Genomic DNA, 259,531 nt, shown 5'->3' on the forward strand with positions numbered 1-259,531 from the left:
CCATAGTAATATCTATATATAGTTTAATATCTTTTCTAGGAATGACCAATTTTTTACAATTTTGTTCTTCTTCTTTGTTGAGTGCTTCAACCATCTTTTTTTTAATTTCTACAGAAATGTGTGGATCAAAAAATGACAATCCCACATTTTCTGGTGACAAGTACCATAAGTGATTGCTCAGTTTTTGCAACGTAGCATTACTTATGGTTTCGTCAATCTCTTTATATTTCCATAGATCACTTAATAGTTCTAAATCTAACCGGGGTGCTATCGCAGGTACAGTGGTACGTACCCAAGCGAGTATGTATATATTAATTAAAAAAATACAAATACTTTGTATCCATAACTTTTTCTCACTACTTAAATGAAATTCATTCCTAAAAATATAAATTTTTATGCAATATATAGCCTTAGCCATCCACCTCGCATGGTGGAATGCGCCAGGCATCCTAAATCTAACACCTTTAGGTGGAGTTCCGCCTAGAAAAATTATCATAAGTTCTATCAGTTCCTTGTAATCATCCCTCGGTTGAATTTGTTGCAAATTGTGTATTGCCGCTTCAATCTTTTTATCAATCTCTATTACATTTTGACGTACAAATTCATCTTCTACGCCGGGCTTAAAATTGTCTTTATTTATTGAACTCCAAGAATTTTTAAATTTCTTAAAAAGAGGAACATCTGGACCCGTCGACTTTTTCATTTTTGTATCAAATGCAGCACGTAAAATTAATTCATAAATATGGTGACGGCATGGCAAATACAATAATTCTTTTTCTAATTTTTGTTCCAATAGAACGCAGGCTCCTTGTATTCTGCCGGTGTTGGTTGCGGTCGTATCAAAACAAAGGGCTTCTACTTGCTGTGATAAATTCCATTCTTCTGTCTTAGAGAAGATTGCCGACGCTTGATTGGCCCCACTACCCGATGGTATAACTGGAATTCCCAATAATTTTTTAATTTCCCCGCAACTTATAACTATCGGTAATCGTTCTACATTTTTGTGGCTTATATCTGGTATAAGTGTAGCATCCCAATGAATAGTTATGCCCCTAAGATTAATTTGTCCGAACATTTCTTGCAACTGTGCTGCATGCTCAGACCGATAATTATGTCGATATCTTCGAATAGATGTTCTATTTATTATTAATTCATTTAGGTCATGACCTAAACATTCTGCTGTTGCCATAACAATTCGAATTGCATCACGGTCGCTTATTCTACACGAATCTAAAACAGCTACTAATTTTGGAGTAATAACCTTCTGCTTTCCTCGTCTTTTCTTGGGGTTACTCGGCCCAGGTATATTGTAGTCCTCTGCCTCGGTGTCATCACCGTCAGGTACCTGAGGCTCGTCCGAAAGAATTTCTATGGTTCTTGCTAACGGGACTTCTGTCTCTTCATCACTGGATGTGGACGTTGATTCTAATTGTACTGAATCTATAACGTAAAAATAAATTTGCTATAATTGGAAAATATAAATGTGAAAGCATTAGAAATAACTTCAAAACATTACCATTGATCGATGATTCCTGAGCCCGTTGCCACCGCATCTCTTGTTGTTCCTTCCGCTCTGCTTGTCTTTCTTCTTTCTCTACTAATTTACGATCAATAGATGCCATCGAACCGATTCGTCTCTTTTCCCTCTGCTGCAGGAGGAATATCTTATCTTCCTCTACAGAAATCATTTCTAAGGCATTCGCATGTGCGATATCGAATAAATCCTCTAATGAATCTATAAATTCTTGTTCTCGCTTTCTCTGTAGATCATTTTGGCGATTCGCGGTTTTATTAAGCGTTCGCCATTTGTTGTATAGTTTTTCCACTTTATTAATACTATCCGATGTTTTTTTTATTGGAATTCTCGCCTTTTCCCAGAAAATTTCTACTTCTTTCATCACTAAAGCCGCACTTTCACGTAGATTTAAGTTCACTTTTCGCATATTATAGAACAATACACGTAAAAGTTGTCCGTTGCTTGGTAATTTAGCCCCAACAATTTGTGACTCAAAGTGATTTAATAGGAATAACTGATCACTGCTCCTTGTTTCCATCTTACTCAACTCTCTGTAGTATTTTCAATGCGAGTGCTACGAAGATTCGGCCTAGACTGCAGTGAGAAGTGAGTTCTCTTGTCGATGGACGTACGAAATGAGTTTAGGTATAACCATAAAAGAGGGGAGGCTTCTAAAGGGCCTAACGGAAAGTTTCCGAGGGTCAGTGGAATAGGTAAAAGGTTCTCAGGTAGCTGCAACAAGCAAAACCTTGCTGACAGGTAACAGTGGTTTTCATTTCATATTGTAGTACTCTTGTACTCTTATACGCTAAAGGTTCAAACTTTCGAATAAATTATTCAAACTTATAAGTAAATATTGTTATTAAATAACCGAGAAATGATACTTTTGGTAAATAATAATAATTTTTTCAGCTGAAATGTTACAATAGAGTTATAGATAGAATTGGAGTAAAACTAGTGAAATTTCCAAACTTCAAGTCAATTGTGGCACCCTTTCCCTTTGTCCTATCGACTTCCGCTTTTGCAGAAATTATTTTATTATCAAATGGAACAAATCTAGAGGGTCGCACATAAAAATTTCGATGGTGGAAAATAAGGTCCACCCTATTACACACACACACACACACACACACACACACACACACACACACACACACACACACACACACACACACACACACACACGCACGCACGCACGCACGCACGCACGCACGCACGCACGCACGCACGCACGCACGCACGCACGCACGCACGCACGCACGCACGCACGCACGCACGCACGCACGCACGCACGCACGCACGCACGCACGCACGCACGCACGCACGCACGCACGCACGCACGCACGCACGCATGCACGCACGCACGCACGCACACACACACACACAATAAATAATGTTTTGATTCTCGAGTGTCATTGTTTTGATTTTGGTTTCATTTTCAAGATTCTTTTCTCTATCTTGTGCACTACAGCTCTCTGCTAACTATTCTCTATGAGGACGCTCAGGAACGTTGGTTCAACCTTGTGCTTCGATTGTCTCTTTCAGAATACTTCCTGCGTACATTCGCAAATTCAGCGTCAAATGTAAAATGTCACAATCCGTAGTATTTTCACAGTTTTTACATGAACAGCCGGAGCATTGATTTCCCGCCTTGAAGCATTCTAAAGTCTCTTTCAGAATCCTTCCAGCGTACATTCGCAAATTCAGCTTAAATGTAAACTCTCTTCGTACATCATCCAACCACACCAAAACGAGGAACTTTGAATGAGGCATTTGATCGAGAGTGCAATGAGCCAGCACCTACTATATCGCAGATAGACTACAGCGATTTACCTTGGTATTATAATGTTCTGCTCTGTGTCGTATCATTGTGGAGGAATACTACGATATAACTGAGAGTACTGAAGAGTACTCGATCCTTATCCTTATCCTTATCCTTACCTGCTCCGTAAGAAGGCTCTGTTACTACGTTTCAAATCGGTTCTTTTCTTTATCGTCTGCCCTACGGCTGTCTGCTTAATATTCTCTACTCTTCAACTTCCATTAGTCCAGTATTTCGTATCCCCAGGTGTGCCATGTCCTTTGTTTTCCGACGTACATCTTTGCAATGATTGAACGAACGGAACAACCATAATGTTGAACGCGTTATCTCTAATACGAGATCCGTGGAAAGTATTCTTTTGATTTTTGTTGAACTCATTATCTTCCAGTTTGGCAAAACATCGGCAATCAGAGTAGAAAAGTGTTTTGTTACATTGTACACAACTAATTCGCCGCCTGCCAAAATTGCATCGAAAGTATAATACTGTGATTACATGCTGATGAAACTGCCAAATCTTTGTCGGGACCTCTCGCGACCACGTCGGACACGAATTTAATTCTCTGTGTTTTGCTATGCAAATTATACTTGCGCCAAACTATGGTATCGCTAGTTACTACGAAAACTATGTTACCGAACGTTAGTATACTTGTCTATAATCGCTAACGTGAGTGGGTCTAATTTTCAGTTTTTGCCACAGATAATCCATGTAATCTGTCCTTATTACATGTACGCTCACGAATCATCGGTTCGAGGATCTTGTAACTAACGTTGTTTGTAAATGTTTCGCCATCCATGATATAAATTAGATGTGATTATCAACCTATTAACCTATAATACTGTGATCACATGCTGATGAAACTACCAAATCTTTGTCGGGACCTCTCGCGACCACGTCGGACACGAATTTAATTCTCTGTGTTTTGCTATGCAACTTGTACTTTTTTAATGTGAAAATGCGTTACGCATACCTGACACCCCGGGCGCTTGTGGTGGAGAGGGGGGGGGGTGGTTTACAATAAGATCTTTGTTATATTAATCTTGTTATATTAAAAATAATCATAATGAAGTGTTTGAACGTATTTTGAGTCAAGCATAGGACACGCAGAGTTGATTTTTACCTCAAATCACCTAATCCTACAAATAGATATTAATTTTGTCGGTAAAAAGGAAAACTGCTATACATATATTAGTACAACAGAAATTTACTTTAACAACATCTACCACATTAGTGCGACCTGTCCTCTACACCACAAGATACTATTAGCACCGACAGTATCTTGGCGGTGCTATCACATACTATACTAATAGTGCCAGCAGAATGCCATACATCTGCGTTAGAATAGGTATCGCTTTATACTGGCAGGGTGTGCTGTCCAAAATCGAGCAGATTCAGAGCCATAATGACATAATGACAGCATAATGCTCGCCATCTGCCGGCATTATACGATTCCAGTCTGTCACAGACTTGAGATCTGTAAGGCTGTGCCCGATATCTGCTCGATATCTTCATCCATCTCTTGCGTTCTCGCGAAGACCGTGCATTGTTATATGTACAAGTACTGATAATATAATTGCAACGCATACGTACATCGTTTGAATTAAGCGTTTCGAAGAATATGGTTAGCAATGTGTTGCAGTATATTTAATCGGTCAACATAGAACAAGCTTACATACCATTTTATCAGAATAGTTTAGATACACATACGTCTTTTTCTCCAATGATTACCAAGCTGTTTCTCTACTTTTGTCTTTCTCTAAATTGTCGATGCATTCTGGGAATATGATGTTGCAGTAAATTATGTCTGACCTGATACTGTTCACAAATCCAATCTCCAGATTCCTATACCTTGGACTTGTACCTATAACTCTCTAATCAAATCTCGTGTCTACTCAAATGGAACATCTGTAAAATACAATTGGCTGCCCTCGTTACCAGAAAAACAACACAGGCCATGAAATCAATTCAGACGAAATCAACGAGGTAATAAGTGAACTGGAAACAATCGTGGATGTTGCAGCAGAAAATGCCGAAATCTTCCGAACCAACCAGTGCCAATGAAATCGGGAGACTACGCGGTGGAACTGCAAAAAAGGGAGTTTGCCATTGTGGACGCAACGCAGTCAAAAAGAATCCGACTATCGAAACCATGGTGGGATCCGAAAAATTACGAGCCAAATTCCAAAGAAGCCCTCAAGGAGAATTTATCGTGCAGTGATCGTAACAATCTTGCCAATCAAATTACCTAGTCCGTCTCGAGTCACGTGTGTTGTCGCTATTCGCGGTAACGATCACACCCGCAAGTCCACCGTGCGTGAGAGATCTTCAAGGAAAACCACATGGACCTGTAGAGTGCGACGAATGTACTGGCAGTAACGTAGTTACGAATCAGAATATTATAACTACATCGTTCAGTGCCAACTTCGACTTACACTACCGACAGGCGATTATGGAAGACCTCGATGTGTCGAGCACGAATGCGAAACTGGTTTCTCTCCATCATACAAAGTTTTTCGGAAATTTCAATCGCATTGCGATTTTATTCATCCGTTGAGGAAACGTTCTTCGTTTGCAATGAAGTCTTTTTGTACGCAACGACACCATCTGGCGGTGAACAATCGATTAGGAGAAGCAAACAGCTTGCTCCACTTATGTCCGCAACAAACTCGATGCAGACGACATAGCAACTGATCTATTATTTTGAAGAACGACCAAAACTGTTGTCCATCCTTTGTTTTCCAATAAAACATTACGTATCCGAAATGAAAACGATATTCATAGAAGAAATCGGAGGTACATTCTAAACAATCAGCGATTCCGCCCCATGGCGAGACAACATATTCAAACGTCTTGACCAGCAATTGGAGGAGTTCGGTTGTTGCAATGATATCCCAGCTCAGTATCTATCATCGGAATCGACAAATCTAAAGTATCCAGTCGAAGCATACCCTCTTAGCTTTAGACTCGACACATTCACGCAACGGAATTCGACATCGTTGTAAGTTGCTCGATGGTTGGTAGGTGGATTTTAATGAAACAACGTAATATGGTTAACTGAAATTTATTTTGTCCGTCAGTGACGAGCGCTGGTTCAAGTCTGACTCCCGAAGACCTCCTCCAAGGTCCTGTCCCTTCTCGGGTTTTGTTTTGTTTTTCAATCGCTGTATGTACCAACTCTCTCGATTTTGCCGGCAGCCCGTCGGCTCTGGAAGACCTTATGTCTTCTTGTGCATGTTCCCACCATCGTTATCTCAGGTACCTAGCCCTGCGTGGTTTTGCGGCCGCGGCCTAGGAAAGACCCTGTGTCTTCCCTTCCACTTTATGACCCTCATAAATTCAGGTACCTGGCCCTGCTTGGTCTAGCGGCCACGGCCTAAGGATGACCTTGTGTCTTCCCCCGCACATTGGGCTACACCGATTAAGAGTTGGTGCTCATTATTATTTCAATAGCTCAAAAACCTTCTTCTTCCACCTCGAACCAGCCTTCGTCGCTCTTCTTACACACATATCTCTCACATAAATTTACTTTTACGGAGAATTACAACAATTTTACAACATACGGTACCTCGCCCCAATAATCTCGCATACATCCTTTTTATCGCCGCTACAAACAGTAATACGCTAATAATCCTATCCGCAACATCCTCCCCCTCAAATTAAACAATCGCAATTATTTAATTTACCTTAAACTAAACGGATAGGATTTGATTTCACCTCTGTCTTTTGAACATTGGATTTTTAATACTAATTCAAGTTACAAGAATGATAATGCATTTTTTTTATGGTTATCTTCGGTCGTCGTTAACAGACACTAATTAGTAGATTGCGAATTTTACATATATTTTTGACAAATAATTGTCAAAACGATTTAAAGTAACATAGTATTATAACATAGTATATTTTTGCTCGCTAAAGTTTTATTCAATGTAACGCTTAACCTAATGACCCTTTTCTGCATTGTGGGTCCCCTAATCTCGATTGTTGCTTCACGAATCGAGTGTCTCTTCACCGCCCGTCACTTTGATCAATTTCCGTGTCGGCCTCACAAATTCACCTTGCACTGTGCGCACTTTGGCTATTCTAACCACTCCATCCGACCCAGGATACACTTCCACGATCTCCCCTATTTTCCATAAATTCCGGGGCGCTTGCTGCTCTGCGATGAGTACAACGTCTCCATTTTTTAACGACTTCTCTGTGTTGCACCATTTCGAGCGCGGAATCAGGCCGGGTAAATACTCTTTCAGCCAACGTCGCCAGAACGCATCGGCGAAACATTGAGCAATCTTCCATTGCTTCCTGGGACTTACGGCTTCTGCATCGTATTTCCCCATTCTGATTTCCCCCGAAGACGTTCCCATTAGAAAGTGATTTGGAGTTAATGCCTCGTTGTCTTGAGGGTCCAGGGATACGTGAGTCAACGGCCGAGAATTTATAGAATGTTCGATTTCAACCATTAAGGTTTTAAGGACTTCCTCGCTGGGCGCTTGGTCGCGCAAAATCGCGTTAAGAGCTATTTTAACGGACTTGATGAGCCTTTCCCACGCTCCGCCCATATGAGGTGCATTTGGCGGATTGAAAATCCATTTTATTTTCCTTTGTAACGCGTGATTCTCCAGCTTGTCGGTTTCCATTGCGGCAATCGCGTCGCGAAGTTCTTTATTTGCACCTTTAAAATTGGTGCCGTTGTCACTATAAATGGTTAACTTTTGGGTTGCAAGCGCGGGACGTAGCCGGCTCCTCTGTTTCAAAAATACTTGTCGCGGCGGCTAACTCGGCCTCCTTGTACACGAAATCCGCAAGTTTTTCTAGCATGGTTTTTCCTGTGTCAGCTTCCGTGGCGTGTCTGTTGAACGCGTATTTCAACGCAGACGGCAACTTATTTGCAACACTTTTTATCAAGTCCGGACTATGCAAGTACCCAACGAGATCGAGGGCCTTCAACGCAGTGACACAATTGCGCAATTTAGCCGCAAATTTACCCACGTTTCCCCTTCCGAACTCTAAATGGGGCAAGTCGTTAATATCCCTCGCGATCTTTCCCGCTATCGTGTGTTTGTTTCCGAACTGCAATTCCAGCGTCTGCATAATCATATCCGCATCGCTAGCCGTCGCCAATAATGCACCGACGCTCGCACGTGCTTCACCTTCGAGCGCCTCAAATAATCTCGCGACGTTCTCCCGTCCTGAGTACCCGCCAAGTTCTGCTGACAACTGATACGCTTCCTTAAAATTCAACCACTCAACCGGGTTGCCCGAAAACTTGGGTAGCCTTTTCGCAGTAGTCAAACGATGCAGCAAGCGGGAATTTCCTACACCTGACGACGTTTCCCTAGCCGCACGTAACGCATTGGTAATTGCCTCTGTTAATTGCTCTGTCGCATTGGCATCCCGACGAGAATTAGCTAAAATAGAGGGAGCATTGGACGAGTTCGGCTCGGTTAACGTTAGAGGTGACTCACGATCGTCTTCCTGGATGACATTCGCAGCTGTGGGTTGATCGGTGGCTAACGCTCGTACCATCCTGACGCCTATGCGTTGTGGGCTGTTCTCCTCCAAAGATGACCTCAGACCTTGTTGCGACGTACTCCTTTGCTCCTGTTCCGCTGGTTGAGCTTCAGTAGTAGCTGAATCCTCTCGCACCGTCGCTTCCTGCGCCGCCGTACGGGATCTTTTCGCCTCTCGGACTTCCTCATTTGATTGCGCTGTTGGAATAGGTCGTTTCTTCTTGGGCGCCATAGCCTCGCTTTAAATGGCGTATTCGCGCACGACACTTACACTGCCACTTCACCAACCCTCGAACTTCACTTCTTGACCGGCGTAGTTGTCCCGGGTTTCGGCACCAAAAATGTAAGTTGCTCGATGGTTGGTAGGTGGATTTTAATGAAACAACGTAATATGGTTAACTGAAATTTATTTTGTCCGTCAGTGACGAGCGCTGGTTCAAGTCTGACTCCCGAAGACCTCCTCCAAGGTCCTGTCCCTTCTCGGGTTTTGTTTTGTTTTTCAATCGCTGTATGTACCAACTCTCTCGATTTTGCCGGCAGCCCGTCGGCTCTGGAAGACCTTATGTCTTCTTGTGCATGTTCCCACCATCGTTATCTCAGGTACCTAGCCCTGCGTGGTTTTGCGGCCGCGGCCTAGGAAAGACCCTGTGTCTTCCCTTCCACTTTATGACCCTCATAAATTCAGGTACCTGGCCCTGCTTGGTCTAGCGGCCACGGCCTAAGGATGACCTTGTGTCTTCCCCCGCACATTGGGCTACACCGATTAAGAGTTGGTGCTCATTATTATTTCAATAGCTCAAAAACCTTCTTCTTCCACCTCGAACCAGCCTTCGTCGCTCTTCTTACACACATATCTCTCACATAAATTTACTTTTACGGAGAATTACAACAATTTTACAACATACGGTACCTCGCCCCAATAATCTCGCATACATCCTTTTTATCGCCGCTACAAACAGTAATACGCTAATAATCCTATCCGCAACAATCGTAATGGAACACCCACAAACATCTGTCGACCCCACCTCCAGATTAGATCCAACAACGTTTTCATCAGCTTCGATGACAGTGGACGATATTCCAAAAAATGAGGTTGACGAAACTAGCCTCTACGAGCCTGTGTTTGTACAACTGAAACTGCGCTGTACGTGTAGTTCGAATAATACAGGCTTAGTTGCAGCTATGTTATATCAGTTCCTATAGCTGACGCTGAGAAGACAGATTCTCAGGTTCAGGATGTGCCGTAATCGCCAAGGATCAAACAATAAGGACACAACTTCCAAAATGAACGTCAGTTTTCTGAATTGGAGCATGTGCAGTTTTGACGCACAATCCTTGTAGCAGAAGGATGTGCAATCCTTAGTAGCCTCTAATAGTAATCGAGGAATACAAGAAACTACGTTAGAAATTCTTCAAAACATACAAATTCTAACAACGATCTTGATACGCTGATTCCGCCACTGTAAGGGGTTGCCCGCAAGAAACAAGCAAACGTCGCCACCGAAGAAGATGAATGGAATAAGATTTCTTATTTTACGAAGAGAGCAAATACATTCCAAAACACATTCCATTCCACCATCATTCACTGTATCATCCTCGAAAAATAGCCACACTTTATTGCAACATTCCCGAAAACTAATCAATGCTGATTAATATACTTTACGACCCATACCATACGAGTGCGAACAAATCGGGCATCAAAGATTAAGCATCAGCAGGGAACTATATACTATCCAAGGAGAGAACAGTACCGTGTGAAGACCAGTTTTCGTTTGTCGCTGCGCATCATCGCCCTAATTGGTTCAAGAAAGTGGGGAGTGAGAGATCATAGGCTCGCTGCGCCCCATCATCTTCCAAGCTGCGCGCAACGGTACTGTTCTTTCGTTGGATATAATATAGACACGACGCTAATGTCTGAATGCCACATGTAAAACATTGAAATTGCTTAAAAATGTTGATCTAAAATCTAAACTACAAATGTAGCATTCTCCAGGTAGCATTCTCCAGGAATGCCTGGAGTTCGTCGGTTGTGGGGGGGGGGGGGTTGTAGGGCTTCTTTGTACCGACTTTGCCAGGCAACTGTGCATTCATTTTTAAACTTTGTCGACTCTGAAATGCATGAACATTGAAAGAAAATATTAATATCATAAATCTGGAATCATATATCATAAATGGTAAGAAAAAAAATAGATGATTGTCGCAGACACTCCTCGTAGGCTGTGCGTGACACTGTAATGTAATTTTAATTTGATATCTATTGTCCATAATTATATTTTTATTTGTACAGGAAGGAAGGTAAGTGTATTTCATCTATCTTTTTAACTTACTTCTCATCAATGAATTTTTCAACTTCTCGTGATGAAAATAAGATATCGCCAATAGTTGAAAAAATTTAATTGTACTTACCTTGCTTCCTGTGTAAATGAAAATAATATATAATTGTGGACAATATATATAGATATCTAATTTCAGGGCCGGCGCGAGGCAGGTTCAGCGCGTTCGCCGGAACCCGGCCTCGTGTTTTGAAAGGCCCCGCGGACTACGGAAACTCGCATACAATCGCATAATCCACTAATCGATGACAACTTGCACCACACTGACATGAGTTCAAGATTTTCTCTCCCGTCTTTGTATTTATAGAACACGGGTGCAGAGGACATTAGGTGTTAAGGAATCCTAAGAATTGAAGAGTACGGTAAAATTTAGAGACTGATTTAAATATTTAATTACGGTATAAATATAATGAATTAAGATTTTACTTTAGAATACAGTGTTATTATTAATGTTATTTTGTATCATATTAGATTTCATAGCACGTTGTCTATCACTCGTGTAGTATTGCATACAGTCGGTCACGAAAATATTCGGACACCACTATAGTTTTGACTATTATAGTCCGTACTTCATAAATTTATGCAATAAGAACAAAAAGAGGTTTCACGTATGTTACTATGCAGTGTGTAGTTAACATAAACATAAGAGATATTTATTTACGATAAGCTATTACATAAATAATAAAAGAAAAATGGAAAGTACGCTCATTTTCATGTCACGAAAATATTCGGACACTATCAAAACTAAGTTTATAACACTATATATAAATCTTGTTTTTATAAATTAGTATTTTGTTGGATATCCCATATGTTTTATGACGTGCCGTAATCGCGTTGGCATATTACAAATTATTCTTTTTAAATAATCTTGCCCAACACGTAGCCATTCTTCTTGCAGACGTCTTTTTAGTTCGTCCTTTGTGTTTATGGGAGTTGTTCGAATTCGGCGATCTAATTCATCCCATAAATTTTCAATGGGATTCAAATCTGGCGATAGCGGTGGTGGCTGGAGAACATTCTTGCAAGTGTAGAATAAGAATTCTTGCACAATACGCGATTTGTGCTTTGGGTCGTTATCCTGATAAAATTTTATCCCACTTTGAAGTCCCATATTATCAGCACTTTTTTTTTAAATTGTTTTGCAAAATGTGCAGATACCTATTCTTATCGAGGATGTCGTCGATAAAAACCAATTCACCTACTCCATGGGCCGAAATACAGCCCCACACCATCACAGACCCACCACCGTGTTTCACAGTCGGCTGCAAATGTCTTGGATTTAATTCTTCTTTCGATTTCCGCCATACCCTAATTCTTCCATCGCTTCCATAAATATTAAATTTGGACTCGTCCGCGAAAATTACGTCTTCCCACCACTGACTTTCCTTTGAAATATAGTTTTTTGCAAAATTCAGTCTCTTCATTCTGTTTTTCGCGTTAATATACGGCTTTCTTCGAGCTATTCTTCCATTATAGCCCTCTGATCGTAACACTCTTCTTATGTTTTCCGGATGCACTGATATTCCACGATCATTATCTAATTCACAGTTGCTAACTTTGGAGCACTTATCCGAGGATCACATTTGATTCTCCTAATTATGGAGCGTTTATCACGAGTATTGAGGATCGGTTTGCGTCCGCTTTGAGGGATAGATTCAATTCTATCTTCATTCTTGTAACGTCGCACAATATCCCATACTGTGCTCTTACTAATATTTAATAAATCTGCAATTTTGCGAATCGATTTCCCCTTTTCCCGATGAAAAATTACTAATTGTCGCATATCAAACGACGTGTTCTTACTTTTCCGACCCATTTTGCACAAATTTTGAGCAAGACTGACAAATATTCGATCTCTAACATACCCTGTACATGGTATGAATGATATGTTTACAAACATTGGTTCAGTCAGTTCCTGGAACCTGGAAACTTGAGAAGTACAGCAAGTGTCCGAATATTTTCGTGACATGAAAATGAGCGTACTTTCTATTTTTCTTTTATTATTTATGTAATAGCTTATCGTAAATAAATATCTCTTATGTTTATGTTAACTACACACTGCATAGTAACATACGTGAAACCTCTTTTTGTTTTTATTGCATAAATTTATGAAGTACGGACTATAATAGTCAAAACTATAGTGGTGTCCGAATATTTTCGTGACCGACTGTACATATACCTCTCTGCGCTTACAAACGTTTCTTTCGCGCAGTTTAAATTGGCCGCTTCACGAAATTTACAACAGAGATCGCTGGTGTCGCGTAAATATGCATGGAATTGTTATAGTAATATCAATATATAATATCAATGTTTTTTAAATATTGAAAGCATAAGAGTAGGAGAGGAGGAAATCTTAATAATTTTTGGATTATTCATTTATTTCATTTTTGATTACACACACACACACACACGCACGCACGCACGCACGCACGCACGCACGCACGCACGCACGCACACACACACACACAATAAATAATGTTTTGATTCTCGAGTGTCATTGTTTTGATTTTGGTTTCATTTTCAAGATTCTTTTCTCTATCTTGTGCACTACAGCTCTCTGCTAACTATTCTCTATGAGGACGCTCAGGAACGTTGGTTCAACCTTGTGCTTCGATTGTCTCTTTCAGAATACTTCCTGCGTACATTCGCAAATTCAGCGTCAAATGTAAAATGTCACAATCCGTAGTATTTTCACAGTTTTTACATGAACAGCCGGAGCATTGATTTCCCGCCTTGAAGCATTCTAAAGTCGCTTTCAGAATCCTTCCAGCGTACATTCGCAAATTCAGCTTAAATGTAAACTCTCTTCGTACATCATCCAACCACACCAAAACGAGGAACTTTGAATGAGGCATTTGATCGAGAGTGCAATGAGCCAGCACCTACTATATCGCAGATAGACTACAGCGATTTACCTTGGTATTATAATGTTCTGCTCTGTGTCGTATCATTGTGGAGGAATACTACGATATAACTGAGAGTACTGAAGAGTACTCGATCCTTATCCTTATCCTTATCCTTACCTGCTCCGTAAGAAGGCTCTGTTACTACGTTTCAAATCGGTTCTTTTCTTTATCGTCTGCCCTACGGCTGTCTGCTTAATATTCTCTACTCTTCAACTTCCATTAGTCCAGTATTTCGTATCCCCAGGTGTGCCATGTCCTTTGTTTTCCGACGTACATCTTTGCAATGATTGAACGAACGGAACAACCATAATGTTGAACGCGTTATCTCTAATACGAGATCCGTGGAAAGTATTCTTTTGATTTTTGTTGAACTCATTATCTTCCAGTTTGGCAAAACATCGGCAATCAGAGTAGAAAAGTGTTTTGTTACATTGTACACAACTAATTCGCCGCCTGCCAAAATTGCATCGAAAGGACCGTGCGCGCCGTAATCTATAATACTGTGATTACATGCTGATGAAACTGCCAAATCTTTGTCGGGACCTCTCGCGACCACGTCGGACACGAATTTAATTCTCTGTGTTTTGCTATGCAACTTGTACTTTTTTAATGTGAAAATGCGTTACGCATACCTGACACCCCGGGAGCGTGTGGTGGAGAGGGGGGGGGGGTGGTTTACAATAAGATCTTTCTTATATTAATCTTGTTATATTAAAAATAATCATAATGAAGTGTTTGAACGTATTTTGAGTCAAGCATAGGACACGCAGAGTTGATTTTTACCACAAATCACCTAATCCTACAAATAGATATTAATTTTGTCGGTAAAAAGGAAAACTGCTATACATATATTAGTACAACAGAAATTTACTTTAACAACATCTACCACATTAGTGCGACCTGTCCTCTACACCACAAGATACTATTAGCACCGACAGTATCTTGGCGGTGCTATCACATACTATACTAATAGTGCCAGCAGAATGCCATACATCTGCGTTAGAATAGGTATCGCTTTATACTGGCAGGGTGTGCTGTCCAAAATCGAGCAGATTCAGAGCCATAATGACATAATGACAGCATAATGCTCGCCATCTGCCGGCATTATACGATTCCAGTCTGTCACAGACTTGAGATCTGTAAGGCTGTGCCCGATATCTGCTCGATATCTTCATCCATCTCTTGCGTTCTCGCGAAGACCGTGCATTGTTATATGTACAAGTACTGATAATATAATTGCAACGCATACGTACATCGTTTGAATTAAGCGTTTCGAAGAATATGGTTAGCAATGTGTTGCAGTATATTTAATCGGTCAACATAGAACAAGCTTACATACCATTTTATCAGAATAGTTTAGATACACATACGTCTTTTTCTCCAATGATTACCAAGCTGTTTCTCTACTTTTGTCTTTCTCTAAATTGTCGATGCATTCTGGGAATATGATGTTGCAGTAAATTATGTCTGACCTGATACTGTTCACAAATCCAATCTCCAGATTCCTATACCTTGGACTTGTACCTATAACTCTCTAATCAAATCTCGTGTCTACTCAAATGGAACATCTGTAAAATACAATTGGCTGCCCTCGTTACCAGAAAAACAACACAGGCCATGAAATCAATTCAGACGAAATCAACGAGGTAATAAGTGAACTGGAAACAATCGTGGATGTTGCAGCAGAAAATGCCGAAATCTTCCGAACCAACCAGTGCCAATGAAATCGGGAGACTACGCGGTGGAACTGCAAAAAAGGGAGTTTGCCATCGTGGACGCAACGCAGTCAAAAAGAATCCGACTATCGAAACCATGGTGGGATCCGAAAAATTACGAGCCAAATTCCAAAGAAGCCCTCAAGGAGAATTTATCGTGCAGTGATCGTAACAATCTTGCCAATCAAATTACCTAGTCCGTCTCGAGTCACGTGTGTTGTCGCTATTCGCGGTAACGATCACACCCGCAAGTCCACCGTGCGTGAGAGATCTTCAAGGAAAACCACATGGACCTGTAGAGTGCGACGAATGTACTGGCAGTAACGTAGTTACGAATCAGAATATTATAACTACATCGTTCAGTGCCAACTTCGACTTACACTACCGACAGGCGATTATGGAAGACCTCGATGTGTCGAGCACGAATGCGAAACTGGTTTCTCTCCATCATACAAAGTTTTTCGGAAATTTCAATCGCATTGCGATTTTATTCATCCGTTGAGGAAACGTTCTTCGTTTGCAATGAAGTCTTTTTGTACGCAACGACACCATCTGGCGGTGAACAATCGATTAGGAGAAGCAAACAGCTTGCTCCACTTATGTCCGCAACAAACTCGATGCAGACGACATAGCAACTGATCTATTATTTTGAAGAACGACCAAAACTGTTGTCCATCCTTTGTTTTCCAATAAAACATTACGTATCCGAAATGAAAACGATATTCATAGAAGAAATCGGAGGTACATTCTAAACAATCAGCGATTCCGCCCCATGGCGAGACAACATATTCAAACGTCTTGACCAGCAATTGGAGGAGTTCGGTTGTTGCAATGATATCCCAGCTCAGTATCTATCATCGGAATCGACAAATCTAAAGTATCCAGTCGAAGCATACCTCTTAGCTTTAGACTCGACACATTCACGCAACGGAATTCGACATCGTAATGGAACACCCACAAACATCTGTCGACCCCACCTCCAGATTAGATCCAACAACGTTTTCATCAGCTTCGATGACAGTGGACGATATTCCAAAAAATGAGGTTGACGAAACTAGCCTCTACGAGCCTGTGTTTGTACAACTGAAACTGCGCTGTACGTGTAGTTCGAATAATACAGGCTTAGTTGCAGCTATGTTATATCAGTTCCTATAGCTGACGCTGAGAAGACAGATTCTCAGGTTCAGGATGTGCCGTAATCGCCAAGGATCAAACAATAAGGACACAACTTCCAAAATGAACGTCAGTTTTCTGAATTGGAGCATGTGCAGTTTTGACGCACAATCCTTGTAGCAGAAGGATGTGCAATCCTTAGTAGCCTCTAATAGTAATCGAGGAATACAAGAAACTACGTTAGAAATTCTTCAAAACATACAAATTCTAACAACGATCTTGATACGCTGATTCCGCCACTGTAAGGGGTTGCCCGCAAGAAACAAGCAAACGTCGCCACCGAAGAAGATGAATGGAATAAGATTTCTTATTTTACGAAGAGAGCAAATACATTCCAAAACACATTCCATTCCACCATCATTCACTGTATCATCCTCGAAAAATAGCCACACTTTATTGCAACATTCCCGAAAACTAATCAATGCTGATTAATATACTTTACGACCCATACCATACGAGTGCGAACAAATCGGGCATCAAAGATTAAGCATCAGCAGGGAACTATATACTATCCAAGGAGAGAACAGTACCGTGTGAAGACCAGTTTTCGTTTGTCGCTGCGCATCATCGCCCTAATTGGTTCAAGAAAGTGGGGAGTGAGAGATCATAGGCTCGCTGCGCCCCATCATCTTCCAAGCTGCGCGCAACGGTACTGTTCTTTCGTTGGATATAATATAGACACGACGCTAATGTCTGAATGCCACATGTAAAACATTGAAATTGCTTAAAAATGTTGATCTAAAATCTAAACTACAAATGTAGCATTCTCCAGGTAGCATTCTCCAGGAATGCCTGGAGTTCGTCGGTTGTGGGGGGGGGGGGGGTTGTAGGGCTTCTTTGTACCGACTTTGCCAGGCAACTGTGCATTCATTTTTAAACTTTGTCGACTCTGAAATGCATGAACATTGAAAGAAAATATTAATATCATAAATCTGGAATCATATATCATAAATGGTAAGAAAAAAAATAGATGATTGTCGCAGACACTCCTCGTAGGCTGTGCGTGACACTGTAATGTAATTTTAATTTGATATCTATTGTCCATAATTATATTTTTATTTGTACAGGAAGGAAGGTAAGTGTATTTCATCTATCTTTTTAACTTACTTCTCATCAATGAATTTTTCAACTTCTCGTGATGAAAATAAGATATCGCCAATAGTTGAAAAAATTTAATTGTACTTACCTTGCTTCCTGTGTAAATGAAAATAATATATAATTGTGGACAATATATATAGATATCTAATTTCAGGGCCGGCGCGAGGCAGGTTCAGCGCGTTCGCCGGAACCCGGCCTCGTGTTTTGAAAGGCCCCGCGGACTACGGAAACTCGCATACAATCGCATAATCCACTAATCGATGACAACTTGCACCACACTGACATGAGTTCAAGATTTTCTCTCCCGTCTTTGTATTTATAGAACACGGGTGCAGAGGACATTAGGTGTTAAGGAATCCTAAGAATTGAAGAGTACGGTAAAATTTAGAGACTGATTTAAATATTTAATTACGGTATAAATATAATGAATTAAGATTTTACTTTAGAATACAGTGTTATTATTAATGTTATTTTGTATCATATTAGATTTCATAGCACGTTGTCTATCACTCGTGTAGTATTGCATACAGTCGGTCACGAAAATATTCGGACACCACTATAGTTTTGACTATTATAGTCCGTACTTCATAAATTTATGCAATAAGAACAAAAAGAGGTTTCACGTATGTTACTATGCAGTGTGTAGTTAACATAAACATAAGAGATATTTATTTACGATAAGCTATTACATAAATAATAAAAGAAAAATGGAAAGTACGCTCATTTTCATGTCACGAAAATATTCGGACACTATCAAAACTAAGTTTATAACACTATATATAAATCTTGTTTTTATAAATTAGTATTTTGTTGGATATCCCATATGTTTTATGACGTGCCGTAATCGCGTTGGCATATTACAAATTATTCTTTTTAAATAATCTTGCCCAACACGTAGCCATTCTTCTTGCAGACGTCTTTTTAGTTCGTCCTTTGTGTTTATGGGAGTTGTTCGAATTCGGCGATCTAATTCATCCCATAAATTTTCAATGGGATTCAAATCTGGCGATAGCGGTGGTGGCTGGAGAACATTCTTGCAAGTGTAGAATAAGAATTCTTGCACAATACGCGATTTGTGCTTTGGGTCGTTATCCTGATAAAATTTTATCCCACTTTGAAGTCCCATATTATCAGCACTTTTTTTTTAAATTGTTTTGCAAAATGTGCAGATACCTATTCTTATCGAGGATGTCGTCGATAAAAACCAATTCACCTACTCCATGGGCCGAAATACAGCTCCACACCATCACAGACCCACCACCGTGTTTCACAGTCGGCTGCAAATGTCTTGGATTTAATTCTTCTTTCGATTTCCGCCATACCCTAATTCTTCCATCGCTTCCATAAATATTAAATTTGGACTCGTCCGCGAAAATTACGTCTTCCCACCACTGACTTTCCTTTGAAATATAGTTTTTTGCAAAATTCAGTCTCTTCATCCTGTTTTTCGCGTTAATATACGGCTTTCTTCGAGCTATTCTTCCATTATAGCCCTCTGATTGTAACACTCTTCTTATGTTTTCCGGATGCACTGATATTCCACGATCATTATCTAATTCACAGTTGCTAACTTTGGAGCACTTATCCGAGGATCACATTTGATTCTCCTAATTATGGAGCGTTTATCACGAGTATTGAGGATCGGTTTGCGTCCGCTTTGAGGGATAGATTCAATTCTATCTTCATTCTTGTAACGTCGCACAATATCCCATACTGTGCTCTTACTAATATTTAATAAATCTGCAATTTTGCGAATCGATTTCCCCTTTTCCCGATGAAAAATTACTAATTGTCGCATATCAAACGACGTGTTCTTACTTTTCCGACCCATTTTGCACAAATTTTGAGCAAGACTGACAAATATTCGATCTCTAACATACCCTGTACATGGTATGAATGATATGTTTACAAACATTGGTTCAGTCAGTTCCTGGAACCTGGAAACTTGAGAAGTACAGCAAGTGTCCGAATATTTTCGTGACATGAAAATGAGCGTACTTTCTATTTTTCTTTTATTATTTATGTAATAGCTTATCGTAAATAAATATCTCTTATGTTTATGTTAACTACACACTGCATAGTAACATACGTGAAACCTCTTTTTGTTTTTATTGCATAAATTTATGAAGTACGGACTATAATAGTCAAAACTATAGTGGTGTCCGAATATTTTCGTGACCGACTGTACATATACCTCTCTGCGCTTACAAACGTTTCTTTCGCGCAGTTTAAATTGGCCGCTTCACGAAATTTACAACAGAGATCGCTGGTGTCGCGTAAATATGCATGGAATTGTTATAGTAATATCAATATATAATATCAATGTTTTTTAAATATTGAAAGCATAAGAGTAGGAGAGGAGGAAATCTTAATAATTTTTGGATTATTCATTTATTTCATTTTTGATTACACACACACACACACACACACACACACACACACACACACAAACACACACACACACGCACGCACGCACGCACGCACGCACACACACACACACAATAAATAATGTTTTGATTCTCGAGTGTCATTGTTTTGATTTTGGTTTCATTTTCAAGATTCTTTTCTCTATCTTGTGCACTACAGCTCTCTGCTAACTATTCTCTATGAGGACGCTCAGGAACGTTGGTTCAACCTTGTGCTTCGATTGTCTCTTTCAGAATACTTCCTGCGTACATTCGCAAATTCAGCGTCAAATGTAAAATGTCACAATCCGTAGTATTTTCACAGTTTTTACATGAACAGCCGGAGCATTGATTTCCCGCCTTGAAGCATTCTAAAGTCTCTTTCAGAATCCTTCCAGCGTACATTCGCAAATTCAGCTTAAATGTAAACTCTCTTCGTACATCATCCAACCACACCAAAACGAGGAACTTTGAATGAGGCATTTGATCGAGAGTGCAATGAGCCAGCACCTACTATATCGCAGATAGACTACAGCGATTTACCTTGGTATTATAATGTTCTGCTCTGTGTCGTATCATTGTGGAGGAATACTACGATATAACTGAGAGTACTGAAGAGTACTCGATCCTTATCCTTATCCTTATCCTTACCTGCTCCGTAAGAAGGCTCTGTTACTACGTTTCAAATCGGTTCTTTTCTTTATCGTCTGCCCTACGGCTGTCTGCTTAATATTCTCTACTCTTCAACTTCCATTAGTCCAGTATTTCGTATCCCCAGGTGTGCCATGTCCTTTGTTTTCCGACGTACATCTTTGCAATGATTGAACGAACGGAACAACCATAATGTTGAACGCGTTATCTCTAATACGAGATCCGTGGAAAGTATTCTTTTGATTTTTGTTGAACTCATTATCTTCCAGTTTGGCAAAACATCGGCAATCAGAGTAGAAAAGTGTTTTGTTACATTGTACACAACTAATTCGCCGCCTGCCAAAATTGCATCGAAAGGACCGTGCGCGCCGTAATCTATAATACTGTGATTACATGCTGATGAAACTGCCAAATCTTTGTCGGGACCTCTCGCGACCACGTCGGACACGAATTTAATTCTCTGTGTTTTGCTATGCAACTTGTACTTTTTTAATGTGAAAATGCGTTACGCATACCTGACACCCCGGGGGCGTGTGGTGGAGAGGGGGGGGGTGGTTTACAATAAGATCTTTGTTATATTAATCTTGTTATATTAAAAATAATCATAATGAAGTGTTTGAACGTATTTTGAGTCAAGCATAGGACACGCAGAGTTGATTTTTACCACAAATCACCTAATCCTACAAATAGATATTAATTTTGTCGGTAAAAAGGAAAACTGCTATACATATATTAGTACAACAGAAATTTACTTTAACAACATCTACCACATTAGTGCGACCTGTCCTCTACACCACAAGATACTATTAGCACCGACAGTATCTTGGCGGTGCTATCACATACTATACTAATAGTGCCAGCAGAATGCCATACATCTGCGTTAGAATAGGTATCGCTTTATACTGGCAGGGTGTGCTGTCCAAAATCGAGCAGATTCAGAGCCATAATGACATAATGACAGCATAATGCTCGCCATCTGCCGGCATTATACGATTCCAGTCTGTCACAGACTTGAGATCTGTAAGGCTGTGCCCGATATCTGCTCGATATCTTCATCCATCTCTTGCGTTCTCGCGAAGACCGTGCATTGTTATATGTACAAGTACTGATAATATAATTGCAACGCATACGTACATCGTTTGAATTAAGCGTTTCGAAGAATATGGTTAGCAATGTGTTGCAGTATATTTAATCGGTCAACATAGAACAAGCTTACATACCATTTTATCAGAATAGTTTAGATACACATACGTCTTTTTCTCCAATGATTACCAAGCTGTTTCTCTACTTTTGTCTTTCTCTAAATTGTCGATGCATTCTGGGAATATGATGTTGCAGTAAATTATGTCTGACCTGATACTGTTCACAAATCCAATCTCCAGATTCCTATACCTTGGACTTGTACCTATAACTCTCTAATCAAATCTCGTGTCTACTCAAATGGAACATCTGTAAAATACAATTGGCTGCCCTCGTTACCAGAAAAACAACACAGGCCATGAAATCAATTCAGACGAAATCAACGAGGTAATAAGTGAACTGGAAACAATCGTGGATGTTGCAGCAGAAAATGCCGAAATCTTCCGAACCAACCAGTGCCAATGAAATCGGGAGACTACGCGGTGGAACTGCAAAAAAGGGAGTTTGCCATCGTGGACGCAACGCAGTCAAAAAGAATCCGACTATCGAAACCATGGTGGGATCCGAAAAATTACGAGCCAAATTCCAAAGAAGCCCTCAAGGAGAATTTATCGTGCAGTGATCGTAACAATCTTGCCAATCAAATTACCTAGTCCGTCTCGAGTCACGTGTGTTGTCGCTATTCGCGGTAACGATCACACCCGCAAGTCCACCGTGCGTGAGAGATCTTCAAGGAAAACCACATGGACCTGTAGAGTGCGACGAATGTACTGGCAGTAACGTAGTTACGAATCAGAATATTATAACTACATCGTTCAGTGCCAACTTCGACTTACACTACCGACAGGCGATTATGGAAGACCTCGATGTGTCGAGCACGAATGCGAAACTGGTTTCTCTCCATCATACAAAGTTTTTCGGAAATTTCAATCGCATTGCGATTTTATTCATCCGTTGAGGAAACGTTCTTCGTTTGCAATGAAGTCTTTTTGTACGCAACGACACCATCTGGCGGTGAACAATCGATTAGGAGAAGCAAACAGCTTGCTCCACTTATGTCCGCAACAAACTCGATGCAGACGACATAGCAACTGATCTATTATTTTGAAGAACGACCAAAACTGTTGTCCATCCTTTGTTTTCCAATAAAACATTACGTATCCGAAATGAAAACGATATTCATAGAAGAAATCGGAGGTACATTCTAAACAATCAGCGATTCCGCCCCATGGCGAGACAACATATTCAAACGTCTTGACCAGCAATTGGAGGAGTTCGGTTGTTGCAATGATATCCCAGCTCAGTATCTATCATCGGAATCGACAAATCTAAAGTATCCAGTCGAAGCATACCTCTTAGCTTTAGACTCGACACATTCACGCAACGGAATTCGACATCGTAATGGAACACCCACAAACATCTGTCGACCCCACCTCCAGATTAGATCCAACAACGTTTTCATCAGCTTCGATGACAGTGGACGATATTCCAAAAAATGAGGTTGACGAAACTAGCCTCTACGAGCCTGTGTTTGTACAACTGAAACTGCGCTGTACGTGTAGTTCGAATAATACAGGCTTAGTTGCAGCTATGTTATATCAGTTCCTATAGCTGACGCTGAGAAGACAGATTCTCAGGTTCAGGATGTGCCGTAATCGCCAAGGATCAAACAATAAGGACACAACTTCCAAAATGAACGTCAGTTTTCTGAATTGGAGCATGTGCAGTTTTGACGCACAATCCTTGTAGCAGAAGGATGTGCAATCCTTAGTAGCCTCTAATAGTAATCGAGGAATACAAGAAACTACGTTAGAAATTCTTCAAAACATACAAATTCTAACAACGATCTTGATACGCTGATTCCGCCACTGTAAGGGGTTGCCCGCAAGAAACAAGCAAACGTCGCCACCGAAGAAGATGAATGGAATAAGATTTCTTATTTTACGAAGAGAGCAAATACATTCCAAAACACATTCCATTCCACCATCATTCACTGTATCATCCTCGAAAAATAGCCACACTTTATTGCAACATTCCCGAAAACTAATCAATGCTGATTAATATACTTTACGACCCATACCATACGAGTGCGAACAAATCGGGCATCAAAGATTAAGCATCAGCAGGGAACTATATACTATCCAAGGAGAGAACAGTACCGTGTGAAGACCAGTTTTCGTTTGTCGCTGCGCATCATCGCCCTAATTGGTTCAAGAAAGTGGGGAGTGAGAGATCATAGGCTCGCTGCGCCCCACCATCTTCCAAGCTGCGCGCAACGGTACTGTTCTTTCGTTGGATATAATATAGACACGACGCTAATGTCTGAATGCCACATGTAAAACATTGAAATTGCTTAAAAATGTTGATCTAAAATCTAAACTACAAAATATTATCTCTTTATTATACAATAAGACAATAATTCTGATAAAATGTGTATTGCCTGAAAAAATGTTCACCCGTTACGCTTTGGCAACTAGTTCGCTGAATTGGTTGGCGGATTCAACTTTTTACACAAGTATCACAAGTATTAGATGATTGCACAGGTTCGTAAAAAAATGATATAGTATAAATTATATATAATTGATATAATTGAAATTTAACCATTTTGTATTTTCAAATCGGGCACAAACTTATGCGATCATCTGATACAAGGATCTGTATATAGCAACAGGTACATTCCTCGCACAGAAAAACCATGAATCTTCGAAGCGCTTAACTATCCAGTCAGCGAGGTCTGCCTTGAGCAGATATCGAGCATAGCCTGTAATCGCACGATGCGAGCTGTCAGAACGACGCTCGAAGCTGAGCATGCTCGGAATCTGCCCGATTTTGGACAGCACACCTTACCAGCATAATGTGATACTTATTCGGACGTGTGGGGAATAATATGTAAATGATTTGATGATCGTGTGTGTGTGTCGTTCAGTTTAAATATGTACATCATTAGTGAGGGGCGGTGATTTTATGAATATTAAATTTGTTCGAGACATATTTCGTGTATGGATTGTCTTTGTTTAAATCTTGGGACCAAAACAATGCAATAGGACTTTTTAGTTTTTAAGAGATTTTTATGCTGCCTGTTTTTAAGAGGGTCGCACGGTCGCACTAATGTGGCGAATGCCGTTGTAGCGTGACCCGTTGATCACGCGAACATCGTTATGATCGTGTTACCGCACTATAGGTTCAATATATTGCGCTGAGAGGGAAATTTGAATATAAAGAATATCGTACAAATATGTAGCTGTGCTCCTTCTTACTGACAAAAGTAATGTTTCTTTAAATTCATATTGAAGATTTTTGAATGGATATGCAAGGAGAGAAAACGAAATTATAAATGCAGATCAAGTAATATAATTCCGAACTTCATTAGAAATAGTATTACCAATAAATTCAACACTTTTACCACTTCTTCTCTCACTTATAACAAATTGACAAATTTACAGAATAGATACATGAGGAAATTATTAAACATTACTATTAAAGATACACATTTCTTACAAGCTTCATTACTGAATAGAATCTCTGAATTAAATAATGAAATCCACATTCATACTTCCTCAGAATGTGTCTGAAAGGTTTTTCATTTTAGAAAATAGAAAATTCAACAAACTATTCAAAGAATCGGTATATGGGAACCGGATTTTCCTAAAAAACTTGCAGTATTTGAAGATGATGTATCCAAATGTAATTTAGCAAAGCAGTAGCGCGCAACTCTCAAGATTTTTCGAGAAAGTTGCATTTGAAAATCTCTATACCCAGTCATAAAGAGTTCGCGTTATAAAGAGTTCGCGATAACACATAACAAGAACAACAGTGGCTGAGAGCGGTGGGGGTAAGACTGGTAATTAGTAGGTCGCTGGTTCGAGTCTTGCTGTCGACAAAGTTTTCAAAATATTGTTTACACTATTAAATATATCGGTATCTAATCAATTATTAAACATTTAGTTATTGTATGAGGTACTATACCAATTTCATATCTACAAAATGTTACAGAAAGTTTAATTTTGCAGTTAAAATAGCTCCGAGTGCAAAGGGTTATTCGTAGGTCCGACCTCGACGGGGGTGTCACCGACCCGGATCCAGAATCCTTGGGGCGGCCGCCGCAACCGAGACGATTCGATATCTAGCAAATAACTAGAATCTTACTAGATTTTCGATCGAAAAAGTGGGTCTGCGCGCTGTCGGTTTTTGTCCTTATTTGAGCAAAGTTTGGGCTGGGTGAGGGCTGATTCTAAAGAGGAAGGTTAGACGCAGTGCGCTTTTCTCACGAGGATAACGAGATTATGTTAAGAACTAATAATATGAGGGCCCAAAGTAGAGAAAAAATCTAGGAAAAAAACTCGCAGATTTCAATGCATTTTCTGTCTCTAAAAGACTTTTTTGACTTATGAGATGAGAAAAGCGCACTGCGTTGAACCTTCCTCTTTAGAATGAGCCCTCACCCAGCTCAAAATATGCTCATATAAGGTCAAACCACGTTTAGTCGTGATTGCATTCACATTAGCATAGATTTCCCCATATTACGCGCATCATGACAGAGTCCAGAGCAAGCTAGAGACAAATTTAGTTCAGCCAGTTTAGACGAGGTGGCGCCTAGTCAGGAGGACTAATGCGCTACCGAAAAACTAAACTATAGCGTTAGGCTGATACATATGTATGCTACAGTGAAAGCGTGACGAAGTCGATGTATGCATTTTCGTACGATTGTAGGTTGGGTCAGCGATTTCCAGCCTGGCGCGGACTAATATCAGGAGAGGCGCCATAATTTTTGAATAAAAAATTAATTCTTATACCATAATATATACAAATAATAATTAGTTTACTGGTATCAAAGTCCCGGAAAATAGAAGCAATGAATTTAGGGGATGTAATGAATTTTTGGTGTGTTGCTAATGCAAATTTAGGACCTAATTCGAGTACTATTTCAACATTTTCAGGCATTTCAATGTTAGTTAAGTTCTTAACCCATTTGTTATTATTGACATCTAATGAAACGTTGGCCAGACAATCAGTATCTGTTGGGAGATCGGATACCAAATTCTGAGAGGATCGTGGTTGATTTACGCAATAATGCACTTCGTTTAACAAGAACTTTAATTCAGTTAGTTAACAACACGATACACTTGGTTGCCCTGAACGTTACGAGAGTTGCGAGAATATTAACGTATAAATGCGAACCGAATATTGTTTTGCTGACGATATGTACGCACGATGTGGTCTTCGCGGTGGTCGTTAACAGAAGAACGAGTCCTCGATCAGCAGGTGCGTAACCGAAAATCACGCGTTCGGCGTATCGCGAAGTGGGGGGTCGCGCGGCTGACGTGACGTCATCCGCTCGGCTACGCGAAGTCGGTAAAAGCGGATCGGATGCGTGTCGGTTCGCCTGAACAGTATCAGTAGATTCATTAAATGAAAAATTCCTATCATTCAATCCTAACAATTTATTCAATTTACTGTGATATTGTGTTTTTTATATTCATAAAATAATTTATTAAATTTTTTATATTCAAGTCTGTAGAATTTTTCTAATATGTGTTTAAGAATGAGAAATTGTAGAAAAATGTACAATATATGTGTTGCACCGACCCTTGTCGAGTTGGAGAGTCAGTGCACTTAAAATTGCTGGAATCGCGTGCAAAGTAGGACGGTAGGATCGGTCGAAATTCGGTCGTTGAAATGATTCGAACTCACTGGTCAATCGCGTTGTACTAGTCACAGAGAACGTTTATTTTTCACCGGTGCTACGGAGTAGCTATCACCCACAATATCGTAGCCTCTCGCAGGGGACAGACGAATCTTATAAAGTGTCTCGCAGAGGAGAGATTACCGGTTACTGTATTCGCGTTGTTCTCGTAGAGGAGTTTACAAGGAACACACTGAGAAAATCCGGCTGGAGGTCCTATTTACGTTTATCGGTGGGTACCCCACCGTTCATACATACATGGGAGCTCGCTTAGAGGTATCTATTCGCCGCGTTACTGTCGGGACGACGAGTGGGGGTTCGCGCGACGCTGAATCTTGGAAAGACTGCAGATCGTGTCTAACAATATGTATACGTGTGTTGAATGGCATAATTAGATATACGTACCACACCAGAAATTAGAGGCCTTCCTCTTCCTCGGTTGCCGTAGCTTATTCCCTTCTCCTCCTTGGGAAGCCGATTCAATAGGTTTCCGCATTCCCCAGGAGGTACTATATATTGACAATGCGTTTTTTTTCGTTTTTTCCACCATCGCAATGCAAGAGCACTGAACGAAGTGCCCAACCTAAAAAAAAATAAGCATTAGTTTGCATATTGATTGTTTAGGCTATACTCACTTTTATTATAATTTTACTATAATATACTTACGGCGCACTTCTTTATCATCGCCGTTTCAAGGTGGAGTGGGGGAGGCTGCGAATTCCCAGTGGTCGTGCTCTCGGATGATGGCGATGGCGTCGGGGGTGACGCTTTTGCCCCGCGGACGAATTCGCTGTTTCGCGGCTTTCATAGCAGCTTTCGCCGCTTCTCTGAAAGACCGTTTGTCCGGTTTCGGGAAGCTGCTGGAATGCCGGGTAGCCGCTGAAACATTCGTTTAAATCGAGATGAATATTACTAAACAATAAATGATCCAAGACAAACAATGAATTTTAATAATGAATTAAATTAAATAAAAAATGTACAATGCTTACCATACATCGCCTCTATTATATGCGTATCATTCAGGCCTGGGCTCCCCTTGGTACCTACCAAGTGTACTTATCGATGATGTCCCGGGAGAAGGCATCTTTGAAATATGCATTCACTGCATCCTTCAACGAATGCCCACCCAATTGGGCAAAGTATCCAACCTGAAAAAAGATAAGCATGAATTTGCATATTGATAAATTTGATACACTTACTTATATTATCGGTGTGATGTGATATACTTACCACGTTGTTGTAGTCGGTCCCAGGACCGAACGCGGCTAGCTCCTCTGCAGTCCGCAGAGGAAGGCACTGCGGTTGCTCTCCCGCGTACTGTAACGACACTATTTCCTGTATCCCCCTGAAAAATTAATAAACGACACATATTTATAATGATTAAAACGATTGATATGATTTAAACAAATACTGATAATGATGATATACTTACTGCATTTTGGCTTCCATGCGGGCCACGGTCTCCCGCAATTGGACCAGCTCACTAAGAAACGAGAAATTAATAAACGACACATATTTTCCATTAAAATGATTTAAACAAATACTGATAATAATATTGTACTCACTCCAACTTGGCGCCTTGCCGTACTATCATGTCCTACATTTCTTGCATTCGCTGCTGCACACTAAAACAAATACAAACATTACACCATGTGCTATAAAATGTAATTATAATTATTACTAAACTTGAAAATAAATACAAAACTTACAGTTGCCACTCCTCCATACTCGGAAGAGCAGCGGAGAGAGGCGCAGGCGAGAGAGGCGCAGGCGAGCGGGCGACAATGGTGGGATTCGGTGGAGGGTAATTTGGAGAGACGGGTGATGAAGTGCAACGCACAGGGTCGGGGAAGGGAGCAGGGATATGTTGGGATATAAGGGAGAGGGAGGGGGATTGTGGGATGAGTGATGCTGGGTGGGGTGGGTCCACGAAAAGTACTAGTTCCTCCGTATCGGAGGAGGATCCCAAGAGCTTGGCCAGGTCCGCCTCCAACTTATCGGGCTCCTGCGACGTATTACAATTCGATGTGGTAGAAGCATTGTTGAACTCCTTGAATTTGCTAGGTCTTCTAATGACCCTACCCCGCGAGCTTCGGTTTACTGTCTTCTCCCCCGATGTGTCCCTCCTCTTCTTCTCCATCTTTATCTTTCTCGACAACTGCCTCATTATCTCCCTCATCATCTGCAAATTCTGAAAATTGAAAAACATTGAATCCCGTTTTTTTTTATCAAAACTAATGAAATCATTTTTTCGTTGAAATGATTTAGTGACCCACTACATAGTTCGAAGGTATATTGTATTCTCATATATGAAACGCAATAAAAATATTGTATACAGGGTGAGGCGCCAGAAACAGGCCGCCTGAATAAGGGTAGATTCATAGCTCACCGGTTTCTGCAGCCGGGCCGATATTCTTACCCAGGTTTAAGGTCTGGTTAGTTTGCACCGTCTCCGGCGCGCGGACATTTTGGACCATTTAGTTTGGTGTCCGGTGGGCTGGTCGTAATTCGTGAGGCTCGCACAAAGGCCAAGCGCTGGGGATCGTGTCTAACCCCAGGGGTTCGCAGACAAACCCCAGGGGTTCCCTGAATCTTTTACTCCCCTCTACACCTCAGGAGATGCCTATGCTAGAGCCGGTCCGGTCGCCGCAGAAATTCCAAGCTCTCCGAAATTCTTCCGGCCGCCGCGCCGCACAGTGGTCTAAAACGCGAAATTTAGTGACATTTTGCCCAAAAACCAACTGTATCATATAGATATCTGTTGAGTGTTTATTGCTTTCTAAATATCCATCAACCTCGAAAATGAAAATATTAATAAAAGCCATTAGTGTAACAAACAGTTAAAGTTGGAAGTTTTGGAGATAGCCTTTCTCATGGAAAAAATTGCTTTTCTTCTTTAAGATGCCCTGACGATCCTTTTTAATATTTTCCTTCCAATTTTTTTTTTAAATGAAAGGTTTATCTTTAAGCTGTAAATTACTATTTGTCAATTGAAAATTAGTATTTGTAATGCATTAAAAATGTTACGCTAAATGTAATGAAGAAAATTTGCAAAATTATCAAGACTTCGCAAGGAATATCTTTTGAGTCATAAGAGGTCATAGAATTTGACAAAATGGAATATTTTCAGCATACTTTCTTCTATGTAGTCATGCAAAAATCATTTCCTAGATCGTCCTATATCAAAAGTGCGGCTGTGCGTATTGGTTCTCGCATCTATCGTCGGGACTCCGTGACAACTAAGAAACACTTTAGACTTGAAACACTTCAAATCTTTATGCTATGCTACAATTTTTTGAGCGTTATATACTATGTTTTTTCCTTTTTATTTAAGTTTTGTGCAGTTTATATTTAGTGCGTACCTCAGTATACTTTATGCATTAGTTCAGTATTATACCATCGTTTAGTACAGTTTATATTAATATACAAGGAGAATTAAGTATAATTCTCCGAACGCGTTGTATACGTTTTAAACAATCATCTTATACGACCGTTTCTCCCATCAATATTCAGAAAAAAATGCTATCGATGAATTGGTTTGCCCGATCGTCAATTTTACGCCTACTCCAAACTTATATTGTTGTCACTTCGTTCATCATCACACACTCACTGCAACATACTTTAACTCAGCACGAGTCATACGCGTTGTTTACAGTAATTTATATTTTGTATTTGTTATATAATTTGTGTTTGTTATATTGCGTTTATATTTATATTGCGTGTTTGCGTTTATATTTTGTGTTTGTTATATCTCGTTCGTGATAAAACATATCGTTCCACTAATATTTGGTAAGTACATAAATAGTTGGACATTTATTACGTTAACTATTTTCCGTGTTCAACATTTATTATTCTGCTATTCGTTATTATTAAGAATGGAGGCGTTCCGTATACAAATCTGAATTTATTATATTTATTATTGTTTACATTTCACTTTGTGCATTATACAGATACTATAGAATACTATAGATTGTGAATTTATAAGGATCAGATAAATTTTCTCCGGAGGCTTTGGAAAATCAAGAAACAAATTTTATTCAAATAGCGATTTCTCAAAAATTTAGAAAAATAATATATTGACTAAGCTGAATGTATTCCGTTTCAAAAAAATTTGCTAGAAGTTGTTAAATTTGTAAATATGTTTAAAAAATAGTTAAAAAAACTATTACATAAACGAAAAGTATACCACATTATACATTATTAAAAAAGATTACATGTTAATATCCTACACCCCAAATTTCACGTCGATATCTTTAATAGCTTAGAAGTTATACCAAAATGTCACTAAATTTCGCGTTTTAGACCACTGTGCGCCGCTACGGCGCGGCGTGGCATAGGCAGAATATAACATGCTGTATTTATTTAAAAAGCTATTGACTAGAACTTGTCAGAGTTTGTCGCGTCAATAGGTGGCGAATACGTTGTTAAGGAATGTAAACGTTATAGCAAAGAGTTTGATTTTTTTGAAAAGTTAGTACAATTATTAATTGATTACATGACATGGAAAAAGATTTGTGGAAAATGCAATTGGTCGGAATTGCAGAGAAAATACTAACAGTTGTATTTCGCAATTTTTTTGGTGTGACTCTTTATTGAAAATTTGAAGAGCACGTTGTGTGGATCTATTCCTGGCCAGCGTTTCTCTTGCAAATTATTAGAAAAACATGAAGGAGGAAAAAGTAGTACATACTGTTCCTTATACGCAATATTTTTTGTGTTTATGATATTTTGTTAGATATGAAGGTGACCTTTAATTTTTTAAATAGAATGTTTTATTATTTCTTATGTCACACGAGAGCGCGTGTCTGCAAATATTCTTCAAAGTTCCACGCAGAATAGAAATTTACAGAGAAAAACTGCCAAATGTTCCTCTTCCACCAGAAGCGGTCGTAACACGATGGGGAACGTGGATAGAAATGGCGATATTTTACGCAAAACATGTGCATGCTACTAGGGAAGTAAGTAAATATTTTTGGTAATATTTAAGTTCATTTTTTTTAGACTAAATGGATTATGAATTTTGTGCCAAATAGTCAAGTTCTCCTTTATTTCCAGATTGTTAAATCCTTCAAAGTACAAAGTGTACTTATTTAAGTTAATTTTTCCACTTTGTGGAATAATAAGTTAGAATTAAAAGATTCACAATTAAATTAGTTACAGATTTTGCTCGAAATCTAGATAATGTACAGTGACTCCCATTAATATTCGGACACTCTTAAAAGCACCATAACTTTTTTTATATTGGAATATACGACTTGAAATTTTTGGAGAAGTTAGAACAATTGGTTTGCTCCACAACGTGACACAAATTTTTGAAAAAAACTGCAAGTTGTCGGAATTGCAAAGAAAATACTAAAAGTTGTATTTTTCAACTCTTTTATGTGGGCTTATATGGAAAATTTAGAAAACACGTTTCGTAGATCTGTATCAATTAAACATATTCTGAAAATTTCATCAAAATCGGTCGACGTTGTAATGAGCTACAAACGTTAAAGATGGTAAAAATTGCAGTTTTTCACGGTTTTCGGCCTCCAACTGCAGTAATTCTAAGGATTTTTACATCTTTCAATGCCTGTCGTTTTTCCTGCATCAACCGATTTGTATGAAACTTTCACAGTGCATACAATTGGCACAGATCTACAAAACGTATTTTTTAAAATTTCAATATAGGCCCGCATATAAAAGTTGTACAGTGCAACTTTTACTATTTTGTCTACAATTCCGATCAATTGCAATTTTTAGAAAAATTTCTTTTCGCATCCTGTGGTAAACTAATTGATCTAGCTTTCCAAAAAAAGTTAAAATCGCATAGTCCAATATTAAAAAAGTTATGGCGTTTTTAAGAGTGTTCGAATATTAGTGGGAGTCACTGTACCTATTGGCTGTAGAGAAAAAGTGAGAGCACTCTATAAATATGTTTTTTAGAAAAATGTTGGACAGTGTTATTACTTATTATAACTGTAAAATGATATTATTTACTTATTGCACAGTTACGTGTTCTGCATGTGTATTTAGTATTGCGATTCCGTACCGCCCAATAGAAACGTTTGCGACTCTTCTCGATCGGGAAATTCCACTCTCTCCCTTGACGTTGTTGAGTAGGGGGTGTCGGTAGTGTATATGTATAAGGAACTGTGAAGCCACGTTTCAGCACCATTTTTGGCCTATCCTTGTACTGCAGTTTTCACGCGCGTGTTACTCTTAACAGCATGGATCGGAATCGTCGGCTAGCGGTAATTCTTTGCACTTAATTGAACGTCCGAAGACGTTACTTACGGGACCGTGAGCTCCGTAGCACAAGAAGAAGACGCCGCTACAACGTCCACCCCCTTTGGAGAACCAGAGAGACCGAAAGCGAATTGGTGCTAATTCGCCAAATGACAATGGATTACGAAGAAAAATTTTACGGATATTTCCGAATGAGCAGGGGCTGCTATGCCCTGTTGCTAAGCAAAGTCGGTGACAAGCTGGCAAAAAAACACACCCATTTCAAAAGTCCGATTCCCCCAACGGACCGATTGGCAGTTTGCCTGCGGTAAGTGATTTTTCACCTAATTTATTGTTATTAACACTTATATATGTATAAATATGGGGCTCCTTATGTAAATATTATTTTTTGCTTTTGAAAAAGGGTGTTGACACTAGAACTACCACCCACGTCAGTCAAAGTGACTAATTTTACGATTTTATTTAAAAATTCTTACTTCATGTTACTTTTTCCGCAATGATGCGATGACTTTTGCGGCGATAACTAAACGTGTAAAATAATGAATTTTTTATTTTTGTTCAATTTATATTCAGAATGAAAATAATTGTGTATCACAGCTACTTATACCAAAACCAGTCGAAATAGCTTCGTCTTAATTGAGCTCCTCAGTTGACAAGTAGCATAAGTCCAAAATTACGAAAAATGAAGTTATAACAGAAATAGTAAGTATTGAGCACCTTTGCTTTATTTAACTCATTAACTTGTGTCTACATTGTTTTGTGTTAATAAAAAATAAAAGCCAATTTTACATCATAAATTAAATTACTGTAAAAATATCTTGAATAATGGCGTAAGTCCAATCTCTTGGACTTACTCCATTATTCCACGGAACATATGGACTTACTCTACTGTTACATCGATTAAAGGAAACTGGTATATGTATACGCGATAATCGATTCGTAGTTAGCAAGACCGATGAGGGTCATCCATGTTTACATTAACTTCTAGAACTGTTTAGTATTTTATTAGCTTCCGTATCAGTGACATTGTGATATACAAGGTGTTTATTTTATCTTGAACACCTACATTATTTCCGCTACTATTAAAAGTAAGACAAAATAACTAAGTAGGATGTACATGGTTTTAAGACGCGCATCAGATGGTAATAAAACAAATCCTTTGAAGGTCATTTTAACAGTTTTTTCAAGGTCTCTGTATTTCTGTGCATATTGACATGTATTTTTCATAATGCAATGTTGTTGTCGGCGTCAAGATGAGTTCAACTACCTATACACCATGACCTTGAAGTGACCTTAAAGACGCCGACTATAACATTGCATTATGAAAAATACATGTCAATATGCAAAAAAATACAGAGCCCTTGAAATGTACATCCTATTTAGTTATTTTGTCTTACTTTTAATAGTAGCGGAAATAATTTAAGTGTTCAAGATATAATAAACACCCTGTATTATATCCGCTCGAAATGAATACCGTTAACGCAAATCCTATGGTAAGTCGGGAAAGAGTAAGAACTAGTGATGGTTGGGCTAGGAATGTTGCAAAACGACTTCGTAATTCGGGTGCAGATGCAAATGACGATAGAGGGGTTGTTCCATGCCAAATGTATTACTCTTTGCAGACACCATCGTCGTTTTTGTTGTAAATGAAATATGTTGTAGTCTATGTGAAAATTCGTGGAGGCTTAAGTCATCATTTTGCCGGTTTCGATTTTTTTTTTAGAAATGGCAAGCTTTCGAAAATTAAAACTTTTTCCCATTTTGGCGAAAACGGGCCTCGCTTGCGAATTTTTATCGCACGATCTGTTTGTCCGATTGAGCTAAATTTTTTTTGTTTTATTCGGAAAGGATTGGGCTATTACATAATAATTTTGTCAACCTCAAAAATCAACTTTATAATGTCGAAAAATTTAAACACATTCTTTTTCTACGTTTTTTCGATGATGGGGCTCAGTGATTTAAATGTAGAAAAAATATGGTTATATTCCTTGAAGATTCCACTTTAAAATGAGCCCTTGAAAAAGATGGTGCATATTATCAATGGAGGGCTCATTTTAAAGGGTAATCTTCAAGGAATATAACCATATTTTTTTCTACATTTAATTCACTGAGCCCCATCATCGAAAAAACGTAGAAAAAGAATTTGTTTAAATTTTTTCGACATTATAAAGTTGATTGTCGAGGGCGAAAAAATTATTTTACATAAAACCAAATAAAACCGAATAAAACCAAAAAAATGTAGCTCAATTGGACTAACAGATCCTGCGATAAAAATTCGCAAGCGAGGCCCGTTTTCGCCAAAATAGGAAAAAATTTTAATTTTCGAAAGCCTGCCATTTCTAAAAAAAAAAACGAAACCGGCAAAATAATGACTTAAGCCCCCACGAATGTTCACATGGACTACAACATATTTCATTTACAACAAAATCGACGATGGTGCCTGCAAAAAGTAATCGATTTGGCATGGAATGACACAGAGGTAAAGCACCAAATCCGCGTAAACTTCGTGAAAATATTAATTTATAAAAATCATAATTTACAAGATACATGCAAAAATAAAAAAGGCATTTTTTAAAACTTTTTTATTTTTAATACTATGTTACACGACAGTTCAATGGCTCATTGTTCAAGTTTACATATTCATGTTTTGTTCCTCCTCCAACAACTTCTCCGCTAGTAAGGAGTCGACAAAACGCCCAAATTTGTAAAACTTCCGTTTTGCTATCATCTGACGTTTCGCGTCCAAACTCAAAATTGCGGCTGTCACGCTCCTGCCACACAATTCGATGTGGTTCTCCTCCTTGTCTAACACTCCACGGAGCAATCTGTTCGACTCCTCAAAATTTCGGAGCATACCGTCGTCATCGTTATTGGTTCTTTTGCGTTTTGACACTCTCGTCGGCGGGTGTCGCCGGACCTCTTCGTCGGCATCCGACTCCCCATCTGCGGATTCGGTAGTGCCGGTCGTAGGATCTGATGTAAAATTGGTGCCGGTCGTAGGATCTATTGTGAAAGTGGTGCCGGTCGTAGGATCCGATGAGGTACTGGCCATTGCATCCTCGGTGTTTGGTTGGGAAAAGTTGGGGCGGTAGCTGCAGATTGTATCTCGCTCTCCGAAACACGGAAGCAAAAATTCCAAAATCGCCCCATATTTGTGATTTCTATCGCTGGAATTCGCCGCCTGGCCGCTTTTCGTGATCTGACGTTGCCGGAACTTCCGGAACGAATCTCGAATGTTCTGCCAACTGCGTTTGCAGAGGGAAGCTACAAACAGAAATATTTTTTAATTAATCGTCTATCATTGTTGTAGATACCTAGCAACGGGAGACTCTTTCCACACAATCAGCTACAGCTTTCGGATGGGGCATGCGACGGTATACCAGATTGTCAAGGAAACATGTAGAGTTATCGCAGAAACGCTGTTGGAGGAAACGATGCCGACGCCCAGCAAGGAAAGGTGGGAGGAAATCAGAAAACAATTTTGGGAGAAATGTAAATTCCCAAACTGCTTGGGGGCCATTGACGGGAAGCATGTAGCCATACAGAAACCACCGAACTCGGGATCTGACTTTTTCAATTACAAGAAGACATGTTCGATCGTGTTGTTGGCCCTGTCGGACGCGGACGCGAACTTCATCGCCGTCGATGTAGGGGGCAAAGGCAGGAGTAGCGATGGTGGGCTACTTGCCACATCAAACCTTAGGGATTTAATTAACGACGGAACGATGAGGTTGTTACCCGACGGAAATTTGCCGGGCACATCAATTTGCGCGCCCTGCGATGAAGCCTTCCCGCTTCGAAGAAATCTTTTGCGCCCGTATCCAGGAGCACAAGCTGAAGGCGACGAAAGGATGACTAATTTCAACACGTGCCTATCCATGGCACGGCGCGTCGCGGAAAATAATTTTGGAATACTTTCTCAGAAATTCCGCATATTTAACAGGCGGATCCACGCCTTGCCTGAAAATGCTGATTTTCATATATTGGCAGCGTGCATATTGCTCAATTTCATACGAGCCTATGAGAGGTCTTCGCCAGCAGACAGGGTGCAGGTAGAAGAAGAACCGCCGGTTCCTGCGTGGCGGCCATACAACAGTCGAACAGGCAACGCGACAAGGGAGGCTTTTGATGTTAGGGATACATTTAGTAATTATCTTTTCACATTAAGGGACCGACATGAATGACCGTTGCATGAGTGAGTGAGTGAGTGAGTGAGTGTGTGTGTTTGTGTGGACCTACATTGAAAATATAAAAATGTTTCGTAGATCTGTATCAAAGATATGCATCGTTAAAGTTTCATCGCAACGGTCGATGTGGGGAAAAACAGCAATTTTTACCATCCTTGAACGTTTGTAGCTCATTACAACGTCGAACGATTTCGATGAAACTTTCGTAATGCACATCATTGACACAGGTCTGCAAAACGTATTTTTTAAATTTTCAATATTAGCCCACAAACACACACGCACATATACATATACAAAAAATGGTTAAATGCAACTCTTTGTATTTTCTCTGAAATTCCGACCAATTGCAGGTTTTGAAAAAATCTCTTTAAACATCTAATATGAAATCAATTGCTCTAGCTTCGGGAAAAAAGTTGGAAGCGTACAGTCAAATATTGAAAAGTTAAATAAGAAGAAATATTGAAGAGTTATAGCTTTTTTGCGAGCGGTTCGAATATCAATGCAAGTCACTGTATACTTAAGGATGTTCTGGAGGTATATAAAAACTCAACAAAATTTTTGGAAATTTGACAAGTGTTTCGGATGGAGACTGGTTGCATTCGGACGAGGAGACTGCGAGATGGATGCCACGTGTGGTGAAGAAAAGTTCACTATGATTGTTTCACCACGTTTGGTTTATTGGTTTCTCGCGAGGCCTGATATGAGTCCAAGACACTCGCGGAACGACTATATGAATCGCGGGCACGATTTATGTTAACAACGTTACGCAAAACGAATGGAAAGCCGACAAGATCACTGTTTGTTCGCACTGATACAAGAGGTTGCTTTCTGTAGCACGTCCGGAAGGCAAGAGAGCGATCGACGTCGAGCGGAACATCGAGAGTCGATGCTCGTGGTGGGGACGATCAGAAAAAGTGTCCTGGACGGTTGTTTGTTCTCGAATATTCTGTGTACGTGCTATACCGAAACAGCGTACACGGCGGTACTCATTTTCGCTGAGCCGGTCGCTGGAATCTCGCGGTTTTGTTTCCGAAGGCATCGAACAACAAGATATAATTCTTACTAAATTAATGCAACTACCAAAGTTTGGGTTCGATTCACTGCACCGTTTAAAAATTATATAATAACAACTTAAAGTTTGCACATTTTAACACGTCTTCTTATGTAGAATTCATAAAATTCCACTTCAAACCCTATGTAAACCTTGAAAAAACGCAACTAGAAACTCAAATTTTTTTTTATATACAGGGTGTTTCGTTTAAAACAGGACACCTAAATATCTCCTCTATCTCTCAAAATACAAAAAATGTTTCTAACGTAATCCACATGGTTTCAAAAGACGAATCAGATGGAAGAATCGTTTTTTATAAATTATAATTTTTTAATCGTTTTTTCAAGGTCACTCGTGTTTTCCGTATATACATACAGTTTTTCTAGTTGTATCTTATAGCAAACATTATTGTACATTTATCCATGTTTAATAGCACGACCTTGAAATGACCGTGAACTCTAAAATTTGCTAATTAATGCAGAACTTTCTTTCAGCGACATTTCAGATTTCAACGGTAACAGACATCGACTATGAACTTGAACTTGTAAATAATCACATTTATTACTGCAATAAACATTTGAAATACAGACGAATGATACAGTCTGTTTATTTACAAATTCTAGTTCATGGTCTAATTTCTGTTAGGGGTGAAATCTGATATGTCGCTGAAAGAAAGTTCTGCATTAATTAGCAAATTTTAGAATTCACGGTCCTTTCAAGGTCATGCTATTAAACATGGATGAATGCACAATAATGTTTACTATAACATACAACTACAAAAAACTGTATGTATATACGGAAAACACGAGTGACCTTGAAAAAACGATTAAAAAATTATAATTCATATAAAACGGTTCTTCCATCTGATTCGTCTTTTGAAACCATGTGGATTACGTTAGAAACATTTTTTGTATTTTCAAAGTTAGAAGAGATACTTAGGTGTCCTGTTTTAAACGAAACACCCTGCATAGTAAAAATTATGCAATTAATTATGTCCAAAATTTATTGGGATTCACTAAACAGTCACAGAACTAAAAATTATGAACTGTTACAAAACGTCAAATTTATCGTGTTGTCCTTCTCAGTAGCATGGAAACGCGACAACTAACAACAATATAGCTACAATCAGAGGGTACAATTATTCGCAAAAGTCACTCACAATTTTTTATAACATGAAGACAATTTGATTAAAAAATAAATATAACATGAAATTCACTAATGAAACGAAAGCTTTTTAAATTAATCTATTTTTTAAATGCAAAATATACACGTGAATGGCTTTCATTGCTAATATATTGATGGATTTCGAATTTCTTGTACTTTTGTCTCCCATTGTACCTCCAGAATATCCTTAACTAATGGCTGTCTCGATAACTGTGTTATTATCCGAAAATATCTCTATTGAAGCAGTTTCATGTTTGGTCATTCCACGTGACATCGGAGCGCTTTTTGAAGTACGGTTTCGGATTTGGTTTTAATTTGAATAATTGGAAATCTTGACCTGTCAGCGATTCTCAAAGTACTATTCGTTATCTTCAATTGTTGTTTTTGCAGAGATGTACCAAAAAAGGTATGCGAACCCTTTTCCACACACATATTGAATTGTAAAATTAGAACTAACAAACCGATGGAAATGAGTTTGTAGTGAAAAGATGCGAGCATCTACTAAGAATGTTGTCAGTTGAAAAAATGATTTTTTTCCGCATGTATTCGGCAAATTTGTATAACTATTCACAGCACTCTACTTCCACTACAAGCTCCTAGAAACACATTTCCAAAAACGGTTGGCACTTTTTTAACACCTCGACGATACAACATCTCAAAGATGTCGAGGAATCCTTTGAGAATCGTTCACATATCACTACACACAAGGAGATATCCTTTGGACTGACGTTGGAATGACAAACAGGGATGTATTAAAATACAGTGAATACTGACCTGGCTGCTGCAGTTCCACAGCGATGTGTTCCAACGCGGTGGTCTTATACTTCGAATCCATGTATTTAGCGTGTCTTAAATCGTATAAAAATTCACGTGTGCGCACAGCTTCTATGAGTCTCTCGTCTTCCATGATGGGTCTAAGTGTAAAGCCTAGGTGTGAACTGTCCGATGATCGAAACTAGAAAGATTCCTGCGTCGAACCTTCGTGAAAAAAGTCACCTCGCAATTAGCCTTTGCGGGGGATGGTAAAGATACCTGTGGCCAAAAATATTATTGGCGTGGGGGACGCGGTCAACGGTAGGGCCTGCAAGTGACCCACCTGAACCGGGGCGCTCCGACGAAATGTGTTTGTATGCATTCATTACGAGAAGAAACAATTTTATTGGAAAATAACATTAAACGAAAAAAAAATCAATGCGTCAAAAAGATAGCAGACTTTTCTTAAAATAACCAAAAAGTAAGCTGTATGTATAAAAAAATTATGTCTTAATGTTTTGTAAGTCCGCCTTTTGGTTGTTTTACTTGGAAGAAACGTTTTGCTATAGATTTATATAATTTTTTAACCACGTTTCTGCTTAACGATACCCAATTTCGTTCAATACAGGTTTTTAATTCGTCGCGGGTTCCAGATTTGGCTAAATAAAACTCTCCCTACACGCCGATCCTTGACCCTGGCGGGAGAGGAACTGTCCGAACCGACTTCGGTTAGGTCATCCTGGTTTGATCTGCAAAAAAATGAATACATTTATATAAACAAATATCTAATTAAATTTTTATCTAAACTACGATATATACCTATAATATAATATATACATACATATGTATAAGAAATGCTTGAAAGTTTATATACAAATCTGTTTCTGAAAGGGCCCACCTCCCACCCCCGTCAAAGACGGTCCCTTTCATTTATTGAACAGCTCTTCATGTGTGCTGTGTTGCACTCGCCGGCGCAGTCTTTTCTTTCTGTCATGTTCTTTCTTCACTCTACGCGTTATTAGTTCTGGTGCCATGTGATCCTTGTAGAACGTTTCCAATTTGTCTGCCATTTTTGTTGCCCAGAAAGTATCGTCTCTTTCAACTCGTACAGTTTTTCTGCTATGCGGTGTCCAGAAACAGAAGTAAGCATACTGCCTGTTTGTTGCATGCAACTGTCCTTGCACTTGGTAATAATAGTCATGAGTTCTATTCATTTGATCGTTAATAATCATGCCTCGTAGACAAGAAATGTTCTCTAATGCGTCATCGGCAGACATATCCTTCGCCGAATATGGACATTTGATTTCGACAATGGTATCGTCATTTATTAGTCCATCTGGTGTCGCACCCAAGTAAGGAATGTCGTAATCAATAAAGAGCCCACACGGCTTAATAGGGACTCCGAGTTCGGCTGCTAATTCCTCCAGGGCGATCTTCTCGTTCTCCTTTCCGTATTCCACTGCTGCTACTTTCAGTATTTGTGGATACATAGTCGTTATTATAGTACCTGCTCTATTTGTACTGTCTCGTAATTTGCACACTTTGCCGAAGTTGGATGCAGTTAATAAATGTTTTCTGTAAAAATACCATGTATCGCTGTTCGCTTGACCACGAGTTATAGCTTCGATTCTTTGTCGAATCACTTGCCACCGGTGGAGCTTTGTCATGAGCTTCTCATGCTCTAAATTGTAGACTTCTTCCGTCATATCATCATCTGGTTTCTCCGCATTAGGGCCATAGTCCTTGTCGCATCGTTGTGGTGCTTCAGTTCGGTAGAAGGATGATGCTTTTGCTTTTTCTTTCCGCTTCTTCGACTCATCCAGTTGACGTTTCCGTTTAGTTTCCAACTTTATTATGGAGGCTGTCGGTTCTTTACCCATTGCAGCGCATAATCGACTAAACGTTTCCTTTGTATTATAATGGAGGACAGCAGCATAGACTCTCCCTTCGTACGAGCCTGTTCGTCCAAAGTTTATTCGTTTTCCTCCGTTGTATTTTGCCATGATGCAGTTCAAAGATTCTACTGCGTTATTATTTTTCCTGCACAGTAAACTTTTGGAATTATCTATAATCCGCTGCATTGCCGCTTCCATTTGTCCTAATAAGCCAGTTTCTCTCAATTTCGGGATATAGTTAGTCTGGTTCTTGTTAGAATGGTTTTTGCAAAAGTATGCCAAGTCCTTACACTTTTTGTGTTCCCCGAACACGTGACTTATCACGTTCCTCAAGTCATCTTTGAGAAGTTTGTCTCGATCCGAAAAGCTCAGGTTTTCTTGTTCTGATCTGTATCTTGCGGCACTCTTGATTGCGGTGCGCACCTTGTAGATAAGCTTAGCTATAATGTCTCTCAGCTCCTTGTGGGGGCCTCTTGCGCTTATCCTATTCAAACAGCTGCACAAATTTCGCAACAGGTGGTTGTCGCATTCAACTTTTATCACTACCACCTCATACTCTGCATACGGATCATCATCCCGTATGCATTTGTATACGCTGCTATCGCCATCGGCAACTAATATCGCGTATATTAGGCGGTGCGTTTGTACACTGGGTTGAAATCCTTCCAGGATAGCAGCGCTTTCCATTGATGTCGAACTTTGTTGGCGACTCCAATTCTTGTAACAACGGTGTTCGCGCGGCGCTACTCTCTTGTGCGCCGCTGTTTCGCAAATGACGCAAAACTTGTTCTTCACTACGACGCACAGGACCTTCTTGGTGTGGCCTCCAACGATGGCTGCTTGTCCAGACAGGGAATTGTAGTTTCCGCCATGGTATGATCTCTTCATCCAGCTGCCACCCGCGATTGCTGTAGTAATCGCTATTTCTTTATTTATCGGATGAACGTCTCCTGCTACCATGGCAAAGTCTCTTTCTTCTTTCCCAGCATCTATCATCGATTGTCGCGCAGCCTTCTTGTAGCCATCGATGACATTCGTGTGACATTTTAGGTACAACGCCTTACTCATGTATTTCACGTTCAGGAGTAGCATAATGTCCTCCAGTTGATTGAAGCCGCCTCCTGTCTGCATTGTTGCGGCAACTGCGCTGTGGTTGATATCCAGGGTGCCGTCATCTTGTGCGAGACATCGTACACGTTTGATGCAATTGCACATCTGGCATTGGATCCGACACGTAGTCTCCAAACCATTCCGTGTAGATCCTATTATCTCGAGATGGTCGATACCACAATCATGTCCCGCATTTTCGCCAAAGCTTTTTTTCAGCTCCAGCAACAGGACTTTAGGCTCGGCGAAGACTATTTCCTTGTCAATTGGTTTCTTCTGCGGTTGTGGTTGTTCGGCAGTTTCTACTACTATGCTGTCATCTTCATTGTTGATCTCCTCGATGATTTCGGTCATCTGGACATCTTCTTCGGCGAAATCTGGTAAATCTGCGACATCGGCGAAATCTACGGATTCTGTGGAATTGTTTTCCTTCAGCAGCTCCCACATTGATTGTCCTGTGTACTCCGCGTTTTCTATAGCGGCTCTTGGACAATAATTTTCTATGAATGACAGTAATTCGCCTGAGGTACTTGCCTCGGCCACAGTACCACGACTCACGGGGTACGGTGCACTTCTTAACCGTTGCCTGCACGTAAAAAATTACTAATTATACATACTAACAAAAAACAAATTTAAAATGTAGTGTATGTAAAAATAGAGTTTATAAATAGAGTCTGCAAATGTATGAAATCCGCAGTCTTGTGATCGCATTATCTGATTGTTGTAATTTGTGCTGCAATACAAGGAATACGACGATTGTTATTAGTGCATAGCTATGCATTGACAAATGTGAACAATGAACGTGAGTGTGGAAAAATTTCAAGGCATCTGTGTAAAATAAACGTGTGATTTATTAAAATGTATTTATCGATTTGAAAGTGAAAATGAAACGCGACCTTGACCGCACATCCCTTAGGCTGTCGTATACCTACTACTAGATATCTACCACCAGCTGTGCAGTTCATTGACCTGACCGTACGTCCCTTAGCTTTCGGTACTGCCGTATACCTGAAGACATCTGTGCAGTTCGTCACCGAGTGACCCAGTGACACACATTTCTAAGCAGCAAATGGATTTACGGCTGAATACGTGAGTTTTTCATACAATCAGTTTCTGCTTCTTCTCTCGTTCGGATAAAGTTGCCGTAAGTTGGATAAAGATGATGTGGGTCCTCATCGATTTCAATATGGCCTTGAATATGTTATAAAACTCGACGTTTTAAATATCTTTTCCCTTTGAAATAGTTGGCGGTCGGCTTTAGTTTCGGAGATATTAACACGCCGTGCCCGCTATCAAGAACACCCATATGAATTTACAAGTAATGTTTTTTACGATTATCTCGTAAACTAAAGCCGACCGCCAAATAGTCTAAAGAGAAATGTTCAGAAATGTTGTTCAAAATCATGGTCTTGACAACATATCCAAAGCTCATCGAAATCGGAGAGGAGATAGTTCAGATAGTACATCGATCGATTTACAATTACAAGTTACTTATCTCGTAAACTAAAGCCGATCGCCAAAAAGTCTAAACAGAAATGTTGTTCAGAAATCGGAGAGGGTTCACATTATCGAGAAACTCTTGTTCGTTGCGATGTCGCGGCGTACCACCGACACTCGTTTGCCGGCGCGGCGTGGCGGGCCAGGGCGCGCTCTGATTGGTCCGTGTTTTTCGTTAATAACTCCTAAACAAAGCCGCAGTTGACATTGGTGCAAAGGAAAATGTCTCTTAGAATGGTCTCAGGAACCACCCCCTTTCGGGATTTTCACGAGTTTTGGGACACCCTGTATATGAAATTCTCGACGCTCGAAATGCTTGCTGTTTCGCTCTGACCCGCGGCCGCGGCCTACAGCTTGACAAATGTAGCTGTGCGGCTGAATGTCCCCCGCAAGGGGAAATGTTCCCCGCTGCGCAGTGGCAAATAGGCGAACTTCACAACGATACGTCACCTGTCAAACGATTCACGTTGCGACAGATCAGTTAAAAAATATAGTGACAAAAGTGTGTTCGCACAAACATATAAACAGTTGTTTTGTATGTTTACAGCTGTAAGAAATAATGGACAGTACGCACTTTTGACGAGGTGTGTACTTTACCGTTCAAATGTTGCATCCTTCTCTCGTCGAGTGCGGTCTTTGTTTTCTTCTGCGCATCCCCCTGAATTTAGTCACCCACCAGCTACATTTGTCAAGCTGTACCTTGCATATATAGGCCGATCGCCACAACACGTACGTGCGAATCGGCTCTCGTATGGAGTTCGCGGCTGTCGCACCTTCGTCGCTTTCTCTCTCACACACACATTCACGCTCTCACTCTTTCGCACACGCTCGCTAGGGCATTCACCTGTTAGCTGTTTATTATTTCGGCGATCCGCAAGTGTCCTACTTGGCAAAAACGCCATGCGCTTGATCAATCTTCTTCAATAAAGACAGGCTTTGAAAATACATCGAAAACTTATAACTTTTTCCATGGTACCCTAATCATTTTTTACGTAGAATCAATAGAGAAATTCAATAACGCAACAAAAAATATGCATTCCTATTTAAAGAAATGATTATTATCAACAACTTTATTATTATCAACAAAATTTACTTTTCATTATTATCAACAAATATTACCAACTTTTTATCTTAAATTATTTTTTCTTAAGAGGTATGAATACAGAAATGTATGGATACGAGAGCCCCCGTTGGCAGTCCGAAAAGGATTGGAATTTGGGAGTGCTAGGGTCAAATAAACAATTCAACAATGCCTGTCTAGACTTTCAATTCTTTTTAGTAAAATTTTTTTCTTATGAATGCATACAATGAAAAAGAAAATGTATTTTCAATAATTAGTTATTATTACAGTTATTATTCGCTGTCGTGGAGATCTCGTTTTCGTTCATCTGCGCACCGTTTCTCCGATATGTCCCGTAGGAGGTTCATTTTGATGGCGTCTTGTGAACTCCGGCTCAATTCACAAACTTCGAGCGCCATCGTTTTGAAGAACCTTACAAGCATTACTTTGTCTTTGAAAGCCTGGCTCGTATTTTGGTCGTAGCCGTTCATCGATCTCTCGAGCAAATTGGCACATCGATTGATAGTGTCTGATACGTCCCCCCCTGTTCGTCTCCTTTTTGGGCGGAGGTTCGCAATCGTCCTCCTCCCCCTCGGTAAGGAAACCAGAAGCCGTGTCCTGGCTCGCGGTTGTAGCCGATGTCACCTCCTGGCTAAGGAAGCCAGAATCCGCGTCTTGGCTCGCGGTTGTAGACGCTGTCACCTCCTGGCTAAGGAAGCCAGAATCAGTGTCTTGGCTCGCGGTTGTACCCCCTGTCACCTCCTGGCTAGTCCCGGAGTTCTCCTCCTCGTCCAGGCTGGACAACGTACCCCTCTCTTCGAAGGAAGGGCTCAAAAAATCCAGAGTGTTACCGAATTTATATGGCCTCTCGCTGGATGCCGCCTGCCCGCTCCGCGTTGCATTGTCGCGGGCGCGATGCTTTCTATAGCCGCACCTTATGTTTTGCCAGCGTTTTTTGCAATTGTCCGCTACAGAGAAAAATATTTTTTAATTAATCATCTGTCAATCGTCTGCCTTGTATTTTATTTCTATATGTATAGTGTCACGGCGTTTATTTCCCGGCGAACCGAGAGATAACCGCCTTCGAGAAATTATGGCCTTGCGACCGGGCCACGCTCGGTCGCGCGACACGTGGTCCTCTCGAGACAAAAGATCTTCGCAGATTCGAACGGAACGACAAATTTGGACACGAAGTGAACGGGCGCCAGGTACTATACCGTACCACGCGAAACTCTCGAACGATTCGTTCGGTTCTCAAAACGACGTCGAATCTGCGAACATCGTTTAGGCCGGTGACGGCCGCGAACAGGTCCAGGGAACCACGTGAGGAAAGGAACGGGGCATTCCCCGCGACGAGAACGTTTCTCACGGTAAATGAAGCTACTCGGTAGATCTCGGGCAAAATATAGTCGTTTATTAAAACGAGATGATCATACAATCCGCCGGCCGTTGCCGGCGGTAGTCAATAGCTTTGCCGGCGCGAACACGAAAGTGACGGCGGCTGTTCGGCCGATCGCGCGGAATAACTTCTATCGCGTCGAGCTCGGTCGTCACAGGACTTCGCGTGAATTTACAAGCCACGAGGGCACGAATTCGACCGAGCTCCGGTGACGTACGCGTTCCTAATTCGAGACTGGGCGAAACGTGCGAACGGTGAACGACACGAAACGAATACGGCGCGTTATCCTCCCGTGGAACGATCCGAGGGTAACCCGAAGAATTACAGGGCGAATATCGTGGTCCCGAATAGCTCGTGCACGAGGATTCGGCGACACACGATCCGCGGCCTCGCGAGCCTCTCAGGAGAGCGACTCCTGGTCAACGGTAAACGCGGGGAAACACGCGGTACACCGCGGTACGAACTTTCGCGAACTCAAATAACGTCCCCGAACCAACACGAACTGGTCACAAAATTATATCGAAATGAAGCCTGACTGGCACTTACCAAATACGCTGCGATGGCGGCGGTCGCAAAATATTACTGTTCGATATCGCGGTCTAATTTTCGCACGTCTGTACTATGTGTAGTCCTTCGACCCAGTGGCCCAGTTCGAGATGGTTCGGAACGCGGAAGCGAGTTTTCCCCCCACTCTCGTCTTCGGCGACGCTCGGGCCAATCACGTTGTTTCGGGGCGCAGGGACGACTCGATGACATGTCTGCCCGGGCCTTCGGTATTTTCTATTTTCCGAAGCCCGGCCGATATAAGGCGGTTAGTCGGCATCCATGGATCCGAGCCGTTCCGGTGTAGCTCTCATGGCATTTTCCGGATGAGACGTCGACGAGGGTGGACTGCTGATCGTCCTTATGTTTAACAGCCTCGTCGCTTTCTCCGGGTTGACAGATCCGGGCTCGGTCCAATCCTCGCCGTCTTCCTCGCCAGCGGCGCCCTGTGATTGGTGTTCCGAGCGTCTCCGCTTGCGGCCTTCCGCCAATCGGCGGCCGGAGACAGGTATCGGGCTCCTCGCCGATTTCGGTAGTTTCTGAAAACTCTTGTCGCGCCCGGCGGCGCGACATTCAAATGCGATAATTCTATTCTTTTGGGCGTTCGGATGTCCCAGGGAGAGCGCTCGTTATAGCCGTTTCGTTATTACACTCCCGGACAAAAAGATAGCACATTTTAAAATTAACGTAATATTTATTTATTTAACATTACAACCAAGGTTTTATTTTTACGCATTCTTGCAAAATATCGATGTAAACAGACACAAATGAAATTGAATTGAATTTCGCCAGTGTATACAATTTTATTTTAAAAAAAAAGAATTTTTAAGGAAATATGGTGTGACAAAATGATAGCACATTTAACTGAAAATTATGTATAACAGTAAATCAACGAATGATAATTAATGCTTAATATTTTGTGGCCCCTCCTTTACATTTAATAACAGCCATCATTCTCTTTGGCAAAGATTCATAGAGTTTTTTAATGGTTTTTTGCTCTAATTGCTCCCACTCATCTTGAATACATTTTTTTAATTCGGCAATATCTCCAAATTGTCTGCCATTTCAATATACAGCTCGGGCAAGATTTCCCCAACAATTTTCAACAATGTTGAGGTCGGGTGATCTTGCTGGCCAATCTAAAACGCGAATTTTTTCTCGAGAAAAGTACTCTTTTACTACTTTTGCTGTGTGTACTGCGGCATTATCCTGCTGAAAAGTATACTTCTCTCCAGCAATTCTGGTCGCGTACGTGTTTATTTGTTCCTTAATCATTTCCAAATACATTTTGCTATTCATTTTTCCTGTTATAAATTTGATTTCCATTTTACCATAGTACCCGATACCGCACCAAATCATCACACTACCACCTCCCATTTGTCGACGACTCAAAAACTGTTCCTCTTTTCGCATATCGTGAAAATAGTAACTCAGACCATCAGGTCCATCTAAGTTAAACCTCTTTTCATCCGTAAATATTATTCTTCGCCATTTCTTTCGCATATGAATATTCTTTTCCGCAAAGTGTAACCGATTGTTCTTATGTTGCACAGTTAACCAAGGCTTTTTCTTTAATTTTCTTCGTTGTATGTATTTGCATTTTTGTAAAACACGTCTCACATTCCTTATATTAGTGTCTACACCAACCCTTTGTGCAATTTGCCTTGCAGTCATCTTAGAATTCGATGCTGCTCTTAGTATTGCACGACGTTCCCGGGCGCTTAGACTTTGCGGACGTCCAGAACTCTTCTTTTTACCATAGTTTTCCCGATTTTTCAAGAAATTCATTATTACTTTTCGACTTCTATTCATAATTTTTGCTATTTTTGTCACTGAATATTGTTCTTCTTCCAATTTCATTATAGTGTGAATCTCACACGCGTTCAATCTCTTTCCGCGACCCATTTTTCATAATATTTCGCCTTTTTTAAACAAATATACAACACGAGGTAATATTACGGACTTTATTAACTATGTTCCGAGGTTGTTGTTCGCAATTCGCGAGGTTCGGTGTAACTGGAAAGCGTAGATTTACTACACGTGCTATCATTTTGTCCCACTTGCGAACCACAATATTTACGTTTTCATTTCTAGAGTTCTGTTGAAGTAAATATTGTCGATGATATTCAGTACATTACATATAGAGGCATGTCAGAATATGTTGACATATTACAATACTAATTTTCTTCGGTTTATTCTACCAAATGAGAAAAAATAGACGAGGTGCTATCTTTTTGTCCGGGAGTGTATGCCGCTTTCCAGTGACCCGGTCTCTCGCTTAAGGTTCGGAGTGACGTAGGCGGAATGTGCCACGTCACAATAGTAGGGTGGTCCTTATTTTTTGTCCAACGAATTTTTTTCACGACGCCCCCCAGAATGGTTCTCTTTGGTGAGAAAAAAATTTGTGCAAAATTTAAGATCGATCGGATAAAAGGATCACGTGGCGCATTTAAATTGAAAATTTTGAAAATTTTGAAATTCATCGTAACTATAAAGTATTATATATCGTTGGATTTGTAATTTTTTTCTAAATAAGAATATGGAAAAATTATATGACCTTAATTTTTAAAAAAATAACGATGACCTTGAAATTTCGAAAATTTGATTTTTAAAAAAAAATTTTTTTATGCCATTATATTTACCATATTTAACAATGCAACTTTTTCCTCTGACATTTTTTCATAGAACCACAAATAACAGATATTTAAACATATCCATTTATTACCTATGACCCAATATAATTTATTACGTTACCTCCAGATGTACCCCGTGGACCTTAAGTCCACTTTTTTACAATTTTACCTATCTTGAAATTCATAAGCGCACACCCGGGAAACAGATGTAAACCCTCGTTAAAAATTTTATAACAACCCGTACTTAAACTCCCACTCCTATTCCTACTCCTATCCTTACAAGTTTTTCCACCAATTACTTTCAACTCCATCAACCAATCATCACGCTTTTTCAAACAAACGACATCCACACCGAAGTAAGATTTAGATGTATCAGAGAACCACCGATTAGATCTGTCTGAGCTAACGAACTGTAATCATCAGTATCGAGTAAGCGAACATACAACCTCAAGTGTTGTCTTTGATCAACTATCACCTCAACTTACAAAATCATCGTCGTTCAATCCAGATTTGGCAGACGCGAGACGTTACAGTAGTCATACAGGAAGACTACTCAATTTCTATATAAATTGAGAAGCCCAATGGAAAGTAGAAGTCGCGAAGAACTGTTCTTATTTGAACATGATGAAAATCAGATAATTGACGCTAAGTTGCCATCGAAACGACAAGTTTTAGGAGTGCTATTTTATAATTTGCGGAAAGTGAAATTGAACCTTCGGTCTAGTGCACACCTTGTTGTTAAAGAAGTGGAGGTGTTGTGGGAAAAGGCCAAAATTCCAGTTCAGTTAAACAGTCGCTGCGTCGAGAAATTGGAGTCATTATACCACAAGTGGAAGGTCTTACAAAAGAGTTGTAAACGACGATCCCAGATACAAGATCAACAGGAACAAGAGTTTCTTGATCAATTAGTGATCTTTTAGTAGCGGCGATTATTATAAAAAATTTGTCATTTTACCAACTAATGTGGCCGATCACATGCAAGAGGACATTTCAGGTTTTATATCAGACGAAAGCCGAAAATTTTTTAGTAGATTTAATATATTGACAGAATTTTTAAAAAAAGATCCAGTAGTTTGGCAAGATGAAGATTCTTACAAACTAGGTTTAGATATAGTTAAGGCTTTACCTGTGGTCAATGATTCGGCAGAAAGAGCCGTTAAGCTAATACAGGATTACATACAATCAAATTTTAGCTCGCAATGAGGAAGAAAAGCAGTTGGTACTGCAAATGGTAAAAGATTACCGCCAGCAATATCCTGACGCAACGAAAACAACAATAGCGAAAAACATGTAAATCGAACGTCGAGGGTCCGCAGCACAGGCGAACCACACAGCTACCTCCCTCTCAGGGAAACCCAGAGGGGTAGCGTCATAAAATACGCTGGCAGCGCGGGTCCTTACAGCCACTTCGGGTCTGAGGACCCGTTCTTCCAGTGACTTGTCAAGTTTGGATTCTCTCTCTAGATTTTGTATTGTTTGTCTGTTCATTTAATAAAATGCATTCTTGGCGAGCGGCTTCACCATTGATCGGCGTATTATTTGGTGACCCGCTCTGTCCTTGCCATCTTAAAAGCGGATAGTCTTACATTAGAATATAAGAAATAGTTCCTTATCACTATTCTGTGGAATATATTCAAAATATTCATTCACATGTATAGTACAATAGTACAATACAAAATGACATATCTCTGTTATTTGTGGTTATACGAAAAAATGTCAGAGGAAAAAGTTGCACTGTTCAATATGGTAAATATAATGGCACAAAAAAAATTTTTTTTAAAAATGAAATTTTCGAAATTTCAAGGTCATCGTTATTTTTTTTTAAATTAAGGTCATATAATTTTTCCATATTCTTATTTAAAAAAAAATTACAAATCCAACGATATATAATACTTTATAGTTACGATGAATTTCAAAATTTTCAATTTAAATGCGCCACGTGATCCTTTTTTTCGATCGATTTCAAACTTTGCCCAAATTTTTTTCTCACCAAAGAGAACCATTCTGGGGGGCGTCGTGCTTTGTATCTCGATAAAAATTTTTCGCCAAGTATAGCTTAGGTCCACCCTAATGTATAGTTATAGAGAATGGAAAGACAAAGTCAACGATATAGGAATGTATATTAATACAGAAAATCAAATTTCAAAAATAAACAATTTTCAAGCGCGATGCAGTACGGTTTCCCATTGCCCGATCGAACTTAAATTTTATACACATTTTTTCACCGAGTGTCATATTATAGGGAGCTAAGGCCAAAAAAATTCGAATGTTGGAAAATAAGGACCACCATAATGTATAAACGAAGTTGTTAATAAAATATAGTGAATACTGACCAGGCACACCCACTTCTTTCGCGATCTCACTCCAGGCGATATTCTTATATTTCGTATCCATGTATTTCGGATGTTGTAAAACGTACAAAAAGGGACGACGCCTCACTGCTTCTATAAGTTGTTCGTCCTGCATGGCTCGCTGAGTTCACAGGTTCACAGATATCGAGAAAACACGCGCACGAGGTGACTCTTTCGACGGAGGCTAAAAAAATGGTGCGGAAATCTGGCTTCGCAGTCTCTTAAATACATTTTCGGCAGCTGAAATACATTAAGTGACGTCGGGTGCGGGGCTGAAATTTCCCGGGCGAGAAGCGTCGCAAACGGTTGACGGTTAACTTTGCAGGTACGTAGAAACAGCGAATATTTATAACAGGGACTACTGAACCTGCTTTTTCGTAGATTGCTCGGATATAGCACATTTTTATTTTGCCGGAGAAGTCTCGGGGCCTACAGAAATTACTTTACAGTGAGCACGTGTTGTCCGAGAAAAAGTGCCTGTGTCATAAACCTCTCCATAGAGAACAGCCCTGGGTTGACGGTCAGACCAGCAATGTTCCTACGACGAACTGTCGTCAAAACGTGTTAAATACGTACCTGCTAGGAAAACACGAAGTCTGTTTAAAATATTCGGCAAATGTGAATGGCGAAAAAAGCATGTGCTCTCAACTGAAACAACTTGAAGCTCCGCAAATGTGCAGCCGTTATAATTCAATCAAAAAAGGTTGACAGTTAACTTTGCAGGTACGTGGAAACAGCGAATATTTATAACAGGGACTACTGAACGTGCTTTTTCGTAGATTGCTCGGATATAGCACACATTTTTATTTTGCCGGAGAAGTCTCGGGGCCTACTGAAATTACTTTACAGTGAGCACGTGTTGTCCGAAAAAAAGTGCCTGTGTCATAAACCTCTCCATAGGGAACAGCCCTGGGAACGACACCTAAACAAATCGCGCCTATCATAAGGTCCGTAGTCTCAATGTTTTGACTTCGACGTTGCACGCTACATAGTATGTGTGGTCGCTGTAACCAATGTTTCGATAAGAGCCGAAAATGCGTGTGAAACGAGACCTGCCTCCTCCACTCTGGTCCAATAGGCCGCGCACTCGTACCTAGACCGTTCATCGTTGTCCTGCCTGGAAACCTTCTTCAAAGGCACGCGCCAATACAATGTCAACAGTTCGGACCCATGCGAGATGGCGTCTTACCACTTTTTACGATCGCGTAGTAGTGGGCGGTAACGGTTTAATATCTTAGGTCCTAGCCCACTGCTGTTTCGCTATCGCACGTACGGGCCAATGTATTCGACTACTACTCGGAACATAAACAATACGATATGCATTATAATTTGGTATGAGGAAGTTCCTTCCAACAGTTCCAACACGCGTTGGCCACGCGTTTTCCTTCGTGTTTTCGTCGGACGGTGGTCATAAAGTAATTCATGCTCGTCAAAGCAACTAATCTTTACAACAGCTTCATCAGTAGCCGTTCTTACCCGTAATAAAATTGACGGGCTTAGGGCAGAGGCTAACGGACGAACGCACAGTGGTCGATTTACTCCAAAACGTGGCCAAAAATCAAATCTTTCTTTGATTTATACGAAACTAGGTATCTCGGGGTTTTCGAGGTCGCTGATTACAAATCTAAAATCAAAATCGTAAAAAAGTAAAATGGCGGCTGTAAAATCGAGATTGAACCTATGAAAACTGTCAGAATGGGACAAAACTTGGTATTTTGGGGTTCCCGAAGTCGTTAATTATGAAACTGAAATTAAAAGAACAGAAAACAAAATGGCGGAACCAATATGGCGGATGTACGTAGAAAGAAAGTATCAAATACAGCTGAAACTTGATACCTGTTCGGCGTCGACCGAAGGTCAGAAGCGCCTGAGGCCGGGACCGCTCAGCAATGAGCGCGCGAGGAACGGCGAGGATGAGGTAGTGTGACTGAGTGAGAGAGATTGAGTCCAGATGGGTTAACCCTGCACTTTATTCAAGCTTGTTGATATAGAGAATAGCCGAAGTCTCGAGATGCGGATATCTTGCTCGTGCGAGATTCTGCCTTATCCGTTGCTCGACGGAAATCTTGTGCGTCCCTTGACGAGGGCCGCCGCGAACGGAGATCTTCCACGCGCCGTCGGAAATCTTGACGCGGGCAGATGCACTGATCGCGACGCGGAAGAATGATGGTCGGTGGCAATTCGAAAGAAACTTCGAATTGGAATTGCGAGGAATAACGCGCAGTGATTTCGCGAACAACTAACAGATCAGAACGTGCTAAATGAATAATCTGGTGGTCTCGAATGACTGAACTGAAAGAGAGCTCGTTAACAGTCTACAGCGAAAAAAGCGGCCGCTCCGCCAAGGGAGGGCCTTTAAATCTTCTTCGAAACGGCAGGCGGGGTCGCACGCGATTGGTGCCGGATCGATCGCATGATCCGGGAAGACGCAACGTTCGAGATTCAAATTATGGGATTTACCGGTGATGGGCGCGTAAACACTTCGCGGCCGCACGCAACGGTAACGAGCGATCGCTACGCGACTCTAAACACTGTGAAAAAGGCCAGAGCAAGTGTCGCTCGACGGTTGGCGTAACGGCCGGCGAATCCCACAATTCGAATCCCGAACATACCGCCCGCCTCGAAACACTAGTTTCGAAACGCATCGAAACCGCAAGAAATACATGGGAATGACGGGTGGCATCGCGACGACGAGACTTAAACGATAAAGGGAATGCGTGTTACAATACCCGCGCACGCTAGACCCAAAAAAAAAAAGTAATTTGAAAACCGCCCGCCGTGGAAACTGTACATAGAAATAGAGACGTGAATTTAATGTATTTACAGGAACGCAAAGGAATGTTGCGAGGGCCGCCCGCCCTGTCGGAGTGCGGGGGCGACGTTTACATTTGTACGCAGGCGCGATAGTGCGAGAACGAAGGCGCGAGCGCGCGAGAGCACGAGAGTGCGAGTGCGTAGGCGCAATCGAATGCGCGAGAGCGGAGGCGCAGACGCGCGAAATCGCAGAATGAATATTGATAGACTATATTTACAGAATGTTACACTACATGTCAATACAATGATTATACAACACTAGGACTATAGACGCTAGGGTACCGGAGAGTTGTCTAGATCTCGGAGTTGCACGTGACTGGCAAGGGGCACACTTTTACGATCGGTCGCTTGAAACATGCCGTGGCCGTTTTTATGGCGACTACGCGAGTATGATTATCGTCGCCAGGATGCAAATGTACGACTCGTCCGAGTTCCCACTTGCACGGAGGCAGAGTTGAATTTCGTACAAGAACTAACTGGCCAACAGCTATTGGGGGGCACGGGCTCCGCCATTTTCCGCGTTGTTGAAGCGTGTTGAGGTAATCGTGCTGCCACAATTTCCAAAAGCGCTCTGCCATGTGGCGGACGAGCTGCCATCTTGAGAGGCGATTTTCGGCGATATCAAGAAACGAAGGTTGCGGAGCGGTTGTGAGGGCGGACCCGATAAGAAAATGACCCGGCGTAAGCGGCTCGTAGTCGTCGATAGTGTCGCGAAGTGGAGCTATGGGTCGGGAGTTGAGACAGGCCTCGATCTTGCATAGGAGCGTCGTAAATTCTTCAAATGTGAGCGTTCGATCGCCTAGGACGCGACGGAGATGGTGCTTGACGCTCTTTACTCCGGCTTCCCACAATCCGCCGAAATGCGGCGCAGACGGAGGAATAAAGTGCCATGACACTCCGTCGATGGCGGTTTGATTCTGAAAGTCAGGGTCACGAAGCGCGGCGCGATAAGACGAGGTCAACTCCCGATCGGCTCCAACGAACGTTGTTCCGTTATCGGAGTACATATTTCCTGGCAAGCCTCGACGAGAACAGAAACGAACATACGCGTTTAAAAAGGCTTGGGTGGAATAATCCACTACTAATTCCAAATGCACGGCTTTGATAGCCAAACAAACGAAAAGTGCTATGTACGCTTTGCGGGAAGTTATCCCGCGACCAGCTGAAGCTCGAATCTGAATGGGTCCGGCATAATCTACACCGCAGTGCGAAAATGGTTTTGAAGGGGATACTCTCGGTGAAGGGAGGTTTCCCATGAGTTGAGCCGGGACCGAGGCTCGTTCTCGCACGCATCGGACACAAGCATGTATGACCGATTTAACTTGACTACGACCTCGGAGCAGCCAGTAATCTTGGCGAATAGTGTGGAGGGTAAGCTGTAAGCCGGCGTGCAAGGCTCGAACGTGGGCTTGCTCAATGATCAGGCGGACCAAGGGATGAGTGGTCAGCAAAATGGGATACTTTGAATTGAGAGGAATCGAAGCGTTCCGTAGCCGACCTCCAACTCGAAGAAGACCGTCCTCGTCGAGAAACGGGTTGAGCGATTCTAATGGATCGTTTGGCGATAGCGACTTCCTTGTGGCAAGAGAGGCAATTGTGGTAGGAAACTGATTCCCTTGTATGCGTCGCAACCAGAATAGTTTGGCGTTTTTGCACTCAGTCGCTGATAAGGCGCGTCCTGGAGACCGAATTTTATCTCGGGAATTACGCACGAAACGTTGCACATAGGCCGTGACTCGAAGTAATTTGGGCCAACTAGAAAAGCGGGATTCTAAATCCCAGGTAGGGACTGGAATCGTGCTATGAAACACGACTTTTACTTCGGATGAATCTTCCGTTGCGAGGTTTCGAGGTTGATTTGGCCATTCCGGAGGGCTTTTGAGGAGCCAAGATGGTCCTTGCCACCACAGATTGGTATTGAGAAATTCATCGCTCCGAAGTCCTCGCGAAGCGCAGTCCGCGGGATTTTCAGCGGTCGGCACATGTCGCCACATGGCTGTAGGTAGACTAGTTTGAATATTGGCAACACGATTGGCGACGAACGTTTTCCATTTTGATGGATGAGAGTGCAACCACGCAAGTGCCACTGTCGAGTCAGTCCAGCAATAGCATGGAAATTCGCGAAGGTTAAGGGAGGACGCAACGAAATTCATTAACCGTGTTAAAAGAACCGCAGCTTGCAGTTCAAGGCGTGGAATCGTCACAGGAGTCAAGGGAGCAACCTTTGACTTGCCCGCAAGCAGAGAGATGGTAACGCGTCCGGTGATCGAGGTACAACGAGCGAAAACGACGGCGGCGTATGCGACCGACGACGCATCTGCGAAGCCATGAAGTTCAATCCGCGACGCGTTCGGAATTGACCCGATCCATCGAGTGATTTGGAGTCCGTTCAATAGTGGAAATCGTGAGTAAATGGCCTTCCATTTCTCGAGGAAGTGTTGCGGGATGGGGTCGTCCCATCCGATTCGGAGGCGCCACAAGTCTTGGATTAGAATCTTAGCGCTGATTATTGCAGGTGTGACCCATCCAAGGGGATCGTATAACCTGGCGATCGACGATAGAATGGCGCGTTTGGTGGACGGGAGCGGTTCGGATATCTTGACGTGGAATTGAAAGGAGTCACGGGAGGGATTCCAACTGATCCCAAGGATTTTTACTCGATCATCGGGAGCGAGATCTTTGGAACAGGCTAATCCATGATCTTCTGGGTCAATTTCCGAAAGGAAGTCGACTGAGTTGCTAGCCCATTTTCGCAACTTCATATGCCCGCATTGAAGTAGGTGTATGAGCTGGTCACGGGACTGGCGAATTTCCGAGAGGTCATTTCCGCCGAAGAGGACATCATCAACATAAATGTGCGACCGAAGTATTGGTTCCGCGAGAGGGTACCGTTTTCCTTCGTCGTCGATGAGTCTTTGAAGTACTCGAAGAGCCAAAAAAGGAGCGCATGTCATGCCATATGTAACTGTTAGTAATTGAAACGCTTGAGTTTCCTCAGAGGGAGAGCGTTTCCAGAGGATACGCTGATAATCCACGTCGCGTTCGTCGACTAGAATCTGGCGGTACATTTTTGCAATGTCTGCTGTATAGACGAAGCGAAAAGTTCGCCACCGAAGAATTACAGCGGACAGATCAAGCTGCAGTTTTGGACCCGGGAGAAGGTGGTCATTGAGAGTTGACCCATTTGAGGTGACACTGGAGGCGTTAAAAACAACTCGAAGATGTGTGGTGACGCTATCTGCGCGTAACACTGGATGATGCGGAATGTACACGAACTGAGAAGATGACGACGTAACAGGTGCGCGACGCATGTGTCCAAGATCTTCATATTCTCGTAGAAATTCCTTATATTCAACGGCTAAGGAAGGTTGCAGGAGAAATTTGCGATGAATGGAGTGCAGGACCTTGTCAGCTGACGATCGCGACTGGCCGATGTCAATCGGAGGGTCAGTTCGAAACGGAAGCCGGACCTTGTACCGTCCGTCGGAAGTTCGCGATGTGTGAGTGCGAAAGTGCTGCTCACATTGCTCTTCCTCCTTCGTGAGGGGGGAATTCGACGGAATTTCCTCAATTTCCCAGAATTTTCGCAGTTCAAGTGATAAAGAATCATCTTGGACACAGTGATGCATGGATATGGTTGAACCCGAATGAGGAAGGGGACTGGATTCTCGTATATTGAATGAGTGCGACGAAGTGGGGCCAGAGATGACCCAACCGAAAATTGTATTCTGGGCCACGGGTTGGCCAGCAGAGCCTTTCCGCAGACCGTCCAGTATGATACTAGGATACACATCGGCGCCGAGAAGGAGATGAATCTCCGCTGAACTTGAAGGGTCATCATCGGCCCAGCTCAAGTGAGATAAATGTTCGAGAGCTCGAGAGTTTGAAATGCGCTTCGGCATGTACGTCGATAGAGATTTGATAACGAGCGCGGTGGTCACGACCGAGGGAGCTGCGGAATTTCGAGGAGCGACGTGGAGGCGCACAGTGTGGCGCAAAGTGCCGACGTGGATTCCGCCGACTGCGGATATGGATGTCGCGACTCGAGTACGAGTTGCACGCAGGAGGTTCACCATGGCTTCGGTGACGAAGCTGGCTTCGGAACCTTGATCGATCAAGGCTCGGACAATGACGCAGCGACCCGACGGAACGCTGATTTGGACCCACGCGGTGGCCAGGAGGATCCCTGAAGTAGAGACTGCGAGAGTGGACGCGAGGTGCGAGCTGACCTCGGTAGACGGTGACGCTGAAGCAGTCGCGAACTCCGGAGTCGGCGTCGGTGGAGAAAGGGCATCGTCATGTAGGAGCGAATGGTGCCGCTTGTGACACACGCGGCACGAATATTTGCTTGGACAGTCTCGGAGGGCGTGACTGTGGCTCAGGCAATTGAAACAACGAGAAAATCGTTGGACGAGCTCGCGACGGCCGCTGGGATTTTTCGCCTTGAATTTCGGACAAGAATTAAGATAATGAGGAGCCCGACACAAGGGGCATGGTGTACTCGAATTCGAAGCGGACGTCGAGGCGATTGTAGCGTGAACGCGGGAGGAATTGGATGCGCTTCGAGACGTTGCGACAGTACTGGCGGAGGACGTGTCATCGGAATCATTAAGAAATTCCTCCAACCCGCGAGCGCGAGAATCTATAAACTTCGACAGAGTATCGAACGAGGGTGGAGTTACGTCGTCGCTTATTTTCATTTTCCACGCCTTTCGCGTTTTAGGGTCCAGCTTTTTTGAGACGATCACGACGAGAATGTCGTTCCAAAGGTCTTCAGGTTTTCGCCCGAGCTTCTTTAAAGAGTCGATGGTGCAGCACACCCGGTCACGAAGATTTTGAAGTTCGGATTCCGATTCATGAGAGAGCGCGGGAAGTTTTTGCAATGCCGACAGATGAGCTGTGATTATACGCCTCGGATTGTTGTACCGCGACGTTAGAGTATCCCACGCGATTTGGAAATTACCCGCGGTTATCGGAAGATTCCCTATACTATCGAGAGCGGGACCTTGCAAAACGGAAACGAGATGATGCATTCGCGTTACATCGTGAAGCTTTTGATTCTGAATAATTAGCGCGGAGAATTTATCGCGGAAAGCTTCCCATTTTTCATATCGACCGTCAAATTGAGGTATATTGATCCGTGGAAGTTGCGTATCGGGGACCGAAATATCCGTTGCTTCGGCGGTCGGCGCACGGGGCTGACTTACTTTTTCGCTGGTTAGAGAGTTGAGTTGCGTCTGCATGAATGAGATTGCGTCCAGGTAGGTCTCCTGTGTAGCATCGAAATGGTCACCCTGGAAGTAAGGCAGGGTTGCTCGTTCCTCCCGTGGGATGATCGAGTAGAGGAGTGTGTTTCCCGCGAAGAATTTTTCCCACTGGAGCTTGAGATGATCAATCCGAGTCTGCAGCAGGGTCGGTGTCCAATTATTCTTCCCCAGCTTCTTAAGGTTAGCGACAGCACGTTCGATAGAATGCTGCTGCTGCAGCTGATTCTCGAGTTTGTCCGCCATCAGGATCGGATCTCGAGCACCTCCTCACCTGCCGATTCACTGCACGATCCGGCTCGAAGGACCAAAATGTTCGGCGTCGACCGAAGGTCAGAAGCGCCTGAGGCCGGGACCGCTCAGCAATGAGCGCGCGAGGAACGGCGAGGATGAGGTAGTGTGACTGAGTGAGAGAGATTGAGTCCAGATGGGTTAACCCTGCACTTTATTCAAGCTTGTTGATATAGAGAATAGCCGAAGTCTCGAGATGCGGATATCTTGCTCGTGCGAGATTCTGCCTTATCCGTTGCTCGACGGAAATCTTGTGCGTCCCTTGACGAGGGCCGCCGCGAACGGAGATCTTCCACGCGCCGTCGGAAATCTTGACGCGGGCAGATGCACTGATCGCGACGCGGAAGAATGATGGTCGGTGGCAATTCGAAAGAAACTTCGAATTGGAATTGCGAGGAATAACGCGCAGTGATTTCGCGAACAACTAACAGATCAGAACGTGCTAAATGAATAATCTGGTGGTCTCGAATGACTGAACTGAAAGAGAGCTCGTTAACAGTCTACAGCGAAAAAAGCGGCCGCTCCGCCAAGGGAGGGCCTTTAAATCTTCTTCGAAACGGCAGGCGGGGTCGCACGCGATTGGTGCCGGATCGATCGCATGATCCGGGAAGACGCAACGTTCGAGATTCAAATTATGGGATTTACCGGTGATGGGCGCGTAAACACTTCGCGGCCGCACGCAACGGTAACGAGCGATCGCTACGCGACTCTAAACACTGTGAAAAAGGCCAGAGCAAGTGTCGCTCGACGGTTGGCGTAACGGCCGGCGAATCCCACAATTCGAATCCCGAACAATACCTCAGGATTTTTTGTCTTGTTAAATGTGAATCTAATATCAAATTATATAATGAACACAAGTAGCAGCCTAATTATTAAATTGTAGAAGAAGAAATTCTTGTTTTAAATGTGTTTTGAAGAATGGCAGGTTATAAATTAGAAAGCATTGTAATTATGAATGTATCAAATTGTTTATTCAACATCTGAATAGTCAGAATCGTCATTTGTTGTATCTACATTTTCTGTCATCAAATTCATATTAATACTTAATAACTGTATAGCATCCTCAGATAATGCTTTTGATTTTTTTCGTGGCAATTTTCTGATGCTACTAATGTACGGATCAGATGCAAGTTGTAGTCGGCAAAATACATCTTCTAAATTTTTTGTCCGGAAACTCTTCCGTGCAAAATTTTGACGGAATCTCCTGATATATTTATTTGAAGCTTCCTGAGCCTCTTCCGACATTTGACCGATCGGCAAGAGTGCTGCCGATATTATTCGTGGTCCATGAATTAATATCTTATGCATGGATGTGGGCATATAATACCATGGGTATAATCGCACAAATAATTTGGCCGTTTGTACTGCATATTCTTCGAATTTTTCGACGTTTATCTCGAATCCGCTGGAAATAACTTGCATTATTATATACAATCGTTTTATCAGTATCAAATCTATTCCTGTTATCCGTGCAGAAATATCAGCGTTTTCAAAAAAACGTCGAGCTGTATTTCCATCATTGGAGCTGCCGAATGTTTGTTTGGGGCGATCCACGATAAGGCCCAGTTCGGTGCGGAAACCTTTCTGAATTAATCTTTTTCGTTCGTTAACTGAACTTTTTTCTGCCACAGAGCGTGCTTGCCACTTTTTAATATCTAACTTATATGAAATGTGTAGACAACATTCAAAAAATCGAATCCACGCATGTAATGTTGAAAGTCCAAAGCTTAAATGATCTTCATTAATCTGTTTTTGTAACATATTATCAATGTCATTGAAATCTTTGGACGTTGCATTACACAAATAGCAACGTTGCATAGACGTAGTTGAAGTAGCTGCGTTGCACACTTTGCCATCTATCATTGTGCATGCCAATTCGTAAAAAATGTTCACTTCTTTCCCATCTATAATTAATTGTAAAGGAATAAGCTGATTCTCTTGCTGCTTAATATGAGCAATTTCCTGCACAGTACATTCTGCATTCTCCTGTAAAAACTGTAATCGTATAGGCCTACAAAATCTAGGAGATGCGGGTCTAGGATTCTTCCATATTATTTTTTTTTCATTTTCCGAAATAAATTGTAAAGGAACAAGTGATGACAAAAATACATGTTCATCCGTTTTATGTCCGCAAAATTTGTTTTGCTGTGTGGTCTAGCAATGCTTGAAGTTTCACTTCTGCACTGCATTCTGTTATTGTCATTGCACTTGGATCTGGATAAGAGTTGCGTTTTGCCTCCAGCACAGCTGAATATGATGGAAACAAATGGCAGTTATGTGTGATGCCAACAGCTCGTAATCCTTCGTATTGACTTCTTGACAATTGTAATTCCACTACAGGGTGTCTCAAAATTAGGTCCGGAGCCGAAAATGGGAGGTTCCTGAGATCATTTCAAGCGACATTTTCCTTTGAAAAAATGTCGTCCGCGGCTTCGTTAACGAGTTATTAACGAAAAACACGGACCAATCAGAGCGCGAGCTAGACGCGTGCAGCCCGGCGCGCCGGCAGCCGAGTGTCGGTGGCACGCCGCGATGTCGTAACGAACAAAAGTTTCTCGATGATGTGAATCCTCACCAATTTCAATAAGCTTTGGATATGTTGTCAATACCATGATTCTGAACAACATTTCCCTTCACAGTTTCTGTCGATCGGCTTTAGTTTACGACATTATTGTAAAAATTTGTAATTGTAAATCGATCGATGTACTATTTCCTATCCGATTTCGATAATCTTTGGATATGTTGTCAATACCATGATTCTGAACAACATTTCCCTTTACAGTTTCTGTCGATCGGCTTGAGTTTACGATATTATTGTAAAAATTTGTAATTGTAAATCGATCGATGTACTATTTCCTATCCGATTTCGATAAGCTTTGGATATGTTGTCAATACCATGATTCTGAACAACATTTCCCTTTACAGTTTCTGTCGATCGGCTTTAGTTTACGATATTATTGTAAAAATTTGTAATTGTAAATCGATCGATGTACATACTATTTCCTCGCCGATGTCGATGAGCTTCATTTCAAAGGAAAAAGATATTTAAAACATCGAATTTATAACATATTTCAAAGTCATCGAAATCGGTGAGGACCCACATCATCGGCAACTTTACCCGAACGATAGAAGAAGCACAAACTTATTGAATTAAAAACTCACTTATTCAGCCGTAAATCCATTTGACTACCACATACAACCACCACACTTTTACATAATCTTCGAATCGGTGTTTTCGAGAATCATATGATTCTCGAAAAATCAATATCTCCTTGGGAACGATTTCATTTGTTTTAAACGACGCCTTCATCGAATACATTGTACGCTGGGAGAGCACAGTTTCGCGCGGCATCGCGAAGAGCATCGAACTCTTTCCGCGTCGGAGTAAGTAATTTCGTTCGATATCGATACGAGTTATAAAAGTGTGCTACGAGTTCAACAATTATGTAAAAGTGTGGTGGTTGTATGTGGTAGTCAAATGGATTTACGGCTGAATAAGTGAGTTTTTGATTCAATAAGTTTGTGCTTCTTCTATCGTTCGGGTAAAGTTGCCGATGATGTGGGTCCTCACCGATTTCGATGACTTTGAAATATGTTATAAATTCGATGTTTTAAATATCTTTTTCCTTTGAAATGAAGCTCATCGACATCGGCGAGGAGATAGTATGTACATCGATAGATTTACAATTACAAATTTTTACAATAATATCGTAAACTAAAGCCGATCGACAAAAACCGTCAAGGGAAATGTTGTTCAGAATCATGGTCTTGACAACATATCCAAAGCTTATCGAAATCGGACAGGAAATAGTACATCGATTGATTTACAATTACAAATTTTTACAATAATATCGTAAACTAAAGCCGATCGGCAGAAACTGTAAAGGGAAATGTTGTTCAGAATCATGGTATTGACAACATATCCAAAAATTATCGAAATCGGATAGGAAATAGTACATCGATCGATTTACAATTACAAATTTTTACAATAATGTCGTAAACTAAAGCCGATCGACAGAAACTGTAAAGGGAAATGTTGTTCAGAATCATGGTATTGACAACATATCCAAAGCTTATCGAAATAGGCGAGGATTCACATCATCGAGAAACTTTTGTTCGTTACGACATCGCGGCGTGCCACCGACACTCGGCTGCCGGCGCGCCGGGCTGCACGCGTCTAGCTCGCGCTCTGATTGGTCCGTGTTTTTCGTTAATAACTCGTTAACGAAGCCGCGGACGACATTTTTTCAAAGGAAAATGTCGCTTGAAATGATCTCGGGAACCTCCCATTTTCGGCTCCGGACCTAATTTTGAGACACCCTGTATAACAGAAAGAGCTTCTTCAACAGATAATGTTTCTTCTCGTCTTGTCTCCATAGATTCGCTATATTCTAATGCTATACTTGGACTCCCTACCGTAACATAGGTTACTATATTTGCAGCTTCTGATTGGCCTAAGGATCGAAGGCTCATTTGTGTAGCGTAACCCAATTCCTGTGCACTTAAACGGGAGCGAATATCTTCCGTCTTCCTTCTTTTAGATCTTTCGCTCAATACCGAAAAATCCAGAGAGGGACGACCTCGACTCTTTCGTGTCTCTTCTTCGAGTTCTGTATTCGACATTTGATCAAACGTCAGGGAAACGTTCAGCCATTGGTCGAAACACCGGTAAAATCTTTCTTCAGTTCTCCTAGCTTTCGACCACCTTTTCCTGAATGCATATATCAAATTTCGAAGCGTTCCTTTTTTATGGTCCGTTAATTGATAAGAACTTCTAAATTTCTGAGATAATAGTTCTTCAATAACTGAAAATATTATCTCCATATCGCCTTGTAAATGATCTTTTGTTAAAACAAAAAGTTCCTTCCTGGAAATTTCTACAACTCTGACACCGGAAGCTGAAACAGAAAAGCATGCATAAGTAATTGCTCCATATGTGTGTGGAGCCCAATATTATTATACAATGTATACCTTTAGGGTAAAAAAGAGACAGAAAAGACAATACGGAAGGCGAGAAATAGAATCAGAAAACAAAAGAGATCGACGAAGAAAGATGGATACAGAAACAGAAAACGTCGCAGCTGAAATGACAAAGAAACTAGCAGCAAATGCTTGAAATCGTTAAAATACCGGTTTCGGTATAGCCGATATTCTACCGACATCGTAATAAATATCGGTACTTTCTCGGTTTTTCCAATGCAAAGGATGCCTCAAGAAGCACGGTCACTTAAACTAGCTAAGTATACAGGGTGTCCCAAAATTCGTGAAAATCCCGAAAGGGGGTGGTTCCTGAGACCATTCTAAGAGACATTTTCCTTTGCACCAAAGTCAACTGCGGCTTTGTTTAGGAGTTATTAACGAAAAACACGGACCAATCAGAGCGCGCCGTCACGATGTGATGTCACGGCGTACCGCGACACTCGCTTGCCGGCGCGGCTTGGCGCGCCGGGCCAGGGCGCGCTCTGATTGGTCCGTGTTTTTCGTTAATAACTCCTAAACAAAGCCGCGGATAACATTTTTGCAAAGGAAAATGTCGCTTGAAATGGTCTCAGGAACCACCCCCTTTCGTGATTTTCACGAATTTTGGGACACCCTGTATACAATAGAAATACGGTCCGTCGTAAAACCCTCCGTGCGAAGGAACAAGCGCGATACCGGTATTTTCACAAGTTTTTACAAATATGTTTGATCTGACAAAAAAATGTTTCCAATAAAAGTTGATCAGTATTCACTTTTCTACAAATTCTAATGTAAAAAATTAAAAAAAAATCATTTTTTATTAAAAAAAAGGTCACTTCAAATTTTTAAATATTAACATATATTTTTTACTTTATAATATTGTAACTGGTATCGAGACGAATTCAACGACCTATAATAATATTACTTTAAACCATGAAATAAGGTCTAAATCACAAAAAGCGGGTTTCCAGCCCATGCAGTACATTACAAAAATAGCAAAAAAGTCGGGGGGGGGGGCACATCGGGGCACCCGTTTTTTGTTGATCCTACTAGGTGATAATGCAAACTAAAGGTGTCTATAAGTCACATAGTTCAGATCGATCTAAGTCATAACTATTTCCCTAGGTTTCCAAAATTTTCGTATGAAATTTTGTCATATTTTATATATTACATTATCCATTGTTACTTGCATTTTATATAATGTATAAACATGATTTACTTACCTCCAGAGACACCCTCCATATTGTAGAATAAAAATCAGTAGGATATAATACAAATATTTTCACTTCTGGACACTTTTCTCACTCAACGATTTACTGTGCGTAGCTGCTACTTGAACGATGGTCACTTTCAGATTGAATGTCTCGCTCAGGTGGAAAGGTCAGGCCCTTTTTCCATTAACCATCCAATAGCCCAACTATCATGGTAGCCAACCCACGTATACAAAATTCTTGATTTGAAAATTCATTTTTCTTATTTTTGGCCACGTTTTGGAGTAAATCGACCACTGTGGAACGGTACAACGCCTTCTACCTTTATTATTGCCACGTGCCCCATACCTCGCTGAGTGGAAGAACTTACCTGAATAATCAATGCAGTACTCCTTTTCGGAGCCATTGATTTTGAACAATGTAGGAGATAAATAATCGTTAGGTCTTTACGGATAGGAATTCTGATGTCAAATGTTCTCACTATAAACTCCCAAAAACCCATTTTCATCGATTTGTTAAATCAACATTTCATCAGAAAATCATTTCGCGTCCGGCGATTTCTATGGACGGTATTAACCTGTGCTGCACTGCACACTCGGAGTGTACGACACCCCAACAACAATAAAGAATATCCAGCAATCTTATGGACCCGAAATAACAAACAATTCAAAACTAACAGCTGTTTGTGGTTACTGGAGTGTTTCGCATCTCATGTCTGCCGCACAGTGGGCAATTTGGACGAAATCTGTGCCAAAATCAAAGAACTTTCTATTAGAAATGAGATATAGAACGATGAAATTTCTTTTCAAATTAAAGCTGAAACTTTGCAAAATATAGCAAAAATAAGGAGGAAGTTCTTTCATTTTGACACAGATTTTGTCCAAATTGCCCACTGTGTACCGTATGAAATTTTTAGATGGTGTGTTTGCTCGTATACGGACATAAAGCGAAAATTCGCAAACCCAATTTTTCTCGTAAGATTCTAGTTATTTGCTACTTACAATCCGAAGATATCCCACCGCCTTAAGGGTGTGGGTCCGGCTTGAGCGAGAGTGTGGTGGCACCCTAACACACCGCTAGACACTGTATATGTACACGAGGATTGCAAGGGTTTCGTACTTTACAAAGTACGTCTCGCTAATGCACATTTGGAGCCTCTACGTAGTCACAATCGATAGATAAAAGACCCACCAATTGCCGTTGCTGTCTAAAATGGCCTACTTTTGCGTTTTCGAGGCGTAATTTTCATTATTCGGCAGCATGTAGCGGAGTTCGACAAAAATTGGGCGGCGCGACAGTGCTGCCACTGTCGAGACACATACATTTTCTTAAATATCGAGAAATTTAGGGTTCTTATAGAAAAATCAAACAGCAACAGAAGTTTTGAGGTCACATACAATGCCAATGCAACGTTTATTATGTTAAACCATACGTGTTTAAACACACACTTTGTAAAGTACGGAAACATACCCCTAAACGGAGGTTTAGGATCCAAGTATAGGTCCGGCATTTTTCGCTACGGGGCGCTAACATCTGATTCTGCTGTATCGGTAAAACAGTGGACGAGAAAAAGCATGTTCCCGGTAAGTTGGGCTTCATACGTAAACGTGACGTCACTATACGGCTCACGATGATGCAGCGTCAGTGTGTAACTGACAAACCATTTCTCTATTATACACATTTGGAACCACTACGTAGTCTCAATCGCTAGATAAAAGATCAATCTAATGCGTATGGTGTCTAAGATGGCCAACTTTTGCGTTTCCGAGGCATAATTTTAATTATTCGGCATCAAGATGTCTGTACCGCGCGGCGCACTCACACACTCGTCACTCGGGCAGCGTGTACGTGTGCCTAGGCGGATCGCAAGGGTCCGGTTCTAGTAAAAGTACGTCTCGCTAATGCACATTTGGAGCCCCTACGTAGTCTCAATCGCTAGATAAAAGATCAATCTATTGCACATGGTGTCTAAGTTGGACTAATTTTGCGTTTTCGAAGCGTAATTTTCAATCTTCGGCAGCAAGATGTCTGTACCGCGCGGCGCACTTACACACTCGCCGCTCGGGCAGCGTGTACGTGTGCCTAGCCGGATCGCAAGGGTTCGGTAACTGACAAACCATTTCTCTATTATACACATTTGGAACCACTACGTAGTCTCAATCGCTAGATAAAAGATCAATCTATTGCGCACGGTGTCTAAGATGGTCTACTTTTGCGTTTTCGAGGCATAATTTTAATTATTCGGCAGCAAGATGTCTGTTCGGGAGGCTCTGCAAGCAGGCTTGACTTTGACCAGCCATACCGCGCGGCGCACTCACACAGTAACCGCTCGGGCAGCGTGTACGTGTGTCTAGGCGGATCGCCAGGTTTCGGGAAGCTTCAAATCATTTTTCGTTCTTCGCCGCCTCCTGCACTAGGTATACTATATCTATATCTATGCCATGTAATACCTTCCTATACCTGGTATATCATAGAGCACTATAAGGGTCGTTACGGGGAGCGAGACGCGCGGGAAGCACGAACACTGGTTGAACAATGCTGGCGTTGCCGACAACTGCTGCAAACCATTTCTCGTCCTCCGCTGCATCCTCCGCCGTATCTTCCGCCGCATTATAAATTGTTATTATTATTCTATACATTATAAAAATTCAAGCAATTATTTTAACAATTAATTATTAGATTGGAACGAAAGTTCGTAGCGTTTTTAAATAAAAATTCAAAGATGAAATTAAGATATTTATGTATTCATAGGATCATTGAATAACAAATACATTATAAAAATTGATTTATTTATTAATAGTATATTTAAATATATATATATGGTTTGTACGCGCGCCGGTGAATCTCCGGGGAATGCAAAGTGCACATTTTATAATTTATAATTTATTATAATTTATTGTAAAAGTAAAAATTATACGGGCCGCCTCTTCGGCCTCCGTCGCGCCGCGCGCTGCCCCGCGTCCTATCAACCCTTTGAAGACTTCCTTCAGTGCCTGTCTCCTTAGTATTTTCTGCAACATATAATAAAAATTAATGATAATGAAAATAACATAGGATACCTAGTTGGGACCTGGGATTGAACACTGTTATGATATCGGTTCCGGTTCTCGAAACAGTTATGAAGAATCTAAATGGTGTTGTAACTGTTACGAGTATATCGGTTCTGGCTTACATATGTAAATATCGATTACGGTAATGGTTTTGGAGAACCGATATTATTTCGGTTTTATAATTGTTAAATTTCGGTTCTGGATGTCGGTTCCTGGTTTCCGGTCTGTATTATGTATTGTGTTCGGCCTTATATATTCATTATTCAAGTAGTTCTTTATTGTTATTCATAATTTAAACAATTTTTAAATGAATAAATTTTTATAATTTGTCTCTACATGCATTAATTGAATTATTATTCCAATAATAATTTGTTGTTAAAACAATTGTTTAAATAAACATTATTATGTAAATGGTAATTTAAACAATGAATATAGAAACAAACTATACATTATGAAAATTGATTTCTTTAAACTATTGTTTCAACAATAAATTGTTATTCAGATGATAATTCAAATAATGCATGTAGAGACAAATTATAAAAATTTACTAATTTAAAAATTATTAAATTATGAATAACAATAAAGAACTACTTGAATAATGAATATACATATGTATAAGGCCGAACACAATACAGAATACAGAACCGAAATCGGGAATCGACATCCAGAACCGAAAATTAACAATTATAAAACCGAAATAATATCGGTTCTCCAAAACCGTTACCTTATCCGATTTTTACATATGTAAGCCAGAACCGATATTCTCGTGGTGTAACAGTTACAACACCATTTCGATTCTTCATAACTGTTTCGAGAATCGGAACCGATATCATAACAGTTTTCAATCCCTGGTCCCAACTAGGCCTCTTATGTTATTTTTAGTATCATTAATTTTCTTTTAAATGTTGCAGTAAATACTAAGGATGCGCCTACAGTGCATCCTACGACCGACAGACATGGTGACGTCAGAGCCGTCTGGCAGACATTTCAAATGTGTGGGTAGGCCCAGGTAGGCCCGTCTGTGAGAGGCCCTTCTAGTTTCGTCCTGCATCAACCGACAGGACGGCCCTTGCACCATACAATATTTCGGTGCAGCGTTCACTTCAAATAATTTTCATGTCGCCAATTTTGAAGTATCCGTATTTTTAAAAACGGGGCCGTAAAGAGGACACTTGGGGCTATATTATCATTATTTTTATTTTTTTTATTTTCTGGTGCTTTCGTAGCAATGCACCTGTTTAAAACAATTGCAAAATAAACTATGAAAACAAATATTTTCTGAACTGAAATAATTTTTATTAAATACTCTGATGGTTTCACTATGAGTAACCAAAACTAAGTTTCATCAATTTGCTAGTTTAGCCGTTATAATTTAATGAAAAACTTGTGACACACAACTCATATTACATGTCCGTAAAACCAACAGTTTTCAAGATTTCAAAGAATTCTTCGAGATACGTCTATATTTTGCTAAAGACTGCAACATATTCAAATTTGAACAAAATTCGAAACAGTAGTCTTATCTCGCATGGAAAGATTCATGTGCACTAATTGTATATGTATATGTAGATTAACTCTCATGGAAGTATGGATACTCGAAAATAATTAAAAATTAAAACAATTAGAAGAAACTGCGATTTACATAGATCAATCGTAAACAAAAAAATTCAAATTGCAATTTTTGAGAGAAAACCTCTCTTAAATCCATTTACTTCGTTATTACTTTATTGTCGGAGCCACGAAGAAAAACTCGGACATCTCCCTATACCTCAATAGCAATTATGTGCTATAAACCTTGCAGACCTCCACGGTCAGTTATGGGCTGCAGCTAATCATCTTGGGGTTTCCCGTCAAACCCGCACACCATGTGCAGTGACTCTTTTATCTGTCTTCCACTTGGAAGACACTTTTGGCCAAGTAGAGATGGGACACCTTTCATGTAGTGAAAAAACATTTTCAATTTGTTTATGTCCAACAAGTAGTCCAATACAATGCCCGAATTACTATATAATTGAAATACAATGTAATTCAATTCTGTAATTGAATTAGCAAAACTCTGAGTGGGTTAAGATATTACACCGTTACCGCCCACTACTACGCGATTGTCGGGGTGGCAAGGCGCCATCTCGTATGGGTCCGAACTGGTGACATTGTATTGATGCGAGCGTGAGAAGAAGCGTCCCAGGCAGGACTACGGTGACGTGTCTCTAGGAACGAATGAGCGGCCGATTGGATCAGAGCGGAGGAGGCAGACCTCGTTTCACACGCATTTTCGGCTGTCGACGAAATATTGGCTACAGCGGCCACACATACCATGTAGCGTGCAGCGTCGAAGTCAAAACATTGGGACTACGGGCGCGGCTGTGGTGGCAGATAGGCAGACCTAGCAATGATAGGCTCGATTTGTTTATGTGCCGTTCCCGAGGCTGTTCTCTATGGAGAGGTTTATGACAGGTCATTACTATTGAGCTGGAAGTCGACACTTTATCGGACATGACGTGTTGACTTGTTTTAAATTAAAAAGTACTTTACAGTAAAACATTATGAGTAGGACGCGTTAAAAACAGCTTTCTGGAAAATAGCTTCGCTGTCGATCGCCCAATAATGACCCGACCATTTGCATGCCCAATGTTTTACAGCCGCTACGCTATCGTACGTCGTACAGTGGTGCAAAATCCCCAAAACATGGCAATAATTCGTTTATTATGTCATTTTTAAAAATCTATGTGTATTGAAATACATTACAGTATTAATGCATCGATCATAGATTGTAATAGAACCTAACCCAAACACTGACATTGGAAAGAACTGTGACATACATTTGAAGGAAAAAATTTTGTCTCATTTCTTTGTTGTTTTTGCGTATATGCACTCCTTGATTTTCGAAAGTTTCATAGTGTAGATATTACTCAGTGCGGTGAGTACATTACTTTAAATTATAAAAAATGCAAAGCTAATCATTAATTTTTTTTGTATACATATTATTAAGACCCTATGGTGCCACCGATTTTTATTTGGTTATAATCCAAAAATTTGCGACTTTATGTTACTTTTCCACAAATAAGGTCACAATGGTTTTAGAAAGTGCGAGATAAACGATTATTTCGAATCCACATTTATTAATATTAAGATTTTTAAAACTAAGAAAATATGAAAAAACTATCCGAATACCCAAAGTCACAAGTTTTTCATTAAATTATATCATAGTGTAACCATAAGAGTATTTAATAAAAATGATTTCAGTTGAAAAAATATTTGTTTTCATAGTTTATTTTGCAATTGTTTTTTAAACAGGCGCATTGCTATCATACCGCCAGAAAATTGAAAAAAAAAATTATGATAATATAGCCCCAAGTGTCCTCTTTACGGCCCCGTTTTTAAAAATACGGATACTTCAAAATTGGCGACATGACAATTATTTGAAGTGAACGCTGTTTCGTCCTACGCCGGACGAAAATTGAAATTATTTGATTTTCCTCCTACGTCGTCAGACGGCGAGGCCCCATGATACCCCAAGATACGGCGGAGGATGCAGCGGAGGACGAGAAATGGTTTGCAGTAGTTGTCGGCAATGCCAGCATTGTTCCCCATAGCTCCCCGTAACGACCCTAGTGCTCTATGCTATACCAGGTATAGGAAGGTATTGCATGGTATAGATATAGATATAGTATAGGTACCTAGTGCAGGAGGCGGCGAAGGACGAAAAATGATTTGAAGCTTCCCGAAACCTTGCGATCCGCCTAGACACACGTACACGCTGCCCGAGCGGTTACTGTGTGAGTGCGCCGCGCGGTACGGCTGGTCAAAGTCAAGCCTGCTTGCAGAGCCTCCCGAATAGACATATTGCTGCCGAATAATGAAAACTACGCTTCGAAAACGCAAAAGTAGACCATCTTAGACACCGTGCGCAATAGATTGATCTTTTATCTAGCGATTGAGACTACGTAGTGGTTCCAAATGTGTATAATAGAGAAATGGTTTGTCAGTTACCGAACCCTTGCGATCCGGCTAGGCACACGTACACGCTGCCCGAGCGGCGAGTGTGTAAGTGCGCCGCGCGGTACAGACATCTTGCTGCCGAAGATTGAAAATTACGCTTCGAAAACGCAAAATTAGGCCAACTTAGACACCATGTGCAATAGATTGATCTTTTATCTAGCGATTGAGACTACGTAGGGGCTCCAAATGTGCATTAGCGAGACGTACTTTTACTAGAACCGGACCCTTGCGATCCGCCTAGGCACACGTACACGCTGCCCGAGCGGTGAGTGTGTAAGTGCGCCGCGCGGTACAGACATCTTGCTGCCGAATAATTAAAATTATGCCTCGAAAACGCAAAAGTTGGCCATCTTAGACACCATACGCATTAGATTGATCTTTTATCTAGCGATTGAGACTACGTAGTGGTTCCAAATGTATATAATAGAGAAATGGTTTGTCAGCTACCGAACCCTTGCGATCCGTACTACTCTTATACTACACTATACAGTGTATGCGCTTGAAGCGTGAAACGGAACGCACCCTTACTGATGCAGTGACGGCAGACAATGTACCCAGCTCCCCTACTGGACGAAAATGTTATTACTTAGGTTCTACTAGCGGCCGCTCTTTCGTTTTTGGCGTGACCATCGAAAAGTCGTCAAGGTCAACTGGGGATCCACACCCTTAAAGGAAAGCTATCGGTAGGTTACCTAAACGAACCGTGAAGCCGTAGAGACCTTTTTTTGTGCCACGCACAGCGGGGGGCCCGTCGACCCGCTCGAAAGGGCATAGCCGGATAAGGTAGTCAAAAATGCCCTTGAGCCGAATTTTATCGACGATGTGCCATTCGATAGAGCACCAAGAAAAAACATACTGTGCAAAATTTCAACCCTGTATCTTGATCGGGAGGGTAGTTATGGGGTAAAAACGAAAAATCAGTTTTTGGCCTATTTTCCCTAGTTAATGACGTTTAAAAATTCTGAAAAAAATCTGACACATGTCAAAAACCCAAATACATACTTTGCAATTGGTTTCAGATTTTTAAAATGGAAATCCTGCTTGTAAAAAATCAAAAACCTCAAAAAAATCGAAAAAATGCAGATTTCACATGGAAGTTTTAGAGTGACAACATTTATATTTTTACAGTAGCAGTTGTAACGTCCGAGGTCGGGCGTTAGAAGGAAAAATGGGAACGATTCGGATTCGCGCTTTCGATTTCTCGCTCGCGACTCGCGGTGACGTGGGAGAGTACCACGCAGATCCCGGTCCGAGTGAAATTTTATCGGTATTTTGATATTCGATCTCGAGAGAGGTTTTGATTCGGGATTTAGGGGGGCGCCCGAACGGCTGGACCAAGTCCGCCTAATTCGGGTTGGATCGTTGGCTCGAACGGCTGGACCAAGTCCGCCTAATTCGGGTTGGATCGTTGGCTCGGACGGCTGGACCAAGTCCGCCTAATTCGAGGGAGAAAAGGATAGCGGGTTCTTGTAGGTACGCGATTTTCACTTCACTCGCACTTCGTTCCTGTCGCACGCACACACGTCACTTTTTGAGTAGATTGTTGTAAAACCGTACGTGAATCGTAAGGAGAATTTGGTAAACGGAGGCGTTCTCTCAGATCACGGGTGTTAACTATAAATACTTTATAGCGTCCCGATTTGTTCATCAATGAGAACTGGTTTATGGAATTCGGAACGTTGTAAGCGTAGATTAGAAAAGCTACGCGAATATTGAATAGATATTCTGTGCTACGTTCGTGACTCTAGATTAAACAATCTCGACCGACTGACTGACGATTTTGAAGTGCTCGAAATAAATTAATGAATTTGTATCTGACTGACTAAGAGACTAAGAGACTAAGAGACTAAGAGCCTAAGAGCCTAAGAGCGACTAAAAAAGGGGCGGCTCTGCTCTCCGGTCCTGGCTTTTATAGGACTGTTGCCAGGTGGGTTTGTGGTGGGGAGATAATAGGAAGAATTTCGTGGTTGAGAGAGCAGGCAGTGGATCAGTGGGGGAAACAATAAGATCTTATGCCTGAGTGAGCAGGCCTTGAAATTGTTATTTCCAAAATCATTGAGGCTTGACGAGATCGCATTCCAAAGTGATGACGTCAGATGAAATCTTGTCAGACTTTAATATTAATTAATTATGCGTTTGTTTGTGACGCAAATATAAGGAGCGAGTCCGGTGACGGACGTTAGGACGTTACACGTCACCCCTCGGAGAAAAAAAGAGAATTCGTTCGCAAAGCAAACGAATTTGATTTTTTTTTGTTCGCTGAACGCGATAGACTCCCGCGAAGGGAGTGGAAAATACCAAGAAATTGCAAGGAGTAAGAACTAAAATGGCACTCACACACTGCTAACTGCAGTTGTGGAGAAAGAAAGGAAATGAAAATGTAGGCTCACATAGCGCAAACTGCAGCTATGGAGGATGAAATGAAAAGAAAAGAGAATGTAGGCTCACATAGCGCAAACTGCAGCTATGGAGGATGAAATGAAAAGAAAAGAGAATGTGGGCTCACATAGCGCAAACTGCAGCTATGGAGGGTGAAGTGAAAAGAAAAGAGAATGTGGGCTCACATAGCGCAAACTGCAGCTATGGAGGGTGAAGTGAAAAGAAAAGAAAATAGTTATATGAGAAGATTGGAGTTGGGACGGCCTAGTCGATGGTCACCACTTCTATTTCTGGCCGTGGTGGAGGCGACCCTGGACACACCGTACTTGTCCTTGGATTCCAGTAGTGGCCTGCTGGAATATCGATCACCGATCTTATGGTGGGTTTCCCTCGCGGTTTTGGCAACCAATTGTCGGGGTTGTCCGGTCGCACGTCCACTATTCGCAGGTCCTCCAGTCGGTGTTGGCGGGTAGGGCCCTGTTGTTCCGGTGGAATTCGTATCCGGAATGGAATGTACACAATGGTGTCTTCTTTTGTTTCCGGCTTGATGATCTCCGGAAATTTAAAGTTCCTCGGATCCCCCGTCTCATCCTTCGCGTGGAAGGCTCGTAGCATCTTCCTGATTTGGATTCTTCTGCCCGCTCGGTGCGTCTTCTTATATGCTCGGTTGTTGTTGTGATCCATGTTGATCGGTGGTTGATGAATGACTGATCGATTTGGCTGGCTGTTCTCATTCACGTAAATTCCGTATCAATGGGGGTATGCCTTGTTGAGGTACGATGAGTGGTATTAGGAGTGGGGGGTATGTGTCCCTTGGTTCCGGTTCGCTACGTGGTCTGGTGAATCGGGGAATATGTATTTTGTCCGAACTATTGCCAATTTTATACTGCAAATGATGCACTCCATGTATGGAGTTACCGTTAATATGTTATTGGCGCAGTTTGAGCACTTATTGTTTAAGTGTATGTGCGCTTGGTGAGGCATGCCCCGTTCCTCGATTTGGTTTGCAGGTTGTTGGTCTGCACATTTCTTGCATAATTCGTTGCCGCCTTCGTCGGTGTACATTATGCCATTGTAGCAATTAAATCCGTCAAATTGGAGTAGGTAGCTGCTCTTCTTCTCTGCAGAAGTAACGCGTCTTCGAGCTTTCAGGCACATGGTTGCTGTGTTAATGAACTGCCTCGTCGGATGCTGTGGAATATGTACCTCGGTGTTGGGGGGGTATCCCCTCTCTTCTTCTTTCTAAAGCGTACTGGTGTCTTGAATGTACGATTTTTTTGCTTTGTTGGAATGAATGATTTTGGTACCCCTTCTCCAGGAAATTTTCAGGTTCTGTTGCGGTAGAACTTCTAATATTGTGTGTGGCCCTGTGTAATTATCTGCGAGTTTTCCTCTTTTTGGTTCGTTGAGGACAAAAATTGACTCTCCAGCTTGAAATTCGTGTGGGTGAACTTGTTTGTCGTAATGTTTCTTCGATTTTTCTTTTGCTTTGTGGAGATTGGAGCGTGCTATCTTCTGTGTTTCGGAGATGATTCGGTTGAGGTTTTCAAGGTAATTGTTGTAAGTGACTACTCCTGTGTCGTTGGTTCTGCTTTCTGTAGTTGGAGTTCTAGCAATTTTGCCGAAGACTAGTTGGTGCGGTGTATATCGCGTTCCTTCATGTACGCTTGTATTGTAAGAGAAGGAGGCGAGGTTCGTCCATTCGTCCCATTCTTTGTTGGCTGTTACGTACATTTTTAAATATTCTGCGAGCACGTGGTGCGACCTTTCTATGGAACCATTGGTTTGCGGGTGGAACGACGTGGATTTGAAGTGTCGGATTTTGAATCTTTTAGTGATTGTTTTTATGAAGGTGCTTACGAAGTTGGTGCCTTGGTCGGTGAGAATCGCTCGGGGGGTTCCGTAGCGACAAATAAATTCTTTAATAAACGCATCTGCGACTTGAACGGACCTTACGTTTGGTAATGGAATTGCCAAGGAGAATTTTGTGAGTAGGTCTTGGATTGTGAGGATGTACGAATTTCCTCTTCTGGTAGGTGGTAACGGTCCTACGATGTCCATGCCCACTTTATCGAATGCTGACCCTGGTGTGTCAGTTATTACCAGTGGTTGACGAGTTTTTACGCGTACTAGTTTCTTCCGCTGGCATTCGAGGCAGTTTTGTATGAATGTTTGTATCTCCTTCTTCATGGTTTTCCAGTAGTATTGATGACGTACTCGACTGTATGTTTTATTGACCCCTTTGTGTCCGGCGATGGCAGAGCAATGGTTTTCTCTGATGATGCGTTCTCGTTCGGTTTCTTCGGGGATTCTGACTGTTTGCGAGGTTATTGTTAATGTGATGTTGAATTCTGAGAGGTACGTGTTCAACAGTGCCAATATCAGGTTCCAGGGTTCTGTTCCGAGCGTGAGTTGTTTTGCGATGCAGATTGTTTGGAGATTCATTTCGCGTACGACGTCTTGTAGGGAGGCGATGCACTCTTCCAGGATGGATGGATCGGGTTGCATGAGAACTCTCTCTTGTAGCGCTAGGGCTATCAGCAATCTATTTCTGTTGTCGAATACTCTGGCTCTTCCGAGGGTCAATTGCGTCATTTGTGGCAAGATATTACCCTGGTCAAGGTTTTTTGCTCCTGCGTCGCAGGGTTCTCCTCTCGTTGTGACGAAGAATACATGGTTGTCGTGGATCAGGGTTAGAGGATCGTTGGACTCGATAATTCGGAAGCCGGATTCGTTATCGGGTGTTGTGGTGATCGGCGGTTCGTCTTCTTCTGATGAAATACTGGTTACCGAATCCGTGTCGGTATAAGTACTGCGTATATGTTCATCCGATATTTCTTCTTCTGGCAGTGAATCGTTTGCAGACGTCGATGCCTCGGTAGATGGAGATTGGGTTGGTGTATAATCGTCGTCATTTCCCACTCTTTCAGGTGTCAGTGTGTCTGGCGTAGTACTGGTTGATTCGTTCGATGGTGTTGTCGATTCTCGTGGAGGCGTGTATTTATGCCTCTTTGGATTGGGCACGTCTTCGTCGGAATCGCTGTTGCTGGTTGATCGGGCCCTTATGGGTAATATTTTTGCGTGGGTGATACGTGACAACGCATCTGCGATGTAGTTGGTTTTCCCCGGTTGATAGCGGATTTCATAGTCGTATTCTGCTAGTTTTAGTCTCCATCTGACTAAACGAGACGTTGGATCTTTTACACTGTGTAGCCATACCAGTGGTTTGTGGTCGGTGAATAGTGTGAAGAGTTTACCATACAGGTAGGGCCTGAAGTGTCCCACGCAGTATACGATGGCCAAGAGCTCTTTCTCAATCGTCGAGTAATTTTCCTCCGCGTTATTTAACGTTCTTGAGGCGTAAGAAATTGGCAATTCCTTTTTTTCGACGGTCTGGCTGAGCACTCCCCCGATGGCATTGCTGGATGCATCTGTTGTGACGTGGAATTGTTTACTGAAATCGGGGAATTGCAGGATCGGTTCCGTGGTCAGTTGTTGTCGTAGGTATTCGAACGATTCTTGTTCTTTAGGGCCCCAGGAGAACTTGTTCTTCTTCTTTAAGAGGTTGGTGAGAGGTTTCGAGATTTTCGAAAAGTTCGGTATGAACTTCCTGTAGTATCCGACGAGTCCAAGGAATCCTTTGATTTTCTTGGGATTGTTTGGTACGGGAAACTGTGCTACTGCCTCGATTTTCTTCGGGTCGGGTCGAACTCCATTCTCAGTGATGATGTGTCCCAAGTATGCCACTTCTTTTCGTAGAAACTCGCATTTTCCCGGTTGGAGTTTGAGATTGGCCTCGAGCAGTTTTTCGGCTAATTTCCTGAATTTGATTTCGTGTTCTCTGATGGAGCTTGCGTATATGACTATGTCATCCAAGTATATGAACATCTCTATTCCTTGGAGTCCGGAGAGGATATGGTCCATCAATCGTTGGAAGGTGGCGGGTGCGTTTCTCAGGCCGAATGGCATTCGTTTAAACTCATAGTGCCCATGAGGAGTGGAAAATGCTGTCTTCTGCATGTCGGATTCGTCCATCGGGATCTGGTGGAATCCTGACGCCAAGTCGAAGACAGAGAAATATTTAGCGCCGCCTAATTGGTCTAATATATCCGTAATGTTGGGTAGCGGATAGGCGTCGGGTATGGTTTTGGCGTTCAATAGTCGGTAATCGATTACCATTCGCCATTTCTTTTGACCGTCCGGCCCCGGTTTCTTGGGGACTATCCAGATGGGGGAATTGTATGGTGATATCGATGGCCTTATGATATTGTTGTCGAGGAGTTCGTTGACTTGCTTATTCACTTCTTCTTTGTGAATCGGCGGAAAGCGATATTGTTTTACGTTTATTGGTCGGTCGTCCGTCGTTGTTATCCGATGGGTGATTGCGTTGGTGCATCCAAGTTGACTTTCGGGTAGATGAAATACGGCGTTATATTCTTTCACAAGGTTTCTGACGCTGGCTTCTTCCTCCGCATTTAAATGTTCCGTGTTTAAATGTTTCATGATCTCGGTTGTTCGGTCATTGGCGTACGGGTTTGTATCGGATGATATTGGAGATTTAGTATCTTGGTGAGTGAGATGGCCAGGGAATAATGAGACGGGATTCGACGTATCCTCAGAGGATTTTTCTTCACAGATAGATAGAATCGGCTTGGATTCTTTAGAATAGAGCTCCGACATGCGAGAATTAGTAGAATTAGAATTGGAATTTGGTTCGCATGCCTCTGGAGAAGATTGAGACTTCACGCACAGCACACCTGGATTTGGTAAAGATTCAGTGAGTGGGTGTACTGTGGTGGACGAAATAGAAATAGAAGAAATAGGAATAGAAGAGATCTGTGAAGAAGGAATCGGTAGAGGTTCCTTGAATTCCTCGAACTCCTGGAGTTCGACGTTAGGTTCTCGCAGCATGACATTTTGATTTGTTGTATTGACTGCGGGGAGGTAGGATTTCCCTTGTTTCGATTTTATTATGGCGTGTCCCAAATGGACCCCTTCGCCGAGATCTTGGCGCGGCACGTAGCCTTCGTCAAGGTTTGGATTTAGAATGTGTACTGGAATGACCGTTTTGGATCTTGCCGGAAGCGTAATTTGTTTGTGATTGAGAAATGGAATAGTGGTGCCATGGAAACGGAGACAATTTTCTGAGTAGACGATGTCGACGGATTGATTTCGGAAGAATTCGGAGCCAATGATGCCCTTTTGAGGTATCGGTAGGTCGTCGGCGACGACGTGAAACGTCACTTTGTGATTGAATATATTAATTTCGAACGTGCCGAGAGTGGTGATGGTATGGCTCGTGATGCCCGTGATGCTCACTTTTTCTTGAGCGTTAATCAGCTCGGGTTTACTCAAAGCTTCTCGCTTTATGATGTTTATCTCTGATCCGGTGTCGACCATGGTTTCTGTTGCTTCTTTGAGATCAGCGGAGTGCAGCATTATTGCGGGTACGACCAGAGCTGATTTCAATTGGACTGCACATGCTCGTGTTCGTCCTGGTTCTCTTGTTTCGTGACTATCGGGAGGGCGGAGCGCGTCTGTTGTGCTGGTGCTCCACGATACGCGCTCGTAGTTTCTCGTGGGCGATCCTCGTTTCCCTGAAACCTTTGATTATTGTAGGCCCGTTTCCTACACTCCGAAATTAAGTGGCCCGTCGCTTTGCAATAGGCACAGATTTTCGTTCCTGCGCCTTGGAATGGTCGGGTGTTAGTTGCGTCGTTGTTGGCGACGCGGCGTGGTGGATCTGGCCATCGAGTTGGTCGACCTTGAAGGTCGTGCATGGGGCCGCGGGGCGGTCCACTGTCGCGGGGCGATCCATAATCACGGGACGGTCCGTAGTTACGGGGCGATCCATAATCGCGGGACGGTCCTTGACCGCGAGATATTCCGTGGTCGCGACAGGCACGGGCTTCATGTCCCGGTCGGAGGCACATTTGGCACGTGGTTGGCGTCGATCGCGGGGCTGTTGAAAATCTTCGGCTGTCTCTCTCCATTTCTTTCGTGATTTGGATGGCGGAGTCGAAGGTCTCGGTTAAACCGTAACAGCCCTCGTGACGTATTCGAGTCCTCATGGTAGGGGGTAGCCCGTCCAGGAAGGACTCCAGAGTGAGGTCGTCGATGTCGTTGACGTGATTGTTACTCAGCGTACCGTATCGTTCCTTTTCGCCGTCGATAATAGCGGAGTTTAGATCCTTGACTCTCGAAATGTAGTCGAGGATATGTTCCTTGGGCTCTTTAATTATGTTGGCCAATTCGCCTCGGTAATGATTCGGAGTTTTTGAAGGTGAGAAGACGTATCTCAGTCTGTTGATCAATTCGTCTACCGATTGATGTATTTGGTCTTCGACGGCCAGAGCTGCGTGTCCTTTCAACCGATTACGTAACAGTTTGGCCAGGTTTGGCTCAGCTTTCGCAGGCAGCATTTCACGAGCCCGCTTACATGCTCGTGCGAATTGAAAACGGTGATATTCTCGCCATCGAAGTGAGGGACGGTTTCCACTGCGTCCTTCAACGTAATTCGTCCGTATTCGCGGGATGAATGGGCCTCAATTCTGTGCGCGATCCTGTCCAGCGGCCTTGAACGATCGGGTGTCGGACTGCGCTCGGATGTGTGGGAGTTTGCTGGGCTGCCCAGATTCTCGATCATTTCCTGCAGTTTCTTTAATTTGTCGGCCAACCCTTCGACCGCGGTGAGGTTTGCTGCGGGTTCGGATTTTACGACAGGGACTCGCTCACGTCCTTGATGTGCGTTGTATTTGTCGAGCAGTTCTTGGTGTCTTCGCCCCATTGTTTCGAGTTGTTCCAGTAAAACGAGCTCCCTCGCTGTGGCCTCATTGAGAACCGACTGTACCGATGCAGGGTTGCTTGGATTCGACGTTCGAGACATCGTGTATGTTGAAAATTACGCAGGATGTGGCAATTGTGGGTGCTCCGTTGAGCAGTTCGAAATCCCACCGCTGCTGTCACCAATGTAACGTCCGAGGTCGGGCGTTAGAAGGAAAAATGGGAACGATTCGGATTCGCGCTTTCGATTTCTCGCTCGCGACTCGCGGTGACGTGGGAGAGTACCACGCAGATCCCGGTCCGAGTGAAATTTTATCGGTATTTTGATATTCGATCTCGAGAGAGGTTTTGATTCGGGATTTAGGGGGGCGCCCGAACGGCTGGACCAAGTCCGCCTAATTCGGGTTGGATCGTTGGCTCGAACGGCTGGACCAAGTCCGCCTAATTCGGGTTGGATCGTTGGCTCGGACGGCTGGACCAAGTCCGCCTAATTCGAGGGAGAAAAGGATAGCGGGTTCTTGTAGGTACGCGATTTTCACTTCACTCGCACTTCGTTCCTGTCGCACGCACACACGTCACTTTTTGAGTAGATTGTTGTAAAACCGTACGTGAATCGTAAGGAGAATTTGGTAAACGGAGGCGTTCTCTCAGATCACGGGTGTTAACTATAAATACTTTATAGCGTCCCGATTTGTTCATCAATGAGAACTGGTTTATGGAATTCGGAACGTTGTAAGCGTAGATTAGAAAAGCTACGCGAATATTGAATAGATATTCTGTGCTACGTTCGTGACTCTAGATTAAACAATCTCGACCGACTGACTGACGATTTTGAAGTGCTCGAAATAAATTAATGAATTTGTATCTGACTGACTAAGAGACTAAGAGACTAAGAGACTAAGAGCCTAAGAGCCTAAGAGCGACTAAAAAAGGGGCGGCTCTGCTCTCCGGTCCTGGCTTTTATAGGACTGTTGCCAGGTGGGTTTGTGGTGGGGAGATAATAGGAAGAATTTCGTGGTTGAGAGAGCAGGCAGTGGATCAGTGGGGGAAACAATAAGATCTTATGCCTGAGTGAGCAGGCCTTGAAATTGTTATTTCCAAAATCATTGAGGCTTGACGAGATCGCATTCCAAAGTGATGACGTCAGATGAAATCTTGTCAGACTTTAATATTAATTAATTATGCGTTTGTTTGTGACGCAAATATAAGGAGCGAGTCCGGTGACGGACGTTAGGACGTTACACAGTATATTGTTATAAGTATTGTTCATGAATTTTTTCAGATTTTTTGGTTTGGTGCGCCGTTGTTAAAAAAAATAAAAACCGATTTTTTCGACGTTTTTTCCGCGAAGAACTAAGCTAACCTTAAAATTATTACGTTTTATTTATTCTGTAAGTCTATCAGGCACTGATAAACCTTGAACATTAAAAAAAAAATTAAACAATGAAATCGGCTTGATTAGTATTTTTACTATGTCAGCGTATTACATCTGAAAGTATTAACCACATTTCCAACAGCTCGGTTGGCTCAGCGCGTTAGGCGTTCGACTGGGGTCCCCCTCGAAACTTCAAGGGAGACGGACGTGCCGACCGCTGTCCTGCGAGCTACCTGTCAAGATCAAAATCGCTCAACTAGAATCAGTGAAAAGTTTTTCTGTAACCTGGCATTTTTCTAAAAGAAAAAATTAGTGAAAATACAGATAGTGCACAGGGGGTTTACCCCCCGGACCCAGAAGTGATAGAAGAAGAAAATAAAAATAGAAATAGAAACACGGAAAATGTGATAAACAATAAAGTGTTCCTCAACATAATAAAAACGATCAAGGATGAAGAGAGTCTCGTCAACAGTCCCTCCGTCCTTAAAAACAAGTTAAACAAAATACTTAAAACAAAGAAAACGATTGAAATATCACTACCAAAGCCTAACCTAAATGGTAAAAAACGACTCCATTTAAATAGCAATCCTAAAGTATTCGACGGAAAAATGCCAAAGACACCTAGTACAGTAAATTCTCTATAAACGCGAACGCACCGGGGGGATTTTGTCTCGTTTTTCGATCGTGGTCCTACTTTTTTCGAGCTTCAAAGGCCGAGCCGAACGTAGAGAAGGACAGCGCGTGTAAAGCGAGACCACGCGCGGGCCTTTGAACTGTGCCGGCGACTTCGACTCTCCGTGTCTCTTTCTTTTCTATACGCGCTATCCTTCCTTGCGCCCGAAACGTCCATCGTCATTTAAACCTCTACAGTTTAAATACCATCGAAGGAAAACTATCGAATCGGAGCGTTTGCATGCATCAGGAAAAGACACACTTTTTGTAGTTTTTGAACTGTTTTAAGTAATGTACTTAAGATTTATTCAAGATTTATTTAATTTTGTTTCTTATCAAAAAATTGTAATGGAGCAAGCGACGCGCGTGACTTGACACGGTGTTCGGTTTTGCGACATGATCGGTCATAGTTCATCGCGTCTTTATATTTGCGAAACCGAATGTTAAATAATAAAAATATAAAACAGTTCAGCATATTTTATAAAGTAATTTTTCTCGTTTTTTAATCTTTGCATAGCGTCGAGATCGCAATTTCTCTTTCTTTTTCATGTTCTAAAGTCACTTCATATGTACGTACCGTCAATTAAACCACTAAATTCTTTCAAATTATATCGTGTTTGGTATCATTTTAATCAGAAAAATGCCAGAAATAAGGTAGTGAAAGTCCCATAACAGAATCATGGGAAATGAAGAAGTTTGACTGTTGGTGTAACGTTATGATGACTCACGGGCGTTTGAACTGTGCCGGCGCGCTGCGACTCTGCGTCTCTTTCTTTCACATACGCTGTCCTTCCTTGCGCTCGAAACTTTCATCGTCAATTAAACCACTAAATTCTGCTTAAATTATATCGTGTTTGGTATCAGTTTAATCAGAAAAATGCCAGAAATAAGGTAGTGAAAATCCCATAACAGAATCATGGAAAATGAAGAAGTTTGACTGTGGTGTAACGTTATGATGACTCACGGGCGCGTTTGAACTGTGCCGACGACTGCGACTCTCCGCGTCGCGTTTGTAGTGGTTCACACCGATATACCGAGCCGAGTCAGTGTATTAGTTTGGAGGGGATATTTTTGTCGCGTTTATCGTTGAAAGATTTTCGCGTTTATAGAGAATTTACTGTACAAAGAAAAAACAGAAGGAGAAGTCTTCTACAGAAGGAGAAGAAATAAACAAAGAACTATTACAAATGATCGATAGTCTAAAAAAAAAAAATTGAAAATATAAGCAAGGAGCTGGAGGAGGAGAGAGCCAAAAACGCATCGAGCTCTACGCAAAATAGCATAGCAGAAAGCCCAAAAAGAAAATCTACAGCAAATGGCAATGAAGAAAAGAAATCACCAAGTACCGTTAGCCGCACGACCCCCAACTACGAACAAGGGAAACAATGGCCAGAAGGTCATAGCACAAGCAAGAAAAGATGTAACGGAACAGGGGCAACCCAGGAGTACCTGAAAGAACAAAACAACACCGCACCAGCCGACGACAATATAATGGACCTCGACGAGCCACAGGACCCCAACCCAAAGACAAAGACAACGAAACCAAACGTAGACAATAAATTGGTACAAGAAATAGTAACGAAAGAACGACAGGTAAAACCGCCGATAATAAATATTTTCGAATCTTCCCAGCAAGTCACGTACAGAATTGTTAAAGAGTCCCTAAATATTAACAAATTCAGAATTAAATACATTAATAGTAATAAACATTATTTACAACTTGAGAACCTAGAAGACCATGCAGCAGTTATTAACATACTAACAGCAAGAAAAATTAAATTCTTCACATATACACCGAAGTCGATCAAACCAAAATCCATACTTTTAAAGGGTATTGATAACAGCTTTGTCCCGGACGAAATATTAGAAGAAATTAATAACCTAAATCTACATAAAGTTTCGATTATCAAAATAACCAAATTCAGCACGCAAAAATCTATCAAAAATAACATTACCATTCCTACTAGTACAAATCACCCCTGACAGTGATATCGGAACCCTAACAAGCATAAAATAAATTCTAAATCAATCGGTTAAATGGGAATGACTAATAAAAAAAGAACCAATCATGTGCCTTAGATGTCAAAGAATAGGACACTCAGCGTCAAATTGTAAATTAGACTTTAGATGCGTCAAATGTTCCGAAAACCACGATCCAGGTAACTGCGAGATCAAAAAAGATAGCTTGGTAGAAAAATCAAAACTCTTTTGTGTAAGATGCAAAGAATTTGGACACCCGGCATCGTACAAAGGTTGTCCAAAGTTCAAAGAAATAAAAGAAAGATACACACACAACTTAAAAAAAAAGAACGAAAACAAAATTACTACTTTAGCAGAGATAAAAAATAGTATAACCCCGAAATACAAAGTTTCATATGCTGAAGCGGTTCAAACAAATAACCGATCTACCGACAATCAAATAAACAATAACACAAACCCAACAAACAGACACTACTCTTTTTCTCAACGACCAATAGACAGCTCACACCACACACAAACACAACAGGACAAAGTACATACACACGTAACAAACCTAACATACACAAATCAACAAAGCATACCCGACCCTATAATGGAGCTAAAAAATCTTTTTACATCACAATTGAACAGAATAGAGTACTTAATATCTCAAAACACTCAAAACATACAAAATCTATTTAAATTATATTGTGATGGTACACCAGAACTAGTAGACACTAGAGACTATGAAACAAACGAAGAACTAACCAATGGCTAACAAAAGCGTAACACAGTTAAATATTATTTCCGCAAATGTAAACTCCATCGCATCAAACGAAAGGAGACATAATATAGTACAAATCATCAACAACCTCAATCCGGATATTATATTACTAAACGAGACAAAGCTTAAAAAATTTCACAACCCGAAATTTAAAAAATACAATCTAATTAGAAACGACAGGAACTCAGCAAACGGAGGAGGCGTAGCAACCCTCATTAAAAATCATTTTAATTACGAGAGAATAATACCAATAAAAGAACTGAACATAATAGAAACGGTTATCTTAAAACTCAAATTAGAAAATAACAATAATCTGTTCATCATAGCAGTCTATGCCCCTAGTACGGAAGCAACCGATGTAATAGCTGATTTGGACTACATTTTTTACTTTTTAGAACTACATAAGACTAATAATTATTTTGTAATAGCGGGCGACCTGAACGCTAAACACCAAAAATGGAACAACCATTATCAGAATGCTAGAGGGCGAGCTTTGGCTAACTGGATACAAAAACACGAAATAGACTATAAAATAGTTTTAAAACACACAAATATACCAACCTTTGTAAGGAGCAATTCATATTTAGATATAGGTCTGATCGACAGCAGAATAAAATTAGAAAACCTAAATCAGGATGGTACCATACAGACCACAGACATCAATAGTGACCACAGAGCTATCAACATACAATTCTCACTACCAAAAAAAGACGACATAATTGTTTTTAAAAACCATAAATATCCATTACTCTACAAAAAACAGACTGGACTAAATTCAAAAAATACCTAGCGGCTAAATACACTACGCATATTCCGCAAAATAGAAATTTAACCAACCAAGAAATAAATAACTTTCTAGAAGAAATAAATACAGCCATAGTAGACGCAATAAAAAAAACATGTTCCTAGACAAGTAGACTACAATTCATCCGACATGTATATAAACAGAACCATTAAAAACTTGCTCGCACAAAAAAGCAAACTATTAACCATACTAAATAATGAATACAGACACCCCTCTCCACAAGCTACGGTCGTAATTAAAGAATCCAAAGAATTGATCAAAAAATGTAAAGCAGAAATCAAAAATGAATTCAAGAAATCGGTCAATACGTTCTGGGAAAACAAAATAAAAAACATACCCATAAATTCAACAAAAATGTTCCCGAAACTAAACTCAATTTTTAGAAAAAAAACAACTGAGAATATCCCAAATCTAGAAACCGATAACAACTATGATATTTTAAAAGACGCGAAAATAGACATAAATGACACACAAACAAACAGCACGGGAAAATATATAATAACTAATAATAGGGACAAACTAAATTTAATAGGGGCTAACTTCGCAAAAGTCTACACTCAAAACAAAAATCTGGGAAAAAATAGATTATCTGAAATTATCGATAAACACCACAATAATCTCATGCAGAACATAGAAGAGGATTTGGCCAATAACAAATACCTAATACAGTTCGACGATAACAATCAAGCGAGAAACCCGGAATGGGAAGAGGACCCAAGCTACTTCACAAACATAGCACTAACAACCAGACTCTTTAAAAAACTTAACAATAAATGCTCCTCAGGGCCAGACGAAATACCAAATATAATACTCAAAAATCTTCCACTCCACATCATATACGACTATAACACAATTTTCAATAACTGCTTAAACAACTGTTATTTCCCAACAAATTGGAAAACGGCAAAAGTAATCCCGATTGCCAAGAAAGGTAAAGACCCTTCTTCTCCTCTTAGCTACAGACCAATCAGCCTTCTCCCCAATATCTCTAAAGTATTCGAAATCCTAATAAAAAGAGCTCTAGAAAAATTTTACGATGATAACAACTTAATTCCGGACACACAATTCGGGTTCAAACATCAACTAAGTACAATACATGCAATACATAAACTAACATCCGATATCCACGCAGCTATTTTTAATAAAGAGAATGTGGCAGCCTGCCTTATAGATCTAGAAAAGGCCTTTGACACAGTGTGGGTCAAAGGTCTCTTATACAAAATGAAAAAAAAGGCTGCGAATCACACCTGTTAAAAATACTAACGACCATGTTGCTGAACAAAAAATTTTACACAAACACACACGAAGATATTCTATTCGAAATGGAAGATGGCCTGCAACAAGGAACAGTTACAGCTCCGATTCTTTTTAACTTTTTCAATGCAGAAATTCCGAACCTATTTGATATACCGGATTCAACAGACATAAAAGTCATATTTTTCGCAGATGACTTAATAATATACATTACAGGAAAAAACGTCAAAAATCTCCAAGCCAAAATGCAATCAATAGTTAACAAAATAAATGAATACTATAAAACCTGGAAGTTAAAAATAAACCCAACAAAATGCGAAACTATTTTATTCAGGCCAAAAATAGACAAACAGAGCAAAACTTTTAGAAACTCCTACAAATCATTCCAGATAAAAATTGACGATACAACAGTTCCGCACAAAAATCTAGTACGATACCTCGGAATTTACTTAGATAACCGAATAATACTAAACGAACACATAAAAATACAAATGGAAAAAGCTAGAAAAGCATTCATGGCTAACAGCAAAATATTCCATTCCGATTACCTAAATCCGCAAATTAAAAAATTATGTTACATGCTCTTGATCAGACCTATAATCTCATATGGTTGCCCTATTTGGTTTAACACGAGCCCACATATAATAGAATCTATTAGAAAATTCGAACGTAAATGTCTAAGAGCGTGTACGCGTGTATAAGGGAGTAGAGAATCGAATTTCAAAAAATTCGAAACATGTAAAAAACTATATGACACGGCAAATATACCAAGGATAGATAGCTTTATGATAAAATTAAATAGAGATTATTTCGCAAAAATTAGACATATAAGAAACAACAATTTAATTTCTAGTTCGCTATACCCAAATGACGAATATTACACAAGAACGTGCAATACTGGAAATATCCCTCCAGAAGCTTTCCTATTATTAGACAAAACGGGTAGAATCACAGATTCAAATAATATACCTGTTATATACCATATAGAGAGGAAATCTAGTGATAAAAGGTTCCTATATCCACATAATCCTAACAGCAATGACCTTTCTCTCAGATCAAAACTAGTCTATAATATGTCTCTCCCTAAGAGAGATATCGAAGATAAATACTACAAAAACACCAAAATATATTGGTGGCTAAAAAGCGAGTAAATAATAAGACTGATGCAGGCTGCGACAGCTAAAGTTTGTTACTAAATATATATAAATAAGATAATCTAGATCTAGATAGCAACATCTTTAGTATACCATATATAGATATCAAAAAGTACAAGATTGAATGAATGAATGAATGAGTATGTAAATAATAGTGTGCAAGTGGTAGTCAGATAAGTTATCCGCATTGTTCTGTGTATATGTACATATCCCGCAACCCGATACATAGAGGTTAAGAAATTAAAATTCCGTCTTTTTCCTGTTATCTTTTTTTTTACGGAAGAATTAGAATGCGCAAAAAAAAGAATCCAGAATTATGGATAATGCTAAAAAATAGTTATAGTTATGTATAAGACCAGCCTTTAAGACATAGAATAAGTTAAAGTGGTTGTGAGCGTTAAATTATATTGACCATTCAACTCGTTTATATATTTTTTTTGTCTCCGATATGTGTTGTAGTATATTCTCTACATGTAACAATGTGCAATCTTGTTTATCATTGTTCCCTGAATAAAGCTTTTAAAAAAAAATTAGGCGTTCGACTGTTGATCTGCTTATACTAGGTTCGCTCCCGGCATACGTATACATTTTTTTTTTACTTGATTAATTCTTTTTTTTTATGTCTAACTATATAATAATCAATGGTATGTTTGTAGATTTCTTTTAGAAGCAATATCTAAATATTAAAAAAATATTTTAAGGGAAAATTCGCAAAAAAAATTTTGGAGCAATTATTAACATCATCAATTTTTAGTTACACATCTTAATTCTGGTAGTATTAAATATTTTCTGCAGTAAATATGTACGTGTCTTCGAGTTTTTCGAAGCACTCGTTTTTGGTATCTCGTCTTTCATGCAGAACAGCAGTTATTGTGTATGAACCACCGTCGTGTAAAAAGCGAACGGACAAAGTGTCCGTGTTTTATTATCTTGTTCCTTTAGCCCGTCCGTTTACCTTCACCTTTACCTTTACCTGTACGTTTATGCTCAACTTTTCTTTTCTCCACTCGCTTTTTGACTTTATTGATCATCACTACCAGGTAGCGGATTACTAGGGTTGTCGTTACCTGTTAATCGTTTATCGGTCGCGGGTGTAGTTGAGGGCAATGGTACGGTCTTAAAACTGGACTTTCCCCCTCCAGACCCGTGTAGGGGAAAAGAATACCACTTGTTATATGCTTGTCCTTCTTTTTGTTATATGTTCTTCCTTTTTTGCGTGCCCTGTAATAGAATATAGAATTATTTGTCTTTTCTGACGATAAATACATACATATGAATCATTCATTTTAAAAATACTTATCGTCAGTATTGTTGACGTCAGAACTATTTGTTCTCCCTTTTTTGCGCGTGCCCTGTAATAGAATATAGAATTATTTGTCTTTTCTGACGATAAATACATACATATGAATCATTAATTTTAAAAATACTTATCGTCAGTATTGTTGACGTCAGAACTATTTGTTCTCCCTTTTTTGCGCGTGCCCTGTAATAGAATATAGAATTATTTGTCTTTTCTGACGATAAATACATACATATGAATCATTAATTTTAAAAATACTTATCGTCAAAATTGTTGACCGATGGAAATAAATATCTCATCATGTGATGTCCTTAGTCTTCGTCACTGTCCTCATTAATGACCGGTGTCACTTCTTCTTGATTGAATATCTTGCTCAATATTTCAGCAGGTCTTATAATTTTTGAGAGGTATCGAGCATGAGAAAGGTAATAGATAATTGCTGCTACATGCGAGCAACAACCGACGGTACGATTGCCATTCGCACAGTCACAACAATATCGTTTAATCCCTGAACATCCGCTTGTGTTAGGTGCATATTGAATGTAACATCGATAGGTTCTACTATTGATATGGCGAGATTGTACTTGGAATTTAACTATGCTATTGTCTTCTATGAGAGAACGTATATTAATATTATCATCTGCATCCATTATTTCTGCTAAATATGAAATTGCCTGAGATAACTGATATGTTCCTGTAAATAGAATTTTCAAATCGTTTTCCGTCAACCGTGGAAAATCGCGTAATTCGGAAGATACTATAGATTTAAAAGGACGTGTACGTCTGTTCCAATGACCTGTTTCGACTTCTGCTGCTAGCGTATTCTGCACGTGTGCTTGAGTTGACATTCTATCAATTATTTCCGCGGATAAGGCTACGTCGGAATTTAAACGTTTACCAAACTTGTTATGCAAAAAGCAGGCAATTCTTACATATGACCTAACTTTGGGGAGAAGCTTGTTATCTAACTTGTGGCTAAGAAGCTGATTTTTCTGTCCTATAATGCCGTGAACTGCCTCAATTACCCAACGAACTTTAGTTACTTTGCGGGAAGCATTAGATTCTTCCGTAGTCAGTTGACTACGGTTGCCCTTTAATGCTGGCATGAGAACTTCGAAACCGAGTTCTTGCAGGTAAGATTGGACATCTCGAAAACCTCTATCTACAATACATATATCTTTCGGTCTCATGAGAGATTGCAAACCATTTGGATCTTGAAGAACGATCCGCATTATTTCCGCATCATGCTGGTTTGCGTAAAAAGGTCCTAACACGTCGACAATATAACCAGTTGTTGTGCACACTGTAAAAGGTTTGCACAGTGGCACCTTTTTCTGACCCGAGTATGACTTTCTCTGATACGCGTTGTTTGAGCTTTTCTCATGCCGGATATATATACCGTCGAAGATCAGTGCTAACTGACCTTGAATATTATATAACTGTTTCGCGATGAGAGATGTCTCGTTTTCAATTAAGTGCTCGCGAGAAAAAGCTTTAACGCCGAAATGATAAGGTAAAATATCTTTTTCGAAAGAGTTTAGAACAGAATTACAAAAATCAGATACTTGCTGCTCTCGCTCTAATCCGAGAACTGCAGCTATTAAACTATTAGAATTCCCCGTACGTAATTTGAATAAAAACACAACAATAGCTTGAGTAACATCTCGTTGCTGTGAACTTCGCATGGACGTCATCATTTGTCGAAGTTCTATTAGATTTTCCCAAGTTAATCCCGTAAATACTTTAAGGCGTTCTTCCGACAATGTAAAATCACCCACTTTATCTTTAATGCTAGAATCGTTATTAATCGCAAGATATTCGAAATAATTTTTAACTTCCTCGGAATCAATTATACTAGTATTTGAATAAATACGTAAACTCTCGATAACATCTTCGTAAAAAAGGTTACCTAATATTAAGTGATCGCGGCAGCACCGATTTCCTTTCGGAACATATATCCTTCGCATGACAAACGCCTGTTTTCTCGCTTCAGGGGGGACAATATGAATATCAGTTGTTGATCTACATATGAAACAATACCCGTGAGTTGAAACAACTCTTGAAAATGGCAATTCAATATATGAAAGATTTGGATCTACGGGAATACTCAAATTCAATGCAAATGATGAATCCTCAACCGACAAAGACGATGGATCATAAGATGAAGAATTTCGGATTGAAGATATATTTCCTAAGCTTGACGATGACATATCAGGTGATGCTGTTATGTCAATGGCAGACGCTTCACTTAATGATGCTCCGCCTGAAGATCTTTCCACTGACAATAAAGGAGTAACAAATGACGATTCATTAGAGCACAATTCTAAAATGGGTGTTGTCCTATGAGGAGTTTCGGTAGATGAAGTACCAGCCGTAGGTGTTACCGTTAGAGATGGGCCGATGGGAGATATTTCAACCGAAGCTATAGACAAAAGAGATACCGCGGTGGATGAAGTTCCAGCTATGGGGAATATACTCGAGGAAGTCTCAACAGTGGTTTCTTGAAATTCATGAGGTGTATTCTTTCTATATGTAAAAAGGCGGCACCTATTGCAGAGAATATCACCAACAATCACCTCTTCATGTAAAATTCTAGACCACCTTATAGATTCTATAACTGTATTTATCTGTTTTTTTGTTACGCGCAATTTCCGAACTAGAATGTTACATTTAATACACCTAACATGCGAGGTTTTGGTATCAACGACTTCTATCCTTTCACTTTCCATGCTGATAACACTCAGAAAACAACTAAAGAACTCTGAAATAATTCACTGACTTCGATCTTCACCGTTTGGAGCTCGGTCCAAGACTGACCAGAATTGCTTGGAGTAACAATTTTCACATTTCGGGGTATTCTTTTCCCCTACACGGGTCTGGAGGGGGAAAGTCCAGTTTTAAGACCGTACCATTGCCCTCAACTACACCCGCGACCGATAAACGATTAACAGGTAACGACAACCCTAGTAATCCGCTACCTGGTAGTGATGATCAATAAAGTCAAAAAGCGAGTGGAGAAAAGAAAAGGTGAACATAAACGTACAGGTAAAGGTAAAGGTGAAGGTAAACGGACGGGCTAAAGGAACAAGATAATAAAACACGGACACTTTGTCCGTTCGCTTTTTACACGACGGTGGTTCATACACAATAACTGCTGTTCTGCATGAAAGACGAGATACCAAAAACGAGTGCTTCGAAAAACTCGAAGACACGTACATATTTACTGCAGAAAATATTTAATACTACCAGAATTAAGATGTGTAACTAAAAATTGATGATGTTAATAATTGCTCCAAAATTTTTTTTGCGAATTTTCCCTTAAAATATTTTTTTAATATTTAGATATTGCTTCTAAAAGAAATCTACAAACATACCATTGATTATTATATAGTTAGACATAAAAAAAAAAGAATTAATCAAGTAAAAAAAAAATGTATACGTATGCCGGGAGCGAACCTAGTATAAGCAGATCAACAGTCGAACGCCTAATTTTTTTTTTTAAAAAGCTTTATTCAGGAAACAATGATAAACAAGATTGCACATTGTTACATGTAGAGAATATACTACAACACATATCGGAGACAAAAAAAAATATATAAACGAGTTGAATGGTCAATATAATTTATCGCTCACAACCACTTTAACTTATTCTATGTCTTAAAGGCTGGTCTTATACATAACTATAACTATTTTTTAGCATTATCCATAATTCTGGATTCTTTTTTTCGCGCATTCTAATTCTTCCGTAAAAAAAAAGATAACAGGAAAAAGACGGAATTTTAATTTCTTAACCTCTATGTATCGGGTTGCGGGATATATACTGTCACGTTGATCTTTTTCGCGGAGCTGAGAGGCCCGTGAAAAGGATCAATCTCGGGCTTTACAGGCACGGAGGCCGGGCCGCGTTTAGACGAGTACGCGCGGTCCGCCCGGGACAACGGAATCCGAGAATTCGACGGATCAAATTTTACGATTTGTTCGGGCGCCAGGCACTTGTAGAGTGCCGCGCGAGACGCGATTTTGTCTCCGGACCCAGAGAAGCCGGGTCCGAAAGTCGAACCCTCGAAATACGCGGACGGGAATTGCACCACGAAGCGGGGCACAGGATTCGGACACAGGAACGTTCGGGTGATCCTCACGGCAGGACTGAGCTCACAGGAATATCGAAATAACTCACGACGATATGGGCTCGAGATGTTTAATCGGTCAGTAATTACAAAATTACGGCTTCGTGGCCGCGACCCGAGAGCCCGCGCTCTTTATACAAGATTGCGATTGATGGAGGTTCGCTGCGCGGTTGTCGTATCAAATTTTGACACGCGTCGGAGTCGTCGTACAAGACCGCGAATTGAGAGACTCGCGGTCGACGAGATCGCGTGTAGCGTAGATGGGCGGCGCGGAAAAGGACTGTCGCGGCGGTCCGAGGTTACACGCACGGTACGCACAGTTACGTTTCGGTAATCGACGCGATACAGGATTCGAGACACTTAGAGATTATTCTCACGGAACGCGACTCCTCCGAGGAAACTTCCGTACTCGTAATACCCGGGGAAAACTCTCCGAAACCTAACCTCAAAACGCCCCGGACGGGCGTGAGACGCTATTACGAGGCGCTTAGCGCCTCGGCACACGCGAATATTCCAGGGCGAGACGAGAAGCGTCCGCCCCGCGCGATTAATGTCGAGCCACCTCGCAAGAACACCGGATGAAACACTGGCTGACTTACCGTTTCGCCTTTTCTTTCGGTTGCGCCGGTACGGCTTCCGGGAAGCGGCCCTAGTCGGCTGCAGGGCAGGTAGGTGCCGTCGAATGCACGATTAATCCCAGCGGGAAACTCTCACGAGCACTCGTTATTACTATGCGACGGGAATCGCGAAGATGGATCGGCGGCGTAATTTGGCGTGTGATCTGAGAACGGCGTAATCTAATCGTGCGAACGTACCGTGAGCCAGCGCGACAGTGTCTCATCGATTCTCGATCGCGCGGCGACTCGATCCTCGTTCCCCCTCCCGACTCGTTCATTTTCCCGATTGGCGCGTGGCGCGTATGCAACATCCTAGCGACCAGGATCGTCCCTAATAAGGTCCTTGGGCCCCAGACCATAACGCGAATAATCGTATCGGAGGTTCTCCTCCTTTTGGCTGCGATCGCACCACCCACGCCGGAGCTTTGGCGCGATGAGGCGACGTCGGGATCACGAAAGGTCATGATAACCAGTTGTTCGATGTAAGCTCCTGTCCCTCCGACGCCTCCGGGTTGATTTCCCGTGTGCTCTCGGTCCAAATCGTAATTGCCCGTGCACGGGGTTTCCTCAATATCGGCCAGTTCTTTTTTTGTAGGGTCGTCTGGTACTGTATCTGCTCCTCGGGCAACTTCGGTCGATCGGAGTACGTTTCTCGTGCCCGTACTACGGCCCTGTAACTTGGCCATTCTCGGCGCGTACGACAGATGTCAATCATCGGCGATCGATAAATATGGGATATCCTCGGGGAACGCTCTCGAATCCTGTGATTCCGTATCATGGCTCGTGAGAGGGCGGCTCAGACCCGTTTTTCGGTTACTTTTGTAACCGTAATTCACGGAGAAGTGACGTCGCACGATTTGCAACGTCACAATACATATATACAGAACAATGCGGATAACTTATCTGACTACCACTTGCACACTATTATTTACATACTCATTCATTCATTCATTCAATCTTGTACTTTTTGATATCTATATATGGTATACTAAAGATGTTGCTATCTAGATCTAGATTATCTTATTTATATATATTTAGTAACAAACTTTAGCTGTCGCAGCCTGCATCAGTCTTATTATTTACTCGCTTTTTAGCCACCAATATATTTTGGTGTTTTTGTAGTATTTATCTTCGATATCTCTCTTAGGGAGAGACATATTATAGACTAGTTTTGATCTGAGAGAAAGGTCATTGCTGTTAGGATTATGTGGATATAGGAACCTTTTATCACTAGATTTCCTCTCTATATGGTATATAACAGGTATATTATTTGAATCTGTGATTCTACCCGTTTTGTCTAATAATAGGAAAGCTTCTGGAGGGATATTTCCAGTATTGCACGTTCTTGTGTAATATTCGTCATTTGGGTATAGCGAACTAGAAATTAAATTGTTGTTTCTTATATGTCTAATTTTTGCGAAATAATCTCTATTTAATTTTATCATAAAGCTATCTATCCTTGGTATATTTGCCGTGTCATATAGTTTTTTACATGTTTCGAATTTTTTGAAATTCGATTCTCTACTCCCTTATACACGCGTACACGCTCTTAGACATTTACGTTCGAATTTTCTAATAGATTCTATTATATGTGGGCTCGTGTTAAACCAAATAGGGCAACCATATGAGATTATAGGTCTGATCAAGAGCATGTAACATAATTTTTTAATTTGCGGATTTAGGTAATCGGAATGGAATATTTTGCTGTTAGCCATGAATGCTTTTCTAGCTTTTTCCATTTGTATTTTTATGTGTTCGTTTAGTATTATTCGGTTATCTAAGTAAATTCCGAGGTATCGTACTAGATTTTTGTGCGGAACTGTTGTATCGTCAATTTTTATCTGGAATGATTTGTAGGAGTTTCTAAAAGTTTTGCTCTGTTTGTCTATTTTTGGCCTGAATAAAATAGTTTCGCATTTTGTTGGGTTTATTTTTAACTTCCAGGTTTTATAGTATTCATTTATTTTGTTAACTATTGATTGCATTTTGGCTTGGAGATTTTTGACGTTTTTTCCTGTAATGTATATTATTAAGTCATCTGCGAAAAATATGACTTTTATGTCTGTTGAATCCGGTATATCAAATAGGTTCGGAATTTCTGCATTGAAAAAGTTAAAAAGAATCGGAGCTGTAACTGTTCCTTGTTGCAGGCCATCTTCCATTTCGAATAGAATATCTTCGTGTGTGTTTGTGTAAAATTTTTTGTTCAGCAACATGGTCGTTAGTATTTTTAACAGGTGTGATTCGCAGCCTTTTTTTTCATTTTGTATAAGAGACCTTTGACCCACACTGTGTCAAAGGCCTTTTCTAGATCTATAAGGCAGGCTGCCACATTCTCTTTATTAAAAATAGCTGCGTGGATATCGGATGTTAGTTTATGTATTGCATGTATTGTACTTAGTTGATGTTTGAACCCGAATTGTGTGTCCGGAATTAAGTTGTTATCATCGTAAAATTTTTCTAGAGCTCTTTTTATTAGGATTTCGAATACTTTAGAGATATTGGGGAGAAGGCTGATTGGTCTGTAGCTAAGAGGAGAAGAAGGGTCTTTACCTTTCTTGGCAATCGGGATTACTTTTGCCGTTTTCCAATTTGTTGGGAAATAACAGTTGTTTAAGCAGTTATTGAAAATTGTGTTATAGTCGTATATGATGTGGAGTGGAAGATTTTTGAGTATTATATTTGGTATTTCGTCTGGCCCTGAGGAGCATTTATTGTTAAGTTTTTTAAAGAGTCTGGTTGTTAGTGCTATGTTTGTGAAGTAGCTTGGGTCCTCTTCCCATTCCGGGTTTCTCGCTTGATTGTTATCGTCGAACTGTATTAGGTATTTGTTATTGGCCAAATCCTCTTCTATGTTCTGCATGAGATTATTGTGGTGTTTATCGATAATTTCAGATAATCTATTTTTTCCCAGATTTTTGTTTTGAGTGTAGACTTTTGCGAAGTTAGCCCCTATTAAATTTAGTTTGTCCCTATTATTAGTTATTATATATTTTCAGTCGAACGCCTAACGCGCTGAGCCAACCGAGCTGTTGGAAATGTGGTTAATACTTTCAGATGTAATACGCTGACATAGTAAAAATACTAATCAAGCCGATTTCATTGTTTAATTTTTTTTTTTTAATGTTCAAGGTTTATCAGTGCCTGATAGACTTACAGAATAAATAAAACGTAATAATTTTAAGGTTAGCTTAGTTCTTCGCGGAAAAAACGTCGAAAAAATCGGTTTTTATTTTTTTTAACAACGGCGCACCAAACCAAAAAATCTGAAAAAATTCATGAACAATACTTATAACAATATACTGCTACTGTAAAAATATATATGTTGTCACTCTAAAACTTCTATGTGAAATCTGCATTTTTTCGATTTTTTTGAGGTTTTTGATTTTTTACAAGCAGGATTTCCATTTTAAAAATCTGAAACCAATTGCAAAGTATGTATTTGGGTTTTTGACATGTGTCAGATTTTTTTCAGAATTTTTAAACGTCATTAACTAGGGAAAATAGGCCAAAAACTGATTTTTCGTTTTTACCCCATAACTACCCTCCCGATCGAGATACAGGGTTGAAATTTTGCACAGTATGTTTTTTCTTGGTGCTCTATCGAATGGCACATCGTCGATAAAATTCGGCTCAAGGGCATTTTTGACTACCTTATCCGGCTATGCCCTTTATGACATTTTTCTGCTCGCATAACAAAGTATGCGGTAATCCGCTCGCAGAACCGAACTATAAACGCTCCTTAATAGTGCCAGTAGAATGCCATACATCTGCGTTAGAATAGGTATCGCTTTATACTGGCAGGGTGTGCTGTCCAAAATCGAGCAGATTCAGAGCCATAATGACATAATGACATCATGACAGCATAATGCTCGCCATCTGCCGGCATTATACGATTCCAGTCTGTCACAGACTTGAGATCTGTAAGGCTGTGCCCGATATCTGCTCGATATCTTCATCCATCTCTTGCGTTCTCGCGAAGACCGTGCATTTTTATATGTACAAGTACTGATAATATAATTGCAACGCATACGTACATCGTTTGAATTAAGCGTTTCGAAGAATATGGTTAGCAATGTGTTGCAGTATATTTAATCGGTCAACATAGAACAAGCTTACATACCATTTTATCAGAATAGTTTAGATACACATACGTCTTTTTCTCCAATGATTACCAAGCTGTTTCTCTACTTTTGTCTTTCTCTAAATTGTCGATACATTCTGGGAATATGATGTTGCAGTAAATTATGTCTGACCTGATACTGTTCACAAATCCAATCTCCAGATTCCTATACCTTGGACTTGTACCTATAACTCTCTAATCAAATCTCGTATCTACTCAAATGGGACATCTGTAAAATACAATTGGCTGGCCTCGTTACCAGAAAAACAACACAGGCCATGAAATCAATTCAGACGAAATCAACGAGGTAATAAGCGAACTGGAAACAATCGTGGATGTTGCAGCAGAAAATGCCGAAATCTTCCGAACCAACCAGTGCCAATGAAATCGGGAGACTACGCGGTGGAACTGCAAAAAAGGGAGTTTGCCATCGTGGACGCAACGCAGTCAAAAAGAATCCGACTATCGAAACCATGGTGGGATCCGAAAAATTACGAGCCAAATTCCAAAGAAGCCCTCAAGGAGAATTTATCGTGCAGTGATCGTAACAATCTTGCCAATCAAATTACCTAGTCCGTCTCGAGTCACGTGTGTTGTCGCTATTCGCGGTAACGATCACACCCGCAAGTCCACCGTGCGTGAGAGATCTTCAAGGAAAACCACATTGGTCTGTAGAGTACGACAAATGTACCGGCAGTAACGTAGTTACGAATCAGAATATTATAACTACATCGTTCAGTGCCAACTTCGACTTACACTACCGACAGGCGATTATGGAAGACATCGATGTGTCGAGCACGAATGCGAAACTGGTTTCTCTCCATCATACAAAGTTTTTCGGAAATTTCAATCGCATTGCGATTTTATTCATCCGTTGAGGAAACGTTCTTCGTTTGCAATGAAGTCTTTTTGTACGCAACGACACTATCTGGCGGTGAACAATCGATTAGGAGAAGCAAACAGCTTGCTCCACTTATGTCCGCAACAAACTCGATGCAGACGACATAGCAACTGATCTATTATTTTGAAGATCGACCAAAACTGTTGTCCATCCTTTGTTTTCCAATAAAACATTACGTATCCGAAATGAAAACGATATTCATAGAAGAAATCGGAGGTACATTCTAAACAATCAGCGATTCCGCCCCATGGCGAGACAACATATTCAAACGTCTTGACCAGCAATTGGAGGAGTTCGGTTGTTGCAATGATATCCCAGCTCAGTATCTATCATCAGAATCGACAAATCTAAAGTATCCAGTCGAAGCATACCTCTTAGCTTTAGACTCGACACATTCACGCAACGGAATTCGACATCGTAATGGAACACCCACAAACATCTGTCGACCCCACCTCCAGATTCGATCCAACAACGTTTTCATCAGCTTCGATGACAGTGGACGATATTCCAAAAAATGAGGTTGACGAAACTAGCCTCTACGAGCCTGTGTTTGTACAACTGAAACTGCGCTGTACGTGTAGTTCGAATAATACAGGCTTAGTTGCAGCTATGTTATATCAGTTCCTATAGCTGACGCTGAGAAGACAGATTCTCAGGTTCAGGATGTGCCGTAATCGCCAAGGATCAAACAATAAGGACACAACTTCCAAAATGAACGTCAGTTTTCTGAATTGGAGCATGTGCAGTTTTGACGCACAATCCTTGTAGCAGAAGGATGTGAAATCCTTAGTAGCCTCTAATAGTAATCGAGGAATACAAGAAACTACGTTAGAAATTCTTCAAAACATACAAATTCTAACAACGATCTTGATACGCTGATTCCGCCACTGTAAGGGGTTGCCCGCAAGAAACAAGCAAACGTCGCCACCGAAGAAGATGAATGGAATAAGATTTCTTATTTTACGAAGAGAGCAAATACATTCCAAAACACATTCCATTCCACCATCATTCACTGTATCATCCTCGAAAAATAGCCACACTTTATTGCAACATTCCCGAAAACTAATCAATGCTGATTAATATACTTTACGACCCATACCATACGAGTGCGAACAAATCGGGCATCAAAGATTAAGCATCAGCAGGGAACTATATACTATCCAAGGAGAGAACAGTACCGTGTGAAGACCAGTTTTCGTTTGTCGCTGCGCATCATCGCCCTAATTGGTTCAAGAAAGTGGGGAGTGAGAGATCATAGGCTCGCTGCGCCCCACCATCTTCCAAGCTGCGCGCAACGGTACTGTTCTTTCGTTGGATATAATATAGACACGACGCTAATGTCTGAATGCCACATGTAAAACATTGAAATTGCTTAAAAATGTTGATCTAAAATCTAAACTACAAAATATTATCTCTTTATTATACAATAAGACAATAATTCTGATAAAATGTGTATTGCCTGAAAAAATGTTCACCCGTTACGCTTTGGCAACTAGTTCGCTGAATTGGTTGGCGGATTCAACTTTTTACACAAGTATCACAAGTATTAGATGATTGCACAGGTTCGTAAAAAAATGATATAGTATAAATTATATATAATTGATATAATTGAAATTTAACCATTTTGTATTTTCAAATCGGGCACAAACTTATGCGATCATCTGATACAAGGATCTGTATATAGCAACAGGTACATTCCTCGCACAGAAAAACCATGAATCTTCGAAGCGCTTAACTATCCAATCAGCGAGGTCTGCCTTGAGCAGATATCGAGCATAGCCTGTAATCGCACGATGCGAGCTGTCAGAACGACGCTCGAAGCTGAGCATGCTCGGAATCTGCCCGATTTTGGACAGCACACCTTACCAGCATAATGTGATACTTATTCGGACGTGTGGGGAATAATATATAAATGATTTGATGATCGTGTGTGTGTGTCGTTCAGTTTAAATATGTACATCATTAGTGAGGGGCGGTGATTTTATGAATATTAAATTTGTTCGAGACATATTTCGTGTATGGATTGTCTTTGTTTAAATCTTGGGACCAAAACAATGCAATAGGACTTTTTAGTTTTTAAGAGATTTTTATGCTGCCTGTTTTTAAGAGGGTCGCACGGTCGCACTAATGTGGCGAATGCCGTTGTAGCGTGACCCGTTGATCACGCGAACATCGTTATGATCGTGTTACCGCACTATAGGTTCAATATATTGCGCTGAGAGGGAAATTTGAATATAAAGAATATCGTACAAATATGTAGCTGTGCTCCTTCTTACTGACAAAAGTAATGTTTCTTTAAATTCATATTGAAGATTTTTGAATGGATATGCAAGGAGAGAAAACGAAATTATAAATGCAGATCAAGTAATATAATTCCGAACTTCATTAAAAATAGTATTACCAATAAATTCAACACTTTTACCACTTCTTCTCTCACTTATAACAAATTGACAAATTTACAGAATAGATACATGAGGAAATTATTAAACATTACTATTAAAGATACACATTTCTTACAAGCTTCATTACTGAATAGAATCTCTGAATTAAATAATGAAATCCACATTCATACTTCCTCAGAATGTGTCTGAAAGGTTTTTCATTTTAGAAAATAGAAAATTCAACAAACTATTCAAAGAATCGGTATATGGGAACCGGATTTTCCTAAAAAACTTGCAGTATTTGAAGATGATGTATCCAAATGTAATTTAGCAAAGCAGTAGCGCGCAACTCTCAAGATTTTTCGAGAAAGTTGCATTTGAAAATCTCTATACCCAGTCATAAAGAGTTCGCGTTATAAAGAGTTCGCGATAACACATAACAAGAACAACAGTGGCTGAGAGCGGTGGGGGTAAGACTGGTAATTAGTAGGTCGCTGGTTCGAGTCTTGCTGTCGACAAAGTTTTTTTTCTCCTTTTTTTCAATTTTAATCCTAAAATTTACAAAATCTGCCAATAAACAATTATTTTTTAAATGGGCACGCGGAGCGGCGTGAAGGGCGAACCCCCCGCATCGCCAAAGGGACACCCGACCCCCCGTGAGGGAGGGGGGGCATTAGTTGGCACGGGGAGGGTTTCACTACAAGCGCCGCGTCGCGCCGGCCGCTGTCCTCTCGAGTCGGGGGGCCAGGAGTTCGAAGTGATCTTCGAACTTCGAAACGCCAGCGGCCGTCGATGATCAGGCCCAGATATTTAACCCTTTGCACTCGGTTGTCCCCTCTGAGGCACCACTAAAAATTGCTGTACCAGTATTCAAAATATTGTTTACACTATTAAATATATCGGTATCTAATCAATTATTAAACATTTAGTTATTGTATGAGGTACTATACCAATTTCATATCTACAAAATGTTACAGAAAGTTTAATTTTGCAGTTAAAATAGCTCCGAGTGCAAAGGGTTAATCGTAGGTCCGACCTCGACGGGGGTGTCACCGACCCGGATCCAGAATCCTTGGGGCGGCCGCCGCAACCGAGACGATTCGATATCTAGCAAATAACTAGAATCTTACTAGCTTTTCGATCGAAAAAGTGGGTCTGCGCGCTGTCGGTTTTTGTCCTTATTTGAGCAAAGTTTGGGCTGGGTGAGGGCTCATTCTAAAGAGGAAGGTTCATCACAGCCCGCTCTGGTCATCATATAAGTCGAAAAGTCTTTTGGAGACAGAAAAATGCATTCAAATCTGCTGGTTTTTTCCCCAGATTTTTACTCTACTTTGGGCCCTCATATCATTAGATATAAACATAATCTCGTTAACCTTGTAACAGACCTGTACGGTGCAGGCCTGTTACTATTAGACACGCGCCGAACACAGCCGACCGACGCCGAGGATTACCGAACGCGTTGTCCACACACCGCGTCACTACATACGATTCCGCGCTCCGAGACACATTCGGCGGGAAACGGACGTCGAGGTTCGGCCATCTTAACGGATACGGAAACTCGACGTCACACATCCGTTGTCCCCCGCACCATTCCCCCACCACCAACCTCCGCCTATAAAAGGCGATGCAAACGAGGCACGGGCCTCTTTTCCAGCCTGGGCAGCATCCCAGGAACACCTTCCTACCTAACCTAGTTCCCACCGACGTGACAGCAGACACGCCAAACAGAGAGGGCAGCATCCCTCTCTGCCGTTCTGGCAGCATCCTGAGCAAACCTCTCGGGCAGCATCCCGAGAACTCCGACAGCTACCGGAGACGTCTAAATGAAGGGGTAGCTTCCTCTTCATTTACCGTAGAACCGCCACGGGGAATTTCCCGACTCGTGGCAGGGTTTCCCGACCACTCCTGTCTGAACCCAGTCGCCGGTACAAGCTCCAGGTCCACGAACACACGTCGCGTCGCGATGAACGATCACGCAAAGATCGTCCCTAGAATCCCGGATCAGTAAGACCGTTCATGAGACACACAGTTCCGCGAATGTACGAGCAGTGAGGCCCGTAAAATACACATACACGTTGTCGTTATTTCACGTCCCGCGCACCTCGTCCATTTTCAGCTTCAATCGATTCTCTCGCCGGTAGACGAACCCGGCTCGACGAGTTATTCCAGCACGAGAGGATACGACGCCGCGACGACTTTCCCGTCGGAAGCAGAACCGTTACAACCTCCTGAAAGAGCGGGCTGTGATGAACCTTCCTCTTTCGAATGAGCCCTCACCCAGCCCAAAATTTGCTCGTATAAGGACATTAAGCGACAGCGTGCAACCCCATGTTTCGAGCCATTTTTCTAGTGAGATTCTAGTTATTTTCTAGTAGAAAATAATAGACTATACTATAATAGACTTACTATAATAGATTTTGGGTCGAAAATATGGGTCCCGTACTTAACGTTGTTTGACCTTATTTGAACAAATTGTGGGCTGGGTGAGGGCTCATTCTAAAGAGGAAGGTTAGACGCAGTGCGCTTTTCTCACGAGGATAACGAGATTATGTTAATAACTAATAATATGAGGGCCCAAAGTAGAGAAAAAATCTAGGAAAAAAACCCGCAGATTTCAATGCATTTTCTGTCTCTAAAAGACTTTTTTGACTTACGAGATGAGAAAAGCGCACTCCGTTGAACCTTCCTCTTTAGAATGAGCCCTCACCCAGCTCAAAATATGCTCATATAAGGTCAAACAACGTTTAGTCGTGATTGCATTCACATTAGCATAGATTTCCCCATATTACGCTCATCATGACAGAGTCCAGAGCAAGCTAGAGACAAATTTAGTTCAGCCAGTTTAGACGAGGTGGCGCCTAGTCAGGAGGACTAATGCGCTACTGAAAAACTAATGCGCTACCACAGCCTACTCTAGTACTAGCCGTGCTGAACAACGTGGCAACACCACTTTGTTTACAGATCGGGAGTCCGATTTTCAATACTGGGAGTCTTGTGCTTGGGATTATAATTAACGCTTTTTTCATAGAAAATTATGTTAAAATACATAGTTCGTTGTTGATTATGTTTTAACAATGTGTAAATATTATAACTATGGTAAGTAGAAGTGATATTAAAGCATATTAGTATTTATAAATGCGGTATACATTTTGTGGACTCTCGGAATAGTTTGGTGTTGTGATACATAATATGTGAAATATTTCCAGTGGTTTTAAGAAAATAGAAGCATGAAGCAATGGGAAATCATCTTTGATCTAAAATGCAACATTTAAAAATGAATGAAGGGATATGTAAGTCAATAGAAGCCTGAAATAGACGAAATTATTGTGACGAAGTCGAAGAGGTTAAGTGACTGCGTATATACGTCAAAGAGGTTGGGTAATCAGTTACCGAAGAGAAAAGTTGTGCAGGTAATATATTATAATATAATATTGTCTTATAAAGGATAATTTTATAATTGTTGTCAATTTTTGGAAATGATATGTGCATTAATTTCTAATTGACTATTGTTTATAGTTATAACATAATCATTTAGTAAAATATTAGAAAAAATTCATAATAATTTACACAAAATACTGTGATAATCTTTACCACAAATGCATCTATCTAAAAATGCTAAATGATGTATATCTGATTGTATGCTAATATGTTAATTTACATAAAATGTGTTTATGATTTTCAGATTTCAGAAAATCTGATTCCAAATTAGGAACATTTATTATGGCTTCGATTATTGCATACATGTGAGTAAATACAATTGTTATATCTTCTGTAGTAGTGGAAAGACTACCCCTTTGTAAATGATCAAAATATACATTATTTACAATTGTACCTTTATCCTCCACAATTAATAATTTACATATATTAAAATCTAATTTTTTTGTAACAGAATGGAACCCATAACTGGATATATAAATCTTAATGGAGTCATCAACAATACAATTGGTGGATAAATAATCACTGAAAAACTGCTGACATCAACAGAAAGATTATGATCGTTAAGATAGTAATGAAGATCATTACTATCATCATCGGAATTCATGAAATAATACGTCATTACCTTGTTGAAAAACTTGTAAGTTCGTGTCATCACTAATCACAATCTGTATTTTAAGTACCAAGAAATCAAAAGTATCACTACATATAAGCATGCAAAAATAAATTTTTGAATTTGTTGTTTTAACACTCCAATGGTTCGAAATTGCAAGCTTTTCTTTATAATTGTTTATTAAATTTCAAAAACCATTAATTATTTAGATCAGAATCAATAAACTCTATAACTAAATTTTCATGCTTTTCAATTATTCTTTCCCTGCGCTCTACAGGAACTTTTCTTTATGGTACCACACATTTTGATGGTGAATTGGAAAAAAATGGAAGGTATTGCATTTTCCATAATAAGTCTTGGACATCTGAACAAAACATTCTCCAGTACACCGTTAGGAGATGGAATATTCTGATACCTTTGGATATCAGTTTCTGCAAAATGCAGATTACAAACTGCAGAATATTATGTTGGTGTCCAATTTTTACGGGGAATAGCAGCCATCCATATTTTTCCGCAATTGCTCATTTTTGGGGAATTTAAATATAGAAATATAATTATTTTCTTTCAGCGTACTATTATACTTTCCCTTACAATTGGGGACATAACAACGCCGTGGCATTATTAACTAATAAATATAGTATAAAACTTGTGAAAAGTATACTATGTAAAACATATTTTCTAAAAACTCTGTATGTATATAATACATATGATTTTATAAAAATTTAGATGTGATATTATTAAAATGTTATTAATACTACATTGAAATGTATTGAAAAAACAATAGATTCTATTAAGTAAATGTGCTACACACAAAGATAAAGACCTAAAAAGTTAATAAATAATACTTATCTCCATTATATATTGCACTTTTTTATTTTCGAAAATTAGCTATACTACATAATAATAAGTACACAATGTGTGCTACACATTGATGAGAACATTTGAAAACTACGCGGGAAACAGAGAGGCCGGTAGGGGAGATTGAGAGTCTGATTCAGTGGGTTGGGTTAGGTATGTTGGTATATATATATATCAATCGGACTCCCGCGGTGTTGCCATTTTTACCTTCAGCACGGCTAGTACTAGAGTAGGCTGTGGCGCTACTGAAAAACTAAACTGAAGCGTTAGGCTGATACATATGTATGCCACAGTGAAAGCGTGACGAAGTCAATGTATGCATTTTCGTACGATTGTAGGTTGGGGGTGCGTTCCGTTGCTCGCATGATGCGCATACACTGCATAGAGAACCGTTCCGATCAATTCAATGCGCGCATTGAACACACAGAATTCCCCAGATTCCCCCCACTTCTCCCGCATGAACCGGGCATCAGCTACAATCATTCGAGAATCATTCGAGAATTGAAGTGTTTCGTGCGAAGTGCGCATGTCAGAGCACCCGAAATTCCCCAGACTCCCACCACTTCTCCCGCATGAACCGTGCATCAACCAACATAGGTCCAGGCTTGCCATATTCCGCGCGTGCCAGGCCCCTTACCGCTGCGCCCCTCGCCGTGCTACTACGCTGAGCTCGCCCCACTCTTCCCACTACACTGACGCGTACCGCGTGGAGCAAGCTAACAATAAGTTAGCGGTACGCGTCAGTATTAGTGGGAAGAGTGGGGCGGGCTCAGCGTAGTAGCACGGCGAGGGGCGCAGCGGTAAGGGGCCTGGCACGCGCGGAATATGGCAAGCCTGCATAGGTCAGAGGAGAAGTGTTTCATGCGCGAAGAGGGCAGTAGTGGGGGTATACTCAGCGGCACTTGGCGACTTGGCGGCACTTTCGAAAGGTTCAAGCAAAGCAATTGTGAAACAAAGGACTTTTTCAATTCGCATATCATCGGAGATGCTGCATATCCCATTCATCCTCGCGCAATAGTGCCTTTTCGGAACAATGAACATCTGACAAACCGGCAAACAAATTTTAATTATTGTTTATCATCCACGAGGATGGCAGTTGAACGTGCTATAGGGTCCCCGAAAATCCGTTTTGGGATACTTTTGGATTGTTTGCCATTAACAGACATCAAAAAAATTCCAGAATTCATTGTAGCATGCTGTGTATTACACAATATTTGCCTGCTTCAGAATGATGAAATGCCCTTAGGTCTACAAGTCAGATTTGACGAGAAGGAAGTCAGCCTTGTACACAGTACTGCAGTAGAATTAGGAAAACAGAAACGAATAACAATTATGAATGCGCTACGAATGAGAAGAGGTAATTAAATAAAAACCGTGTTAAAATTAATACTTTATCCATTTCCCAAAGTCAAAATCATGTACATCAATTGTAAAATCACTGTATTTATTTGAATTGTAATAATAACTGAATTGAATAGTAATTATTTGAATTTGAATTTGAATTGTAATAATCACTGAATTGAATAGTAATTATTTGAATTTTAATAAAGAATGTTATTAAATAAAAAATCACATTTTAAAAGCCTACTTATTTATATTTGCCAGCCACTAATATGTAATAGATAATATATAAAAATAGATAAAACGATAAAAAGTAGAGGAAGGAAAAAAGAAGAAAAATAAGGTGAAGTAATATACATATACACAACAGAGAATAAATTGCACGCTACATTTTATTTTTTGTTGGCTAATGCCTGTAGTATTGAGATCAGAGATTTTTGGATCTCCATATTTTCGTTGTGCATTTCTCTACGCTCCCGGTTTTGGGCATCTCTGTTTTCTTCTGCGATTCTTCTTTCTTCGTCTCTCTCTTCTCTTCTAATTTTCCTTTCCTGCTGCATGCTAGCAATGTAATTTTCTAAAATTGCCTCCACTCGTCTCTTTTTAGGGTGTCCTGTAATACATATTAATATAAATAATATAAATTTATTATATGCATAACAATGAAAGCAACTTTTACTCTAATCATACTTTATAATATTAGTTATATTTTATTACTTTGGACATCTCCCAATCCAACCAATGGAGACGAAGAGCTGCTTGTTGATGGTGTTGATGTTGATGGTGCTGGTCCATCACTTGAGGCTTCAGCTGGAGGCTGCATATATGCTTTTTCTCCCATTAATGAATCCATCACCTACAACCACAAAATAAATTTTATAAATCTATACATATATGGTATGTAGTATTGTATTTACATTTTTACGTATTATACACATAAGCATATACTTACAGAGTAAAATGCCCAGCTACTGTGGGAACTGCCACTTTTTTTGTTTTGGTCGTGTATGTTTTTATATGTTCTCCGCAGTCCAGCCAGTTTTGTGGAACACTGCACCCCAGTAACTGGATAATTGGCCTCTTGCAATTCAGTAGCAATTTGCTTCCAAATTTGATTGTGCCTCTTTATTCCATATTTAAATTCGTTCTCCTTTTCCCTATACATATATGTCGGTCAAGAGGAATACTGCCACATCGGGCCACGTAAACCCCTTTGATGTTTCGCTTACAGCAGTAACGTCAGGAACGTTATCTGGAAAAAGTAATTTGTTGTAATTACCGTTACAGACAAAAAAAGTAATAATGATCGTTACAGAAAAAAATAAGTAATAAAAACCTTCTTGTCTAGCAGCATTTTCTTTATATTCCGCCACCAAGTTTTGTAGAAACTGTCGATCTGTAAAATTATCGTTCGTTACTTTTGACGTTATAATTTATGTAAAATATATATTAATTGTATATATTTATACCTTGAGTAGCCCTCACGGCAGTTTCCTCGTCAAGCGACAACGTTAAAAGCTCGTTCGTTTCTTCCAACAAAACCGGAAACGGAATTTTATCCATCTTCACAAAGTTCTTTGTTTAAATTGGTTTGCTTGAAGCTTTCGAAACTGCGGCTGAGTATAATGATGTACGCAGAATATACCGTGTGGAAACCGATTAGCAGAAAAATAGAAAACTTGTAGGAACACTGTAGGAAAACTTGTAGGAACACTGTAGGAAAACTTGTAGGAACACTGTACGAATACTGTAGGAAAACTGTAGGAAAACTGTAGGAAAACTGTTGAAAAACTGTAGGAAAACTGTTGAAAAACTGTAGGAAAACTGTAGGAAAACTGTTGAAAAACTGTAGGAAAACTGTAGGAAAACTGTTGAAAAACTGTAGGAAAACTGTAGGAAAACCAATTATCACTTTTTTCACATTAGCACTTACGATCTTTCCTCTCCAAGAGTCGCGTTGTTTCTGACGATCGTGGGAAGGGATACTCGTCTTCTCCTCGATTTTCGTGGCACTGGCCCTCATTGGCTTTTCCCCCACTCACAACAGTTTGAGTTTTACTTGCACCAATGACCGACCGACGCGTCATCGGCCCGCGTAAAGTTCGAAGGTGCGAAGGTTTGAAAACGCGCAGCATGCGCTGTGCACATTGCTGCATATTTCTGATCAATCATTTGTTATCACTGATAAGCGGCCCCTACACGGTCAATCCGGCATGACAGTCTGATTGAACAGTCAGACTGTCAATCCTGACTGTGATCCTGACTTCAATCAAAATAAATTCATGTAAATTTGCTCCGTGAGATGTCGGTAACAAATTCTGATGATTATAAAAATTATTTTCGAATGGACGAAAACCTATTGAAGACTGTTAAATAGTTTCTCCTCCACTTCCTGTGATTGAAGCTCGGATTTCGGATTTCCAAATGTCTGGAAATCCGTCAGTCCATTTAATCAATCCACCTTTTACGATTAATCCGAATGTCAATCTTCGACGTGACTGTCATTCCGATTGACCGTGTAGGGTCCGCTGTACGGTGAAGACACATCGCGTTTTCTGTATGCATGAACAATTCGCGAGTTGTTCATAAATTGTTCTTGAATTGTTCGGGACTTTGTACTTGTTGAATTATTATTATTATATGTGCATGGTAGAATCTATTTGCAATATGCAAGATAATATTTGCATATCGATGTACATACAGGGTGTCCCAAACTAAGTGTAAGTCCCGGAAATGGGAGGTTCCTGAGACCATTCTAAGAGACATTTTCCTTTGCACCAATGTCAACTTCGGCTTTGTTTAGGAGTTATTAACGAAAAACACGGACCAATCAGAGCGCGCCCTGGGCCACCGCGCCGCGCCGTGTCGCGCCTTGCCGGCAAGCGAGTGTCGGTGGTACGCCGTGACATCGCAACGAACAAGAGTTTCCCGATTATGTGAATGCTCTCCGATTTCAATGAGCTTTGGATATGTGGTCAAGATCATTATTCTGAACAACATTTCTCTTTAGACTTTTTGGCGATCGGCTTTAGTTTACGAGATTATCGCGAGAAAATTTACTTGTAAATCCATGGGATCGATGTACTACTAGCTTCTATCCGATTTCAATGAGCTTTGGATACGTGGTCAAGATCATTATTCTGAACAACATTTCTCTTTAGACTATTTGGCGGTTGGCTTTAGTTTACGAGGTTATCGTAAAAAAGAGAAGAAGCAGAAACTGATTGTATTAAAAACTCACGTATTCAGCCGTAAATCCATTTGCTGCTTCGAAATGTGTGTCTTGAAATTTCTCCACACTCACAATCACTGTTCACATTTGTCAACTCATAGTTATGCACTAATAATAATTGCCATATCCCTTGTACTGCTGCACAAATCACAACAATCAGGTAATGCAATCACTAGACTGCGGATTTCATGCATTTGTAGCAAACATGAGTAGGTGCATTTTAATACAGTAGAGAGATTAAAATAATTTCAAAACACCATAGTATTATTTTCAACATCTTAAAATGATCACAGTGAGAATCAAATATCTGTCTGGCTCCTGTCCCTTGTAATAGCGGCAGCCAACATTAATTTTGCATAATGATCCGCAGTCTAGTGATTAGTTTAAATATCACTATCAAAAACACAGCTAATAGCAACCGTTAGCTGTGAATTGACAAGTCTTTGGAGATGTTCTCTCTACCGCGGCTCGAACGACACTTATTTTCCGCAAGATTTTTCTAAAGAATTTAGGAAGGGCATTTCGAGTGTCGAAATTCGAAATGCACGCAGTAGCACGTTTACGAAAACGACGGGACGGTTAGACGAAAAACAGAACGCGAGAAGGACCGCTGTAAGATTTACGGCAAACACATGTTTAGTTTTTCCTGCAGATTGGTACGCAGAGTCGATGGGTAACCGCGCGTTCGAAAACGTCATCCGTCCTTTTATCCAGCAAGGGGTAAAAATGTCAGGTCAGCGTACCATCCCTATTGTCCTATACCTTCCTTAAGAAACTTTCTAAAAGAAGGACAGACGACGTTTTCGAACGGTTACCCATCGACTCTGCGTACCAATCTGCAGGAAAAACTAAACATGTGATTGCCGTAAATCTTACAGCAGTCCTCCTCGCGTTCTGTTTTTCGTCTAACCGTCCCGTCGTTTTCGTAAACGTGCTACTGCGTGCATTTCGAATTTCGACACTCTAAATGCCCTTCCTAAATTCTTTAGTGTCGTTCGAGCCGCGGTAGAGAGCACATCTCCAAAGACTTGTCAATTCAAAGCTAACGGTTGCTATTAGCTGTGTTTTTGATATTGATATTTAAACTAATCACTAGACTGCGGATTTTTATGCAAAATTAATGTTGGCTGCCGCTATTACAAGGGACAGGAGCCAGACAGATATTTGATTCTCACTGTGATCATTTTAAGATGTTGAAAATAATACTATGGTGTTTTGAAATTATTTTAATCTCTCTACTGTATTAAAATGCACCTACTCATGTTTGCTACAAATGCATGAAATCCGCAGTCTAGTGATTGCATTACCTGATTGTTGTGATTTGTGCAGCAGTACAAGGGATATGGCAATTATTATTAGTGCATAACTATGTGTTGACAAATGTGAACAGTGATTGTGAGTGTGGAGAAATTTCAAGGCATCTGTGTGAAATAAACATACGAATTATTTATCGATTCGAAAGTGAAAGTTAAATTCTGGATCGTCGACTTGACCGCGCATCCCTTAGGCCTTCTACCACCGGCAGTGCAGTTCGTCGACCTGGCCGTACGTCCCTTGGCTTTCGGTACTGCCGTATACCTGAAGACATCTGTGCAGTTCGTCACCGAGTGACCCAGTGACACACATTTCGAAGCAGCAAATGGTTTTACGGCTGAATACGTGAGTTTTTAATACAATCAGTTTCTGTTTCTTCTCTTTTTTTACGATTATCTCGTAAACCAAAGCCAACCGCCAAATAGAGTAAAGAGAAATGTTGTTCAGAATAATGGTCTTGACCACATATCCAAAGCTCATAGAAATCGGATGGAAGCTAGTAGTACATCGATCCCATGGATTTACAAGTAAAGTTTCTCGCGATAATCTCGTAAACTAAAGCCGATCGCCAAAAAATCTAAAGAGAAATGTTGTTCAGAATAATGATCTTGACCACATATCCAAAGCTCATTGAAATCGGAGAGCATTCACATAATCGAGAAACTCTTGTTCGTTGCGATGTCACGGCGTACCACCGACACTCGCTTGCCGGCGTGGCGCGGCGCGGCGGCCCAGGGCGCGCTCTGATTGGTCCGTGTTTTTCGTTAATAACTCCTAAACAAAGCCGCAGCTGACATTGGTGCAAAGGAAAATGTCTCTTAGAATGGTCTCAGGAACCTCCCATTTCCGGGACTTACACTTAGTTTGGGACACCCTGTATATGTATTTGCATAAACATCCGCAGTCTAGTAATCAGTCTATCTTGTACAGTATTATTATTATGTTACACTTATATTCTTTTTTTTTATTTGCCCGTTCAATGGGTGTTGAAAATTGAGTTTTTTAACGATATGCCTCCCAAAACCCGCCAAATAGTTTAATTTCGTATTTTGTATAGTAGTTGTCATTTTCGGAAACAAGACTAATTTGACGATACCTGGATTGTTAAAATCCGGCAAGTCGTTTATACATAAGAGGGAATAAAGAAACTCTCAGGTATGGGCCCGACGTGACGGGGCGGGGGTCGCGCAGTCCCTAATGCCTGACGGTTCACATCTCAAAGTGAAAACTACTTCAGTAATAAAAAAACATCTGGTTTGCCAGCCGTACCTTTCCGTTAAAATTGTAGGAACTCGTACAGCGTCCCAGATTTTAAAATAAATTATGAAACGTTTTTGAAATATAAAACGGCTTTCTAAAAAATAACTTCGCTGTCGCTCGTTCAATAATAACCCAATAAAATTAATATGTACTACAGGTCAGCCTAAAAAGAGACGAGTGGAGGTAATTTTAGAAAATCACATTGCTGGCATGAAGCAGAAAAGGAAGATTAGAAAAGAAGAGAGAGACGAAGAAAGAAGAATTGCAGAAGAAAAAAGAGATGCCCAATACCGGGAGCGTAGAGAAATGCATAAGGAAAATATGGAAATCCAAAAATCTCTGCTCTCACAAGGGGAGTCCAGGGTAGTCGGAACCCGGATTTTCCTGAAACTTGCAGTATTTAAAGATGACAAGCGCAGTGGCTGAGGGCGCTGCGAGAAAGACTGGTAATCAGTAGGTCGCTGGTTCGAGTCTTGCAGTCGATATTTTTTTTTAAATCTTTTTTTTCAGTTTTAATCCTAAAATTTATGGAATCTGCCATTAAACAATTATTTTTTAATTAGAAAATGCATGTTTTTTATTTGTGGGTGTTGAAAAAAATCGAACATAAAAATAATACAGTGTTATATTTACTTTATTATTGCTCATTCTTTATTAAGTCTAAAAGCCTATAAAATAGGCTTTTAAAATGTGATTTTTTATTTAATAACATTCTTTATTAAAATTCAAATAATTACTATTCAATTCAGTTATTATTACAATTCAAATTCAAATAATTACTATTCAATTCAGTTATTATTACAATTCAAATAAATACAGTGATTCTACAATTGATGTACATGATTTTGACTTTGGGAAATGGATAAAGTATTAATTTTAACACGGTTTTTATTTAATTACCTCTTCTCATTCGTACCGCATTCATAATTGTTATTCGTTTCTGTTTTCCTAATTCTACTGCAGTACTGTGTACAAGGCTGACTTCCTCCTCGTCAAATCTGACTTGTAGACCTAAGGGCATTTCATCATTCTGAAGCAGGCAAATATTGTGTAATACACAGCATGCTGCAATGAATTGTGGAATTTTTTTTTTATGTCTGTTAATGGCAAACAATCCAAAAGTATCCTAAAACGGATTTTCAGGGACCCTATAGCACAGGCGTGGGCAATTTTGCCTCAATTGAGGCAAAACTGTCCCCACCGTAGCGCCATGGTAGCGCCCACTGTCCCCCACCAGCACCCGTCGTTACTATGTATAGGAAGGACGCGTTTCGCTTGTCGCAAGCAGTGCGCAGGCCTCGTGCATCGGAGCCACATCATATAGATTAAATAATGTGACAGTCTTTCTTATATTAATATATATTTCTCCATGTAAATACCTATAAGAATCAGGAGTAGACATGAACCAAATAGCAATAAGAAGTTGCTTTTGTTCTCATATTGGTTTTCTACCATTGGAATTATTAAATGCATGTAATGCTGGACCAATTATTCTCAGTACCATTTCAAAAGTTTCAGGAAAAATTCTAAAATAACGTGATATAACATTTATAAAAAAATGTAATCATTTTAGTAACCAATTAACAAAAAATATTTTTCTTTTTAAAACAAATGTGTATGTTACTTACCGAAAATGTTCTTTGAATACTGTTTTGGAGTAACCAGGGATAACTCGCTCGACATAATCTTCTATTTTTTCGGTTAAAACCATTTCTCCTCGCGTTTCGCCAACCATTAATATTGAATAAATTAACTCCGTATCACAATTTTCATCTTCACTATCACTATCAATAATATCGGTAGTATCACTAAAATCACTATAATTATTCAGTTCTTCTGCGTATTTAATGTTTTTATTTAACAAAAATGACGTTAATGCAGATAACACTTCGTCACTCATGGAGGCAGCCATGTTTGATTCATTCGAATCAAATGCATGGAAAAACGTCACTCTTGGAGGCAGCCATGTTTGATTTATTCGCATCAAATGCATGGAAAAACGTTTCGTTGCCAACAGTTGTCAAGCGCGCATCACGCAACGGAACGATATCAACATGCGCGTGCGCGACGGAGATTTAGTGGGGCGAATGGAAGACACGTTGCGCGTGCGCGATGGGGACGCAACAATGACATGACATTTCGCAGGTTTTAGGTTACTGCCGCGTAAAATTCACCCATTTACTTATTTCACATACTATGTAATTATTGATCCATTTATGTCTATGTTGTGAGTTGTATTTCTTTAAAATGTAACGTTACAAATAAAACATAATTTGTCAATTTATCATGTAGAAGAAAAATGAGTGAATTTATTATCCCAGTCTCTTTTATGCAACTATTTTTGAGGAGCGTATGAGGATTAACAGTTAAAAAAATATATTATGATATATTGATTTTACTGGAATGTAACTCAGTACTACATACATACAGATTTCAAGATTTTTTCAATTGTACATATAAATAGTAAGCATTCATACTTCGCTTCACGACTGAAACTCCCACATGTTACAATTAATTTTATTTATAATAAAGAATGTTTACAGTCTCTATTTAGAACGACCCACATGATTCATTTCATTAAGTAGGTACATGTACATAATAGGTACGATACAATACGCGACAATAACCTAAAACCTGCGAAATGTCAGTCGTTGTTGCGTCTCCATCGCGCACGCGCAACGTGTCACATATTACTCTGGTCATCAGAGAGGGGGTACCTTGTATTCCCCTCGAGTGACGGTTCGGTCACTTTCTGGCGACACTGCCTGGGTCAGCGATTTCCAGCCTGGCGCGGACTAATATCAGGAAAGGCGCCAAAATTTTTGAATAAAAAATTAATTCTTATACCATAATATACAGGGTGTCCCAGAACAAGTGTCGTTCCTTGAAATGGGAGGTTCCTGAGACCATTCTAAGAGACATTTTCCTTTGCACCAATGTCAACTGCGGCTTTGTTTAGGAGTTATTAACGAAAAACACGGACCAATCAGAGCGCGCCCTGGGCCGCCGCGCCGTCACGATGCGATGTCACGGCGTACCGCGACACTCGCTTGCCGGCGCGGCTTGGCGCGCCGGGCCAGGGCGCGCTCTGATTGGTCCGTGTTTTTCGTTAATAACTTCTAAACAAAGCCGCAGTTGACATTGGTGCAAAGGAAAATGTCTCTTAGAATGGTCTCAGGAACCTCCCATTTCAAGGAACGACACTTGTTCTGGGACACCCTGTATACAAATAATAATTAGTTTACTGGTATCAAAGTCCCGGAAAATAGAAGCTATGAATTTAGAGGATGTAATGAATTTTTGGTGTGTTGCTAATGCAAATTTAGGACCTAATTCGAGTACTTTTTCAACATTTTCAGGCATTTCAATGTTAGTTAAGTTCTTAACCCATTTGTTATTATTGACATCTAATGAAACGTTGTCCAGACAATTAGTATCTGTTGGGAGATCGGATACCAAATTCTGAGAGGACCGTGGTTGATTTACGCAATAATGCACTTCGTTTAACAAGAACTTTAATTCAGTTAGTTAACAACACGATACACTTGGTTGCCCTGAACGTTACGAGAGTTGCGAGAATATTAACGTATAAATGCGAACCGAATATTGTTTTGCTGACGATATGTACGCACGATGTGGTCTTCGCGGTGGTCGTTAAGGGGGCCGTCTCCTAGCAGATGACGGTCGCGCGTGAACACTCACACACCGCTAGACCACGTATACGTACGCGAGAATTGCTAGGATCAGGGAAATGGGTTCTGATTTCTCGATAATGCAAAGCCGGGGGTTTTTATTAGTCAAAATCGCTAGATAAAAGATCAATCTAGCGCGCTGTTTGCTTCAAAAGTCGTTCTTTTACGTTTCCGAGCAATGATTTTGCAATATTCGGCTGCATGTTGCCCGTCGCATGTTGCCCGTCAGATGGCGCTACAGTCACGCCGGCGTACTAGCTTCTCCGACGGGCAACATGCAGCCAAATATTGCAAAATCATTGCTCGGAAACGTAAAAGAACGACTTTTGAAGCAAACAGCGCGCTAGATTGATCTTTTATCTAGCGATTTTGATTAATAAAAACCCCCGTCTTTGCATTATCGAGAAATCAGAACCTATTTCCCTGATCCTAGCAATTCTCGCGTACGTATACGTGGTCTAGCGGTGTGTGAGTGTACTCTAGCGGTGTGTGAGTGTTCACGCGCGACCGTCATCTGCTAGGAGACGGCCCCTTTTAACAGAAGAACGAGTCCTCGATCAGCAGGTGCGTAACCGAAAATCACGCGTTCGGCGTATCACGAAGTGGGGGGTCGCGCGGCTGACGTGACGTCATCCGCTCGGCTACGCGAAGTCGGTGAAAGCGGATCGGATGCGTGTCGGTTCGCCTGAACAGTATCAGTAGATTCATTAAATGAAAAATTCCTATCATTCAATCCTAACAATTTATTCAATTTACTGTGATATTGTGTTTTTTATATTCATAAAATAATTTATTAAATTTTCTATATTCAAGTCTGTAGAATTTTTCTAATATGTGTTTAAGAATGAGAAATTGTAGAAAAATGTACAATATATGTGTTGCACCGACCCTTGTCGAGTTGGAGAGTCAGTGCACTTAAAATTGCTGGAATCGCGTGCAAAGTAGGAGGGTAGGATTGGTCGAAATTCGGTCGTTGAAATGATTCGAACTCACTGGTCAATCGCGTTATACTAGTCACAGAGAACGTTTATTTTTCACCGGTGCTACGGAGTAGCTATCACCCACAATATCGTAGCCTCTCGCAGGGGAGAGACGAATCTTATAAAGTGTCTCGCAGAGGAGAGATTACCGGTTACTTTGGCTAAAGGCGCTCGATCGTGTATATGTATTCACGTTGTTCTCGCAGAGGAGTTTACAAGGAACACACTGAGAAAATCCGGCTGGAGGTCCTATTTACGTTTATCGGTGGGTACCCCACCGTTCATACATACATGGGAGCTCGCTTAGAAGTATCTATTCGCCGCGTTACTGTCGGGACGACGAGTGGGGGTTCGCGCGACGCTGAATCTTGGAAAGACTGCAGATCGTGTCTAACAATATGTATACGTGTGTTGAATGGCATAATTAGATATACGTACCACACCAGAAATTAGAGGCCTTCCTCTTCCTCGGTTGCCGTAGCTTTTTCCCTTCTCCTCCTTGGGAAGCCGATTCAATAGGTTTCCGCATTCCCCAGGAGGTACTATATATTGACAATGCGTTTTTTTTCAGTGGTATCTCCAGTAGGCCTATTCCACCATCGCAATGCAAGAGCACTGAACGAAGTGCCCAACCTAAAAAAAATAAGCATTTGTTTTCATACTGATTGTTTAGGCCAGGCGTGGGCACGGGTGGAGCCCCTCAAACGCCTGCTTCCCCCACCAAGCTTCCTTTCGGTGGCGCTCCTCGTGGCTCCGATGCACGAGGCCTGCGCACTGCTTGCGACAAGCGAAACGCGTCCTTCCTACATAGTAACGACGGATGCTGGTGGGGGACAGTGGGCGCTACGGTGGGGACAGTTTTGCCTCAATTGAGGCAAAATTGCCCATGCCTGGTTTAGGCTATACTCACTTTTATTATAATTTTACTATAATATACTTACGGCGCACTTCTATATCATCGCCGTTTCAAGGTGGAGTGGGGGAGGCTGCGAATTCCCAGCGGTCGTGCTCTCGGGTGATAGCGATGGCGATGGCGTCGGGGGTGACGCTTTTGCCCCGCGGACGAATTCGCTGTTTCGCGGCTTTCATAGCAGCTTTCGCCGCTTCTCTGAAAGACCGTTTGTCCGGTTTCGGGAAGCTGCTGGAATGCCGGGTAGCCGCTGAAACATTCGTTTAAATCGAGATGAATATTACTAAACAATAAATGAACCAAGACAAACAATGAATTTTAATAATGAAATTAAATTAAATAAAAAATGTACAATGCTTACCATACATCGCCTCTATTATATGCGTATCATTCAGGCCTGGGCTCCCCTTGGTACCTACCAAGTGTACTTATCGATGATGTCCCGGGAGAAGGCATCTTTGAAATATACATTCACTGCATCCTTCAACGAATGCCCACCCAATTGGGCAAAGTATCCAATCTGAAAAAAGATAAGCATGAGTTTGCATATTGATAAATTTGATACACTTACTTATATTATCGGTGTGATGTGATATACTTACTGCAGTCCGCAGAGGAAGGCACTGCGGTTGCTCTCCCGCGTACTGTAACGACACTACTTCCTGTATCCCCCTGAAAAATTAATAAACGACACATATTTAAGAATGATTAAAACGATTGATATGATTTAAACAAATACTGATAATGATGATATACTTACTCCATTTTGGCTTCCATGCGGGCCACGGTCTCCCGCAATTGGACCAGCTCACTAAGAAACGAGAAATTAATAAACGACACATATTTTCCATTAAAATGATTTACACAAATACTGATAATGATATTGTACTCACTCCAACTTGGCGCCTTGCCGTACTATCATGTCCTACATTTCTTGCATTCGCTGCTGCACACTAAAACAAATACAAACATTATACCATGTGCTATAAAATGTAATTATAATTATTACTAAATTTGAAAATAAATACAAAACTTACAGTTGCCACTCCTCCATACTCGGAAGAGCAGCGGAGAGAGGCGCAGGCGAGAGAGGCGTCGGCGAGAGAAGCGCAGGCGACAGGCGCAGGCGAGCGGGCGACAATGGTGGGATTCGGTGGAGGGTAATTTGGTGAGACGGGTGATGAAGTGCAACGCACAGGGTCGGGGAAGGGGGCTGGGATATGTTGGGATATAAGGGTGTAACAGACCTGTAACGGGCAGGCCTGTTACTAGTAGAACCAGGTATCAAGGCGCACCGAGGCGAACCGAACCGAGCCGAAAAAAACCGATCCGAACCGGCGCGCACCACCGATATGCGTCACGCTCTACGCGACGACCGCGCGACGACACAGTACCGACGGAAAAGGACGAGAAACGGTTGTCTAGCACGCGGTCGAGAACAGTAGAAGATTCGCGAAGTTTAGCGCCGCACCGTCGCCGACTTCTTCGAACGAATAGTCAGAAAAGCCGCGACGCGACCGCGGGAGCTTTTCGCAATCGAGACTCGAGTTGAATCGGTTCTCTCCAGTAAGTATTCCTTGCAGTTCCGAACTATGTAGACAGAGTACGGCGTACCGCCATCTTGTGAACCAACGTCCCTGTCCCAGGGAGGCATCCCGACGGTGACGAACTACGTTCCACCAAGGTAGAGTAAGGCGTACAGCTTCTCGAAAAGAGTCAAGGTGCACCACCGGCTACCTCGTCACGACGTACCGTCTGCGAGAACGAACGACGAGCACGATGAACCATCTCTCGTCGCCGTAGAACCGCCTGAGAGGACGTAAACGCACGGCGTCCCGCCACGTTGAAATCCAACCGACCAGACTCAGGCCGGGAGCCCTCCTCCTTCCTAAAATGCCCTGTTTCCTGTAGCATAGCCAGAGCACGACGTACCGTCACTCTTTCTCTTGCCACGGTGCACCACCGGCGAGTCCGTTAAGGTGTACCGCCGACGGAAACGAACGACGAGCACGACGAACCGTCGCTCGTCGTCGCTGAACCAGCCGAGAGGATTATGGCGTACGGCGCACCGCCACGTCACATATCCGAATGACCAGACTCGGGCAGGGAATTCCCATACCATCCTGATTTCCCAATTACCGGTCCCGAAATACACGCGCGTCGTACCCGAGAAAGTAACGCGTCCCGTACTGGAAAACCGCGACGTACGCGCCCGAGAGAATAACGCGTATCCGTACCCGAACGTCGCGGTTATCGCGTGAACCGCCGCGGAAACGCGATTCCGAAGAACCCGCGTGCGCGTCCTCGTCGGCAGCGAGCATGTCAGTGAAAACATCAGTGTCGTTATTTTGAACCCGTGTACCACGTCCCGTTCCCCATCGACATTTTTCCTCTCGTCGAACATCGAACTCTGGAGCGGCGAGCTATATTGACGAAGGAGGAAATTCCCGACGTGACGACGGAAACCAGGTTGTTACAAGGGAGAGGGAGGGGGATTGTGGGATGAGTGATGCTGGGTGGGGTGGGTCCTCGAAAAGTACTAGTTCCTCCGTATCGGAGGAGGATCCCAAGAGCTTGGCCAGGTCCGCCTCCAACTTATCGGGCTCCTGCGACGTATTAGAATTCGATGTGGTAGAAGCATTGTTGAACTCCTTGAATTTGCTCGGTCTTCTAATGACCCTACCCCGCGAGCTTCGGTTTACTGTCTTCTCCCCCGATATCTCCCTCCTCTTCTTCTCCATCTTTATCTTTCTCGACAACTGCCTCATTACCTCCCTCATCATCTGCAAATTCTGAAAATTGAAAAACATTGAATCCCGTTTTTTTTATCAAAACTAATGAAATCATTTTTTCGTTGAAATGATTTAGTGACCCACTAGTTCGAAGGTATATTGTATTCTCATATATGAAACGCAATAAAAATATTGGATACAGGGTGAGGCGCCAGAAACAGGCCGCCTGAATAAGGGTCGATTCATAGCTCACCGGTTTCTGCAGCCGGGCCGATATTCTTACCCAGGTTTAAGTGGCACAGTTCATATCTGAGCGATTCCGGCGAATCGGCTCCGATTCTTTTCTTCGAGCCGGTGAGGCCATATCTCTCGAGCGGGTTGACAGCCCCACAGCAGGGAGCAGGGCTCTTAGCTGTGCGTGGCACAAAAAAAAGGTTTTTATGGGCTCCACAACTCCTTAGGTAAACTATCGGTAGTTCTCCTTTACAACATCATGGGAATAGGAAACGTTCCTGCCACTTGGTGAATTCTTATTAATAAATAATGATTTAAAATAATTATTAGGAACAATATTAGACATATCTTTGTTCTGCAAACGTTTCCACTGGTTCAAGTGTGAAAAAATGTTAAAAAATATAGTTGTATTCTAAGATTCTTTCTCTTCGAAATTCAACAACTTGTTGCCATCTTTCAGGTAACCTGTCAGGTAATTCCCGTATCCCAATGACTAATTAGCATTGAAATGCGACAGAACTTTTCTTCGAACCTAATATACGATATCAAAAATTATTTCAGATACACCGGAAAATAATAAAATATTCATTTTAGGGAAACCAATAGTGTCATTTCGCCTACTATGTACGTACTCTGCAACTCTGTACACAGCACCTAAAAATTTCATACGGCACACATGAGACGTGAAACACTCCAGTAACTACTGTCACGTCGTTTCTCGTTTCTCACGAAACGATAGCGACACCGAGTATTTACAGGCGTTTCCGCCGGGCCACGTTCGGCCGCGCGAAACGTGGTCCACTCGGGACAAAAAATTGTACGCAGGCTCGTCGTCTCTCAAGATATCTTACGTGAAGCTCGGGCGCCAGGCACCGAAGGTGCCACGCGAAATCCGCTAATAATCACCGCGAGAGAGAGAGAGAGACCGACATACGAGCCTGCGACAATCGAAATTACGCGAAGATGTTCACGAATGGTCGCAGGATTCTACGCGGGTCGAACACGAGGCATTCCCCGCGGCGGGAAGGTTTCTCACGCAATAAACACTCTCGTACTATCTTGGTTAACACAATTTATTGTTTCGATGTTATAATGACGCAGCCGGCAGCGACCGGCAGCGTTTTGAGGTTAACCGGCGCGTAACAGGTGTTCGGCAACGAGAGCTCGTTGTACGCGCGCTTCGACCTTTCCTGGTCCGTTTCTGTTCGCTACGAATCCGGCAGCAACGTGATTTTATTGTCGGCGTTCACGATTTTCGCGTTTTACGCCCGAATTCGGATGGAATACGCGTTATCATTAGCTTCTCGCCGGCGGAACAAGTCGCGGAAATACGACGAGAGCACGTGGCGGCGTCGCACCGTGGGACGACTCGAGGTTCGAATTTAAACGATCAAGATACGCGGATCCTCGAAAAGAAATGGCGCCTAGCACTCGAAAAACCTCCTTCACCTCGTATAGCGAGGTCAACTATACTCGGATCCTCGCTAACCGACCTCTGGCACTAGCACCCGCGAAATTCCTCGCGCTCTTGATCTCCGACGGATTCTCGCCGTTTGCGGATTACTTTGAACCCGTCTCGAACACCGGCAGCTACGAATTCCCGTCGGTGCTTCTGCAACGCGATCGCGGACACGACACACTACCGAGCCAACGCGAGAAGAATCACTTTAACGAAAAGAGAACTGGCGAAAGCTTACCCAGGGTAACGGTTGATGTTCGCTTCCTCGTCCCTCGTTTCCGGCAGCGTTTCTTCGTGAGATTACAAAATACTTAGAATTACGCAATCGTACAAATTCTACTCGCGACTTTCGGTATCTCGAGCCAACGAAGAAGTGATCCTTCGCTGCGTGTCTCGGGAACGCGGAAGAGAAGCGTCCCCCCCTTGCCGCTCTGATCCCCCCGCACGCAGTTCGACCTATCGCGGATAGATTTTCGGACAGGGCCTAGCCCTGCGTGACGGTCCCTGGCGCTCGGCGATTCGGTGGTTCTCCGGCAGCGTCGCGTAGGTATTGGCTGCTTCCCGCAGAGGTGATCGACAGGAGCCAATCCGGCAGCGATCCGGTTTCTCTCCGGATGAGGCGACGGCAAGACAGCTGAGATTCCTTGCTTGGCATCGTCCGTCCTTGTCGGCGCCTCCAGGTTGATTTTCCTGTGCCCCGTCGATTCCTCTTTCCTCGCGGTGTTGCAATTGTCGCCGGCGCCGGTCTCTGTGTTTTCCTCGGCGGGAGAGGTGCTTCGGGTCCCCCCTGGGGCCCGACTACGGTCCTGCAGATACGCGTCGCGCAATTGGCGCGACGCTCAAAAATATTAGAACTCGCCCATGGGTCTCGTTCGCACCCAGGGCGAGCGCTCGCCACGGCGCCTCTCGTGTATTAGGCTGCCAGAGGGTGACCCGGTCTTCCGATAAACGGCATCGGGTGACGTTGGCAAAACTGCCACGTCACAACTCCTCCCCCCCTGGGAGAGACCGGGTCATACCCGTGGGAAACCTCCGCCAGATCTCTGGTAGGCTCGGTAGCGAACGCTCGACCTCGGTCGTTCCTCGGTATTTCGACAAACACAATACCCGTGCACCATTACCCAGACGATACAGAAACAAATACTTACGCTCACATGTACAGTGTTTCGGACGAGGCCTCCTATTCTACTGGCAGCTACCTGAAACGCTCGCTTAATATCGCTAAAGTCACGTAAACGGTTCGAGGTGGGGTTCGGGCACAGAAATGACAAAAGAGTATATATCGCCTCCTAACCGGCAGCTATTGCCCCATTTATTTTCACCCCGGGCCATTCTTGGGGTTTACAGAATAATGTAACGTATTGAGTATCTTATAATCACTGAAAAGGAACAAAAAAAAATCAGTCTTTCTATTCTCGTTAACGTACTAACTTAAACGTAACAGCAACACCCATCATCCGGCATCACCATGGGTTGTGGGGACCCCCCACCTTCCATCTTGGTCCGCACAGGGGGCACGACTTGACGGAGAACCCGGGACGTCCGCAGCGAAAGCAGTAATCGCTTCGGGGGTTAGTGCAGTTTCGCTGCCGGTGCTCCTTGGAGCCGCAACTCCAACACCCTTCTTGTCGGGCTTTCAGATCGTCCTCGGTGTAGCGCCTGCCCGGACCGGCCTTGCGCTGCCATGCAGTGGGTGGCTCCCTGCTCTCTCTGGCCACTGGCTGGCTCCCTTTCCGGCAGCTTGGTCCTTCTCCCTTTTGTTCCGCGGTGGGTACAAACCACTCTAGCGTTGGTACTTTAGCGCCCTTTTCGTACACCCACACTGGTGTGGCACCTTCGGGCCTTCCGGCAGCTTTTCCCGGCCTCTCTCCGGAGGTACTAGGTTTTACTTCCTCCTTCTTCGGTGTTTTGGAGGCTGTTATGCTTGCTTCTCGCATCGAGGCCCTCGCTTTTTCCAGCCGTAGCCGGGCCAGCCCGTGTCGATGCACCCAGGCGAAATCGTTGTCTCCTTCTGGCTGGTGCTCCTTCTCCCTCGGCACTGTCTCTCCCCCGGCATTACTGTTCGAGCCTGCAGCCTTCCCAGGCGCGGCGGCCTCCTCGGGATCGATGGTTGTCGAGGGTGCGTTTGCCCCTGCGTGTCCCTCCCGGTCCGTCAAGCAGGTGGCTTCCGCTGGTTCGTTCGCCATTACTGGGACGATTTCCCCCCTTTCTCCGGCAGCGTCTTCTGTTCGCCCGGCAGCGGTCTCCACAGTTCCGTCGCTGATGTCGGCCAATTCCGCTGTGCCCCGGGCTGGTGTATGGGCTTCTTCGGTGTTTCGGGTTTCCGACTCATCCGCCCCTGGTAGGGGTTCGCTCCCCTTGTCTTGCCCTTCGATGGGCCCCTCCGTCGCGGATGTTGTTCCTTCCATAGTTGCCTCTTCCGGCAACATTGCTCCTGCACCTGGGGGATCAACCGGCAGGTCCTCGACCCCCTCGAGGGTGGACTCCAGGTCCTCCATCACCTGCACCTCCCCTTGGTCCGATTCCGGCCTCTCCTCGGCCGACCGGTAGATCGAAGTCTCGGTTTCGTTCACGTCCGGCAGCTGACTTCGTGGCGTCTGGGTGGCCACGGTTCGCTGGTGGCCCTTCGCCAGGTACCCTTGCAGCAGTCCTCTTACTGCTTTCCAATCGTCGGAGCCGTGAATTCTTTCCAGGGCGGCGCACAGCTCCCCGATCGGCGTCATGGTTCCGGCAGCGTTCGGTGTTGCAGTAGCCCCCTCCATCCGGCAGCGGTTCTTGTAAACACTGTAGGGAAATCTCAAACATTCAGCTACTTATTTCTGGTGCGTATGATGGACGGTACGCTTTAAGATCGCTGACGTGCGCTTTCCCCAAATCTCTGCCGTCTTCGGTCGACAACCCGTATACCACCGATGATAACTTTCGCGTTATCACGACGGGACCGGTGTATTTGGAGGCTAATTTCGCTGCGACGTGCTGTGCCGCAGATGAAAGGATTCTTTGTCTTTTCATTACTTTATCCCCGACCTCGAATTCTACATTCCTATGCTTTTCGTTATAATAACGCGCCTGATTATTATACGCATCCTCAAGATTTTCTACAACCCAACTGCGTAACGTTTGCAGTTGGGCAACCCTGCCTTTCCACTGTTCTGTGGATTCGACATCTATTTCTAGCGGCGGCTCGCTGCTCGCCCGCAAGCATTTCGCTGGCCTCGGCTCTCGCCCGAAATTTAAAAATGCTGGAGAAGTCTTTAGAACCGAATGATGCGCCGTGTTGTACGCGAATCTGAATTTGTCTAAGTGGACATCCCATTCTCGGTGATCCCTCCCGATGTACGCCACCATCATGGTTTTTAAGATTCGATTGACTCTTTCTACGGGGTTTGCCTGCGGGTGGTACGGAGGGGTCGTAGTAATACGAATGCCGTATTCTCTCGCTAACTCCTGCAAACATTTGTTTGCGAATTCCGTCCCGTTATCGGTGAGGAGCACATCCGGTGTCCCCCACCGCGAAAAAATGAGGCTTTCGAGGGCCTCCGCAATTTTAGGACCGGTCGCTCTTCGGAGTGGGGCGCACTCAATCCACTTGGTAAATAGGTCCTGCATCACGAGGAGGTATGCATGACCGGACTTGCTAGGAGGGAATGGTCCCATGATATCGGCAGCGACTACTGACCAGGGCATGTCGATACGGCGCCGACCCATCAGCCCTGAAGGGAGCGACTGCTCCACCTTCGTCAGCTGGCAAGTGGTACAGCGTCTTACGTATTCCACCGTTGTTCGGTACATGCCCGGCCAGTAGTATCTGGTCGCGACGCGGTGGTATGTCTTCTCGATACCTAAGTGTCCGGCTTGGGGACCATCATGTGCCTCCTGCAAGATCTCGGTCCTGCGCTCCTCGGGGACCACCAATTTCCACTCGTCCCCATCTCGACCTAAGGTCTCCGCGATCAGGGGGTCGGTTCTCCGGCAAAATAATTCCCCATTCCGAATCGACCAGTCCTTAAATTTCTGAGGGTTCCCCTCTACCTCCGCGAACTTGCTCTCGTACCACCTCGCACGCACGGCAGCCGCAATCTCTACTTCTCCCTCGATGACCTCCCTACCCTCATACGCTCGCGAGAGTGCATCCGGCACTCGGTTGAGGGCCCCCTGCCGATATACGACTTCGAAGTCGTATTCGAGGAGTTGTAAAGCCCATCGCGCCAACCTCCCCGAGGGGTTTTGTAATTTGCGCAGCCACCGTAAGCTATTGTGATCCGTGATCACCGTGAATTTATACCCCTCCAGATACGGCCTAAATTTCTGTACCGCCCAGACTATCGCTAAGCATTCCAACTCCGTGGCCGAATACTTTCGTTCCGGCAGCGTAAGAGCGCGACTCGCGAATGCAATTACTTTCTCAGTACCGTCGATCTCCTGTGTCAGCACAGCGCCTAACCCGACAGTACTCGCGTCGGTTTGTACCGTAAATGGTACTTCGAAGTCCGGACAGGATAGTGTCGGTGCGGTAGCTATCATTTCGCGGAGGGTTTCGAAGGCGGATTGCTGTCCGTCCTCCCAAACCCACTCGCAATCCTTCCGAAGCAGTTGGTTTAACGGCTCCGCAAGTGTAGCGAATCCCGGGATGAACCTCCTATACCAGGAAGCCATCCCTAAGAAACGCCGCACTTGCTTCACGTTCTTCGGGGCTGGGTATGACACAATCGGTTGGATTTTATCCGGATCGACCGTTAAGCCTTCTCTGCTGACAACAAAACCCGGCAGCTTTTATTCGGTCTAACACGCGTTTCAACCAGACTAGGTGTTCCTCGAACGTTTTTGTGACGATGATTACGTCATCTAAATAAGAAAACGCGTGGGGTTCCATTTCAGGCCCAATCAGACGGTCTAGTAATCGTTGAAATGTAGCCGGGGCTCCTGTCAGCCCATACGGCATTCTACGGAAATGAAAAAGACCTTTACCCGGCACCGTAAACGCGGTTATCTCGCGACTGTTCGATTCCAACGGGATCTGAAAGTAGGCCTGACTGAGATCGAGGGTCGAGATGTATTTTGCGGATCGCAGTTTATCCAATATCTGAGTCATGAGCGGTAAGGGGTACGCGTCTTTCCTCGAGACCTCGTTCACCTTTCTAAAGTCCAAACAGAAACGATACTTCCCGTTGGGCTTCTTAACCATGACTATTGGGCTTGACCAGCCACTCTGTGACGGCTCTATTATGCCGTCCGCCAGTAAGGTGTCAACTTCGGCGTAAATTGCCTCCTGAATCTTCGGAGAGACGGCATAATAGCGCTGTTTAATGGGTGGGTGACCGTCCACGTCTATTCGGTGGCTGATCAAGTCGGTCAATCCCTTGATCTTTTTAAACTCCGGCAGCTCGGTCTCGAGGAATTTCGTTAACTGATCTTGTTCCGCATCACTCAAGATCTGTAACCCACAACATACGGCGGCTGGCGAAGCGTCATCGAAGGGAAATTTCTCATCCGGGTGAGACGCAAAATACCAGATTGCCTTATGAAACTCTGCAACAATCCCGAAGAGTACAATCGAATCGGTACCCAACAGGAGAGGGGTCACGAGACGTTCCAAAACGCGCGCCGAGATCTGGTGTTCCTTTTTTCCAATTTTCAATACGAAACGGGCCCGCTCGACGGCTCGATTGATTGTCCCCGTGGCCAGGAGGAAGTAACACGGCTTTTCTGTATCTTCTATGGATACTACGCCGTCGTCAACCTGTTCTAATACTTCCCTACTAACGAAAGTGATCGACGACCCCGAATCCACTAGGGCGCGAACCGGCAGCGTTCCTATCAGTGTTTCGACAGTTAATAGTGGCGGTCTCTTTTCTCCGAATGGTAATACTCGGGCCTAATACTAATTCCGGCGGAGTCCCTCTGGCCCCTTCGAGTAACTCCTCCCCCCGTTTCCCGCTGACCTTTCGCATTTCCGGCAGTTCTGTCTGGTTATGCCCGGCGCTCCACACCCGTAGCAATGTATTTGCGGGGCTTCCCGGCAATCCCGCGACCTATGTCCTATCTTCCGACAGTTCCAGCACTCGAACGACGAATCCCCGGTGGCGCGTTGTCTGTCGCGCGTCGGTTCTGTTCGCCGCTCGGTGTTCGCGGTTTCTCCCGGTTTCCCGGGTGGGGTTCTATACGATTGGTCCCTCGACTCTGACCGGTAGCCCGATTCCCTTCGCCCGGCAGCTGAAAAATTTTTCGCGCACGGCGCTAAAGAGTCCCGTTTACCCGGTCCGAGACGGGATTTTCCGTATTCGGGGTTGGGTGATCGGTTACTCGTTTCGCCACTTCCGGCAGCTATCGCGTTTGCGTATTCGAATTGCACGTTCCTCCCTCTCCCCGGTTGTTTATGAGAGGCGTGGCGGTTGGGGTCATACGCGAATATCGGATGGGCCATCTCTGATGGCTTCGGATTACGTTTTAATTTCTGACTATCGGATTCGCGTTCAGCCACTATTAACGCCTTCTCCAGCTGAGGGAATCTGGTGATATTGGCTAACGAAATCGCGTTTCTAATGAGCGGCTTCGCTCCCCAGTATGTCCGATTCACCTTCTTATCCTCCGGCCACGGTGGTACTAATCTATCGAACATCCCTCCCATGCTCGTGAGGTAGTCGCGAACGGGTTCATGTTCCCCTTGCGAACGATCTTTAATGTTTCGCGTTAAGGTGTCCTGGTATTCCGGGTCGCCGAAATAATCCCAGAACTCGTGTACGAACTCGGTCCACGTATCTATTTCCGCGGCCCTCCTCTTGTACCAGTGTAATGCCGTACTCTCCAAACAGACGGTCAGGCAGCGGAGCAAATATCTATCCGGGATGTTGCTGTTTCTCCGGTGATCCTCGAGGCGTTCGAGGAAGGCTGCAGAGTCTTCCCCGGGCGCCCCGGAAAATTTTGTACGCCACCGCCGCATGACCTCCGTTAACGGAGTCCCCCGGCAATACATTTCCCCGCTGATACCCGGGGAGGGTTGCGTCGAGGTTCTAGGGAAAGTTTCCGGCCTCCGTTCTTCGGTATTCCGCGGAGGGGAATACGAGGGTTGTGGTGCTTTTCTATCGAAGAGCGGTACCGGTAGATTGAAGTTGCGCGGTGGCGACCTCCCCTCCTCGGCCCGCTCCAAGTCCGAGGCTATCGCGTCCGGATTATCCTCCCCGTCCGCGCCATCTTCGTTCTGGGAAAAGTAGTCGTATTCGTCCCCCTCCGGTCGGCCCGGTTCCAACATGGTTTCCCGGCAGCGCAAAACCCTTGACCGTTCGACTTCCTAATCTCGTCCTAATCTGCCCCGGCAATAAACACGGCGTGTTTATAGTGTCGGTTGTACTCGGGCGAGATAATCCCTCTCGAAGGTCTCGCTTCCCAACGCGCGAACAAAAGGAACCCAGTCTCGACCGCGTCTCGCTAACAACACGCGCTTCAAAAAAAAATTCTCGAATTCCGACAGTACTACACCGGGTGGCCTAAATGCTTTCCTATCCCGGCAGCGTGAATATATTCTCTCGACAAATCGCAACTTCTCCAGCAATTCTCACAAAACCGTACCGATGTAACTCGCAAAAGTCTCTCGTAAATCCAAAAGTGGTGATCGTTCAACGATCTCGCTAATGAACGTTTCTGCCCGGCAGCTTTCCAAACCGGCAGCAAAATATCGTTCCGCAAATAATTTTATCACCCTTAGGTGATCGCAAAGGGCCGCTCCTTCCGGCAGCTAATAGCCCGTATCGCAACAGAATTATATTTTGGTGAGCGTAAGAATTTCGAACGATAATCACAAAACGACACGTGACGTTACTTTCTACGACGGCACAGCTTCCTAACACGCCCCGTCCATCACCACAGTTTATATCGGGTTCCTCCGTATCAGAGGAACCACACACAAAAAAAATATACACAAAGTTCAACGATAATTTGCAAATGTTCACGAAATATGGGGGTCTCCTCGGTGCTATACTGGGGTCCGAACGCGTCGGAGCCGCAGAAAAAAAAATTCAATAAATTAAGACCGACCACGACATAAATATTAAAAAAAAACAAATAGATCACACGAAATAAATTAGATATTACAGAAAACAAAGCTAGATTCTAATGAGGAGAATAGCGCGAAAGTCAGAGAGTGTGAAGAATAAGCAAGTAGGATAAGAAGAGAAAAGAAAAGTAGAGAAAAGGAAAGAGAAGAGTGAGAAGAGAACAAAAGTATGAAATGAGAAAAAGAGAGAAGCAATAGAGAAAGTAAAGAAGAGTGGTCGCTATTCTCACCCGAAAATTCAAAATTATTTACAATTGATATTTACAATTTAAACTCGAATGTACGAGAAAAAAAAAAATTTTCCAACAATAAATAAAGACAACACCCGATCAAATAAATAATAAGAACAACTACGGAAGAATAAATATCAAAGTTAAAGAAATGATTGAACGATAAATAAATAGCACGGGGAAGACCGAATTAATCAACATGGCAGATATTCATTTGTAATCAAAATTGTTCATTTCCACACCGAACCTCATGGATTATACTAGAAACACTTCACCGAAGTCGCATGCCCAATCTCCTCTTACAGAGAACAGTTTACCATTCTCCTTGAGCAGAATTGCGCATGAGACAACTGATCGCGTTGCTAGTTATTCTCAGCTCGATGTGCGTTCCATAGCAAAATTACACCGCAAAAGAAAATATTTCAAATATCACATAATAAATGAATTCAATTAAATAATCAGATGCAACAATACACAATCAAAACCGGCAGCTGTAGTTGAAATCAATTTCGGAAATTTACATCCGAAATTAAATTCAATCACCACCACAACAAATCAAATAAATTCCCGTGAGGACAAGGTAACATAAGAAATGTGCTCGTTTCGTTGGCTCTGCGAAGGTCGTAAACGTTTCACGGTCGGAACGTGTGTTTGTCTTTCGACGCCTGTACGGCCTCGCTCGCGTACCGACTTTGTTCGTTCGACGAGAAGCAAATTGAAAAAGTCGAATACTACGTGAGAGCCTCGCGTCGTTCCGCGTATCTCTTTTCGAATCAGCCCTTTTACAAGTCGCTTTTTCAGCGAGAGGTCCCTGTTCGGGCGCCAAATTTGTCACGTCGTTTCTCGTTTCTCACGAAACGATAGCGACACCGAGTATTTACAGGCGTTTCCGCCGGGCCACGTTCGGCCGCGCGAAACGTGGTCCACTCGGGACAAAAAATTGTACGCAGGCTCGTCGTCTCTCAAGATATCTTACGTGAAGCTCGGGCGCCAGGCACCGAAGGTGCCACGCGAAATCCGCTAATAATCACCGCGAGAGAGAGAGAGAGACCGACATACGAGCCTGCGACAATCGAAATTACGCGAAGATGTTCACGAATGGTCGCAGGATTCTACGCGGGTCGAACACGAGGCATTCCCCGCGGCGGGAAGGTTTCTCACGCAATAAACACTCTCGTACTATCTTGGTTAACACAATTTATTGTTTCGATGTTATAATGACGCAGCCGGCAGCGACCGGCAGCGTTTTGAGGTTAACCGGCGCGTAACAGGTGTTCGGCAACGAGAGCTCGTTGTACGCGCGCTTCGACCTTTCCTGGTCCGTTTCTGTTCGCTACGAATCCGGCAGCAACGTGATTTTATTGTCGGCGTTCACGATTTTCGCGTTTTACGCCCGAATTCGGATGGAATACGCGTTATCATTAGCTTCTCGCCGGCGGAACAAGTCGCGGAAATACGACGAGAGCACGTGGCGGCGTCGCACCGTGGGACGACTCGAGGTTCGAATTTAAACGATCAAGATACGCGGATCCTCGAAAAGAAATGGCGCCTAGCACTCGAAAAACCTCCTTCACCTCGTATAGCGAGGTCAACTATACTCGGATCCTCGCTAACCGACCTCTGGCACTAGCACCCGCGAAATTCCTCGCGCTCTTGATCTCCGACGGATTCTCGCCGTTTGCGGATTACTTTGAACCCGTCTCGAACACCGGCAGCTACGAATTCCCGTCGGTGCTTCTGCAACGCGATCGCGGACACGACACACTACCGAGCCAACGCGAGAAGAATCACTTTAACGAAAAGAGAACTGGCGAAAGCTTACCCAGGGTAACGGTTGATGTTCGCTTCCTCGTCCCTCGTTTCCGGCAGCGTTTCTTCGTGAGATTACAAAATACTTAGAATTACGCAATCGTACAAATTCTACTCGCGACTTTCGGTATCTCGAGCCAACGAAGAAGTGATCCTTCGCTGCGTGTCTCGGGAACGCGGAAGAGAAGCGTCCCCCCCTTGCCGCTCTGATCCCCCCGCACGCAGTTCGACCTATCGCGGATAGATTTTCGGACAGGGCCTAGCCCTGCGTGACGGTCCCTGGCGCTCGGCGATTCGGTGGTTCTCCGGCAGCGTCGCGTAGGTATTGGCTGCTTCCCGCAGAGGTGATCGACAGGAGCCAATCCGGCAGCGATCCGGTTTCTCTCCGGATGAGGCGACGGCAAGACAGCTGAGATTCCTTGCTTGGCATCGTCCGTCCTTGTCGGCGCCTCCAGGTTGATTTTCCTGTGCCCCGTCGATTCCTCTTTCCTCGCGGTGTTGCAATTGTCGCCGGCGCCGGTCTCTGTGTTTTCCTCGGCGGGAGAGGTGCTTCGGGTCCCCCCTGGGGCCCGACTACGGTCCTGCAGATACGCGTCGCGCAATTGGCGCGACGCTCAAAAATATTAGAACTCGCCCATGGGTCTCGTTCGCACCCAGGGCGAGCGCTCGCCACGGCGCCTCTCGTGTATTAGGCTGCCAGAGGGTGACCCGGTCTTCCGATAAACGGCATCGGGTGACGTTGGCAAAACTGCCACGTCACACTACAAACAGCTGTTAGGTTTGAATTGTTTGTGACTTCGAGCCCATAAACTTGCCGAATATTCTTTAGATATTCTGAAATAAGGGTCGACAGCGTTTGTCTTAAAATTACACCTTTCACGTAGCGAGAAAACATTTTCCATTTGTTTATGTCCAACGCGAGTAGTCGAATACATTGCCCCGTACGAGCGATAGGGGAACAGCGTTACCGCCCTCTACTACGCGATTGTAGGGGGTGGCAAGACGCTATCACGTATGGGTCCGAACTGGTGACATTGTATTGATGCGAGCCTGAGAAGAAGCCTTCCCAGGCAGGAGTACGGTGGCGTGTCTAGGTTCGAATGCGCGGCCGATTCGGTCAGAGTGGAGGAGGCAGGTCTCGTTCCATAAATATTGGCTACAGCGGCCACACATACTATGTAGCGTACAACGTCCAAGTCAAAACATTGGGACTACGAGCGCGGTTGTGGTGGGGATAGGGCGACTTTATGATAGGCGCGATCTGTTTAGGTGTCGTCCGGGGCTGTTCTCGATGGAGGAGATGTTTACGACAGGTCATTACTATTGAGCTGGAAAACGACAGTTTCTCGGACAACACTTGTTTTTTTTTTACGTGGGTCCACTTCGCTTTACAATGTGATATAACAATTTTCCAGATTGGTATTACAATGTGAAAGATGTACTTATGATTTAAATGGATAAATTACAATCTTTGAAAAATGATTGGATATAACAACAAGCCTTAATATTAGGTTCCGTTATGAAAATATCAATATTTAGGGGTAATCGGTAGCCCATTTTACTTAAAGATTCCAAAAGTTTTTGTCTTTGGACGTCATATTTTTCACATTGCCATATGACGTGGTTTAATGTTTCGTCACTTTGATTAAAACTACACATACCGTTAGAGATTATATTTACACGCGCCAATGAAGCGGCTAAATGATAATGATCCGCCCGCATCCTATTAACCGTAATAGAAAAACACCTCTTAAGTTTTTTATGGGCAAACCAGGGTAGGGAACTGATGCGGTAAAAGCTTTGGAAGTAATCTTTGCCCTTGAATAGCCCTTGCCTCTTGATTATTTCAATGGATTTCTCTTTGGTCTGTTTCTTATATATTTCATATAAATCCGTGAACGGGACTTTCGTAAAATTAAGGGAGGTCGAGGAAGTAGCCAACTTGGCTGCCTTGTCCGTGTCTTCGTTACCCTGAATACCGGAGTGCGATGGGACCCAGAATAATTTGACATAACTTTTATGTTTATTTCTAATGAAAAGGTTATATTTCCTTTTTATTTCAAAAATGTATGAATTCGTCTTAATGTTAACTACAGGGGATTGTATAGCCATCAAACAACTAAGAGAATCCGAAAAGATATGAAAATTGTGGTTATCGTGTTCTAATGCAATATCAAAGGCATCACTTAGAGCTAAACATTCGGCAGTGTATATAGATGCGAGAGGATTTATAGAATGCATTATTGTCAAGTCAAGCTCCGGACAAATGCAGGCTGAACCAACACAATTGGCTCCAGAAATTTTACTGCCATCGGTATATATTGTGTAGATGTTTGTATTTTTGCATACTTCGTTGAAAATAACCGAAGAGTTATTGGTATCTTTAGCTATGAGACCCAGTGAATTATCAAAGGGTATGGAAGTTGTACAGGTTGTAAAGTCGTAGCTGTAAACATTTAGGCTATCCTGTGAATCTATCACATCGGTTTCTAAAACAGAAATAAGGCAATTGCAAATTATTCTATGATTGTTAGAGACTCTTTTCCTTTTGACTAGATCGTAATATTCTCTAATGCACTTAGAGGTAAGAGAGTTGCGGTGAGCTAGAGTCTTAGACAAAAAACAACATCCTAAATAAACAGCGCGTTCCTTAATCAACGTCAACTTGGACTCCCCGATTAGAATGTTGGTCGGAGTGGTCACCCGATAGCCTAGTGCAATTCTTATTGCACTGTATTGTAGTCTCTCCAGTTTTTCGGAAAGGAAACTACTCGAGGGGAAGAAAATAAAGGATCCATAGTCAATAACAGAGCGAATGAAACTCTTGTAAAGCGTGATCAGGGTTTCTGGGTCCGATCCCCACCAAGTGCCGCGAAGATATTTAATAATGTTCAAAGCTCTGGAACATTTATTTATGACAAAGTCTGGATGCCCTTTAAACGATAGACGATGATCAAATATGATTCCCAAAAAGCGAGCAGATTCACAAGATTCTATACAACAATCTTGAAATATGATTTTGGCAGGGCCAGGGATAGGTCTTTTGTTGTTAAATCGTATCAACTTAGTTTTATGTGGAGAGAGTGCTAGGCCAAGTTTATTGAGATTTCCACTAATTAAGTTAATAGCATTAACTAATGAATTCTGGGCCCACTTCACAGATTTAAATTTGACATAGACCGCAATGTCATCGGCCAATTGAGAGACATAAATATTCTTGGAAATACCTACCTCAAGTGAAGAAACATACAGGGTGTCCCAAAACTCGTGAAAATCCCGAAAGGGGGTGGTTCCTGAGACCATTCTAAGAGACATTTTCCTTTGCACCAAAGTCAACTGCGACTTTGTTTAGGAGTTATTAACGAAAAACACGGACCAATCAGAGCGCGCCCTGACCCGGCGCCGCTAAGCGAGTGTCGCGGTACGCCGTGACATCGCATCGTGACGGCGCGGCGGCCCAGGCGCGCTCTGATTGGTCCGTGTTTTTCGTTAATAACTCCTAAACAAAGCCGCAGTTGACTTTGGTGCAAAGGAAAATGTCTCTTAGAATGGTCTCAGGAACCACCTCCTTTCGGGATTTTCACGAGTTTTGGGACACCCTGTATAGCACGTAGAGCAAAGGGCTGAGCACTCCACCCTGCGGGACACCCTTAAAAACCAATCGAGGTTCCTTCATAGAGTTACTTGTAAAAATTTTCCTTTCGTGGGTTAAGAATTTGATAAACTTAAGGAGTTTATTAGAGCACCCCAAATCTGCCAGTCTCGTTAATAAGATGGAACTTCTAACATTATCAAAGGCACCCTGTACATCGAGGAAAGCCGTTAGAACTTCCTTTTTTTCAATGAAGGCCTCTTCAATTTTCAGGGTCAAATTTACCAAATTGTTACAGCAGGATTTCCCTCCCCTAAAGCCCATTTGACTTGCAGGAATAAGTGAGTTGTGCTCAGCCCACCATTGCATCCTGGTCTTGACCATGGTCTCAAACAGTTTGCATAAGCAAGACGTTAAAGAGATGGGTCGAAGACCATTTCCCTCTGCTTTTTTTATAAAGTGTACGTACGATTTCTTCCAACTTGAGGGGAAATTATTTGCAGCATACATTTGATTATAAATGTCCAAAAGCAGTAGTTTGAATTTGAGCGGAAGTCTCTTTAGAATTTCGTAATCAATTCCATCAAGGCCAGAAGCCGACTTGAAATTTCTAGAGCCAAGAGCAACATTAAATTCGAGGAATTCAAAAGGGCTATCCAAAAATTCATTATCACCACAGGAAGGAAGCCAATCAGGATTTGTTTGGACCCAGGGAGGACTAATATTATTCAAAACTTCATCACACTCTGAATTAGGCTGAAGGTTCTCAGAAATAGCTGAACCAGTGGCTCGGACCCACCTATTCTTAAAAATTTTGCATTTATTCCAAACATAACTGGGATTTGAGCGAATATTGATACTTTCATGAAATTTCTTAAAACTTTCTCTTTTTTTGTTTTTAAACATTTTTTTGGTCTGAGCCACAAGTTTCTTATAATTGAGCAAATCCTCAAGATTTTTGGTGTGTTCCCATTTTTTAAAAGCTCCTGGACGAAGCCTCTTTGCCCTGTCGCAATCACCGTCCCACCAACATACAGGTTTCGAATGATGCGTTACATTGCTGTATTTACGTGTAGGAGTACACAGCGAGACGGTGTTAGAAATTATTTCTGTGAAAAATTCGTATTTAGTCTGGGGAGACAGCAGCTCATAATCGTCCGTAAGAAACTTTGAGAATTGAGATTCTAATATATTCTCAAATTTGTCCCAATCAGTTCTGATTGATTTTAACTTAAACGACTGTTTTTTGTAGAGGTGTTTTTCAGTATCATAGGTAATTACAAGATGAAAGTGATCCGAACCCAAAGTTTCATCACACACCTCAACGTGTATTTTGTCGGAAATGTCAATTGTTGAGAAAATCAAGTCTAAATTAGACCTGTTATCTCTGTACAAATCGATGTGCGTGAGAGAACCATCATTGTGCAAGAAAAGGTCAAAGGCCTCCGCAGAATTATTCAATCTAGCCCCATTAGCGCCAGTAAAGCTACAATTCCAAATTTTGTTATGCGAGTTAAAATCACCCATAAAGATACAGTTAGAATTGGGTGCGATATTTTTGAATATTAAATCCCACTGATCCTGCGTAAGGGATTGACCCGGGGTTCTATAACAGGCTAAAAGATTGAGTGGAGGATTGACCTGTGATAATTGAACGCCTAGTAACTCTACGGAGTTGTTAGGGGAAAGGAGGTTCTTAATTTTACAAAACGCAATATTTTTACGAATAATCATGAGTATACTACCTCCTCTAGAATAAGATCTGTCTTGCCTAATGGTAAGAAAGCCTGGAAAGTTCCCAAAATTATTATCCGGAGATAACCAGGTTTCCACACTGACCAGAATATCGACGTCTTGTAGCATATACTGAATGTCCTCGGTACGTTGTCTGACGCTCCTTGTGTTCCAAAAAATAATTTTTAAAGAGCAGGGCACCATAATTGACTTTTCTGTCGTAGTAAATAAATTGATGACAAACTAGAACTCGTCCACAGAACTGAGGTCTTCATTTGATGAGCATGGTGTATAGATGGTGTTAGATAAGCGATTTATAATTCTGTGAATGCGACTCCTCAGTTTCCTGCTGAGTAGACGAGAACTGATTTCCGAAAGCATATTAATAAGTGCAGGGATGTCAACAGTAAAACTCCGGGCTTGCGCGTGAATGTCATGCCGCTCAAAGCTTGAAGCCAAGAATTCTGTGATGCCGTCTATGTCCAATGGTAAACCATGAGTATTTTCCAGGATGAAGTCTTTGGCCGGCGAAAGCAGTGATGAAATATCATTGGCAGAAGAATTTGTAACAGATTGTGTCTTCTTTTTATTTAACTTTTTATTTAAATCAGCTGGATCTGGAATATCATTATAGCTTATTGTAGACTGAGTTAGAGCTCTTTTATTCTGAGGAGGAGGAGGCATTGAGGGATTTAAATCCGGAGTAGCCTCTTCCTGTGATACGGTCAAAGGTCCTGTGTTATTGTCCTCAGCTTTTTCATGGGCCGATATGTTAGCCTCCGATTCTGTGATATTAGATTCGGTCGATACACGAGCTTCATTATTGCAGAATTTAGCGAGATGACCTTTTTCCTTGCACAGGAAGCACATCAGTTTCTCCATGGATAAATAAATCCAATAAACTGTGTTGTCGTAAGAAAATGACAAAGACGCAGGAACCTTGTTTATGTCTTCCGGATTGATAAATAATTGTCTGCGAAAGCTTAGAATATGGGAGAAGCCAGGATCGTGAATTCCTGCTTTAATAAAACTGATAGGAGAAACCGGTGAAATGTTAACCTTGGCAAGTTCCTTTAATATTATCTCGTGCGGTATAATAGGACACACATTGGAAAGAATTATCCTTTTAGCTTTTGTGATAAGCGGTCGAAAGGTCAACGAGTGTGATCCAATATTAATCTTGCTATGATCATCCGTTAGTTTGTCTGCAATCTCTTTAGTACTCAGGTATAAACATACCTGGCCCTGTGAGATTCTTGATACGAATCTTATATTGTTAGGGCCTATTAATTTTGCTACTGCCACCGTGTAGTCATGAATCGTTACTCCATCAACTGAATCAATAATTATTGCTTGTTCCTTGGTGGGGTATGAGATTTTCTGAGCTATTTGCGCATATGAAACCGTAGGTGTGTTGTTCATTATCGTTAAATTCATGATGAAATGAGAAAGTAGAAGTCGCGGAAGCTCCTGTAATCAGAGGCTTCGCTCCCTTACTAAATGTAGAGTGAGAGAGAGAGGAATGACCCCTCTCTCAGAAACGTAAACACTAGGACTCAGAGGACGCACACCGCACAGATACAGACTAATGCTCACACAATAACACGTAAACACAAATAGACGGAGCACTCGAAAGTACGTCTGTCCTCTACGACGGTTCGCACCGAACTCCCGACAAATAATTTGTTCTGCAACAAATAAAAAAAAATTAATCATAATAAAAATAACATAGGAGACCTAGTTGGGACCGGAGATTGAAAACTGTTCTGATAAGTACTTATTTATAATTTGAACCATTTTTAAAAAATAAATGCATTTTTATAATATGTCTCTACATGCATTATATTTGAATTATCATCTTGATAACAATTTATTGTTGAAGCAATTGTTTGAATCGACATTATTACGGAAATGATAATGTAAACAATGAATATGGAATAGCTTCACCAAAAAAGTTCAAATCGTACAGTACAATATTTAAAAAGTTTACGTTTTTTTTTTTAGGACACTACACTTTGTCCGATACTGGATATATGTGATTCCGGTGAAATGAACTATTATAGTATGTTACTCACCCATAGCAATTCGGTCTCTGTTGCGGACGATGAGTATTTATGGCAAAGAGGCGGCGGCTGGACGATCCAAGTGGGACCACTTTCCCATTGATGGGAACCCAAACGTTGTCGCGGCTGCTGTCACGAAAGAGGCGGATGGCGGCACTGCATTGTAACTCCTTCCCGCGGGTGGTAACGGGGCCGCTGTCGGGGCCGCTGTCGGGGCCGCGGCTTCAGCTACGGCTTCAGCTGCGGCTTCAGCTGCGGCTTGGCGGGCCGCAAACCTGCTGGCCTTCTCTTGGACTGCCTCAAGGGTCGCAACCCGGGCGTTAGATTCTGCGAACGCTTGACGGATTCTGGTGAGCTCCGCTGACACCTGGTGGTAATCCGCGTCCGCTGCCGTTGGGATGAAATGTGGCTGCGGCGATTGTAGTATAAGTCGGTTGAAGGAGTCCATCTACATTGTGAAAAAAAACAAATTAATCAAAACACTAACACACACTCAATAAATATTCAAAATATCTGGCCAAGTAGTAATAAAAAGTACAGTAAAGTCGCGATTCTTGTCAAAGAGCCTGTGTTCTGCACGGACAACTATCTCATACTAACACTAATGGAATACTATAGTCGAATAAAAAGAGACTGAAATAATTCTAATAAAGATCTTCATTTATTAAATTATTTATTCTGATACTTTATGAATGTTCCGGCCGATCTAGACCCGGCTGATCCACTCCAACCGACATCGCGTAGTCGAGCGGATGACGTCACGTCAGCCGCTCGACCCCCCACTTCGCGATACGCCGAACGCGTGATTTTTCGGTTACGCACCTGCTGATCGAGATCACCAGATCACTGTTAACGGCCACCGCGGATCTACCTTCAGTACACCGCTCTCGCGTAACCGCTACTCGAGTCGAATTATTCAGTCGTGGCACCGCATTCTCACATCGTTTAATATATCTCATTGTTGTGATTTGTCGAGTACGCTCATTAAACGTGTGTGTTAAACAACGAGTACTAGCTGCAATTTATAAACCACTGAATCCCACTGATCCTCGTATCCGATCTCCAACATTTTTGGTCCTTCGAGCCGGATTGATCGGCGGCTCTCAGCATCTCCTTGAGATCATAATCAGTGGGTAACGCAGTGGTGAAAACGCAGCAGTACACGCGTGCGAGTTACAGGAAAATCGCACGGGACTTTCAAATCGTCGCCGTAACCGTTAGCGCCCGCTCGCGTGTTTGTGTTGTGTCGCCCTCGAGTGTGTCGTGACCTCGCGCTCGTCACATTCAAAATGACAACGGCCAAATCGCTCTTCGCGTTACAATTCGAACTATACACGAACATCGGGAAAACCATCGCCAATACAAAGAAGAAGGGAATGGCCAACATCACCGACACCTATCTACATGTACGGTTGAAGGCACTCTCTCGCAACTGGGATGACTTCCGTGCAAACCATGTGAAGCTCCTCAGGCTATGCACCGCCGAGCAACGAACGCATGACTATTTCGTCCGTAACCTGCGTGACGAGTGTGAGACCCTGGTCAACGCCACCGAAGCCACGCTGCGCAACATACTTGAGGAGCTCTCAACTCGCGCATTCGACTCGAACGATGAGCCAAGCTCCGACTCAAAATCTGTCGCGACAACGCAGAAGCCGCGACTGTCCAGCGCTCATTTGCTGCACCCTACGTCGCAGCTTGACGCCTCCAACGACACCCTCGCATCAACATCCATGGAGTCAGCACCGACAGGCGAGCCATCATCCGTAGCCGCTCATCAAGTCACTACAGCCTCGTCCGATGGTACTGCTGCTCCGTCCGATGCTCCTGACCACAGCACCCGTCGAAGCCATCGCCGCCACCGAGGACCGCCTCCAGGAGCACGTCCTGACTTACACCGCTTGCGCGTCCGCTCTTATGTTCTCGCGTCTCCACTCTCGCGAGTGCGTGCCTCCACTTGTGCGCGTTCGCGCCTCCGCTCTCGCGCTCCTGCGCTCCCGTGTCTCCGCTCATGCACTCGTGCACTCTTGAGCCTCCGCGATTGCACTCTCGGGCCTCCGCGTTTCCACTCTCGGACTCCCGCAATGGCACTTACGTTCCTTCGCTCGTGCGCCATCGCGCCTCCAGTTTCGTGTTCTCGCACCTCCGCTTGTGAGATCTTACGCCTCCGCTCGTGCTCCATTGCGCCTCCGCCTTCGTGCTCTCGAACCTCCGCTTGGACGAACTTGCGGCTCCGCTTGTGCGCCATCGCGCCTTCGCTCGTGCGCTCTCGCGCCTCCATTCGTGCGCTTTCGTGCCTCCGCTCTTCCACTTTCGTGTCTCCGCTAGTGCGTTCTCGCGCCTCCGCTAACGTGATCTCGCACCTTCGCTCGCGCGCTCCAGCGCCACCGCTCTCGTGCGCTCACGCGCCTCCGCTCTCGTGCGCTCACGCGCCTCCGCTCTCGTGCATCCGCTCTAGTGCTCTCGCACCTCTGCTTGTGCGCTCTTACACGTGTGCTCGTGCGTTTTCACACCTCCGCTCGCGCCTCCGTGTTCGCGCTATCGCGCCTCCGCTTTCGTGTTCTCACACCTCCGCTTGTGAGCTGTTACGCCTCCGCTCGTGCGCCAGCGCGCCTCCGCTTTCGTGTTCTCACACCTCCGCTTATGGGATCTTACGCCTCCGCTCGTGCGCTACCGCGCCTCCGCGTTCGTGTTCTCGCACCTTCGCTTGCGGAATCTTACGCCTCCGCTCGTGCGCTACCGCGCCTCCGCTTTCGTGTTCCCACACCTCCGATTGTGAGCTGTTACGCCTCCGCTCGTGCGCCAGCGCGCCTCCGCTTTCGTATTGCACCTCCGCTTGTGGGATCTTGCGCCTCCGTTCATGCGCCTCCGTTCATGCGTTGTCGCGCCTTCGCTCTCGCGCCGACTCTCTCGCGCCTTCACTCTTGCGCTCTTGCACTGTCACCCTCCGCTCTGGTGCTCTCGCACCTCCGCTTGTACGCTCTCGTGTCTCCGCAGATGCGCTTTCGTGCCTCCGATCGCGCGCTCTCGCGTCTCCGCTTCCGCGCGTCCTCTCGATTGCTCTTGCGCCTCCACTCCGCTTTCATGCTCCCGCACCTCAGCTTGTGCGCTGTCTCGCCTCCGCTTTCGAGCTCTCGCACCTCCGCTTGTGCGCTACTGCTTCTCCGCTTGTGCGCTTACTCCTATGCTCGCGCACTTTCGCGCCTCCGCTCATGCGCATTCGTGCCCTCGCTCACGCGCCTCCGCTCATGCACTCTTGCGCCGCCGCCATCTCGCTACCAAGCTTCAGCGCTCGCGATCTTGCGCTCTCGTGCCTCCGCTTTCGCGCCTACGCTCACCAGCTCTTACGATCTTGTGCCTCCGTTCGTGCGCTCACGCGACTCCGTCATCGTGCCTCCGCTCGTGCGGTTTCGCGTCTCCGCTCATGCACTCTTGCGCCGCCTCTATCTCGCTACCAAGCTTCAGCGCTCGCGGCCTTGCGTTCTCATACCTCAGCTCGTGTGCTCTCGCGCCTCCACCTCGTACCTCCGTTGTCGTACTGTCGCTCGCTATATTCAACAACCCCGCGTCTATTGCCGAGACTGCGTCTCGGCAAGGGGGGGAGTAATGTTCCGGCCGATCTAGACCCGGCTGATCCACTCCAACCGACATCGCGTAGTCGAGCGGATGACGTCACGTCAGCCGCTCGACCCCCCACTTCGCGATACGCCGAACGCGTGATTTTTCGGTTACGCACCTGCTGATCGAGATCACCAGATCACTGTTAACGGCCACCGCGGATCTATCTTCAGTACACCGCTCTCGCGTAACCGCTACTCGAGTCGAATTATTCAGTCGTGGCACCGCATTCTCACATCGTTTAATATATCTCATTGTTGTGATTTGTCGAGTACGCTCATTAAACGTGTGTGTTAAACAACGAGTACTAGCTGCAATTTATAACCCACTGAATCCCACTGATCCTCGTATCCGATCTCCAACAATGAATATATTTGAAAACTCTCGGACGACCTTTCAATCTTTGCGCCTGGGCACGCGAGAGGATTCGAGCAACGAACAGGGAATCTTATTATCCTGAAAATCCTAACTAAAAGAATCCGTTAAATTTTGTATAGGCTAACGTTCTTGTATTCTTGCATAATGATTCTATTTTCAATTCAACATTTAATATGAACTTACAAATCACACATTTAATTATGAATAGGGTAGTGAAACTTTATTGTCGGAAATGAAAAAAGTGTAATAGAAGTTCATTTGTATGAATTCTTTAAATTCTTTGGTAAAATGAATTCTTTAATTTCTTTAGTGCAATGAATTCTTTAAATTCTTTTTAAAATAAAATATTCAAAAACCCTCGGACGACCATTTAGACAAAGCAAAATTTCAAAATAATGGCAAAAATACTTTACCAAATGTAAAGTACTAGTGGAAGTAATATAGGTTAATAATTTGCTTCGTCTAAAGAATCTACCCGTCGCGAATCGTCTTTTTGTACGTGATATCAAATATTTTCGAGCAATTCAAAGTAATTTTGCGACGAGGCGATACCTCGTCACGAACATCATCTGAACAGGAGCGACCGCTCGCACCTATATTTATACATTTTCTCGACACCAGCGCGCGCCAATCACCGCCGAGACCAAGCGCGCGCCAATCGGAGAGCACCGCGGCCGCTCGACCGAGAGCGGCACTCTCCATGGTCCGCGCTTTCGCGCGCTATATAAGTCGCGCCGGAATACAAAGCGAGCGGAGTCCGCCTGGAACCACTCCCGTGCACACCGGATCGTACGAGCCCTTTTCAGAGCTATACATCCGTCCAGAACACAGGCTGGAAGCACGAGTTCCAGGAGACGACTCTCCACCGTGTCCCCGGCTCCCGGAGATCGCCGTGCCATCGCCTTGGCTGGCCCGGACCCGTCGTGTCGGTGTGGTGGGCACGAATACCCTTAGGTGCCTCTAAGGTGCGTGCATCTGTAACCCGTCGCTCAGGTGCTTCTGTGTGAGGGTTGCGGCACCACTCGGCTCTCCGACCGTCCAGTACGGAGTGACTGGCCTCCGGCCCTGTCCGTGGGTCGAACCTCCGCGGTTCAACATCGCGATTTGGTGTGGCGGCGGAGGGTACGAAACTCTCAGGTGCCTCTGAGATACGTACGAACCGTGGTTTGTCCCTCAGGTGCTTCTGAGGGAAAACCGCGGCGCCTACGCTGCGTCGGGCCGTGACCTCCCACCGTATCCTGTCACCTCCCACCTCCCAGCGCAAATCCGAAGCGACTCCGCGAGGTCCCGCGCCGTCCGATACTGCGTTCCGTACCGCCGAACATTCGGAATCGTTTCCGCGAAAGCGTTCGCCGCGTACCGGTCAATTATTAATTGCTCCTGACCGCCTGATTGCTTTATAATTACCGCCGGATTATCTTTTCTGTTCACCGCCAGACCAGGGACGCCGACCCCGCTAACGAGTAGCCGTAGGCTCCATCCGCTGTCAACGCGGCCATCGAAATATATATATATATGTTTTGTTACGCGGCCGGATTCGCCGGCCTGCAGAGAGGATTTTCTGTTTGTATTATACGTTCTTTCTAAAACTCGCTGAGCGAGAATAAAGTTCTGTTTACCCGATTTCGCCTTCACTTCATTAACGTACCTGTCAGAACCCTGGTCGACTCCTGAGCTACGGGGCATCGCGAAATCGGAACGTTACATGGACAGGGACCTGCTTAAAGCGATCAGACGATACGGATTTAGAAATAGGTTTCGTCGGCAATAGCGAGCGAAGCCCGCAAAAGTCACAGGGGATAACCCCGGTTAGTGTTTGTTAAAATCCGTTCTTAATTATATACGCGTAGTTATTTATTTACCTGTGTCGTTACTGTTTAGCGCATACGCGCCCGTAGTCCACGGACCAATTTGTTCCGTTCATATTTATGTAGGCGTAATTATTTATTCAAGCGCATACGCGTCTCCAGTGCGCACCGATCACCGAAACAACCGTCGTTTCGGCGTAAAGGGACTACCGCGAGTTCCCAAATTTTTTTTTTTATTTATTTATTTATTCAGTATCAGGCGCGATTGATTGTCGATTGTCCGCACACCGGCCTGGAATAACGTCCCCGATCGGATCAAACGTTCGACTAGTCCGCGTTCTCGCGTCCGCGTCAAGGAAGCACCATGGGCGTGTCATGGGTATACCGCCTAAGGAAAGAACAGCTGATCCAGGAGCTGCACGCGCACGGAATCGGCACGGAAGGAACCGTGGTCCAGATGCGCCAAAGACTGGTGGCGTATGTCCGCCGCAATCCGGAAATCTTCTCGGAGAAATCGGAAGATGATCCGGATTATAAGGAGGAAGCCGACGTTACCAAGGATCTGCTCGACTTCCACGATGAACTAGCGGCCGGCCTATTCAACTCGAGCACCTCTACCCCGCTGCGCAATAATCAAACGGCGAGAAACGTGCCCGAATTATCTACGGCACCCGCAGCCGTAAACACGGTCATCGACCAGATGAGAAAGTGGAACTGCCACTTCGATGGCCGCGATCCACGCGGGTTCCTGGAACGAGTCAATGAACTCCAACGAGCTTACCACCTATCGGACCGACACATACTGGAGGGTTTCCCCGAGCTATTAAGGGGAGACGCTCAACTCTGGTATAGGTGTGCGGCCCCATCCGTCACCTCGTGGGCCAACCTCCAGGAGCAACTGCGGGAGTATTACCTACCGCCGGGGGAACGACGCCACCTCGATCGACAAATCGCCGATCGACGACAGGGGCCGAACGAGAAAATCTTGCCCTACGTCACGGCGATGACAACGCTGATCCGCAGACGGGGGGGATACTCTCTAGATCAGGAACTAGACGCCCTTTACTACAACATGAGGGGCGAGTTCCAGCTCCGAATCCGCAGAGACGAGGTAAAAGCGGTCATCCAGCTCATCCAGCGAGTGGGAGAGATCGAGGAAATCCTCATAACTATGAGAAAAGAGACCAGCAGTTGGCGAACAGAAGGGGCCCGGTCGTCATACGTCAAGCACGAGGCAACCCACAGAACAGCCACGGCCGTTACCACACCGTATTCCCGGACCACACACTGCTGGAAGTGTAAGCAACCAGGCCACGACCGCTTCGAATGTAAGAACCGACAATTAAAATTTTGCTCTTTCTGCGGCAGCGACGGCGTCCTAACCCGCGACTGCGAATGCCACCGCGGACTCCAGGGAAACGGGTCACTGGCCGGGCCGAATTAACATACAACCCGGCCACTGATCCTCCCGAGAACAGGATCTTCCTAGACGTTACCGTCGGCAACCACCAGACCGAGGCGCTCCTCGACTCCGGCTCCGTCTGCTCTTACGTCAACAACGCCATGGCTAGGAAGTGCGTCGCTGCAGGGTGGCAGGTAGCCAAAGAAAACACACTGGCTGCCATGGCAGACGGAACGGAGGCAGAATTAAAATGGAGTATTCGAGGAACCGGAGCTATTCACGGAGTCCCGCTGAAACACCAATACTTCGTGATGGGGTCAATGGAACACGAAGTGCTACTGGGTATGGACGCCCTGTCAAAACTAGACCTACAGATACGGGTCGGCAATCGGGACATATTCCCGGCCAAAAGACCGAGCCGAGCGAACGCCTGCACCGCCACCACACCGAAAGGGTTGATCAATCTAACGGCAACGGAGAACCAACGCCTCCAGGACTTAATCCAGGAGGAGCAGCGAAAATTCGAGAGAATACACGGGGCGACATCCCTGATAGAACACGAAATTCGGTTGGAGGACTCAACCCCAATCAAACAGAGATACCGCCCACGCAATCCAGCAATGCAGGCCATAATTAATGCAGAGGTCGAGAAGATGCTGGACGAAGGGGTAATTCAACCATCGCGTAGTCCCTGGAGCTCACCCATCGTGCTCGCCCGGAAGAAAGATGGAAAACACCGCTTCTGTGTCGACTTCCGACGACTGAACAAAGTGACAAAGAAGGACGCTTACCCGTTGCCTCATATTAACGCCACGCTGGACAAACTGCGCGGGGCACGGTACCTGTCAACAATCGATTTAAAAAACGGCTATTGGCAGGTACCACTGACACCGGCTAGTAGACCGCTCACCGCGTTCACCGTACCAGGAAAGGGATTGCTGGAGTTTAGGGTGATGCCGTTCGGACTCCACTCGGCCCCATCCATGTTCCAACGATTACTCGACAGGGTAATATCTCCAGACATGGCACCTCATGCCTTTTCATACCTAGACGACATCGTCATCGCCAGCAAGACATTCAGGGAACACGAACAAATTCTACGAGAGGTCTTCCAGCGGCTCCGAGCAGCGAACCTGCGGCCGAACTGGGAGAAATGCCATTTCGCGCGCGAGAAATTAAAATATCTGGGGCACGTCGTGGACCAGGAAGGACTACACACCGATCCAGAAAAAGTGGCGGCGGTGACACAACTGTCACCACCCACCGGAGTGAAGGAGCTACGACGGTTCCTGGGTCCCTTGTCCTGGTACCGCCGCTTCTTACCCGATGTTTCCCGAGTTGCAGCACCACTGACGGCACTGCTAAAGAAGAAGAGGAAGTGGAAATGGGAAGCACCGCAACAAAAGGCATTTGACCAACTGCGACGCCAGTTAACGGAGGCCCCAGTCCTGGCAGTTCCGAACTGGGAACTGCCGTTTACGCTACAAACGGACGCCAGTCAAGAGGGACTGGGCGCCGTGCTCACGCAGGAAAGCGAGGGCGGAGAACGAGTGATCGCATACGCAAGCCGAACGTTAAACCAGGCTGAGCGTAATTACTCGACAACGGAACTCGAGTGCCTCGCGGTGCGGTGGGGTATCTGGAAAATGCGCCATTACCTGGAAGGATACCACTTCGTGGTACTGACCGACCATCAGTCACTACAATGGCTGGAGAAAATAGACAACCCGTCCGGGAGACTCGCACGCTGGACAATGGAACTAAGCCAGTGGGACTTCGAGATACGATACCGATGAGGGCCGGAGAACACCGTGGCCGATGCACTATCCAGACAGCCAGTCCAAGTATGCGGTACGAAAGAAAGGAAAAAATGTCCATGGTACCACCGTCAACTAAAAGCAGTCCGAGAACGACCGCTTGATCACCCGGAATACTGCATCAGGCAAGGGCGCCTGTACCGTCACATATTACATACGCTCGACTTCGACGAACACCCAGCGACAGACGAGTGGAAATTATGCGTAGCCACTCACGATCGACAACGGGTGCTCCGCGAGTGTCACGACGATCCGACAGCAGGCCACTTGGGCATCGCGGAAACGCTAACTCGTCTCTGTCGTCTGTATTACTGGCCCGGAATGCTACGTGAGGGTGCTCGCCACGTACGAACCTGCGAGAGCTGCCAGAAATACAAAGCATCGCAGCAAGCGCCAGCGGGCCGAATGCACGCAACACCGGTTGACCGACCGTGGGAAATGATATCCGCCGACCTAGTCAGACCGCTACCACGATCCAGCGCAGGAAACACCACGCTGCGCGTCATACAGGATCGGGTCACTAAGTGGATCGAAATACGGGCACTAAGAAAAGCTACCGGCCCAGCCATAACACGGGCCATCCGCGAACTGGTCATACTGCGACACGGGTGTCCCGACGTCCTCGTGACCGATAACGGAAGGCAGTTCGTGGGAAAAGAACTTGGGAAGGCCCTCAAGGAATGGGGTGTTAAACACCGACTCACCCCCCCCCCCATACACGCCACAGTGTAATCCGGTCGAACGCGTAAATAAGGTAGTAAAAACGATGTTAAGCCAGTACATCGGACGATCCCAGCGGACGTGGGACGAATACTGCCCCGAAGTGGCGTTCGCATATAACACAGCGCAACATAGCGCTATGGGATACTCTCCAGCGTATCTAAACACCGGAAGAGAATTGGTACCACCGGGGAGCCTCCGGTACGAAAATGGTCAACGAAGGGCAACCGGATTGCAAGAACGGCTACGCCAGGTACAGGAGGCTCGAGAACTGGCTCAATGTCACATCGCCCGCAGTTTCCAAAAGCAACGGAAATACTACGACAAGAGTAGACGAGATTGGGCGCCGGCCATTTGAAGTCTCGTGTCAAAGCGTACACACATTCTCTCCGACAAGGCAGCCTACCGGAACGCCAAACTAGCTGAAAAATACAGCGGCCCATTCAAGGTACAACGGAAAATATCTCCGGTGATATTCGACCTGCTCGACAAGAGAAACAGGACAGTCCAGCATGTCCACGTGAGGGACCTGAAGCCATACGAGCCCGCCCCGACGCCAATAGATGGCGCGGCGGAAGGGACGGCCGAGGAGAGGGGATACAAGAGGTCCAGTCGACAGGCAGCACGCCGAGTCGGTACGGCGGCAACAGCCATGTCAGCAAGACAGCCAGTCTCCGAGCAAGAGCTCAACCGTTGGCCGCTACGGTTGGACCCGGACACGGGAGCCGTCCGCCACGTGGGGGAACCGCGGCGTATCGTAAGCAAATTCAAATTTACTTTCTTACAGAATCTCATTCTAGCTAATCCCGCCACGGCTCCCCGTGACGCTGTACGTCCCGTTTCCGAAGAAAGGGGGGGATGCGACGAGGCGATACCTCGTCACGAACATCATCTGAACGGGAGCGACCGCTCGCATCTATATTTCTCGACCTATGTTCTCGACACCAGCGCGCGCCAATCACCGCCGAGACCAAGCGCGCGCCAATCGGAGAGCACTCTCCATGGTCCGCGCTTTCGCGCGCTATACAGGGTGTCCCAGAACAAGTGTCGTTAATTCAAATGGGAGGTTCCTGAGACCATTCTAAGAGACATTTTCCTTTGCACCAATGTCAACTGCGGCTTTGTTTAGGAGTTATTAACGAAAAACACGGACCAATCAGAGCGCGCCCTGGGCCGCCGCGCCGCGCCGCACAGTGGTCTAAACGGGCAATTTAGCTGGACAAAATTATTCTAGCATTATTTTAAGACTTAAAGCCGTAGTTAAGTAGGTCATTGGATTCGACTTGACATCAGCTACAACAATATGTAATAAAAAATACTTAGTGGCGTTTAAAAAATTAACATAATTATATTTTTTTATTAAAAAAAAAATTTTTGTGAAATGTTTTTATTGGGATTTATAGATGACTGAGTATCGATTAACTTTTGTTTGAAACATTTTCTTGCCAGATTATCCGAAATGTTCAAAACATCGTGGTCAGAATTGGGCATTTCCACCGAAAAACTTCCGAACCGACCGTTTTATGTAAGTGCTTATGAATCACAAACGACAAAAGATAGCAAAAACTGATTCAAATAAAAGTTACATCGTATTTTTAGGCCGACAAATTTGTACAAAAATTTTCTAAAAAAAATCATTTTCAAAATTTTAAAAAAGTTATAAATCTTCAAAATTGTTTGCATAAATTTTAGGGGTCCAAAAGTACGATATCACGTTTACTCCAACCATGTTTTGATATCTTTTTGTGTCGTTTGTGGCTTACGTAGAACAGAATCATAGAGATGATTCGTATATCGACATTGAATTACTAAAAACTGTCTCAAATTCAAAGGTGCAAGTTCGTGCTAATAAAATTGATTTTTTCGAACACTCTAGACGTCTATAAAGATGTTCCAACAAGTTCCATCCTAAAGGTTTTTAAAGATTTTTTTTGCGAGACTGTCAAAGTTTGAATGCTATGTACGTTTGAAGTATACTTTCATTTTTAAGCAAACAAACAATATATTTAAGTTTTATTTGAGTTTTGTCCTTTTGGTTCATGCTGGTATCCATCATAGAATGAAAAATTCCACAAATATTTCCACTACTTGATGTTCACAACGAGATATACTAATGAATAGTGAGGTGTCGAACGACGATGAAGAAATACGAAGATGAAAAATGAGTTGTTCGTGGGGGTATATTTTATTATGGGGTGATAAAAAGGGAAAAACCAACAGTGATTCTTCTGACCTGGTGCCTTACCTCTCATTTACCGAAGCGAGAAATTTTCTGCGAGATTTCCATTTTTGGGTTTTGTCCAGCTAAATGGCCCGTTTAGACCACTGTGCGCCGCGCCGGCAAGCGAGTGTCGGTGGTACGCCGTGACATCGCAACGAACAAGAGTTTCTCGATTATGTGAATGCTCTCCGATTTCAATGAGCTTTGGATATGTGGTCAAGATCATTATTCTGAACAACATTTCTCTTTAGACTTTTTAGCGATCGGCTTTAGTTTACGAGATTATCGCGAGAAACTTTACTTGTAAATCCATGGGATCGATGTACTACTAGCTTCTATCCGATTTCAATGAGCTTTGGATATGTGGTCAAGACCATTATTCTGAACAACATTTCTCTTTACTCTATTTGGCGGTTGGCTTTGGTTTACGAGACAATCGTAAAAAAAAAGAAGAAACAGAAACTGATTGTATTAAAAACTCACGTATTCAGCCGTAAAACCATTTGCTGCTTCGAAATGTGTGTCACTGGGTCACTCGGTGACGAACTGCACAGATGTCTTCAGGTATACGGCAGTACCGAAAGCCAAGGGACGTACGGCCAGGTCGACGAACTGCACTGCCGGTGGTAGAAGGCCTAAGGGATGCGCGGTCAAGTCGACGATCCAGAATTTAACTTTCACTTTCGAATCGATAAATAATTCGTATGTTTATTTCACACAGATGCCTTGAAATTTCTCCACACTCACAATCACTGTTCACATTTGTCAACACATAGTTATGCACTAATAATAATTGCCATATCCCTTGTACTGCTGCACAAATTACAACAATCAGGTAATGCAATCACTAGACCGCAGATTTCATGCATTTGTAGCAAACATTAGTAGGTGCATTTTAATACGGTAGAGAGATTAAAATAATTTCAAAACACCATAGTATTATTTTCAACTTCTTAAAATAATCACAGTGAGAATCAAATATCTGCCTGGCTCCTGTCCCTTGTAATAGCGGCAGCCAACATTAATTTTGCATAAAGATCCTCAGTCTAGTGATTAGTTTAAATATCACTATCAAAAACACAGCTAATAGCAACCGTTAGCTTTGAATTGACAAGTCTGGAGATGTTCTCTCTATCGCGGCTCGAACTACACTGATTTTCCGCATGATTTTTCTAAAGTATTTGGGAAGGGTATTTAGTCGATGGGTAACCGCGCGTTCGAAAACGTCATCCGTCCTTTTACCCAGCAAGGGGTAAAAATGTGAGGTCAGCGTAGCATCACCGGTTCAACTCGGTAAAGCGCGCGTAAACAGAGGACCAGTACGCCGCGTAACATTCCTGAGCCGCGTTGAACCGTGACCGCGCCGGCACACACACGCGTTTCGTACCCCAGACGCCATCTCTGGATGCGCACCGGTATTACCTGCCCCGAGAGTCGAAATTTCGAACACACCGTTGCAAACCCCCGCCGAGGAAATCGGTCAACGGTACCAAGACTGGTAACGGAGCAACCGATACCAGATCAGCACATGGGAGGAATTCACCGCAGACTTCCTGATGGTCTACGCCGGACACAAGACCCCGGTGCAACGAGCACGCGAAGCACGAGCACGCGTACAGAAACCCGGAGAACCGTTCCATGAGTACATGAACGCGCTCACCACCCTCATGAGACGAGCGCTCATCCCGACGGACAAATATCTGGAAACCATTTATGAGAACATGCTGCCAGATTACACGGCCATCATCGGTCCAGAATCGATTTCCAGCATCCGAGACCTGCTCCGACAGGTGCAACGCATCGAGAGAGCCATGGAGCGGAAAAACCAAATGCAACGGACTGCCAGCCGGCCCCTCGCCGCCGCCACCAACGAGAACCGGGACCACACACCAAGCCAGCACCGCACCGAACCAATTGAGGTACGACCAGCCCAAATGAGCAACACGCCCCGCGGGGAAGGGGACGCCAGCGCAATCCAAGGTGACAACGGCAACAATTACAGCCGAATGACACACTGCTGGCGGTGTAAACAACGGGGCCACACCCGTTTCGAGTGTAGAAACGCCTACCGGAAATTCTGCTCGCGATGTGGTCGAGACGGAATACTCACGAAGGAGTGTCATCAACCGGGAAACGACGCACGGGGCTCGTCGCGAACGGGCGAACGCCGGCCCCAGACATAAAGTATACGCCCCGCCCCTTCCTACCGATTCGAATATTAGGAAGGGAAATCGACGCCTTGCTCGACACCGGTGCCCAATTGTCTTGTATCAACGCCGAAGCGTACGAGTGGGCACTCGAACAAGGCATGCGAGCGTCCGAACCGAGCACGCGAATCAGCCTGGCAGACGGCACGAGCATGCAGCCCGCCGGCCGCATACGACTATCATTCACCGCACTAGGCACCGAAAACCAGCAGGACTTTACCATACTGCCGAATATGGGTCCGCCAGTATTACTGGGCATTCAAGCCATCGCGGCACTCCGAATGAACCTGAAACCGCCATACAACATAGCAACCTGGCCCACCGCCTGCTTGTCCGAACCATGCCAGCAAATGGGCCTCCGCGTACCAGATGAAGGTGCCCGCCGACAGTTCGACGACTTCCTACAAGCAGAAATGAAACTATTTGAAGCGGTACCGGGACGAACAAATCTCATCGAGCACCGTATCAAATTGCTCGATGAAACGCCGCTCAAACAGCGCTACCAACCCAGAAACCCGGCAATGCAGGCGATAATAAACGAGGAAGTCGCGAAAATGCTCAATGACCGAGTAATAGAGCCGTCCAGCAGCCCGTGGAGCTCGCCGGTGGTAGTTGTCAAGAAAAAGGACGGAAAGCCCAGGTTTTGCGTCGACTTCCGTCGACTAAACGACCGATCCGAGAAAGACGCGTACCCATTGCCACATATCCAGGCAACCCTCGAGAAATTACGAGGGGCGAGGTATTTGACTACCCTCGATCTAAAAAATGGGTATTGGCAAGTCCCACTCGAAGATGCCAGCCGACCGCCCACCGCCTTCACGGTACCAGGGAAGGGTTTATTTCAGTTTCGAGTCATGCCGTTCGGTTTACATTCGGCACCCGCCACATTTCAACGGCTGTTCGACAGAATAATCGGTCCTGAACTCGAACCATACGCGTTCGCGTACCTGGATGACATAATCATCGCCAGTAAGACCCTCGAGGAACACCAGCGACATTTACGAGAAGTCTTTCGACGCCTCCGCGCAGCCGGACTCCGCCTGAATCCCGATAAATGTCGATTCTGCGTTAGCAGCCTCCGCTACCTCGGACACATTGTCGACCAGCAGGGGATACGAACCGACCCAGAAAAGACGAGTGCGATCGCAAAGATAACCGCACCAAAAAACATCCGGGAAGTTCGACGTTTTCACGTCATGGCCTCATGGTACCGGCGGTTCGTACCAAACTTTGCGGAAATAGTAGAACCACTCACACAGCTTACACGCAAAAACGCAAAGTGGAAATGGACCGAGGCCGAGGAGAAGGCATTCCAGACACTGAAGGACAAACTGGTCACCACACCGGTACTCGCCTGCCCGGACTTCGAACAGCCGTTCACCCTCCAGACCGACGCCAGTGACCACGGCCTGGGAGTCGTGCTCATACAGGGTCCCGCCAACAAGGAAAGAGTTATCGCATATGCCAGCCACACGCTGAGCACCACAGAGCGAAACTACAGCGCAACGGAGAAGGAGTGTCTGGCCGTCGTCTGGGGAATTCGGAAAATGAAACCTTACCTAGAAGGGTACCATTTCACGGTTCTCACAGACCACCAGGCACTTCGTTGGTTGCAACAAATCGACAGTCCAACCGGACGACTGGCGAGATGGGCCCTCGAACTGCAACAGTATGACTTCGACATCCAGTATCGGCCAGGAAAGCTGAACCATGTAGCAGACGCATTATCCCGCATCGAACCTGTACCAGGCGTCAGTCTCCTCCGCACCAAACCGCGTAACGACTCCTGGTACGAGAAGAAGATGGAAGCCGTGCAACACGATCCCGCCTCAGTTCCCAATTCCCGGATTTACGAGGGAAAACTACAACGACGAATACCGCATCAGCTCGATTACAACGAGCCAGATTCCGGAAACGCATGGAGAATATGCATACCGGCGACCGACCGAGAGGCAGTGCTACGGCAATTTCACGACGACCCCACCGCGGGACACCTAGGAATCGCCAAAACGAGCGTCCGCATTGCCCAGAGGTACCACTGGCCAGGGATGTTCCGAGACATCGCACGACACGTTCGCAGCTGCGTCAGCTGCCAACAATACAAGTCACCGCCTGTACCGCCACCAGGACGCCTCCACGCTAATCCAGGGACACAACCGTGGCACACCGTGTCCGTAGATCTGGTTGGGCCGCTGCCGCGGACACATCTGGCTACTCGTCGCACTCGATCGCTTTTCGAAGTGGGTCGAACTCACGTCCCTTCGAAAAGCCACCAGCACTGCTGTCGCCGCGGCGATCCAGAAGGATATTATCCTACGTCACGGAGCGCCACAGATCATTATATCCGACAACGGACGCCAATTCATTGGAGAGACGTTTACCAGTCTACTACAGGCAGCCGGCATCACGCACCGCCGTACACCTCCGTATGCACCACAGTGCAACCCGGTCGAGAGAGCAAACAAAGTCGTGAAAACAATGCTAGCTCAGTACGTCGGGAAAAACCATGACCGCTGGGACGAAAAATTAGACGAGGCAAGGTTTGCCATCAACACCGCATGGCATGAGGCGACCGGATACACGCCGGCATACCTGAATCAAGGTCGAGAGTTAAGAGTACCAGGACAGCAAGCAGCAGACGAGCCAACGCTGGAAAAATCTACGAGAAGCCCAGGAACTGGCCAAACTTCACTTAGCGCAGGCCTTCGGCAGACAAGAGAAATATTACAACCTGCGACGCCGCGAGTGGAGACCAGCCATAGGGGATCGCGTTTGGAAAAAGGAACATACCCTGTCCGAAAAGGGAGCGGGCATAGCTGCTAAGCTAGCCCCAAAATATAGCGGTCCCTATACGGTGCAACGCATAATATCGCCAGTTATCGTTGACCTCCAGGACGGAAGGAGAAAATGGATTCGACACATCCTTATCTAGTATCTCAAACCGGAACACTGCCCCGAAAACGACGCTCGCCCGGAGAGCACCGAACCGGACGCGCAACCAGATACCCCCGCGGAACAAACCAGGGTACCCGCACCCGCCCCTGCCCCGACGGCTACTCCGGCCCCACACGGCCGAGGCCGACCCCGGAAAATAATCCAGAGCATTTGTCCAGTTCACAGAACCAGTTCAGTTCTCCAGCAGCCAGGCACACACAGCCCAATGGAGCCGCTAAGCAAGGAACCAGGGAACGAAGGTGTCCCCACACCCGCAGACCACCGCGACACACTGACGCCAATACGGTACCAAAGGAAAAACGCGACGTACCCAACAACGTGGTACCTACTACCAAATGGCCGACGCATTGAGGTACCACTACTGCTGACCACCTCCAAACGCTTCCTGGCGTCTATAGGGGACGAGAGGTGGGTCCTAAAATTCGACCGAGCCGGACGACTGAGGCGCTGCCGACAACGAGAGGGGAACAACAACGACGCAGCACCACACTGATATTACATACAGATATACACATTTTGTTTTTCTGACACCAGCCAGTATTACGAGTTTCTTTTGTAACAATGTATACCAAACCTGTTTCTTCTGAATAAATCAGTCTCGCCGCCTTTCGCTCTTCACCCCGAAGAAGGAGGGGGGTGTAACAGACCTACATAACGTAGGCCTGTTACGAGCAAACCCCTGCCACACCTCCACCGGTTATACACAACGACGCGAATCTAGTAACGTACCACCGGCCTCCTGTCACAACAACAACACCGCCTGTACCGCACGTACCCCGCACCCAGGCCCGTATTCCAACGGGAATCCAAATCAAATTGCCAAAATACTGTGCGGAAGAAGGTATACGTCACCATCAAAATACCGCACCGCACCACCATCTCTTACCACCAAACCATTCCTATAAAAGCCGTCGCGAACAGACTAGAAGCACCTGAGTCTACCAGTAGCCATCCGGGAATCACCTCGTGCGATATTCCAGTGCTCTGAGTATTCTACCTGTAACCGTCGTCCACGTCTCCGCCGTTATCGGCATCCTGATTCCGCTGGTACGAGCCGTGCTATACCTCGAACAACCGGTGCGTCACCGGTCTCTTTCGCTAGGCGCGTCGCCTCCGAGAGTCGACGAACAAGAAGTGGTGTGTCACCCCTTCGGCTTCGTCGAAGAAACCCTGTTGTCCTGTCCGTCCGCTGGTGCGAGCCGTGCTCCACCTCGAACACCCGGTGCGTCACCGGTCACTTTCGCTAGGCGCGTCGCCTCCGAGAGCCAGCGAACAAGAAGTGGTGCGTCACCCTTTGACTTCGTCGGAGAACCTCCTGTCCAGTTATCCTGTACTTCCGCTGGTGCGAGCTGTGCTCCACCTCGAAACATCCGATGCGTCACCGGTCACTTTCGCCAGGCGCGTCGCCTCCGAGAGCCGACGAACAAGGAGTGGTGCGTCACCCTTTGACGTCGCCTAAAAACCGCCTAGAAAGTCACCCTCGTGAGGCGAGTCGCCCACGAGGCCAGTCGAGCCAGACAAGGTGCGTCACCTTGACCGAACTCCCTGAACGACTGTCCGGAGGAACTTCGATGACCCGTGCGTCACGGACATCGACGGACCACGACAACCCGGCCTAGGTAGGGAGATCACGACGACAGTCGTGATCTAACTCTACTCCTGTCCATCCTGCCTGCGTCCTACGCCACTTACAGGTTCAGGTAGCACTCTCACGGTCACACGTTCTAAATTCACGGGCACCGTAGCATTACCATTGCGGACTGTATCCTGAGGCACCGTAGCTTACGCGTCCGAAAGGCAGCGAGTATAATTTACTTGCCCGCAAACCGACACGTCTCAGTTATTTCACCCGTACCGATTCCGTTCCTCGCGCCGTTTATTCCTTTCGTCGTTTAGGACCATGGATCGGCGAGCCGTTCAGCACCAAGGAGCACGGACGCGAGGAAACCGAACGACGACGAAACACACCTGTTTCAACCCTACCTAGCTAGGAAACAGATTACTACCCGCGTGAACGCCTGGCGTTCTCACGGTCGCTGTACTCGTCAATATTGTCTACGAAAGAAAAAGAATATAAAAAAGACAGTTGTTTATTTACTCACTACTTGTTGGGAGGATGAGAAGCTGCGTTAGAGTCCTGAAATCGAAAAATAAAACAAACAAATATTAAAATCGATTCATACAATTCCATTTGCATATAAAAAGATTTCAATTTAAATGCTATTTAAATGATTTTCGAATAAAAAGTGTAGGCTGTACAATTTTTCATTAATACTTTGAAAGGAAATGTTTAATAATAAAGATTAATTGTGAAGATATCTCTTGGTACTTACGTTCTCTCCCCCTTGAAAAAAGTACGACACGTTGCCCTCGTTCTCAGCTATCGATGTCGTCTTGGGTCATCAAGGTAGAGATCTACATAAGCATCCATTAGGTATCCACGTAAAAAATCCACTCAAAATATTTTATACACTTAGTGCTCTGTAACAGAAAGGATAAATTCATTTAATTTAAATCGAACGACTGTCGCAGACTAAATCAGTTAATACAAAATAAATAATACAAGTTGAATATTTCTTAATTGTTCATGAACGGTTTGGACAAAGAGATATTCATTAACACAGTTTAATTGGGGAGATAATTCGTACTCACGCTCACGTCCTTTCCTGCTTGTTGAAAGTACGACACGAAGCTGCGTCTTGATTTCGATAATCGAAAAGTATCGATCTGGCTTGCATACCGTCTCAGGATCGAATCTGTAACAAGAAAACAAATACATTTGTTTCAATGGTCCAACAGTCCAGAAAACAACTGAAACCCTAAACGTGTTCGCAGTGAAAACAATCGACGACTTCCGAGACGATATACAAGTTTCGAGAGAAGCCGATCGTTCCGCTGCACAGTGGGGTATTTGACTGAAAAACGGGAATAAAATATTGTAGCGTTATTATGGGCTCAGGGACATAAAAAAGTAGATCGTTGGATTCGTCATGACGCCAGCTATAACATTATGCAATAAAAATTGTACTTTAACATTAGAAAAATCAAAATAATTCTTATTTCTTGTCGAAAAAAATGTTCTTTTCGGAATTTTAAATATAGAATTTTGTACATGTTTAAGTACTGTTCAACTTTTATTCGAAACATTTTGTCTCCATTCCATTTTGTATCCGAAACTCTTGAAAAGTAGTGATAACGAAACGCTTTGAGTACGATGTACAGAGTTCAGGTAGGTGTACAGGGCACTCACAAATTTCATTCTGTCATCATCTAAATTAATATTGTTATTAATATTTGAACATTACCAATCATTCTGTAAGTTTTTTTTTCAATTTCGAAACGAAAGTCGCCACTTTCGACGCTCATTTCTACCTAAATTAGTTATAACTCTCCGATCCGGAACAATCCGGAAGAAATTTTTGTTGGACTATGATCGCAAAGCTTTATAGAATGTAATGGTACAAGAAGGAGTGCCGATGTCAGACGCTAGCAGAACTTGGAAAAACATTACAAGTAGATGAGTCAACTGTTTCAAAACGTTTAAAAGTTTTAGGAATGATCCAGAAGCAAGGACATTGGGTACCGTATGAATTGAAGCCGAGAGACGTCGAACGGCGTTTCCTCACGTGTGAACTACTGCTTCACCGGCAGAAAAGAAAAGGTTTTTTGCGCCGCATCGTGACTGGCGATGAAAAGTGGATACACTCTACGATAATCCAAAGCGTAGAAAATCGTGGGGTAAGCCCGGCCATGCATCAACATCGTCTGCAAAACCAAATATCCATGGTTCGAAGCTTCTTCTCTGTATTTGGTGGGATCAGCAGGGTGTAATTTATTAGACCTTGAATAAGTTCTCGCTGTTTCTTTTACAAAATAAAAGCTTTATTTAAATTATAAGAAACAAAAACATTTCATTCAAAGTATTGCCCATCACTAGCGACCACTTTCTCCCATCTTTCTGGCAGCATATGAATTCCGCGTCGGAAAAACGACATGTCTTTTGAGCAGGGGTTGAAAACGGTTATGATATCGATTTCGGTTCTCAAAATAGTTATAAGAACCGAAATTGTCTTAAAACAGTTGCGAGTGAAAAAGTTTCAGCTTTATATCGATTTCGGTTCCGGTTCTACGGAACCGATATTATATCGGTTCCATAACGGTTATATGTATAGGCCGATCGCCACAACATGTACGTGCGAATCGGCTCTCGTATGGAGTTCGCGGCTGTCGCACCTTCGTCGCTTTCTCTCTCACACACACATTCACGCTCTCACTCTTTCGCACACGCTCGCTAGGACATTCACCTGTTAGCTGTTTATTATTTCGGCGATCCGCAAGTGTCCTACTTGGCAAAAACGCCATGCGCTTGATCAATCTTCTTCAATAAAGACAGGCTTTGAAAATACATCGAAAACTTATAACTTTTTCCATGGTACCCTAATCATTTTTTACGTAGAATCAATAGAGAAATTCAATAGCGCAACAAAAAATATGCATTCCTATTTAAAGAAATGATTATTATCAACAACTTTATTATTATCAACAAAATTTACTTTTTATTATTATCAACAAAATATTACCAACTTTTTATCTTAAATTATTTTTTCTTAAGAGGTATGAATACAGAAATGTATGGATTCGAGAGCCCCCGTTGGCAGCCCGAAAAGGATTGGAATTTGGGAGTGCTAGGGTCAAATAAACAATTCAACAATGCCTGTATAGACTTTCAATTCTTTTTAATAAAATTTTTTTCATATGAATGCATACAATGGAAAAGAAAATGTATTTTCAATCATTAGTTATTATTACAGTTATTATTCGCTGTCGTGGAGATCTCGTTTTCGTTCATCTGCGCACCGTTTCTCCGATATGTCCCGTAGGAGGTTCATTTTGATGGCGTCTTGTGAACTCCGGCTCAATTCACAAACTTCGAGCGCCATCGTTTTGAAGAACCTGACAAGCATTACTTTGTCTTTGAAAGCCTGGCTCGTATTTTGGTCGTAGCCGTTCATCGATCTCACGAGCAAATTGGCACATCGATTGATAGTGTCTGATACGTCCCCCCCTGTTCGTCTCCTTTTGGGCGAAGGTTCGCAATCGTTCTCCTCCCCCTCGGTAAGGAAACCAGAAGCCGTGTCCTGGCTCGCGGTTGTAGACGCGGTCACCTCCTGGCTAAGGAAGCCAGAATCAGTGTCTTGGCTCGCGGTTGTACCCGTTGTCACCTCCTGGCTAGTCCCGGAGTTCTCCTCCTCGTCCAGGCTGGACAACGTAGCCCTCTCTTCGAAGGAAGGGCTCAAAAAATGCAGAGTGTTACCGAATTTATATGGCCTCTCGTTGGATGCCGCCTGCCCGCTCCGCGTTGCATTGTCGCGGGCGCGATGCTTTCTATAGCCGCACCTTATGTTTTGCCAGCGTTTTTTGCAATTGTCCGCTACCGAGAAAAATATTTTTTAATTAATCATCTGTCAATCGTCTGCCTTGTATTTTATTTCTATATAGTTATAGAGAATGGAAAGACAAAGTCAACGATATAGGAATACAGAAAATCAAATTTCAAAATAAACAATTTTCAAGCGCGATGCAGTACGGTTTCCCATTGCTCAATCGAACTAAAATTTTACACACATTTTTTCACCAAGTGTCATATTATAGGGAGCTAATGCCAAGAAAATTCGAAAGTTGGAAAATAAGGACCACCATAATGTATAAACGAAGTTGTTAATAAAATATAGTGAATACTGATCAGGCACACCCACTTCTTTCGCGATCTCACTCCAGGCGATATTCTTATATTTCGTATCCATGTATTTCGGATGTTGTAAAACGTACAAAAAGGGACGACGCCTCACTGCTTCTATACAGTGGGTGTAGAAAGTATTCGTACAGTGATAAATTTCAAACAAAACTGTGAAATTGTCGTTTATTAACTATTTTTTCTGTAAACAATGAATACGTACATATTCTGAGAAGTCTATAGAATAGATACAATGCAAAAAACAATTAATTTCTTGATTAACTTGCGAATGTAATAAGGAAAAACAAAAAATCGACTGAAATACACCAACAAAAAGTATTCGTACAGTCTCTAACTTTTTACAATTTGAGAAAAAAAACGTAGTGTAAATTAATGTGACATTAAAAAATTGTTAACTAGTATTTGGTTGGATAGCCTTTGGCCTTTATAACCGCTGCAATTCTTCTCGGCATTGAATTTACTAAATTTGAGGTCACGTGTTGTGGAATCTTGTTTCACTCTTCCTTCAGTGCATTTTTTAAGCTCTCTTTTGAAGAAATTTCATGTTTTCTGATCTGTCGTTCTAAATAATCCCACAGGTGTTCTATAACATTGATATCAGGAGATTGTGGCGGAGTTTTCAGATACGCCGGTGTGTTATGTATTATAGCATCCACATTCTGATATTACAGTAAATTCTCTATAAACGCGAAAATCTTCAACGATAAACGCGACAAAAATATCCCCTCCAAACTAATACACTGACTCGGCTCGGTATATTGGTGCGAACCACTACTAACGCGACGCGAAGAGTCGCAGTCGTCGGCACAGTTCAAACGCGCCCGTGAGTCATCATAACGTTACACCACAGTCAAACTTCTTCATTTTCCATGATTCTGTTATGGGATTTTCACTACCTCATTTCTGGCATTTTCCTGATTAAAATGATACTAAACACGATATAATTTGAAAGAATTTAGTGGTTTAATTGACGGTATGTCATATGTACATATGTATGAAGTGACTTTAGAACATAAGAGTATGTATAGCGAGTGAAAAAGATAGAGAAATTGCGATCTCGACGCTAGGCAAAGATTAAAAAACGAGAAAAATTACTTTATAAAATATGCTGAACTGTTTTATATTTTTATTATTTAACGTTCGGTTTCGCAAATATAAAGACGCGATGAACTATGACCGATCATGTCGCAAAACCGAACACCGTGTCAAGTCACGCGCGTCGCTCGCTCCATTACAATTTTTTGATAAGAAACAAAATTAAATAAATCTTAAGTACATTACTTAAAACAGTTCAAAAACTACAAAAAGTGTGTCTTTTCCTGACGGATGCAAACGCTCGAATTCGATAGTTTTCCTTCGATGGTATTTAAACTGTAGAGGTTTAAATGACGATGGACGTTTCGGGCGCAAGGAAGGATAGCGCGTATAGAAAAGGAAGAGACGCGGAGAGGCTAAGTCGCTAGCACAGTTCAAAGGCCCGCGCGTGGTCTCGCTTTACACGCGCTGTCCTTCTCTACGTTCGGCTCGGCCTTTGAAGCTCAAAAAAAGTAGGACCACGATCGAAAAACGAGACAAAATCCCCCCGATGCGTTCGCGTTTATAGAGAATTTACTGTATACGCAGTATGCTTGGGATCATTATCGTGCATGAAAACGAAATCATCTTTAATATTCATTCTCTCTGCACTAAGATCAAGATTACGTTTCAAAATGTCAATATAGACCCTGTGGTTCATTATTCCATCAATAAATTCTAATCATCACCAGCTGCACTCATGCAGCCCCAAACAAGTACTGAACCTACACCGTGTTTGACTGTAGGTTTTAAGTTTTGTGGTTTCAATTCTGTATTTTTTTTTCTCCAAACGGTACAGTGTCCATCAGACCAAAAAATGTTGAATTTACTTTCATCTGTGAAGATCACTTTATTCCAGTACTCCACTGGTGTAGTTACATTATTATTTGCGAATTCCAGTCTTTTCTTTCTATTCGTTTCACTTACGAAAAATTTTTTACGGGCCACCCGTCCGTGATATCCTGAATTTCGTATAAAACTGCGCACAGTACTAGCAGATACGTCAATGTTTAAATTATTTTTAATGTGTTCAACTATTGTTGGATTTGTCTTTACCATTCTAATAATAACTCTACCAGTGTATTCATTGATTTTTCGTGGACGTCTACTTCTGATTTATTTTGTAGTCTTTTTCGTAGCCCATACCTGTCAATTAAACTTTGTATAGTAGATCGAGGTCTACTTACAATACGCGAAATTTCTGCTAAACTTTTACACTGATTGTGCAAATTAATAATAATTTTTCTTTTTTCTATCGTTGTTTCCGCAAGTTTCTGTCCCATTTTTCAACGATAACTTTGAATATTTCAAGACTTTGAAATGCTATTGATGCCAACAACGTTTTTAAATATACTGAGGAGATCAATCATACTTACACCGCAATTTGTTTATGTTTACATGGTATGTTTACGTTAAGAACTGTTCCCTACGCAGTTCGAATTAAGGTGTGTACGAATACTATTTGCTGGTGTATTTTAGTCGATTTTTTGGTTTTCTTTATTACATTCGCAAGTTAATCAAGAAATTAATTGTTTTTTGCATTGTATCTATTCTGCAGGGTGTCCCAAAACCCCTTCGACTCCGGGAAATGGGAGGTTCCTTAGGTCATTTGAAGCAACATTTTCCTTTGCACCAATGTCAGCCGGGGCTTTGTTTAGGAGTTATTAACAAAAAACACGGACCAATCAGAGCGCGACCTAGACGCGCGATGGCACGTTCAGTCCAGCGCGCCGGGAGACGAGCGTGGTGTAACGCCGCACAGTGGTGCGAGCAGGGAAAAAAATCAATTTTTCGAATGTTGGGTACATAGATTTTTCATTGCAATTTCGTTTACTATATAGTTGGAGTATTTAAACCAATAAAAATTTTTTATAAGTATCAATTATTTCTAGGAATAATATGACATGAAAGTTTGGAAAAAGGAAACCTGCGATTTTGGCTTATAAATGCGTCTACGTATAAACGCAGCCACAAGAATCTAAAACATTATAACACTTGAACAATATTATAATTTGATTGTGTTTATAATAGATGATTTATTTAACGTAGCTTTAATTAATGTAAGTGTCATTTATTTATCTAAAACACAAATTGAAAAAGAGCTATTTTGAATAGTAGAATTAAAATTCAATTTGACATAACTTGTTTGCGCCAAAAAGCGCCAAGATAAAACTTGTTGCAAATAATGCAACACACTTTCAAGTACATATCCAACCAGGTTTTGGCTGCGAACTCCTGCGAACCTGGCTCTGCGACCAATTTTTTCTAACTATAGTCAGACGCATGTATCCGTGTACGCTCTCTAAAACGGAATAACTTTTCTAAACTTTTACCAAACGATCTGATTTTTTGTGATCAATTAAATGCAGTTGTTTACTAAATAACGTGCAAAAATTTTTTTGAAAGAATAGCAATTACGTAAAAAAAGGCAGTTTAAAAATTTTTTTTATTTGTCGCCGTATAGAAAATTTAAAATATACGTTTAGTAGATCTATCTTAGTTATATATATACTGAAAATTTCATCGAAATTGATTAACATACACACGAGGTATAAGTGGTTAAAAGTGGTGAAAATCTTGGTATGTACACATATGTATGTACACAGCTCTTACGGCTCCTGGTCAGTTCCTGCATACGAAAATGCGAGTATCTCGAAAACTAAAAGCGACCCCCCTATATTGGAAAAGGAAAAAGTTGTTCAAAATGTTGAAATCTATAACATATTTAAATTTCATCAAAATCGGAGAACAGTAAAACAAGTAAAAAAAAATTTAATGAAAAAATAAATTAATTAATAAATAAATAAATATTTATTTTCTTGCCACATAACCGTTGTACCTGTGGCATGCTTTCCACAAATTTTCAAGCAAATGTGTTGGATGGTTTGGTTTTTATAGATTTTTTTCCGCTTTTTGGCCATTTGGCACCACTGTGCGCCGCGATGCCGTAACGAACAAGAGTTTCTCGGGATTATGTGAATCCTCCCCGATTTGGATGAGCTTTGGATATGTTGTCAAGACCATGATTCTGAACAACATTTCCCTTTACAGTTTTTGTCGGCCGGCTTTAGTTTACGAGATACATAATTGTAAAAACTTGTAATTGTAAATCGATCGATTGTACTATCTTTTACCCGATTTGGATGAGCTTTGGATATGTTGTCAAGACCATGATTCTGAACAACATTTCCTTTAGACTTTTTGTCGGTCGCGGAAGAACTTTACTTGTCAATTCATATGGGTGGATCTTTTTACCCGACTTACGGCAACGTTACCCGAACGAGAGAAGAAGTAGAAACTAATTGTATTGAAAACTCACTTATTCAGCCGTAAATACATTTGCTGCTTCGAAATGTGTGTCACTGGGTCACTCGGTGACGAACTGTACAGATGTCTTCAGGTATACGACAGTACCGAAAGCTAAGGGACGTACGGCCAGGTCGACGAACTGCACAGCCGGTGGTAGAAGGCCTAAGGGATGAGCGGTCAAGTCGACGATCCAGAATTTCACTTTCACTTTCGAATCGATAAATAATTCGTATGTTTATTTCACACAGATGCCTTGAAATTTTTCTACACTCACAATCACTGTTCACATTTGTCAACACATAGTTATGCACTAATAATAATTGCCATATCCCTTATCCTGCTGCACAAATCACAACAATCAGGTAATGCAATCACTAGACTGCGGATTTCATGCATTTGTCGCAAACATGAGTAGGTGCATTTTAAGACACTAGAGAGATTTAAATAATTTCAAAACACCAATGTATTATTTTCAACTTCTTAAAATGATCACAGTAAGAATCAAATATCTGTCTGGCTCCTGTCCCTTGTAATAGCGGCAGCCAACTTTCATATTACATAAAGATCCGCGGTCTAGTGATTAGATTAAATAATCGTTTAATTAGTTTAAGCAATTATTAGTGCATAACTATGTGTTGACAAATGTGAACAGTGATTGTGAGTGTGGAAAAATTTCAAGGCATCTGTGTGAAATAAACATACGAATTATTTATCGATTCGAAAGTGAAAGTGAAATTCTGGATCGTCGACTTGACCGCGCATCCCTTAGGCCTTCTACCACCGGCTGTGCAGTTCGTCGACCTGGCCGTACGTCCCTTAGCTTTCGGTACTGTCGTATACCTGAAGACATCTGTACAGTTCGTCACCGAGTGACCCAGTGACACACATTTCGAAGCAGCAAATGGATTTACTGCTGAATAAGTGAGTTTTCAATACAATCAGTTTCTGCTTCTTCTCTCGTTCGGGTAACGTTGCCGTAAGTCGGGTAAAAAGATCCACCCATATGAATTGACAAGTAAAGTTCTTCCGCGACCGACAAAAGGTCTAAAGGAAATGTTGTTCAGAATCATGGTCTTGACAACATATCCAAAGCTCATCCAAATCGGGTAAAAGATAGTACAATCGATCGATTTACAATTACAAGTTTTTACATTTATCGCGTAAATTAAAGCCGGCCGACAAAAACTGTAAAGGGAAATGTTGTTCAGAATCATGGTCTTGGCAACATATCCAAAGCTCATCCAAATCGGGTAGAAGATAGTACTATCGATCGATTTACAATTACAAGTTTTTACAATTATGTATCTCGTAAACTAAAGCCGGACGACAAAAACTGTAAAGGGAAATGTTGTTCAGAATCATGGTCTTGACAACATATCCAAAGCTCATCCAAATCGGGGAGTATTTACATAATCTCGAGAAAGTCTTGTTCGTTACGGCATCGCGGCGTTACACCCAGTAACGCCAGAAAGTGACCGAACCGTCACTCGAGGGGAATACAAGGTACCCCCTCTCTGATGACCAGAGTAATATGTGACACGTTGCGCGTGCGCGATGGAGACGCAACAACGACTGACATTTCGCAGGTTTTATGTTATTGCCGCGTATCGTATCGTATCGTACCTATTATGTACATGTACCTTGTAACAGACCTGTACGATGTAGGCCTGTCACTATGAGGCACGCGCCGAACTTAACCGAGCGACGCCGAAGGTCGCCGAACGCGCCGTCCGTACACGACGCGCTACGATGCACGATCCCGCGCTCCAAGCCATATTCGGCGGGAAACGGACGCCGAGGTTCCGCCATCTTGAGGAAGGCGGAAACTCGACGTCATACATCCGTTTCCTTCATACCAACCCCCACCACCAAATCTTCGCCTATAAAAGGCGATGCAAACGAGGCACGGGCCTCTATTCCAGCCTGGGCAGCATCCTGGGCACATCCCAAAGTATTGGTAAGTGTTACTGGTACTTTCCTACTTTCCCACGCTCGTCGTCGAGTTGTCCGCAGCATCGGCCACCTCGACACCGGCGTTTCCTACCGGCGTGACAGCAAACACGCCAAACAGAGAGGGCAGCATCCTTCTCTGCCGTTCGGGCAGCATCCCGAACACACTTCTCGGGCAGCATCCCGAGAACTCCGACAGCTACCGGAGACGATTAAATGTAGGGACAGCATCCTCTACATTTGCCGTAGAACCGCCACGAGGAATTTCCCAACTCGTGGCCGGGTTTCCTGACCGTTCCTTCTGAACCCAGTCGCCGGTATCAATCACCAGGTCCACGTGTAACACGGTTCGCTAGTCCCATGAGTCCGCGAACGTACGTGCAGAGAGCCCGAAGATACGTAAACCCGTTGTCGTTATTTCACGCCCCGCGCACTTCGTCCATTTTCAGCTTCCGTCGATTCCCTCGCCGACTCACGACCCTGGCGCGACGAGCTATTACAGCACGAGAGGATACGACGCCGCGACGACTTCTCCGTCGGAAGCAGAACCGTTACATGGCGCCCGAACAGGGACCTGGTGCGAAAATCACGCGTCGGAATAACGGCCACGTGGCAAAATTTCGAGGTTAACGTGCGGACACCTCGCCGGTCGGAAGTGATGCATCGCGCGCGACATCTCGCGTTCGATCAGGATGGCCAGTGAAATCGGACAAGTGTGACAGTGCCGCGACATCTAGCGCCGATCGCCAGTGACAGTGCCGACGAACACGAGTGCGAGTGCGCGCCATCTCGGGGCACCCAGCGTTACTGCAACCGCGCGGGCAAAATTCGAACGCGTCGCGTAAACCAAGGACACAGTGCAGCCGACAGGGCATGCCACAGGGCCCGGTACAAGTCACCAGGATACAAGTGAACCGAATCATCACCGAACTGCGACGCCTACGTTTACCAATCATCGGGACACCGGAGGAACTCCGACAGCACTGGGAAAACTGTATTCGTGAGCAGACGGAGGACCTGTTCTGTCTGCCCGAACGATTGTTCAGGATGGACGACCCGAAACCAGCGGCCAGCGGGCCGCCCGCACAACCACCCGCGCAAACGTTCATCACCGTCGAGTCGCCAGACGACCCCGGAAGGAACATGGATCGTTTGCGAAAATGGGCATGTACCACGGACGGGAAAGACCCGCATACATTCGTGGAACGTCTCGCGGAGTTACAAGAGACGTAAGTACGTAATATATGGGGGTTCTAATTCACTTCCAAATTCAGGCGGTTCTGAGGTACTTTCCAATTCACGGGAGAGCGGTACCGCAGAGCGCTATTGCACAAGCATATATGAAACATGATACTCCTTTGGTATTGCACAAGCATTACGTCATCTAGGCCAAGGACAGAGCTGTTAGGCACCGCCCCCTTCTTTCTTACGTCATCTAGGCCAAGGACAGAGCTGCTGAGTCATCACTTAATGGTATTGCACAAGCATTACGTCATCTAGGCCAAGGGCAAAGCTGTTAGGCACCGCCCCCATTCTTTCTTACGTCATCTAGGCCAAGGGCAAAGCTGCTGAGTCATACAACCCTTCTTTCTTACGTCATCTAGGCCAAGGACAGAGCTACTGAGTCATTAGGTACCGCCCCCTTCTTTCTTACGTCATCTAGACATATCCCTTATCTTTAAGGGTAGCAATGAATAAATAGGACACGATGGAATATGAATTGTAGTCTTTGCAAACGTTCCATCGTTGCAAACATTTGCCGTGACAAAAAAAGTTATTTGATATTCGAAAGATTATACTCCTTTGGTATTGCACAAGCATTCGGTCATCTAGCCCAAGGACAAAGCTGTTAGGTACCGCCCCCTTCTTTCTTACGTCATCTAGGCCAAGGACAGAGCTGCTGAGTCATCACTTAAATTTTTTTCGCGGGGAGGGGGGACAATCCCTCTGAAACATGATACTCCTTTGGTATTGCACAAGCATTACGTCATCTAGGCCAAGGACAGAGCTGTTAGGCACCGCCCCCTTCTTTCTTACGTCATCTAGGTCAAAGGCAGAGCTGCTGAGTCATACCCCCTTCTTTCTTACGTCATCTAGGCCAAGGACAGAGCTGCTGAGTCATCACTTAAGGGGTGGTACCGCAGAGCGGTATTGCGCAAGCATATATTACATCATATTTTATTGCATCATATCTTTTCGCGTGGAGGGGGGACAATCCCTCTGAAAGGTGATACTCCTTTGGTATTGCACAAACATTACGTCATCTAGGCCAAGGGCAAAGCTGTTAGGCACCGCCCCCTTCTTTCTTACGTCATCTAGGCCAAGGACGGAGCTGCTGAGTCATCACTTAAGGGGTGGTACCGCAGAGCGGTATTGCGCAAGCATATATTACATCATATTTTTTCGCGGGGAGGGGGACAATCCCTCTGAAAGATTATACTCCTTTGGTATTGCACAAGCATTACGTCATCTAGGCCAAGGGCAAAGCTGTTAGGCACCGCCCCCTTCTTTCTTACGTCATTTAGGCCAAGGGCAGAGCTGCTGAGTCATCACCCTTATCTTTAAGGGTAGCAATGAATAAATAGGACACGATGGAATGTGAATTGTAGTCTTCGCAAACGTTCCATCGTTGCAAGCGTTTTATCGTGGTAAAAGTTATTCGGTATTCATAATTATACCGTGGCGCATCAACGGATGCTCAAGCGATATCTTTGGTGTTGTTTCATGTAAGATCCTTCATTGTTCCATACGTGACGGTTTTTGCATACTGTCCGTTAGACTTGTGGAATGAATGTATCGAGGAAAAAAGATGAAATGACAGCACCAACGTTGAAAATTTAGCTTGGCCTCACGTTATAAATTCATACTTGAGCGATCATTTCTCCATCGAGCTGAAAACATTGGTGGTACGTTTAATGCGAAACGACACAACGAGTTGTGTATGTTTCACTTACACGAAAAGATTTAGTCAAGTTGTGGCGCGATGGCCGGTGATCAATTCCCCGTCCGCGATATTGAACATCATCGAAACGGGCGAACATCGCATCGTTGGATGCAAAGTGTAATTATATTTTTGAGAACTGGAAATTTAACGAATGATATCAAATCAAAGTTGAAAGGAATATATTGTTAACAACCGTGCGGTAGCAAGATGATTGAAACGTTGTTTTTTTTTTAAAAACTTTTTTTATTTTTTTATTTAGATGAATCAAATTATGCAAATCCTGGACTTGGACGGATTCATGGTTGGCAAAAAATTTCTATGCGAAGAGTTGGCAATAATAAATATGCATGATGGTTCATTTGAAAAAGCCGATTTTAAACTGAACATGGATTTTTCCGATTTGTCATACGCAGACAGAAGAACTGTTACTTACATTAGAAATTACATACACGGAATTCCATTCAAGGATTTTGGACATGAAAAATACAGACAAGCAGATATATATGATGTGATAAAAAATTTTGTTTCTAATTATGAGAATCCTTTAGTTGCTTACAAAGGAGGATCGTTTGAAAAACAACTATTGCAACATTTAGGAATACAATCGGTAAATTTAGAAGTATTTGGTTGTCCAAAATATGAAGAATTAATAAATTATCCTGGATATAATGTTACTAATAATCATATATGTCAGCTTCACTGTTACTCATCGAAGCACAATCATTGTAGTTTAAGCGAAGTTATAACATTTCGCGAATGGCTCAATAAACATATTATATGAATTACGGACTATATTTATTATATGATGTCCTTCGCTCGCAAAATATCCCTACCAGACCAACCGCATGATTATCGTTTTGAATATGAGAGACTTCAGAGTTTTGACAACTGGGGATATAATGATATTGTCAATCCTAAAGATCTTGCCGCAGCAGGGTTTTTCTACATAGATTTGGAGGATTGGGTGAAGTGTTTCGAGTGTGGCTTACAACTGCATGAATGGGAAACAGAAGATGATCCGGTGATAGAACATAAAAAATGGTCGAGAAAATGTCAATTCATTCGCGGAAAAAGTTGTGGCAATGTACCGATTGGGGTGGACTCCGAAACGATTCAGCCACTACCACGCGGTAAAGACGAATGTGGATTATAATGTACTGTCTATCTTATACATGTTAAATAGTCAGTCTGCAAGTTGTTCGGGGGCTACCGTCCTTCTTCAATGCTGACACGAAAGCTTTGCACACGTCGCTCGCATTTTTTACTCTTCATTAAAATAAAATTATTTGAGAATATCTCTTTTGTATTTTTTTTTATTACAACATTACATACAATTCCTACAGAAAAATGAAATTGAAGCAGAATTATCGCAATATAAAGTATAGTCGTTTAGAAAAAATTAATTATCATAATTAAAATACGAATAGAAAAAATATAATTAAAGTGTAACGGTTCTGCTTCCGGCGGAGATGTCGTCGTGGCGTCGTACCCTCTCGTGCCGAAATGGCTCGTCGCGCCAGGGTCGTGAATCGGCGAGAGAATCGACGGAAGCTGAAAACGGACGAAGTGCGCGGGGCGTGAAATAACGACAACGGGTTTACGTATCTTCGGGCTTACTGTACGTACGTTCGCGGACTCGTTGAACTTGTGAACCGTGCTACCGATCCGTGCTTTTACTGGTGGTTCCGGTGCCAACGTTTATCGCGGCGCGACGCGTTCGCGTGGACCTGGTGATGGATACCGGCGACTGGGTTCAGAAGGAACGGTCAGGGAAACCCGGCCACGAGTTGGGAAATTCCCCGTGGCGGTTCTACGGTAAATGAAGAGGATGCTGCCCCTTCATTTAATCGTCTCCGGTAGCTGTCGGAGTTCTCGGGGTGCTGCCCGAGAATTGTGTTCGGGATGCTGCCCAAACGGCAGAGAAGGATGCTGCCCTCTCTGCGTGGCGTGCTTGCTGTCACGCCGCACAGTGGTCTAAACGGGCCATTTAGCTGGACAAAATTATTCTAGCATTATTTTAAGATTTAAAGCCGTAGTTAAGTAGGTCATTGGATTCGTCTTGACATCAGCTACAACAATATGAAATAAACAATATTTAGTAGCATTTAAAAAATTAACATGATAATATTTTTTATTTAAAAAAAAATGTTTGTCAAATTTTTTTATTGAAATTTATAGATGACCGAGTATCGATTAACTTTTGTTCGAAACATTTTCTTGCCAGATTATCCGAAATGTTCAAAACATCGTGGTGACGATTGGGGATTTGCACCGAAAAGCTTCCGAACCGAAACTTTTCATTGGATTTAGCTGGCCAAAATTATTTATAATGTTTAATGATCCCGCAACGTTTTCAAATCACATATAGTATCATTTTGTATTTGTTTAAGTATTTTAAAAACATCATTTCATCTTGCTACGTATTGAGGTAGTCGGGGAACGTGGGTTAGGTAGCAGTAAGAAACAGTAGATTCTACTCGTCAAGAATGCGTATACTTCGTCTCTGGTTTACACGTGTGTTGTCCTTGCTAGGCGCGCAGAGAGAGAGCCATGCCGCCGCACAGCAGCGCCGTGCTCGGAGCGGCTCGGTTCGACGAGACTCTTGCCGAGGCCTGCGTGACGTCAGCGCACACGCTAATGTCACTTGTGCGAATACACCACAATTCCTCCCCTGTTTCACATGAGCCTTGCGGTTACATCATACGCTCCGCGATTCTTTCTGAGCGGCGCACCGGCTTTACAATTTGATCGGTGTGCCGTTTCATCGTTGTACCTGTCTCGGTTCTAACTTCAAATGTCGACGGTGACAGCGCTTTGGCGATTACGGCTTCAATACGTTTACCACCAGTTGTCCCGTGATTGTCGATCATCACCGAGTCGCCTGGCTCAAGTGATACATTACGCGAATGCGGGCGAGCGGCGATCTGCGCCTGTTGTTTTTCGTACACCTTGTTCCTCCGATTAGGTCTTAACAGGTCGAAACGCGTTCGGAGTTCTCGCTTATAAAATAGCAACGCTGGCGTTTCACCGGTTGTACAGTGGGGTGTGCTGCGATAATCGAACAAAAAACTGTCCACTGCACAACTCACATTCTTCCCCCCTTGAACAATTTTTGATACTTTATCCTTAAACGTACCTACAAAGTTCTCCGCGGCTCCGTTGGTCGCCGGATGGTATGGCGGTGAAAAACTATGCTTGACACCGTGCCTTTCCAAAAATTCTTTACATTCGGATGATGTGAATTGTCTTCCATTGTCTGTGACTAAGTGATTTGGCAACCCGTGTCTCGCGAATAGTGTTTCCCATACCTTAATCAGTGCGCTCGCTTTCGTGTTCTTGCCGAAATTAATGACCTCTGGCCATTTTGAGTGCGCATCCACGGTTACTAAATACATATCGCCGTAGAACGGACCTAAAAAATCTGAGTGTATGCGATCCCAGGGTTTCTCTGGCCAAGGCCATGGCGTCATTGGTGCGTGGGGTGGCGTTTTTTGATTTTCTGCACAAATTTTACAGCTTTTCACTACATTTTCGAGATCAGTATCAATATTTGGCCACCACACGTACGATCTCGCCCATGCTTTCATTTTAACTATACCCAGATGTGATGCGTGAAATTCATCAATCAAAAACGCCTGCAAAGATTCGGGTATAATGATCCTGTTGCCCCAACATAAACAACCTTCCTCTATTGAGATTTCATTTCTTTTGGTAAAAAAACTGCGCTCATTTGCTGGCGAATCCTTACACTCGTTTGGCCACCCGAACATACAGTGTTTCATTATTTTATTTAACAACTTATCCTTCTTTGTTTCCTCTGACACTGCTCGCCAGTCTAAATTAGTTACGTTATTTTGTACAAAATATATTGGCGTAAAATCCGAACCAAACACATCAGTACTGTCGTTAATTGGTAGGCGTGATAATGCATCACAATTTCCGTTCTGTTCGGATTTTACAGTCTCAATTTTATACCTAAAACCTGACAGGAAGTATGCCCAGCGCTGTAGCCTAGATGCTGCTGTTAATGGTATGCCTCGTTTTGGCCCAAAAATTATTTCTAATGGCTTATGATCCGTCCGCAATATTATGTCTTGGCCGAATACGAAATCGTAAAATTTCATGAAGCCAAAAACAATTGCACTCGCTTCTTTGTCTATGATTGCACGGCTTCTTTCTTTCTTTGGAATTAGCTTCGACGCAAACGCTATCGGTCTTTCTGAATTATCTTTGTATTTGTGCGATAAAATCGCTGAAAGCCCGTATTCGGACGCGTCACAAGCTAATACCAACTTTTCATCTGGATTATAGTGCGCGAGTACCCTTGGCGAGATCATTTCATTTTTTACCCAACAAAAAGCTTCCTCACATTCCCTACTCCACTCAAATTTTCCTTTACTAACGCAGTCGAAAAGTGGCTTGAGTTTGTCAGCTCTATGTTCCAAAAATCTTGCATAAAAATTAATTAGACCTAGGAATGAGGCCAGCTGTTTACTGTTTTCTGGTCGCGGCGCCTCGTACATTGCCTTCACTTTGGATTTCGCTTTGTGTAAACCATTCCTATCTATTACAAATCCTAATACTTCTATACGTTCTTTGAAAAAGTCACATTTATTCTTGTTTAACCGTAAACCCCGCTCTTCCAATCTTCTACATACCCGACGCAAATTTTCCATATGCTCTTCATTTGTAGGACCTGTTACAAAAATGTTATCGATGTATGCAATAGTGTTTGGAATTCCTTGTAAACATTCATCCATAATTTGTTGGAATTCGCCCGGCGCTGGTGCCGTACCCTCGGTCATTTTCGTGTACCTAAATAGTCCTACGTGAGTCGTAATTGTCAGCAAATTCCGTGATTCTGTATCTACCGGGATTTGCATGTACGCATGCGGAAGATCGAGTTGTGAAGTCGTCAAACCCTTTTGCAGTGTGTTAAAAATGTCCTCAATTTTAGGAAATGGGCGTTTAGTAAATTCAATATGTGGATTAACCGTTACCTTAAAGTCACCGCAGATTCGCACCTCACCATTCGATTTCAGAACTGGGACTATCGGTGTAGCCCATTCGCTTGACTCCACCGGCTCTAAGTGACCCAGCGCAACTAACCTATTGATTTCACGCTCGACTTTGTCTTTCAACGCGAAAGGTACATGCCTAGGGCGTAACGCTACCGGCTTTGTGTCTTTTTTCAAATGCAACTTGATTTCTTTTTTATTATACAACCCGGATGTGCTGCCGAACAATTCTCGGAATTCTGCTAATATTCTTCCTTTCGCGTTTTCTACATCCAGATTTAACATTGCATTCATACTATTATTTCCAGTAGTATCTGAAAAATTTAACGGCCATAGTCCGAATTCCGCCAGCCACTGTCTTCCTATTAGTGGTGGTCCGTTGCCGCGCAACACAAAACAATTCAAATTTTTATTCTTTCCCTTTAGCCTAACTTCCAGGTTTTTTAGTTGACCTAGCGGCTTCATAGGACTTTGTTCATAATTTACTAAGTTTGTATCTGCTTTATCTATCTTGCAATCTTTGAAATATTTATCTATACATCTTTCAGATACTACTGTAAAGTACGTGCCCGTGTCCACTTCCATTGAGACTACTTTACCGTTAATTTCAACATCTACGAACTTCGGATCAGCTTTAATTAAATTGTAACAGTAACTTACGTCATCTACGTTCGCATTAATCGAGTAAAACTCTACATAATTGTTTGTCGACGTGTCGCAGTCAGCTGAGTCCGGCTGAGCTCTTTCTTCCAGGAACTGGTTGGACGTCTTCGCTTTGCTGGACAGGCACGCCTTCTGTAAGTGCCCCTTCCTTCCGCAGCCATGACAGGTCGCACCTCGGTATCTGCAATTGCCTGCAAAATGTCCGGCTCCACCGCAGCAGTAGCACTTCCTCTCGTTCTGTACTTGTCGGCGATCTTGCCCAGGCCATTTCCCTCTGGCGCTGTGCTTGGAATTGTGGGAGGAATTGTGTTCTATGGTGAACACCTCTTCTTTTATGTTACTCCTTGTCAATGTTTTTTCAGGGCCTGCAGCATTCTTTACAGCGCTTTCACGTGCGAGCGCTTCTTTCAAAGCATTATCGAATGTTAAGTCTGTTATCTTGAACAATTCGATTCTCGTGTTTTCGTCGTAAACTCCGCAGACGAACTGGTCACGTAGGGCGTCGTCGAGATCTTTAAACTCACAGTACAGTGACAATTTCCGCAGTTTCGCTGCAAACTCGGCTATCGACTCGTTTTCACCTTGTTTCGCTCTGTTAAACATACACCGCTCCATGACCTTTGACGGTTTCGGGTTTATGTGATTTGACATCAACCTAACCAAGTCTGCATACGTTTTCGTTGCGGGCTTGGCTGGAGCACATAAATTTCTAAACAAGATATAGGCTTCCTCATCCACACTTGTCAATAACATCGCAGTCTTCATGTCTTCTTCGATTTTTTTCAACTTGAAGTGTAATTCGAGTCTCTCCGTGAACGCCTCCCAGTCGTCTGTATTTAATTTGAACTCAATCTTTAGTTTTTCCGCCATGTCGTCGTCGTCGTCTGACTCGGCGGCTGCACCGGTTCCTGTATTACCGACCTTTGTCGGATTCACTTTCTCCTTGTTTTGCGGGTCTTCTACGACTACTTTTATGGACCTTGCCTTTTCGATTTCTTGCCGCACTAACCCGACGAGTTTTTCTCTTAGATCGTCGCGTTTATCGCTATCACCACATACAACACCCCGTTTTCGTAATTCTTGAATTAATTCCGGTTTCAACAGATGTTGCGCTGCTCCAAGCGTCAATTGCCTCTCTGAATCCCCAATGCCGTCAGCGGTTTTCTCGTTGTTTTCACTCATCTATTGGCGTCAGCCGTGATACTGCCTAACCGTTATTGTTTACAGCCTTTGTCACCCTTAGTTGCCACACTTGTTTACACGAAACCACGTTCGTCGGGATGCCACGCACAACTGTCCGCCGTTGTGGGTAACCTTGGTCGACCGCACCGCACGTGTTCGCACTGTTTCCGCCCGGTTTTATCGCTCTCGGGATTTTATTCGACTACGCACCTGAGCATTCGATGACTCTCCAGTGCTCAGGTGTCACACCCACACTTCCTTGTGCTTTGTACAGCACGCCCCACAGCAAGGTCCAACTAAATACACTGTGTAGTAGTTCTCGGCTACTCCTAAGTGCGCACGTGGTCGCGTACTTCCAGCTCGTCTCGCTGTGTCCCGCTTTCCACTGCTCCTTTACCTCTTCTCCGTCGTTCTTCTCGTCGCCAGTTGCTACGTATTGAGGTAGTCGGGGAACGTGGGTTAGGTAGCAGTAAGAAACAGTAGATTCTACTCGTCAAGAATGCGTATACTTCGTCTCTGGTTTACACGTGTGTTGTCCTTGCTAGGCGCGCAGAGAGAGAGCCATGCCGCCGCACAGCAGCGCCGTGCTCGGAGCGGCTCGGTTCGACGAGACTCTTGCCGAGGCGTGCGTGACGTCAGCGCACACGCTAATGTCACTTGTGCGAATACACCACACATCTCAAGTGTTTACGTCTGGAAAGCGTGCGCGCCCGAAACGCAAGGACCGCTTGGCGCGATAAACAAAATGCTGTAAAAAAAAAGGTGCAGACTCGTGCAACTTTTTTTTGTTTTGCTGTAAGCCCAAACCTTTGACAATTACAACCGCTCTTAAAAAAATTCTCGGACGCAACCTGATATACAACGTAATTACTCATAAAGTGTTACAATCGTAACAAATCTTATTTACGTACTAATCGTGTTGAAGTGTAAATAATTACCATAAGATATGCAATAAAAAGATACAAAATTGTTGAAAGTATAGTCCATGCTTACTTGCAAAACTTTTATACTGGAAAGAAATGTGAACAACTTATTTGAAACATATAAAAACTGTCTCATCGAATTTTAGCAGCAAGACACGTACTACGAAAATCTTTAACTTTCGATGAAGTACAGCACTTCATGGGTGCCTGAATGATAAAAAAAATGTTAGTAGATTGTCCCCCATATATTAAACTACAGCAAGCACCAAAAATTTCACACTTTAGGTAAATTTTTGAAATCGACTTTTGGCCAGCTAAATCGCTGAAAGGGACCACTGTGCGCCGGTAGGAAACGCCGGTGTCGAGGAGGCCGATGCTGCGGACAACTCGACGTCGAGAACGTGGGAAAATAGGAAAGTACCAGTAACACTTACCAATACTTTGGGATGTGCCCAGGATGCTGCCCAGGCTGGAAACGAGGCCCGTGCCTCGTTTGCATCGCCTTTTATAGGCGAAGATTGGTGGTGGGGGAATGGTGTGAGGGAAACGGATGTGTGACGTCGAGTTTCCGCCTTCCTCAAGATGGCGGAACCTCGGCGTCCTTTTCCCGCCGAACATGGCTTGGAGCGCGGGATCGTGCATCGTAGCGCGTCGTATACGGACGGCGCGTTCGGTGATCTTCGGCGTCGCTCGGTTATGTTCGGCACGTGTCTCCTAGTGACAGGCCTGCATCGTGCAGGTCTGTTACACCCCCCTCCCCCTTCGGGACAGCGAACGTACGTGAGCGAGCACCCCTTTTATTAAACAAAACCAAACTTTCCTGGTACCCTACTTATATGTTGGCCGAAAAGTGTCGGCGCCTTATAACTAGGGGTAGGTAACGAATAAAACGGCACTAGGTTAGACACACACAAACACATATATTTGAACAACGGTTCTTGGAACGTAGGCGGTGCTACGTGAAACAAAATGTTTTCCCTTCTTGGGTCTCGTTGGCTCCGGTGGCCGTAGAACAAAATAATCTTGAAATGCCTCGTGTAAGGAAGAAGAAGAGAGAAAAAAAAAAGAATGCTTGCGCGGAAGCGTCCGCGCTTCTTCGATGTGATTTATGTAATGAACGAAATGTAAAGAACGAACCTAATAGTAGAGTAATAGTAACACTTAGCCTATCACCCTCCCCCGGCGCGGGGAGGGGAAACTCACGCGTCCCGGCGCTTGCACCGGCGGAGGCGCCCGTCCCGCTCGAAGAGGAGCATCCAGCGTTCCTCCCCGAGGGACGCTCGATACTCTCTCCTCGTAACGAATTTGGTCGGTACTTCGACGTGGCGGCCGGTCGGTAGCAAATACCAGGCCGTCGGGCAAGGCGCGTGAACCCCGGTGTACGTGATCGGGGCCGGTGCCCCTGGCGCTCTTCGCCATGGTGATACTGGGTGCCCCGAGTTCCCTGGCTGCTCCTCTTCTGGTAGCTCCGGGTTTGTTGTCATCGTCCGGATCGGCCGGATGACCTCCTGTGGTCGGTCCCTCGTGGCCGTCGCCAGGATTGGCCGGATGGCTTCTCGTGGTCGGTCCCTCGTGGCCGTCGCCAGGGTTGGCCGGATGGCCTCTCGTGGTCGGTCCCTCGGGGTGGTCCCTATGCGCCGTTGGGCCGTGTCCCTGGTGCTGCAGGGACGGAACGGCTCATGCCCTTTTTGCTGGGTGGAGAGATCCAGCGGTTGTCCCGGCGTCTCCAGCTGTACTGCGGCGGGTGCGTCCGTTGTCCCGATGCGCCGCTGCCTGGGCGTCTCGAAGCCCCCCGGCTCAGGGTGCTCGACGATCTTAGTACGGCGGCCCGAGGTCGATTCTCGCTGTCCCTTGGACGGCATGGTCGGGGGCGTCCCAGCCGTGGTTCGTTCCCGTGGTGGTCTCGTAGCCATGGCCGTATGGCGCCGTGACCTTGAAGTTGACCTCTGGCGGCGTTCGGCCTTGGGGATTAGCGGCTCGTCGGGCCACCATTTCGCCGGTTCTGGCGGTACTACCCGTTGCGGCTGGATGGACGGTGGGTGGCCGGCTCGTGCACGGTGGTCCTCTATGGTTAATGGTGGCCACGTGTCCACCGGGGCGAGGCCACTGGCCACAGCCGACGCTGGCCGTGTGGCCACGACCCTTACCGGCGTGGGGAGCCACGTAACCGCCCGTATCTTTGGCGTGCTCGTCTTGGGTTGTGCGGCGGCCGTTGTTCCTCTTGTTCTCGGGGTGGCTTCCTTCCCCGTCTCGGTGCCCCTAGTTCCGGTGGGACTAGCGGTCGGCGTCTTTCTCGAGGTAGTCACCGGTTTTGGCCGGGTGGCCTTCCGGGCGGTCACCTCCATTTTCCGCTCGGCCGCCGTGCGCGTGCGCACCACGTGGCGGGCGGCGGGCCACTCCTTTCCTTTGGCGGTCGTGCGCGTGCGCACCGCCTGGCGGACGGCGGACTCCGTCGTCGTCGTCGTCGTGGGTTTGTTGGCGGCCGCCCGTGTTTCTCCGGTGGCACCGGTGACCGTAGCTGCGGTCACCGATGGTCGCGTTGCCCATTCAGGTATCGTTGGCGTGGGTGGTCTCTGGTCCGTGTTCGACGGTTCGTCGAACAGGTTGCAGAGGTCCCCGTAGAATTCGTCCATCCCGTGGTCCGGTGTCCTGGTGGGCTGCAGTAGCCGCTGCGGTCCGCACTGTGATTCTGGAGCTGCTAGCCTGTGACAAAGATTAATAGTGCCCATTATTTTCCGTGGTCGGCCTCGCCGCCGTGGTGGTGGCGGTGTCGCATCAGGGGTGCTGTCTGGCGCCGCTCCCTCTGCGGCTGCCTTCGCCGTGTTCTCCTCGCTCCCTCCGGACCCCTCGCCAGTTTGTGTATGGGGCTTCAGGTCCTGTACGTGGATGTGGCGTGTCCACTTCCCCTTGGCGTCTCGGAGGTCGACGATGACCGGAGACACGATGCGCCCGACCGTGTACGGGCCGTTGTACTTTGGCGCGAGTTTCGCGGCGATGCCCGCCCCTTTGTCGGACAGCGTGTGTTCCTTCTTCCAGACGCTCTCGCCGACGGCGGGTTTCCATTCCCGGTGTCGCAGGTTATAATAATTCTCCTGGCGACCGAACGATTTGGCCAGGTGTAGTTTGGCCAGTTCCTGGGCCTCACGGAGGTTCTTCCACCTTTGCGATGCTGGTTCGGTGTTGTCTCCGGTCGCGGGCTGCCCGGGTGGTCGCAGCTCTCTCCCCTGGTTGAGGTACGCAGGACTATACCCCGTGGACTCGTGCCATGCCGTGTTAATGGCGAACCGTGCCTCGTCCACTTTCTCGTCCCACCGCTCATGCCGATTCTCGGTGTATTGAGCGAGCATGGTCTTAACGACCTTGTTGGTCCTCTCGACCGGGTTGCAGTGGGGCGAGTACGGCGGCGTGCGTCGATGTTGTGTTCCCGAGGCCCGGAGCATTGTGGTGAAAGGTTCTCCGATGAACTGGCGTCCATTATCCGTAATCACTATCTCGGGAGCTCCGTGCCGGAGGATGACATCCTTCTGAATGGCCGCAGCGACGGCGGCACTGGTGGCTTTTCGAAGTGGCGTGAGTTCGACCCACTTCGAGAAGCGATCAAGTGCGACGAGCAGCCATATGTGGCCTCGGCGCGAACGCGACAAGGGACCGACAAGGTCAATCGAGACCGTGTGCCATGGCTGCGTCCCTGGGTTCGCGTGTAGGTGTCCCGCTGGCTGCTGCGGTGTTGACTTGTACTGCTGGCAGCTCGTGCAACCACGGACGTGACGGGCTACTTCCCTGAACATTCCGGGCCAGTAGTAGCTCTGTGCAAGCCGAACGATCGTTTTGGCTATGCCGAGATGCCCGGCGGCGGGGTCGTCGTGGTGTTGGTGGAGGAGGGCTTCCCTTTCCCCTGTTGGTACACAGATCTTCCAGGCGTTGCTGGCCGTCGGTTCGTTGTAATCGAGCTGGTGTAACAGGTGTCGAAACAGTTTCCCCTCGCGTATCTGGTAATCGGGAACGGACGCGGGGTTCTGGCGGACTGCTTCAATCTTCTTCTGGTACCACGTGTCGGTGCGCTGTTTGGACTGGAGCAGATTTACCTCTGGTACTGGGATGTTTCTGGAGAGCGCATCGGCGACGTGGTTGAGTTTTCCGGGTCGATATTCAATCTCGAAATCGTACTGCTGCAGTTCGAGGGCCCATCTTGCGAGCCGTCCCGTTGGGTTGTCGATCTGCTGCAGCCAGCGGAGTGCCTGGTGGTCGGTTACGACGGTAAATTTGTATCCCTCGATGTACGGCTTCATCTTCCGGATGCCCCATACTACAGCGAGGCATTCTTTCTCCGTCGCACTGTAGTTCCGTTCGGCCGCGCCGAGGGTGTGGCTCGCGTAGGCGATAACCCTTTCCTCGTCTCCTGTGCCTTGTGTTAGGACCACTCCCAGCCCGTAGTCGCTGGCGTCCGTTTGGAGCGTAAAACGCTCCGAAAAGTCTGGGCACGCCAGTATTGGGGCGGCGATGAGTTTCCGCTTCATTTCCTGGAAGGCCGCTTCTTCGGCCTCGGACCACCTCCATTTCGCGTTTTTCCGCGTGAGTTTGGTTAGTGGTTCCATTAACTCGGCAAAATTTGGTACGAACCGGCGTTACCATGACGCCATCCCGTGGAATCGTCGTACGTCCCGGATGTTCTAGAGCGTGGCGATTTTGGCGATCGCGTCTGTTTTCTCCGGGTCGGTGCGTATTCCTCGTTGGTCTACCACGTGTCCCAAGTATCGGAGGCTGTCCACGCCGAAGCGGCATTTATCTGGGTTCAGCCTGAGCCCGGCGGCCCGCAGGCGTTTGAAGACCTCACGCAGATGCTGCTGGTGGGCATCAAATGTCGGACTGACGATAATAATGTCGTCTAGGTAGGCGAAGGCGTAGGGCTCTAGTTCCGGTCCGATGATACGGTCTAGGAGTCGCTGGAACGTTGCTGGTGCCGAGTGCAGGCCAAACGGCATTACTTTGAACTGGAAGAGCCCTTTGCCGGGCACCGTGAACGCCGTCAGCGGTCGGCTGCTGTCTTCTAAGGGAACCTGCCAATATCCGTTCTTCAGGTCGAGCGTCGTTAGGAACTTGGCGCCGCGCAGCTTGTCAAGCGTAGCTTGTATGTGCGGCAGCGGATACGCGTCTTTCTCTGATCGCTCGTTCAACTTCCTGAAGTCGACGCAGAACCGTGGCTTCCCGTCCTTTTTTCTCACGACGACGACGGGCGAGCTCCAGGGGCTGCTGGAGGGCTCGATTACCCCGTCTCGTAACATTGTTTCGACCTCGGTGTCGATGACGGCCTGCATTGCTGGGTTTCGGGGGCGGTACCGTTGTTTGACCGGAGTCTCGTCCTTCAGCTTAATTCGGTGTTGTACGAGATTGGTACGGCCGGACACTGTGCGAAATAACTCCATTTCTGTGGCGACGAAACTATCCAGTCGCTCGCGGTCAACGGTGCTGGGGGTGCGTAAACCCTTCTCTGTCTCTGGGTCCGGCTGTGCTTCGGCGATGTACGCCACGGGCCACGCGGCGATGTCCGCCGGGGGTTGTATATTGATTCCCAGAGCGGCTATCGTCTGTATGCCCAGTAGTACCTGCGGCCCCATCTTGGGCAGCACGGTAAATTCGTGTTCCCATTCATATCCCATGGTGACGAATGGGAGTCGTAGCGTGCCGTTGGGTCGTGTATTTGATTCGTCCGCCATTCCGACCAGGCCGGTGGTTGCTTGGGGGACGATGCCCTGTTCCCGGGCCCATTCTTGCACGTCTTCGTTGACGCAAGACAGTTGTGCACCTGTGTCGAGGAGGGCTTCTACCTGTCGGCCAAGGATTAGTATCGATAACCGTGGTCTGGGTGTAAAATTTATTACTGGGGCCTGCGGTCGGTCTACTGCGACGGGCCCCTTGACCCGTTTCCCGACGTATTCCCGGTGTACTGGTTGCTTGGCGGGTGACACACCCGTGTGAGCACTCCGTCGCGTCCGCACCGTGCACAAAATCGGCGGTATACGTTACGGCATTCGAAACGGTTGTAGCCCCGCTGTTTGCACCGCCAGCAATGCGTGATGGGACTGTATCTATCGCTCGTGGCGGTTGCTGATTGCTGACCGGCGCTGCTGGTGGCCGCCACGTCAGGTGTGCGGTGTTCCGGGCCGGCCTCGTAGGCGGAGCCCTGGGCGAGAGGCTTCTGCATTTTATTCTTTCGCTCGAGGGCCCTCTCGATGCGTTGGACTTGGCTCAGTAGGTCGTCCAAGTCCTTGACGTGAACCGGGTTAATTACGACCGTGTGCTCCGGCAGCATGTTCTCATACACTGTTTCCAGGTAGTCGGTGGTAGGTATGTCGGCCCGTCGCATCAGCGTGATGAGCGCGTTCATGTACTTCTGGAACGGCTCTCCAGGCTTTTGGACGCGTTCGCGGGCCTCCCGTTCCCGTTGTAGCTGCGTCTGCTCCGCGGCGAAGTTAGCGATGAACTTCTTCTTGAAGTCCGCCCACGTGGCAATCCCGTGTTTGCTATTACGGTACCAAACTTGCGCGTCTCCGCGTACAAGTTCGGTGACTCCCCGGAGTAATTCCGCGTCGGAGAGACAGTACGTCTCTTGTAGTTCGGCGAGGCGTTCGACGAACGCATGTGGGTCTTTCCCGTCAGTAGTGCATGCCCATTTTCGCATGCGGTCCATGTTCTTTCCGGGGTCGTCTGGTGATTCGACGGTGATGAATGTTTGCGCGGGCGTTGGCGTAGGCGGCCCGCTGGCCGCTGGTTTCGGTTCGTCCATGCTGAACAGTCGTTCGGGCAAGCAAAACAAGTCCTCCGTCTGTGCACGGATACAATTTTCCCAGTGTTGACGGAGTTCCTCCGGGGTCCCAGTGGTTGATATTCGTAGACGTCGCAGTTCGGCGAGGATTCGCTTCACTTGTATTTTGGTGACCTGTGCAGGGCGTCGTACCCTCTCGTGCCGAAATGGCTCGTCGCGCCAGGGTCGTGAATCGGCGAGAGAATCGACGGAAGCTGAAAACGGACGAATTGCGCGGGGCGTGAAATAACGACAACGGGTTTACGTATCTTCGGGCTTACTGTACGTACGTTCGCGGACTCGTTGAACTTGTGAACCGTGCTACCGATCCGTGCTTTTACTGGTGGTTCCGGTGCCAACGTTTATCGCGGCGCGACGCGTTCGCGTGGACCTGGTGATGGATACCGGCGACTGGGTTCAGAAGGAACGGTCAGGGAAACCCGGCCACGAGTTGGGAAATTCCCCGTGGCGGTTCTACGGTAAATGAAGAGGATGCTGCCCCTTCATTTAATCGTCTCCGGTAGCTGTCGGAGTTCTCGGGGTGCTGCCCGAGAATTGTGTTCGGGATGCTGCCCAAACGGCAGAGAAGGATGCTGCCCTCTCTGTGTGGCGTGCTTGCTGTCACGCCGGTAGGAAACGCCGGTGTCGAGGAGGCCGATGCTGCGGACAACTCGACGTCGAGAGCGTGGGAAAATAGGAAAGTACCAGTAACACTTACCAATACTTTGGGATGTGCCCAGGATGCTGCCCAGGCTGGAAAAGAGGCCCGTGCCTCGTTTGCATCGCCTTTTATAGGCGAAGATTTGGTGGTGGGGGTTGGTGTGAAGGAAACGGATGTATGACGTCGAGTTTCCGCCTTCCTCAAGATGGCGGAACCTCGGCGTCCTTTTCCCGCCGAACATGGCTTGGAGCGCGGGATCGTGCATCGTAGCGCGTCGTATACGGACGGCGCGTTCGGTGATCTTCGGCGTCGCTCGGTTATGTTCGGCGCGTGTCTCCTAGTGACAGGCCTGCATCGTGCAGGTCTGTTACAAAAGTATATTCGTTTTAGCTATCCACGAATTATGTGATGCGTCCATTCCCAGCCATTTTACATATACTTTATTTCCTTTTCTGCGTAATATTTTTTTAACTAAGTATATGTCAGAATATTTTACCGCGCGTATCTCATGTTCATAAAATCCTCCGGCAATAGACCGAGCATATTTTTTGCAAAGTCAGCATATTTTTCAGGGGACTTGGTTTCATGTTTCGCGATACCCCTTCTTTCTTGCGTCATCTAGATCAAGACATACCTTAGAGTGGAATAGTTGCTGAGTCATCATACCCCTTATCTTTAAGGGGTATCATATTTCGAAACATGTTCGAACGTGTTTCGCGGTACTCCCCTTTCTTTGAAGCATTACATCATCTAGGTCAAGGACATACCTTAGAGCGGAATAGTTGCTGAGTCATCACCCTTATCTTTAAGGGTATCATATTTCGAAACTCGAACACGTTTCTAAGAGCGGTATTGCACAAGCATATATTGCATCATATTTTTTTCTAAAAAATTAGACCGATTTTGCAAAGTCAACATATTTTTCAGGGGACACGTGCACTTGGTTCACCTTGAAACGTGTTTCGCGGTACCCCTCCCCCTTTCTTTCAAGCATTGCGTCATATTTTTTTCTAAGAAGAGTGAAGGGATACATGTTTCAAAAGAGTGTGTGTCGTCGATGCCGAGTATCAAAATGTTTGTCAAGTGCAGTGGATGGGGCTTTCCCCCATCATAGAAGTTATCAAAATGTTATGTTCGGTAACATAATCCCCTGACAATCTGATTGAACTGAGCCATATAAAGGGTTATCGAAACTGTCAGGAATCTTAGAAATCAAACTTCTACCCCCACTGAAAAAAATGTACATCGTATACCGAAGATTGAACGTATGTTCTTCAAAATTTTAAAAAAATTTCTTTGCGTTTCTCAAATATTTTGTAGTCAACGATGGTCCTTCGGGCAAGCTCGCGCATGTTTTCAGATAATTTAAAAAATTTTTTTCAGATTTTACAAATCTCTCTCTCTCTCTCTCTCTCTTTCAACCCCGTACTTGTATTGAATAAACCATCCAAAGTTCATTATTTTTTATATCAAAATAATATTGAATAAACCATTATTTATATTACTACTTACTATTTTGCTTACTACTTACTACTACTATACATTATTACTATTATTTATTGAATAAACACAAAATTATTTGAAAGGTCTCATTTTTTTTTTATTTAGAACTATCTTCCTCCTCCTACTATTACAATTCAACTCGTGTAAAACGGCTGGAAATGGATGCGTTGTAGATATATTCTTAATTTATTCGATAAATACTCATCCTAGCGCTTTGATACTTGATATTTATTGTTAAAATAAAAGAAAGAGACGCGAACAGTAGCCGCCGCTGGTTCAAAGGCCTACGTTGTCGCTGTTCTTCGTTACCTTCGAAATTACAGTAATAATATCATCCACTCTCCATACAGCGAGATATTTTTTTACATTAGTGGTAGGGATTCTTCATTATTCTTTGTTTCCTGCGAACATACAGTTATATATCATGTTATATATACTTTAGTGTATTTCTTTCTTTGAAAAAATTTTATTTACCTTCGAGCGACGATTCTTTGACGAATCCGCAGACGTCCATACCGCGCGGGTTTGGCGGGATTGTATCGGGATCGACTCCGATCGGTACGTTGCCGCAGTTCGCCCCGCAAACGTATCCGCAGGATCTCGACCAGGCGCGATGCTCCTTCATGGGATCGTCGTCCTCTTCCCATCGAGTCAGCTGTATGCCGCATTCAAAACATTCGACGAAATCCTCATCACCCAGATGGAAAAATCCTGCGATGGCGAGTTTTTCAGGCTGAACGATGTGCGAGTAACGCCAGTTGCGGAAACTTTGGAGTCTGTCGCGCTCGAGGCGATAATCGGGTGCTGCTGTGGGATTCTGATCGGTTGTTGCGACGGCTGCAGAATCCATCTCTGATTTCGCAATCATTATGAAAACACTATGCGGAAAGTAAAAAGAGTTGTTGTGTTTTTTGGCGTGGAAAAAATTCAAAGTTGCGTTTTATAACTGATACTTTGCATGTTTTTTATAATTGTTAACCCATGCTTGAAATGTTTGCACTTCGCGCAGACAGCAATGGTATGTAACGTTATTTGTTGGTCGCCAACAGTGAAGTCGACACGGTTCACCGTTGACAATTTCATACACGGGATCACGAACTAGTACATCATATTTCGGACAGTTGAAATCTTCTAAATTTATGGAGTTTATTTTCATTTTCCGAAGGATGTCTCTCTCGAAACATCCTCCTTTGTATGCTACGACGGGATTCGCGTAATCACGCACAAAATTTTGTATAATTTTGAATATATCATTCTGTTGATATTTTTCATAGCCGAAATCTTTAAATGGAATCCCGTGTATGAAGTTGCTGACATAGCATGCAGACTTTCTTTCGGCGTCGGATAAACAATGAAAGTTCTTCCCTAAGCGAAATTCAGAGAGTTCGAACGAGCCGTCGTGACAAACATCGATAATGGCCAATTCTTTGCATATAAAATTTTTTTCTACAATGAATCCGTCCATGTCAATGATTTGAGTGATTCGATCCATCTACATAAAGAAAGTTTTTTTAGCTCTATTAGCTAAAGTTCTATTAGCTAAACAGGATGAAAAACTGATCGAAGACCTGAAAACCGTTAAAGAAACGATAAAGTCTGAAATACTGGCAAGAAACGTGTCGACGGTCCTTGAGGGAAATCAATGGATAGCAATCGTCATATTGCATACTATACATGCGCTATACCTGTACCTGTACCTGTCTGTAGCTGCTCATGTACCTGTCTATACCTGTCTGTAGCTGTTCCTGTACCTGTCTGTAGCTGTTCCTGTACTTGTCTATACCTGTCTGTAGCTGTTCCTGTACCTGTCTATACCAGTCTGTAGCTGTTCCTGTACCTGTCTATACCTGTCTGTAGCTGTTCCTGTACCTGTCCATACCTGTCTGTAGCTGTACCTGTACCTGTTCCTGTACCTGGCTGTACGTGTCTATAGCTGTACCTGTACCTGTACCCTATACCTGTTGAAAAAGGTTTAGATGACTATAGTACAAATTTACTGCTATTGATAGATGCAATACTTCTGGCGAAACAGGGTATCCTTCATCCAGCATTTTCTCGCCTCAACAACTTTTGAATTCCGCTTTAAAAATTAGACAGACTTCCTCTAACAATTGTTATAATATTAATCCTGTATTATAAAATGCTACCGTACCTCACCGTTCCTCCAGCGGTTTAATGTACAAAATGTTGTGTCGGTAAGGTAGAAAATGACACAGTAATGATACCTGTTTAGCTAATAGTTCAAACTTTATCGTCTCTTTAGCGGTTTTCAGTTCTTTGACCAGTTTTTTTCACGATCACGGATTCAAGCTTCGCGTTAAGCGTGTCCACGTATACTTTGGTTGCAGCATGAATTGACAAACATTGTTCGAAAAAATTACTTAAACCGCTTATGCAGATAAAAATATATACTTTATCAAATAAAAAATTACGAGAAAGATATTTGTTTTTATTTAAAAACAATCCTCCTCCCCCCACTCATACAATTAAACTCATATTTATTAAAAAGAAAAAATACAGTAATAATATCATCCCCTCCCCATAGATTTTTGAATTAGTGGTAGGGGTATTCATTATAAATTGCTCGTCACAGTCGTTGTACGAAGTTATATCATAACAAACGTTGAAAATCACGGTCGCTATACGGAGTTACATCGTGTGTTTTTTATCATCCCATCCTTTTCTTCAATGGTGAGTATAAAAAATTAGTAAATGATTGAAAATTTGATAAAAAAACTTTCTTTATGTAGATGGATCGAATCACTCAAATCATTGACATGGACGGATTCATTGTAGAAAAAAATTTTATATGCAAAGAATTGGCCATTATAGATGTTTGTCACGACGGCTCGTTCGAACTCTCTGAATTTCGCTTAGGGAAGAACTTTCATTGTTTATCCGACGCCGACAGAAAGTCTGCATGCTATGTCAGCAACTTCATACACGGGATTCCATTTAAAGATTTCGGCTATGAAAAATATCAACAGAATGATATATTCAAAATTATACAAAATTTTGTGCGTGATTACGCGAATCCCGTCGTAGCATACAAAGGAGGATGTTTCGAGAGAGACATCCTTCGGAAAATGAAAATAAACTCCATAAATTTAGAAGATTTCAACTGTCCGAAATATGATGTACTAGTTCGTGATCCCGTGTATGAAATTGTCAACGGTGAACCGTGTCGACTTCACTGTTGGCGACCAACAAATAACGTTACATACCATTGCTGTCTGCGCGAAGTGCAAACATTTCAAGCATGGGTTAACAATTATAAAAAACATGCAAAGTATCAGTTATAAAACGCAACTTTGAATTTTTTCCACGCCAAAAAACACAACAACTCTTTTTACTTTCCGCATAGTGTTTTCATAATGATTGCGAAATCAGAGATGGATTCTGCAGCCGTCGCAACAACCGATCAGAATCCCACAGCAGCACCCGATTATCGCCTCGAGCGCGACAGACTCCAAAGTTTCCGCAACTGGCGTTACTCGCACATCGTTCAGCCTGAAAAACTCGCCATCGCAGGATTTTTCCATCTGGGTGATGAGGATTTCGTCGAATGTTTTGAATGCGGCATACAGCTGACTCGATGGGAAGAGGACGACGATCCCATGAAGGAGCATCGCGCCTGGTCGAGATCCTGCGGATACGTTTGCGGGGCGAACTGCGGCAACGTACCGATCGGAGTCGATCCCGATACAATCCCGCCAAACCCGCGCGGTATGGACGTCTGCGGATTCGTCAAAGAATCGTCGCTCGAAGGTAAATAAAATTTTTTCAAAGAAAGAAATACACTAAAGTATATATAACATGATATATAACTGTCTGTTCGCAGGAAACAAAGAATAATGAAGAATCCCTACCACTAATGTAAAAAAATATCTCGCTGTATGGAGAGTGGATGATATTATTACTGTAATTTCGAAGGTAACGAAGAACAGCGACAACGTAGGCCTTTGAACCAGCGGCGGCTACTGTTCGCGTCTCTTTCTTTTATTTTAACAATAAATATCAAGTATCAAAGCGCTAGGATGAGTATTTATCGAATAAATTAAGAATATATCTACAACGCATCCATTTCCAGCCGTTTTACACGAGTTGAATTGTAATAGTAGGAGGAGGAAGATAGTTCTAAATAAAAAAAAAATGAGACCTTTCAAATAATTTTGTGTTTATTCAATAAATAATAGTAATAATGTATAGTAGTAGTAAGTAGTAAGCAAAATAGTAAGTAGTAATATAAATAATGGTTTATTCAATATTATTTTGATATAAAAAATAATGAACTTTGGATGGTTTATTCAATACAAGTACGGGGTTGAAAGAGAGAGAGAGAGAGAGAGAGATTTGTAAAATCTGAAAAAAATTTTTTAAATTATCTGAAAACATGCGCGAGCTTGCCCGAAGGACCATCGTTGACTACAAAATATTTGAGAAACGCAAAGAAATTTTTTTAAAATTTTGAAGAACATACGTTCAATCTTCGGTATACGATGTACATTTTTTTCAGTGGGGGTAGAAGTTTGATTTCTAAGATTCCTGACAGTTTCGATAACCCTTTATATGGCTCAGTTCAATCAGATTGTCAGGGGATTATGTTACCGAACATAACATTTTGATAACTTCTATGATGGGGGAAAGCCCCATCCACTGCACTTGACAAACATTTTGATACTCGGCATCGACGACACACACTCTTTTGAAACATGTATCCCTTCACTCTTCTTAGAAAAAATATGACGCAATGCTTGAAAGAAAGGGGGAGGGGTACCGCGAAACACGTTTCAAGGTGAACCAAGTGCACGTGTCCCCTGAAAAATATGTTGACTTTGCAAAATCGGTCTAATTTTTTAGAAAAAAATATGATGCAATATATGCTTGTGCAATACCGCTCTTAGAAACGTGTTCGAGTTTCGAAATATGATACCCTTAAAGATAAGGGTGATGACTCAGCAACTATTCCGCTCTAAGGTATGTCCTTGACCTAGATGATGTAATGCTTGAAAGAAAGGGGAGTACCGCGAAACACGTTCGAACATGTTTCGAAATATGATACCCCTTAAAGATAAGGGGTATGATGACTCAGCAACTATTCCACTCTAAGGTATGTCTTGATCTAGATGACGCAAGAAAGAAGGGGGTATCGCGAAACATGAAACCAAGTCCCCTGAAAAATATGCTGACTTTGCAAAAAATATGCTCGGTCTATTGCCGGAGGATTTTATGAACATGAGATACGCGCGGTAAAATATTCTGACATATACTTAGTTGAAAAAATATTACGCAGAAAAGGAAATAAAGTATATGTAAAATGGCTGGGAATGGACGCATCACATAATTCGTGGATAGCTAAAACGAATATACTTTAATTGTATTTTTTCTATTCGTATTTTAATTATGATAATTAATTTTTTCTAAACGACTATACTTTATATTGCGATAATTCTGCTTCAATTTCATTTTTCTGTAGGAATTGTATGTAATGTTGTAATAAAAAAAAATACAAAAGAGATATTCTCAAATAATTTTATTTTAATGAAGAGTAAAAAATACGAGCGACGTGTGCAAAGCTTTCGTGTCAGCATTGAAGAAGGACGGTAGCCCCCGAACAACTTGCAGACTGACTATTTAACATGTATAAGATAGACAGTACATTATAATCCACATTCGTCTTTACCGCGTGGTAGTGGCTGAATCGTTTCGGAGTCCACCCCAATCGGTACATTGCCACAACTTTTTCCGCGAATGAATTGACATTTTCTCGACCATTTTTTATGTTCTATCACCGGATCATCTTCTGTTTCCCATTCATGCAGTTGTAAGCCACACTCGAAACACTTCACCCAATCCTCCAAATCTATGTAGAAAAACCCTGCTGCGGCAAGATCTTTAGGATTGACAATATCATTATATCCCCAGTTGTCAAAACTCTGAAGTCTCTCATATTCAAAACGATAATCATGCGGTTGGTCTGGTAGGGATATTTTGCGAGCGAAGGACATCATATAATAAATATAGTCCGTAATTCATATAATATGTTTATTGAGCCATTCGCGAAATGTTATAACTTCGCTTAAACTACAATGATTGTGCTTCGATGAGTAACAGTGAAGCTGACATATATGATTATTAGTAACATTATATCCAGGATAATTTATTAATTCTTCATATTTTGGACAACCAAATACTTCTAAATTTACCGATTGTATTCCTAAATGTTGCAATAGTTGTTTTTCAAACGATCCTCCTTTGTAAGCAACTAAAGGATTCTCATAATTAGAAACAAAATTTTTTATCACATCATATATATCTGCTTGTCTGTATTTTTCATGTCCAAAATCCTTGAATGGAATTCCGTGTATGTAATTTCTAATGTAAGTAACAGTTCTTCTGTCTGCGTATGACAAATCGGAAAAATCCATGTTCAGTTTAAAATCGGCTTTTTCAAATGAACCATCATGCATATTTATTATTGCCAACTCTTCGCATAGAAATTTTTTGCCAACCATGAATCCGTCCAAGTCCAGGATTTGCATAATTTGATTCATCTAAATAAAAAAATAAAAAAAGTTTTTAAAAAAAAAACAACGTTTCAATCATCTTGCTACCGCACGGTTGTTAACAATATATTCCTTTCAACTTTGATTTGATATCATTCGTTAAATTTCCAGTTCTCAAAAATATAATTACACTTTGCATCCAACGATGCGATGTTTGCCCGTTTCGATGATGTTCAATATCGCGGACGGGGAATTGATCACCGGCCATCGCGCCACAACTTGACTAAATCTTTTCGTGTAAGTGAAACATACACAACTCGTTGTGTCGTTTCGCATTAAACGTACCACCAATGTTTTCAGCTCGATGGAGAAATGATCGCTCAAGTATGAATTTATAACGTGAGGCCAAGCTAAATTTTCAACGTTGGTGCTGTCATTTCATCTTTTTTCCTCGATACATTCATTCCACAAGTCTAACGGACAGTATGCAAAAACCGTCACGTATGGAACAATGAAGGATCTTACATGAAACAACACCAAAGATATCGCTTGAGCATCCGTTGATGCGCCACGGTATAATTATGAATACCGAATAACTTTTACCACGATAAAACGCTTGCAACGATGGAACGTTTGCGAAGACTATAATTCACATTCCATCGTGTCCTTATTGAATAACTTTTTACCATGACAAACGCTTGCAACGATGGAACGTTTGCGAAGACTACAATTCACATTCCATCGTGTCCTATTTATTCATTGCTACCCTTAAAGATAAGGGTGATGACTCAGCAGCTTTGTCCTTGGCCTAGATGACGTAATGCTTGTGCAATACCAAAGGAGTATCATGTTTCATATATGCTTGTGCAATAGCGCTCTGCGGTACCGCTCTCCCGTGAATTGGAAAGTTCCTCAGAACCGCCTGAATTGGGAAGTGAATTAGAACCCCCATATATTACCTACTGACGTACTGCCTCTCCGATGCAGAATTACTACGGGGAGTCACCGAGCTGGTACGTGGGGACGCGCAAGTATGGTACCGGAACAGTAGGCATGAAATCCACACGTGGGTGGACTTCAAACAGAAGTTTATCGCCAACTTCGCCGCGGAGCAAACCCAGCTACAACGGGAACGAGAGGCCCGAGAACGCGTACAAAAGCCAGGAGAGCCGTTCCAGAAGTATATGAACGCCCTCATCACGCTGATGAGACGGGCCGACATACCGACCACCGACTACCTCGAAACGGTATACGAAAACATGCTGCCGGAGCATACCATCGTGATTAACCCGGCTCATGTCAAGGACTTGGACGACCTACTGGGCCAAGTACAACGCATCGAGAGGGCCCTCGATCGAAAAAACAAAATGCAGAGACCTCTCGCCCGGGGCAACGTTTACGAAGCCGGTCCGGAACACCGCACACCTGACGTGGCGGCCACAAGCAGCGCCGGTCAGCAATCAGCAACCGCCGCGAACGATAGATACAGTCCCATCACGCATTGCTGGCGGTGCAAACAGCGGGGCCACAACCGTTTCGAATGTCGCAACGTATATCGCCGATTCTGTGCACGGTGCGGACGCGACGGGGTGCTTACACGGGAGTGTCATCCGCCAGGCAACCAGCACGTCGGAAATACGTCGGGAAACGGATCAAGGGGCGCGTCGCAGTAGACCGACCACAGGCCCCAGTAATAAACTTTACACCCCGACCACGGCTATCAATACTGATCCTTGGTCGGCAGGTAGAGGCCCTCCTCGACACAGGTGCACAACTGTCTTGCGTCAACGAGGACGTACAAGAATGGGCCCGGGAACAGGGCATCGTCCCTCAAGCAACCACCGGCCTGGTCGGAATGGCGGACGGATCGAACACACGACCCAACGGCACGCTACGACTCCCATTCGTCACCATGGGATCTGAATGGGAACACGAATTTACCGTGCTGCCCAAGATGGGACCGCAGGTATAACTGGGCATACAGACGATAGCCGCCCTGGGAATCAATATCCAACCCCCGGCCGACATCGCCGCGTGGCCCGTGGCGTACCTCGCCGAAGCACAGCCGGTCTCAGAGACAGAGAAGGGTTTACGCATCCCCAGCACCGTTGACCGCGAGCGACTGGATAGTTTCATCGCCACAGAAATGGAGTTATTTCGTACAGTGTCCGGCCCTACCAATCTCGTACAACACCGAATTAAACTGAAGGACGAGACGCCGGTCAAACAACGGTACCGCCCCCGAAACCCGGCGATGCAGGCTGTCATCGACACCGAGGTTGAAACAATGTTACGAGACGGGGTAATCGAGCCCTCCAGCAGCCCCTGGAGCACGCCCGTCGTCGTCGTGAAAAAAAGGACGGAAAGCCACGGTTCTGCGTCGACTTCAGGAAATTGAACGAACGGTCGGAGAAGGACGCGTACCCGCTGCCGCACATACAAGCGACGCTTGACAAGCTGCGCGGCGACAAGTTCCTAACGACGCTCGACCTGAAGAACGGATATTGGCAGGTTCCCCTAGAAGACAGCAGCCGACCGCTGACGGCGTTCACGGTGCCCGGAAAAGGACTCTTCCAGTTTAAAGTAATGCCTTTTGGCCTGCACTCGGTACCAGCAACGTTCCAGCGACTCCTAGACCGTATCATCGGACCGGAACTAGAGCCCTACGCCTTCGCCTACTTAGACGACATTATTATCATCAGCCCGACATTTGAAGCCTACCAGCAGCATCTGCGTGAGGTCTTCAAACGCCTGCGGGCCGCCGGGCTCAGGCTGAACCCAGATAAATGTCGTTTCTGCGTGGACAGCCTCCGATACTTGGGACACGTGGGAGACCAACAAGGAATACGCACCGACCCGGAGAAAACAGACGCGATCGCCAAAATCGCCACGCCCAAGAACATCCGGGACGTACGACGATTCCACGGGATGGCGTCCTGGTACCGCCGGTTCGTGCCAAATTTTGCCGAGTTGATGGAACCGCTGACCAAACTCACGCGGAAAAACGCGAAATGGAGGTGGTCCGAGGCCGAAGAAACGGCCTTCCAGGAAATGAAGCGGAAACTCGTCGCCGCCCCATTATTGGCATGCCCAGACTTTTCGGAGCGTTTTACGCTCCAAACGGACGCCAGCGATTACGGGCTAGGGGTGGTCCTAACCCAAGGCGCAGGAGACGAGGAAAGGGTTATCGCCTACGCGAGCCACACCCTCGGCGCGGCCGAACGGAACTACAGTGCGACGGAGAAAGAGTGCCTCGCTGTAGTATGGGGCATCCGAAAGATGAAGCCGTACATCGAGGGATACAAATTTACTGTCGTAACCGACCATCAGGCACTCCGCTGGCTGCAGCAGATCGACAACCCAACGGGACGGCTCGCAAGATGGGCCCTCGAACTGCAGCAGTACGATTTCCATATTGAATATCGACCCGGAAAACTCAACTACGTCGCCGATGCGCTCTCCAGAAACACTCCAGTACCAGATGTAAATCTGCTCCAGTCCAAACAGCGCACCGACACGTGGTACCAGAAGAAGATCGAAGCAGTCCGCCAGAACCCCGCGTCCGTTCCCGATTACCAGATACGCGAGGGGAAACTGTTTCGACACCTGTTACACCAGCTCGACTACAACGAACCGACGGCCAGCAACGCCTGGAAGATCTGTGTACCAGCAGGGGAAAGGAAAGCCCTCTTCCGCCAGCACCATGACGATCCCGCCGCCGGGCATCTCGGCATAGCAAAAACGATCGTTCGGCTTGCACAGAGGTACTACTGGCCCGGAATGTTTAGGGAAGTAGCCCGTCACGTCCGTTGTTGCACGAGCTGCCAGCAATACAAGTCAACACTGCAGCTGCCAGCGGGACACCTACACGCGAACCCAGGGACGCAGCCATGGCACACGGTCTCGATTGACCTTGTCGGTCCCTTGCCGCGTTCGCGCCGGGGCCACATATGGCTGCTCGTCGCACTTGATCGCTTCTCGAAGTGGGTCGAACTCACGCCACTTCGAAAAGCCACCAGCGCCGCCGTCGCCGCGGCCATTCAGAAGGATGTCATCCTCCGGCACGGAGCTCCCGAAATAGTTATTACGGATAACGGACGCCAGTTCATCGGAGAACCTTTCAACACAATGCTCCGTGCCTCGGGAACACAACATCGACGCACGCCGCCGTACTCGCCCCACTGCAACCCGGTCGAGAGAGCCAACAAAGTCGTTAAGACCATGCTCGCGCAATATACCGAAAACCATCATGAGCGGTGGGACGAGAAACTGGACGAGGCACGGTTCGCCATTAACACAGCATGGCACGAGTCGACAGGGTACAGTCCAGCGTACCTCAACCAGGGGAGAGAGCTGCGACCACCCGGACAGCCCGTGACTGGAGACAACACCGAACCAACATCGCAAAGGTGGAAGAACCTCCGTGAGGCCCAGGAACTGGCCAAGCTGCACTTGGCCAAATCGTTCGGTCGCCAGGAGAAATACTATAACCTGCGACACCGCGAATGGAAACCCGCGGTCGGCGAGAGCGTCTGGAAGAAAGAGCATACGCTGTCGGACAAGGGAGCGGGCATCGCCACGAAACTCGCGCCGAAGTACAGCGGCCCGTACACGGTCGGACGCATCGTGTCTCCGGTCATAGTCGACCTCCGGGACGCCAAGGGGAAGTGGGCACGGCACATCCACGTGCAAGATCTAAAGCCCCACACAAAAGATGACGGGGGGTCCGGGGAGACCAAGGAGGATACGGCGGGGGCCGCCGCAGAGGGGGCAGCTCCAAGCGTCAGCCCCGATGCGGCGTGACCACCACGTCGGCGCGGCCGACCACGGAGAATAACGAACGCTATTAATCTCTGTCACAGGCAAACAGTTCCAGAACGCGAGGGGCAGCAACCACCACAGCGCAGCAGGACGATGGAAAGCGGAAAGATGGATGACTTCTACGGGGACCTTTGCGCCTTGTTCGACGAGCCGTCGAACAATGAACAAAGGCCCCGTACCCCGACGATCCCGGAGTGGGCCATGCGGCCGCCGACGGCCGCAGCTACGGCCGTCGGCGCCCCCGAACGGCCACCATCCACCAGCGACGACCGGCCGATAACATCGGAGGCTACCGTTCGCCACGCCGTGCGCACACGAGCGGCGGCCGAGAAGAAAGCGGGGACCAGCGGGCGACAGACCGTACACGCGGTCACGCCGACCGAGGAGAAGCCTGATACCACCGCCCGGCACGTTGTCCGCACCCGCACGGCCGCCAAGAGGAAGGTCGAGGTGACAGCCCGGAAGGCCACCCGACCCCGACCAGTAACGACCTCGGGAAAACCAGGCACCACGGCCCGGGACGCCCCAACGCCAGGAGACGCCGAGGTACGGCGCTTCACCGCAGCGCCGACAAGCGCAAAGGGCACTGGGGGTAAGTCGCTCACGCCCAGGATGCGCGCGGTAACATGGTTCCCCAGGCCAGTGAGAATCGTGACCGCGCCACAAGGAGCGGAGGCGGTCAGCAACCTCGCCGCAGTGATAGCGACGCCACCACCGACAATCGAGGACCACCGGGAGCTAGCCGGTCATCCGCCGGCCATCCAGCCATGCAGGATCCCGACACCGGAACCGGCGAAATGGTGGCCCGACAAGCCGCTAACGCCGAAGGCCGAACACCGCCACCGCTCAACATCGCGGGCACGGCGGCACACGGCCATCACACCAAGGCCACACCTGGGACGGACCTCGACCAGGACTCCCCCGACCGCAACGGCAACGAGCCAGCAGATAAAAGACCCGGGACACCGGCCGAAGGCCTCCGAGATCCCCGAGCCAGGGGGTTTCGAGGCACCGAAGACACGGCGCACAGGGGCAACGGACGCGCCCACCAACGAGCGACGGGGAGCATCCACGCAACCACTGGATCTCTCCACTCCAAGGGGACGAGAAACGGGGGCCTCCCCACCACCGCCACGGAGACCATGCGGGCCCTGCAACACCAGGGACGCGAGACGGGACGCTATGCGAACGGGGCCCGCCGCCACACTGCCGCGAACGGCCGCCCCGTCGTCAACCACAGCCCCAGCAGGGCTGGCTAGGAGGAACCAACCACAGGGGACACTCCAGCCAATCCTGGCAACAACGGCAGACCCGGAACTACCGGACGAGGAGCAACCGGGAAACGGAGGGCAACCGGTGACACCGTGGCGAAGGGCACCAGGGGCGCCGAGCCCAATATACTACGTCGGAAAGCATGCGCCATGCCCCACGACGTGGTACCAGCTGCCCTCCGGCCGGTACGTGGAGGTGCCCGATCGGTTCATCCGCACCCGGGAGTACCGAGCATCCCTCGAAAACGAAAGGTGGATGCTCTTCTTCGACAAGAGCGGACGGCTCCGACGGTGCAAGCGACGGGACAAGAGCGGATAAGCGATCGACCCGAACCGGACAGGACACGCGCGCCGCGGTCCCCTCCCCGCGGCGGGGGAGGAAATTAGGTTAATCGTAGCAGTAAGGTATTAAGCAGTATTAAGCATTAGGGTAGTAATAGTAGCAATATTTGTTTCACATAGAGTAGCGCGCAAGTTACGTTGTGTTTCTTTTCTATCGCGAGGGCGCGAAGCGGGCCGCGCACCGCAAGGCCACGACGCCAAAGTATTAGGCCGTTCCTTTTTCTTCTTCCAGGGCCACGGAGCGCGAATACGATTGTTTTTGTTTGTTGTTTAGCTAACGCCCCGGAGCCAGGGATTATCCAACCAAATAAGATTTTTTTTTGTTCGTTTATGCGGGTTGTTAGATAGGCGTTTAATTAGCCAGCGAGGGCCAAGACTGAAAATGTACGGGAACACGACTGTTATATGACTAAGGAAAATACATATACCTCTTGTTTTGTCAATCCTGGTGCCGTCCTTTACTCGTTACCTACCCTCGGAAGTAAGCTAAGTTATATTTTCAGCAGGAGATGTACACACCACCCCGACGGTGGTCAACGGCTCTTTTGTCAATAAAGGGGTATTCGCTCACGTACGTTCGCTGTCCCGAAGGGGGAGGGGGGTGTAACAGACCTGTACGATGCAGGCCTGTCACTATGAGGCACGCGCCGAACTTAACCGAGCGACGCCGTCCGTACACGACGCGCTACGATGCACGATCCCGCGCTCCAAGCCATATTCGGCGGGAAACGGACGCCGAGGTTCCGCCATCTTGAGGAAGGCGGAAACTCGACGTCATACATCCGTTTCCTTCACACCAACCCCCACCACCAAATCTTCGCCTATAAAAGGCGATGCAAACGAGGCACGGGCCTCTATTCCAGCCTGGGCAACATCCTGGGCACATCCCAAAGTATTGGTAAGTGTTACTGGTACTTTCCTACTTTCCCACGCTCGTCGTCGAGTTGTCCGCAGCATCGGCCTCCTCGACACCGGCAGCAAACACGCCAAACAGAGAGGGCAGCATCCTTCTCTGCCGTTCGGGCAGCATCCCGAACACACTTCTCGGGCAGCATCCCGAGAACTCCGACAGCTACTGGAGACGATTAAATGTAGGGGCAGCATCCTCTACATTTGCCGTAGAACCGCCACGAGGAATTTCCCAACTCGTGGCCGGGTTTTCCTGAACCGGTCCTTCTGAACCCAGTCGCCGGTATTCATCACCAGGTCCACGCGATCGCGTCGCGCCGCGATAAACGTTCACACCAGAAGCACCAGTAGAAGCACGGTCCGGTAGCTCGATTCATCCGTACAATGAGTCCGCGAACGTACGTAGAGTGAGCTCGGAAATACATAAACACGCTGTCGTTATTTCACGCCCCGCGCACTTCGTCCAATTTCAGCTTCCGTCGATTCTCTCGCCGATTCACGAACCTGTCGCGACGAGCTATCGCAGCACGAGAGGGTACGACGCCGCGACGACATCTCCGCCGGAAGCAGAACCGTTACAACCAACTTAATGAAATGAATCATGTGGGTCGTTCTAAATAGAGACTGTAAACATTCTTTATTATAAATAAAATTAATTGTAACATGTGGGAGTTTCAGTCGTGAAGCGAAGTATGAATGCTTACTATTTATATGTACAATTGAAAAAATCTTGAAATCTGTTTGTATGTAGTACTGAGTTACATTCCAGTAAAATCAATAAATCATAATATATTTTAACTGTTAATTCTCATACGCTCCTCAAAAATAGTTGCATAAAAGAGACTGGGATAATAAATTCACTCATTTTTCTTCTACATGATAAATTGACAAATTATGTTTTATTTGTAACGTTACATTTTAAATAAATACAACTCACAACATAGACATAAATGGATCAATAATTACATAGTATGTGAAATAAGTAAATGGGTGAATTTTACGCGGCAATAACCTAAAATCTGCGAAATGTCATGTCATTGTTGCGTCCTCATCGCGCACGCGCAACGTGTCTTCCATTCGCCCCACTAAATCTCCGTCGCGCACGCGCATGTACTCTGGTCATCAGAGAGAGGGTACATCATTTCACGCTCGTCTCCCGGCGCGCTGGACTGGACGTGCCATCGCGCGTCTAGGTCGCGCTCTGATTGGTCCGTGTTTTTCGTTAATAACTCCTAAACAAAGCCCCGGCTGACATTGGTGCAAAGGAAAATGTTGCTTCAAATGACCTAAGGAACCTCCCATTTCCCGGAGTCGAAGGGGTTTTGGGACACCCTGTATAGACTTCTCAGAATATGTACGTATTCATTGTTTACAGAAGAAATAGTTAATAAACAACAATTTCACAGTTTTGTTTCAAATTTATCAGTGTAGGAATACTTTCTACACCCACTGTAAGTTGTTCGTCCTGCATGGCTCGCTGAGTTCACAGGTTCACAGATATCGAGAAAACACGCGCACGAGGTGACTCTTTCGACGGAGGCCAAAAAAATGGTGCGGAAATCTGGCTTCGCAGTCTCTTAAATACATTTTCGGCAGCTGAAATACATTAAGTGACGTCGGGTGCGGGGGTGACATTTCCCGGGCGAGAAGCGTCGCAAACGGTTGACGGTTAACTTTGCAGGTACGTGGAAACAGCGAATATTTATATCAGGGACTACTGAACGTGCTTTTTCGTAGATTGCTCGGATATAGCACACATTTTTATTTTGCCGGAGAAGTCTCGGGGCCTACAGAAATTACTTTACAGTGAGCACGTGTTGTCCGAAAAAAGTGCCTGTGTCATAAACCTCTCCATAGAGAACAGCCCTGGGTTGACGGTCAGACCAGCAATGTTCCTACGACGAACTGTCGTCAAAACGTGTTAAATACTTACCTGCTAGGAAAACACCAAGTCTGTTTAAAATATTCGGCAAATGTGAATGGCGAAAAGAACATGTGCTCTCAACTGAAACAACTTGAAGCTCCGCAAATGTGCAGCCGTTATAATTCAAGCAAAAAAGGTTGACAGTTAACTTTGCAGGTACGTGGAAACAGCGAATATTTATAACAGGGACTACTGAACGTGCTTTTTCGTAGATTGCTCGGATATAGCACACATTTTTATTTTGCCGGAGAAGTCTCGGGGCCTACAGAAATTACTTTACAGTGAGCACGTGTTGTCCGAAAAAAGTGCCTGTGTCATAAACCTCTCCATAGGGAACAGCCCTCGGAACGACACCTAAACAAATCGCGCCTATCATAAGGTCCGTAGTCTCAATGTTTTGACTTCGACGTTGCACGCTACATAGTATGTGTGGTCGCTGTAACCAATGTTTCGACAAGAGCCGAAAATGCGTGTGAAACGAGATCTGCCTCCTCCACTCTGGTCCAATAGGCCGCGCACTCGTACCTAGACCGTTCATCGTTGTCCTGCCTGGAAACCTTCTTCAAAGGCACGCGCCAATACAATGTCAACAGTTCGGACCCATGCGAGATGGCGTCTTACCACTTTCTACGATCGCGTAGTAGTGGGCGGTAACGGTTTAATATCTTAGGTCCTAGCCCACTGCTGTTTCGCTATCGCACGTACGGACCAATGTATTCGACTACTACTCGGAACATAAACGATACGATGTGCATTATAATTTGGTATGAGGAAGTCCCTTCCAACAATTCCAACACGCGTTGGCCACGCGTTTTCCTTCGTGTTTTCGTCGGACGGTGGTCATAAAGTAATTCATACTCGTCAAAGCAACTAATCTTTACAACAGCCTCATCAGTAGCCGTCCTTACCCGTAATAAAATTGACGGGCTTAGGGCAGAGGCTAACGGACGAACGGTACAACGCCTTCTACCTTTATTATTGCCACGTGCCCCATACCTCGCCGAGTGGAAGAACTTATCTGAATAATCAATGCAGTACTCCTTTTCGGAGCCATTGATTTTGAACAATGTAGGAGATAAATAATCGTTAGGTCTTTACGGATAGGAATTCTGATGTCAAATGTTTTCACTATAAACTCCCAAAAACCCATTTTCATCGATTTGTTAAATCAACATTTCATAAGAAAATCATTTTGCGTCCGGCGATTTCTATGGACGGTATTAACCTGTGCTGCACTGCACACTCGGAGTGTACGACACCCCAACAACAATAAAGAATATCCAGCAATCTTATGGACCCGAAATAACAAACAATTCAAACCTAACAGCTGTTTGTGGTTACTGGAGTGTTTCGCATCTCATGTCTGCCGCACAGTGGGCAATTTGGACGAAATCTGTGCCAAAATCAAAGAACTTTCTATTAGAAATGAGATATAGAGCGATGAAATTTCTTTTCAAATTAAAGCTGAAACTTTGCAAAATATAGCAAAAATAAGGAGGAAGTTCTTTCATTTTGACACAGATTTCGTCCAAATTGCTCACTGCGTACCGTATGAAATTTTTAGATGGTGTGTTTGCTCGTATACGGACATAAAGCGAAAATTCGCAAACCCAATTTTTCTCGTAAGATTCTAGTTATTTGCTACTTACAATCCGAAGATATCCCACCGCCTTAAAGGAAAGCTATCGGTAGTTTACCTAAACGAACCGTGAAGCCGTAGAGACCTTTTTTTGTGCCACGCACAGCGGGGGGCCCGTCGACCCGCTCGAAATTTATGACATTTTTCTGCTCTCATAACAAAGTATGCGGTAATCCGCTCTCAGAACTGTAAGGATGACTGATTCAACAATACAAGATTTTGAGAAAAGCGTTTATTCGATCCAAACTTCGTGTACCTTCGTACGCGCCACGACGACAACGTCGTTCCTTTCTCGCTCTCGCCCTTTTAAAGCTTTCCGCATCGTAGGCGGTTCCTTTCTACAACCAATCGCATTTATTTTAAAAACTAATGTACGCCCTTCAAGAGGCGACAGGGTGAGGGAAACTGGTCATTTTCTGGAGGTACCCTCGCCTTGAGTCCTCGTTGTCTACCTAGGACCCTTAACGGTCCGCACTTGGTCTGTAGATGTTTTACGGTACGTCAACGGCTATTGAACCTTTAGCTAAAATACGAGGTCTCTAATAAATTATCATAAAACACGGAAAGTTCCGCTAAATCTCAAAAATAGCCTAAAGTCACGTCCGCACCGTAATCATAAACTGCGTCCCTAACCGGCAACGGTACCCTGCTGTGGCCCGCATGGGCCGCGGTCACTCGAATCCTTACAACTCGGCCAGCCTGACAATTTAGCCGCCCCGGCTAAACTCTGCAACACAAGTTTTACCTCCTATATTGTAAACGCTAACGGACAGTATATTCTTAAACCTACTTCCTAGTAACTAACATTCGGTAATTAGCCGCCAGGGTCTTATGTTCGCTGAAGCCCAAGTACCTTTATATGGTCTCTGAGTATTTTGAAATCCTTCTATATCTGATATGACGTAGCGGTCGTTCCGTAACTCCTTAATGACTTCATACGGACCCTTGTATTGTGGTATTAACTTCTGGGATACTCCCGGTGTACTTTCAAAATTTTTTAGCATGACATAGTCTCCTATCGTATATGTGTAAGGGAGCTTATGTTTTTTGTCAAAATATGTCTTATTATAATTTTGTGATTTAACATTATTCTCTGCTGCATTGCGGCGACACGCGATTAAATCTAACGGTTTTCGATTAGTCCATTCATTAATATATACTTTTAAATTATCAGGGGTTTTACCCCTCTGATCCACACCAAATAACAATTTAGAAGGAGTCTCGCAAACAGATTTATGTACAGTATTATTTAAAGCATATTCGATATCTTCCAGGACTTCATACCATCGTTTTCCCGGATAATTTTCTGTCATCTTTGCAAGTGACGGACCCAACACACGATTTACTCTCTCGACTTGTCCGTTTGCTTGTGGAGACGCAGTAGCTACCTTTGCATGCCTGATACTGTTTATCTCCATAAAATCTTCAAAGTCCTTAGAAGTAAAGCAACTTCCGCGATCGGATATAATCATTTCTGGTATACTATAGTGCGAAAAATACGTTTTCAGGCATGCAATGGCTTCTTTTGTCGTAGTTGACTTTGTCGGATACAATTTAACATATTTTGTAAACGCATCTACAACTAAAAATATATATTTTTTAACGGCAGTACCTTTATCTACAGGACCATAATGGTCAATGTGAAGTGTTTTAAACGGAACAGTTCCTTTAGGTATATTATGCAGGGTGGCTTCAATTTTTCCTGAATGTGGTGAGCAAGCTATGCATTTAAAACAATTTTTTATATGCTCGATTATTTTTTGCTTCATGTTTGGAAACCAATAATTTTGCAGCATTGTAGAACATACTTTATCTGCCCCTAGGTGCCCCATCTCATCATGGTATTTGTAAATAGCATGGCTTTCCATGGTTTTAGGAACATAAAACAATAAATTTTCTTTTTGCTTTCGATATAATAGACCGTTACGCATTTCGAAAAATCGATCTTCCCGATGCTCTAACTCTTTACGCAGACACGAAATTTCTGGGTCTCTATTTTGCATTAACGCTAGATCATTTTCAAAAGAATTCTTTTCTAATACGAGGATATTTGTGGACCGGCTCAATGAATCTGCGTGCATCATTCGTACTCCCGGCCTATCTTCTATCTCAAAATCGTAGCTTTGCAGTTCTAACGCCCACCTGGCAATACGTGGATTTATTTCTTTTTTGCTCAAAGTTAGCCGGAGAGAATTGCAATCTGTTAGAATTTTAAACTGAATGCCCTGCAAGTAGATTCGAAATCGTCTCAACGCATAAATTATGGCCAAAACCTCGAGCTCAAAACTATGATATTTGCTTTCAACTTCGGTGGTTCGTTTTGAAAAGTAAAAGACGGGGTGGAATTTTAGATCGTTTTTCTTTTGCACGAGGATTGCACCAAATCCTACCGCGCTGGCATCACAATGAAGTTCAGTTTCATCTTTAGGATTATAAACGGCTAACACCGGTGAATCGATTAACTTCTTTTTCAAACTATTGAAAGCTTGTAGCTCTTCCTTTTCAAATTTAAACTTCGAATTCTTTCTTACCAGATTGTATAAAGGTTTAGCAATAAAAGCAAACCGTTCAATGAACTTACGGAAGTAAGAACACAGACCTAAAAAACTTTGCACCTCCCTAACGTTTCGTGGAACGGGAAAATTTTCAACTGCCTGTATTCCCGTTTTTGGTGGACTTAAACCTTTCTCAGTTATAAGATATCCTAAATACTCAATTTCTGTATATAGAAATTTACATTTATCTAACCTCATTTCCATTATATTTTGTACCAAGAGTGTGAAAACGCGATTTAAAATTTGTAGGTGATGCTCTATTGTTTGTGTGGCTATCAGTATATCGTCCATATATACAACTACATCTCCAGACCTAATTAATTCTGAAAAAACGTCGTTAACGAATCTCTGAAATCGAGATGGTGCAGTTTTTAAACCGAAAGGCATCTTCAGGTATTCAAATTGACCTAGCGGGGTAACGAAAGAAGTATACTTTACAGAATCTTTTGCCATATGAATGTGAAAAAACCCATCCTTCAAATCTATCAAACTAAAATATTTTTTTCCTCCTACAATATCTAAATGATCCTCAATCAACGGTAGGGGGTAGTTGTCCCGAACGAGTATTTTGTTCAACTCTCTAAAATCTACGCACATACGTAATTCGCCGTTCTTTTTCTTTACTAAAACGATTGGTGACGCATATTCCGAATCGCTCGGTCTAATAATACCTTTTTCCAAAAGACTGTCCAAAATTAATTGTAATTTTTCTTTTTCCGCATAAGAGATTCGTCGAGGTGTGCTACTAAATGATTTCTGGCTACTTAAGCTTAATTTTAACTCGGAATTTACTGCAGGTGACTCGGGTCGTTTTTTATTCAAATATGCATTCGTAAACATTTCTTTAAATTTTACTTTCTCAACTGGCATTATTTTTTCATTAATATTCAGCTCATCCGCGGGGTCAGAATCGTCAGAATCTAGTATTATGTTAAGAATTTCCAACTGGGTGACCTGCTCTTGTTTAACTTGTACTAAATTCATTCTAAATAATCGTAACGCATCACGACCTAAGACTACCGGAGTATACATTGTCTGATCGGGTACTACCAACAAGGTCATAGTTTCTTTTACATTTTCCGATATTTCAACTAAAGCCTGTACCGTACCCAACAAACCAAGAGGAGACTTATTAATTCCTACTAGACGCACGCAGTTGTTATTTTGGACATTTTCTATACTGCCTGGTACATATGACTTTTTTATAAAGCTAACTGGACTACCACTATCAATCAAAGTATATAATTTAATACGATTCTCATTTACTACGTACTCTACGTTCCTATGGTAGTCGTCTTCCTCCGGGGTTTCCAATTCTGTGTAGGTAACCTGCCTCTTACACACCTGTGCGGTGTTTCTTTTAGGGCAGTTTGGCAGCAGGTGACCCATTTCCCCGCAACCAAAACAGCTCCCCTTTTCCCTCGCAGGTAGTCGACAGTCCACTGCTCGATGTCCTAAACGGTTGCAGTTATAGCAACGGCTATCCGTCTTCCCTTCCAACGGCGATCCTCTGGTCGTAGATGTGCCTTGCTGACTTTTCTCAGCCATTGACCTCGGGTAATTTCCCGAACCGCTGGACAATGAGATCTTCCTCAAGGCTCTTAACATATCCGAAGTCGTTTTGAACTCGCACATCCGTGCCTGGTTCCGTATATTAATTTCCGGAATGCCATCTATAAGGTAGTCAACCAGTTCTTCTTCTGGCACGGGGACTTTGTTAGCTAATACTACCTTTTCGTGGTAGTATTGCTCAAATGGTTCGGTATTTTTCCACTTTCTGCTTTCGAATTTCCGCTTCATTTCCAACCGGGTTTCTCGATTTCCAAACATGGCTTCCATTTTACACAGAAGCGTATCTGTGGGCAGTTCCAGATGCTCGCTCCTTGAGTGAAACCAATTCGCGGCTCTTCCTTTCAATTTTGATCCTAATAGAACTCTCGTTGCATTGTCATCCAACTCGTACGTCGTGGAGAGTATCTGCAGTTGTTTTGTCCAGTTTTGAAAATTTTGCTCTTCACCGTTGAAATCACTGATCAATTCCCCGATTGACCTAATGTTGGCGTTGAATCTCGTAGTAGAACTGGCTGTTGAACTAGGCGAATTCCTCAGAAGCTCGTTCTCCCTCTGAAGTAGCCTAATTTCTCTCTCCATCAGCATTTTTTCCCGCCGCAGCAACTCCATTACTAGATCCATTACTAGCAACTCTTCTTACTAGATGATCGGCAATGGTCCCCATTTGGTCCGGTTGCCATGACGGTGCATCCGGACGCAGAATACTGCTGTTGAGTGGTGTGTTCTCATCCTCGACATCCTCCTCTCTTTCTGTACTTACATCAGGAGGTGTTTCGTTTTCCCATGCCCTGTTCGGGAAATTTTCGTCCAGTCGCTGCACCAATTCTGCCTTGTTTCCCGATGTAGGGAGACCATGGCGACGTAAAATTTCCTTCAATTCCTGAACGAGGAATTCACGTTGTACTTTTCCCGCTGTGTGAACCATCTTTTACTCAAAAGGTTACTTAAACGAGTCACACAGAATGTCACAAAGATATAAATCACTTCAGGAACTCACTCAGAAAGTCACTCAGAAAGTCGCTCAGAAAGTCACTCAGAATGTCACTCAGAATGTCACTTAGAATTTCTCGGTTGCCGTTGGCCGAACGTAAATGATTAACCACTCCGAATATCTGCAACACTTCAGTTCACAATCCCACTTCTGAATTTGTAAGGATGACTGATTCAACAATACAAGATTTTGAGAAAAGCGTTTATTCGATCCAAACTTCGTGTACCTTCGTACGCGCCACGACGACAACGTCGTTCCTTTCTCGCTCTCGCCCTTTTAAAGCTTTCCGCATCGTAGGCGGTTCCTTTCTACAACCAATCGCATTTATTTTAAAAACTAATGTACGCCCTTCAAGAGGCGACAGGGTGAGGGAAACTGGTCATTTTCTGGAGGTACCCTCGCCTTGAGTCCTCGTTGTCTACCTAGGACCCTTAACGGTCCGCACTTGGTCTGCAGATGTTTTACGGTACGTCAACGGCTATTGAGACCTTTAGCTAAAATACGAGGTCTCTAATAAATTATCATAAAACACGGAAAGTTCCGCTAAATCTCAAAAATAGCCTAAAGTCACGTCCGCACCGTAATCATAAACTGCGTCCCTAACCGGCAACGGTACCCTGCTGTGGCCCGCATGGGCCGCGGTCACTCGAATCCTTACAGAACCGAACTATAAACGCTCCCTATACAAGCTGATTTGCTTCGGAAAGGTAGGCAATATATACTGCTATAATGAAATAAATTTATTCGTGTATTGTTAAATAAACACAAGTTAAGGTTTGAAAAATGTATATTTGCAACCTGCTAATTACAATCACTGCTATTGCTTTCGCTAGTATTCTATTCTACCTAAAGGTAAGCTATACAGCAATAACGAAATAAATTTATTCTTGTATATTGTTAAATAAACACAAATTAAGGTTTGAAAAATGTATGTTTTCGGCCTGCTAATTACAATCACTGCTATTGCTTTCGCTAGTATTCTATTCTACCTAAAGGTAAGCTATACTGCAATAACGAAATAAATTTATTCTTGTATATTGTTAAATAAACACAAATTAAGGTTTGAAAAATGTATATTTTCGGCCTGCTAATTACAATCACTGCTATTCCTTTCGCTAGTATTCTATTCTACCTTGTCACGGCGTTTATTTCCCGGCGAACCGAGAGATAACCGCCTTCGAGAAATTATGGCCTTGCGACCGGGCCACGCTCGGTCGCGCGACACGTGGTCCTCTCGAGACAAAAGATCTTCGCAGATTCGAGCGGAACGACAAATTTGGACACGAAGTGAACGGGCGCCAGGCACGATACCGTACCACGCGAAACTCTCGAACGATTCGATCGTTTCTCAAAACGACGTCGAATCTGCGAACATCGTTTAGGCCGGTGACGGCCGCGAACAGGTCCAGCGAACCACGTGAGGAAAGGAACGGGGCATTCCCCGCGACGAGAACGTTTCTCACGGTAAATGAAGTTACTCGGTAGATCTCGGGCAAAATATAGTCGTTTATTAAAACGAGATGGTCATACAAACCGCCGGCCGTTGCCGGCGGTACTCAATACCTTTGCCGGCGCGAACACGAAAGTGACGGCGGCTGTTCGGCCGATCGCGCGGAATAACTTCTATCGCGTCGAGCTCGGTCGTCACAGGACTTCGCGTGAATTTACAAGCCACGAGGGCACGAATTCGACCGAGCTCCGGTGACGTACGCGTTCCTAATTCGAGACTGGGCGAAACGTGCGAACGGTGAACGACACGAAACGAATACGACGCGTTATCCTCCCGAGGAACGATCCGAGGGTAACCCGAAGAATTACCGGGCGAATATCGTGGGTCCCGAATAGCTCGTGCACGAGGATTCGGCGACACACGATCTGCGGCCTCGCGAGCCTCTCAGGAGAGCGACTCCTGGTCAACGGTAAACGCGGGGAAACACGCGGTACACCGCGGTACGAACTTTCGCGAACTCAAATAACGTCCCCGAACCAACACGAACTGGTCACAAAATATGTCGAAATAAAGCCTGACCGGCACTTACCAATATCGCTGGAATGGCGGCTGTCGCAAAATTACTTTCTTATAATCGCGGTCTGAATATTCGCACGTCGTTACGAATCGTAGTCTCTCGACCCAGTGGCCCAGTTCGAGATGGTTCGGAACGCGGAAGCGAGTTTTCCCCCCACTCTCGTCTTCGGCGACGCTCGGGCCAATCACGTTGTTTCAGGGCGCAGGGACGACTCGATGACATGTCGGCCCGGGTCTTCGGTATTTTCTATTTTCCGAAGCCCGGCCGATATAAGGCGGTAAGTCGGCATCCATGGATCCGAGCCGTTCCGGTGTAGCTCTCATGGCATTTTCCGGATGAGACGTCGACGAGGGTGGACTGCTGATCGTCCTTATGTTTAACAGCCTCGTCGCTTTCTCCGGGTTGACAGATCCGGGCTCGGTCCAATCCTCGCCGTCTTCCTCGCCAGCGGCGCCCTGTGATTGGTGTTCCGAGCGTCTTCGCTTGCGGCCTTCCGCCAATCGGCGGCCGGAGACAGGTATCGGGCTCCTTGCCGATTTCGGTGGTTTCTGAAAACTCTTGTCATGCCCGGCGGCGCGACATTCAAATGCGATGATTCTATTCTTTTGGGCGTTCGGATGTCCCAGGGAGAGCGCTCGTTATAGCCGTTTCGTTATTATACCGCTTTTTCGGTGACCCGGTCTTTCGCCTAAGGTTCGGAGTGACGTAGGCTAAATCTGCCACGTCACAACTCCCCCCCCCCCCGAAAGAGACCGGGGCACCGGTGGCAGTTACCAGCCAGGCTTCCTTGTTCGCGAGTTCGGGGACGAACGGCGACAATCATTTATTCGCGCCCCTTGAGCGCTTTTAATACTGGTGTCCCTCCCACCCTCCGAACTTCAGCCTTATTATGGAAAAAAAACAAACGGTATTGCTAACGAAGGGGGGAGGGACCGGTAAACAAAATAATCAGTCTTACTCTCTCTATTGTAGAACGGGAAAGAAGAAAAGAAACTTAACTCGGGCCCAAACACCCGGCCTCCGCTATAATTAAGGCTGCTGGCGGTGTCTGGCCGATACTCTAGTGGCGGGTCGGCCCCCTAGTACCGCCCGTACCGAGTGCCGCTGCACTCGGGGCATGTCTCGACCGTATAAAAGGGCCGACCACACCGATAACAGTAGGGCCACTTTTGGGGTGCCAAACACTCCGAATGGCAGTGGCCCACTACTCGGCACCGCCAGCATCCTTCCTCAACTTCTGAGCCCCGCCGACCTGCCTTTCCGCGTCTCTTTGCGGTTCCTCGCTGTTGCGGGCGCCCGGTGGCCTCTTCCCTTCTTCTTTGGGCCGGTCTTGTGGTTGTTGCCGTTCTTGCTGGTGCCGGCATATGTACGGACACCGTGGTGCCGTGCATGTTATGCGCTTGTATGTTCAGCCCAGCATTTTGGACCGGCTGGTGCGTGATGTCGGCTGTAATGGCTCTCCGGACTCTGCTTTCCGCTTCTTCCCCCGTTGTTCGGCGGTGTTCGTCTTGTACCCGCTCCCTACGCTCCTCAACGGATTCGGCAGTCGGTCGAGGTATTGGTGTTGCTTGCGCCGCTGGTGCTGCTCCCTTGACCGGGGTCGGTATTGTTGCCGGCGGTAATTTTGGTTCGGGTTCCGGACCTGGCCTTACGATCCCGACAACCTTTCTTCGATCGTGTACCCTTCCCCGGCCCAGGTTGCTGCATATGTCCTCTTTGAGCAACATTGTTTCCATGGAGTGGTCTCGAGCCCTTAGCGGTCGGACCCTAGGTGTCATGAGCTGTGGCGGTAATGGTTCCGCTTCTCCTTTTGGGGCCTCCTCGTTTGGCTGCTTCGTGCTGGCGTCTATTTCCGCTTGTGGCCCTTCCCTTTCCTCTACTTCCTCCTCTATCGGCTTTAGATGTAAGGTGGCCGTTGCCACAAAGGTTGTCGGCGGGGAGGGTGGCCTGAGTAGGTCCCCCCATGGTAGGCTCTTCTCGAGCTCGTCAATGAGCTCTTCCGGGACACTTTCCGGGGGTCCGTGGGGTCGGCAGGTAATTGATGCCGTTGCCGCGCGGACTCCCTTCGGTATTGGGTGTAACACTTTCAGTCTCTCCATGAGCGACTCAACCGTTGTTTGGCGTGCGGCCATTTTCTTCGGTAATCTGTTGGGGAAAGAAAGGCTGTGGTGTTAGTCCTTGTTGGTCGGCGTATAAGTGGGGAACTATGGTTTGATGTCCGATATATGTGCCTTGCCGAGGTTCTTTCCCTCCTCGGTGGCCAAGTTATAGACCCCCGGTGACAGTTTTTTCGTTATGGTTACCGGACCAGTGAATTTCGGTGATAGTTTCGCCGCAAAATGGTTAGCGGCTGACGAGAGCACTCTCTGTCGCCTCATAACCCTGTCCCCTACGTTAAATTCTCGGTTTCTCCGACGCAAATTATAATGATGCGATTGTTTCCGATATGCGTCCTCGAGGTTTTCCAACATCCAATGCCGCAGCGTTGGTAATTGCGACACCCGCTTCTTCCAGGTGTCATTGGATGTCACCTCGAGGTCGATCGGGGGCTCGACGTTAGCCCTCGCACATTTTGCCGGTCGCGGCTCTCGCCCGAAATTGAGAAACGCTGGGGAGGCTTGTAGAACGGAATGGTGCGCGGTATTATACGCAAAACGAAACTGAGGTAAATTCAAGTCCCAATCGCGGTGGTCCCTCTCTATATAAGCGACGATCATCGTCTTCAGGATCCGATTCACTCGCTCTACTGGGTTCGCTTGCGGGTGGTACGGGGGGGTGGTACTTAATCGAATGCCGTATTCGTCGGCAAGTTCCCTCAGAGTCTTGTTCGCGAACTCGGTACCGTTGTCCGTCAACAAGACATCCGGGGTCCCCCATCGCGAAAAATTAACCCTTCTAGGGCGTCCGCTATTTTCGGACCGGTTGCACGTCGAAGCGGGGTGCAATCCATTTTGTGAACAGATCCTGTATAACGAGAAGGTACGAATTGCCGGACCTGCTCGGAGGGAACGGACCCATAATGTCGGCAGCTACTACTGTCCAGGGCATGTCGACTCTGCGCCGACCCATCAACCCCGGTGGGAGTGTTTGTTCCACCTTCGTGAGCTGACAGGTATTACAGCGTCTTACGTATTCTACTGCCGTTCTATACATGCCTGGCCAGTAGTAGCGGGTGGCGATACGATGATAGGTCTTTTCGACCCCTAGATGCCCTGCCTGCGGGTTGTCGTGCGCCTCCTGCAGGATCTCGGTTCTCCGTTCCTCTGGGATTACAAGTTTCCACTCGTTCCCGTCGGAACCCAGCGTTTCCGCGATCAACGGATCTGTTCTTCGACAAAACAGCTCCCCGCTTCGAATTGCCCAGTCCGGAAATTTCTCGGGATTTTTCTCGACTTCCGCAAATTTTCCCTCGTACCACTTTGGGCGAACCGCGGCCACGATATGAGTTTCCCTTTCGGTATCCCCCTCCCCCTCGTAAATACGCGAAAGTGCATCTGGCACTTTATTAAGGGCTCCCTGCCGATATACTACTTGGAAATCGTATTCCTGCAGTTGCAGGGCCCATCGCGCTAACCGACCCGTGGGGTTTTTCAGAGTTCTAAGCCACCGTAAACTGTTGTGGTCCGTTATTACCGTAAATGCGTACCCTTCTAAATATGGTCGAAATTTTTGTACTGCCCAGACAATCGCGAGACATTCGAGCTCTGTAGCGGAATATTTTCGCTCCGGTAATGTGAGTGATCTGCTCGCGAATGCTATTACGCGTTCGACCTCATCGACCTCTTGCGTTAATACCGCGCCTAAACCTACCGTGCTCGCATCCGTCTGCAGGGTAAATGGGGTTTCGAAATTTGGGCACGAGAGGGTAGGTGCCGAAGCGATCGCGTCCCTTAAGGATTCGAAGGCGCTTTGTTGGGCGTCCTTCCACTCCCATTCGCGATCTTTACGTAATAGACGGTTCAGTGGTTCGGCAAGTGTGGCGAATCCTGGAATGAATCTCCTGTACCAGGAGGCCATCCCGAGAAAACGCCGCACCTGCTTCACCGTTTTCGGCGGAGGATACGATAAAACGGGTTGGATTTTCTCCGCGTCCACCTTTAATCCCTCTCGGCTCACCACGAAACCCAAATACCGAACTTCTTGACAGCAGAACTCGCACTTATCAGGATTTATCATTAGACCGGCTTCTTTGATCCTATCTAATACGCGCTTGAGCCATTCGAGATGTTCTTTGAATGTTTTAGTGACGATAATTATATCGTCCAAATACGAAAACGCGTGAGGCTCCATTTCTGGGCCTATTAACCGGTCCAATAATCGCTGAAAGGTTGCGAGTGCTCCTGTCAGACCATACGGCATGCGGCGGAAATGGAAAAGACCTTTTCCCGGTACCGTAAAAGCTGTTATTTCGCGGCTTCCTTCCTCTAACGGAATTTGGAAGTACGCTTGACTGAGGTCGATGGTCGAGATATATTTCGCGGCCCGTAACTTGTCTAGGATTTGCGTCATGAGCGGTAACGGATACGCATCCTTCTTCGAGACCTCGTTAACTTTTCGGAAATCGAGACAAAAACGGTATTTACCGTTGGGTTTCTTAACCATCACGATCGGACTTGACCAACCACTTTGCGATGGCTCTATTATGCCGTCGGCCAGTAGCTTATCTACTTCCTTATATATGGACTCCTGTACTTTCGGGGAGACGGCATAATATCGCTGTTTAATCGGGGGATGGTCGCCCACATCGATTCTGTGGCTAGTCAAGTTCGTCATTCCGGTCATATCGTTAAATTCCGGTAACGTGGTCTCGAGAAACTCTTTTAATTGCCGTTTTTCGGCTTCCTCAATCGTTTGTAGACCACAACATACGGTGTCGGGGTTAGTATTCTCGAAAGGGAATTTCTCATTTGGCCGTTTCGCAAAATACCACACCGAATTGTGGTATTCGGCTACTATGCCGAACTTCGCGATTGCGTCGGTTCCTAATAGCAGGGGTGTCACCAGATTGTCTAGGACTCGCGCAAACGTTTCGCGTTTCTCTCTGCCTATTCTTAACGAAAAACGTGCCTCTTCGGTTGCTCGATCTACTGCACCAGTGGCGAGGAGGAAATAGCAAGGTTTATCTGTCGTTCTAATTTCGATAATTCTATCCTCGACGTTCTCGAGGGTTTCTCGGCTCACAAAGGTCAGCGATGAGCCCGAGTCTATTAAAGCGCGGGTGGCGAAATTGCCGATGTACGCGTCGACGGTCAGTAGAGGGGGTCGGTATTCATCCCCATTTACAATTACGCGGGCCGATATTAATTCGGGTGAAGTCTCTCCTGACCCCTCGATCGACTTCCCCCCTCGTTTCCCGACCGTTTACTGCACCTTCGGCAGCGATTTATCGTAACCCCCTCCGCTCCGCATCCGTAGCAGTGCAGTTGCGGTTCTTCACGGCAGTCTCGAGACAGGTGACCAGTCTTACGGCAATTCCAACATTGATGCTGGTACTTCTCGGTAGCACGCGGTTTATCGCGTCGCGGCCATTGTTGCACCGCCACGGCTGCAGTCTCTATTGTTGTACGATTTGAGGGGTCGCGGGATGTACTACGTGATCTGTTCCCGGATCGGTTTCTGTCGCGTCTCCCTGGTGTCGGCGACGGTTGTTTACCCGCCTCCGGCCCCCGAGGTGTGCGAAGTGCCGATCCGGATCGAGATTCCCTACGGAAGGGTCGGGGAAGTCGATCGCCCGACTCGTCTCTTTCTCCACCGCTGGCGGAGGATACCGCGTTCGCGTACCCAAAAGTGACCGATCTACCTCTTCCGGGTGCCTTTACGCATGAATATCTACTAGGATCAAATGCCAAGCTGGGGTGTACCATTTCCGATGGTTTGGGATTCCCCCGTTTCCTACGTTCTTCTATACGGTCCGCCTCCACTAACCTATCCGACGCGTCATCGACCGTGATTACGGACCCTATCGGTATCATTTGTCGTAATGATAATTTCGCGCCTTCATACAAGATTCTTGCCATTCTCTCCTCTGACCACCGCGGCTGTAATTTATCGAACATTGTTGTCATGGCCATTATGTATTCGCGGACGGGCTCTGCTTCATCCTGGAACCGTTCTCTAATGTTACGCTCCAGGTTAAATTGATACTCGGGATCTCCGAAAAATTCTCGGAACGCGGCCGCGAACTCTCCCCAATTCCTGCAACGACTTCCTTTGCGTTTGTGCCAACGCTTTGCTGTGTCCCCGAGACAAACTGCTACGCAGTCGATTAATTCCATATCTTCGATGCCATGATATTGTTTGTGATATTCGAGGTCTTCCAGAAATTCTTCTGGGTCCTCTCCCTGAATACCGGAGAAGTTTAATCTCCATCGCCTAATTATTTCGGCGATGGGCGTTCCTCTATAATTTAGTTCTCGGGGTCTTGCTCCGCTTGGCACTTCCGCGTTGGGGTCGCTATGGGGTTCGGTATTTGTTCTCGGCATATTTGATACCGGACTACGGTGTCGTTCGGGAGACCACGGTCTCCACCTTTGATCCTGCGGCACCCTTAAACTAAATTCGCGGGGCGGTGATCTGCCGCCGCCTTCATCCTCCTCTTGCGGGTTAATGCGCAGGGCCGCTATATGATCCAACGCGTCTCCGTAGTCCGATTCTGCGCCGTCGTTCCCGTGTTCCGGTTTCGGTAAATTCAACATACTTCTCATTTTGATTCGGGAATCTCGATACCAAATTCGAAACAGAGCTCCCGTACCCGCGGCCGTTTAACCCGAAACAAAATATTCTCGATATATCACGCTTTAGGCAGAGAGGACGTTTACTCGTTTTCGCTTCGCTAATTTCCCGCGTTATTTACTACGTTCGACTTTTTCGTTACCGTCGCGAATTCCGAATTTACTTCTACTTCCTGCCTTCCCCCAGCCCTTTCTCGTTTTATTTATCGCGCCAAAAAAGGGGAAAACAACAATCCAATCGAAACCCTGAAGTGGACCCTTTTCGCCAATTTATTACGCGCCTGCCCGTCGACAGTGTTTCTGCGCGTTCGCCAAGAGACTACCGGTAGTTTTCGCAAACTGTTCGCCAAATTTTTCTAAAAGGGTCCCGCAAATTTAATTAATTGTTGAATTCTGTTAATTCAACCGCAAAGAGGTTTGTTGAACTCTTTTGAGTTCAACCACAAAGGGGTTTGTTGAACTCTTTTGAGTTCAACCCCAAAGGGGATAATATTCGTCTAGACTACGGACGATATACGGATAACAAACCAACTTCCTCCACCACACAAAAAAAAATTCCATATAAAAAAACAGTTTGCAGGTGGGTTTAATTTTTGGGAGCAACATGAACATAAACAAAATGTAATAACCAGGTCAAATTATGCGAGAATATCGCAGCCGCGGGTGGATTACGCTGTATGCGATACCTTCCCCGCGACCGAGAACTTCTCACTATTGTAAATTTCAAATATTTGCAATTAAACAAACGTGTGCCATTCCGAAGAACAAATTTGCACAAATTATGACAGTAAATTCAATATATAAATATTAGGAGTGGGTGAATATTGAGGAAAGCGGAATGGTATTCAATAGGGGAACAATATATAAAAGAAATGTATTATGGTATTGTGGCCCTCTACGGGTGGACCACCTCTCGGGGCAATCCTAATCCCGTAGCGGTATTACCCACAATAAACAATTTATAAATTGTCCCTCGTATTGGGGATTACGGGGCGAAACTCTCGATTCTCGGGCGGGTCACACTCGGTGGTGTGTCCCTCTCCCTCGAAGTCAAGCGTTACCCCTCCGCCAATAACGAGATCCAAACACAATTATATAAACACAATAAATATGCAGAGTATAATCAGAAAATATTGCAATGTAACAAAAAAAAAATAATCAGACTGCGAAGGAAGCGTGATCGATATTACTTGATTAGGTTGAATTTTATATTCGTTTTTAACTTTGTTTAATCTTATTTGAATTTTAATTATTTTATCTGTAATCTAGTTAATTTATCAAAGTCAAGTTACACTATTAATACTAGTACCAGATTACCCGAAGGTCCGTTAATGTTTATTAAATAATGAATTAATGATGGAATAAACAATGTTATCCAGATGAAGCCAAATAGAATTACCGAAATTATTACTATTATTATTAGCACACTGTGTGCTATTGCGCCGAGAATACGCGCGATCACGTTTCCTTTTCTGATCATGAATCCTGAAAATAAATTTTATGTACACCCGGTATATTGTAACGGCGGAATGGCACACGAAATTCGAAAATATAATGAACAAAGACCCTCGTAGAAGACCTTGAACAGAGAACAGGCTGTTGTAAATACGACGTGACACCGTAATATCTTCTCAACAGCCTGTTGCTGTGTTTACGAGGTGCTGGTTCGTTGGTTCGAGCGAGACAAAGAAAGTACCGCTCAAGGACGGGTCGTGCTTCTCTACTACGCGACCGTTTCGTTCGCCCGATTCAAATTCACACGTTTCGCTTTCGAAATTAGAATTTTCCCGTGAGAGCCTCGAGCTTCCTCACGCGTCTCTTTTTTAAAAAGCCTATATCAAATCGCTTTTTACGGCGAGATTTCCGCAATGTTCGGGCGCCAATTTGTCACGGCGTTTATTTCCCGGCGAACCGAGAGATAACCGCTTTCGAGAAATTATGGCCTTGCGACCGGGCCACGCTCGGTCGCGCGACACGTGGTCCTCTCGAGACAAAAGATCTTTGCAGATTCGAGCGGAACGACAAATTTGGACACGAAGTGAACGGGCGCCAGGCACGATACCGTACCACGCGAAACTCTCGAACGATTCGATCGGTTCTCAAAACGACGTCGAATCTGCGAACATCGTTTAGGCCGGTGACGGCCGCGAACAGGTCCAGGGAACCACGTGAGGAAAGGAACGGGGCATTCCCCGCGACGAGAACGTTTCTCACGGTAAATGAAGTTACTCGGTAGATCTCGGGCAAAATATAGTCGTTTATTAAAACGAGATGGTCATACAATCCGCCGGCCGTTGCCGGCGGTAGTCAATACCTTTGCCGGCGCGAACACGAAAGTGACGGCGGCTGTTCGGCCGATCGCGCGGAATAACTTCTATCGCGTCGAGCTCGGTCGTCACAGGACTTCGCGTGAATTTACAAGCCACGAGGGCACGAATTCGACCGAGCTCCGGTGACGTACGCGTTCCTAATTCGAGACTGGGCGAAACGTGCGAACGGTGAACGACACGAAACGAATACGGCGCGTTATCCTCCCGAGGAACGATCCGAGGGTAACCCGAAGAATTACCGGGCGAATATCGTGGGTCCCGAATAGCTCGTGCACGAGGATTCGGCGACACACGATCTGCGGCCTCGCGAGCCTCTCAGGAGAGCGACTCCTGGTCAACGGTAAACGCGGGGAAACACGCGGTACACCGCGGTACGAACTTTCGCGAACTCAAATAACGTCCCCGAACCAACACGAACTGGTCACAAAATATGTCGAAATAAAGCCTGACCGGCACTTACCAATATCGCTGGAATGGCGGCTGTCGCAAAATTACTTTCTTATAATCGCGGTCTGAATATTCGCACGTCGTTACGAATCGTAGTCTCTCGACCCAGTGGCCCAGTTCGAGATGGTTCGGAACGCGGAAGCGAGTTTTCCCCCCACTCTCGTCTTCGGCGACGCTCGGGCCAATCACGTTGTTTCAGGGCGCAGGGACGACTCGATGACATGTCGGCCCGGGCCTTCGGTATTTTCTATTTTCCGAAGCCCGGCCGATATAAGGCGGTAAGTCGGCATCCATGGATCCGAGCCGTTCCGGTGTAGCTCTCATGGCATTTTCCGGATGAGACGTCGACGAGGGTGGACTGCTGATCGTCCTTATGTTTAACAGCCTCGTCGCTTTCTCCGGGTTGACAGATCCGGGCTCGGTCCAATCCTCGCCGTCTTCCTCGCCAGCGGCGCCCTGTGATTGGTGTTCCGAGCGTCTTCGCTTGCGGCCTTCCGCCAATCGGCGGCCGGAGACAGGTATCGGGCTCCTTGCCGATTTCGGTGGTTTCTGAAAACTCTTGTCGTGCCCGGCGGCGCGACATTCAAATGCGATGATTCTATTCTTTTGGGCGTTCGGATGTCCCAGGGAGAGCGCTCGTTATAGCCGTTTCGTTATTATACCGCTTTTTCGGTGACCCGGTCTTTCGCCTAAGGTTCGGAGTGACGTAGGCTAAATCTGCCACGTCACAACCTAAAGGTAAGCTATACTGCAATAACGAAATAAATTTATTCTTGTATATTGTTAAATAAACACAAATTATGTTTTAAAAAATGTATATTTGCGACCTGCTAATTACAATCATCGCTTTCGCTTCCTATAATTAAATTTTCAAATTCTTGCGGTATACTTTCTTTCTTGTACATATCGCTATTAAAATTCTGTATAAAATCGTCGCTTATAACATAATCGCTACATTTCATATGAGTATTCCTAAATTCTAATTTAACTCTACCGAGTGCAGCAACCATTTGAGGCTACAGTCGATTGCGATCTGCCGTTTTCATTTCACTTATTAGGGAGAAAAATCGTTCAATTTCAGCGTTTGATTGTGATAACGATAAACATGCCAGTGCCAAATATTATTAAATAGCTTTTTACCGTTACTATCACACATGTCATTAATTTCGTACCGAAATTGAACGATTTTTAATCGCAGTAAACGCTCTCTCATATCATCCTTATAAAAAGTTACAAAACCTAGGGCGTGCCATTCATCGTTGCATACTGCTCTATCGAATTTCGATTGAAATGTATTTAAAATATCATCTACTTGGCCTGTATGTTTCCTATTGTCTAATGCAACTGAAGGATCTAAAAAAATTCCAGAGCCTTTATAAAATTATTATTAAATGGCAATCTCTTTATAGCCCCTTTATATGCCGTCTGGTAAAATTTTTTGCAATTTTGAAGAAATGTCGTCATTTTTTCCTGTTCGTAAGTATCTTGTTTAATCTTGTCAAGAGTACTTTTCGCCTTTCCTCCAATGTACATTGCTTCGAGAGGCAATAAATTTTCGCTTTTACAGGGATCGATTTCGTATATGATCGGTCCTCCTGCAAGGACCTCGTACTTTATAAAATTACAACCTATTTCTTTTAAAGACGTGTGACAATGTTCTAAAAGATTATGAACTAAAACATCAGACGTTTGGAAAATTTTATTAAATTTGGTTATTATACCTAAAGTGAAATCGATGAATTCTAGGTACGCTTTTGTGTATGAACAACGTAATGCACTGTATATTTTTAACGAAGACTTTTTTAATTGTACCACATCCGAAGAATCTGATAATCCTGATTCAGATTGCAATTGTGACATACTAGATTCCGTTTCACTGTCTGATGTACCAGTTACTTCTATTTCAAAAAATTTAGTTAATGCAGCCCATTGCTCTAATGTCGTATGTACACATTCGTATAATGCCAACCACCTGGTTCTGGATGGTTGAATCATTCTATGTCTAGCCAGCTGGATCTCTATCTGTATCTTTTCTAATTGTTCCTGCCTCTTTGGACTTCTTGAAAGATACGTATAGAGTTTGTATAGTAATTTTTCCAAATCTTGTGGAAGACACTTGCATGCGTCGGTTGCTGCACTCGGTAGAGTTAAATTAGAATTTAGGAATACTCATACGAAATGTAGCGATTATGTTATAAGCGACGATTTTATACATAATTTTAAAGCGATATGTACAAGAAAGAAAGTATACCGCAAGAATTTGAAAATTTAATTATAGGAAGCGAAAGCGATGATTGTAATTAGCAGGTCGCAAATATACATTTTTTAAAACATAATTTGTGTTTATTTAACAATATACAAGAATAAATTTATTTCGTTATTGCAGTATAGCTATCCTTTAGGTAGAATAGAATACTAGCGAAAGCAATAGCAGTGATTGTAATTAGCAGGTCGCAAATATACATTTTTCAAACCTTAATTTGTGTTTATTTAACAATACACGAATAAATTTATTTCATTATAGCAGTATATATAGCCTACCTTTCCGAAGCAAATCAGCTTGTATAAGCGTACGGCAGGGATGGGCACGGGTGGGGCCCCTCAAACGCCTGCTTCTCCCACCAACCTCTCTTCCATGCAACACGCGCCTTTGTCGCATAGGCCGAGATTCGCGAAGCCTTCGCGAGACATGCGCACTGCTCGCTACGGGCGAAGCGCGTTCTTTCTCCATGGTAACGGTGGAGCTGGTGGGGAGCAGTGGGCGCTGTGGTGTGGACAGTCTTGCCTCAATTGAGGCAAAAATGCCCATCCCTGGCGTACGGTGTTTTCTGCGCCACTCGGTCAGTGATGCCAGAATCGGGGACGCGAGGACGCTTCCCCTCCAGCACAGGTTCCCCCTCTCTGACGGACCGTCCTCGCCGTAGCTTCTGCTGCGCACGCGCTACACACGAACGTACTTCTACTCTGCCCGTGTGAGTGCATGCTCGATTGCACGCGCGCTACACAAACAAGCGTACCTCTACCATGTCCGTGTGACTACCTGCTCGTCAGCGACGCGTTCCTTCGATTTTCACCAATTTTCATGTTGCCGAAGTTTCGGAAGCACGAGTCGGAAAGTCGGGATCTGGAGACGGCGCGCATTTGAATCCCGGGACGGCGCGGCGCGGTGCACATTTTGCTATAACTTTTGATCTAAAAAAGATATCGAAGCAAAATTTGGACTAAATTTTTTTTTTAAAAACCGGGTTTAATGGTTCATCCTAAAATATGTTTTGTATTTCTTAAAAAACTTTTGCTCGTTGATTTTTAAAGTTAAGGTAGTCCAGAGGGCCCCCAACACAAATTGATTTTTAGTCGAACCATGCTCAACAAACAATTACGAAAAAATTTATAAATATTCCACTTGTAACATCCTGGTTTCGTCGACACATCCGGAGACTTCCTCTTCGTCCTTATAGCTCGCCGATCCAGAGTTCAATGTTCAACGAGAGGAAAATGTCGATGGGGAACTGGACGTGATACGCGGGTTTCGAAATAACGACACAGGCGGTTTCACTGACGATGCTCGCTACCGGCGCGTTCGCGAACGCGGTTTTCAGGATTCGCTCCTCGCGAATGTTCACTCGTTAACCGCGACTTTCGGAGACGAGTACGCGTATCTTTTCTCGGACGCGGCGCGAACGTATTTCAAGTCAGGTAACGGGGAAAATCAGGACGGTCGGGAAATCCCTGCCCGAGTCAGGTCGGTCGGATATGCGACGTGGCGGTTCGCCGTACGCCGTAATCCTCTCGGGCAGTTCTACGTCGACGAGTGATGGTTCATCGTGCTCGTCGATCGTTCTTGTCGGCGGTACGCCTTAACAAGCTCGCTGGTGGTACACCTTGGCGAGGCGAGTGACGGTACGTCGTGCTCTAACTATGCTACAGGAACAGGGTCGTGTCGGGAAAGGAGGAGGGCTCCCTGCCTGAGTCGTGTCGGTCGGATTTCAACGTGGTGGTTCACCGTGCGTTTACGTCCTCTCAGGCGGTTCTACGGCGACGAGCGAGGGTTCATCGTGCTCGTCGTTCGTTCTCGTGGACGGTACGTCTTGACGAGATGGCTGGTGGTACACCTTGGCCCTTCAGGGTGGCGGTACGCCTTACCCTGCTGCGGTGGAACGTAGTTCGTCACCGGTGGAATACCTCCATGGAACGGGAACACTGGTTGACAAAATGGCGGTACGCCGTATTTGGTTCGGTGGAACGTAGTTCTTCACCGGAAGGGATACTTACGGGAATACTAATCGTAACGATCCTCTCTGGGTATCGTCTCGGCTAAGAAGGCTCTCCCGGGGTCGTGTGGCGCCTTTTATAGATGCGATCTCGGCTTCGAGAATGTTCTTCGCCGTTTCTCCTACGCGTGGGGGAAACACTGTCGCCTCCTTCCCGTCGGTATCGGTTTCGTGGCGCGGTGGTCGCGCGGCGCGGGGCGCGTATCGGTGGTGCGCGACGGTTCGGTTCGGTCCCTTTCGGCTCGGTTCGGTTCGTTTCGGCGCGCCTTGATACCCGGTTCTACTAGTAACAGGCCTGCCCGGTGCAGGTCTGTTACACACTTAATAGCACACATGATTGAGATTTTTTTCAGATTTGAAAATCTCGAAACATTCGAAGAAAATGCATATTTCGTATTGAACTTTTCGAGATACCAGTTTTATAAAAATTCATTAGTCCGATATTATTGAAACAATTGTCCTTAATTTTTCTCAGAATTTTTTATAAATTGTATCGTTGTTAAAAAATCAAAATTAATTTTTTCGATACTTCTTTGTTGATGTATTATGTAATACTGAATATTTTTATAATCAGAAAAATAATGTACAGACTTGATAATGCAATATAAAATATTTCATTTACGTTATATTTCAATATACATATGTGCATCACTCCTAACAATTTTGGTAATCACATAATTATTGTAACGACATTTTACATATATCAGGTCGTTAAGTATGAAACTAGACAAATAAAACACAAATTTCAAACACATTTGTCAAGTTTCATACATCTCCGGTTACGAAAATCGATTTTAAATGGTCCCTGCCTTTCTGTAACATAACAAAAAAAAAATTAGTTAAAGTCATGATTGCAAAGTATAGAATAAAATATTAATGTAACTTTATAGTATGGTTTATACTTATCCTTTTTCTTTCAAGTCATTCTTGAATCTGCTAATATTGATTTTACGTTATCGCGATTTTAAATGGCCCTCTGCCTTTCTACAACATAAAAAAAACACATAGTTAAAGTTATAATTACAAAGTACTTACAGAATGAAATATTAATGTAACGATACACTTCTCTTTTCTTTGAAGTCATTCTTGAATCTGCTAATATTGATTTTACGTTATCGCGATTTTAAATGGTCCTCTGCCTTTCTACAACATAAAAAGAAACACATAGTTAAAGTTATAATTACAAAGTACTTACAGAATGAAATATTAATGTAACGATACACTTCGCTTTTGTTTGAAGTCATTCTTGAATCTGCTATTTCATTACCGCTGATACCCGCGCGTTGCTATATTCAAGGAAAAAGTAGACATAATTAAAATCGTAATTCTAATTGCAATCTTGTAGGACTCAATATAAATAGTAACGTATACTTATCTTTTTTTATCGATGAATATGGTCACTCACTAAAATAAATTCCTGATAAGATAAAAAAATGTTAAAAACCCATTAAAAAGTATTAAAAACGCGACAAAGAAACTGGAGGCTGTTTACTATAATAGTAATAATAATAATAATAATAGTATTTTATTTCCCATTTCGGGGTACAAACGCGGACCTCCGCTCCGCTTACAAACTTCACCTTGCTTATCTCTTCATGTTTTCTCGCGACTGTGCGGGTTCGCGAAGGATCGGTTGTTGCCCGCCAAACTAATCTTGGGCAACTAGTTCTAGGAAGTGGACTGGATTGGTGAGGATTGCGTTTCGTCCCAGACCTGTTGGTGGATTCTTCAGTAAGGCTGGCCCAACAGGTCCTGCCTTATACGCGCGCGGATCTGTGATGATGATCCGTTTTTATCACTGCTCGTGTAAGACCTGAAGGGTTTCACTGATCTGAATCTCTACTTAAAACCGAGGTGCACCATGTCGTTTGTAGTAAAGTCTACAAGAGAGGTACTCGGTAGAAGTCTACAGAAGAAGTGAGGTCGCTCCGCTCCAGAATCTAACACGAGCTGAAAATTTGGGCTTCTCTTGGGGGTAGAGAGGGCGGCCCTTAGGAATTCGGTAGGTGTGCCTCGCTGATTGTTATAATCAGGAAGGTCCTCCGATTGGTTTGGTGCAGTGGTCATTCCCACTCAGGAAGTTGTAACGGTTCAAGTTTATCGGTTTGCATTGTGTGAGGGAGAGTTAGTCCCGAACGAGGATTATAGCGCTACCTGACTCGAGCAAGGACGGATGCCGGTACCTGACGACCGTATGGTCGCCGGGATTTTGACTTCAACCGTTTTTGACAAACGCGGTGTTCTTTAGAATTATTTCCAACGGCTGTGCAAGTCATAAAGGGGGAACCGAAATGTAAAGAGCCTGGTACGTTTATGAGGGATTGTCAGAATTAAACTAAGAGTTTAAGTCACCTTCGGAGATATTACCAAAAACGGCCGTTGGTCGAGTCTACGAGTGTTTATGAAGGTCCCTTGGTCGTGAATGAGTCATAAATATTCAATTGAGGATTTCGGTATAACGATTATTGCACGAGGAAATACGGTTCTTTACTGGACTGTGAATTTGTGTAAATGAGATAGGCACAAAGCAAAATTCCCCTGAACGATTCCTTTCGCGAGGGTTTACGGATCGTGTCAGGTATGGGTTTCCTAGGACGGAACACCTCATTCTTAACTTAAATTTACACTTAAACGCGAGAGAGGGAGAGCACACCGTTCACTCATTCCTCACACATTCTTCTTCACTCATTCACACACTCTGGACCCCCGGTTCCGCTGCTCATCCTTTCTCTCATCTCTTCCACTCTCTTCATCCATACTGGAGGCTGTTTACTATATGAACTAAACTATCGAACGATTAACGAAGAAAACACGACCTCACTAGTTCGTAAACGAGTGCAAAGTTAATTGTTTATAACTTTGCGAGGGCGACGAATTTTCATATAAATGCTTTCCCGACATAAGGGATAAATGTCTGTCATCGACAGACATGGTGCGACTAGACTCCTGTCTAGCTTTCAAGGATGTGCGCACCACACACATGGAATTTAATAGGCCAGCGCCTATTTTATTCCTTTTTCGAGATTTTATGTCGGGAAGCAAAGAGAAAATTTGCTCGGCCTCGGCATTCGAGTGCGGAAGACATCTGACCGTGTTTATTAGAGAAGTTAAAAGGGGGAAACGAAGAACATGATTCGGGTCTGTTTGGTTACAGATGTCTACATTCTACAAGAATGAAGAGATAAGGAAGGTGAAGTTTCTAAGCGGAGCGGAGGTCCGCGTTTGTACCCCGAAATGGGAAATAAAATACTATTATTATTATTATTATTATTATTATTATTATTATTATTATTATTATAGTAAACAGCCTCCAGTTTCTTTGTCGCGTTTTTAATACTTTTTAATGGGTTTTTAACATTTTTTTATCTTATTAGGAATTTATTTTAGTGAGTGACCATATTCATCGATAAAAAAAGATAAGTATACGTTACTATTTATATTGAGTCCTACAAGATTGCAATTAGAATTACGATTTTAATTATGTCTACTTTTTCCTTGAATATAGCAACGCGTGGGTATCAGCGGCAATGAAATAGCAGATTCAAGAATGACTTCAAACAAAAGCGAAGTGTATCGTTACATTAATATTTCATTCTGTAAGTACTTTGTACTTATAACTTTAAGTATGTGTTTTTTTCATGTTGTAGAAAGACAGAGGACCATTTAAAATCGCGGTAACGTAAAATCAACATTAGCAGATTCAAGAATGACTTCAAAGAAAAGAGAAGTGTATCGTTACATTAATATTTCATTCTGTAAGTACTTTGTAATTATAACTTTAACTATGTGTTTTTTTTATGTTGTAGAAAGGCAGAGGGCCATTTAAAATCGCGATAACGTAAAATCAATATTAGCAGATTCAAGAATGACTCGTGTATCGGAAACGATCGACGACCGAACGATACGTGATGGAGGAGGCGCCGGAATCGCACAGCGCTGTGCGCGAAGTTAAACTTTAGAAATAAAGAACGATAACAATGAGTAGAAGTGGACTGTATTCTGATTGTGTTCCTTGTACAAGCGTAATGAGCGTAAAGAGCCGACAAGACTCGCGGAGACTTCGTAAACCGAGCTGGATTTACGTCATCGGGATCGCGGATTGGTCCTTAAGGATCATCCGATAATTGGCGATCGGTGATTGGGACACGATCGATAGACCCTAAAGGGGGAAACGGGGTAACGCGGATTCTTACCACGGTTCGCTATGAGAGCGGTCGGCGGCTGACGTCACGACGAAGAGAGAGAGCGGCGCGTGACGAGGATACAACCTCGAACGTTCACGCGATCGCGAACATACCGCCCGCCTTGAAACGTTGCTTTCAAAGAGAGCGACGAGTTAACGCCGCCGCATCGCATACAGAATTTTGTTGTTTGACGCAAAACGAACACTCACGACGCAAACATGAATAGCACTCTTCTCTGGAACCGAAGGTTCGCTGTCGAACATCTATTCCCCGTCTAACGCCTTTTCCAAGACCGCGTTCGGCTAACAAAGAGTGTTCGCATTCAGCTAGAGCGGTATACAAACTAGCTTATAGTAGTTCGTGCTCCTAATTAATGCGTAATCGTCTATAGTGTCTCGAGAACGTGTACAGTCGTTACAGAGGAATCATTATCGTTTGGTTTTTAGTGGTGGCGTCGCGCAGCCACGCAAGTTTCATTTTCGGCGCACGCGAACTCAAAGCTAACGCAGAACTCAACTAACGAGTCGAGATAATACAATTTTATCTACAGGAGTGACTGTACAAAGTTAGGTAGAAGCGGAAACAATTGGCAGCGGGCACAGCTTCACAATCGGACGGGTCAGTTCGGTTGAAGAGGTCTGGACGGTGACCACGCGAACCCGACCGTCTGCCCCTGGATGCACGGTTTTCACGCGACCGAGTTCCCATTTGCACGGGGGAAGCGCGGAGTTCCGGATTAAGACGAGCTGACCGGGTTCGATTGATGGCTGCTCCTGTCGCCACTTGCTTCGCTGCTGGAGGGTGTTTAAATAGTCGTTCACCCAGCGCTTCCAGAAATGTTCCGTCACAGATCTGACGAGCTGCCAACGCGTGAGGCGATTCTCGGACAGTTCGAGGACGGACGGTTGTGGGGGTGCCGTGAGCGGGGAGCCTATTATGAAGTGTCCAGGCGTGAGGACATCAAAATCGTCCACGGAGTCTCGCAATGGAGCTAGAGGTCGCGAATTTAGGCAGCATTCAATGGAGCATAGCAAAGTGCTAAACTCCTCGAACGTAAAGGTTCGAGCACCGACAACCCGCCTCAGATGGTGTTTGAGGCTCTTCACTCCGGCTTCCCACAAACCTCCGAAATGCGGTGCGGAGGGGGGAATAAAATGCCAAACGATACAGTCGCTGGCGGTTTTATTTAGAAAGTCCGGATTCCGTAGGGTCGCTCGGTACATTCGACATAATTCACGGTCCGCGCCGACGAATGTGGTCCCGTTATCGGAATACATGGCGCAAGGTATTCCACGTCGAGAACAAAATCGATCAAATGCGCGAATGAAAGCTGGGGTGGAATAGTCGGATACTAGTTCGAGGTGAATTGCCTTCGTGGCTAGGCACACGAACAGAGACACATACGCTTTGCGCGACGTAATACCGCGCCCGGACGACGCGCGGATTTGAAACGGACCAGCATAATCCACTCCACAGTGAGAAAAACATCTGGACGAAGGGGAGACGCGTGGAGTCGGAAGTTGGCCCATCAACTGAGCTGGGACAGCGGCCCGTTCGCGAACACACACTACGCAAGCATGAATTGTGCTCTTGACCAAACTGCGAGCACGGAGTATCCAGAAGGTTTGCCGCAGCGTATGTAGGGTCAATTGAAGGCCTGCGTGCAGGGCGCGTAGATGAGCATGCTCGATGATTTGCTTGACCAATGGGTGTGACGCGAGTATGATTGGGTGTTTGACACTGAATGCCACCGGAGCGTGTCGTAGACGTCCACCGACTCGAAGAATTCCGTCGTCATCGACGAACGGATCGAGAGCTAACAGCGAACTTTTTGGGGAGAGACTGCGGCGCTGACGGAGCGCATCGACTTCGGAAGGGAAACAATCGCGTTGAATGCAATTGATCCAGAAGATTCGCGCGGCGGCACAGTTCTCGGCCGACAGAGTTCGGCCTGGCGTCGAGGGAGCGAGAGAACGCGAGCGGCGTGGGCGACAAGCGCGCAAGAATTTAAATAGATATCCCGTAACGCGAAGAAGTTTCGGCCACGACGAATATCTGGACGACAAGTCCCAAGGTTCGGAAGTGACTGTAGCCACGGACACCGCAGCCTTTTCCTCCCTACAGACCAAGTCGATCGGTGTAACTGACGTGGGTTCGGAAGGCCATTGTTCCTCGGATGAGCCTAGCCAGTAAGGTCCTGACCACCACAGAGAATGCGCTGCGAGCTCGCCTCCTAGTATGCCGCGTGACGCACAATCGGCCGGATTGTCTTCCGAGGGCACGTAGCGCCAAACGACGTCGGGAGCGCGAATTTGAATTTCGTGCACACGGTGGGCCACGAACGTTTTCCAACGTGACGGACTGTCGCGCAGCCATGCAAGCACGATAGTGGAGTCACCCCAGCAAAAACATGAGTGAGGGCGACCGTTTAGGGAATTCCGAACGAATTCGAGAAGGCGCGCGAGGAGCAGAGCAGCGGACAATTCTAAGCGCGGTATCGTTAGGGGGGATATGGGAGCTACCTTAGACTTGCTCGCCAAGAGAGACACGTTGACCACACCGGATTTGGAGGTGGTCTTCAAATAAACGACTGCAGCGTATGCGTGGGACGAAGCATCGCAGAAACCGTGCAGTTCGACCGGACCTGAACTGGAGTCGAGGCCGGTCCAGCGAGGCAGCGATAATGCTTTCAGCGATTCTAATCCGGTGTAAACGGAATTCCACCGTACTCGAATTTCATTTTGTAGAGCCTCATCCCAGGAGACGCGCAGACGCCAGAGATCCTGGAGGAGGATTTTGGCTGTGATTGTAACGGGGGTCACCCAGCCCAACGGATCATAAATTTTCGAAATCGCCGATAAAATCGCTCGCTTTGTTTCGGGAACGGTCGTCGGGATATTTAATTGAATTTGGAACGCGTCGTCCAACGGGTTCCACCCGATCCCGAGCACCTTGACGTGGTCATCGACAGCCAATGACCTGGTGCAGGCCAATCCATGGTCGGACGGATCTATGTCGCTAAGAAGTTCCGTGCAGTTACTCGACCACTTTCGAAGCTCGAACTTTCCGCGGCGAAGTAGCCCTACGACTTGATCGCGGCGCGCGCGGACAAGTTCGACAGAATCGCCACCAAAGAGGACATCGTCGACGTAAATCTGATCGCGTAGAATGGGCACCGCAAGAGGGAAATTTGCCCCCTCAAGTTCACGGAGGCGCTGAATGACTCGAAGCGCAATGAACGGAGCGCACGTCATGCCGTATGTGACCGTGAGCAGGACGTGGTCGATAGGGGATTTTGTAATGGTATCTAGCCAAAGAATGCGTTGAAAATTGACGTCGCGAGGATCGACCAAAATCTGTCGATACATTTTTGCGACGTCAGCACTGTAAACGTACCGGTGATGACGCCATTTCAGAATTACAGACGGCAGGTCTGTCTGTAATTTTGGGCCTGCTAGGAGCAGGTCATTGAGCGAGTGACCGTTAGAGGTCAAGCTTGATGCATTAAAGACTACGCGCAAATGTGACGTTGCGCTCCCGGGCCGAAATACAGGATGGTGGGGAATGTAGACAGCCTGTGTGGCCGGGGGGAGTTCCGCGGTCACGCGTCGCATGTGGCCGAGGGCTTCGTATTCGCGCATAAAATCGCAGTATTCTCGTTCGAGTTCGGTATCTTTGCGGAATTTGTTGGTCAATGCGAATAGTATGCGTCCTGCCGAGTGCCGAGAGTGACCTATTTCAAGCGGAGGATCGCGAGTGAACGGGAGACGAACTACGAACCGTCCGTCTGGATTGCGCGAGTGAGTGGTCATAAAATGTTCTTCGCATTGTCGTTCTGTTGAAGACAGCGGAGAGCACCGAGGGAGTTCTTCCACCTCCCAGAACCGACGCAGCTCCGACTCCAAAGAGGAAGAGCAGTGGTGCGAGAATGCGATCGAAGAGGACCGATTCTTCTTGCACGATGAAACTTCTACACACGAAAAGGAAGAGTTCGTGGTGGAGGAACCGTCGCGATCGACGGAAGAAGATGGAATGGGCCCCGAGATAACCCACCCGAAAATTGAATTCTGGGCTATCGGTTGTCCCTGACGTCCTTTACGAATCCCGTCTAGGATTACATCGCCATATAGATCTGCTCCGAGGATCATTTGAATGGACTCGGAATTTGTGGGCACCGGGTCTGCCCACTGAAGATCTTTCAAATGTTGGAATGAAGACGGATCTGCAGTGCATTGTGCGTTATAAGCTGTTAACGTTGGCATAACCAACGCAGTTGTGACCAGCGACGGAGTAGTCGAGTGGACTGGACTCACGTGAATTTCGACAGACGATCGCACAGTTTCCACGTGGGCTCCGCCGACCGCGGAAATCGTAACATTTCTACGGGTCTTTTTTGCACGAAGCAATTGAGCTAAATTTTCCGTGACAAGTGTGACTTCGGAGCCCTGATCAAGGAGAGCTCTTACTATCGTGGTACGGCCTGACGAAGCACGTATCTTGAGCCTCGCTGTCGCCAAGAGTACGAGTGAAGGGGGACGACGGGGAGTCATCGCAGACAACGATACAACGGTAGAGCAGCCCGGTAATGGAGGTGAAGAGCGGGGCGCGGACGGATCGACTAGGTTCGCGCGACTTGTCGACGCGTCGTGAAGAGAGGAATGGTGAGTTTGTTGACAAACGCGACATTTGAATTTGCTCGAACAATCGGACACCGCGTGTCGTTCGCTTAGGCAATTATAACATCGCGAGAGCCGGTTTACAATTTCGCGTCGCTTTTCCGGAGATTCGGCTAGGTATTGCGGACATGAACTCAGAAAGTGTCGTGAATGACAGAGTGGGCAAGACGATTGCGAAAACGGAGTATTCGTCTTTCCCGTATTATCTGATCTCCGCCGCAATTCTGAGGAAGCGCTCGGACGCTCGGACGATTGCGAGGTCGTGACGGCGTGTACGCGAGGGCATGACGTCGTCTTCGACGTCACAGAATCGCAGGGTTCGACGGACATTTCATCGAGCGCACGCGCACGAGCGAATAGGAAAGTCGTTAATTCGGTAAATGATTTTGGCGTGTCGGACTGAGATGAAGCGATGCACCATGCTTTCGACGTAACGGGATCAAGTTTTCGCGATACTAAAAGAACTAACATATCCGTCCACAATTCTTCTGGAGAGCGATCCAGTTTCGACAGTGATGTGGTCGCTACGTTCGCTCGATCAATCAAAGAGTGCAGATCGACTGCAGATTCGCGCTCAACCGCTGGTAAATCGATCAGATTCGACAAATGCATTTTAATCAGTCGACGTTTGCTCTCGAATCGCGTAGTCAGAGTGCGCCACGCTGTCGAAAAGTTGTCGGCGGTTATCGGAATGTTTCCGAGGGCTTCGAGCGCGGGCCCTGTAAGCGACGAAACTAAATAATGCATGCGCATGAAATCCGTTAATTCGCGATTTGACATGATAAGCGACTTGAACCGATCTCGAAATGACTCCCATTCGTTTGGGTCGCCGCTAAACGGAGCTAACGGTACGCGAGGAAGATGCGCAAGCGCGACGGAAGGCTTGAGTAGACTCGTGGAGGAGTTGTCCGGAGAATGCAATGTTGGACTCACGTGTGACCCCAGGTTATCGAGGGCGTCCAGTAGAACATCCCTGGAGCTGATGTAAGTATCCTCAGTTGTCTGGAAGTGGTCGTCCGCGAAATAAGATACAGTCGGATGGTCTTCCTCAGGTACATTGGTGAGCAGCTGCACGTGGCCATCACTGAACGCAGTCCAAGCGTTTTCGAGAGAAGAGAGTCGCGCTTGAACTTTGCTGATTGTGAGGTTGGCTTTCCCGATCTTTCGAAAATTCTCAACCGTCCGCAGGATCGTCCGTTGCAGCATGGCTTGCCGGTGGAAGTCCGCCATCTTGAGAGAGCACGTGTGAACTCCGAAATTTGCCGTTTACTCTAACTTCGAATCCGGCTCGAAGGACCAATTTTATGTATCGGAAACGATCGACGACCGAACGATACGTGATGGAGGAGGCGCCGGAATCGCACAGCGCTGTGCGCGAAGTTAAACTTTAGAAATAAAGAACGATAACAATGAGTAGAAGTGGACTGTATTCTGATTGTGTTCCTTGTACAAGCGTAATGAGCGTAAAGAGCCGACAAGACTCGCGGAGACTTCGTAAACCGAGCTGGATTCACGTCATCGGGATCGCGGATTGGTCCTTAAGGATCATCCGATAATTGGCGATCGGTGATTGGGACACGATCGATAGACCCTAAAGGGGGAAACGGGGTAACGCGGATTCTTACCACGGTTCGCTATGAGAGCGGTCGGCGGCTGACGTCACGACGAAGAGAGAGAGCGGCGCGTGACGAGGATACAACCTCGAACGTTCACGCGATCGCGAACAACTTGAAAGAAAAAAAGATAAGTATAAACCATACTATAAAGTGTTACGAGCCAGGGCCGCGAGCAGCACGAATGGCCGGCGAAGGTTTATTACCCTAGGAATATGATATAAATTTGTTAGTTAAGGAACGCGGACGAACCCAATGCGAAATTGGGGAGCCGCTAGGATTATTGACAGCGAGGACGAACCTGACGCGAAGTCAGGGAGCCTCTAGGAATGGAGTCAAACGCAGACGAACCCGATGCAAAACCGGGGAGCTGCTAGGAGGTTGTATAATAGCACAGGCGAACCTGATGCGAAATCAGGGAGCTGTTAGGATGCGGACGAGCCCAATGCAAAACTGGGGAGCCGCTAGGTTGGATAAATCTCTGTTCGGACAATTGGAATGTCGCGAAAGAACCTGATGGTTAATCAGGGAATTGCTAGGATAATTAGTAAGCCTCGTAACTAGTATAATTTAATTGATACAATCCGAGCGGTAAGATTGTATCATGTGGGGACGTTCAATTACTTGGTTAGGATATTGGACGATAATTATGGGTTTAATGAATTTGAGTTAATTATATCAAAGAAGACAAATATATTCTTACTATAGAGTTTCGTTCTACAAGTGTATTTGTGTCGCGAATGAACTGAATTTGGAATAGGAAAGAAATTGAAAGGTGATATTACCTAATCTAAGACGCACGGTGTTGACGCACTGGCAATTCGGGGGACTCGGAGCAACCTTGTCACTGCCTAATAGATTTTAGACCGAACTCGCGGAATCTGTACGGTTAAACTTTGATTCAAAAGGAACGAACGTCCGATCTCACTGGTAGTTGACTTCCGAGATGCAGCACGACGCGACACTATTCGTGATTACGACAGTACTAGCCCACGAGAGTAGAAATGTAAGGGCTTATATAGCCCTGCAATGACGAGTGGTACTTGTCAGTACCCTTCAAGTGAACATTCGTATTTTGTCAACGACCAGTTGGTCGTGCGTACGTTTGGGCCCTAAACTAACCTAAACAGTTATGTAGATTTATCTAGGGTAGCTCTGTTCGTTTATCTAGGACGGTTCCTGCCAGAGATGATATTGAACACCTGTTCGTCATCCGTAACAAAAGTTACATTAATATTTTATTCTATACTTTGCAATCATGACTTTAACTAATTTTTTTTTTTTGTTATGTTACAGAAAGGCAGGGACCATTTAAAATCGATTTTCGTAACCGGAGATGTATGAAACTTGACAAATGTGTTTGAAATTTGTGTTTTATTTGTCTAGTTTCATACTTAACGACCTGATATATGTAAAATGTCGTTACAATAATTATGTGATTACCAAAATTGTTAGGAGTGATGCACATATGTATATTGAAATATAACGTAAATGAAATATTTTATATTGCATTATCAAGTCTGTACATTATTTTTCTGATTATAAAAATATTCAGTATTACATAATACATCAACAAAGAAGTATCGAAAAAATTAATTTTGATTTTTTAACAACGATACAATTTATAAAAAATTCTGAGAAAAATTAAGGACAATTGTTTCAATAATATCGGACTAATGAATTTTTATAAAACTGGTATCTCGAAAAGTTCAATACGAAATATGCATTTTCTTCGAATGTTTCGAGATTTTCAATTTTTTTAAACATGTCTGCATAATCTGAAAAATCTGAAAAAAATCTCAATCATGTGTGCTATTAAGTGGAATATTTATAAATTTTTTCGTAATTGTTTGTTGAGCATGGTTCGACTAAAAATCAATTTGTGTTGGGGGCCCTCTGGACTACCTTAACTTTAAAAATCAACGAGCAAAAGTTTTTTAAGAAATACAAAACATATTTTAGGATGAACCATTAAACCCGGTTTTTAAAAAAAAAATTTAGTCCAAATTTCGCTTCGATATCTTTTTTAGATCAAAAGTTATAGCAAAATGTGCACCGCGCCGCGCCGTCCCGGGATTCAAATGCGCGCCGTCTCCAGATCCCGACTTTCCGACTCGTGCTTCCGAAACTTCGGCAACATGAAAATTGGTGAAAATCGAAGGAACGCGTCGCTGACGCGTTCGGTCGAGCAGGTAGTCACACGGACATGGTAGAGGTACGCTTGTTTGTGTAGCGCGCGTGCAATCGAGCATGCACTCACACGGGCAGAGTAGAAGTACGTTCGTGTGTAGCGCGTGCGCAGCAGAAGCTACGGCGAGGACGGTCCGTCAGAGAGGGGGAACCTGTGCTGGAGGGGAAGCGTCCTCGCGTCCCCGATTCTGGCATCACTGCACTCGGTAGCAGGCATGCCATATTCGCGCGTGCCAGGCCCCTTACCGCTGTGCCCCTCGCCACGGTACTACGCTGAGCCCGCCCCACTCTTCCCACTAACACTGACGCGTACCGCTAACTTAGCTTGCTCCACGCGGTACGCGTCAGTGTAGTGGGAAGAGTGGGGCGGGCTCAGCTTAGTATCATGGCGAGGGGCGCAGCGGCAAGGGGCCTGGCACGCGCGGAATATGGCAAGCCTGCCCGGTAGCATGCTCCACGCGGCACGCGGCAGCGGCAGTGGTAAGAGTGGGGGAAGCGAAGGCAGCCTTAACGCAGCTTGTCGGAGAGGGACGGAAACGTAAGGGACCGGGTACGGCGTACATCTGGCAACCCTGGTGGGGGGTCGAGTCGGCTAGGCGAGCGGAGGGGAAAAAACCCACGACCCATGATTCTGGCATCACTGCCGCCGGCACGCTAGTGTTCGCATCTCTTTCTTTCCAATACGCTCTTCTTCGTTGCGTTCGAAACTTTTACCGTCGACGTGTACATGAGACACTCCCCCCCCCTCGAGTGAGCACTACCGTACAACGCACCGCTATTTCTGATTCACGTATTCCTCATTGACTCGCGCAAATGATCCCGACTGATCACTGAGCTTTCATTAATACGCGCGAATGTTTCTTTTTCAGCGGGCGAGTTCGTGCTAGAGTTTTCAAAATGAGAGATCAATGGTGGATCATCGTGGCACTTATCGTCGTCACGTGCAACGGTGACGATGTTCGATGTCCTGAACAGTATTGCAGCTGCTATCCAAGTCACAACAGTGGTACCGAGATACGTTGCCCAACAGAAAGCGACTCGAACTTCGTCATAAACGTTGTATCCACCCGGTATATTCAGGTGAGTACGCGTGACTCATCGATACTCCCTGAAGAGTATCTGCGGAGTCACGGAAAACGAGAAGAAAAATTACAAGCCCATCGATAGAATCATCGAAAGATGATAAAGTCCCTGTATTCGTAGGGGATGTAGCGTAACGACGTCGGTCACTCTAGCATTTTATTAACCTTTAGCACCGTAAAGAGTAGCGATTCTGAGGCGCCACTAGAAATTGCTGTACATACCATTATTTAAAATATTGTTTACATTATTAGATATATTGGTATCAATTAATTACTAAACGTTTAACTATTGTATGAGGTATTATATCAATTTACATATATATTTACAAAAAACAAAAACAAATGAAAATACCTATTTATTTCGTTGACCACCGGTTAAAATGACCGGTTCCAGATTTTTCATTTTACAATTATTGAAATAATAAAAATGATATGTATGTCTCATAGACTGCCTCGTGTTACCAGAACTTTCACTTTCCTTTACGTAATGTGCTAATTGCAAGTAACTGAAAGCGTGACCGCAGTCGGTACTACGATGAAAAGAAGATACATAAATTGTTATTTCAGATACAATGTAAAAGCTCTGCGGATTGGTCAGACTTCCGCGCCTCCAATTTGTTCCCTGCGCGGAGAGTAGAGTCCATCTTCTTCAAAATGTGCAAATTACCGAAGGACAGAAGCCTCGCGGATATCGCGCGGTAACTCGGCGCGGAGACGGTCAGCAGATTAATATTTCAATCGTACGGCAACGAGGGTGTGAATCTGACGAAAAACCACCTCGAGGGATTCCCAAAATTGGAACGATTGATTCTGTCATCCAACAATGTCAACAAACTCGGCAACGATTTATTCGCGGACAAACCGGAGCTGACGTGGCTCGACCTGCGAGCAAACAATGTTCGCCTACGGTTGGACACCTTTCAGAACTCTAGTAATCTGACGGTGCTCGAGTTGGGGCAGAATCATATATGTAACGAGCATCGAACCAGATGTGTTCGACAAATTGACGAAATTGACTTTGCTCAATCTATGGCAGAATAGACTGACGAAGATCGAGCCGGGGAGCGTTCGACAAGTTGACTTCTCTGATGTCCTTGGATATCAATTCGAACGAATTGACCGCTTTGCCCGAGGAGGTCTTTTTCAATCTTACCAACCTGCAAGTTTTGAACTTGTCCGGGAACAACTTTACGTCGTTGCCGGCCAAGATCTTCCAACGCAACAGAAAATTAGACATCGTGACCATGTATGGAAACAAACGGAACATGACGAGAGACCCTCCCGGGGGGATTGTTCGCGAATCTAACTAAATTGACGGTGGTACAGCTCAGAAGCGACGGTTTAGTCACCCTCCCAGAAGATTTGTTTCGGGGTTCCAGCTCGATAAACACTATCGAGTTGGAAAGAAATTATCTCGCGTCTCTTCCGAAGGATATATTCAAAGGACTGCACAGTTTGTCGGTACTGAAACTCTATCTGAATGAATTAACATCGCTGCCCGATGGAATTTTCTCGGACACGCAGGCCTTGACTGAAATCGATCTATCAGAGAAACATTTTACTTCAATATCCAGGTAAATATTCATGAAATGAAATGCTTCATCCCTTCCTTTAGGCACTATTTACATTCCCGAACATAAAAGGAGACATCCATAAAGAATACGCATGTTTTTTTCATACTTTACACATATGCTAAGTTTCAGTGTAATCAGCAACTTTGAATCGACGTTTGTTAGTTGCAATTATTTAAATTAAACAATTGTTTAAATCGTTACAGAAACTTATTTCAAAACTTACTATCGCTGAGCATATTGGATATGTCGAAAAATCAGTTACAAACAATACATCGTGCAAGCTTCAAATCATTGGAGAAACTAAAAATTGCAAGATTTTCTAACAATCTGCTCACGTTGAATAGTTCATTGTCTCTGTACCGTGACGAAATTTGGAACATATCACCGTTCCATCATTGCGCTTCCTTAGAAGAATTGTACCTTGCCAAGAATAATATTTCCGAGATATTTACTGATTGGACTGTCAGCAGCGTAAAATTTAAAAAATTGGATTTGAGATACAATCGGATACCTCACATTTCGGTAAGTACCCAGACAGCCAAAATCCTTGATTGTGTCCAGGCCACAAATGCGCGTGTGGGCTCGTAGTGTTCTCCTGGACACAATCTTGGCACATGATGTCGTTGCCACAATCCGGGATATCGTGCCCAGATTAACGATCGGGCCGTTGTAAGATGGCAGCACATAGCCGCACTAACTCTTCCTTTTTACTTATTTTGTACGCATTCGAGGCGGGAAAATTAAATGATAGATTTTGTTTATTGTAGTATTTGTAGTAGTTTTCCTAGACTGCGGATCTTTATGCAAAATAAAAATTGTCTGCATCGATTGCAAGAGATAGAAACTAAATTGAATGTGACTCAGGGGAACGACCCACGGCCCACGAATATACCATCACTGGTCCCAAGTCCCAAACAGTCCCAAACCTTCGCGGAAAAAACCGTTACGTTTATTACTCAGGTATAGATCGTGGGGGAGAAGTAAAAGAACGACTGGCGACGAGAGCCCTTGACGAAGGCTAAATAGGCATAGTGGCTCTGGAAGTCAATGCGAGCAGATCGAACTGCACAGCGTAGAACAGCTTAGTACCGAGTGGACTTTTCTTTTCGATATAGTTAGTTTAGGTTAGCTTAGTATCGTTAGATCTTAAATAAAGTATATTTAATTTTACGTTATCTTATACCCTTGCAATCCTGGAAAAAGGAGATACTGGAACTGCAGTTACTCGAATTAATATTCGGACGTTCTAAAACAGACGAGAACTTTTTTAATATTGTACTAAACGATTTGAACTTTTTGGGGAGCTAGAGCAATTAGTTTACTACAGGATGTGAAAAGAAATTTTTTCAAAAATTGCAATTGATCGGAATTGTATGGAAAAATACTAAGAGTTGCATTTTACAACTTTTTTATGTGGGCCCATATTGAAAAATTGAAAAATACGCTTCGTAGATCTGTGTCGACTAAACATATTTTGAAAATTTCGTCAAAATCGGTTAACGTTGCAATGAGCTACGTTTAAAACGTTTAAAAATGGTAAAAATCGCAGATTTTCAGCCTATATCGAAGAATTCTTACATCTTTCAAGGCCTGTCGTGTTTTTCCCGCATCAACCGATTTCGATGAAACTTTCACAGTGCATATTATTTACGCAGGCCTAGAAAGCGTACTTTTTAAATTTTCAATATAGGCCCGCACGAAAAAGTTGTAAAATGTAAGATTTAGTATTTTCTCTGCAATTCCGACCAAATGCAATTTTTGAAAAAATTTCTTTCCACATGATGTAGTAAACTAATTGCTCTAGCTCCCCAAAAAAGTTCGAATCGTATAGTACAATATTAAAAAAGTTATCATCTTTTTTAGATCGTCCGAATATTAATTCGTGTAACTGTACGTATTAGGGGATAATTGATGTATTACTAGTTTATTGATTTATGTGTAGGTTTACTCTTAATGTAACTGTAAAGATAATGGAACGGCGAGGGGGGAAGAAGTAACATAAGGAAGAGATAACAAAAAGGAAGAGAGTGCCCTGTATAACTCACGGCATTCGGCACATTAGTGCGACTGTGCTGTGCTAACAAATAAGATTGTCACGCCTTCCTTTTTAAATGAAATAAAATTTGATTCGTTTCTAATGAATATTTATGTGAGCATTATAAAATAAATGTAGCTTTTATATGACGAGAATTTTTTTTTGCATAAAAAAGTAACATTCAATTTAGTTTCTATCTCTTGTAATCGATGCAGACAATTTTTATTTTGCATAAAGATCCGCAGTCTAGGAAAACTACTACAAATACTACAATAAATAAAATCTATCATTTAATTTTCCCGCCTCGAATGCGTACAAAATGAGTAAAAAGGAAGAGTTAGTGTGTAGAGGATATAAGATGATTCTTTTAAATAAATGACTTGTTACTTCTTTGAAATATTTATTTTGAATGAATTCTAATTTGTTATATAAATAGATATTTGTTGTTAAGTAACCAAAAACAAAATAAATCTTAACAAATTAATCAATACAATAAACATAAACAGAAATCTACATTATCTTCAAGTTTACATTAGAAATCTTCATTATCTACATATCTTCATTATCTACATCCGCCACATTACTCCCCTCTGAGTTTTGACAATATTTTTAAATATTGAATTCTACAAATCCTATTTTCTTTTTTTCTTTTGGTCCTGGATAAGTTTTAAGTTGTCCTTTATTGATTGAATTTTTGCTGCCATAGGAATAAAACGACGATAAAAATTTATTATTCCTAGGAATCTTCGTAAATCTGTCCTATCCTTTGGAATTGGAAAATCTTTCAATGCTTGAACTTTTTCTTCAATAGGTCTCATACCTTCTGAATTAATTAAATATCCTAAATATTTGACTTCTTTAACACCAAAGATTGATTTATTTACATTTATTGACAATTTGAACTTTCGTAATCGTTCAAAAACTATCTTTAAATGTTGTTTGTGCTCTTCCTCATTTTTTGAAGCAATAATTATATCGTCAATGTAACCATGACAAAAATTTAATCCCCTTAATACATTATCTAAATATCTTTGAAACGTTTGTGCTGCATTTTTTAATCCAAAAGGCATGGCTAAAAATTCAAATAATCCAAATGGCGTGATAACAGCTGTTTTGGAAATATCTTCAGGTGCCATGGGTATTTGATTATATGCTTTAATAAGATCTAACGTTGAAAAAATTGTTGCACCTGCTAATTTGAAAGAAAAATCTTGAATATGCGGTACTGGATAGCGATCAGGAATTGTAATAGAATTTAATCTCCGATAGTCTCCACATGGTCTCCATTCTCCATTTTTCTTTGGAACCATATGTAAAGGACTTGCCCATTGACTTGATGATGGCCTACAAACTCCTTTCCTAATCATTTCTTCAAATTCTGCTTTAGCAATTTTAAATTTTTCAGGTGTCAAACGTCTAGCTTTCTCAGCTATCGGCTGACCTTTGGTTACAATATAATGATAAACATCTTTTTTAACAATCTCCTTGCTAACAGGTTTAGTAATATCAATATATTCTTGTAATAATTTATTATATTTAAATGAATCATTTATTGTCGAAATTGAAATAGTATGTACTCGTTTTAAGATTCCGAATGATTGTAATTTTGTCTCTTTATCTAAAACTCTTTTGCCATGTAAATCAACTAATAGATCGTAATGACCTATAAAATCTGATCCTATAATCGGCATTACCGCATCAGCTACGATAAATTCCCATGTAAAATTTCTCCGTAATCCCAAATTTACAGTAATTAATTTTTGACCATATGTTTTAATCTCAGAACCATTTGCAGCAAAAAGCATAAGATTTGTTTCCGTTAAATTTCCTTTTAACATTTTCCTTGGTAACAATGAAATATCAGAACCAGTATCAATTAAATATTTCATACCTGACGTCTTGTCGGCAATCGTCAGACGATAATTAACATTTGAGCTATCATGGATCGTCTGAACTCCAGACAGCTTTCTTAGTTTTCCTCTAACCCTTCAGCTGATCGGTCTCTTTTATCCTTTCCACTCCAAGAACAGGGTTTTTTACATTTAAAGGAATTTTCTCTAAACTTTTGATGATAATAACATAAGGATTCTTCATTTCGAAATCTTGACTTTGAAATGCTTCTATTTCTCTTAAAAAACCTAGACCTAGATCTTGATCTGTTTTTGTAATTATTTCTTCGTATATTAATATTTAAAACTTCAATTTGTTTTCTTAATTCCACAATCTGTGAATTTAAAGCTTGGTTGTTTTCTTCCTGTGAAGGATTAGAAGTATAATTTTCTTTTGAAGTAATGTTACAAATGTTATTTGGTTTTAATACTTCTACAATCTTATCAGCTTGATAAGCTAATTTAGAAAGTTCTTGTACTTCACTAATAGCTAAAATTCCTCGAACATTTTCTGGTAGTTGCTCCAGAAACAATGTTTTTAGAACACTCTCGCTACACAAACCACCTGCCAAATTTCTCAATCTTTGTAAGAAATTTGACGGTTTTTCGTCAATCATCTCATTTCCTCTAATTAATCTTCTTAATTTTGACTCGCTTGATTCATCGAACGAGGAAATAATTCTTGTTTTAAGAATTTCATATTTGTCTTTAATTGGAGGATTGCTTAAAATATCGGAAACAAAAGGAAGAACTGTTTTATCTAGATTAATTATGGTATACCGGTATTTAGTATCATCAGAGGAGATTCTGCTAATTGCGAAAGCTGCCTCAATCTGGGTAAACCACAATATCGGATTCTCTTTCCAAAAGGGTGGAAGTTTAACCATTGATGTTGCATTGATTTGACTGGAATTGTTGACTTGACTTGTTGAAGGTAATTCTTCTGTTATCAAATCTCTATTCGTTTCCGTAACAAGATCTTGATTTGATCTCCCTTCAATTCTATTTGGAGAATGATGAAGCGGCATCCTTATTACTTAAAAAGGATCACGTCGGGGTCACCAAAAATGTAGAGGATATAAGATGATTCTTTTAAATAAATGACTTGTTACTTCTTTGAAATATTTATTTTGAATGAATTCTAATTTGTTATATAAATAGATATTTGTTGTTAAGTAACCAAAAACAAAATAAATCTTAACAAATTAATCAATACAATAAACATAAACAGAAATCTACATTATCTTCAAGTTTACATTAGAAATCTTCATTATCTACATATCTTCATTATCTACATCCGCCACAAGTGCGGCTATGTGCTGCCATCTTACAACGGCCCGATCGTTAATCTGGGCACGATATCCCGGATTGTGGCAACGACATCATGTGCCAAGATTGTGTCCAGGGGAACACTACGAGCCCACACGCGCATTTGTGGCTTCGACCCGCTTGGTTGTCTGGGTATACATATCAATCCTGGGCATTATCCAAATACATAAATTATTTCAGAAATAATAGTTAAAATATATAATGTTACCATCTTATTTGGCTACGTGTTACTTGAAATAATCACGTATCATTTCGTTAGAACAGAACATTATTTCAAATGATCACTTTTTATCGAATTCAAATAAAACGTGCCTTACCCTGTGATGCATAGTACATAATCGGATCTGTAACATACTAAAGCGTCGAAATTTTATATGAAACATTTCAGGCCGAAGATCTGCAATTCACATCGAATGAAATTCAAGTGGACCTAAGGTACAACAATATAACTCACATCTACCTCAACACCGCGGAACGTTTAATGACGTTCCAAAAAGTCGAGCGTCCCGTAGTGATACTAGTGGAAGACAATCCAATAGCTGGCGACTGTGATTTGTTTGATTTTCTTCGTTATTTAGAGGGGAACATGCACCCCTATGTTCAAAACTATTTTCATATCATACCAGGAAACTTAATGTGCCAAAGTCCAGAATGGTCAATGAACATATCCGTGAGCCATCTGAAATCCACATCTTTGAAATGCGTAGTGACGAGCCCGTGTCCAACAGGTTGCACATGTTGGGCGAAACCATTCGACAAAGCTTGCTTGATCGATTGTTCCTACAGGAACTTGACGAGTATTCCACGCAATATTCAATGTGTACACGAGTATCAACTTGAATTAAATTTAGAGGGTAACAAGTTAGCTCAACTAGTACCCCTAACTGATCTTGGCTTAAGCAATGTATCGATACCAAAGCTGCTTTTGTCAGGTACGAATATCTCAAACGTACCCTTGGATGTATTGCCATCTGACGTTGAGGTGAGTGATACACGTGTTTCCCCTTTTTATATTATTATTAGGGGTGGGCGGGTACCCGGAAATTTGGAATCATTATTGGATTGAATAGTAATTACTTCATTACACAAAAGGAGAAAGAGTTGAAAAATTGTGTTTCCTTCGTAAAAATTAAAAATAAAATAGTCTTTACACAATGCGATGCACTGTTCTCTTTTCTTGATATATGTAGATTTTTTAAATTTCTGAAAGAATACTTATAAAATGAGATCGAGGAACTACCTGACCCGCGCCATATAATTTTTGGGTACCCCCCCCCCCCCCCGAATTATTATACATAGGAGCAAATCTATCTTGTCAAGTTACACATCTTTTACACATCTTTAATTACATTACAATCTCTATTTTCACATTAAGATTGTCGAATTAATTTGAATACAACATTCAATCTAAAAATACAAATCTATTCGGTGATATGATAAACAATCAATATGTAATACTATAATACTGCTAATACATCCAGATGATCAATTATACTGCCAAAACTGAATTAATCATTTAAATCTAGATGCGTATCAGCAGTATTACAGTATTATTGATTGTTTATCGTATCACATCGAATATATGTAGATTTGTATTTGAAGCTTGAACGTTGTATTCAAATTAATTGGACGTTCTTTATGCTGCCAAAACTGCCGCGTCAGCGATACTGATATTACCGGCAATATTGACGGTCAAATATCAAAGTACAGTGACTCCCGTTAATATTCGGATGCTCTTACAAAAAAAAAAAAAAAAAAACGGTATCTTATAATATACACAAACATTTCAGGTTCTCTAGAACTGCACAACAACAACATTAGCAAGCTGGATTTGGACGTTCTAGAATTCATGAATAATTCTACCAAGTTGAGGAAAATTACGCTTCACGAGAATCCGTGGACATGCGACTGCGATACCAGAGATGTTTTGAACTTCATGCAAACGGAAGTCTCTAGAATTTCGGAGTCTTCGCTGATCACGTGTAAGAATAAAAAGATTCCAATGGTAAAAATGACGGCGACCGATTTCTGTCCCGCTGAAACGGCTATGATCGTAGAAATCAGTTTATCCGTAGCAGTGATTGGATTGTTGAACGGTATGTTGGCAGCCTTGTACTACCGGTACCAAGTAGAGATTAAAGTATGGCTGTACGTGCATCAACTCTACCTATGGTTCGTAACCGAAGACGAATTGGACAGGGACAAGTTATACGACGCTTTTATAAGTTATTCCCATAAAGACGAAGAGTTTGTTATAAACGAGTTAGTGTCCAAGTTGGAAAGCGGTCCCAGACCGTTCAAACTGTGCATACATTTCAGAGACTGGTTAGCAGGAGAGTGGATACCGAATCAAATAGCTCGGTCTGTTGATGATTCGAGGAGAACGATAGTCGTATTGTTACCAAACTTCTTGGAAAGCGTATGGGGACGAATGGAATTTAGGGCCGCCCACAGACAGGCTCTCAGCGAAGGTCGAGTAAGAGTCATTCTAGTCCTGTACGGTGAGATCGGTGCCATTGATAAGTTAGACTCGGAACTGAAAGCCTATTTGAGCATGAACACCAACGTAAAGTGGGGTGATCCTTGGTTCTGGGATAAACTGCGATACGCTCTACCACACCCGCCAGAGTTGACCAGAAGGGCGATCAGGAACAAAATATTCGAGAAACATCAACCCACTATACAAATTAACGGTGACAAAAAGGAACTCATTTACCCAAACAACGAACCGGCAACACCACCTGCGGTCAGCACTCCTCCAGTCGATACCATTAAAGTCTTCAAATGCGACAACATCAACGAACTTGAAAAAGATACCGTTGAAAAGCTAAATATATCAAATAACAATGGAATCCTTCCGTCTGAACAATTGATACTGAATAATTCAACTAATAAGGTACAATGTACCACTGTGTAGAGTGTAGAGTGTAGAGTATAAGAGACACATATGTATATACATATCGTATAAGGACTGATGCAAACTATTGAGATCGAATTTATTTAAATCCTAAAAATGTTATTTCACAGTACTTCTCTGTAAATTTCAATATATACGTGGAAGTAATGAACTTTTATTACGTTTCGTAGTATTTTTTAAAACAAGCAACATTTAAGTAGAATAACCTCTCGATATAGTTCCACGGTATCTCTAATTATTTCAAGCTATTAGCCTTTATTAATTAGTCTTTACGTAAATTTGTATGTACTCGTACATTGTTTAAATAATTTCAATCTCGAATTTATATTACATAGATTTTCTGAGTGAGTGAGTATCTGTTAATGCTTATTGGTATGTAGTGCAATGCCAAATATTTCTTGTTATATTTATTTTACGAAACGACTCACACATTTTCCGTATATGTTTCCGGAATTTATCGAATTACATTGTTTGTAAGTAACAGAGACGAACGCGATCAAGTCAATTAATACATAAAAATTCAAGACATTTAGGTGTATAAAAGCTCATTGTAAATAGCTAGTTTTTGTAATTTTATATGCATTTCAGTTAAGACGGTGTCGTCACTATTTTTCACTCGCGACGTCATCGGTATAGATTTTACAATAAGGATAACGCTGAAGCGAATGTAGACGGATGTAAAAAAGCTTTGCTAGATGAAGGGCCATTACAAAATTAATTTCATATTGCCATTTGACCTACACGTGTCTGTATACTACTCGGAAACAGATTTTACTGTTGTGAGTTTGTAAGTTCATTGCTCAATTCTATGAGCACATTTTTATTCAACAATGTAACTCAGGCATGCGTGCATCAACAGCATATTGTAATTATATCGATCATTATTCGGTAACGTTGACTAGAAAGCTGAATAAAGAATCTCATTGTAGATTGTTAATTTTGCATTCAATACTTTTAACACGTTCCGTGCAGAGCCGTTTTTGCTCGACAACTAAACAAACTTATGTGTTTTGTTCTACACTGCAGTTTTTATAATGCCTCATTCTTTTGGTGGAAATATATTCTACAGTGTTAAACTTGTTATAGAATACATGGTTTTAGAGCATTAAATAAATATGTCAGCGTGTAAATACCACCGGTGGTACACGTGGCACGGAACGTGTTAACTATATTGTATTTTACTCTCAAGATTAGTTTATTATAAAGTTAACGTTAACCAGGTGGATATCCTGCGGAATATTGTGAAAATCATTAGAGACACATGTACTTACTTAATATTAGAAATCGCGGTTTTGAACGTGTATTAAAATACACTTGTACACGTGTATAACGAGCCATATAAGGTAATGTCTTACCATATGCGAGAAAGATGTCATTTTGCTAGCAAAATGTGACGTCCATCCAAAACAATGAAAATAAAATATCAGGTAACTTATTTCAATTTTAAAGACTTACCCATAACGGCGTTGGTTCTCCAATTCCCATAGATTCGACACATTTAAATCTCACTCCAGATGTATAGGAAGCTAATGTGTGTGTGAACGTAAAGGTAATCATTTCAGTTCTTGCTACTAACAGTAAAGGAGCTAATTTATTGTATTCGTTACTTACTATTTGCACACTTATCGCCATTCGAATATTGTAAGTAGAGTATATGTATAGGCCGGTTCTCCGATCTTTGATCGTAGAACCGGCATGATATTTCGTGCCGATTCTACAATCATAGGCAAGGGAGGTGAGGGGCGGGGGAAAATGGGGTGCTGGTTCTACGATTTTATGTTAGAACCGGCATAACATTAAGCGCCGGTTCCACCATAATTGGGAGGTGGGGGGCGGGGGAAATATGGTATGCCGGTTCAACAATCAATGGAGCGATGCGTTTATTGCGAAATAGAGAGCGTTACTGACGTGAAAGAGAACAATACAAAGAAAAAGAAAAGATTACATAGTATTTACTAAATTTACATAATATTTACTAAATATAAACAGAGAACGTATTTATGTAACGCCTGTGTTACTTGAGGCCTGAGCGTGATCACCGACTGTCCAGAGCTAACATACATTCTGGAAAACAAATTTTTGGGCTACAGGTAACAAAAAATAATTAACACAATTTTACGAAATACAATTTATTCAATTAATTTTCTATTTTGGTACAAAAAAAAACTAAAATGTTTACGTTCTCAGGTAGAAAACGTGTTCTTTTTCGCGTGACAATATTACCCGCCGTTGAAAAACAACGTTCGGAACTATCCGACGTTGCCGGTATCGCCAAATACTTCATTGCAAGTTTTGCAATTGTCGGATATTTGCTTATCCGCGACTTCCACCACTCATGCGGACATAGATCAAACCGTATCTGTGGTTCCGCAATGTATTTTTCATATTCGCTGTGTATGTCGGACATGTCAACAATCTCGTCATTATATAAAAATTGTAAAGCTGTTTGTTGCAATTTGTTATCTACATTCCTATTTGCTGTTTCATTTGGAAAACTTTCTAATGTGTTTTTTATTTTGCGACGAATTTTAATTCTTGTGCGAGGAGATTCGTGCTCTAAATCTTTGTAACGAGGGTCGAGGAAGCAAGAAATTTGGGTTATTGTTGTAGTACTCTCTTCTTTAAAATTTAACTGAAATCGGATCTTTATTTCCGAAAGTACTGTTTCTTTAAATACTCTAATAACCTCGTTATCTGTTTCTAAAATATTTAAATGGTTTTCTATTAATTTTTTGAGTAATGGTCTTACCATTGACACTGACGCATTTTTTTCACCACAAAACAACGTGGTTATTATTTGTAATGGTTTTAAAACGTTTAATAAACTATCTATGGTTTCCCATTGACATTCTGTTACCTCCAAATTTCTTGCCGTGCTTAAATTAGTAATTGCTCTGTCTGCAATTACATTAGTTATACTGCATCTATTTTCACGAATACGTTCTAACATAAAAAAGGTCGAATTCCATCTCATAGAACAACATTGTAACAATGTCGTTTTCCATATTCCAAGTTGCATTTTTCTGATTTCCAGGGCCTTTTTTGCGACGTTGGAATGTTTGAAATGCCCAACTATTTTACTGCAACGGCGAATAATTTGTTCTACAATGTCTTCCGTAAGTGCCTTCTTGATTGCAAGCTGCAGAGTGTGAGCTGCACACGCTACGTTTTCAATTTCCTCACTCATCAATGAAATTGCATTTTTTATGTTGGAAGCGTTGTCTGTCACTATCGAAACAAC

General features: G+C 43.8%; 8 protein-coding genes and 2 long non-coding RNA genes across 12 annotated transcripts in view; 3 read left to right on the plus strand and 7 right to left on the minus strand.

The window, feature by feature from the left end:
* The window catches only part of LOC143218318 (uncharacterized), a 2,484-nt gene extending 385 nt beyond the window's left edge, over positions 1–2,099 (minus strand). The window contains exons 1-3 of one of the 2 annotated variants that reach the window (XM_076443448.1): positions 1,517–2,096; positions 1,262–1,440; positions 802–936 (exon numbers count right to left, since the gene is read on the minus strand). In XM_076443448.1, the coding sequence (XP_076299563.1) occupies positions 856–936; positions 1,262–1,440; positions 1,517–2,054 (798 nt within the window). In that variant the 5' untranslated portion in view covers positions 2,055–2,096 and the 3' untranslated portion in view covers positions 802–855. Of the gene's footprint in view, positions 1,441–1,516 lie in introns of both variants that reach the window. The other variant, XM_076443447.1, reaches the window with a different exon arrangement.
* Positions 2,100–7,322: 5,223 nt separating this feature from the next.
* Positions 7,323–7,970, minus strand: LOC143218324 (uncharacterized). Its single transcript, XM_076443457.1, has one exon. It carries the CDS (start codon positions 7,968–7,970, stop codon positions 7,323–7,325), a length of 648 nt encoding a protein of 215 aa, XP_076299572.1.
* A 19,206-nt stretch (positions 7,971–27,176) lies between these two features.
* Positions 27,177–29,090, minus strand: LOC143218321 (uncharacterized). 2 transcript variants are annotated; one of them, XR_013011026.1, is made up of 3 exons: positions 28,937–29,090; positions 28,614–28,826; positions 27,177–28,530 (listed from the first exon to the last, which is right to left on the minus strand). It is a non-coding gene; the product is annotated as an uncharacterized LOC143218321 (long non-coding RNA). Both variants share the same exon structure in this region.
* Positions 29,091–29,133: 43 nt separating this feature from the next.
* LOC143218320 (uncharacterized) lies at positions 29,134–123,305 on the minus strand. The gene is made up of 5 exons (XM_076443453.1): positions 123,181–123,305; positions 29,657–30,138; positions 29,513–29,572; positions 29,380–29,430; positions 29,134–29,292 (listed from the first exon to the last, which is right to left on the minus strand). Exons 2-3 carry the CDS (start codon positions 30,127–30,129, stop codon positions 29,545–29,547), a joined length of 501 nt encoding a protein of 166 aa, XP_076299568.1. The 5' UTR covers positions 30,130–30,138; positions 123,181–123,305; the 3' UTR covers positions 29,134–29,292; positions 29,380–29,430; positions 29,513–29,544.
* LOC143218536 (uncharacterized) lies at positions 36,647–42,073 on the minus strand. Its single transcript, XM_076443765.1, has 6 exons — positions 41,281–42,073; positions 40,752–40,811; positions 38,190–38,297; positions 37,765–37,950; positions 37,516–37,594; positions 36,647–37,439 (listed from the first exon to the last, which is right to left on the minus strand). Exons 1-6 carry the CDS (start codon positions 41,482–41,484, stop codon positions 36,808–36,810), a joined length of 1,269 nt encoding a protein of 422 aa, XP_076299880.1. The 5' UTR covers positions 41,485–42,073; the 3' UTR covers positions 36,647–36,807.
* Positions 42,254–98,725, minus strand: LOC143218255 (uncharacterized). Its single transcript, XM_076443343.1, has 2 exons — positions 98,595–98,725; positions 42,254–47,857 (listed from the first exon to the last, which is right to left on the minus strand). Exon 2 carries the CDS (start codon positions 44,777–44,779, stop codon positions 42,257–42,259), a length of 2,523 nt encoding a protein of 840 aa, XP_076299458.1. The 5' UTR covers positions 44,780–47,857; positions 98,595–98,725; the 3' UTR covers positions 42,254–42,256.
* Positions 108,699–111,500, plus strand: LOC143218256 (uncharacterized). The gene is made up of 4 exons (XR_013011008.1): positions 108,699–109,113; positions 109,224–109,427; positions 109,700–109,760; positions 109,907–111,500. It is a non-coding gene; the product is annotated as an uncharacterized LOC143218256 (long non-coding RNA).
* Positions 123,306–154,607: 31,302 nt separating the features above from the next.
* LOC143218325 (uncharacterized) lies at positions 154,608–164,497 on the plus strand. The gene is made up of 8 exons (XM_076443458.1): positions 154,608–154,612; positions 154,704–155,265; positions 155,333–155,551; positions 155,672–156,055; positions 156,991–157,000; positions 157,066–157,136; positions 159,040–159,438; positions 159,579–164,497. The coding sequence occupies exons 1-8, from the start codon at positions 154,608–154,610 to the stop codon at positions 162,234–162,236; spliced, it is 4,308 nt and encodes a 1,435-aa protein (XP_076299573.1). The 3' UTR covers positions 162,237–164,497.
* A 73,054-nt stretch (positions 164,498–237,551) lies between these two features.
* Positions 237,552–242,891, minus strand: LOC143218326 (uncharacterized). The gene has a single exon (XM_076443459.1). The coding sequence runs from the start codon at positions 242,889–242,891 to the stop codon at positions 237,552–237,554; it is 5,340 nt and encodes a 1,779-aa protein (XP_076299574.1).
* A 3,470-nt stretch (positions 242,892–246,361) lies between these two features.
* Positions 246,362–256,583, plus strand: LOC143218327 (protein toll-like). Its single transcript, XM_076443460.1, is given in 8 exon segments — positions 246,362–246,544; positions 247,114–247,521; positions 247,523–247,612; positions 247,614–247,817; positions 247,819–248,120; positions 248,324–248,642; positions 253,762–254,359; positions 255,164–256,583. Coding segments are annotated over 8 exon segments (3,231 nt in total). The 3' UTR covers positions 256,291–256,583.
* The last annotated feature ends 2,948 nt before the right edge of the window (positions 256,584–259,531 follow it).

Source organism: Lasioglossum baleicum, chromosome 19, assembly GCF_051020765.1.
Source record: "Lasioglossum baleicum chromosome 19, iyLasBale1, whole genome shotgun sequence".
NCBI lineage: Eukaryota > Metazoa > Arthropoda > Insecta > Hymenoptera > Halictidae > Lasioglossum > Lasioglossum baleicum.

What these genes read in the sequence shown, in the direction of transcription:
- LOC143218536 (XM_076443765.1), bottom strand. Translation starts at nt 41,484, where the DNA reads ATGGAAGACGAGAGACTCATAGAAGCTGTGCGCACACGTGAATTTTTA. An exon ending in TCCAAAGGATATCTCCTTGT is followed by an intron (nt 40,812 to 41,280) that starts GTGTAGTGATAT and finishes CTGCTTCAATAG; the next exon opens with AGATATTTTCGGATAATAAC. An exon ending in CCAACAACACGATCGAACAT is followed by an intron (nt 37,595 to 37,764) that starts GTCTTCTTGTAA and finishes TTCCTCCAACAG; the next exon opens with CGTTTCTGCGATAACTCTAC.
- LOC143218324 (XM_076443457.1), bottom strand. Translation starts at nt 7,970, where the DNA reads ATGGAAACCGACAAGCTGGAGAATCACGCGTTACAAAGGAAAATAAAA.
- LOC143218326 (XM_076443459.1), bottom strand. Translation starts at nt 242,891, where the DNA reads ATGGCGGACTTCCACCGGCAAGCCATGCTGCAACGGACGATCCTGCGG.
- LOC143218325 (XM_076443458.1), top strand. An exon ending in TCTCAAATTCAAAGGTGCAA is followed by an intron (nt 157,137 to 159,039) that starts GTTCGTGCTAAT and finishes AACCGATACCAG; the next exon opens with ATCAGCACATGGGAGGAATT. An exon ending in ACCGCACCGAACCAATTGAG is followed by an intron (nt 159,439 to 159,578) that starts GTACGACCAGCC and finishes TTTCGAGTGTAG; the next exon opens with AAACGCCTACCGGAAATTCT.
- LOC143218320 (XM_076443453.1), bottom strand. Translation starts at nt 30,129, where the DNA reads ATGATGAGGGAGATAATGAGGCAGTTGTCGAGAAAGATAAAGATGGAG. An exon ending in AGTATGGAGGAGTGGCAACT is followed by an intron (nt 29,573 to 29,656) that starts GTAAGTTTTGTA and finishes TATTTGTTTTAG; the next exon opens with TGTGCAGCAGCGAATGCAAG.
- LOC143218255 (XM_076443343.1), bottom strand. Translation starts at nt 44,779, where the DNA reads ATGTGGGAGCTGCTGAAGGAAAACAATTCCACAGAATCCGTAGATTTC.